At 37.1% G+C, this 288,358-nt stretch overlaps 1 protein-coding gene and 3 long non-coding RNA genes across 4 annotated transcripts in view; 2 read left to right on the top strand and 2 right to left on the bottom strand.

The window, feature by feature from the left end:
• Window positions 1-8,435: 8,435 nt before the first annotated feature.
• LOC141503183 (uncharacterized) lies at window positions 8,436-25,863 on the top strand. Its single transcript, XR_012472781.1, has 3 exons — window positions 8,436-8,511; window positions 21,501-21,629; window positions 25,323-25,863. It is a non-coding gene; the product is annotated as an uncharacterized LOC141503183 (long non-coding RNA).
• Window positions 25,864-145,877: 120,014 nt separating this feature from the next.
• Window positions 145,878-238,626, top strand: ZNF366 (zinc finger protein 366). The gene is made up of 5 exons (XM_074207429.1): window positions 145,878-146,083; window positions 203,270-204,611; window positions 210,328-210,519; window positions 229,241-229,415; window positions 232,868-238,626. Exons 2-5 carry the CDS (start codon window positions 203,283-203,285, stop codon window positions 233,401-233,403), a joined length of 2,232 nt encoding a protein of 743 aa, XP_074063530.1. The 5' UTR covers window positions 145,878-146,083; window positions 203,270-203,282; the 3' UTR covers window positions 233,404-238,626.
• On the bottom strand, window positions 228,086-259,463 carry LOC141502619 (uncharacterized). The gene is made up of 3 exons (XR_012472603.1): window positions 259,384-259,463; window positions 235,318-235,395; window positions 228,086-228,239 (listed from the first exon to the last, which is right to left on the bottom strand). It is a non-coding gene; the product is annotated as an uncharacterized LOC141502619 (long non-coding RNA).
• A 20,300-nt stretch (window positions 259,464-279,763) lies between these two features.
• Window positions 279,764-288,358, bottom strand: part of LOC141497535 (uncharacterized) — a 12,355-nt gene continuing 3,760 nt past the window's right edge. Inside the window, exons 3-4 of the long non-coding RNA XR_012471350.1 lie at window positions 287,494-287,593; window positions 279,764-279,847 (exon numbers count right to left, since the gene is read on the bottom strand). This is a non-coding gene — a long non-coding RNA (uncharacterized LOC141497535). The remainder of the gene's footprint in view (window positions 279,848-287,493; window positions 287,594-288,358) is intronic.

Raw genomic sequence — 288,358 nt, 5'->3', positions numbered from 1 at the left:
CCATCTCATCTTTTGTCTCAGTTCTTGCCTAGCCCTTAGTCATCATAAGGGTGTGGCCTCAGACTATGTCAGACCTGAGAAAAACCTTAATTTTTAAAAAGGTCAAAGTCATCTTGACCTTGCCATTGGACTCCAATGACTCTGGAGGAAGGTGTGTCACTTTGCACAGCCCTGCCTCACTCACATCCAATTCATATGCAAGTCAAGACAGCACCTGCAGATGTCTTTGGTCCTTTTCAAGAACAAAGAACGAACAACAACAGGCTGATATTCAGCAAGTATAGATCTGGATGTTGGAAATCTGGCATTCTGAGACACATAGCTACACTGGAGGATAATTAATAAAAGAATGAGGAGATTGAAATGAAATATTATTCCAGCATCTATGTTGGAAAACAACTATTTAAGATCTAGGTCCCTGTTTGATTCTTGTTTCAGGTTAGCATTTAGTCTCTTTCCAAAGGAAGAAACTCATGCCTCACTATAAGAATCTATTTTATTTCTAGGGCAAGATTCATAGCATGAAACAATTTATTCATCTTCCTTTCTACATTCACAATCCACAAAGTTAATTGGGGACCAACTATATAAAGAGCTGAGTCTCACTAAAATTCAGAGTCTCTGGGTTTGCTGATAAGAAGGACATATCTTTGGGAACAATCACTCTAATAGGTGTAACTGCTGAGAAATACCAAAAGGGAAGCTTACTAATGGAAGCTTCTGCCACCACCATAGCTCAGCAGTCACCCAATGATATAACTTGACTCTGGAGTTATCCCTAGGAACAGCAGATTAATCAGGTCTAAAGAGCCTATGTTACCCATAAAGCTTCTCTATGTTAGCGTGAGTTACCTATGATGGAGAAAGGGATGGACCCTTTTGCCTTAATATCTCTGGATTAGGGGAAATAGTTTGTCTTTTGCTGTATTCATCACCAAAGAGAAAGAATATCAATTTCCCACCAGGTGATCTTGTGAACCCCACAAGATGCCAGAAATTATAGGTAGGGATTCAAGATAATTCTATAGATCTTCCTCTGTAATGAAGCCCTAGATTCCCAGCTCACCAGGGTTGGGGTTGACCCAGTGAAAGACTATTTTGGAAATAATATCTTATGACTGAACTGAGCAGAAGAGATATTATTTTAGATCAAATATTATTTTAAATAGTCTTAGAGAGCAAAGTAGGTAGTCCTAGCAATAAATCATAACAAGAGAGTGGGGGGACATGAGCTTGGACTTCATGGAGTAAAAATTAATCTTCTGTTCCTCTCTACGTGTATGCGGTGCGAGCACCAAACTGAAGTGTCTGAGAAGAATGAGCATCATATGGGCTGTAAAAATGTTATGATCAATTTCTCCTCACTAATATTTTATGGAGACTCATGAATATTTATCACTTAGAAGTTTGCCTCCCTCTGTCTCCCTCTTGCTTGTTCTTTGTGTAACAATGTGTAATTGATGGGAGAGAAAGCACAGAAAGAGGCAGAGGAGGGGAATATTTTTAACTCTCTATGGTAGAGGACTTAGATTTCACTCATGTGGTTAGAAAATTGTGGAAGCAGCAGATTTATATTTTTAGTGGTGATGGCGGAGGAAGTGTGCAAATGAGCTTAAAGGTGATGTGGCTCAACAGTAGGCATCTTACAACTATGTCTTTTCACAGGCTGTCTTCCTTCCTACTGGATCAGCATGATTCTTCACAGTACCCAGCAAGGGTTTCTATTCTCACTCCAGAAATAGTGATCCTGGAGTGGGCAGTGACTACTTGATTGACTTGGGATTTTTCATCAAGTCAGTGCTGAAGATGAATTCAGAACTCCTAATCCCAGTTCAGTCTACAGCTCTAAACTATTCCTTCTTACTGTATTTTTCTCATCCCACGTTTTCTAGCTAAGTATGTCTTGGTCTGCCATTCATCACTTCAGCCCACAGAAAAATCCTATTCCTTCCAGATCCAGTCACTTAAACCTCAAGGTCATAGCTAAATAATAGTTCGATTAGATTAGAAAAAGTATGGAAAAGATAAAAAGCAGCATCCACCTGTGTCATAATCATGATAAACCAAATACTTCCAGGATCCACCCTATCCATGCTAGTAATAAGAAACATGAGATTCAAGTCTTTCAGACTTGAGAAACAGGAAGTTTCCTAGCTCAGTAAAATTATTTCACCTACCCACATTATAGGAATGGAGGTTCATAATAATTTTATGCCAATTAATTCATGAACATCTGTAGCAGCTTGAAGTTTCATTATGTCCTTGTAGGACAGTAGTGGTTGCTGCAAGTCACATAAGCCAAGCCAATTCTCTCCTTCAACTGGTTCATACCTCTTATTTGTGATCTTTTTAGTCCATCCATCTCCATCACCTGCTTCAGGGTCTAACACAAATCTTTATGGTTCTACTGGCTGATGGAATGGGAACCCTGCCCCAGACCAACACTGTAGGACTGGGAGCTGGGAGAAACATTTCCTGTTGTCACTGTATCTGGGTGTCTGTCTCTTTCCCTTCCAAGGTCCTGCTATGGATCTAAGGCATGGTACTCTAGGAGGGTATTTTTTTTTTAGGTTTTTGCAAGGCAAACGGGGTTAAGTGGCTTGCCCAAGGCCACACAGCTAGGTAATTATTAAGTGTCTGAGACTGGATTTGAACCCAGCTACTCCTTACTCCAGGGCCTGTGCTTTATCCACTATGCCACCTAGCCGCCCCCTAGGATATTTCTTTAGTTTAGATAACATTATATTGTGAATGTACTCTAAGCCAGGGCAAAAACAGAACCATAGATCTTGAGTTGAAAAGAACCTCAGAGGTCATCTAGTTCAAACCCTTTATTTAACAGGTAAGGAAACTGAGCCCTAGATGACTAAGTGATTTGCCCAATACTACACAGGTAATAAGGATCAGAGGTAATCCAAAGAGAGGAAATTTGCCTACTGAAACACAACTCTGCTCCAAAGTTTTCTGGAAGCCACCAGTCCTTTGTATCCATATTTTCTCCCCCTTTTTATTCTGTGTGCTCTTCTCATTCTTTTTAATGAATATAACTTGATTATCCTTCAAGGTCAAACTTTTCTCACTTTTTCCATGAAGATTTCCCTTAAAAAACTTCTTCTGAGCTTTTGAGTTTTTGAGTCCTAAAGATATGTCACTATAGTAACAGGAGGTCTCTTTCCCCTTCTACCTTTGCACAGGATCAAACTCAATTACCTCTCTAGTCTCAATCTCCTTTTAAGCATAAAAAAGAAAATAATGAGCCAGACATAGTGAGTTTAGAAAAAGGACAGCTCTGCTCAGACTGGTGATTATTGTCAGTATTTGATGTGATGATGACTGTTTTCAGCATGGAGTGAGGGACAGGAATGAGAAAAACAGAACAGGATGGGAAAGCCAAATATTCTATTCAGTCTTGGTCATAGCAACCTAGGAATGAAAAGAATCTCTCATAGCATCTCATCTAGCTCTATTTTACAAGTGAAGACTTACTTAGTTCAAAATGCCACAAATATCCTATATAGACATACTGCTATTCATATATAAATAGGAAATATGCTCTACAGACATAGAGAAACAAATGATATTATGATCATCAGTAATTAATTTAAATCATTCTTGTCACTCTGACATGAGCTGGGTAAGTATGAGCAAATCACTTAATTTCTCTATTCCTCACCTGGAAATAAGGATTGTCAAATAATGGCATACTCCCAAATAAGGTTATGGAATCTCTTATTCTATGGGAGCATTCCTTCTGTCTCATTTCTATCTAGAACTTTGATGGGCCATTGGTTCTATGACAGTGATCAGTGTGATATCATGACCAAATTGAGCTTAGGCTACCTTAGCATAGGGGTGGGAAATCTTTTTTTCTGCCAATGATCATTTGGTTATTTATAACATTATTCATGGACTATATTTGGTCAAACATTTAATTAATTCTCTCCTAAAAACCTACTAGATTTATTGAATTTTGAGTTCTGCCTGTGGTTGCTTTGTCACTGACAGACCAATATGGTCTGCTGCTGGAGGTTCCCCTGCCCCTGTCTTAAAAGAAGCATAGTTTCCAGAATGAGGAGAATGGCCCCTGCTCTGGTCAGATTCCATTTGGATTATTAGGTACCATTCGAGGTGCCACATAATAGGCATTTAATAAATCTTTCCTTCTTTTCTCCTTCCCTCCCTCCCTCCCTTCCTTCCTTCCTTCCTTCCTTCCTTCTTTCCTTCCTTCCCTCCTTCCTTCCCTACTGTTTCCTGCCTTCCTTCCTTCCCCTTCCTCCCTCCCTCCTTTCTTTCCTCCCTTCCTTCTTCCTTCCACATCCAAAACTATAATTGTTATATTCCACCAAAATCTTCCTCTCTTTTTAAAGTTCCTATTATTATTGAGAGTACCAATATTTTTCCATTCACTCAGGTTCATAGTCTAGGTCTGATCCCCCACTCCTTTTCACTCATCAACAGTCCTCTCCCCCCCCCCCATATCTAATCAACTACCAGATCTTGTTGATTCTCCTTTCATAACATCTCTTGTTTCTCCTTATTGGTGCAATAATGAAAACAAAAAAAAAAAAATCCAGGGCTTCCCTTTGGTAAGCTCATTAAATCACAAACAAAGGCTTGTGACCTATGAGCTCAGTAAATTGATGGCATGGAGGGCAGGGAGGGAGGAGGTATGTATATAAATCTATATAGATCAATAGGAACTGTTTCTGTCCATTTCCCACATAGGTTCATCCATTGTGTTACTTTCCTATTTGGGTATTTCACTGTGGGCAAATTAACTAATTCTTTATGAAATAAGAAAAAAAATCACAATCAACTTAATAAATGACATTAGTTCAAATGGATTTCAGTCTGGTTTAGTTCACATTTCTGAAGCCTGAAAACCATCTCTATCTGATTGGCTATATTTCACTGGTAAGAATACAATATTGACAATCATCTTCTGAAAATTAATGATAATCTCCCTCCAAGGAAATGAAAGCTGGATGTGGAAAAAGCTCCAGTATACTGCTCTTTCTATTGCCCCTTCCCCCCAAAGCCAGCTAGATTCAACAAGTTATACTATGATACCCAGATGCTTGATTTGCATCTAAATATTTTTTTGTATTTAAGTTAAAAAAGGAACTATTTTAGGCTTCAATGTATTCTCCATCCATTTCGCATACTTAGACATGTTACATATTTAATGTTCCACTTTACAGAGCACTGAAAGAACTAAAATGCATAACAAAATGCTGGGAACCAGGTTTAATTTTTCAACTCTTGATTTAATGTGTAACAGTTCACTAAGGCGATGAATAGCCCTAGTCTCTGACTATTGCAAAATAGAAAAATTACCTAAACTCATATATATTGAATCTGTGAGTATTAAGTTTGTCATTGTAATTTATGACTCATAGGTAATATACCGGTAATTTGCATACTAATTGCTACGGTAGAAGCCAAATGATTCTAATTCAGCAAATTAGTTTGCAGCCTAAGCAGTAAGCCAGAAATTGCCTAAGTGTGTTAGGCAGAGATTTAAGCTCCTTTGGAAGAGGGGAAAATGGGAGTTTCCATAGCAAAGCCCTTTGGAGCAACAGATGCCCCCTGCCGGCATCTATTCAACAGGACCACTGATGAGAGATGCTCCGTCCTTGGGAGACCAGCCAGCTCTCCCACACAGCCCTCCCTACCTTGGACTTCAATCCCAAGTCTCTAGGAGAGTGATGAAGAGTAAGAATCGTTAAAAACCAAGGCAAAGGGAATCTCCCTCTGGACAAAAAAAAAAAAACAAACCAAAAAAACCAGGTGTTCATGTTCCCAACAACAGGCAAGAACAGGAATTAGAAGTCCGAGCACAACATCCAGTTGTTTCATTTGATTCAATCACAAAAGGATGTTTGTGTATGTGTGTGTGTGTGTGTGTGTGTGTGTGTGTGTGTGTATGTATGTGTATGTGTGTAGTTCTGAAAAGTTGCTGGTAAATCAAATCACATCTTAGATGTATTGAAGGATGCACCTATTTACAGGTATCCTCTGCTGATTTAAAGAATTTTCTTGTAATGTGACTAATGACCTCCTTTGCAATGTTGTTGAATATAGTCAGGAGGAGCTGGATTCAAATCCTGCCTCTGGCACATATTAGGAGTGACTCTGGGCAAGCTGATCTTGATGATCTCTCCATGCACCGGGGAACTATATAAGAGTATAAGACTATAATTTGTAAAGAAATTACAAACTAGGTCATTAGAATTCTGATCTAGTAAAAAAAATTATAGTTATAAAATATATTTATACACATCTATATATTTTTATATACACAAATATATAAATATATTATATTACACATATACATACATTTACACATGTTTTTGTTCAGTCATTTTAGTTGTGTTCAACTTTTTATAACCCCATTTGGAGTTTTTCTTGGCAAAGATACTGAAATGGTTTGTCATTTCCTTCTTCAATCCATTTATTACAGATGAGGATGAAGTAAATAGGATTAAGTGACTTGTCTAGAGTCACACAGTTAGAAAGTATATGAGGGGGTGGCTAGGTAGCACAGTGGATAGAGCACCAGCCCTGAAGTCAGGAGTACTTGAGTTCAAATTTGGCCTCAGACACTTAATAATTACCTAGCTGTGTGGCCTTGGCCAAGCCACTTAACCCCATTTGCTTTGCAAAAAAAAAAAAACAACCTAAAAAAACCCCCAGAAAGTATTTGAGGTCATATTTGAACTCAGGAAAATGAGTCTTTCTGACTCTAGACCCAACACTTTATCCATTGTGCCACCTGGCTATTATAATATACATACATACATGCATGCACATATATGTGCACATGATGATGTCTGTCATTTGTTCTTGAAGAAGACCACAACAACAGGGAGGTGATGCCATGACAAGCAAGTGAATTGAATTTGAGTGAGGGTGTGCTGTGCTAAGTCACCAGCCCCATTTTCTCCTCCAGAGCATCTGGTCTAGTGGCCAGATAGGAATTAGGACACCTGGAGATAGCCCTGGATGGGAGACAATTGGGATTAAGTGACTTGCCCAAGTTCTCACAACTAGTAAGAGTCAAATGTCTGAGGCCAGATTTGAAATCAGGTCCTCCTGACTCCAGGGCTGGTGCTCTATCCACTGCACCACAAACACACACTTACACACACATGTACACATACAAATACACACATGTAATTATATTTACCATACTTATAATTTTGATATTTGTGCATATATTTAATACATACATATCCAATTCAAAAACAATTCTATTTTCTCCTATTATTATTGATATTTTTAAAGACAAGGTATACCTCATCTAAACTATAGTTTTATTGAAATGCATATTTTGATATGCTAAGATTCAGAAACCAGAGACATGTGAACCAAAGCAGGCACAGTAACTGCCTAATAGGAGTATTTCCTCTAAGCTGTGTTCTCTCTCAAATTCAGACAGAGAAAAAGAGTTATGTGAGTCCTGAGCAATTAAATGACTCTGAAGATCACGAATGAGTCATGGACCTGCTCACTGGACAAGTTCTCTTATTGATGAGATTATTTTTAAACCACATTGTGCTTTTCTAGAAATCTATTCCTTTATTACATGGCCTTGTACAAGTGTGCACTCCATTTTTGAAGTTGAGTTTGCATGGGAGAAATGAGGGCTTCCTTCTTACAACCTATTTCACCCAGTCTTCCAAGGTTCTGCCTGCATCCATCTGCAAGAATACTAATGATCAGCTTTTATAGAACATTTTAATGTTTGCAAACGCTTAACATATGGTAATGCATCTGAGCTGATTCACAAGCATTGTGAGGCAGGTAGTGAAGGTATCCTCATTTTATAGATAAGAAAATGGAGATGCAGAGGTTAAATGACTTACCCTGAGACACAGCAAATTGGTACCAGAGAAAGCCAGTGAATTCAGGTTTTCTTGACTCCAAGTCTGGTTTTTAGTCCTAACAGCATATAGTCAATCCAGATGCCTTACCATTAAAGAGGAAGAAATTAAGGAAGGCCATTTCTGCCCTTAAAATTTTATTCTTTAATTCTTTCAAATATTTCCAAATTCTGGAGCCTTTGAAAGGAGAACTTGAAGTGAAAGAGAAGAGGGAGAGAAACCAGAGCAGATCAGATGGATGACCCAGTGTATTTAAAAGTCTGATCATTTATTTCACCCAAATAATGTTTGATTTATCTTTATTTTGCCTGTTTATGTGTCCTGGGGTGGCTACGGCAATATAAAGTGCAAGCATAGGGCTTTAATATCTACCTGTCTTTGACGCCAACAAGAAAAAGCCTAAATGTGGCCCATTGTGATGAATCCTTTCCATGGCAACCCCTCATTTGGAGTCACAAAGGCAGGATTATGTATTGCAGGACACAATGGGCTGAGAATGAGAGGGCTTTACATTGGCACAGAATGAGAGTCTCTGTTAATTAGCAGGAACTATGCCGAAACAGAGACCGGGTTAGCCATGGACAGCTCATTGACAAACCAAACATGGACAAATTCCCACAAGATGGTGTGTTCCCATTGAGAATTTCTATAGGCCTTTGTTTTTAAAGTATTCCATAATCATTTTAATCAGTTCTTCCCCAAGCAGCTGTGGAGGCTAAGCTAGCATTTCCACCCTGTTTGTACCAATGAGCTTGTGGAGCTGGAGGGGACCTGGTAAGAGAGGACAGAATCTTGTTCCTAGACTTAGGGCCTGGAAGACATTTGGGAAGCCATCTCATGCAGCTCCCTTAGGATTTGAACTCAGATCTTCCAACTCCACAAAGTTGCTGATTTTTCCACTCTGCTACATTTCCTCTGATAGTACACAGTGAAAATTCCAAACCAGGTCCCATTGGAAATCATATCAATGAAGGCTCAATTTAACACAGGAAACTAATGGAGGTGACAGTGGAGATCAGGGTCTCATATTAGGTCCAGGTCTAACTAGAAAAAAATTGTCAGATCGCCCACAATTCAGACTCAGATTCTAAAGCTCATCAGACTTCCTCTTTAGGTTGGTGGTCTGACAAGGATCAATAATATCCTATGTGGGTTGTAGATTTTTCAACATTCTATTTGCATTTTCATCCTCCTTTTTTTCACCTGTCACAGGAAATCTCCATTTGGACATCTGTCCTAAATGGGTGGTGAGAGCCTGCCCCTGCCCCTACCTGGGCTTAGAGAGTACTGCTAAGGCTTAAGTAGGAATGGGCATATCAGGATGGTACCTGATAAGAATTTGACAGAATCCAGAGTCAAATTCAGAGTGGTCAAAAGGATGGGAACATGGGGACCCAGGTGGGAGGAAGGACAGCACAAGGCAGGATTCTGCACCAGGTAGGCACTGGTTGTTATGGTTACAATCAGATCAGCAAGGATCATGGTAGCAGAGTGGGGCTAAACCAGATTAGAGATAATCCATCTGGAGTCAGCAAAGTTTCAAACAAGCAGGCAAGACTGTACTCAGGAGGGGCCAGGCATAACTGCAAACTCCAAGAAGCCTTCTAAAAATTTCCTTTGCTGAATGAAGCCTTTCATCCTGGACAGTGTAGGATGAACCTGTCAACCTCATCACTGGGAAGAAAGAAACTTTCTAGTGAGGACAGTCTCTGCTGGTCATTCTCTTCTACTCCTCTACTCCAAAGTACAGCTGGGTTTTGGAGTCATCTGCTGCTTGTAAATTTGAGGGTGTCTATGAGAAAGCACATTTTTCCCAGAACCATACCTAGCACATTTGTTATTGTTCAGCCGTATCCAAATCTTCCTGACCCCATGGATCATCTCCATGGGATTTCTTGGTAAAGATACTGGAATGGTTTGTGGTTTTCTTCTCCAATGGATTAAGGCAAACAAAGGTTAAGTGACTCACCCAGGGTCACACAATTAGTAAATGTCTGAGACTGGCTTTCAACTCAGGTCCTCCTTACTCCAGGTCAGTGATCTATCCATTGAACCATCTGGTTGCCTCTGTATCTGGTACATAGTTGGTGCTTAATAAATCATGTTGAATTGGACTCAACTGAATGATGACCTGATGTAGAGTACGATAATAATATAAGATCCCCTTTTTCCTCCTCTTCTTTCCCATATGGTGCATTAATGAGGAACTCTTTAAAAGATCTTTTTAAATTCTGAACTTAAACAAAGAGTATTTTCATTTCCATTTCTTACTTATTCCAGGTCAGTGATCTATCCATTGAGCCATCTGGTTGCTTTTATATCTGGTACATAGTCGGTGCTTAATAAATCATGTTGAATTGGACTCAACTGAATGATGACCTGATGTAGAGTATGATAATAATGTAAGATCCCCTTTTTCCTCCTCTTCTTTCCCATATGGCACTTTAAAAGATCTTTTTAAATTCTGAACTTAAACAATGAGTATTTTCATATCCAATTCCTCCAGAAAAAGATAACTGTCTAGGAAGCCATGAATCTCTATATCAAAGCACTTGCTTAAAATACATATATATATATATATATGTATGAAATATATATGCATATATATATATATAATAAATTCCACACACTTCAAAAGTATCCTTCAAGTCTTTTTTTTTTTAGATTTTTTCAAGGCAATCGGGGTTAAGTGGCTTGCCCAAGGCCACAAAGCTAGGTAATTATTAAGTGTCTGAGGCAGGATTTGAACCCAGGTACTCCTGACTCCAGGGCCAGTGCTTTATCCACTATGCCACCTAGCCGCCCCTCAAGTCTGTTATTTCTCTGAAGTATTTTCTTCTATGCATTTTAAAGAAGGTTTCAATTTCCCTCATTTGAAGAGTGGAGATCAGTAGTATTATCTGTTCTCTGCAGCAACTTATCTCTCCTAATTAAAAAGCAGATGGAAGAAAAAAAAATAAATGTAACAAAAAATATAGTAAAACAAAACAATCTATACAGTGGCCATATGCAAAAACATATATCTCTATTTCTGTACCTTGAGTTCATCTTTTCTCTCTTTGGAGGTAGATAACAAGCTTTAACATAGGTTGTCTGGAGGGAAAACTTGTTTGGTCATTGCACTGGGCAGTGTACTCAAGTCTTTCAAAGTTGTTTTCCTTTTTTATTATTGTCTTTGAAGAAACTGCCTTCCCTGTTCTGCTCATTTCATTCTGCATCAATCAATTTATACTACCTTGTGTTCTCTGAAATTTTATCTTTTCTCATTTACACCACAATGATATTCATATATCACAATTTGTTCAAACATTCACTAACAGTCTAAGAGGCAATTTAAGACACCTCCTTAGATTCTAGTTCCTCTGTTTTCCCTTTTTAAGCCCCTTCAGGTTAAGGAAGTTTATTTTGTTAATATCTATACTTCCTTAATATTCTCCCACTTAACCAAGAATGTACTAGTAAATGTTTAATTAAATGAATCGAAACACACTTTGAAGTTGAATCTATATTAATACTGATTATCCAGGTATAAATACTCATATTGAAAACTTAAAAATCAGATTGTGCATCCCTGACTTCAAAACATTCTTCCTCTTAACCCTAATCTCCTTGTTTCTTCTTCTTTTCCTATGGAGTCAGATATATTTCTTTTTTTAAAATACTATTTTGTTATTTCCCCAATTACATGGAAAACAATTTTTAACATTTTTTTTTAAGTTTTGAGTTCCAAATTCTATCCCTTCTTCCCTCCTCTCTTCCCTCCCTGAAATGGTAAACAACCTGATGAAAGTGAAAAATAGTATTCTTCATTCTCTATTCAGACCCCATAAGTTCTTTCATTGGAAGAGAAGAGAATTTTTCATCATGAGTCTTTTGGGATTGTCTTGGATCATTGTATTGCTGAGACTAAATCATTTATAGTTGTTTAGTGTGCAATATTGCTGTTACTTTGTATAATGCTCTGGTTTTGCTCACTTCATTTTATATCAGTTTATGTAAGTCTTTCCAGGTTTTCTGAAATCATCCTGCTTGTCATGTCTTAGAGCATAATAATATTCCATTACAATTATATAACACTTCTTAGTCAACTATTTTTCAATTGATTGATATTCTTTCAATTTCCAATTCTTAGCCATAACAAAAAGAAGAGCTGTTATAAATATTTTTGTATGACTCTGTTATTTTCCTTTTTTTAAAAAAAATCTCTTTTGAGATACAGACCTAGTAGTGATATTGCTGGATCAAAGAGTATGTTTAATCTGATACATTTCTACAACAAACTGTGTGTGTGTGTGTGTGTGTGTGTGTGTGTGTGTGTGTGTGTTCAGTCATTTTCATCTCTCCATGACCCTATTTAGGATTTTCTTTCCAAAGAGACTGAAATAGTTTTACTGTTTCTTTCACCAGTGGATTAAGGAAGAGATTAAATAACTTGCCCAGAGCCAGAGAGCTAGTGAGTATCTATGGTCAAATTTGAACTCAGGTCTTTCTGACTTCAGGCTCAATGCTCTCTCCACTGAGCCACTTAGCTATTAGTATGTATGCTCAAACCCATTGTTCATTTCAGATAAGGTGAGGTTCATTTGATGTGCTCTCTCTCTTTATATCTTCTTCCATGTTTGTATGTCTTATTCTCATATACTCCAGATTAAGAGAAATAACCAATTCCTTCCTTCAGTCTTGTTTCTATACTAGTTCATGCCTTTTACCTTCCTTTCTCTTTCCCTTCCTCAAACTCTCAGAACAGATCCAGTCCACTACCAAGACCTCTGCTTTTATTGTTTAATTGTCTCCATGTACTTTGAAGACATTAAGTTTCTGAAAGGACACTTGTTTTCCTCCCTCCTCCCCACTAGAATGTTAGCACCCTATCATCACCTTGTATCACCATACAGCTCATTTTAACTGTTCAAATCCATTTACCTTTCTAGGTTTCTCTGAACTCTTTTTTTTTGGTCTTATAAAATTCTCATTCAGGTCCATTCTTTTCATCAGAAATGTTTGAAAGTGTTCTGTTATAGGATTATGTTAAACTTTTCAGGACAAGCTACTTTGCCTTTAGGAATATTGTTATCTAACATCTCTTGTTATTTTTAGTAGAAACTGTTAGGTCTTATGTAGTGATATATAGTATCCAGGACTTTTGTTTTGTTTTATTAAATAATAGTGTTCAATGAATCCATTACAAAATTATCTCTTCTTGACTTGTCCAGATCAGTTGCCTTTGATTCCAGATATCTTACCTTTTCTTCTCTTCCTCCCTTACTCTCAATCTTTTGTTCTTGTATTTCCTGCTTTCTTTTGGAGTCATTGGTTTCTTCTAGTGTTCAGGGAATCAATTACTTGGTTAAGATTTATCACATTTTCTTCTATTCTCCTTCCAATTCTTTATTTAATAGCTTTCTTCTATTGTAGCAGTTGTGTCAAATTTATTTTTCCTTTGTTGATGTTAGAGTTACTTTCTTCATCTTTATATATATATATATATATATATATATATATATATATATATATATATATATATATATGTATATATATATATGATTTTTTTCCAATTACATGTAAAGATAGTTTTCAATATTTATCCTTTTGAAAACTTTTGAATTCCACATTTTTCTACCACCCTCTCTTCCCTCCTCTCTCTTCATGGCAGTGAATATAGGTTATATATATACAATTGTGTTTGGGGATTTCTCAATATATATAATGTTTTATACTGCACCTTCTTTGGTTTACTTATTTCTCCAACCTTAGTTCCTTATTTAGACTTTGAGTCAGGTCCAGTCTCTGTTTCCTGTTGTGCTTTGGGGTGAGGTGGTCTGTCCTGTTTGATTTTCCTCTGGATCCTCTGGATTATAGCTGATAAACTCTGTCTTCTGTTTCCCTATTGTCTCCAGGTTCTGATATCAAATCCTCTATCTGGTTTTTAAAGTCCTTCATAAATTGGTCCCTTTTCATCTTTTTCATCTCCTTGTGCTTTACTTCACTCCACATATTCTAAGATGCAGTGACACTGATCTCCTTTATATTTATCAAAAACCTCGCTTTTACACACAACTCAGAATTTTCTGAATCCTAGAATATGCTTTCTCTTCATTTTTACCTCCTATCTCTTTCCTGGCTTCCTTCAAGTCCCAGTTAAATTATTAACTTCTGAAAGAAGGCTTTAATCAATCATCCTTCATCTTAGTACCTTCCCTCCTGGGTTATCTCCAATTTATGCTGTAGATATTATATATCTTTCTGGTACGTTGTTGTTTGCATGTTGTCTCCTCAATTAGATTGTGAGCTTTTTGAGAGTAGGAATTTTTTTTGTTCTGTTTTTTGCCTTTCTTTGTACTCCTGGTACTTAACATAGTTACTGAAACACAGAGATGATGATGATGATGATGATGATGATGATGATGATGCTGTTTGTCCTTCCTTCTTGAAGAAGTCCATAACATCAGGGAGGTGATGCCATGACAAGCCCTTGAACTGGATTTGAGTGAGGGTGTGCTGCACTAAGTCACTAGTCTCACTTTCTCCTCCAGAGTCATTTGGGTCCAGTGGCCAGATATGAAGCAGGATGACTAGAGATGACCCCTGGATTTAAGGTAATCAGGGTTAAGTGACTTGTCCAAGGTCACACAGCTAGTGAGTGGTTAGTGTTTGAGGCCAGATGTGAACTCAGTTCCTCCTGACTCCAGGGCCAGTGTTCTAACCACTGGAATCATGTTCCATTGTAACATAGTAGGTACTTAACAAATGCTTGTTGACTGGATTTTTGGATTCTTCTAGAGTGAAAGAATTCTCTTATTTTAATTTCTCATTGAATTTCTTGATCATTATTTAGTTTGATGAAAAGTTCAAGTTTTTGTTAGACTAGATATGTGGGATCTGGGTGGTCTGACTCCACTCAGGCTTCCATCTTGGTCAAAAATCAGAATCTTTTTCACTCAACAGGACAGAACCTAGACGACTTTGACCTGTTCCAGTGACCAAAACCCCTTGCCCTAACTTTCAAAAGGTTTCCATCTAAAGTAGGCAACCTTGTTGTAGACAAAAACATATATAGGTCCTCATGTTAAAGTTTTAAAATCAAATCAAATCACATTATATATATAAATATTTGTTTAAACTACTTCTTATCCAGTAAAGAATGAATTTGAATATAATGACTATTTAGATAGTTGAGGTTGGGGTAGGAGGAGGAAGGGAAAGAGGTACCCAGAGATTTGCCAACTCATTTATAATATAGAAAAGATTTCAAGTAAGAGGTAAGATTTCAGTGTGACCCATGTGTCACCCATGTTTGAATTCACATGGATTAGTGGGAATATTTTCAATGATTTAGCTCATCTATTGGCATTTCAAATACTTCATAATGTGGTTCAAAGCTACCTTTACAGACTTAATTATTTATTCCTTTTCATACACTCTATAATCCAACTAACCTGGCCTTTTTGTTCCACATATAGGAAATTCCATTTTCTTCTGGTAATTTTTCTTTTTTTTTTTGGTTCTATTTTTATTTTTTCTATGCTTCATATGAGAAAAAAAGTTGCTTGCAAATAGACATTAGTCCCAAAAGAGCAGAGTATGTTTGTAAAATTCTGGATATATATATATATATATATATGTATATTTATATATGATTTTTGTTTTTTTAATCTAATTTATTTTAAAATATTCTCCCCAATTACATGCAAAAGTGAGTTTCAACATTTACTTCCAAAACCTTGAGTTAAAAATTTTCTCCCTTGCTCCCACCCCATTCCCCACATTGAGAAAGCAAGTAACTTGGTGTAGGTAAAAAATGTGTAGCCATGAAAAAACATTGCTGCAATAGTTATGTTGTAAAAATAAACACAACTCCCCCACAAAGAGAAACCTTAAAACAAACAGAGAAAAAAGTATGTATTCAGACACCATCAGCTCTGTCTTTGAGATGGATAGAATTCTTAATCATAAGTCCATCAGAGAAATTGCTTCAATATTTTTCCCCACAGTTTCTATTGCTAGCTATATTTCCCTCTATCCTATCCCCCAACCCTATTTATTCTATTCTCTCTCTCTCTCTCTCTCTCTCTCTCTCTCTCTCTCTCTCTCTCTCTCTCTCTCTCTCTCTCCCTCCCTCCCTCTCTCCTTTCATCCTCTCCCTCCTTAAAAATATGTTGTTTCTAGTTAACCTTTCTCATGATCTTCCCTCTCTTCTATCACCTAAGCTCTTTTCCTCTCCCCATTCCCTTTCTCCCATTTCTTTCCTCTTTTATTTTCCTCTAGGATAAGAAAGATTTCTGTACATAGTTGAGTGTGTAGGTTATTCCTTCTCAGAGTCACTTCCTATAAGAGTGAGGTTCACTCATTCTTCCTCCCCCTTCCCTTCTCCATACCACTACAAAAGCTTTTTCTTGCTTTTTTTTATGTAAAACAATTTACCCCATTCTACCTCTCCTTTCTCTTTCTTACGGTATATTTCTTTCTCCCCCATTAACTCATCTTTTTGATATATTATGGTTGCAAATTCAACTCCCTCTGTGCCTTGTCTATATATACTCCTTCTAACTACCCTAATAAATGAGAAGGTTCATATGAGTTATCAGTATCATCTTCCTGTGCAGTAATACAAGCAGTTCAACATCACGTGCCTCTCTATCTTCTCCTGAATCCTGTATTTGAAGATCAAACTTTCTGTTCACTTTGGTTCAGGTTGTTTCCAACAGGAAAGTTTGAAAATCTCTTAGGTCATTGAATATTCATCCTTTGTTCAGTTTTGCTAGGTAGTTGATTCTCATTTGTAATCCAAGTTCCTTTGCCTTCTGGAATGTCATATTCCAATTCCTACAAGCCTTTAATGTAGACACTGCTAAATCTTGTGTTATCTTGTTATCTTTTTTGACTTTCTAGAATTAAAGGGCAGTTTTCCCTAGAAAATTTTTTGAAAATGACATCTAGGTTCTTTTTTTTTGGTCAAGGCTTTCGTCAAGGTAGTTCAATAATTTTAATTATCTCTCCTGGATCTGTTTTCCAGGTCAGTTGCTTTTCCAATTTCTTCTAGATTCATATTTTCTTCTAGTTTTTTATTCTCTTGGTTTTGTTTTATTGTTTCTTGATTTCTCACACAGTTATCTACTTCCTTTAACTCCAGTCTACATTTTAAGGAATTATTTTCTTCAGAGACCTTTTGTATCTACTTTTCCATCTGGCGAATTCTGCTTTTTAAGTCATTCTTCTCCTCATTGCCTTTGGACTGCTTTTTCCATTTGAGCCAAATTGGTTTTTAAGATGTTATTTTCTTCAAGTTTTTTTTTTGCATTTCCTTTATCAAGTTGCTGACTTGGTTTTCATGATTGAGCTCATTTCTCTTCCCAATTTTTCTTTTACCTCCCTTTCTTGATTATCAAAATCTTTTTTGAGCTCTGCCATAGCCTGGGGCCAATTTATATTTTCTTGGAGGCTTTGGATACAGAAACTTTGACTTTGTCATCTTCTGAATATGCATTTTGATCCTCCATAAGACCAAGGTAATTGTCTATGGTCAGATTTTTTTTTCTTCTGTTGTTTGCTCATTTCCCCTGCCTATGATTTGATTCTAATTCTTTGTTAAGGTGGGACTCTGCTTCCAGGATAGAGGACACATTGTCCTAAGCTTTTGAGGGTTTTTGCAGCTGTTTTCAGAGACCCCCTCCCGCAGGGACCTGCAAGCTCTCACTTCCTCCAAGGTCTCATGGGAGGCTCTGACTGCTCTCCTGGCCTGTGCTCTGCTCCCCTCTGCCCTAGAACTGTGAGGAGGGTCTTTGCTCTGCTGCAGGACATGAGTTCTATTGAGCTTTTCCTCCTTTTCCTGAGACTGGGGTCCTGAGTCTGTGACCTGAATCTGAGGATGGGCAAAACAAGAGAGTCCTGCCTCAGGGAGAGCAAAAAGATCTCTGCAATCTCCCCCATCCTCTTGTTGCCTTTGGACTGAATGCTCTGGAAACAGTTGCTGTCTCCCCAGGCCTTTTTCTGATCCTTCTGGGACTGGGTCTTCACTGAGGCTTGTGCTGGACTAGGCTCCACTCTCACTCTGGAGCAGCAGAGTTTTACCGTTGTCCTTCCCAATTGTCCATGGCAATCCCTGGGCTGAGAGGTCTAGAAACTACTCCCCCCCCCATCACCACTATAGACCAGGTTCTCCTTGGTCTGTTCCTAGATGACTGAAGCCAGTTCACTCAGGTGCAACTTGGGTTATGCTGCGGGCCCTTTCTAACCCCAGTGTAACAGACTTTTCCCACAGATCTTCCAAGCTGTCTTGGGCTAGAAAATTGTTTCTCTCAATTTGTGGGTTCTGCCACTCTAGAATTTGTTTAGAGTCATTATTTAAAGCTATTTGGAATGGTTTAGGGGAGAGCTCTAGTGAATCCCTGCCTTTAATCCACCCTCTTGGCTCTGCCTCTTCTGGTATTCTTTTTCATAGATTGCCTCTCAAACCCAGTCCCTTCTTACTTTAACTTCTTAATTTCCATTAAAGTTCAGTTTAAATATTACCTTTGTCATTACACCTTTTTTGATCCTCCTCAGCCCCAGCTCCCCACACTAGGAGTGTGACCATTGGCAAGTCACTGGACCTTTGCTTGCCTTAGTCCACTGGCAAAGGAAATGGAAAACTGCTTCTCTATCTTTGCCAAGAAAATCCTGTGGACGGTATTGTTGTGCTGTGGTCCATGGGGTCACAAAGATTTGGACCCAACTGAACTGTAGTAACAATACAATGATAACATATGTGTATACATTATCCCTTGATGAGAATATAAGTCCCTTGAAGGTGGGGATTATGTCATTTCCATCTTTATATCCCAACACTTACTGTAGTGTTTGTTACATAAAATGCATGAAATAAATGCGTGCTGATTGACTGGCCTGGTCAATGACTTGTCTCTGCTAATTCTTTCCACAATACAACTTCACTAGGAACTTCCAAGGCTAAAACTAAAACTAAAACAAGAATAAATTCAGTTTTGACTTTGCTAATAGACCAAGCAAAACACATTCATTGAAATAACATAACATTTGATTATGATAGAAGGAAATCAAAGCAATGGAAAAAACAATTTCAGCACTTATTCCCAAATAAGTGCAACTTTATCTCTCTTTTTCACCCAGATAGCCTAGGAAAGCAACACATCTAATGTAAACCCTTTTCAATGGAAATATATGGAAATGGAAATGTATGGTGAAGTACCTGGTTAGTGACTGGATGAAAGATTGGGCTCTTCATCTGTGGGGTCTGGATCTCCTGTTAGAATGACTTTGGTCAGGGTGGCTAGGTGGCATAGTGGATAAAGCACTGGCCCTGGAGTCAGGAGTACCTGGGTCCAAATCCAGTCTCAGACACTTAATTACCTAGCTGTGTGGCCTTGGGCAAGCCATTTAACCCCTTTTGCCTTGTAAAAACCTAAAAAAAAAAGAATGACTTTGGTCTCCAGTTTTAGGTAGTGTAAGATGTTTGCATTCTTTTGTGGTTCTCTTCACCATGCTCTTAATAGCTGAAAAACACTACACTGCTGTTTTCCCTATTTCTACATCAGATACTGCCATCATTGTCTGTTTTCTGCATACTTGTATGTTGTTCTGATAATACCATGTTCTTATCTTTGTCCAATTAGGTCAAAGTCTTAGGACCCAGAGCCTAATGGAAAATTTGGTTTTCTGATGAGATGTTTCTTTCATATAAGTATTACAGAAATAATGGTGAATAAAAGAACTTTCTACATTTAGGCAAATGAAAGATGTAAGAGGAATTCTTTAAATTTAAAGGTGAAAGCACATGCACTATGATTGGAGGGGGGAAACAGTATGTTTGTAAGATTAGAGAAGAGGACATGCATAACAGTAGAATCACATCAAACAGGTTAGGTCCTGATAGTTGGTTTCATCCAAGAGCTTGAAAATGAGTGTGAACATTATGTTTGCAGAGCTTTTGTCTCTTTGGCTAATGCAGAAAACACATAAACACAAGTATCTTCTTGAGCTGACCAACTAGAGGGAACCAGAGAATAGCATAATCAGGTTTGTATATCTTTGAGTCTTTACCCAGGCAAGGGTATTTGTTTAGAATATTTTATATTTTCTCTTATATTTATATATTTTCTGTATAGCCCAAATGTAGAAGCTTCGAAGAGCATTCTGTGTTTGAAAGAGACACTGGGAATAGACAGGGACAGGAGTAGAGTATAAGAATCTGGCCATTAGCTTCAGTTGCACTTGGATCAGTCAGAAGACAGGGGAATGCTGTTTCAGACAGTGATCCTTTCCAAATAAACACCATGGAGTGTAAGTAAAAGTATTTTCTAGCCAGACTAAATTTAAATGGCAGGCAGCATGCACCAGAGAAGGGAAAGGGGGTGGGGGAGAAAAGGCCTTAGTTCTTGTTCCTTTTCTCCTACTCTGCAATTCCATCTTGCTATGCATGGAAGTCATTGGGGGTTGAACAAATTAAGGAAAATGTCCAAAAATATGTCCCACTGTCCCTCTAGCCTCATCACCCAATTCAGTTGATTTTAGCCCCTAAGACAGGTGCCCCCCTACCAGGATGGGACATGGAAGGTTGCTTTATTTTGAAGTCCCCTTCACCCTCCTGGCTCATTTCCAAGTCAGCCACTGATTCCAAGGATTTTCAAGAAGCTGGATTGTTTCCAAGGCTGGCTAGGGCTACAGTCTCCTGTGCTGAGGAGTGCAGATCCCAGTTCAATCTCCAATTACCCTGGACTGAGCCTGGAGAAGATTTGAGTCTACTGATTGGTTCTAAAATTGACCCATCAAATTTGAATCCATTTATTGGCTCAAAAAATTATTTCGTTTCATGTCTTTCTCAGGAAAAGGGAAGACAATGCTAGGATTCAATCTAGTTTAATAAGGGGTCAAAAGGGGCCCTCAACCTTTTTTACATTATGGCCATCCCCCTTTCTAGAAAATCTGGTTAAGCTTATGGGATCCCTTCTCAGAAATCTGCTTCTAAAGGCATAAAATTACAAATATAAGATTACAAAAGAGACTAATTATATTGAAATACAGTTATCAAACTTAAAACATATTAACAACAAAGTTCACTGACCTGAAGTTAAGACCCCTGGCCTAGATCATGTCCCAATTTTATTGTAGTTAAACATTCCTCTGAGGATGGGAGATAATAATGTTTAGAGGATAAAAGGATAGATGAAAAAAACTTTTACTTTGCAGAGCTGTTTATCACAGCATACTTGTCACTTTGGTGGGTCATATCTTGATTTCACTGATTTCAGGAAGGTTTTTGTATTGAAAGGAACTTCGTATCTCCTGAAAATTATTTTCCCCTCTCACTAAGAGTTTTAACAGATAGCAGAACAACAGAAGTTCAGAACTAAAAATGACTTTAAATGCCATTTTGCTCCCTGCCTGATGCATGAATCTCCTCTAAAATTTTCCTTGCAAATGGCCATCTAAACTCTGCTTAGGGGAACATATTGCCTATTGAGACAGCCCATTCCTTTTCCAACCTCCTCATTTTACAGATGAGGAAAGCATACTCTAGAAAGGTTAAATGACTCATGTAACCTCTATTGAGATTTGTACAGCACAATAATTTTAGATTTATTTCATTTTTTTAACAAATAGAAATTTTTCACCTAAATGAAAAACTGGGATGGTGAAAATGGATCTGGGATATTTCCTCTTGGGGGAGGAGAAGAACAGCAAAAGGACACAAAGAGCTATTACTGCTGCATTAAGTTTAGAGCATTAAAGGTAGAGTATTGAAGACCAGGTACAAACTCTGGCTATTATATAGATTTAATTCAAAACACAAAATTAGAAACATATGGAATCAAAAGCCTATCATGAAGTGGAATTTAATAGGTTGGGAAAAAATACTAGATTAGTTCATAGATAAAAGGTCATCAAAAGTGTAAAGCAATATAATTTAACCCCCAGCAGTTGAAATCTTACAAGTAACCTGCAATATATTTAGATTACACATTTCTTCTTCAATTCATACCTACTGAAATTTTGATCAGCAACCACCCAATTCAATTTTTATAATTCAATTCAATATTCATAATTTATAATTCAATATTTATAATCAATTAAATATCTGCTATGTGTAAGGTAATGTGATAGGCAATGGAGTTACAAAGATGGAAGATGAGGGTCTTATTCTCAACGAGTCTAGTGATGAAAGATGTGTGTGAAACAGTTATATATGCTAATATGTATGATTGAAAGATTGTATTGGAACAAAAGAGAAATTCAGACAAAGTATATTAGGAAAATTGGAGGTGAGAGAGTAATTTTCAGTTGAGAGTGAGACAGGGGATGAGTCAGAGGTGGCATCTGAGATGATTCTTAAAGGAAGAAAAGAATCTCAATACTAGATGAGGAGAAAACACATTCCAGATTTGGGGAATAGAATTCATGTTGGTAGAAGAGATCAAAATAATAACTGGGTATAGTTAGAATTTCAGTTAGGCCTGTGTTTAGATGTGTGAAAGAGTAGAGTAGAATAAGTCTGGAAGGCTGTTAATCAGAATATGTTAAGTTCCTACTATATTCTAGACACTGTGTTAAGTTTTTGAGGATGGTTGATACTAGACTGTAAAGTACCTTGAATGGGCCAAGGAATTTGTATTTTGTCTTTTCAACAATATAGAATTACAAAAGATTTTTTAAAAAGTAATTATTTTTAATTTATGAAATAAAACAAGCATTTTCATAAAGTAGCAGAATTAAATAGTAGAAATCAAATGATGGAATTAAAAAAAACATGATTGTTAAAAAGTGATACCATAAGCCAGTTAGGCGAATAAGAAATAGTATACTTTAGATCTATGGAAAGGGGAGGAGTTAATGACCAAACAAAAAACAGAGAACATTATAAAAGCAAAATGAATAATATTGATTACATTAAATTTTAAAAGTTTTTGCATAAATAGAACCAATGCAACCAAGATTAAAAGGAATGCATTAAGTTGGGAAATAAATTTTACAACTACTGTTTCTGAAAAAGGACTCATTTCTAAAGTATATAAAGTATTGAGTCAAACTTATAAGAATATAAGTCATTCCCCAACTGATAAATGGTCAAAGGATATAAAAAGGCAGTTCTCAGATGAAGAAATGAAAACTATCTGCAATCATATGATCATTATTAATTAGAGAAATGCAAATCAAAATAACTCTGAGGTACCACCTCACATCTATCAGATTGGCTAAAATGCCAAAAAAAAAAAAAAGGAAAATGATCAATGTTGGAGGGGATGTGGGAAAACTAGGGCACTAATTCACTGTTGATAGAGTTATGAACTGATCCAACTCTTTGGGAGAGCAATTTGTAACTATGCCCAAAGTGATCCAGCAAAATCACTATTAGATCTATATACCAAAGAGATGATAAGAAAGGGTAAAAATCCCACATGTATAAAAATATTTATAGCAGCTCTTTATGTAGTGGCAAAGAATTGGAATTGAGGGGCTGTCCATCAATTGGAGAAGGCTAAACAAAGTGTGGTATATGAAGGTGATGGAATTTTATTGTTCTGTAAGAAATCATGAGCATCAGGATTCAAAAAAGCCTGGAAAGACTTGAATAAACTGATGTTGAGTGAAGGGGGAGAACCAGAAGAACATTGTACACATTAACAGCAAGATTGTGTAATGATCAATTATTATGTACTTGCTCATCTGAGCAGTACAATAATCAAAGACAAATGTAAAGGACTTGTGATAGAAAATACTATCCACATTCAGAAAAGGAACAATGGAGTCTGAATCCAGACCAAAGATTATTGTTTTCAATTTTTATAATTTGTTTTATGTTTTATGGTTTTTATTCCTTCTCATGTTTCCCCCTTTTTATTCTTATTCTTCTTTTACAACATGATTAATATGGAAATATGTTTAGCATAGCTGTACATGTATAACATATTAGCTTTCTATCAGGAAAATGGGTGGGGGGGAAAGAGAGAGAAAAATGTGGAACTGAGAACCTTACAAAAATGATTGCTGAAAACTACTTTTGTGGGGTGGCTAAGTGGCGCAGTGGATAGAGCACAAGCCCTGGAGTCAGGGATACCTGAATTCAAATCCAACCTCAGATGCTTAATTACCTAGCCGTGTGGCCTTGGACAAGCCACTTAACTTCATTGCCTTGCAAAAACCTTAAAAAGAAAAAGAAAACTATCTTTGCATGTAGTTGGAGAATAAATAAATCATTAAGAACAACAACAACAAAAACAACAGCAGGAAGATGATTGCACATAGAACTGCAAATTATTTTGTACAACTTGCTATTTCTTTCAAATATATAATAAAGTTATCATTTTTTCTTTTTCTTCCCTTCCCCCCATCCTAGGAAGATTACTTTGGTAGCTGAGTGAAAGGTTGATTGGTGGGAAAATACTATAGAAATAGAGATCCATGAAGAGATGATTATAGTAGTTCAGGCAGAGGTGATGAGTATTTAAACCGGGTTGGTGGCAATTTGAGGGAAGAGAGAGAAATTTGATAGACATCAATGAGACAGAATTGATAGGACTCATCAACTGGTTGTGAGGGAAAGAGGGGGAAAGAGAAGGATCTAAGGATGTGTTTGATCTTTTGAACCTAAGTGGTTGAAAGAACAGTGGTACCTACCATCAACAAACAGGATATTGAAGGATTGGAAGACTTATGGGCATTCATAAACAGTTTGGTGAAGATATCCAGTAGGAAGCTGGAGATTCTAGAGAAGAGGCCAGGAGAGAGTTACTTGGCCTGAATATTTAGATTTAGAAGTCTATATAAAGGGTGAAAATTGAAATCATGGAAATGGAGATGATCTCATGGGAGATTAGAGGGTTTACACATAAAGCTCTAAGGACAGAAGACCAAGAAGGAACAGTCAGACAAACAAGAGACAATTAGGTGATGATCTGAGGGAGGAAAGAATATCCAGAATACCAAAAATTTAGATTTTGAAGGAACTTTAGGGACCATTTAATCCAACTCCTATCTTACCCTTTTAACTATGATATTTGGGGCATTGAAAGTAGTCAAACTCAGCTTATGTCCTATAATCCTTAAGTCTACAGAAAGGTAGCATGTCACTGTTGCTAACTATCCAGGGAAAGGATGGACTATCTGGGTTGCTCACCAGGTGGAGTGATGGTAGAGACAGAAATGGAATTAATCATTTTAGCTTCATCCTTGGCTCATGAGTGGGCAAGTCTTCCAAAAGGTTGCAGTACCTCTTCTCACCACTAGAGAGTGCTCAGAATGCAGATACTCAGACTCCTCCCCCTATTGCCTAGTCTATTTAAGCAGCATTACTAAGCATTCCAAACCCTTGTGGCTGGGGTTCTAGAGTATGGAATAGAATACTGGCCCCCCAAACACAAGTCTAAAACCAATCATCTTTATCATTTCTAGGTCTCTTACCTGATATCTGAATTCTCTTTTCTCTAGTCTTGACCCCTCAATGTTGGCAAGGTCAGCTAGTCAAAATAATGGGATCTCATGGTTTTACTGAACATAGTCAAAAAATGAAAGGAAATGAAGGACTGGGGGAACATCTACTTCCAGCCTCCTTCCAAATTTCCCCATCACCCTACTGAAGATCTTTGAATGCAATATTCCTGAGATCTGCTGCTCATGGAACCCAAGAAGGAGGAGAGGAATGTCCAAGACTGCAGCTCCAGAGACTATAGGAAGGCAGGAAAAGAGGGATAGGAAGAGTCCCTGTTTAGCAGGCAGTGGAGTTCAATAGCAGCCAGTCACCTATGTCATACACTAGTCCCTATCTCTGCTCCAGGATCTGAGTCACCTGAACAAGATGGTCTTATTATTCACCACCTGCCTGAGGAAAACCAGCTCTAATTATTCCATTCTTCCTGATAGAAGCCTAGCAATTTGAGTTCAATGAACATGGTCATCAGCCAGTCTGTTTCTCTTCCAGTTCTTTGTGGTTGTCAGGAAGGCCGAATCACATGGGTGGCATGTTGAATAAGATCTGTCAACACATAGATCTCATGTTCTTTAAAGTTATTGTATGGATTTCTTCCATTAACCACACACAGTCCTGGTGAGTAGGAATATATATATATATATATATATATATATATATATATATATATATATATATATGTATATATATGTATATATACATATATATGTCTAAAACTCTTCACTCAACTCCCTCTCCCTAAATCATAAATGCCTTAGTCCCAGAAAAGGATTCAGACACTGTGTAACCCCAAGTAAGTCACTTAACCTCTATCTGCCTCCATATTCTTATCTATAAAGTGGAGATAAAAACAGAGTTGTTGTGAAGATCAAATGACAAAATAATTGTAATTGTAAATAATAATAATTGTAAAGTATTTAGTGCCAGTCACTTAGTAGGAACAATAGAAATGTTTACTGTTATTATTATAACAACACTAATAACACTATTCTTATTACAACACTAAGAATATCCTTCACAGTGTCTCCAGTAGGTGATCAATCAGCTTTCATTGGAATATCTCTAGTATCAGGGGAAGAGGTAGCAATGTCCCTAAGGAACCTATTCTACTTTGAGATAGTTCAAATTAATATTTTTCCTTATGTTGAACTTAAATTATTCTCTGGGCAAATCTCACCTGTTATTCCTAGTTCTGTTCTCTGGAGCTGAGCAGAGTGAAATATAATCTATGACAACTCATCAAAGACTCCAATGCCAGATATCATGTGCTCACTAAGCCTTTTCCAGGTTAAAAATCATCAGTTTCTTTCACTGACAGGCCTCATATGGTGTGCTCTTTAGGCCTCTCACCATCATTATTGACAGCTTGTCAATGTTCCCTTAAAATATAATTCCTAGGATTGAACAATCAGATGTGGTTGGATCAAGGCACATCAGCTATCCATATCCAGTGCTCCAGACACTATCCTTCTCTTGATACAGCCCAAGATTGATCACATTAGCATTTTTGGCTGCCAAGTCTCATTGTTGACATATATATTGACTCACTATCAGGAATTGGCAAACTATAGCCTGAAGACCAGATTCAAGGGACTTTCTGTTTTTGTAGACTGGAAGCTAAGAATATTTATTACATTTTAAAAAATTTAATAAATCTTTATTTTAAATTATGAAAACCATTCTTAGCTCTTAAACTCATACCAAAAGTGGAGGGAAGAACTCAGGTCAGACTTTGGCATGGAGCTCTTGGTCTTTCCTCCTTTAAGACTCCTAAATCTGCATAGACACACTTTCTCTATTTTGTACTATAATATGGATTTTTTGTGTAGTCAAGTAGGGTTCAACAGCAATGTTAGCTATGGTTTGAGATGCTAGACTGGAAAATTTTGGTTCCTAACTTTGTTATCCCAGTAGCATATCACTGGGACAGCTAAGTGGCTTAGATAGAGGAGTACAAGGCCTGGAGCCAAGAAGATTCATCTTCATGAATTCAAATCTGGCCTCAGACACTTACTAGTTGTGTGACTCCAGGCAAGTCAATTAACCTTGATTCCCTAATTTCCTCATTTGTAAAATGAGATGGAGAAGGAAATGGAAAACCATTCCAATATCTTTGCCAAGAAAACCCCCAAATAGGGTCACAAAGAGTTGCATGCAACTGAAAAATGACTAAACAACAGCATATTCATTAGAGGGGGGGTAGTTATTCCTTTTCCAGTTTTGCTTCACTGGCAAATGTGCTAAGCATTATACCTACACTTTCATGGAAGTAATTTATAAAACTATTTAAAAACACAGAACTTAAAATGGATATCTGAGATCTTCCAGTAGATATTTTCCTTCAAGTTGACATAAACACACAATTAACTATGCTTTGGTCAGGCCATTCAGAATTCATTTATTGCATAAAAAACTTTTTTCAACTGCTTTGATGAAGTTTAGGGTAACTACATCTACCATCTCAAAAAATGAAATAGTCTTAGTCTGGCATAATTTGCTCTTAATGAAGTCATTTAAGATTGTTTTAACTATGATTTCCTTTTCTAGAGATTTACAAGTCATAGCTTTAAAAAAAATCTATATTTTTGCCAGAAATTTGTTACCCATTGTTTACTATTAGAAAACTCTACCTACCATCTTCCTTAAAAAAAATTGTGATAATTTCTTATTTTTAATCTTTCTTCTTTTCCACAATCTTTTCTATAATAAATTTTCAACATAGTTTTTTTCTTACATCTTCATTTTCTGAATATAACATAGACAGTCATTCTTTACTAATAAATAGTAAAAGAAAAAAAAGAAAGAGGGGAAAAAACTATTCAACAAAACTAATCAATCCATGAATCAAGTCTGTTCATAGTTTCCCGCTGGCCCTCTTATAAAAGAGAGGGGGGTATATTTATTTCTATAGCTCTTCCTCAGAGCCAGGTTTGGTCATTAAAATTACATAGTGTTGTTTTGGTTTTTCTTATTGTAGTCATTTCCATTTTCATTATTGAAGCTACTGTGTATATTGTTTTCCTGGTTCCATTTATTCAGATATGCTTCTCTGCATTCATTACATTCATTGTTTCTTATAGTACAATAACATATTCCATCACGTTTCATTCACCACAATTTATTTAACCATTCCCTAATTAAAGAGCATCTACTTTGTTTCCAGTTTTTTGTTACTATAAAGGTTTCTATAAATATATATGTATATATGTCTATTTACAGTATGTGAAACCTTTCTTTCTATCTTTGACCTCCTTAGGAGTATATCCTAGAAGCGAGATTACAGGTACAAGGATATGGACATTTTAATCATTCTTCTTTGCATAACCTCAAATTGCTTTTTCTAGCATGGTTTAGACCAATTAGTAATTCTACAAAGAGTGCATTACTGGGCCTCTTTCCACAGCCTCTCTAACACTGATTATTCTCATCTTTTTCATCTTTGCCGATTTCCTGATTATGAGGTTAAAAACTCAAATTTCTTTTGATTTGCATTTTTTTTTAGTTTTAGAGATTTAGAGTAACATTTCCTATATGGTATTTACTAGTTTAAAAAAACTATTGCAAACTAGTAAATACCATATAGGAAATGTTACTCTAAATCCCTAAAAATGATTTTGGTCTTTTATAGTTTTGTTATCTCAGTGATCTTTTAAGCTGACAGGGGTTTGCCAATCATATCTTAAAGTTCTTACAGTACAAGTAGTTCAATATAATATTTACATTACACATATATGATTTTCTATATGCATATACATATATAGATATGTGCTATATTCAGAGCACTGTGCTAGGTACTGGGGGGAGGTAATACAAAGATATAGTCCATATTATGTAAATAAATAATATTATATAAAATATTAGAAAGCTGGGAAAGAATGTAAGCTCTTATAAAGAATCTTTTTATCTTTCAATTCCTAACTTGGGGTTTAAAAAACAAGGGAAAACCTATTTACTGCACTACACTTAATTGACAAAAGACCCCATTCCATACCTTCCCAACTCATCCAGCTACTCACCCAGTTCATCTTGCCATCTTCTTGCTGACCTGGGCATTGTACACCTTGCTTCAGCCCTCTTCCCTCCCCTTGATGTCCCCCATTTCCTCATCTCTTTCCATTTTGTTTTTGGGCAGAATAATCAACAAATCAACTTCCACTGCTGTATTGCTTGTGGAAGGGGCTTGTCAACCGACATGATTCCTTTGACCCTTCAGTTCATCAACCCTGTAACTTTCTAGACATTCTCTTCCCCGGCCATCCTTACCCTATATATGCTGTCTTCTCCTGTTATAATATTAAGTCCTCCAGGTTAGGAACACTCTTGATTTTTGTATCTTATACTTATTCCTTAAACTTAGTACAAGTCTCACTCACATGCTGGAAGCATTTACATGATTTTATATAGATTTTATCATTCAAAAAGAAAGTTGTTTTCTCACTAGGAGCAATAGGGGAAGGTATGCTGAAGTCACATTTCATGTGACATGGGCTTGTGAATAGAGTTCAATAGGCAAAGAGAAGAAAGGTATTTTATGTTTGTGGAGCAACAAAACCAAAGACATGGAGATTTTAAACAGTGTCAATGCTGCAGAAAGTTCTTAGAGAATGAAGACTTGGAAAAGGCTATTAGATTTAGCAATTGGTGATAGTTGTTATCATTGGTGACCTTCAGGTGTCTATTTCAGGAGAGTGGTAGAGTTAGTAGAAAAAGATTGAAATTAAGGAGAGATAGGTAATAATAATAAACTCAATATAACACGCATTTATTGTTTACTCTGTATGACATTCTCTAGGATAGATGCTGTGAGTATAAAGACAAAAATGAAATATTTCCTGCCCTCATGGCACTTATGCTTTATGGGAACTAGAAAAAAGGTAAGCAATAAGTATAGGCTACTTTTTGAAGAGTCTAACTGTAAAGGAGAAGAGAGATATGGAATAGCAACTTGAAAAGATGATACAATAAAAAAAATTTAAATTTAGAAATGGGTAAAGCGGAGCATATCTGTAGCTAGAAGGGAAAAGAGCCAGGAGAAGGAGAGAGAGCGAGCAAAAGAGAGAGAGACAGAGAGACAGAGACAGAGAAACAGAGACAGAAACTGGTAGACAGAGATAGAGAGACAGAGAGACAAAGTCAGGGAAACAGAGAGAGATAGAGATAGAGACAGAAACAGAGACAAAGACAGAGACAGAGACAGACAGAAAGAAACAGAGAGAAGAGAGAGAGAGAGAGAGAGAGAGAGAGAGAGAGAGAGAGAGAGAGAGAGAGAGAGAGAGAGAGAAAAGCAGAGGGTTAGTAAGGAAATAAAAGCAAGTGAAAAGGGGGGAGAAGAAAAGAGAATTTTCTTTGGCAGGAAGAAAAACAGCAACCTCATCTTCTGATACTGGAACAAAGGAAAAGAGGAAGGTAGACATAGGGAGGATTCACCCTGTGGAGAAGGGATTTTGAGTGCATGTACAAAGGGTAGCCTCAATCTCCTTAATCAATCTGAAGGCTGAGGTTATTAACTGGGTGGGGTTATGGAGTGAAGTTAGAAATGGAGGACACTAAAGATTGTGATAGAGAGTTATTTGGAGATTAATAAAAAGTATTGCTATCCATTGGTGAGGTGCATTTGAAGTCAGAAACTATGAATTTGTTGTGAAGTCAATCAGCATATTTGTAAAACTTTCTCCTTAGTAGGAGAGGGGATAACTTACTTAGAGGTGAACCAAGATCAGGGATCAGTAGGGCAGGAATTGTGCAGGAACAGGAAGGTATAGAAGGCAGCACCTTTGAGTCAAGGCTATGAAATGGGGACAGTAAAACCAAGAAGAAATTTTGGACTGGGAGATCAGGAAGAGACTGAGGGATTTGCATTCTCATGAAAGTAAAAAAAATGTGGCCTAGGGAATAATCCTGGGAGATTTGGGTTAAGATGAGAGTGATAAGATAAAATTTCAGATGACATGATGTTGGGAGGAAGTTGGTGGGGAAATTGTGGATTAAAAGTATAGTCACCCTTTGAGTAGTTGAGGCAGAGTAAAGGTAGAAGTTGCTATGGTGAGGGAGGTTAAAGAACTGGGAGACTGAGGTGTTGGAGGAGACATGATGCAAAAAGTGCATCAATTAAGATAATTGCAGGAGATGCAGTAAGAAGGAAAAGTTTGAGCCAGGTAGTGAAGTCACCATTTGAGCAAAGTGGAAGAGAGACCTAAAGGTCAATGAATACCCAGGACATCAATCTGGACAGGCTGATATAATCTTCCCACAAAAGTCAACCTAGAAACCAAGAGCCCAGGGAGGGGTCTTCTGTATATTCATCTATTGTGAAGATTTGATTGTGATAGCATACACATTTCATTTCCTCTTTCCTATTCTGGCACTGATGGAGTGCCAATAAATTCTATAGGTGCAGGTTTTAAAAAACATAAAAGGGAAAGGGAAATAGAATTAGAGCTTAGAACAACGTGTTTCATAAGGCTCAGATGAGTCATCTCCACAGTAATGAACAATATGTCAGCCAAAGCCAAAATGATGTGTAAAAGGTCCCATCCATTATTATTCTGCAGGCAATCTGAATACCAAGGACACTCATTAATTTATTATAGGGCTGATTGATTCCTCCATCTATTACCCTGTGTAAATCAACAGGACCTGGACTTGTTTGCTATCCTAAAACTACAGTAGTGTGCATTTCAATGAAGCTGAGTTAGCCTAACACAATAGATTTTTTTTCCACCCTTAAAACTATCCAACCCCACCTCTTCCAGTTCTACTCATGCTTTTCTTAAACTCTAAGCAATTAGGTAGCTAAGTGGCACAGCAGATAGAGCACAGTACTCTAAAGTCAAGACAATGAGTTAAAATCTTGCCTCAACACACAGAGGCTATATCACATTGAGCAAGTCACTCAAACTTGCTCAGTCTCAGTTTCCTCATCTGTAAATTTAGAAAATTGTACTAGATTATCTGTAAAACTCTTTCTAGCTACAAGTCTATGATCCCACAATCCCATTACTTCTGAAAGATCAGGAAATAATGAAAGGTCATGCTTTGACACCGAGGCATCATTGGGGAGGAGGATGTTATGTGGAGTTTGTGTGTTCTGTAGGTATCCTTTGGACAAGAGGATTAACTCTGACCTACACTGGCTTCTATACCAAGGTGCTAATATATTTACTTTGAGTTTTGAAACCAGCTCTGAGATTTAGGGATCATACAATGTTTTTAACTCTCTAGAAAAGAAAAACAAAAGGACAAAAGAACAACAATGACAAAAAAAAGGACACTATATTGCCATGGTTTCATGTTTCAGATTCAAATAAGGATCATCCAAATTCTATGAAAAAGGCTCAAAGATTCTCCAAAAAGATTAAATGAGGGAAAATGATCAAACCTGAGACCCATAAGAGTACACAAACAGGTGGTCTTTATTCAATCCTCTTCCTCTACTTCTCTCCTCCTTTTAGAGGAGGGGGAGGGGTGGTTGCTATGGTAACTGAGGAGTGCTTGTCATGGTCCACAAGTGACTCTGCTCGCTTCATTTGTTCTCTCAATTTTTAAGTTTTCATAATAACAAAGTGTGAATGTGAGTCACTGTGAAGTGTAGTGGAAAGGACACTCAGTTTAGAGTTGGGAGACATGCTTGGTGATTGTGTGATGAGAAAGTAGAAGCTCTAAAGTAGCTGACTCTAAAGAAGAGAGGAAAATGTAGCAGAAAGTTTGACAGAATGTCAGAATCAAGTAAAGGAGCTTTTTTTTTTTAAAGGATAGCAGAGGGCACAGTGGATAGAGCACTGGCCCTGGAGTCAGGAGTACCTGGGTTCAAATCTGGTCTCAGACACTTAATAATTACCTAGCTGTGTGGCCTTGGGCAAGCCACTTAACCCCATTGCCTTGCAAAAAAAAAAAAAAAACAAACCCAAAAAAAGGATAGCAGAGACCTGGATATGTTTGTACTTCATAAGGAAAGAACAAGTAGAGAACTTGAAAGAAGAGACAATAGGTGACAGAAGAAAAGGTGCAAAAAACAAGTTTGGTCATGAAGAAGGACCACCTCTGCCTCAGAAAATGAGTGATTAAGAAAAAAAAGAAGGAAGGATGGGATAAAGTTGTTTTGAGTTAAGAATTAGGAGAAAAGAGAATGCTTATAGAAAACAGTCTTCTTTTTCTTAGCTATATAGGAAGTTAGATCATCTGCTAAAAGGAGAAGGGAGGTGATGTACAGGAATCTTAAGAAGAGAGGACGTTTGGAATAGAATTTTCAGGGAATGTGTCAGAGAATCAATAAGGGGACAGTAACAGGACTGCCCTGGAGCCAGTAAAAGATGAGATAACATGAATGTGTAGTGGACTATTGTGACACAATTGTTCAATTTCTCCAGTGGCATCTGGACACATAGTAGGAGATTAATAAATGTTTATTGACTGACCTATTGACTAGTATTAAATAGCATGAAAGTAGGGGCAGGAGAGGTAGATAGCAGAGACAAAGCACGGTTGAGGTTTTAAGTATTAATAGAACAAGGGAGCACCCTTTCAAAGAAAAAGCAATAGACAGTTAAACTAGCTGACTGCTTACATCTGTAGAAGGATAAATGTGAGACCAGAGAACAAGTGATGGATTGTGAGATATGTTTTTCCAGATCTATCCACATGGTAGAGAGATTGGCAGCCAAAGTGAGAACAAAGAATAAGTTTAAAAGAAGAGAAGCAGAGAAACCAGGGAAGCAGTAGGTAGGTAAGTAAGTAGATAGATAGGTAATAAGCATTGAGAGAAAGTCATGATCAGCCAGAAGACTTCCAGAATTCCAGATCATGGAGAAAGAGCTATTATAAAAAATGCCCATAGATTGCTGGGGTACAGTGGGAATATAGGTTATAGAGTTTGAGAAAGTTGATGTTTGAAGGGACATTAATATATATATATATATATGTATATATATATACATATATATATATATATGTATATATATATATATATATCCTGAAATCCCTAAGTAGGGGAGCAGTTATTGAAGTGTAGAAGAAGTGTAGAGGTTAGGAACCCTTTGAGAAAGGAGAAAGATTAATCTGAGGCTGGGACATTAATGAAGATCTGAGCTGGGTGCTCTGGACAAATAGAGTAAACCTCAAAGAAAGACAGCTTGAGTAATGGTGGTGAGGAAGTGACAATGAGAAGTAAGGAAATATACCTATCTATCCCCAATAAACTATTGAATGCAAAGAGTATTAACAAACCCAGAGAAAAAAAAGAGAAATTACATTTGAAATAATTGCAAAATGCATAAAACATTTGGGAATTAATCTACTAAGATACATTCAAAATTAATATAAATATAATTTTGAGGTACTCTATGCAAAAATAAAGGAAGATTTATAATACTATATATATATTATTCATTATTAAACTGGCTAATAGAATTAAGTGACAATACTCAAATCAATTTGACTGTTTTGTGTTATAAAGCTATACAGGAGTTGTTTTACAGAAGCAGAAAATGATAAACAAATAACAAAATTCATTTGCAGAAACAGAAGGTTAAGAATCTCAAAGGATACCATGAAAAAAGTAAGAATAATGTAAAAAGAACCAGAATTATATTTCCAACAGTAATCATCACAATAATTTGGTATTAGTTAAACATATAGAAAAGTAATCAATAGAATGGATCAAATAATCAAAAAGCAAGAATAAATCCATTGTCCCTTAAAGCCAGGAACAAAAACTATTAAGGGAAGGGTTTTAACACACTCACTCACTAACTTCTGGAAAAATTGGAAGCAGTTTGGCAAAAATTAAGTTTAGACCAGCATTTTATACAATGTACTAAAATAAGCTCCAAATCAATAAAAGATATTGATGTGAGGGACAGCTAGGTGGCACAGTGGATAGAGCACCAGCCCAAGAATCAGGAGGATCTGAGTTCAAATCTGTCTTCAGACACTTAATCTACTTATTTAGTTGTGGGAAGATGGGTAAATTACTTAATCCCACTGGCTTGTAAAACTAAAAATATTTAAATTACATATATATATATATGCATATATTTGAGAAGGTATGCCATAAAACTGTCAATAAGAACAAAACTAGGGAAGATCAAATAGATATATTTTTTCAGATCTATAGTTTTTTGGGGAAATTCATAAGCAAAAAATAAAGGAGATCACAAAAAATAAAACATATAATTTTGAAATTACAAAAAAAAGACTTTTCCATTTTAGAAAACAAAAAACTACAATAAGAGAAATAATTTATTAGGTAAAGTTCTTTGAGTTAAATACCTCTGATAAAGATCTGGTTTTAGAGCTACATAAGGAATTGTCACATATATAATTTATAACCATTTTCTAGTTAGGTTGCCAAAAAATATGAACAAATTTTTATAAGATGTGAACTGATCAAAAAAAAAAAAAGATGAGAACTGATCAACAACTATAAAAAGTACTTAATATCACTAATAAGAGAATTGTAAATTAAAGCAACTATGATGTTTTAAATAACATTTATCAAATTTTCAAAGGTGAAAGAAATAGAAATAGTAAGTGTTGGAAGGACCTTGCTGGTAGGACTGTGAATCATTTTGGAAAAGAACTTAAAACAAAAGATTACACTTTTCATATCCTTTGATCTAATGATTTGTCCGGCAAATGACACACAAAAAAGTCAAAGATAGTGGGGAAAGTTCTATATATGCAAAAATATTTATGGCAGCCCTTGTAGTGAAAAATTGAAATCAAAGTAGGCATCCAGTGACTGGGGAATGGCTGAAAAAATTGAGGTTTACACATGAAATTAAAAATACTACTTCTATAAAAAACAAATTTGAGGAATTCAGAAAAACTTGGCAAGACTTATATGAACTGAATCAGAGTAAAGTAAGCAGGAGCAAGAGGACAATATACATCATGATCAACTGGGATGGAAAGGAAAACAAAATTAAAATGCACTAGAACTCAAATCAATGCAATGTTTCTTTGTAATTACAGAGGATAGAATTTAATGAACTCCTTTGGGAAGAGATGTGGTGAATTATATATCATTCCATATATGAAGCATGTGATGTTAGTTGTGGTTAATAGGAGGTCTTGTTTTCTTTAACTGTGCTTCTTACAAGGATGGATTTTTATGAGATCAAAGATAAGGTTATTGGGAAATTAAAGGTTTAAAAGCATTAATAAAACTTTAAGTTAAAAAACTTAAGTCTAAATTCAAATTTGCATGCACAGAATCACAGCATTTGAGAGCTGGATAGGTTTTTCAGCAGAGATTTAGTCCAAATAACACACAAAAGGAATCCCAGTATAATAGACTCAATAAATGCTTGACCATCCTCTGTCTGAAGATTCCCAAATCATGGGAAAACATTTCCCTCAAGGCAATCCATTCTACTGGAGCTTAGACAGTTCTAAATGTTAGGAAGTTTTCCTTTACATCATGCTTAAATTTTCTTCTTTCAACTTTCACCTATTGTTCTACCCTCTGGGACTAAATAAAACAAGTCCATCAAATTTAATTTTTACTATTTGAAGACATCATATTCCCCCCCAAGTGTTTTTTCTCTAGACTACACAAGCCAGTTCCTTCATCTGGTTCTCACATCATGGACTTCACATTCTGGTTGTCCTCCTCTTAACCTTACCCAGATCCTTCTTAAAGGTGCCCAGAACTGAAAACAATACCTCTGATGAGATCTAAAAAGGGGCAGATTGCAGTGGAATTATCATTTCCTTATTCATGGAAGCATGTCCTTCTTGATGCAACCCAAGATAAAATGAACTTTTATGGCTTCCACATCACAATACTGGTTCAAATTGTGCTTGCAGTCTACTAAAACCCTCAGATCTTTTTCAGAACAACTGCTGGCAGACCATTTTATACTTGTGAAGTTGGTTTTTTTTTTTTGCTTAAAGTACAAGACTTAATTTGTCCCTATTGAATTCTATCTTAGTAGATCAATCCAATCCTATAGCCTGAGAAGCAGATAGCCTTTTGAATTTTGACTTTCATTGATAGGTTCACTCTTTCCCAACTTTATATCATCTGCAAAATCATTGAGTAAACCAACTTTGACTTTATTCATTGATAAAAATGTTAAATAGCAGAGTACTCTACTGAAGACCTTTTCTACACTGACATTAAACTACAGCTCTGAGTTCAGTTATCCTACTTTTCCTAAATATGTCTGACTCCATTATTGTCTTATCTATATCTCTCCATTCTCTCTACAAAAAGAGAATGAGATACTGTCTCAAAAACTTAGCTCAGATTAAAGTTAGTTATAACCAAAGCATTTTTCTCATATACTATTTGAAGTTTAGTAGGAGAGGAGAGGAGGCAGTGGAGAGAGCACTGGCCCCAGAGTCAAGAAGACCTGAGTTCAAATCAGGATCTCAGACACTTAGTTATTAGCTGCATGACCCTGGGCAAATCATTAACCCTGATTCCAAAAAAAAAAAACCATAATAAAATAAAAATGAGTGAGGTCAAAATATATCCACTTACCCAACCATGAGCTATCTTAGTAGTTCTGTCAAAAAAGAAAAAAGAGACAAAAATTCTCAAATATACAAACTATACCAATATTAAGCAACCTCTAATGTCAGGATGTTCTCTATTATATTACACTTGTTTAAATTTCAGTTTCCAAGTATTCTAGTTTGCTTTTCAGTGTCTTCATGACATGCTATCATTCTCCTAATAGTTCTTAAGACATCTTTCTCCTTGCTATCCCCATTCCACGCCTCTGGTGAATGTTGTATTCTATACTTTAATCAGTCATTGCTGGTTCCATTTGAATGAGGAGATCCACTGTGTTAATCTTAGATAAATGTCTCATTTCCTAGCTTCCTGATGAACAAGGGTCTGCCTATTTAGTGGTTTGGCAAGCAGGACCTTTCAGTCCTTTCTTAATGCAGAAGAGGAGAAAACTTGGGGGTTTTCTGTGGGTTCTTGGAAGGCTAAGAAAAGCAGAGATTCTGTAGAAAGCAAGATTTCATTTTATGCAAGAAACCTTTGGGAGAGAAAAACAGGTCTGTAAGACAGACCCAAAGAAAACACTTCAGGGACTGCTGGTGCTAAGGAGAGTATGAAGGAGGAAGGAGGGCTTTCCACTCACACTAATTACCAGGCAGAAGGAAAAGAAAAATAACATGATTAGCATGTTTCCCCTCCTTTCTAGATTGAAATGACAGAAGTGAGGCAATCTGCTGTTTGTGCAGAAAGGGCACAGGGGAGGAGGGAAGGGAACATCTGCTCTAAGAAACTGCTTTTAAAATGTAGAAGGCCCACAGTGCCATCCATCCACAGAAAAAGTGGGAGAGATCAGAGGAAGAGTGGAGAGAGGTTTGGAGACAACTGCCAAGAAATTCCCAAGTTGTCACTGGACCGGGGCAAAGAGGGCAAGTGATGCTTTCTCAGTCAATTAGCATTTCTATTTTATGTGCAGTGTGTTGGTAAATGTTTAACAACTGGTTCTCCAGGAAAAGCAAAACAAAACAAAACTGTCCACTACACACACTTTTACATATATTTTGCATTAAATCACTTTCTCCATCATTTTCTTAAGTCTAGACAATCAACAAAATGATGCATCAAGTTCTGATATGTGGTTTGCTGAGCTCAGATGCCAAGCAAATTTGAGCTGATTCCAGGAAAACCTGGCCCCCTGAATGTTTGCTAAGTGCAAAATACCTTGTTAGGCTAGGAATGCACAGACGGTGATGAAACAGTGTTTTCCCTCAAAGGACATCACAGTTTGAGGGGTGGGGGGAAAGGGAGCAGCACAGCCCTGCTTCAGAGATAATTCAATTAAATTCAGTGCCACAGACCAGAATTAGGGACTAAGCAAGACAGTATCAGGAGTAAAATATGGTTCTTATTAACTTATTTATACAAACTCCTTGTTTTCAAGAGGCTTCTACAAATAAGCCAGTAGGGGAAATACAATACATTTAGGTGACAATGTGTACTTGGTAGGTGTCACCTGAGGTGCTGCATTGACAGGAGGACCACTCAGAAGTGTGAACCTCTTACTTTCCCCCCACCTTTCTTGATTTAGGAAGAAAAATCTAACCTAGTTCCTTCCTTTCCCCAGGTCTCTCAGACTACATCTCGGGGCTACATAGTCTAGCAGAGCAAATACTATGGGTCAATCATTGCTTCCAATCTTCCCATCAATGTTTCCTTCTTCCTTCTCCCCTCCTAGCTGGATACTGAGCTTCTCTCCTGCTTCCAATGCCAGAAACTCTCAAACCTCATTTCCCTTGTATCCTCAGACTTTCTCTCCCCCTTTCCCAATAGTGTTGGACTATAACCCAGGGAAGAGAAGCATTAAAGTTTTCAGCCTTCTCTTGCCTAATTTCTAACAGTCATTCATAAGTTAGAAGAAATCACGAGAGAACTTTCATGAGTGAGATACTGTTGGGATGACCAACATGACTTCAACTAAAATCCTCCAATAAAGTGGAGGCATTCCAGGACTTACCATCTTCCCTGTTTCCTCCTCTCCAGATCCTCAGACAATTATCTTAACAGCCAATGCCTTCTAAGGATTCTGAACACTGTCATCTGTATCACTGCTGTATTCCTAGAGTTTTCCAGCTTTTCCATTCCCCCATAGTGAAAATATTTTGTATATGTTTTCTTTGTCAGTCTAAGTTCCTTGAGAACCAAGATTATCTAGATTTTTCTATTTTTATCTCCAATGCTTAGCAAATAACTGTTTATTAAATGCTTTTTCATTCATTCATTCATTCATTCATTCATTCATTCATTCATTCATGCAGTGGCATTAGTAGCCTATATAGTTCTTCCATGACCTGCTTCCTGTAAGCCTGGACAGAAGTAGCCAGTTTCTGTAATTAATTAGTTAATTAACCAAAAAAGGTGGAGTTGTATTTTGCCATGAAGTGAATCTACTAGAGTTCCACCAGCTGTATGCTAGTGTGCTTGTGCAACCCTCTTCCCACAAAGGTCACAATTTTACCAATACCCATTCACTATAAACTTGGGCTGCTTCCCACTCTTGGAATTCTAGAACTTGTAGAGTTCAGGGCACTGTCCTTGATTCAACATTGATTGAGAAAAATGGAATGTCATTCTGATACATGAAAATTGTGGGAATTTTGATTGATACCCTCCCTACCCACCCCCCCCATGCCATTTCTTGGAAACCTCTTGTCTTTGTCCAACAACCTCATGCATAAGATATGGGTAATTTACTCTTCGGCAGTCATGTAGTTGTTTAAAATAATAAAGTCAAATTGCCCAAATGCTTGCCAAGTGCTCCTGTCTGGTAGAATGCTTCACTCAATCATCCATCCAGATCTCTTCCTAGGTTGGGAAGGATCCTGGAAAAGATGAAGAGTAAATGAGTAAATTCCAACCTGCTTGGAATAGTTCTGCAAACAAGGTCAGTGCTTATCTCAAGACTGCGGGTAAGTGCTACTGGTTGTGATCAGTCTCTTGGCCTGATCAGCAGCTTCTGTCCAATCTTGATCCACTCATTTCTACCTCTTATTGGACATCTCTCTTGTCTCAGACAGGCCTTAATCTTGTATTGTTGCAGGGTCTTTCCCTCATAATCTTTACCTCAACCATTGTTGCTCTTTAACCTTTGTCCAAACTCTTTCTTTTCCCATTCTCTTCTTGGGATTCAGTAGAAGCCTAGGAGTGGTAGAATCAAGTAGTTGTTAGGAGTCATTCCAAATGCCTTAGTACCAGTTTGCTATTGAGACAAACTGAAGAACCTGTAGGGTCATTGAAGAGTTAATAAAAAGAGGCTTATTTTGCCCCAATGCAGCAAGGATATGTAACAAGGAAATGGTGACATTATAGGCTTCTTGTCTCCATATAGAAATATATATGATACAATGAGTCAAAGTGGTCTTTGAATAATCACCAAGTTGGATAGGTCCTGATTCCTTGGGGGACCACCTGAGAAGCCACACCCAGAGGGGTCAATCAAGTCCCAGAGACAATTTTATTACTTTTTGGGGAAAACTATTCCTTATTATGGAGAAATAGGGAACCCTAGTCACCTCACAGTAGCAAATGGTGGACACCAGTTACAAAGTCTGTTTTCCATCTCTCTTTATTCTTTGTTCCCAGTTACATGTAAATAATGGAATAGACTGGAATAACAGACTAGAGTCCTTCCCCAGGGCAGTTGGGTGATGCTGGGCCTGGAATCAGGAAGATTCATCTTTTTGAGTTCAAATATGGCCTTATATACTTACTAGCTATGTTAGGTTACTTCACCCTGTTTGCCTCAGTTTCCTCATCTGTCAAATGAACTGGAGAAGAATATGGCAAACTATTCCAGTATCTTTGCCAAGAAAGCTCCAAATGAGATCATGAAGAATTAGACAGGACTGAACAGCAACAACTCCAAAAGTTAATGCTTTGTCACATCAAATTTCAAAATCAATTTGATTTTAGAATTTTCAATTTGGACTAAAAATGACTTACACACTATAGTCTAATCAGTTTGTTTAAGAAACTCTTCCCTTTGATCAAGGGTTTCCCTGATCCACTTACTTTTTATAAGAAAAAAACTTGCTAAAAATTAAAGTTGTCCAAAAATGTAATGGACTATCTTAGAAGGTAATAAGTTCTTTATAAGTTGAGCTTTAAGAAAATGTAATATTTTCTAATATTTATATGGTATTTTAAATTGATTATCTCACTTGATCCTCAAAATAACCCTGGGAGATAGGTCTTATAATTATACCCATTTGGCAAGTGGTATGGTGGATAGAACTCCAACCTTTGAATCAGGAATTCAAATCCAGTCTCAAATACTTACCACTAGATGTGAGACCTTGGGCAAGTCATCTAACCCTGCTGATTCAGGGCTAACTCAAGTTATTCTGATCCATATTTGGTCATTGGATCCAAATGGTTTGAGAGGAAAAAGTGAGGCTTGTGACTTAGCATACCACCCTCTCACTCAAATCCAAATCATGTGCTTGTCATGGCACCACTTCCTTTATGTCATGGTCTTCTTTGACCATGAGAAGAAACATCACATTTTACAGATGAGGAAACTGAGGCAAATAAGTCAAGTGACTAACCCAGGTCACACAACTACTAAGTGTGACTTAGATCTTCCTGACTCTAGGCTAAGCATTCAATCCATAAAGTCTTTCCCTATCTAATAGAATTCAATTATATATGTTTAATAAACATAGTTTGATGAATATGACAGAAAATAATTCACAGATGAATATGAACTTTGCAAAAACAGATATTATTAAAGGAGCTAAGGAAGGAAACTATATCCTCCTAAAAGTTACCATAGACATCATGATGTAGGAGAGAGGGTACTGATCATATCTCATAAGACCTGGAATTTAGTTCTTGTCTCTGCCATTCACTAGTTTAGCCAACAATTGTTTATTCTTTGTTCTCAAAGAGGAGCATGCTCAGAGAGATGATGTCATGACATGCAATTAAATTGGATTTGAGTGAGGGGATGCTGTGCTAAGTCAGCAGGCTCATGTTCTCCTCTGAAGCCATCTGGGTCCAATGGCCAGATATGGATCAGGATGACTGGAGATGACCCTGGATGCAGTGACCTTTTAAAGCTAAGGCCTTTCCCAGGTCACAGTTTGACTGAGGCTAGATAAAGTTAGGTAAAAGAGAGATGAGATAAGGCAAAGAATAACCATTTCCAAATGAAAAAAAAAATTGATGAGAGGATAAAAGTCTCAAGATTTCTCTGATTAATGTTGGAAAGAAAAAAGTAAGAAGAGCCTCTATTTAGCATAGACCAAAAAAAAAAATCAGTCTGGGAAGGAAAGACCCTCAGAGTTTCTGGCCAAACTAGAAACAATTGCTATTTACATTCACTCTGAACCAATCAGGGTCCAAAGAATGACCAAATGGGCTTAGTCTGAGACCCGTTGTTGGTGAATCAAGGAGAGCCAGAGTTATCTGGAACCTGTAACCCTAAGAAATCTTACTAGGGTTTTTGATAGCACCCACAAATATGAGAAGAAAGGGTGGAAGGGAAAAAAAGAAGGAAAGAAGGGAAGGAGGAAGGGAGAGAGAGGGGGAAGGAGAAAGAAAAGAAAAAAGGGGAAAAAAGAAAAAAGAGAGGAACTGTGTACCCCAACTTGCCAGCAGTGGGGACACTATAAGAGAGACCTCTGTCAAACTAAGATCTGGAAAAGATGCTAGCTTAAAAAGACCAGGGTCTTCTAGTGCATCCAGGTCCATCTCCAGTTGTCCTGATCCATATCTGTCCACTTCATAGACCCAGATGTCTATGAAGGAGAAAGTGAAACTGAGGAAAGTATAGTCTTCCCCCACTTAAATCCAATTCCATTGCATGTCATGGCATCACATCCCTGAGGTCATAGTCTTCTTTAAAAATGAAGGACAAACAACAACCATCCTTAAGTAACTCTGGGTCTGTTTTCTCAATAAAAATAGAGAGGGCTGATTAACTAATCTCTAAAGTCCATTCTAGAACAGAAATCAAGTTAGGAGTTCTGATTTGAACAATATCCCCAAATAGCCCAGGCAGCATCCAGAAGATTTACTATTTCATATCAGTCACTGATGACTCTCTAGGCCAAAATATTTCAAACTCCAATCCTAGAAATTCCCAAGGGACAAATAAGGCTTAACATGGGAGAAGTTTGTGACTTGGAGGTGGTTCTAGGTACAAATCAAGGTCATCTCAAAGCCTATTTTGAAAGACAGTTGACTTTAAGGAAGGATACCAGAGCATCTGTTAGAAACAGAACAAATTCCTCCTCCAGATGAGGTCACAAATGCTGCTTAAGTCTTTGTTCTTCACGATTCCCTCTAAACCATGATCTCAAAAGCAACCATATATCTATTATGAGAGTTACAATGCCATTCAATTGACAAACTCATTTTGGTTTGCTAGACAGTTCAGTGGAGATTTCTGGATCTAGAGAATGGAAGATCTGAGTTCAAATGACCCTGGGCAAGGGACTTAACTGCTGTTAGCCTCAGGTCCCTCATCTATTAACTGGGGGTAATAATGGTATCCATCTTGTATAATTCTATATAAATACTAGCTAGTATTATTATTTCAGATTAGAGATAGCACCAAGATAAAACCAGAGGGTACATGTTAAGACATATGGGCTTTAAGAACTTTAAGGAAGAAAAAAGTAGTGGAATTAATTTCTACTTGAAGAGCTTGAACAGACTTGACAAGTCTTGATTATTAAAATGATTTATTGGAATGATTATTATTTATTAGAATTATCTTTATTAATGAATTATTAGAACAATTTTCAATAGTGCTTGGGACAAGCTTCATTTGACCAGTTGTAGATAAATTCAGGGTTTGGGATTAGGAGGTCTAGATTCTAAGAATATAACATATTCAAACTATATGGAATCTTGGAAATCCTCTGTATCAACTACCTCTCTGAAAGAGAGCAATTTGGGTCACATCATAAATGAGTGGTTACCCCATTTTGCCTTGAAGGTCCCTCTGACCATCTAAGGTAGTGCATTCCATTTTTTAATACTTGCACTTTCTTGTGTTTGACCAAAATATGCCCCCCCCCTGTACATTTTACCCATGGATCCATTGGAATGACAGAAGTTGAGTCATTTGGGATAACTTGCTTAAGATCTCTTAGGCTTCCATTTTCTTATTGGCCTTGATTCACTTATTCTCTACATGTTTGCATCTCTATGTTTGCTCCTTCTGCGTGGGTTCACTCTTCCCACTGATGCTTCATGTATTTGTGGAAGAATGTGTCTCAGGTTTCTAGGGGAAATGTCTTTCTGCTATTTTTCTTACTATGATATTTCAAAACCTTTGCCTTGAACTAATAACATTTTCTGGGTAAATATTACCAGTAAACAAATCAGTAGATACGCATGAGTTATATAGTTTTAGGAATGCAGACAGAGTACCTTGAACCTGGGATAGCCATCCTCCAGTGGACCAACCTTGATACTTAGCTAACTCCATTTTACATACTACAGTAATTAAGTTAGGGCAGTTAGTTACAGCACAGAGAATTCAAGGCCTAGAGTAAGAAGGACCAGAGTTCAGATCTAGCCTCACACTTACTACTGGCATGACCCTGGGCACACTTACCTCTCTTTGCCTCAGTTTTGTCATTTATAAAATGAGCTGGAGAAGGAAATGGCAGCCTCCTCTGGTATTTTTGCCAAAAAAAGCCCAAATGGGGTCATGAAAAGTCAGACAAGATTGAAATGATTGGGGGTGGCTAGGTTTGGATAAAGCACTGGCCCTGGAGTCAGGAGTACCTGGGTTCAACTCCAGTCTCAGACACTTAATAATTACCTAGCTGTGTGGCCTTGGGCCAGCCACTTAACCCTATTTGCCTTGCAAAAACCTAAAAAAAATATTGAAATGATTCAACAACAAAGACAACTAATTAAGTTACTACGTAAGGAAACTGAGGTACAGAATGGCTAGGTAATTTGCCTGAGATCATACAGCTAGTAACTGGAAGGGCTCCAGTTGGAAACTCAGGTCATCTGAAGCCTTCTGACTTCTTTCCACTCCACCAGGTTACTTATAGTTCATTCAGTTGACAGAGGAAAGAAGATTGGGGGATAAGAAAAAAGGGAGAGAGGAGAGAAATTTGGAAAAAGAAAAAGACAGATTATTAATCTAGAACTGAAAGGAATCTCAGAGGCCATCTAACTCTAACCCCCTTATTTTGCAAAATGAGGAAACTGTGACCTAGAGAGGTGAAGTGACTTACCAAAGGTAAAAGAGGTAGTAGGGACCAGAGGCAGGATTTGAATCACTTGGGTACTATGACTCCAGGAACAATAATACGGAGGATTTCCAAGATTCCATTCTGTTATAATATGTTCTACTCTCAGAAACTAGATCCCCTAACTCCAGTCTTACTGTTCTGCCTTCCATGATCCCTGATCTAAGGGGATTTACAATCCAACTGGGGAAATAAGATAACATTTAGATGAAAATAATTGGAATAATGCCAGACAAGGGATAATTAATGAATGAAGTATGTGGTGCATATAACAAGTAATGTATAAAGTAAGGGCAGCTAGGTGGTGCAGTGGATAGAACATTGGCCTTGGATTCAGGAGGACTTGGATTCAGGAATCCGGCCTCAGACACTTGTCACTCAGCTGTGTGGCCTTGGGCAAGTCACTTAATCCTGATTGTGTGACATCCAGGATCATCTCCAGTTATCCTGATTCATATCTGGCCACTGAACTTGGATGGCTCTGGAGGAGAAAATGGGACTGGTGACTTAGCATAACATCCTCCTCACTCAAATTCAATTCACAAACTTGTCATGGCATCACCTCCCTGATGTTGTGGTCTTCTTCAAAAATGAAGGACAAACATTATTATAAAGTATAACTTATAAAATCAGTGTGCATGCATATGTAGTAATGGAAAGATATAAAATATGCATTTGCCAAATGTCTGGCTCTAATAAAAAGTTTATATTAGAAAGTTATCAAGGTCATTATACTAACTACTTACAAAGTTAAGAGTAGGGATGAGGTCACCCCTATTAGAGAACGAGACTTCATTAGTGTGAGTGCTTGCTTCACACAACTTCTGATTTTAATGCATAATCATTGTACCTGTTCTTTAGGAGGAAGGAAAACATCATGGAGAAAGACTCTATAATTGGATTAGCCCTTTGGAACCAAAATTGGGCTGTTGCCCACAGACAAAGGAACATAAATCAAGGCCAATCAAAAACAGATCAAACAGCAAGAGCTGGAGGAAAAAAACAAAACCAATTCATGTCTCCTTAATATACTAATTCTAGTCAATTGATTTCTGCTGCTTAGTACTAAATATCTATTCAAAACTAATAACATTTTAAACTGAAGGGATCCCAGTCTTCAGTTCTGCACAAGTCTAATTATTCTATTCTTTAGCATATCCAGCTCATTAAGAAATGAGATGCTGCATAGACCAACATTTCACACTATATTATAAAATAAGGTTAAAATAGGTAAATGATTTAGACATAAAGGATGACATCATAAGGAAATTAGAGAAACATGGAAAAATATATCTGTCAGATATCTACTTAAGGAAGAATTTATGACTAATAAGAGATAATATCACAGGAAGTAAAATGGATTATTTTGATTATAAGACAGACAGAGAGAGAGAGAGAGAGAGAGGAAGGAAGATGAAAAGATGGAAAGAAAGACAAAAAGGAAGGAAGGAAAGAGAAAAAGAAAAGAAAGCAAAAGAAAAAGGGAAGGAGAGAGAAAAAGAAAGAGAAAATTGGAGCAGCACAATCCTTCAGAAAAGCAGACAAGTTAGAGAAAATATAATTCCCATTATGTTTCTTATGTGAATTATTCTTAGGTAAGACATCCAGGGAAGGCTGGAATCCTGCCAAGAGTTTGCTCAGATCTCCCATTTACCTTTAGTAGGCTTAAATCAAAGAACACAGGCTTTATCATATTTAAATCTTAGTAATTGATTTATTGACATTGCAGCCGTTGATACAATGGTAGAAATACTAGATTAGGAATTAAGAGACCTGGATTCTAGTCCTGATGGGGAAAATTGCAACTTCTCTTTGACTCAGTTTCCTCACAGGATTGTGATGGTTCTAAAACGGGATTATAATGTTTGTCTTTTGCTTTCAGAGAGGACCAATGACATCAGGAGGGTGTTATCTTGACTTGCAAGTCACTTGGATTTAAAGGAGGCAGAGCTGTACAAAGTCATCAACCTAACACTCTCCTTCAGGGTCATCAATTATATTTTCTCTAACTTGTCTGTTTTTCTGAAGGATTGTGCTGCTCCAATTTTCTCTTTCTTTTTCTCTCTTTCCCCTTCCCTTTTTTTGCTTTCTTTTCTTTCCTTCTTTTTCTCTTTCCTTCCTTCCTTTTTGTCTTTCTTTCCATCTTTCCATCTTTTCATCTTCCTTTCTCTCTCTCTCTCTCTCTCTCTCTCTCTCTCTCTCTCTCTCTCTCTTATAATCAAAATAATCCATTTTACTTCCAGTGGAGGGACATAGATGAAGATGACTGGGGATAGCTCAGGATGTAGTAAGAGACCCTGGCCTTTTTAAGCTAAGGTCTTTCACAGGTCTCAGTTTGTCTGAGGCAACATCCATTCAGTGATTAAAGACTAAGAATTGAGGCAAAAGATGGCATAGTTTTACTTCACAAAAGAATCTATGAGGGAGGGGAAGACCCTCAGAGTTTCTGGCCAGAACAGAAACAATTGTTATTTATAGCTACGGAGCCACCAAATTCCAAACAATGAGCAAGTAGACTTGGGACAGTAAGCGCCAGAGTGATTTGGATTTAAGGGCATAGTCAAATAGCTCTATTTGACTCCCAATGGGTTTTATTAAGTCTGGTTTACCAAAGCTAAATTTCAAGACATCATAAATGAAAACTACATGAGACAAAAGAATTGTTCCAGTTTTCTGGGGGAAAAGGATAGATTGTTCATTATCATGGGGGGGGGGAAGGGAGGAAGGCTGAAAAATGTGGAATTAAAAATCTTAAAAAAATCAGTGTTGAAAACTATCTTTACACATAATTAGAAAAAAATAAAATTAAAAGTAATAGAATAAATAGAAAACAAAAAAAAACTAGCCCCCCCCCCCAAATCACAGGTTATCTTGGGAAGCAATTTATATTCCCTTGGGTAGTGTACCCACATGTAAAGGTATGGCTCCCCACATGGACAGGAGGAGGAAATAGCAGCATTGCTTAACTGCAACTGGCCAGTTGGGTTCAGGGAGGTAGTAACTACTACTCAAAGATTGCTGTTTATTCTTCATTCTCAAAGAGGATCAATGACATCAAAAAGGTGATGTCTTGATTTGCAGATAAGTTGGATTTAAGTGAGGCAGGGCTATGCAGTGTCATCAACCTCATTCTCTCCTCCAGGGTCATTGGAATCAGTGGCAAACATAGGTCAGGATGACTGGGCAATGGACCTGGAAACAGTGAGAGACCCTGACGTTTTGGGGGGGGGTATAATGTATATGAAAATGATTTGCAAAATATAAATTCTTATACAAATGTAAGGAATTACTGGACTCTTTATAAGTTTGGGAAATTTCTCAAAATAGACCAGGGCAATTTATTTTACATTCAAGGGCTATATCTTCTTACTACCTTGAATATGACAGAGAGCCAAACAACTGTTACTTCTCTTCCAAATGAAAAAAAAAATAATTTCTGGTTCTCCACTGTCTTTTGCTCTGCTTACACAAGCCATTGCCAAATATTATTGCTGATTCCTTTGGAGAATCTGAATTTGTCCTTCCTCTCAATTTCCATCACTTCCTTTTTAATTCAGGACCCTAGCCTCTCTGAGGGTAGTGCAGTGGATAGAATGCCAGACTTAGAGTCAAATCTGATCTCAGATACTTACTAGCTGTGGGAACCCTATTTACTTCAGTTTCTTTATCAAATAAATTGAAGAAAGAGATGACAAACCCAGGAAGATCTAGGTTCAAATTTCACTTCTGATGTCTACCAACTGACAGTCTATGAATGAGTCATTCAAGTTCTGCACAGGCAAATCCTACTAGGGTAAATCCATAATAAGTAGTATGATGGGTGATCATGTGCAAGTGAATGGAATTCCCACACAAGGAGTTCCCATGCTGATGAAATCTCAGCTCCTTCCACTGTGTTTAAAGGTTAAAAAAAAATATCATTCAATTATTGAATCCTGTAGGTTCAATTTTCATTCTTTAAAAGAGCATAGAATGTTCCCTGTGCAGAGAAATCAGATTAATGGGAATACATCCTTGCCTACAAATGACTCTGTCGTGGCATATTTGGAATGTAAGTTTCAGACCCTCCTAATTCATTTGCCATTACATTATTGATTCTGGAAGCTCCAACTTCAGCTCTAGTGTCATCATTTTCCAAGAGCGTTCCTAATGGTGGTGTTCACAGCAAAATATTGAGCTTATTAAGAGTTTTGGGGCCTCTGATTAACATTTCACAGCAAAGACTGTACTAAGTAAATTAGGCACCAAATAAATCTGAAATGATTGTGGCAAGGCCATCAACTAAATTAAGATGCTGACAGCTCATGTAACAAGATGCAAAGCAAAGCTAATTAAGAAAAATAATCACCTTTGCTACTGAGGAGAAAACAGGCATTTACAAGGCATCTGTTCCAAAGGCAACCCTATTTGATCTGGAGAGTACATTTTATTCCATATTCTAAGGCATGTGGTGCCCAATATAACTGTGGTGACATTTTGGGGGCTATTCTGCCAGAAGCAAAAGGATGAATCCTCCAAGACCTCTTCCATTTCTGGTATTCTATACTCCAAGGGCAATTTCATAGGACACCTATTGGATGGGCATTGTTGGAATTAAGGAACAGCATTAACAGGCTTCTGGTCTACTTTTGATAATAGAGATCAGAAAAACATATCTAGTCTACCATCTTCTTGCTCACTTGACCTGACCATTTTTTGACAATGATAAAATCTTTTAATTTGTAATTATAAAATTCACTGTTTGGGCAAAGGGTTCATAAATACAAGCATCATTTCAATTGAGATCATTCCAGGGAAAATTTTGTTGTTTTCCAGTTGTCTCAGATGTCTTCATGATCTTATTTGAGATTTTCTTGGCAAAGATACTGGAGTGTTTTACTATTTCCTTCTCCAGTTCATTTTGTAGATGAGGAAACTGAGGCAAACAAGGTTAAGTGACTTGTCAAGGATCACATAGCTAGTTAAGTGTCTGAGGTCAGATTTGAATTAGGTCTTTCTGATTCTAGGTCTCTGTCCTTGGTCTACCTAGTTGCTCATTCCAAGGTCAATGGAACTACCCATTCAAGCCTTTTTATATAGGCAGTTTTCAATTCCAATGTGTTTAATTCAGAAGATAAGAGAATGACCTTTCTTGACAACTCCTTGAGAAGATGTTACTCTATATATTTCTTTTTTTTTTTTTGCAAGGCATTGGGGTTAAGTGATTTGCCCAATATCACACAATTAAGTAAATATTAAGTGTCTGAGGCTGGATTTAAACTCAGATACTCCTGACTCCAGGGCCAGTGCTCTATTCATTGTGTTACCTAGCTTCCCTGAAATTCCATATATTTCAAGGTCTTTCCCAATTAGATAGAAATAAGGTACAGATTCACAACTATCTCAAATCCAGTTGCCAAATCCTTATTCATTTTCTATGAGAGGAAATTCAAAATTTTCTATTTTTTTCAATTAAAAAAACAAATACAAGCCAACTGGAGCAGAAGAGAAAGAGATGGGAAAAGAATGAGTGAGGGAGAAGGGGGAGAGAGAGAGAGAGAGAGAGAGAGAGAGAGAGAGAGAGAGAGAGAGAGAATTAGAAAGAGAGAGAATAATCTTACCAGTAGTTAGGTGGCTTAGTGGATAGAGCACTGGGTCTGGACCTGAAATCAAATTTGACCTCAGACAACTTACACTCTCCGTGACCCTGGGCAAATCATTTAACCTCTCTTTACCTTAACCCACTGGAGAAGGGAATGGCAATCCACTCTAATATCATGATATGGTCCATGGTGTCACAAAAGTCTGATACAACTGAACAACCACAAAAAATAATAATAATAATAGCTAGCATTTATATTAATGATTTAAAGATCATAAAGTGCTTTACAAATATTACTTCATTTTATCTTTTATCCTTCATTTTATCCTGCTTGAAGGGTGGGCCTATTATTATCCCCATTTTACAAATAAGGAAACTGAGGCAGGCCATGATTAAGTGACTTGCCAGGGTCATACAACTTGTACATGTCCAAGGTAAGATTCAGCTAAAGCCTCTTGATTCAGGTCCTGTGCTCTATCCATTGTACCACCTAGGTACTTCTCCCATGGTACAAAGAAGATTCCCCAAAGAACAAGGACACTACATATTACATTAGAGCAATCTCCTTTGTATCACAGACCTGTTTAACAGTCTGGTGAATCCTATGGACTCCTCAGAATAATGCTTTAAAATAACTGAAGGAAATATTTAATTCCAATTAGATGTTACTGAAAATACTTACTAAGTGTGAGGACCAGCTGAAATTTAGAGAATCTGTGGACCCCTGGTTAAGATACTCTGAAGTAGAGGATAATGATAATACATTATACAATTGATTTTTTTTTTTAGGTTTTTGCAAGGCAAATGGGGTTAAGTGGCTTGCCCAAGGCCACACAGATAGGTAATTATTAAGTGTCTGAGACTGGATTTGTGATTGCCAGCCTATATCACACCCTCCCCTTTCTTTCCCCTTTCCCTTTTTCCCTTTTCCCTTCCCTTCCTTTTGTTATTTGATTGTTATTTGATTAAGACAGTTGTCTTAATGGCACAGTTTTTTGTTGCTTTGAAACTGGCATCTACAAAGGGAAAATATTTTGGTTACTGTAGAGATATCACCTTCTCCAAGTGAAATATCACAGGGATACAAGTTGCAAGACACCTTTTGCCTAATCACTGATCACATGGAGTTTGGGGAAAGGGAAGCTATTAGCCATGTTGACTTCCTTGGGTATCACTCACTTCACATTTCCATCTTGGAATAGTTGCTATAGCTCCCTGGAACTCCATTTCCTCATTTATAAAATGGGAATGTTTATACTTAGATTACAGACCTCCCAGAATTATTATGATAATCATTAAATCAGCCATCCAATGGTCATGAAAGGAACCTCAGAAACTCATCTAATCTGTTTTCATTTTACTGATGAGGAAACTGAGGCCCAGGGAGGTTAAGCGATTTGTCCAAGGTCACACAAGTGGATTCAAATTCAAGTTCATTGACTGAGATTTGATGTTAAAATGCTGTATAACTATAAACTAATACTGCATGTAAAGTACCTCGAGAACTACTTGGCAAGTTACTTAACCCTGACTGCCTCATATCCAGGGTCATCTCCAGTTGTACTGATTCATAACTGGTCTCTGGACCCAGATGGTTCCAAAGGAGAAAATGAGGCTGATGATCTAGCCCAGCATACCCTCACTCATATCCAAATATAAAATAGGGACAAAGTCCCTATTTAAGAATTCAAAATGTGTACAAGGATACTACAAGAGGAGCAAAGGAGAGGAGGGGAACAAGTATCTATTAAGCTCCTACTATGTGCCAGGCTTTACAAATATGACATGCTATAAATGTCATAAAAAGTTTGCACATTGGGGCATTGGGGCAGTTAGGTGGCTCAGTGGATAGAGCACCAGCCCTGGAGTCAGGAGTACCTTAGTTCAAATCTGGCCTCAGACACTTAATGATTACCTAATAATTACCTTAATAATTACATATATTACATATATATATATATATATATGAAATATATATAAAATCCCTGAAAAGATGAGGTATATAATTGAAAAATATATCTGCATATAAATATAGACACATAATAATCCCTAAAAGATGTTTCATATGAGTTATAAAACATAAAATCCTTGAAAAGATGAGTTTTCTCTATATATATGAAAATATATTTATATCTATATATAGATAGCTCATAATTTCTGAAAAGAAATTGTATGTTGCACAAACAAATGGATAGGAGGTAAAGTTCACTTTGGGACTTTTCATCAGCTGTGACTGAAAATAAATTTGAATTTTCATTGCTGTGAAAGATGGAAATGAAGATATTAAATTATTTATTATTTAGAGCAAATAAAAAGACTTTTAAAAATGTTCTCTTCAGTGTTGTCTTAAAAATGTGTTAATTGGGGGCATCTAGGTGGCACAGTGGATAGAGCACCGACCCTGGAGTCAGGAGTACCTGAGTTCAAATCTGGCCTCAGACACTTAATAATTACCTAGCTGTGTGGCCTTGGGCAAGCCACTTAACCCCATTTGCCTTGCCAAAAAAATCTAAAAAAAATGTGTTAACTGGTGAAGAAATACTGACTTTTAACATCTTCCATTTCCTTTTCATTTATACTGTATGTATCTTCTTTGTACATAATTATTTGAATGATAATTTTTCTCATTAGAATGTGTGCTCCTTGAGTGTAGGGACAGTTTTTGTCTTTTCTTGTGTCCCCTGTACTTAGCAGAGTGTCTAGCAGTAAAAGACAGTAAATGCTTGTTGATTATTGAATGTCTTGGAATATGATATTCCAGAAGACAAAAGATAGAAAAACCTTTTTAGCAAAACCGAATATGATCCTACAGAGAAAAATTAATTTTTAATGAAAAAAAAGACTTACAAACATTCCTAGTGAAAATGATGTCCTTCACTCTCAATGAAGACCATGACATCAGAGAAGTGATGCCATGCCATGCACATAAATTGGATATGAGTGAGGGGATGCTGGGCTAGATCATCAGCCACATTTTTTCCTTTGGAACCATCTGGGTCAAGGGACCAGATATGAATCAGGACAACTGGAGATGACCCTGGATGTGAGGCAATCAGGGTTAAGTAACTTGCCCAAGGTCACATAGTAGTCTCTGAGATCAAATTTGAACTCAGGTCTTCCTGACTCTATCCACTGCACCATCTAGCAACCTCCCAGGAAAAATAATAGAGTTGTGAGAATATTTTGAAATACAAGTACAAGAGTCAGAGAAATAAAAAAGATAAATGTGACTTCCAGCCAAGATGGTGGAGAGAAGACAGGCACAGTTAACACCTGAATCTTCTTCTCATCAGACTTGGCTTAAAGTCAACCTACACATACTCAGTTAACTTATAAAATATCTAACCTTTCACGTATTAAAAGGGGAAAAGGGGAGGGGGGATGGAGAAAGGAAAGGGGAGTGGGGGAAATAAGGGGAAATAACAAAAGGAAGGGAAGGGAAAAGGGAAAAAAGGGAAAGGGGAAAGAAAGGGGAGGGTGTGATATAGGATGGCAAACACACTGAAGGGGGTGGTTTTTCAGAAACAAAAGACTGGGGAATATGGATAAAAGGGGGGAAGGGGGAAAAATACAAACAGAGGGAAGATAGCATGGAGGGCAATAAAGAATTAGTAATCATAACCTTGAATGTGAATGGGATGAACTCTCCCTTAAAACGTAAGCAAATAGCAGAGTGGATTAAAAACCAGAATCCTACAATATGCTGCTTACAAGAAACTCATTTGAGGCAGAGAGATACATATAGAGTAAAGGTAAAAGGTTGGAGCAAAATATATTTTGCTTCAGCTGAAGTAAAAAAAGCAGGGGTAGCAATCCTTATCTCAGACAAAGCAGCAGCAAAAATAGATAGCGTTAAAAGAGATAAGGAAGGAAACTTTATCCTCCTAAAAGGTACCATAGATAATAAAGTCATTTCAATATTGAATATATATGCACCCAGTGGGACAGCACCCAAATTCTTAGAGGAGAAGCTGAAAGAACTACAAGAAGACATAGGCTGCAAAACTCTACTAGTGGGAGACCTCAACCTTCCACTCAGATCTAGATAAATCGAATCATAAAACAAACAAGAAAGAAATTAGGGAGGTAAATAGATTGTTAGAAAAATTAGATATGGTAAACTTATGGAGGAAACTGAATGGGGATAGAAAGGAATATACCTTTTTCTCTGCAGTACATGGAACTTATACAAAAATTGACCATGTACTAGGACATAAAAACCTAATGATCAACTGCAGAAAGGCAGAAATAGTGAATACATCTTTCTCAGATCACAATGCAATAAAAGTCATATGCAATACTGGGCCAAGGAGATATAGACCCAGAACAAATTGGAAACTGAATAACCTCATTTTAAAAAATGAATGGACCAAAAAACAAATTATAGAAAGAATTAACCATTTTATCCTAGATAATGATAATAATGAAACAACATACCAAAACCTATAGGATTCATTCAAAGAAGCTCTCAGGGGATATATTATAGCTCTAAATGCTTATATGAATAAATTGGAGAAAGAGGAAACCAATGAACTAAACATGCAACTAAAAAAATTAGAGAAAAGAACAAATCAAAAATCCCCAATTAAATACCAAATTAGAAATTCTAAAAATTAAAGGAGAAATTAATAAAATTGAAAGCAAAAAACTATTGAATTAATAAATAAAACCAAAAGTTGGTATTATGAAAAAACCAATAAAATTGATAAACCTCTGGTCAATTTGATTTAAAAAAAGAAAGAAGAAAACCAAATTGCTAGTATCATAAATGAAAAAGGTGAACTCACCACCAATGTGGAGGAAATTAAAGTAATAACTCGAAATTATTTTGCCCAACTCTATGCCAATAAATTTGATAATCTAAGTGAAATGGATGAATATTTACAAAAATATAAGTTGCCCAGGTTAAATGAAGAAGAGATTAAATACCTAAACAACCCTATCTCAGAAAAAGAAATTCAACAAGCCATTACTGAACTCCCTTAAAAAAACTTCCAGGGCCTGATGGATTCACAAGTGAATTCTACCAAACATTTAAGGAACAATTGGTTCCAATCCTATATAAACTCTTTGGAAAAATAGGGAAAGATGGAACTCTGCCTAACTCTTTCTATGAAACCAATATGGTACTGTTACCTAAACCAGGAAGAGTTAAAACAGAGAAAGAAAATTATAGACCTATTTCCCTGATGAATATAGATGCAAAAATCCTAAATAAAATCTTAGCAAAATGATTATGAGTCATCACTAGGATAATACATTATGATCAAGTAGGATTTATTCCAGGAATGCAAGTTTGGTTCAATATTAGGAAAACTGTTAGTATACTCAATTATATCAACAACAAACCTATCAGGAATCATATGATCATATCAATAGATGCTGAAAAAGCTTTTGACAAAATACAGCATCCATTCCTATTAAAAACACTAGAGAGTGTAGGAATAAATGGACTGTTCCTTAAAATAATTGGCAGTATCTATCTGAAACCATCAACAAGCATTATACTCAATGGGGAGAGGCTAGAGGCATTCCCAATAAGATCAGGGGTGAAACAAGGGTGCCCATTATCACCACTACTATTCAATATTGTATTAGAAATGTTACATCAGCAATTAGAGAAGAAAAAGAAATTAAAGGAATTAGAATTGGGAAGGAAGAGACAAAACTCTCACTTTTTGCAGATGACATGATGGTCTACCTAGAGAATCCCAAGAAATCATCTAAAAAACTACTGGAAACAATTAGCAATTTTAGCAAAGTTGCAGGTTATAAAATAAACCCTCATAAATCCTCAACTTTTCTATGTATGTCTAGCAAGAAACAGCAGGAAGAGCTAGAAAGAGAAATCCTATTCAAAGTAACCTCAGACAATATAAAATATTTTGGAGTCTATTTGCCAAGACAGACTCAGTATCTTTTTGAAAATAATTATAAAACACTTCTCACACAAATTAAATCAGATTTAAATAACTGGGCAAATATCAACTGCTCGTGGATAGGTAGAGCTAATATAATAAAAATGACAATTCTACCAAAACTAAACTACATGTTTAGTGCCCTACCAATCAAAATTCCAAAAAAATTACTTTAAAGAGTTAGAAAAAATTGTAAGTAAATTCATATGGAAAAATAAAAAGTCAAGAATTGCCAGGAGCTTAATGAAAAAAAGTGCAAAAGAAGGTGGCTTAGCCCTACCCAATCTAAAAGTATATTATAAAGTATCAGTCATATTTTTAAAACAAAAAGTAGGGGGTGGCTAGGTGGCGTAGTGGATAAAGCACTGGCCTTGGAGTCAGGAGTACTTGGGTTCAAATCCAGTCTCAGACACTTAATAATTACCTAGCTGTGTGGCCTTGGGCAAGCTACTTAACCCCATTGCCTTGCAAAAACTAAAAAAAAAAGCCATTCCCCAATTGACAAATGGTCAAAGGATATGCAAAGGCAATTTACAGATGAGGAGATCAAAGCAATCCATAGCCATATGAAAAAATGCTCTAAATCATTAATTATTAGAGAAATGCAAATTAAAGCTTCTCTGAGGTACCACCTCACACCTCTCAGATTGGCCAGTATGACCAGGAAGGATAATGATCATTGTTGGAAGGGATGTGGGAAATCTGGGACACTATTACACTGTAGGTAGAGCTGTGTACTCATTCACCCCTTCTGGAGAGCTATTTGGAACTATGCCCAAAGGGCAACAAAAATGTGCATACCCTTTGACCCAGCAATACCACTACTGGGTCTATACCCTGAAGAGATGAGGAAAAAGGGTAAAAATATTACTTGTACAAAAATATTTATAGCAGCCCTGTTTGTGGTGGCAAAGAATTGGAAATACAGTAAATGTCCTTCAATTGGGGAACGGCTTAGCAAACTGTGGTATATGTATGTCATGGAACACTATTCTATTAGAAACCAGGAGGGATGGGATTTCAGGGAAGCCTGGAGGGATTTGCATGAACTGATGCTGAGTGAGATGAGCAGAACCAGAAAAACACTGTACACCCTAACAGCAACATGGGAATGTTGTTCTATCTTGAAGGACTTGCTCATTCCATCAGTGCAACAGTCGGGAACAATTTTGGGCTGTCTGCAAAGGAGAGTACCATCTGTATCCAGATAAGGAGCTGTGGAGTTTGAATAAAGTGCAAGGACTATTCCCTTTAATTTAGGGGAAAAAAACAGATATCTTATTGTCTGATCTTGTTACCTCTTAGACTTCTCTTCTCTTTAAGGATAAGATTTCTCTCTCATCACACCCAATTTGGATCAAGGTACAACATGGATCAAAATAAAGACTGACAGAGTGCTTTCTGTGGAGGTGGGGGGTGGGGGGAGGGAAGCAAGATTTGGGGAAAATTGTAGAACTCAAATAATATCTTTAATAAAAATAAATTTAAAACCTTAAAAAAAAGATAAATGTGAGTAAACAATCATAAGGGACAAAATAAGAATACATTCTACAATATAATATGGAGAGAAATGCTAAATCTGTCCCTCTGAATCTATTTACCATCAAGGGTCATAGAGGGAATCGATTAAGACAGAGGACTTAGGAGTAGGTTATATTTTTGATTCAAAGATTTTTAAAGAAAAAATGAAAATGTAGGGAAAACAAGTAGAGTGGGGGGGGGAATAGCTCACTTAATTGTAGTACACAAGTAGAAATCTATAGCAAAAAGGAACCAATCAGGGTGGAGAAGGGGAGTGGGCAACACTTAAATCTCAATTTCAGCTAAATTGGTCAAAAGAAGGAAGAATATACACACATGAGCTTGAAAACACACATAGTTAGGGGCAGGAAAATGGGAGGGTAAAGGGAGAAGGAAGAGGGGAGAATAAGAAGGTGGGAGGATTAAGGGAAGGATCCTCCATAAATTTTAACTATGAAGGGTGGATTACTGAAAGGGATTTAAAAGAAAAGTGTGAAAAACCCTAGATTAGGAGTTGTGCTGGGTTGGGGTAGGGGCAAGAGGGGTAGCAAAACAAAGATTATATCAAATCTTCAACATTGATGCTGAGTACACTCCTTTTTTCAATAACCTTGTTTTTATAAAGAGAGGATGGGAAATTCTGATCACCCCAGTGATCAGTCAGACTCCATAGCTTCCATGATATCTGCTATTCATCTCTTGCTAAAGAGGTAATGGATAATATTGTTTTAGACATAGCCAATGTAGGAATTGGTTTTGCTTAAGTAATATATTTACTTTAAGACTTTTGTTTTTCTTTCCTTTTCTGTGTGTTTTAGGGTTGGAGTAGTGGGAGATAGGAAGGAAAGAAGGTAGATTCTTCTTAATTAGAAAAAAATTGCCTTGAATTGAACATTGAATTCAGTAAATATTAGAAGGGAAATCATTAACCAAAAAATTATATTTGTAGCAGTCTCTGTTAAAGGTCTCATTTTCAAGATAAATTAGGAACATATGAACTGGCATTTTTCAAAGGAAGAAATCCAAGCTATCAATTGACATATGAAAAAAACTCTAAGTCACTAATAATTAGAGAAATACAAATTTAAAGAACTCTGAGGTTCTGCCTTATGCCCTGGACTGACAAATGTGACAAAAAAAAGAATAATGAGAAATGTTGAGGAAACTATAGAAAACAACATTAATGCATGGTTGATGTCAGATCAATTGGTCCAGCCATTTTAGAAAGCGATCTGGAATGTTGCCCCCAAAGTTGTTAAACTAGGCATATCTTTATATACGTACATACACACACACACACACACACACACACACACATATGAATATATATACACATATATATTTCATTTACTATTTTCAGATTACATGTAAAAAAATTTAACTTTCATTGTTTTAAATTCTTCCCCTCTCCCTAATCCTCAAGAAAATGAGTATATAATATTGAATACACATGTGAAGTCATATGTATAACTTTTGAAACAGTAATACAATTAATAGGCCTATACCTCAAGAAGATCAAAGAAAGATTAAAAATGACTTATGCTTACAAAAACATTTATAATACTTCATCTTGTTATTGTAAAGAAATAGAAACTAAGGGGGTATCCATCAGTTGGGGAATAATTGAACAAATTTATGCTACATGATTGTAATGGAAAACTGAGCCATAAGAAATCATAAAGAAGATCATTTCAGAGAAACTAGGAATGATTTGTATGCACTGATGCAAAATGACTAGAACAAGTTATAAAATAACAACATGACAAAGTCAAATGACCTACAATTCTACAAAGCTGGTTAGATGGATGATGAAGATTGCTACCTACTTCCTGTGAGAGATGCTGAAAGCAACATATATTTTTACATGCCCAATGTGGACATGTAAACTACGGATCAGGACACCTGGAGATGACCCTGGATTCAGTGGGAGATCTTGGCTTTCTAAAGCTAGGTCTTTCCTAGATCAGAGTTTGACTGAGGTAACACCTATTCAGTCATGAAAGTTGAGTAAGAGAGTGATAGTCAAAGAGGCCAAAGTTCCCACTGTCTCCAGGGCCATCTCCAGGTGTCCTGATCCACATCTGAACACTTCTCTCAGATGATTCCAGAGGAGAAAATGAGGCAGATGACTTTGCACAGCACCTTTTCTCTTAAATCCAACTCACTTGCATGTCATGATATCACTTCCCTGATGTCATGGATCTTATGAAATGAAGGACAAATAACAACTATCCATTTTTGTTACAAAGGTTTTGTTTTTCTTTTTTCAAAGTGGTATAAGAGAGAAAATTCAAATATCTGTTAATTTTAACAAAATTAAATAAATTTAAAAATAAAGCCAAAAAAGTGGTCCAGGTGATAATTGCAGTAGTACCAGTGTTCTGGATTTGTAATTTTCAGGGGGATTAGGCAAATAGCAGCAAATCATAGCCATTGGACAAGTGAAAGCAAGGGCTGGCAACTGTGATAAAGGCAGTTTACCTGCCTTGGTCCCATGACCCCCAAGAGGACTGTAAGTCTTTATAGGAATGATGTCTGCAGATTAGCAGTCCAGAGGGCTTAGATGATGCTTCTTTTTTTCTATTTCTTTTATGCTTTATAATAAAGTTATCTTAAGTTCAGAAGTCTTGGTAACTTTGGTTGGTAATAAGAGTAATCCTTCATAATCAAAGATGACCATGTCATCATATATATAATGGCACAACTTGCACATTATGTTTATTATTGTAAGGGAAATGTGCATAGAAAGCCTGCTCACTGTCTTTTCCCAAACTGTTTCACCCCGTTTCTTGATTTGGTGATGTCTGGATACCGAGGGAGTCAATTTGGTTTCCCTCCCATATTGTGAGGCACCACATACTCCACTAACACCAGGCTGCAACAATACAGTACACCCAAGTAAGGCTCTTGATGGTCTAAACAGAGGGAAAATGAATAATACCCTTAAGGGAAAATTTAAAATGAGTTAAACTTAGATACTGGGCATGAACCAAAGATTATTGAGGAAAAAGATAAAGGTTGTGATTTGATCTGAAGAGGGAATTTCTGATAAAGAAACTCCCTTTGCCAATGCATATTGGTATCTTTTCTCCAAACTTCTTGGGTCTTATAATTACCTAGTGACTTGCCCAAGATAACACAGCCAGTGTACATCAGAAAAATTTGAACTCAGATCTTCCTGGCTAGTTTCCTATCTCCTATGCTATGCTGCTTCTCTCTCTATGACTATTAAGAAATGTGAAATACAAATACGTATATACATATACATACACATACATATATCAATTTTATATGTGTATATGTGCTCTTGGCCCATGTGAATCCAGAGCCACCTTCAATCATGAGTTATTATAATTGAAGGGTATTTTAATCTGCTAGAAATTTGTGACAAAAGAGTTCAGTTGTTTCTATTGTGTGCCATCCTTTGTGTCTCCATTTGGCGTTTTCTTGGAAAGGATAGATTTGCCATTTCCTTCTCCAGCTCACTTTACAGATGAAGAAACAGGGTTAAGTGACTTGCTCAGAGTCACACAGCTAGAAAGTGTCTGAGAGTGTGTTTGAACTCAGGTCTTCCTGAATCCAAATCAGACAAAAGTTGAGCAGTTGATGATTTCTGACTTGCCTAAATAATTTTATTCATCAAAAGGTGAAACAAGTAGGACAGCTTTTTTGGACCTGATGTGGAAGCTGTGAGGGTAAATTAGCAAGCATCTTTACAATTTAGCCAGATGGAAGAAAAAAGACAGACCCCAGATTTTGGGAGAGAAGATTTTTAAAGGGCTGAGGAAAAGGATCCTATGGACTAAAATTATTTTCTTTTTTTTTAATGCTATTTTCTTTTTTCAGTTACATGCAAAGATAGTTTACAACATCCATCTTTTTGTAAGATTTTGGGTTACACATTTTTCTACCTTCTTCCCTCCTCCCCCCTTCCTATGAGAGCAAGTAATCTGATATAGATTATACATGTATAATCATTTCAACACATTTCCATATTAGTCTTGTTGTTGAAGAAGAATCAGAACTAAAGGGAAAAAATGGGAAAAAGAAAATGCTTTGGTCTGCATTCAGACTCCATAGTTCTTTCTCTGGAAATGGATGGCATTTCCCATCAAAGGTCTTATAGAATTGCTGTGGACTAAAATTCTAATTGAGAAATATAAATATGAGAAGGAGGGTAACCTCTCATGAGTGAAATTCTGAAAATATCAGCAAAACCAATTCCAACAGAAAGAAAAAAGGCAGAGGATTAGCAAAAGAGAGTGAAGAGAATACAGAAGATACTCATCAGCCAATGTAGATTTCTAAAATATTTTTATTACTATGGAAGTGCCACATTGTCCTTCAAAAATAGTATTGGGAAGGGGCAGCTAGGTGATGCAGTGGATAGAGCACCAGCCCTGGAGTCAAAGGAGGACCTGAGTTCAAATAGAACCTAGCTGTGTGACCTTGGGCAAGTCACTTAACCCTATTGCCTTAAATTTAAAAAAATTTTAAAAAAGAATAGTATTTGGAGTGTTGAAGTTCAGAATGCACTGAAATTGTTGAGGAAAGTTAGTAGCAACAAAAAGACTTTTTAATTTGTTCTTGTTTTTTAGCTTTATGAGAAAAAAGAGAAGACTCAAAGAAGGGATAGCACTATGCTTGGAGTGTCTGAAATACAGGTAACAGAGGGAAAGTACCTACTCTGTCTCTATTTTTTATGCCAGTACTTAATCTGTCTCTACTTTTTATGCCTAAGAGAATAAATTTTTAACTGGAAAAGAAAGAATAAGAATGTCCAGAGGAGAGTTGATAACCCTAATAAAGAGATAATAAAAGAGCATACAGCTATCCTTGATGAGTTTAAGTCACCAGTCACAGATCAGCTATATCCCAAAGTATTAAACAAATCATCCCTTTTGTCTGTGTACTTAACTCTAGCTTAGCCATTTCAGAGTCATGAATTCTTTCATCTCTGAAGTCAATTAGAAGACCCTTCCTTACTCTAGAGGACCAATTTTAAGTCAGAGTGGCTAGAAATAAAAGTTGCTCAAAATTTCACAAGGGTCAATGGAGGATATAATATATTTGTATATACTGATGGGCCTTCATTGGCCAGTCTCTCTATTATACCTAGACCTCTTTAAGGATTTGTCAGCATCTCCTGTGATATTCTTATGGATATGATAGAGAGATTTGAGAGGGACAGGTGGATTTGAGATTGGTTGAATAACCAGACCAAAGAGTGGTCATTAATAGGTCATTGTTGATGAAGAGAGAGATTTTTATGCAAACTTTTATCAATAAATTGGAAAAAGATATAAATGCTCTGCCTTTCAACAATGCTGAGTGGGAGAGTGAACATTCTGGATGACAGAATCAAGATCCCAAAAGGACAGAATAATGGGTCAAATCTAATAAGGTGTAAAATTGAGAGAAATGTAGAGTCATTTGCTTGGTTCAGAAAATCAACTTCACATGATATAATAAGGCACAGTTAGATGGGAGATATCTAGAAAAGGTCTGGTGTGTTTGTGTGTGTGTGTGTGTGTGTGTGTGTGTGTGTGTGTGTGTGTGTATGTGTGTGTGTTACTACAATAAGAATGGTTGATTCAATTTTAGGGGCCATGAGAGAAATACTGAATAGAATAAGTGAAATCAAGTCAACAAGCATTTATTAAGTGCCTACTATGTAACAGACGCTAAGGATCAAGGACACACTAAATATTAGGGATGCAAAGAAAGACAAAATTATAGTGCTGTTCTTAGGCAGCTCATAGTCAAATGGAAGAGACAGCATGCAAACAACATGCGCAGCCAAGATATCTACAGGATAATTTGAGGAGAATCTCAGAGGGAAGGCACCAGCAAGAAGACATGAAAGGGGACTAGGGAAAACTTCTTGCTGAAGCTGGGCTTTCCTTCTTTTATTTATTTTTATTTATTTTAGCTTATTTTTAATTTATGGAATAAAACAAACATTTCCATAACATAGTATAATAAAAGTATGATTGCACACAAAACTGCAAACCTATTACATTTAACTTGCTATTCCTTTGACATGTATATATATATGCATATATATATATATATATATAATAAAGTTATCATGCAAATTTCTTTTTTTCCCCTTTTTTTTCCTTCTCTAAGCCAGGAGATCTAGGAGATGCCAATGAGGAGGGGGAGAATTCTAGGTACAGTAGACAGCCCACAGATGATTGTTATATGTGAGAAACTATAAAGAAATTAGTGTCCTTGGAGTACAGAATTCATGCTTGGGTATAAGGTTTAATAAGAGTAGTTGATGGGGTGCAAATGTCTAGGAAGGCTGGAAATATAGGAAGGGACCAAGTTATGAAGAGCTCTTAAAGCCAACAGAGGATCTGATCCTGGAGATATTAGGGAATCAATTAAGTTTATTGATTGGGGGATGATATGGACAAATCTATTCTTTAGGAAAATTAGTTTGACATATCAAAAGTTATAATCCTCTACATTCTCCCTAATCAGGGCACATCTGCAGTATTATGACCTTAGATTTTTAAGACTAACGTGGATAAACTATAGAGTTCGTAAAAGGAATAACTAGGCTGGTGAAGGATTTCATTCACTCAAGTCAGTGGGACTCTAGCTTAGAGAAGAGAAGACTTTGGTATAGGGAAGATGGAGGAATGGAGTGAGGAATAATGATAAGATAACTGACTGCTATTCAAATATAGAATATTGATGAGGAATTCAAATGAATAGGAGTAGGGCAGCTAGGTGCCACAGTTTCTATCAATGACCCTGGAATCAGGATGACCTGAATTCAAATCTGACTTCCAACACTTACTAGTTGTGTAATCCTGGGCAAATCACTTAACCTTAATTGCTTTTTTTAAAAAGAGTGAATATAATTGGAAGAGGCAGATTTAGTCCTTCTGGAAGGAAATGCTCTCTAACAATTAGAATTGTCCAAGAGTTGAAAGAATTGTCTTAAAGGGCAGTCAGTTCTTTCACACTAGAGGTTTCGAGCAAGTTTTTGATGACCATTTGCCTGATACATTCTTAGCCTAGTACTGGTTGCAAGAAGAGATCCTTTGAGAACACTTCCAACTGCAAGGTTCTATGTCAGCTTTGTGAAGGTTCAAGGTGAGTCATGATTGGTATCCTTCCCACTCTCAGCTTTGTCTCTTTCTGGTGAAACCATGAGATTGTCTTCATTTACTCTCTTCTGCCACTGGGTTCTTTCAGTTCTCTGACATTCAGGGAGATGTAGATCACGGATGCCTCACCCAGCCTTTATTTGTTAGGGGGGGAAAAATCAATTTTTAAATGTTATCACTTGGTAGATGGAATAATAAATAAGCATTTTGGAACACTGCATAATTCTCACCTGTGAGTTGTGTCAAGCTTACAAATGTCAGAAGAGCCCTGGGGCACCCAGGACCTGGGTTGTTTTTTAAAGACTTTTACTGTCTTAAGTCTCCATCCAGAGACTCAGGAAATCTATTCTTTGTAACTGACACTTTCCCAAATTGTTGGCACCAGTCATAATGGATCAACTAGAATTAACAATAAAGCACAGTTGTTATAATTCTTTAAAGTTAACAATATTAATTTCTCATACTTACATAGCATTTGATCCTCACAACCATTATGAGAACTCCCATTTTACAGATGAGGAAACTGAGATAGACAGAGGTTAAATAACTTGCCCAAGGTTACATGGCTTGAAATATCTGTAATTGGATTTAAACCTAGGTCTTTCTGGCTCCAGGTCCAGCATGTTATCTACTTTCCACCCCACTTTCCTAGTGGAGTTTTCTTACAATGACCCCACTGAAGTGAGGTGGCAGAAGAATTCTTATGCTAACACAGAAAAAACTGATGATGAAAGGACTTAATTGAGTTGTCCATATACAGATTATATACAGGAGAAGTGGGGAGGGGGTGTATGGTGTATTTAGGGAAGACTTGCACCTCTAGTATGAGGGTTTACTGATCCCTTTTCAGTGTTGCTTATCTACCTTTTGTATCCCACCTTTCACCCAATTTTCATTTCTGCTCTAAGAAACTATTACATGCCTAGTGACCACATTCAAGGAAATACCAGAAACCAGGTTGAGGGTACTGTCAGGTCTCAAGCCCAACAGTGAATTAGGAGGATGTTTACCTCAAGTATGTAAAAATGTGCCCATGTCAGAATAGACAGATTAGAGAAATTTGTTCTGGTAGTCATAAAGACAGCCAGAACAGGTGCTGTGGACCACTTGGTGGGATATTGAAGTCACCAAGGTCATCTACTGCATCTTGGGTCATGGATGGTCATCCTGACTTTTGTCTTGACACTGGACTTAGATGACTCTGGAAGGAAGAGTGAGCCTTAGAACTTTGCTCATCTCTACTTCATTTAAATCCACAGACAAGTCAAGACATTATCTGATGTCACTGTCCTCTTTGGAAAGGAAGGACAGACATGGACAAATAGAAATGTGATTTTAACAGAGGTCAGAGGATCTTAGATCATAAACTCTTTGGAAGGAATCTTAGGGGATCATCTAGTACAGGTCACTCATTTTACTGATGAGGAAACTGAGACCCAAAGAGGTAGGTTAAGTTACCTGCTCATAATCACCCAACTAGGAAGTGTCAGAGGAGCCAAACTCAGGTCTTTTTTACACCAAGTCTAGAACCCTCAATCATGATGAACAAAGCCCAGCATTCTTTCCACTACTCTATAAATCCACAGCACATCCCCTTTGATGTACCAGGTCTTGTGTTGGGAGTTATAGGTATTTCAAAAATAAATAATAACAATAACAACAATAAAAATTATAATCATATGTTCTCTGCTTTCAAGGAGCAAGGTAATAATACAAGACTAGAAATAACCATAACATAAGCCAAAATGTCAGTCAATCAATAAACATTTGTTAACCACCTTCTCTGAGTCAGACAATATATTAAGAATGTAAGGAATACAAACAAAGTCAAAAAGGACAGGTTTTACCCTTGAGAAGCTCATACTCTAATATAGGAGAAAACAAACAGACAAATATGGACAAACAAGTTAATCCAGGATACACAGGAGATAATGAACAGAAGAGAAGGCACTATAATGAAGAGGGATTAGGAAAAGCTTCCTGTAGAAGGTAGATGTCAGTTGGGATCTGAGGGAGGCCAGGAAAGTGATGAGTGGCATAAGACAGTAGGCAATTATATGCAAAGTCCTTTAAAAGAAAAACACCTTCAAAATATTTAAGAACTCTAAAGAAAGTTATCACCAACTAGAACTCCAGAGGACCTATAATAAAGAATGTAACTGACCTCTTATCAGAAATAGACTCAAGGTAGAGAAAGAGATGTATTGGGGGCCACCATGTGGATTTGCCTTGCTTGACTTTGCATATTTGTCACAAGGAGTTTCTATTTAAATGGGAGATGGTAGAACTTGAGCATAGAGAGAAAAGGGAACTAGCATCAGGGAAGTCCAAAATTAGATTATTTTACTTTTTTTCCAATTACATGCAAAGGTAGTTTTCAACATTCATACATTTGCAAGTTTGTGAGTTCAGCATTTTTTCTATCACCCTCCCTTTCCTTCTTCCTTCCCATGGCAACAATCTGGCAAAAGTTGCACATGTACAATAGTGCTTAACATATTTCCATGTTCAACAGGTGTGAAAGAGGAACTAGACCTGAGGGGAGGAAAAAACCACGAGAAAGAAAGAAAAACCTTTATAAAAGAAGTTTTAAAAAGTAAAAATAGTATGCTTTGCTCTACATTCATATTCTGTAGTTTTTTCTCTGAATGTGGGTGGTATTTTCCATAGCACGTCTCTCAGGATTATTCTTGATCACTGAACTTCTGAGAAGAGCTATGTCTATCATAGTTGATCAGCTCATAGTGTTGTTGTTAATATATACAATGTTCTGCTCATTTCACTCTGCATCAGTTCATGTAAGTCTTTCCATGCTTTTCTAAAGTCTGGCTGCACTTGATTTCTTACAGACCAATAGTATTCCATAACATTCATATACTATAACTTATTTAGTAATTCTCCAATTTATGAGTATCCCCTTGGTTTCTAATTCTTTGCCACTACAAAAAAGAGGAGCTACAAATATTTTTGTACATATGGGTCTTTACTCACTTTTTCTTTTTTAGGTTTTTGCTAGGCAATGGGGTTGAGTGGCTTGCCCAAAGCCACACAGCTAGGTAATTATTAAGTGTCTGAGACCGAATTTGAACCCAGGTACTCCTGACTCCAGGGCCGGTGCTTTATCCACTGCACCACCTAGCTGCCCCCTTTCTCACTTTTTTTTTAAATCTCTTTGGAACATAGACCTAATAGTGGTATTGTTGAATCAAAGGTTACTAAGAAAAAACTTTTTTTGAGGAGCAATTGGGGTTAAATGACTTGCCCAAGGTCACACAGCTAGTCTGAGGTCACACAGTCCTCCTGACTCCAGGACCAGTGTGCTATCCACTGTGCCAAATCCTGAAAAATTTGCAGAGGTACAGAATATAACAAAGCAAAAGGAAACTCAGAAGGAAGCAGACAAGCAGGATTTTTGAAAGAAAAGAGACAAATTCATCATATTTTTTAAAAACTCAAACTATATGGAATTAATGATTTCATAAACAGTTACCTTTTTATATTCTATTTTGTAAATGTAAATATTCATTGTTTTGGGTGTTTTTTAAATTCAAGATAAAATTTTTTTTAAAGGATGTCAAGTTTAGATAACAGGTAAATTTCTTAGGCTGGAACATCTCATTCATAAAAGTAATCGTGAAATCTGTCTGGAAAGATAAATTGAACCCAGTCTTTGGGAGGTTTCAAATACCAGACTGGAGAGTTTGAATTTTGTCTTAGAACTGAGGACCACTACTGATTTGTAATTGGGGTAGGGCCATGGTCAAACCAAAATGATTTTGGTAGTTGTGTGGAGATTTTGTCCTATTTTGTCCATCTGAGAATGACCAAAACAACTTCTTCCTCAACACTTACATAGTCTTTGTGTTTGAATAAATTTAACTCTTCTTTGCTCAGTTCAGAAAAGAGAGATTCATCTGATATCTATTCCTATCCCCTCTTTTTCTATATTTTCCATACTTTTTCTCAAGCACCTAAAGTATGGGATATAAGAAGTTTCAAAAAATCTTCAGCCTCACTCTTTCTTCCAGATTCACTGAGGTCCAGTAGCAAAAAAAATAAAAAATAAAAAAGCAATAGCCCAGTATATAGTGGATGACCATGGCAACCCTCTATGGTTGACCAAATTCTAAGCCTTCATAGTACCTGCTTCAGCTGCCTTTATAGCCATTGGAACAAATTGTTTTCATTTGCCCATTCTGCCAGGGGATGTCTACACATACATGAGGTAAACATCTTCCTAACTCACTAACGGGTTTGAGGGTGAGACAGTTTACCTGGATGCACATGCTACAGTTTCTTGGAGTAACAGGTGAGAGCTGGGTGAAAGGTGGACACCAAGGGTGGATGAGCTGTTCTGAAAAAGACTCAGCAAGCCCTCACACCAGAGGTGATAGTCCTCCCTGAACACCCTGCATAACTGGCCCCTTCGACAATCTACTGTCTGTACACCTATGTGTAACTCATTTAACTCCTTTCATCATGAGTTTTTCTGTCTAAGGATAAGAATTCCTCTACCACCTACGCCTTGGTGGGTCATTGTTAAAAAAAAAACTTGATTGGGAAATCTGGGTGGAAAAGTAGATAGAGTGACCTGGAATCAGAAATAATAAGTTCCATTTCCTTCCTCTTCCTCTCTACACTAGTGTTTTCCTCTTTTTATCTCTCTTCTCTTTCCCCTCTTTAGATGCTTAGAACAGAACCATTCCATCCCTGGTCAATGTTTGCTTTATTGAACTCCCTCAATGACCTTTAGAGATACTCAGGTCCTAAAAGGATACTTGATGCTTCTCCCTCCATTTGAATGCTAACTCTTCATCACCTTCAAGTTCCTTCCAATCCTTTAAATAAATTTACCTTTCTAAGTTCCCTTAACTCTTGTGTTTGCTTAGCAGGCAAGCTATGTTAGAACTCCTCCTCAGCCCTAGTCTTTTCATCAGAAATGCCCCTGACGCCTCTCTTCCATTAAATCTCCATTTTCCTTTAGGATTATATTCAGCTTCTGGGGTAAGCTATTCTTGATTCTAAATCTCTATCTTTTACCTTTAGGAAAACTGCATTTCAAGACCTCCTCTTCTTAATAAAAGCTTCATAGGCTTATATTTGCAAAAAAGTGGCTCCCTGGTACTTGAATTCTTTTGGGGGAAGAGAGACAGAACGTCAGAGGGAGAAAGAGAGAGAGAGAGAGAGAGAGAGAGAGAGAGAGAGAGAGAGAGAGAGAGAGAGAGAGAGAAAATTTTGGACTTTTAGTCTGACATTCTAGATATTTTGAATTTAGGATTTTGTTTGAAAGATGACTGGTAGAATCTGGCTGACTTCCTCGTTCAAACGACCATTTTAACTAGCAAATGAAGGTGATATGCCATCTTCCACTTTGTTCATTCCTATGGGCTGGCTTCCATGCCCAGAAGGCACTCCTTCTTTGCTTCCACCTCTCAGAAACTTTTAGCTTCTTTCAAGGTCGTGTTCAGGAAACACCTTCTAAGGGAAATCCTGATCTCTCTTCTTATCTCTTGTTAATGTTCTCTTCTATCTCATATTACTTTGTATTAACTTTCTTTCTACACATGATATATGTAATGTTCTTAATAGAATGTAAGCTACTTGAGGTAAGGACTATTTCATTTTTGTCTCTAGATCTCCAGATCTCTCTTCTTATCTCTTGTTAATGTTCTCTCACATCTCATATCACCTTGTACTAACCTTCTGTTATTACGTGATATAAGTAATGTTCTTAGTAGAATGTAAACTCCTTGAAGGTGAGGACTATTTCAATTTTTGTCTCTGGATCCCAAGCACCTGACACACTAACTTAATAAACTAACAAAATAAATTTTGTGCTTTTCCCATCTCATTCCAAAGACAAGTTGTCTACATGCACCAGTTCTGAAATCTTGCTGTTGCTAATGCTAATCTCTAGGCCAGTAGTTCAAGGAAAGAGCAGTTTGCAGTTTGCACCCCAGACAGAGGTCTCAATCAGATTTTATGCCACTCACCATTTAGGGGGCATCAGAATGTGCTCCACCATAGACCTAGAGTTTTTTCCTGATCCAGTTGGATGGTCAGTTTTGAGTAACACTAATTACTTTCTCATATTTTATATTGACCTAGTTATAGTTCAATACAGATCAGGCAGAATGCCAATTTTTGCCAGGCCCTCAATTGTATCTTGCATGCCCTCAGGGATGCTAAGTTAATTTCCCTGAGGATCGTGCCCCTCTCCCTTGGCCAGCTGCACAGACATTAGCTCATTCTTGTCTCATCTTAAGCAATCTGCTAATGAAAAAAAAATTCCTAAAGTCCTCCCTCAATGACTCATGATAGCATGGAAGTGGCTTCTTGAAGATTCTTCCAGGGGACCACAAGACTTGACAGGTCATATCAGACAGCAAAGGCTTCAAGTCTGGGTAGAGTGATGGGCTACTGGACTGCTGTGAGGACTGGCCTACGTGAGTCTGAGAAGGCAGCATCAGATTGGCCACAAAGAATGATTGTTTTTCCCCCAAAGTCCATGGACCAAGTCATAGAGAGGTTGTAATCTGCTTTGGTGAAGAGATATTCATATTAATTTTTTTAGGAGTAAGTTCTTGACTAGAGGACAGAACTATTACCATTTATAGGACATTAATCCATAACCCACTGGGTTCCTACTAGAACAATCTCCCTAAGGAACAGGTTTGGCTGTGTTACTTGAAACAGTTCTTCAGTGAATGCCCATTTCCTTTTGATAAAGTGCAAACTTTTTGTCAGACTTATTTACATTATCTCCTTCATATGAAAGATCTTTCTATTTCAGACAAACTGGACTCCTCTCTCTTTCCTGAGCTTGACATTCCACCTCACTGTTGTGTAAACAAAAAGGTCCTGCTCACCCTTTGACCCTTAGAATTTTTAATCTCTTTTCCAGGTTCACCTCAGGTACCATAACCTCCATGGAAACTTTCCTGATCTGCTCACACTCCAGTGTTTTATCTCTCCTCAAAACTGCCTCTCTCCCTGAAGTATTCCATCAGGAAACTCTATGGTATAGAGGATAAAACTTTGGATTTGTAACCAAGAAAACCTGAATTCAAATTCTGCTTTAGAGGCAAACTAACTGTGCAATTCCGGTCGAATTACTCCCAGTGCCTCAGGTTCCTTATCTATAAAATGAAGGAGTTGGAATTGATGATCACTGAGATCTCTTCAAGCACTAAAAACTATGATTCTATATCATTATTTGTGGTTAGGTGGTACAGTGGATAGAGTACTGGCCTTGAAGTCAGGAGGATGGGGTTTGAATCCACCTCAGACACTTGCCTCTTGCTAGCTGTATGACCTTGGGCAAGTCACTTAACCCTGATTGCCTCACATCCAGGGTCATCTCCACTCATCCTGATTCATATCTGGCCACTGGACCCAGATGATTCTGGAGGAGAAAGTGAGGCTCGTGACTTAGCACAACACCCCCTCACTCAAATCTAATTCATGTGCTTATCATGGCATCACCTCCCTGATATTATGGTCTTCTTCAAAAATGAAGGACAGGGGCAGCTAGGTGGCATAGTGGATAAAGCACTCGTCTTGGAGTCAGGAGTACCTGGGTTCAGATCCGGTCTCAGACACTTAATAATTACCTAGCTGTGTGGACTTGGACAAGCCACTTAACCCCATTGCCTTGCAAAAATCTGAAAAAAAAAATGAAGGACAAGGGGTGGCTAGGTGGTACAGTGGATAGAGCACCGGTCCTGGAGTCAGGAGGACCTGAGTTCAAATCTGACCTCAGACATGTAATAATTAGCTAGCTGTGTGGCCTTGGGCAAGCCACTTAACCCCATTTGCCTTGCAAAAACCTAAAAAAAAAAAAGACAAACATTATCAGTAAGCTTCTTGAGGACATGATGTATTTTATTTTTTTCTTAGTATGTGCTTAACACATACCTATGTTCACTTAATAAATATTTATTAAAGTGAATCCAACTGCCACATACTATTTATTTTTCCTGGGGACATTCTGCACTGTCTATATCAGTAAGCTTTTTAAATATCAGATAGACAATGCCACTGGATATTGGCAGTAATTATAATCTAATTTCTTCTGTCCTTTAACACCCTTTGAAGGTCTCTCAAATTATTTATGATTCCAAGGGGGAAGGGCCCTAACATCTCCTGAACTGTCTTCTGTAGGTAAGAACTCATTTTCCTGGTCTGGTATCTTCTTTCTGAGTTCTGACGGAAGGAGTGTTCATAGGTTAGCCTCTTACACTGCTCCCATGGTCTCTTCTGGTCATGTTTCCTCCACAAACCAACATTCATCCACTTCTTTCAACCATTCTGGATGTCAGTAGATAGAAGTAAATTTTAAAAGGGCAAAGGAGGAGCAAACAGAAATTAGAAATGATAGCTGATTACCGCTGACGATAGCAAAATTATAAAAAGTAGACAAAAGATCTTTAAGAGAACAGTCCTACATTTTAGTCCCAAACAATTTTATACAATGTTGACCCTAATTAGCAAGAAAAGATTAAATAACATTCAATATTGCCAAATTTTCTTCTTATCTTGCCAGCATCTCTGCATCCCTTCTCTGTTATTATTCAACCTTTGTACTAGAAGAGGACCAATGACATCATCAGCCTCACTCTCTAGATCACATTCATTTTAGTCAAAGACAAAGATCTGATGAAAGATGACTGTCCAAGGATGAAGAAGATGACCTTGGCCTTTTGGAAAATAAGACCTTTCCCAGGTCTTAGACCTAGCCCATTCAGTGACTAAGGGCTCATTAAGAAGAGTGACAAAAAAAAAAAAACAGCTCAATTTGCCATCACAAAGGGGAGAGGGAAAGACCTTCAGAATTTCTGGTCAGAACAAAAAAGAATTGCTGTTTACATTCTCTAAGCCATCAAAAAGCTAAACATTGAACCACAGAGACTTGGGTTACCTATGACAGACTCATTATCTCTCACCTAGAATACTGAAACAGACTTCTAATTGGTCTTCCTGCCTCAAGAGCCAGTGTAGTCCAATCCATTCTCTATTCAGTGATTTCCCCACAGCACATGTCTGACCATGTTAGTTCCTACTCAGTAAACTCCAGTGCCCACACACCAATTCCATGATCAAATATAAAATTCTTGGTTTTGCATTTAAACTCTTCACTCCTCAGCCCCTTTCTATCTTTCCAATCCTGTTGGACTTTACTCTCCTCATGCTCTAATGATTCAGTTACAAAATCCTCTTTTCTATTTTTTTTTTAGCAAAAACACTCTATCTCCTTTGTTTGGACCAGCTGTTCCCCATTACTGGCATGCTTTTCCATCTCACCTCTACCTCTAAGTATCCCAGACTTCCTCTAGGTCTTAGTCCAAATTCTGCACAGCGGGCCTCTGTTAGTCCTCCCAGATGCTACACAAGCAATTTTTGTTTTTTTAGTGTTTTGGACTCCTCTGGGAGTCTGGTGAAGTCTTTGAACTTCTTCTCAGAATCATATTTTTAAATGCATGTTTTCAAATACATTGGATGGTAAAAAATCAATTATATTTAAATGTGATTTTTCAAAGGGCAGCTAGATGGCCCAGTAGATAGAGCACCAGGCCTATAGTATGAAAGATCTGGGTTCAAATCTAAACTCAGACACTTACTAGCTGTGTGACACTGAGTAAGTCCTATTATCCTCAGTTTCCTTAACTGCAAAATAAGTTGGAGAAGGAAATAGCAAACTACCCCAAGTATCTTTGTCAAGAAAACTCCAAATGAGGTTTCAAAAAACTGGAAATGACTGAACAGCAACAATGATTCTTAATTAATTAATTAATTATTTTTTTTGTTTTTGCAAGGCAATGGGGTTAAGTGACTTGCCCCAGGTCACACAGCTAGGTAATTATTAAAAGTCTGAGGCTGGATTTGAACTCAGGTCCTCCTGACTCCAGGGCCAGTACTCTATTCATTGCACCACCTAGCTGCCCCTTAAAATATTTTTTTTTAAAAAAAGTTCATAGAACAAAGGCAGGAATGCCTTGGATACTAATTAGCTATGCAATCTTACTTAAGTAACTCTGTGCCTCAACACCCCCTGTACTGGGACCTTCTGCCTGAGCTTATCTCATCACTCTGTATTTTTTACTGTTTACATGTTATTGCCTCCATTAGAATGAAAGCTCCTCAAAGGCAAGGACTGTTTCATTTTCCTTTGAATCCTTAGCCTTTAGCACATTGCCTTTTTTAATTGAGAAATTGTTCAGAGAAAAGCTCATAGAGCACTTATAGACAGAGTACATATTGAAACATATTTTTCCCTTTATTTTCTTGCTTTTTTTTTGGATCTCAGCTAATACAGAATAATGGCTATCATATTTAAGAGTGCACATTGAAACATTTTTTTCCTTTATTTTTCTTGCACTTTTTTTCTGGAACATGGCTAATAAAGAAATGTTTTGCATGACTCTTTTTATAAATGACTATTGTATTTCTTGCCTTATGAGTGGGTGGAGAAGCAAATGGAGGAAAAGAATATAGAACTGAAAATAAAAATAAAATTTAAATTAATGAAAAGAGAAAAGCCAACTTTAATTATCTGAAAATTTTCACTTTAGTAGAAAAACTAAATGGAATAACTCTCTGGCATTGAATATGAGATAAAATGAATGGGAAATCTGACAAAGCCTCCTTCCATTCCCTCAGTTAAAATTAATTAAGCACTAACTTAACAATGTGTTAGGCACTGTGCTAGATGCAGATAATACAAATACTAAGATATTCCTTTGCCCTCAAAAAGCTAACATCTTATAGGGAGTTTTTGTTCTTCCAAAAGTATTTGGTACAGCCTTTTGTGCCTTTGTTCTAAGGATTATTTAAATAAATGAACAAGTCTTTGAGGAATAAAAATAGTTTTATAAATATGATGTCCAAAATGAATACTATACATTTGACACAAACATAGTTTAAGTTTGAAGCCATTAGTCTAAGGAATTCTAACTGGCAGAGAAAGACCAAAGATTTTCTTTTCTAAGGCAAGATCAACTTACTTGTCTGTGGGAAGTAGGTGGAATGAACATGATTGTGATAGAGTAAATGACAACATAAAAAAGGTGTCTGACTTTCCTCTCTTTGAGCCTCGGTTTGCTCATCTGTAAAACGACAAAATCAACCCATTAATCTCTAGGGTTCCTCCAAGATGTAGGTTTTTTAATGGCTATGTCTGAACTCCCCTACATCTAATCACTGGGAAGTTCTTCATCCAAACATATTTTATTTCCTTAGCCTCTGTCACTGAAGTTGAACACTAGGGGTCACATTTAGATAAAGGCTAACATCCTCCCAAGCACATCTGTCTGTCCTTGGTAAACATATATTCCCTCAGTAGGGGGCCATGGATTCCCATGGATCATCATGGACTCTCACTGCCTTATTTATGTCCAGCTGCTTGATGCTGATTGGCCAGCACCATGTACTTAAAATAGTACTGTGTTATTACCCTTTTTTGGCTGCATTGAAGATTTTGAAGGAAAGTCAGGAGCAAAGTTTGAGTCAGAGGGAACCCTGGGGGATTATTGCTATTTTCTTTCTTTTGTTGACATTTCACCTTCAATTAGACCAACCTTTCATCTTTACCCAGTAACTCTTGGCCTAGGTCCTCAGTTCTCTTAGGAAATTGAAAATTATGTCTTAACAAAATCCCAAGGGTTGGTTCTTCACCTGATGCTGTTTTCGTCTGTGTTTTCCCTACACATTAGCCATCCTCCTTTCCTAGTTTCTTTAAAGAAATAGATGTGAAAGTTAACATTTTATTTTCATGACAGAGATAATCCATCTCTCTGCTTTCAGGATTGGCTGACTGTAAGTCCTCTTACACAATGGAATATTTCTAGGATTTTATTGGTATGTGTTTTGTTTCCATTGACTTAGGTGGTACAAGTCCATCTATGATGCAGGAGAGAGTGGCTGAAAATTTTGTTTCTTGATGCTCAACTGGTGATGAGCATGTCAACTTATTTTTCTCCACAAGGTTTATGGTCAAAGTTTATTGATGGAAACCCTCCAAGACCTCTAAAGAGGGATTTTCTACAAGTCACAATGTTCTATTTAATTTACAAGTCAATCACTGAAGTTTAGAATATTTCCTTGTGCTGACTATTGGGGGAATGAATTGATGAATGTATGAAAAAGTATTTATTAAGCAGATACTATTTGTCAGCACTAAGATACATGTTAAAAAATACAGAAACAATAAGAGTTCCTCCCTTCAAGGAGCATAAACCCAGGGTCAACCTTGATTCTTCCCTCTAACATACCTCCTATATCCAATATGTTGCCAAGTCTTGTCAATTCTAATAAGAAAAAAACAATTTACATAGGACAGATGTGGTCAAAGATGGATATTTTATTCTGAGAAGTCACAAAGATGAGTGATGTCATAAGGTAATTAATTTCTTTCCCAAAATTTTAGTATTCATTTGATTATTGATCCCAGAACTAAATAAGTAAGGTGGGGAGGGGAGTAGGAATGGACAGGTATAATGATAAGACAAGACATGAATAATAATAATAATAATAATAATAATAATAATAATAATAATAATAATAATATTTGTCCTTTTTTTGTCCTTCATTTTTGAAGAAGACCACAACATCAGGAAGGTGATGCCATGACAAGCATGTGAACTGGATTTGAATTAGAAGGGACTGTGCTAAATCATCAGCCTCATTTTTTCCTCCAGAGCCATCTGGGTCCAGTGGCGAGATACGGATCAGGATGACTGGAGACGGGCCTAGATGTGGGGCAATCAGGGTTAAGTGACTTGCCCAAGATCACACAGCTAGTAAGTAGCAAGTGTCTGAGGTTGGATTTGAACTCCCCGTCCTCCTGAATCTGAGGACAATGCTCTATCCACTGCACCAAGAGAATGATATGCTTAGAATGGCTTGAGTTGGATAAGGAGAACTCTCACTAATCAGGAGTCTAGGTCCCCAAAATAGGACCTAGGTTAGAGGTCAAAGAGAATTAATTATCTACCGCCATTCCCTGTATTATAATGTTACTTTTGAATTTTGGAAGTTGGTTTATGAAGTCATTGTTTGACTTTCTTTTCATTTCTTTGCTCTCTCTCAATTCTTCCTTCCTTCTTCCCTTTCTTTCTTCCTACTTTTCTTCCTTCATTCTTTTTTTTTGTTTCTTTCCTACCTCTCCTTTCTTTCTTTCTTTACTTCTTTTTCTCTTTCTTTCAATTCCAACTCTAACTCAGACATCTCATCAATGTGTACCAGTGGTTGTAAGAGAAATCAAGCAATAGAGAGGTGGTAGAGGGTGAAATTGGAGGAGGAAAGGAAAGAAGACACAAAGGGGGAAGAGAGAGAGAGAGAGAGAGAGAGAGAGAGAGAGAGAGAGAGAGAGAGAGAGAGAGAGAGAGAGAGAGAGAAGAGAGGGAGAAGGCGGGGGAAGGAGGGAGAGAGAGTTAGTTGAGATATCTGTCCAAATACAATGGCCCTCTTTTTAAATGAATTGAAAGGTTTTATTAAATCAAGTCATTGCACTTGGTCATTTTATTGCTATAGCAAAACAAGACCATTTAAATATTATTATAATACCTTTCATTTATGATTTTAACCTTTTTTTTATAACTTTTGAGACTTTGGGTCTCTTTGAACATATTGCATGAGATTAGTATAATGAGAATCTATTAATTTCACATATGATTCCCATGTCTACTTGTTTACCAGATAGACTTGAAAATCAAAGGCTCATCTCCTCGCCAGATGGTCAGATACTTTGGAATCTGGAAGGTATTTGTTTTGAATAAATAGACTACATTTTAAGAAAACTTGAAAACTGAATTATTTTAAAAAGTGGCTTCAGCCATAGTCTTTTCCTTTACCCTGAAGAGAGTCAATAATTCATTTCAATAGACAGGCAGCTGTCTGATATTAAACGAAGTTCCATTGCCCCAAGAAGATGCCAGAAGAGAATTGTAGTACAAGGTGTCAAATTCTCTCATTCTTCTTCATCTCACGTTGATTCAAAAGAATGTTAGATGACTTGATTTTTTAAAATTCCATTTATTTCTGTGAGATAAATGAAATTAAATACCTTGACACATTAAAATAACTTGGAGGATTACTGTAAGCTGAAAGCTGATGGAAGATGTGTTCCTGGAACTCCCACAACTGAAAGCTCACTCCTTGGCTGAACCCAGACCCAGTCTTTCCTTTGGTGATGGGTGGGGTTAGCAATGTGTACCTCAGGGCAGAGGCTTCTCTTCCAGAAAGCATCCTTTTGGCTTTTTTTTTTTAATAAGAGAAGAGAAGGTCAGGCTAACTGAGTCTAGAATATTGCTTGGATCCCGCTCCTCATACTGGGTATTGTACCAGAAATGTTTCTGCTCGAGAGGAGAGATCTGGTTTTTGGTTCTGCTTAATGTGACTAAGTCAGTGACTAAGATCAGTCCTCAAACTGAAACTCAAAAAAGATACCTTGAGCTTCAGATTTTCCCAGAAGTCAAGGGGAATGACCAACAATTTTACCAGTTGGATTGGGCTCAGGTTCTTCACAGCAATAGATGTTCATTCCACCATGAAATCCTGTGGTTATGTGGTCCACAAGGTGGAAGCAGATTGTCTTGACTAGGGTTTAACAAATTTGTTTCAGTTAAGCCTGAGTCTTTGTAACCTCAATTGGGATTTTCTTGGCAAAGAACCTTCTCCAGCTCATTTTATAGATGAGAGAATGAAGACAAACAGGATTAAGTGACTTGCCCAAGATCACATAGTTAGCCAGATTTGAATTCAGGAAGATGGGTCTTCTTGACTCCAGGCCAGGCTCTCTATCCACTGTGCCACCTAGGTGCCCTAATAAGCTGGTAAGCCCTAAGTTTGAGATGAATGGAACTAAACAATGGCCATAAGAACTGTCAGTAGACCTGAGGAAAAATATTAGTACAGTAGAAAGAAGGAAGGTTAGAATCCTACTAACTGTCATCTGTTACCTGTGTAATATTGTGCAAATCCCTCAATCTAAGTCTCAGTTTCCACATCAATAAAATAAGGGGATTAGGCTAGATGATCTCTGAGGTCCCTTCCAGTATGGAACTCTAGATCAATGTGATCCTATGAACATGACAAAGACCTTGTCTCATTGTTCTTTTTTTTCCTTTTCCTTTTCAATCTCTATCTGCAGACTCCTTCCTTGTTACCTGCAGCTATGCTCAGGATTCCCCATACTATTAAATGATTCTTCATTTAATCATAGCTTTCTCTCAAGCTACTGACCTACATCTCTTCTTTTCTAATGATAATCTCCTAAGTGCCCCCTACAAGGTCTGCCTTTATTATTTCTTTATCCAGTCAAACTGCAATTCCCTATACTCTGACTTTTAGCCCCATACACCTCTATTCTTGAAACTGTTCTCTGAAAAAGTTACTAATGAGAAGCAGCTAGGTGAAATATTGACTAGAATACTAGCCCCTGAGATCAGGAAGACCTGAGTTCAAATTCAGTCTCTGACACTAGTTATGTAAACTTGGGTAAGTCCCAACCCTGTTTGCCTTCTCAAAAATGTTACTAGTGGAAATTTTTAAACTACCAAATCCAAAAGCCTTTTCTCAGACTTCAACTTCCTTGACCCCATTATTGCTTTTGATATGGTCAGCTTACTAATCCTTCTGTATAACTTCTTCTTTTGGTTTCTATGATACTACTCTTTGCTATTCAATTAGGAAATTGAAAAACCTATTCTGTATTCCTGTATTATCATACATCTTCTACTCACTATGTATGAGTATCCTTCATGTTTCTATCCTGGGGCTTTTATCCCCCCCCCCCTTTTCTCCCTCAAATGATCTCCTTTGCCCTCAAGGATGAGTTAAATGATCATCTTGATACTGATGATTCCAAAATTTATTGACTTGTTCCCAATATCTCTCTCAATCTCTAGTTTCATATAGTCAATTGTTCATTGAATATTTTGATTTAGCTCTCCTATTGGCATCTCAAACTAAACTTGAATAAATGGAACTTTACTTGCCTTGCCTTTATTTTTTTAGGAGAGTTACAAATTGAGAAAAAAATGGAAAAGTTTTGCAAACTGTTTTCTCCAACAAGAATGTTAGAACACTAGCCCTGAAGTCAGGAGGACCTGAATTCAAATCCAACCTCAGACACTTAATAATTACTTAGCTATGTGACCTTGGGCAAGTCACAACCCTATTGCCTTTCAAAAAAAGAAAGAATAATGAAACTATTCCTTGGACTTTTATAACACAGTACTGGGCATGCTTTTAGAGGAGATAGAAATGACATTACAGTAAATAGAGATGGGGGGAAAAGGAGCCAGATTGGATCAAGTATATATGAGGGAAATCCATGCCAGAAGTGACAAATTGTGTGAGCATTTAGGATTCTATATAGCATTTCCTTAGGTGGTAGATAAGAAAACACTCTGATAATATCAAAAGTATGGACCCTCAGACATTATTAATACTGAAAAAAGGTAACATCAATAACTACTGACCTGTATGCCTATATTCCCATCTATTCTAAATCTTTAGGAAAACCCTCAATAGATGAATAGATGACATCCTGGATAAAGCTATTAGCAGAGATAAGCAGGCTTTCACAAGTAATATTCAAAAATGGATCACATTTTCACAATTACCTGGAAACCAGAGAAAATATAAGCTCCTATTTGAGGGCTTGCTTTTAGTTTGGTAGAGCAAAATGCTACCCTATATGTGCTTTTACATACATTATTTCATTCCATTTTTACAATAACTAAGATTAATAGTGCAGATAATAGTAGAGTATCCTCATTTTATAAATAAGAAAAGTGAACCACAGAGAGGTTAGGTTATTTGCCTAGGTCACACAGCTAGTTAATGGCAAAGCTGTATTTTGGATTTCATATCCAGGGTTATTTTCTCTTTGCTACAGCTATAATACAAAAAACATGGGGGGTGGAGAGAGAGAGAGAGAGAGAGAGAGAGAGAGAGAGAGAGAGAGAATTATATATATATATGTATATATATATATATACATATATATATATAGTGTGTGTGTGTGTGTGTGTGTGTGTGTGTGTGTGTGTATCTATTTTTATAGAACCTATAACCTGGACAATCCATAAACTGAAAGATGGTCACCTCCCTGAGAACTTGTGTGGCTTCAGAAAGGGTCAACTAACAGTCAATATGGCATTTGCTGCCCATTAACTCCAGGAAAAATGCCAAGAATAGAACAGAGGTCTGTATACAACATTTGTAGATCTGACCAAGGTCTTTGATACCGTCAGTTGCAAGGGTTTATAGGAAATTATGTCAAAATTTGGTTGCCTGGAGAAGTTCATCAGTAGTTTGTCAGTCTCATGATGGCATACTTGCCCAGGTTCTAGATAATGGATGATGCTCTCGAGATTTCCCAGTCACTAATGGAATAAAACAAGGATGTGTCCTTGCTCTCATGCCTTTTAGCATGATGTTTTCAGCCATGTTATCAAACACCTTCACTGATGATGAACCTGGCTTCAAGGTCAGCTACTGCACTGATGGCAAATTCTTTCAGCTTGAAAAGGCTATAAACCAAGCCCAAAGTGGAGGGAGTGTTGGTACATGATCTTCTGTTTGCAGATAATAGTGCACTCAATGCAGCCTCTGAAGCTGAGATGCAACAAAGCATGGATCAATTCTCTGCTGCTTGTGCTAAATTTGGTCTAACAATTAACACCAAAAAAACACAGGAGCCATCAGCCAGCATCACACCATCCAAATGTGGAACCATCAGCTGTAGTAAATGGAGAAGTTTTGAGTGGACAAGTTCACTTTCCTTAGAAGTGTCTTTTCCAGGGAGGTACACATTGACAATAAGGTTAACACTTGGCATTACCAGAGCTAGCTCAGTATTTGGGAGACTCAGAAAGAAAGTGTGGGAGAGAAGAGGTATTAGACTGACTACCAAACTGAAGGTCTACAGAGCCATTGTGCTGACCTCATTGCTATGTGCCTGTGAAGCCTGGACAGTCTACCAGTGCCATGACAGGAAACTGAATCACTTTCCATTTAAATTGTCTTAAGAAGATTCTGGAGATCATCAGGCAGGAGAAGATACCAGACACTGAGGTCTTTTCTTGAGCTAAACTAGCTCGAATTCAAATATTACTACAGAGAGTGTGACTACAATGAGCTGGACACACTGTTAGAATGCCAGACATATGCTTGCCAAAAAAAAAAAAAGCTATTTTATGGAAGAACTCACACAAGGCAAGTGTTCACAAGGCGGGGTAGAAGAAGTAATACCAAGACACCCTGAAGATCCCATTGAAGAACTTCAGAATTGATCGTACAGCATGGGAGACAGGACCGCCCAGCATGGAGTGCCCTTATCAGTGAGGAGGCTGCACTCTATGAGGAAGGCAGAATTGAAGCAGCTCAAAGGAAACATGACATGTGTAAACACCCCAGGCATTCACATGGACTATTTATGTCTGACCTGTAGTAGAACACTCCAAGTTTATATTGGTTTGATCACCCACAGTCAGACACACTGTAATTTGCTTCAGACATAGTGATGTCATTTTTGTCTTCTTAGATAACAAAGGATGAGAACCAACCAGATATAGATATGGATAGAGATAGAAAGAAATATCTCTCTATCTCTCTCTTTATCTATAGATAGATAGCTCTATCTCTACACTGAATCAGAGAACTTTCAGTTCATGGGCCATACAAGTGACAGGTTCTAAAAGAATATTTGCAAATGATCTAGGAGTTTTAAAGTCAGAAAAGTCTTTTTGGAAACTTCTCTCAACCAGCATGGTCTTGACACTATTCAATATTGGCTGTACACTTGGGAAAGACCAGAACCCTCTGGAGTGGTAACCCCACCCAGCTCAAGCATTTTCCTAGAGATTAAACTAATATCTAGAGGGACCAAGAGGAATGAGGATTCCTATCCCCCCTAAGATCCTGGAAGTGGATTGAGAAGGGATTGTTTGTTGCAACCCTAATAAGGATGTAGGGCTAATAACCAACATGGGCTAGTTCATGTACACTGTTGCCAGGGTTAGCATAGCATTTCCTTAGGTTGTAGATAAGAAACACTCTGATAATTCTTATAAGTTTTAAGAGGTTTCATTTGAAAAGCTTTGATACTCAACAATGGCATTTCAGAAAAGAGGATTAAAGGTCATTAGCAGTCTTTCTACTTACAGAATTGCTAGAAAGTGAAAAATTAGAAGAATAGATTCAGGGGCACAGAAACTTTATCCATGTCCTCATAGTGTTACAGAAATGTAGATGTTCCGATCATATTTCTCCAGTTATGATTTTTTAAAAATACTTCATTAGATTGTGATTTTTTTGGAATCAGGGTGTTTGAAAGTTATATTCCATATACATATACATACATATATATATATATATATATATATATATATATATATATATATATATATATATATATATATGAGATCTGTAGTCACTACCAATCATCTATCATGGCTATCTTTATAGTAAAACCTAGCACAGGGTTTGGAGGGACTTAGGAAAGCTTTTCTGAAGCACTGAAGAGGTTAGATTAGATGATGTCCAAGGTTTTTTCCATAGCCCTAAATTCCATAATCCTATAAATTACCCTCCAATCTAGCTTGTTAGTAATTCTGCATTTGTGGATTTGGGTGATGTTAATGTCTTAAAATTAAAATCCTAATTGGAATCAATTTTGAATGCTTGAGTTTCATTAAATGTGGTAAATAATATACATATACATACATATATGTAAGTATACATAGACATATATATAAATGAATATGTGTGAATGTATGTATATGCATGTGCTCATATGTCCAACAACAAAAATGCCATGTTGAACTAGATTTCACCTGATTAACAAATCCTGGGTTTCCTTTTCTGTGCAAATTTACTGCTATGCTCCTTTGCCTTCCAGAAAACCTCCAAAAGGTGATGCTCTAGATTAAGTCAGTTTCCGGAGAAATTCTAATACTTCCATTCATTCCCACAAACTCCCTAAAACCCTCAGTTTCAGTTCGTGCTACTGCTCAGATTGAAAGGGAAATTTTAGTCCTACAGGTTTACATCCTCCCAATAGAAGTGCTCTTGGTGTTCAAGTGGATGAAGTGGAAGAGAAAACATTAGTTGCATTTCTCCAAAATAGGTTTCTATTCTAAACTACTATTGTTCATATGTGATGGCATACTAAAGAGCTTAGTAGTTGTAAAATTAAATTCAGAAAGGAAATTCTGATTGGTTTGGATAATGTACTCTGGAAACACAAGGAGTAGAAATACCTGCAATTTTTAAGGTAGAAAGGGTTTTAGATATCATCTAGTCCCTCATTTTGTAGATAAGGAAACTGAATCTCAGAGGGGAAAAGGACCAGCTCAAGGTCACACAGTTAAGCAATGTATGACAAATATTATTTCAGGATCTAGGAAGGGCTGTGCTGATAAATATTTAACAAGTAGTTCTCCCCCCACAAAAAGCAGATTGGAACCTGATTCCAGGACTGGTGCTCTATGCATTGTGCCACCTAATTGCCCTCTGTGTGATACACTTTTAAATTTAACCTATATTATTAACATTTTTTTCCATCTTTTTATGTCTAAACAATCAACAAAGCAACAAATCCCCATTTGTAGTATTTATCAATTTCTAAGGGATAAATGCTTATACTGAAAAGGAACAATCTGTTTTCATGATTGAAGTCTCTAGCAACAAAACTTGAAATACCATAATTCAGAATTCCTTCCCCAAGAGTAATGGAGGAAGCCTGAGGCAGTTCAGGGGACAGTTGGGGTGACATGACAATGACAGTACAGAGGATAGTTGGTAGGTGGTGCCCAGGCAGCCCTCATATAGATGACAGAGGGGTAGAGTCTTCAGAGGCATAGAACTATCTTTTCTGAAGACTGTTGTGTTGGGAAAAGGAGTAGACCATAGTCAGTCCTCCAGAAAAACTTGCCTACAACCTTTGAGGACTGGGAAAGAAGGTAATATATTGGGAAAGGCATGGTCTGCTGATTGGACCCTGGAGGTAAGGCTTAGAGAAGGCACAGGACTGGGTGAAAAAATAGAATTATGAGCAGTGGTCTTTAGACACTTCCTTGATGAAGAATCTACCCTTTCCCATAGGAGAAGGGTAGAAAGTGGCATGCTAGTCAAAGTCTGTTAGTTGAGGTTTTGTTAGAATGTGAAAAAACGTCTAATGGTATCATTCCATGTTTCTTGCAAGTCTTAATAACTCTTGGGGATGCTGACATTTTATCATAAGAACAAATCATCAAATTCTAACAATACTTGATTGAAATATACTACATAATAGAACAACACGTAATAGAAATTCTGTCCCTTTTGTGTTAGTTATTACTGACCTACCATCAATATGAGAGGGACTTGGAGATATTTTTCCAATAATGGTGATAGATTTATATGGTCATCCAATCTCTCACTCCATCATGCCTGATCAGTGGCATGCATTTTGGGAGATAGCTGGTGGGATTGGGAGCACAGCCTGTACCTGTGAAACAAAGAGGAAACAACTGTTGACATGGAGTCAACCATGACTTTGGCTCAATCATTAACATGGCATCTTGAGACCATGGTCAAGTCACCCTGAACCTCAGTTTCCTCAACTATAAAATCAGGGGATGAGATAATAGGATCTCTAAAATTCCTTCAAGCTCTAGATTTAGGATCCCCAGGTGACAGTGGGGAAGGTAACACAGCATCCATTCTGGTCAAGTCTGATGCTGGGTTTGGTCCTGATGATCTGTTAAGATTATGAGCTCCATGAAGGCAGGAACTCTTTTTTGCCTTTCTTTGCATGCCTACTTCTTAGCATAGCATCAGTCGTATAGTATTTAATAAAAGCTTGTTGATTTGGCATATCCTGAATTCCCTCACACATACTAATTCTAGATGCCCACACTTTTATTAACCAGAGATGTGTAATGTAAGACACTGGGAAAAAAATCGAACAAATTCCAAAATTATTGGCTTTCTGCTCCCCTTTCATCACTCCAACTTTTTATCCTCATTCAAAAGCTTTTCTGAAAGCCTCAGCAAAGCTCTAGGTTTTAAAGAGAAAGCTGGAGGAGGAAAGCCAGTAGAGTAAAGATAAGGAGAAAGCTGGCCTTTCTGCAGAGGGAAGGCCAAGGGAAAAAAACACTCCAAAACATGTGGCAGAAAGGGAATCATCTGAAGGCAGACTTTGAGTGAAAAGAAAAAAGGAGAAAAAGGGCAGTGATGGAGGGAGGCACAGAATTGATGTTAATGAAAGAATGATATGATAATACAATAAAAGGCAAAAAAACTTGGGTTGAATTTGTAGGAACAGGAAAGGAGTCATGATGAGAGAGAAAAGTCGTTTAGGAAATAGCCTAAGAAACAACTATATAGAAGAATGCTCAATGAATCACTTAGGGAGACCAGGGCAGCAACGAATGAAGGAAATATTAAATCACTAAGATGGAATTCCCCTCCTTTAGGTTCTGAGTTCTTCCCCCCAGTCTTCATTCACAATACAGTCACATTATCTAGCTCACTTCTTTGAGCTCCAGCAAGAATATCCATACCTTACTTTATGAGGTCATCCATTATAGTGTCTACTGTAATCCAACATATTTTCCTTAAAGAGAAGAAAAAGGAAAGGGTGGAATTTAAAGACATGTTGAAAGGAAATACTGGCAGGATTAGGAGACAGCCTGGAGGTAGGAGGTGGTAACTGGAGGGAGTAAGGAGGAAGACGCCAAAGATAACACCCATTATTGTACCAAATCTTGGCTATTTTTTACAAGCTATTCTGCAGATCTTTTACTAGAATGCCATGAAACTGCCCAGAGAAAAAGCCTGCACCCATTAGTAGGCATGGGAACAGTTTGTGGTGCAGTAATCTTGAGAACTGAACATATTTTCCTCACACACTTTACTAATTTGAAGACTAGAATAATCTGCCTTCTTCCGTGACTAAGGCTCCCCTAAGCCTCCTCTTCAAAATGGAGAGCAGGTGCAAAAGATTTCCACAATTAGAGATCTTAAGGACTTCTGTAAAGATGCCAACATTGCTATTTCTTTCCCTCCTTGCATTTGTAGCCATTCAAATAGGAATGTGGACTCTCAGATCCCTCTTGGTGTCCGTCATCTCACTGGGAGGGCTAAGAGCTATTCTTAGACTTGTTCTTTTTAACATTTTTATTAAAGATTGTATCCATTGTAGCAACAAAAAAACTGGAGATAAAGATAGCCCACACTTGAGGAATGGCAGAAGGCATTAATGGGACATACATGGAGTACTATGGTGTGGCAAGAAATGAAGAAATATAGGATTTTTGGAAAGACTTTTATAAACTGATATAAAGTGAGCAAAATCAGAAAAATGATTATACTATAATATAATTTTATAAAAATGAATACTTTTTAGGACTTTTATAAACTGAAAAAGAATTAAGTAAGCAGTACCAGGAGAATAAATACAATAACAAACTTGTAAAAACAAAATTTGAAAGCTGTAAAATCTATGATCAATATAATGATCATCTATGGTTCCAGAGAACTAAGGAACATAATAATCATTATAGAGAGATTGTGGATATAAAGTACAGAATAACACACACATATTTTTGTAAACAATGACTGAGGAAATTTTTTTTGTGTGATTTGGTATATTTGTTACAAGAAATTTGTTTTACTTTTTTCCCCCAATAAAGTATTGAATGAGAGGGAAATTAGATTTCTATTTTTTTTTCTTTTAAATAGAGAGGGAGAAATGAAAAACATTTTAAAAATTTATTCATGAAATCCCCAGCATCTGGCACATTGTTCTTGTTCAGTTACGTCCAACTTTGTGACCCTGTGGATCTATTGTCCATGGAATTTTATTGGAGTGGTTTACCATTTTTTTCTCCAGGGGATTGTTAGATAGAGATTAAGGCTATTTAATTGTCTCAGACTGGATTTGAAATCAGGTCTTCCTGACTCCAGGCCCAACACTTTCTCCATTAAGTTACCTAGTTGCACACAGTGGGAACTTAATAAATGTTCCAAATAAATGTTGCTAAAATTCCACCTTTAACTTTCCCCTTCTCAAATCTACCCTCCACAAAGCTGCAGAATTGACTTCTTTCAAGAACAGGTCTGGGGGCGGCTAGGTGGGTAGTGGATAAAGCACTGGCCCTGGAGTCAGGAGAACCTGGGTTCAAATCCGATCTCAGACACTTAATCATTGCCTAGCTATGTGGCCTTGGGCAAGTCACTTAACCCCACTGCCTTGCAAAAAATGAATAGGTCTGATCATGTCACTTCCGGATTCAAGAAGTTGCAGTGGCTCCCTATGACTTCTAGGAAAAAAAGTAAACTCCTCTTTTTTAGTCTTTTTTGGAGTCTTTCACAATCTGGTTCCAATCATCTTTCTAGACTAGTTATATATCATTCCATCTTGAAAGTTTTATATTGCTTCCATATTTTGTGCTTGCTCTTAGTACATGGCTTTTCAAAAAAATTTAACTTTTTCCCAATTATATGTAGAAATTTTTTTAACTTTCCTTTTAAAAAATTGATTTCTAAATTCTCTCCCTCTCTTCTTTCCCTCCCCCTTTTTGAGATAGCTAGCAATTTGAAATACGTTCTACATAAGCAACCATAGGATATGAAATTTTCTCATGCACAAATTTCCCTCCTTTGCCTGGAAACTTTCTCCTCCCATCCACCTCTTGGAATCCCCAAATCTCTCCAAGTCTCAGCCAACCTCCACCTCCTCCTAAAAGAGCTTCACTCCCTAGTTGTTTGTATTTTGTCCCTTGGGGTCAGGGCCTTTTTCATTTGTTGTTATTGTATCTCCAGAGACTAGTAAAATGCTTAGTGCTTGTTTTTTGTTCAGTCATTTCAGTCTGACCCTTTGCAACTCTATATGAGGTTTTCTTGGCAAAGATAGAGCTCATTTGACAGATGAGAAAACTGAGGCAAACAGGGTTAATTGACTTAACAGAGGCACCCCATAGGAAATGTCTGAGGCTGGATTTGAACTCAGGTCATCCTTTCTCTAGGCCCAAAGAGGGGGAGAAGGTATCCATTTTAGAGGTATGGAAGAGAATGTTCAGAGAGTGAGGACTTTCAGCCCAAGTGAAAAGAAGACAGGGTTTTTTGAAGATTTTCTATAAAATAATGGTTCTGGAAGTAAACAACCAATCAGAGGAAGGCACTACAGGGGCAGAGTAAATTTTCAATGTGAAACAGACGAGTGAAGTGACCTTTCAGAGTGAAGAGTCCACAGGGACAGAATGAACTTTAAGGGTGAGAAGCTCGCTATAACATATTGGACAAAATCTAAAGGATTATCAGTTCAGATGGACAGTAAGGGAGGGGTGAAATGGGGGGAATTTCAGTCATGATTTCAGAAAAATAATTTTTGGATGAGAACTCTTTTTATTTTTATTTTTATTATTAAAATCTTTTTACTTTTCCAATTATATGTAAAGATAGTTTTCAACATTCATTTTTATAAAATTTTCTCCCTTTCATCTCACCCTCCCCATCCCAAGATAGCAAGTAATGTGCTGTAGGTTACACATGCACAATCATGTTACACATATTTTCATACTAGACTGTGAAAAAATAATCAGGACAAAAGGGAAAACCACAAAGAAAAAATACCAAAAAAATAAATAAAAAAGTGAAAATAACATGCTTTGATCTACATTCAGACTCCATAGTTCTTTATCTAAGATGTAAATGGTATTTTCCATCACAAATCTTTTATAATTGTCTTTGATCACTGTATTTGATCCATGTAGAACTAAGTCTATCATAGTTGATCATTACACAATGTTCCTATTAGTGTATAAAAACTCTTTTTTAAGTTAATTTTATTATTTTATTTTTTCCAATTGCATACAAAAGTAGTTTTTAACAATCATCTTTTTGCAAGTTTTTGAATCCCATATTTTCCTACCATTCTTTCTTTCCTTTCCCCTCCCCATGACAGGAAACAATCTGATATGCTGTACATGTATAATAATGTTTAACATATTTCTATAATTAGTGATGTTGTGAAAAAGGAATTAGAACTAAGGAGGGGGAACATGAGAAAGAAAGAAAAACATAAAAGAAAATTTTAAAAGAAAACATCATATACTTTGCTCTGCTTTCAGATTCCATAGTTTTGGTTTTTTCCCCTAGATGTGGATGTTATTTTTCATAACAGGACTTTCAGGATTGATCACTGAACTACCGAGAGGAGTTGTGTCTATCATAGTTGATGGTACCACAATTGTTAATGTTGTTGTTATTGTTGTTAATGTGTACAATGTTCTCTTGGTTCTGTTCACTTCACTCAGCATCATTGCATGCAAATCTTGCCAGGATTTTTTAAAGTCTGGCTCCTCATGATTTCTTTTTTCTTTTTTCCTTTCTTTCTTTGTTTTTGTTTGCCTCTTCTAAGGCAATGGGGTTAAGTGGCTTGCCCAAGGTCACACAGCTAGGCAATTATGAAGTGTCTGAGGTCGCATTTGAACTCAGGTCTTCCTAACTCCAGGGTCGGTGCTCTGTCCACAGCGCCACCTAGCGGCGCCCTCCTCATGATTTCTTACAGAATAATAATTCTCCTTAACATTCTATATCATAACTTGTTCAGCCATTACCCAATTGAGGGGCATCCCCTCAATTTCCAATTCTTTGCCACTGCAAAAAAAAAGTTGCTGTAAATATTTTTGTACATGTGGGTCTTTTTCCCTTTCTTATTATCTCTTTGGAATATGATAGTGATATTGCTGGATCAAAGGATATGCACAGATATTTTTTGCCCTTTGGGGTAATAGCCAGATGCAAATTCTCTCAAGACAAATGGGAATTGGGCTGGAGGAGCTTTCCCTTTGGAGATTCTTCTAGAAATTCCTTATTCAACCATTTTTCCAGTTTTGAGTTAAGAAAAATTGCAAAGAACATAGAACACAGAATGGTAGAACTTAAAAGGATCAGAGAAGTCTTCAAGCAGAGAGCCTGTATGACCAAGTGTCAAGAATGTTGTAGACATTCTTATAGAACCACAGACCATGGTTTAATTCCAGCAGCTGTCTGTTTTTGTACAGCTCACAAAGAATGGTTTTTACTTCTTTGATTGATCCCCTAGATTATAATTTGCTGACTGAACTAGACAACGACTGTGATGTTCTCTCCACAGTTCAGGACTAAAAGAAATGAGAGTAGAAACTCAAAAGGAGATTTGATTAGATATTTAGGAAAAGCAACAAAAAAATAAGAATAATGGAGGTCAAACTAGGCTACATTAGAACCTGAATTCTCTGTCACTAAAGACACCTAATATTTGACTCATCAGTGACTGGTCTAGTGTCCCATGCTCACATCAAGAACTTGATAAATTGGTAGTTGATTTAGTTATCATATTGAACAACAATAAAGGAAAGGGAATATGCATTTATATAGCCAAATAGGGACCAGGGTAGTGGTGAAAAGTGCTTTGACAAACATTTGATCATTCACAGTATTCACAACGTTATTATTTCCCCTCCATTTTACAGTTGTGGAAATGGAGAAAAACAGAAATTAAGTGACTTGCCCAAGGTCACACAGCTAGTAAATGACTGAGGACAGATTTGCACTCAGGCCTTCCTGACTCCAGATCCAACATTCTATACACTGTGCCATCTACTTCCTCTACAAGGGGACCACAAAATAATGAAAAGTACATTGCTCTTGCAATCAGGAGTCAGGTGCTCTCTCTCTCTCTCTCTCTCTCTCTCTCTCTCTCTCTCTCTCTCTCGTCTTTTTCTGTCTATCTATCTTTCTTTGTCTTGAATTTTCTCTCTGCCCTTGTGTTTCCTTTATTCTGTCTCTGTGTCTTTCTTGCTTTTCTCCTCACACCTCTCACAGTACTTCCTCCCTCATCTGGGCCACATTCTGCCTCATGTCATTTATATCCATTCTTCCGTATTACCATCTCGAAGCGATTTTAAATTAGCTTGTGTGGATCTTTGCATTCCTAGCACCTACCTCATGCCTTGGAAATTAGTTCTTTAATGATTTGTGACATTGTCCATATAAGTTTTCCTTTATCGGTAATGAAGATTATGATCCACCTTTGGCTTAGAAGATGTGTTCTGAGGTGGGCTGTGGCCCAAAATTCTTCACCCAATTTCCAATCTAATGCAAGGCTTCTCAAATTTAATTCCAGATCTAATCCTTCAGCTGATCCATACTCCCAGGGATTCTGCTTATTGGCATCAGTTTCTAGAACTCAGAATCACCTTCATAGCATGGAAACTATTAGGTCCTAACATGTAATTATTGAATTGAATTGAATTTACCCATTAAAATAACTACCTGAACCAAAACAAAGTTTAAAGATCATTTGTAAAAAAAAGGGATTTTCAAGGAAGAATGCTAATTGTTATCTGCTTATGGAAGACACACAAAAAAATAAGATAAAGTCTGTGTGTATGAATTTCATTTATTTTCTTAGAACCAAGGGCCACTGATGATGTACAAGAGAATATTAGACTAAGAATCAGGAGAAAAGTGGATCAAATCCTTCTTCTGAGACCTACTAGCTTTGTGACATTGAGCAAACTTACTATCTGTGAGCCTGAAGCTGTATTGAGATGATGTATAGTGTTGTGCAGACCTGAAAACTTCAATAAATGTTAGCTGTTATTATTTCCTGTTTCATCTTAATTGAAAAAGTCATTAAATGAAAAATTTAATGAGTTTTATTAATGACTTTTGTTTTCATATCACAGTCATTTTGGGATAAAGCTACCAATGCAGATAACTGCACAACTTATCATCTTCAGGAGGAGACACTCTGTCAGGGTCACACAATCAATATTTGTCAGAGATAAGACTTAAACCTCATGGACAAATTTGGTGATATAAAATTTAAACATGTCTTCTTGCCAAGGAAACATTCAAATATGTGAATACTTTCTTGGCTGTCTCTCATTTCTCTTTCCCTCAACTGGATTTTCTTAATTCTTTTAGGATGAAAACTTGTGTCCATCTTACCTGAGTTAACTATTGTTCCCTATTGTCTAAAATTGATCAATTTTCCTAAACTTATACAGAGCTTTCTTTCTTTCTTATCTTTGAAAGAAAAAAAAAGCCTCTAAGTATGGCTCAAGCTAGTTCCTCCTTCCTATTGGAGTTTTGACTTCCTCCTCTGGTTGACCTCCTGGCTAATATCAGCCCTGGTAGTTAGCTAAGCCCTGGTTTTACATCTCTGTGGATTCAATGTCTCACCTCAGCTAAATATCTTTTGTCTTGGCAACTTATATCTTTTATTGATGGGCATAAATCCTGCTCTCACTTCTTTACTAAGAACAGTGTCTCTATCCCAGCATACCTTTTTTTTTTTTTGATTTGGCATTTCCTTTCTGACAGTAACCCCATCCCTCACCTGAAAACTTCTATCAAGTCCCTTCTTCCTGGAGAACAAAGGTTTCTCCAATCTACTTCAAAGCTTCCTTAATCCCAGAGTACTCTTTGGGAAGTTACCCATGCCATCCAGCAAGGACAGACTTAAATAAAGGGGTTAGAATTTCTTCCTTGAGGGGTGGCTAGGTGGCACAGTGGATAGAGCGCTGGCCCTGGAGTCAGGAGTACCTGGGTTCAAATCCGACCTCAGACACTTAATGATTACCTAGCTATGTGGCCTTGGGCAAGCTGCTTAACCCCACTGCCTCGAAAAAAAATATATATATATATATATATATAAGAATTTCTTCCTTGAGATAAAGCCTGTTAGATTTGAAGAAGATCAATCTTTAAAAAAGGACTCTACAGCCATCCTTGGTGCATTCAATGAGAACTTCTTTTTGGTGAATCAATCAGAAAAAAATAAAAAAATTAACAATCAAATCATTCTCTGTGTATGTTATCTTGGGTATAAACTAATGAATTTGAGAGTCCCTAAACAATGGATCTTAGCTGGCAAAAAATCCACAATAAATTATGTAAAGACTCTTATTCATTCATCCATATTAGAAACATTTATTAAATGTCTACTATGTACAAGACTTGATGTGTCTTTACCTGGATATTTTACAACAAAAATAAGAGCAAAGCATTTTCATATCTATGATGAATTTTATTCTGGTCACGACTCTGCCACAAATCACATACTCATCATGTCTGGCTGTTTGCTTCCTCGGGTTCATAGTACATCATCATCTCCAGCAAGTAAACTCCCTTGTTCTGCCTCTGACTCATATTTCACTATGGTAACCAGGTATAGGAAATGGTCAAGAAGACCTAAAAACCACTCTAGAGAGCTCTTTATTTTCCAAATACTATGCAGAGGTGCTGTGGGGTTAAGAGCTGATCTACCTTCAAATGCCATCTAGTATTTGATAATCTGGACAAGGAGAATATGTTACCCTAATAATAAATTTGAAGAATAATCCAGGAGTATTACAGCAATTTTGCTGTTGTTCAGTTGAATCCCACTCTTTGTGATTCCATTTTACAGTTTTCTTGAGGATACTGGAGCAGTTTGCCATTTTCTTCTCCAGTTCATTTTACACATGGGGAAACTGTGGCAAAGAGGATTAAGGGACTTGGCCAGGGTCACACAGCTATTAAGTATCCAAAGTCAGATTTGAACTCAGGAAGATGAGTCTTGCTCCAAGTCTGGTGCTCTCTCCTAGATACCTCTATTATAGTTTGTAAATAGAAGCTGCAATTAGAAGAACTGGATTCAAATTCTACCTTTGTCGGCTCCAATCTATATTTTTTCAAATTGTAATTCACTTAATTTGTCTGGGTCTTAGTTTCCTTACGTGTAGAATGAGAAGATTGGATTGGAGTGTGGATAAAGTCTCTTCCAGCTTGAGATCTATGGCCTATTCATCCTCTGTGACATTGAACAGATTACTTGTCATCCCTTGGTCTCAGTTTTTTCATCTAATAAATGTGGGGATTACTTTAATTGCCTTCTAAAGATATCTTTCACCTCTAGGTATCCTGTTCTAAACCAGGTGGCAAATGTAACAGGGAGGGATAGACCAGCCTCCTTGTTGCTGCCTCCCATCTGACTCTAGACTCCCAGTCTGTCGGTCGAGAAGCTCCTCACTCCCCCCTCCTGGTACTTAATCTTTGTTGTTGTTGGTTCAAAGTGTCCCCTCCACCCATTTCCTTCTTCTCCTTCTGCTTAAGCCTTGAGGAAACAGAATAAAGACCTCTCAGACTTTTCCAAGTCAACAGGGAGGGAACTCCTGGTAAGAACTCCAAGCTAGAGATTGGTATTTATTATTTGGCTGGGTTCCTTCCCTCCTCCCTGCATTCTGTTGCATTGATTTAGAAGTGACTATTAGCATAAGGCAGCCCAGGTTTCAGCCCCTGCATCACTGATTCTACCTGAACTCAATGCAGCCCTTTTTTATTACCCAGATCTGGGAGCTAAAACCAAACCTTCCAGCTCACAGGTGCATTATTTATTTGAATTTGAGATCAGCTAAATCCTACTAGCTTGCTATTCATGTTGCTGAATAGCTTTTAAAACAGCAGGCATTCAGCCATCCTTCAGTTTATTTGTACATAGTTGCCATGATGTAAAATGGACAGGAACAATATATAAAACCCAGAAATGGTGTTTTCAAAGATGGGAACAACACAAACAGGAACATAAAACAAATATTAGAGAAGTCAATAGGCAGCCCTTACCTTACCACTGCCTCAGTCACCAAGGAGAAAGGAAAAAAGTTCCCTTCAAGAGAAGGGTCTTTGTGTCATGGGGCCCTTTGGAAATCTGAGGAAGTCAATAAATCCCTTTTTGGAATAATATTTTTAGACTCATAAAAGACATGCGATTACAAAGGAATTGGGTTATATTAAATTCAACTATCATAATATTTTAAAACAGTAAAACAAAAATAAGTTCATGAACCCCAGTTTTGGAAATCCTATCTTAAGGCTTCACATTGATCTGAGATTCTACCCCCATTCCCACACAATATAAAAACCCACAAATTTTTTGTGCTTCTAGCAGCCCTTCCCAGGTGGCACAATTGAACTGTTCTCTAGAAGTTCAAAGAGAATTAAGGTAAACTCCTTGGGAACACCTGAGGAAACCACAAGCTGTAGTCTAAACAGGCTGCCCTAACAAAGAATGCAAGTACATTGTTTTCTTGAATTAATTTGTTCCAACCTCCCAGACTTTGGGCACCTGCTTTTCATTTTCTACTGGTTAGTTTGCTGTGAGCCCATTTGCTGAAGCAGTAGCTTTTGCTGTACCTTAGAAGCACCCATTATTAATCTTTTAATAGGACACTAACATCTATACTTCAGTGTGAAAATCTGGTAGAGTTGTGAAAAGGTTTTACCATTTATGATTGTGAAAAATTTCAAAATTTTTGAGAGTAGACTAGGAGTTGGATTTTTTGTTTGTTTTAAGGAAAAAATAAATGAGTAAGACCATACAATTATTCTCATACCCAGAGAACTATTTCAAACTGAATAGCCAGAAGTTCATTTTGAAAATAAAATGAATGAGTTGAGTAGGAGGTGTGGTTGTCATGAGAAGACCATGAAAAGAAAAAAAAAATTAGATAGTTGGAGATATATTCTGGGTGGGTTAGTTCATTGTAGGGTTATATTGAAACCTCTCATATATCCTCAGTATACTTCTCAATGCTCAAAAATTTGGGCTTACATGACTTAATTCATTCTTAGATCTCTGGTTTGTTTAGCCCTTATCCTGAACTCCCACTGGGAAATATTAGACTACAGTTTGACTATAATCATATTTAGACAAGTTGTATGCTGGTAAATGTTTAACATCTGAATTTCTGGGAATAAAAAAAATGTAGCTCCAACTACATTTTTAAGTTTGATATGCAGTTTAATATGCATTATTCACATTTTCTTCATTTCCAGGAGTCTAGACAACAAAACAATCAAGTTTGTAGCTTTTGGTGATTTCTGATGTAGTGACACTAGAAGTATGAGTCTAATTAGTGTTCACCAAGGTATAAATGCTCACACTGAAAACTGAACAATGGAGCTAGTTAGGACTGCCTCCAGCACACCTCTGTTAGGGCCCTCAGGTAGGACTAAAAGGGTCAGCATATCTCATTCAAGCATTCAAGATACTAAAGGTTATTGAGTAGGGGACAGCTTTTCTTTCTGCAGAAAATGCATAAAGGACTCAAAGTAGTATTGTTTTTAAATGCTTAAAACAAAATACACATAATTACAAATGAAACCAATTAGACATATATGTATACACACAAAAATATACATATCATACCCTGGAAGGATGATATTCTTTATCTGCTTGGTTTTTCTTGTTGGTTAGGTTGAACATGATAGTTTGACAGAATGAAAATTAATATTTGTAATAATATTCCTGAATCATCAAGGGAACATTCATCAAGAGTTGTAATCAATCATTTTGTCCATCAACTGCATTTTTTAAGTATTTACCATATGTTAGAGAGTACAAAGAAAGTAAAAAAGACCATCCCTGTTCTCAAGAACCTCACATTCTAATTGAGATACAACAAGTATGTACATAAAAGATAAATACAATGTAAATGGAAGGTAATCTCAGAAAGAAGGCACAAGTATTATGTATTAATTGGGGAGGGGACTGGGAAAGGTCCCTTGCAGAAAGAGGAATTTGAATTGAACATTAAAGAATTGGCAGAAGGTAATGGTGAGAAGGAAGAGCATTCCAGATGTGAGGGAAGAGAGTGAAAAGGCACGGAATTGGTGATGGATATCCTCCACAGTAGTCTTTAACAGATACCTCTTTGGAATATAGAGAAAACGAGTTCCTGAAGGCTTTGTCAGGAGAATCTGTGGCAAGTTCTAACATAATGGAAAGACTTCAATCACAGTTTCAGTCACTGACCATGCCTGCTTTTTTTAGAACCATCTAAGCTAAGGATGGAGTTGTTCATTGCTAGTAGACTGGTCACTTGGTGATGAATTATTTGGCTATGGCAACCCATGTACTATTTGATAATGCATTGCTTTATATCTTAGTAAGTCAGAAACAATGAAATGAAAAGTGTTGGTTCTGGAAAGCCTGGACTTATAATACTGTGACATAATAAATTCTGTAAATTTTTCAAAGTTGTCATTTTCTTTTCATTTTTGCTGCCACAGCCCTAAGTCTAGGTCTTTATCATCTTAATTTAGTTTATTGCAAAAACTTCTTACTTAATCTAAATTAATCTAAAAAAGCCCCCACCACTTTTTTTCCCCTTTCAAAAACCTTTAACAGATGCCTATTGCTCCCTATGTCAGATAAAAACTTCTTACCCTGAAATTCAAGGCACTCTGTTAAGTGGGTTACAAATTGTTCTCATCAAACCCTATTCCTCATCTTCCACATTGTCCCCTTTACACCTGTGTTCATTCTCATGGCTTTACTTAGGTTGTTCAATTAGTCTGTCCAATAAACACATATTTGCTGGATGCTCCATGGTCTGTCTTCAAGATTTATATATAACAAGATGCTTTCCATGATCGATGAGAAGAAAAGCCCTTAACACACACACATATAGTCACATATAGCTAGATACAGCTATCTCTCTCTCTCTCTAATGAGAATATACATCTGTCTATCAATGATCATCATCTCATGTTCTTGGATATTATGTTCATACAATGTCAATCTCTGAATTAGTTAAATGGTGTCTATATATGTTAATTAGACCATGGGTGATATGGAAAACAAAATGATGTCAACTGAATTTAAATCATAATTTTAAGACTTAAACATATAATCTAATGTAACTTCCTTAATTTACAAATAAATAAACTGAAATCCAGACTAATTTGGAATTTGTCCAAGTTCATACAGATAGTCAATAGAAGACAAGGATTTGAATTCAGCATTAGTGGATACTTCAATCCAGTACTGTTTTAGCTGTATATGAATTACAATCCAGAATATTCAAAATTTTTGTGAAATTTTGTGAAATCACTCTGAAAAATCATGAAGAACAGAAAAGAAGCCAAGAGATAGAAAAAAACTCAATTTTCAACTGAAAAAGAAAAGACAAGAGAGCTGTTTTCAAATACTGAATAAGAAAAAACTTAGAGAACATGTGATAACTATTTTCAAATTCTAGAAATTTTTTTAAAGAAAAAAACAGATTGTGTGTGTGTGTGTGTGTCTGTGTGTGTGTCTGTCTGTTTATTCAATAGGCCACAGGTATTGCCCTTTGGAGGGCAGATACAAGAAAGAATTTTCTTTCTTCTCAGTACAGGAAAGAATTATCTATAACAGTTAGAACTGTCCAACAAGGATCAAGCTGCCTCACTAAGTAGTTAGTCTCCTGCCCAAAGAAATATTCAAGAGGAGTGTGAATGATTATCTATCAGAAATGTCATATAAAAGATACTTACATTAGAAGGGAAGTTGGACTAGATGTCCTCTATGGCAACTGTTCTAACTATAGAAGCTGACATTAGATGGGACAATACCCATTAGCTGAGATCTACAGAGAGCTATCTGTTACATGTTGACCTACTGGCTCCTAGAGAAGGGAAATCTCTTGGGTATTGATTTTGGTGTGAACATGAGGGCAGCAGCTGGAACATAACAGAAGAATCCTAATTTTCAGTAATTACAGGAGTTTAGGAAATACAATTATAATTTGAGCTTTAGATAGAAACAAAGGGAACTGGTAATTTAGAGTTCTCAGAAAGTCTGGTGGAAAATTCATTGGGCAATAGTCAAAAAGGAATTATTAAATACCTACCCTGTGCAGAACACTATGAGATGATTGTACATATATAACTTTTATCAGATTACTTATCATTGGGGAGGGGGGAGGAAAGGGAGGCATATAGAAAGATGTGAAACTCAAAATCTTACAGAAAATGAATGTTGAATACTATCTTTGTATGTAATTGAAAAAAAATCAAATAAAATAACATTTTTTAAAAAAGAACTTGATGAGAGCCTGTGGGGGAGACAGGAAGTTTGACCAGAGTATCCTCTGATGCCCCCGAGGAGTTTGCAGGCTTGGAAGAATACAAGATATGATAAGACAAGAGCTGTAATACAAATAAAATAACAAAGAATACTGATAACATAAGACAAAACATTATCTGAGAAGTATGCTTGTAGTACATAAAGTACTAGGTGAGAAACAATGGAGGGAGGTCATTCCTGATTGATCCAATCAGAGAAGGTTTTCTAGAGGAGGTGGCATTTAAGTAGAACTTTAAAGGATGGGAAGGAATTCAATGGACAAAGACGAGAGAGAGGGAATTTTAAGCTTAAGAAACAGCCTAAGAAAAAGGGTAGAGAGGTGGGAAGGTCCATAGTACTTTCAGGGGACAATCTGGATTAGGTGGACAATAAAGTGTGGGTAGGTAACAATAGGAAAGGAAGGTAGAAAGGTGATGTGGTACCAGATTGTGGGGATCTCTTATACAAAGCAAAAGAGTTTATGCTCTATTTAAGAATGTGATCAGCAGGGGCGGCTAGGTGGCGTAGTGCATAAAGCACTGGCCTTGCAATCAGGAGTACCTGGGTTCAAATTCGGTCTCAGATACTTAAGAATTACCTAGCTGTGTCTCAGACACTTAATAATTACCTAGCTGTGTGGCCTTGGGTAAGCCACTTAACCCTATTTGCCTTGCAAAAAAACCTAAAAAAAAACCCACAAAGAATGTGATCAGTAAAGAGTAAATGAAAATTTTCTTCCTCTCTTCTCCTTCCCTTTTTGCCCAAAGGAATGATTTCACCACATCCTTGCATAAGAACAATTAGTCAGACAGGGATATGAAGGGAAAATGAGAGGGGACAAAGATTTGAAGTGAGAAGATTTTGTTGTAGCGCAGGAGAGTGGCTAGGGATGAGGATATGACTTGGGGAGGTGATAGTAGAAAAAGAAGATAGATGTGAGAGATGATGCTGAAGCCAAACCCTGGACAGGATTTGGTTATGAAAGCTGAAAGACAAAAAATGGCTTCAAGTAGGATGGATGACTAGACAGAGGAACCTTCCAGGTTTTTTTTTTTTGCAAGGCAAATGGGGTTAAGTGGCTTGCCCAAGGCCATACAGCTAGGTAATTATTAAGTGTCTGAGGAACCTTCCAGATTTAAAAGATGCCCTTCCAGGGCAGAGCTAAGATGGAGGTGTGAAGCTAACATCTTCCCAGAATTTTTCTCTATCAAAGATAAATGAAACCTCCTCTCTAATGTTCAAATTACAGATCCCACCAAGAAAAAAAGAGAAGATTCAAAGAAGTTTTCAATGTAGACATTGTGGAGGATCTTCAATGAAGGTCTACCCCTTTGGGGGAAAAGTGGAAGTAAAATCCAGGAGTCAGAAGAATGGGAAAGCCAGCAGAGGACTTTTAGTCAAATGCAATCCAGGTCTCAATAGCTTAACTATAACAAAAGTCCTGGCAGTTAAATAGCAAAACAGCAGGGAGGGCTCCAGCCCCAAACAAAGTCTGAATCCTGAGGACACTGGGGTAAAAGACAGGACTGGGCCAGGAACAATCCTCTGTTAAGTCAGACATAAAAGGGAGAAAAAAAAAAACCTCTGCAAAGGCAAGGCCTGGACTGCATAGACAATATCTTGGCTAACAGCAAGTCAGGGATCAGACCCCAGCCCTATCAAAAAAAAAAAAAAAAGAAGCTTGGATCTATACTCCATATACCCCAGGAGCAGAACTACAGCAAGAAAGATGAGCAAAAAAGTTAAAAAGAGTGCTCACTATAGAAAACTACTTTAAAGACCAAGATGACACCAATGTCATGTTTGAAGAAGAAAGCAGTGAAAGGAAGAAGAAAAAAATGGAAAAAATAAATGAAAGACATGTAGGAAAATTATGAAAAATTGACCAAAGAAATCAATTCCATTAAAAATAAAAATAACAAAATGGGAAAGGAAACACAGAAGCTAATTGAAGAAAATAAAACCCTAAAAATTAGAACTGAACAAAGAGAAACCAATGAATCTACAAGACTACATGATTCCATCAAACAAAATAAAAAGGCTGAAAAACTTGAAGAAAATGTAAAATATCTTTTAGGGGAAATAAATGGCCTGGAAAACAGATGCAGAAGAGACAATCTACAAATCATCAGACTACCAGAAAGCCTGGATCAAGAAAAGAACCTGGACAACATCACGCAGGAAATTATAAGGGAAAATTGTCCAAATCTACTAGAACAAGATAACAATATAACCATTAAAAGAATCCACAGAACCCCTCCAGAAAGAGACCCCAGGATAAAAACTCCAAGGACAGTAATAGCCAAATTCCAGAACTCTCAAATTAAGGAGAGAATATTACAAACAGTAAAAAATTAAAAAAATTCAAATATCTAGGAAACAGAATCAGATTCACACAGGACCTATCAACCTCAATATTGAAGGATTGGAAGACCTGGAATAGCATATTTTGGAGAGCAAAAGACCTGGGATTACAACCCAGAATGTACTACCCTGCAAAAATGCAGCATATACCATCAGGGGAAAAAATGAAATAGAGGACTTCCAGAATTTCCTGACACAAAGATCAGAACTGAACAGAGAATTCAATTACCAAATATACAACTCAAGAGTTCCATAAAAAAAAGGGTAAATGAAAAAGAGAGGGAACAAACAAGACTATCAAATTGTATGCAACCTAAAAGGGAAGATATAACACCTCTAATTCTTTAGAACTTTACTTCTCTAAGGATAATTAGAGGGTAGAATATAATTGAAGAGAATGAATCTAAAGGATATGGGTATAATTGGATCTTGTCTCTCCATTGTAGAGGACCAAGATCAAGTCACTATGTTTGAGAGAAAAAAGCTCTGAAGAAAAGCGGGGTGTTGACTTTAAACTTGTGTCTCATTATCTTTTGACTCTAATCACACCATGCTTAGCACCTTGTCTAGTGAGAGCATCATAAACTGCAAGAACCTGAGTCACTGTCTTTAACTTATAATCATATGGCTTTGGATGATACTTTGGCTCATGGGGAGGGTTGTGTATACTTGAAAGATACTTGAAAAAGGGGCAAGGTAAAAAATGATAATAGTTATAATTTGATACAATTTGAGTCCGCTGTTTATCAAGCAATCAAGTATATAATCTGTGATATCTTGATAACAAGAGGAATTTATCAAGCAATTAAATAATCAAACTGTGATTGATACCTAATTAATAATATTAGAGTGATAAATAACACCAAGGGAAGAGGCACATAGACTTATAATTTTGGAGGGAAAGAAGGGAGAATGTGAATGCTGAGTAAATACCATTCAATAGATTTAGCTGAGTGAGGGAATAAGATACATTTCCACTTGGGCTTAAAAATTTAATAATCTACAGGGAAGTAGGGGGACTGGGAAAGGGAAAGATAAGGGAAGAAGGGACTGATAAAAAGGAAGGGAAGGTATAAGTGAAAATAAACTGAAAGTTAAATTTTTAAAAGAAAAGTCAAAGGAGAAAGGTAAAATTTTGGTGAGGAGGAAGGAGAAAAGGAAAGAGATAAATAAAAATGGAGCAAGATGGAATGGAGGGAAATACAGAATTAGTCATCTTAAATGTAAATGTGAATGGGATGAATTGTTCCATAAAATGGAAGCAGATAGCAGAATGGATTAAAACCCAGAATCCTACAATGTGTTGTTTACAAAAAACACATTTGAAATAGAGAGATACTCACAGGGTAAAGGTAAAAGGTTGGAGCAAAATATATTATGCCTCAGTTGAAGTAAAAAAATCTGGGTTAGCAATCCTGATCTCAGACAAAGTAAAAGCAAAAATCAATCTCATTAAAAGGGATAAGGAAGGAAACTGCATCTTCTTAAAAGGTACCATTGGTAATAAAGCTATGTAATTACCAAACATGTATGTACCTAGTGGTATAGCATCCAGATTCCTAGAGGAAAAGATGAGTGAATTACAAGGAGACATAGACAGCAAAACTTTACTATTGGGAGACCTCAATCTTCCTCTCTCAGAACTAGATAAATCTAACAGCAAAATAAACAAGAAGAAAGTTAAGAAGGTGAATGAAATCTTAGAAAACTTAACTATTATAGACCTCTGGAGAAAACTTAATGGGTATAGAAAAGAATATACCTTTTTCTCAGAAGTACATGGAACCTTCACCAAAACTGACCATATACTAGGGCACAAAAACCTTATAATCAAATGCATAAAAGCAGAAATAATAAATACACATTTCTCAGACCATGATGAAATAAAAATTACATATAATAAGGGGTCAAGGAAAGATAAACCAAGAACTAATTGGAAAGTCAATAACTTTATCTTTAATGGGTAGACCAAACAGCAAATAATAGAAATAATCAATAATTATATCCTACAAAATGATAATAATGAGACATCACACAAAAATTTATGGGATGCAGCCAAGGCAGTTTTTGGAGGAAACTTTATATATATATCTAAATTCCTATATGAATAAAATAGAGAATAAATTGGGTATGCAACTAAAAGGCTAGAAAAATAACAAATTAAACATTCCCAATTAAATACGAAATTAGAAATTCTGAAAATCAAGGGAGAGATTAATAAAATTGAAAACAAGAAAACCATTGATCTCATAAATAAAACTAAAAGTTGGTTTCATGAAAAAACCAGTAAAATAGACAAATCTTTGGTTAATCTGGTTAAAAAAAAAAGAAAGAAGATAATTAAATTACCACTATCAAAATGAAAAAAGGGTGAATTAACTACCAACGAGGAGGAAATTAAAGAGATAATTTGAAGCTACTTTGCCAAACTGTATACCAATAAATTCAATGAGTGAAATGGATGAATATTTACAAAAATACAAACTGCCCAGATTAACAGAAGAGGAAATAAATTACTTAAAAAATCCAATTTCAGAAAAAGAAATTGAGGAAACCATCAATAAACTCCCTAAGAAAAAGTCTCCAAGTCCAGATGGTGAATTCTACCAAATATTTAAGGAACAATTAATTTCTATTTTACATAAACTATTTTAAAAAATAGGAGTTCTGCCAAACTCCTTTTATGACACTAACATGGAGCTGATACCTAAACTAGGAAGAACCAAAATAGACAAAGAAAATTATAGACCAATCTCCCTAATGAATATTGATGAAAAAATCTTAAATAAAATTTTAGCAATGAGACTACAGCAAGTTATTAACACATCATGATCAAGTAGGATTTATACCAGCCAGGCAGGGATGGTTCAAACATTAGGAAAACACTCAACATTATTAAACATATCAATAGCAAAACCAACAGAAATCATACTATTATCTCAATAGATGCTGAAAAAGCCTCTGATAAAATACAACATCCATTCCTTTTAAAACCACTAGAAATTTTAGGAATAAATGGAGTTTTCCCTAAAATAATAAATAGTATCTAAAGCCATAACAAATATTATATGTAATAGGAATAAACTCAGAGCATTTCCAATGAAATCAGGGGTGAAACAAGGATGCCCATTATCACCATTACAATTCAATATAGCATTAGAAATGCTAGCAGTAGCAATAAGAGAAGAAAAAGAAATTAAAGGAATCTGAATTCGCAATGAGGAAGCAAAACTTTTACTCTTTGCAGATATGATGGTATACCTAGAAAACCCAAGAAAATCATCTAAAAAACTCCTTGAAACAATTAACAAATTCAGCAAAGTAGCAGCATATAAAATAAATCCACATAAGTCATCAATATTTCTTATATATGAACAACAAAGCCCAAAAGCAAGAGATAGAAAGAGAAATTCCATTTAAAATAACTGTAGACAACATTAAATACTTGGGAATATACCTACCAAGACAAATGCAGAAACTGTATGAGCACAATTACAAAGCACTCCTCACCCAAATAAAGTCAGATCTAAATAATTGGAAAAATGTCAAATGCTCATGGTTAGGTCGAGCTGATATAATAAAATTGACAATTTTACACAAATTAAATTACTTATTCAGTGCCATACCAATCAAACTACCAAATAATTATTTTACCAAGCTAGAAAAAATAGTAACAAAATTCATCTTGAGCAACAAAAGCAAGAATAGTAAGGAACTGATAAAAAAAATGTAAAGGAAGGTGGTCTAGCTCTACCAGATCTAAAACTATACTATAAAGCAGTAGTCATCAAAACTCTCAGGTGCTGGTTAAGAAATAGAGTCATGGATCAGTGGATTAGGACAGGTTCAGTAAATGACTACAGCAATCTACTATTTGACAAACCCAAAGGCCTCAGCCTCTGGGATAAGAACTCACTATTTGACAAAAATTGTTGGGAAAATTGGAAAACAGTATGGCAAAAACTAGGCATAGATCCATATCTCTCACCCCATATCAAAAATAAGGTCAAAATGTATACATAAAGAGCAATACCATAGATAAATTAATAGACCAAGAAATATTCTATCTGATTTATGGAAAAGGGATAAATTTATGACCAAACAAGAATTAGAGCACATTATAAACTGCAAAATGAATGATTTTAACTATATTAAATTAAAAAGGTTTTGCACTAATAAAATCAGTGCTGCCAAAATTAGAAGAGAAGCAGAAAGCTGGGAAACAATCTTAACAACCAGGAGTTCTGCTAAAGGTCTCATTTCTAAAATATACCTATGACCTTCTTTCCTTCCTTGGATTTCTCAGCTCTTTATGGCTTCCTCCAACATTGCTGTGGGTACCTCCTTAAGCAGAGTCATGCTTCCCATGGTCAGGCTTTGGATCCAAGCAACACTAGAATGAAGTGAACATATTTGGTTCCACTCACAGAACCTTGCTGGTTTTTCCATCTGAGAGAAATTAAAATAATTTAATCTTTAGGCTACTTCTTTCTAATTCTCCCTTTAATTATAATCTTCTTCCATTAAAATGAAAGCTCCTCGAAGGCAAAGATTGTCTTGTTTATATGTATTTATGTCCCCATTGTGATAAATAAATATTTATTGAAAGAACTGTTTGTAATTGTTCATGAGTAAGCTGAGCCAATATAAAAATGGAAATTCTACCTAAATTAATAATGTACTTATTCAGTATCATACCAATCAACTACCAAAAATTATAGAACTAGAAAAAAGTAATAACAAAATTCATTTGGAAGAACAAGAAGTCAAGAATATCAAGGGATGCAATTTAAAAAAATGTGAAGTAAGATGTATTATAAAGTAGTAATCATCAAAATTATCTGGTACTGGTAAAGAAATAGAGTGGTGGGTCAATAGAATAGATTAGGTACACAATACATTGTAGTAAATTACTGTAGTAATTTAGTATTTGATATAACCAAAGATTCACCTTTTTAGGACAAAATTCACTATTTGACAAAAACTGCAAGGAAAACTGAAAAACAGTATGGCAGATACTAGGTATAGTCAATGTCTTATAAAGTAAAAGTGGACACATGATTTAGACAATTTGCCATAAGAAAATTAAGGGAGCATGGAATGTCAGATCTATGGATAAGAAAAAAATTTAGAACTAAACAAGAAATAGTTTTGATGTAAAATGGATAACTTCATTTATATAAAACTAAAAAGGTTTTGCACAAAAAACCAATGTAACAAAGATTAGAAGGAAAGCAGAGAGCTAGGGAAAATTCTTTACAATCAGCATTTCAGCTAAAGGTCTCATTTCTCAAATATATAGAGAACTGAATCAAATTTATAGAATACAAATCATCTCCCAATTGAGAAATATCAAAGGTTATGTATAGGTAGCTTTCAGATGAAGAAATAAAATCTATCTATAGTCACAGGCAAAAAGCATTCTAAATCACTATTGATTAGAGAAATGCAAATTAAAACAACTCTGAGGGGGCAGCTAGGTGGATAGAGCACTGAACTTGGAGTCAGGAAGACCTGAGTTCAAATTTGACCTCAGACACTTAATGCTAACTTAGCTGTGTGATCTCGGACAAGTCACTTAACCCTATTGCCTTTCCAAAAAAAAAAAAGCAAAACAAAACTCTGAGGTCAGATTGACTATTATGACAAAAAAGAGGAAGAATAAATGTTGGAGGGGATGGAGAAAACTGGTACACTAATACACTGTTGGAGTTGTGAACTGATCCAACCCCTCTGAAGAGCAATTTGGAACAATTCCCAATGGGCAATAAAGCTGTGCATACCCCTTGATCCATACACAGTACTACAAAAACTTTCTTAGCTTAGCATATCCTTATGAGTCCAGTGATTTCAGTGGAAGGGAAATTCAATCAAAACAGTCAAATTCCAAGTGCTAATTCATTATCTCCTAAAAATAATGTATCCTAAAAAAATGTAAAAAGGCAAGGGGGGAGGTACAAAATTTGTACTTATATGTACAAAAATATTCATAGCAGTTCTTTTTGTGGTGGCAAACAATTGGGAATTGAGGGGAATGCTCATCTATTGGCAAATGGCTGAAGAATTCTTGTTGTATGATATAATGGAATATTATTGCCCTCTAAGAAATGATGAGCAGGATGACTTCAGAAAAACCCAGAAGGATGTACATGAACTGATGTAGAGTGAAGGAAGCCAAACCAGGAGAAGACTATACACAGTAACAGAAATATTATATAATGAGCAACTGTGAATAACTTAACTATTCTTAGCACTACAATGATCCAACACAATTCCAAAGGATTCATGATGAAAAGTGCTTTCTACTTACAGGGAAACTATTGATAGAGTCCAAATACAAACTGAAGCATACTATTTTTCACTTTCTTTTTTTTTGGGGGGGGGGGGGGTTAAAGTTTTCTTCCACAAAATCTCCAAAATGGAAAGATGTTTTACATGATTGCACATGTATGACCTAGATCTGACTCAGGAAGGGGAGGGAGAGAGAATTTGGAACTCCAAATTATACAAAACGAATGCTAAAAATTGTTTTTACTTGTAACTGGGGGGGAAAATAAATTTTTTTTAAAGTACTGTTTGAACTTGATACAAGTAGAAAGCTTTTCCTTTCCTCCTTCTTCATACCTATCTATGATTTTCTTATTCTTATCTATTCTGATTTACTTTATCTCTCATTTTTAATAGAATGCTTTTCTTTTGGAAAAACTGATGAAATGCAAAAGAAAGCAAAGCAGGGATTTACTCAGATTTGTTCCTCAGGAAGGAGAGTTCATGCTTAGAATATTGATATCCAAGTAAAGGAACTGCCTCCAGCTCTTCCAGAATGCTGATTAGTATGAACTAAAGTTATGCACTGGGAAAATCTCACTCTGAGACTATTTGTTGTTGCAAAAGAGGGTACATTTCCTGGAAACCATACATGGCCCAGAGAAAGAGAGTTGTAATGACATTTTTCAGTCATGTCTGACTGACATCCCACTTGGGATTTTCTTGGAAAAGATAATGGACTAGTTTGTCATTTCTTTCTCTGACTCATTTTATAGTTGAGGACATTGAAGCAAATAGGGTTAAGTGACTTGCCCAGGGCCACACAGCTAGTAAATGTCTGAAGCTGGAGAAGAAGATGAGTCTTCTTGATTTCCAGTCAATGCTCTGCCTAGTTGCTCCATCAGAAAGAGAAGCCAGAGACAATGTTTAGTTCCTGCCTCTGGCACCATTATCTGAGGGATATCACATACCCTCCCTGGGCCTCGGTTTCCTCACATGTAAAATGAGGGAGTTGGGTTGGTTGATCTCTGAGGAACCTTTCAGTTTTAGCCTTCCAATCTGATCCTGTATGTTAACAGGATATAGTGGGAAAAGTCACTGATTTTAAAGCTGCGAAAGGACTCAAGACAACAGTTTGGTTCAACCTTCTCCCTTTAGAGAGGATGTTAACTCCATTTAATATAGTGAGAAAAGACTAGCATCAGCTTCCCTTCTGTACCATATCAAACCATTCCACCTCTGCTCTGGTCCTCTCACCCCTTCATTCCCACTAGAAATGTTGATTCATGTTCTCATTCCCAATTTACTACACTAGGGACTTTGGGGAATTTCCTGTGAGTGAGATCTAGAACTCTTTCTCTTTCTCTGTCTCCCTCTCTCTTAAGGAATTAGCTCATTCCCAGTGGGAGAGCTCATTTTCTTTTTTTTTTATTATTATTTAATACATTTTATTATTTTTATACATTGTGAGAGGGGAGGCAGTTCTAAGGGCACATAGGGTAGTACAATTGTTTTTGTGAACTAATAAATTTTGCTTCTATGGCTTGTTTCAGAGGTAGTTTCTCTCCTTCCTAGAGTATCTGACCACTTGCAACTAGCTAGAGTTGCCACCCAAGGAGTAAAGGACATTGGATGAGAGAGCTGATTTTCCCTGTGGCTTGTCTGGTCTATATTCTATGTTCTCTGATTTTTGCTTTGCTATCAACTCAAAGAGGTTTATTTGCCATTTGCTTCATGTGTTCATTGTGGAATTGGTATATGATGATAAGGGAGTCAAATGAGGAAACTGAGACAGAGAGGTTAAAAGACTTGCTCAAGCTCATGCCTCCCTTTACCTCAATGGACCTCAGTTTCTTCAACTTTAAAATGGAGAGGTAGAACCATTCTGGAGAGCTATCTGGAAAGCAAAGTGCAATAAAACTGATCATAGATTTTGATCCATTAATATCAACATGAAGCCTATATTTTAAAAAATCATAAAAATGGGAAAAATTCCACATACACAAAAATATTTATAATAGTTCTTTTTTTAGTGGCAAAGAATTGGAAATTGAGGGGATGTCCACCAACTGGGGAATGGTTGAACAACTTACAGTATTTGAATGTTATGGAGTACTATTGTACTATAGGAAACCATGAGTTGTTGGACTTTAGAGAAGCATGGAAAGCTGAGTAAAGTGAGTAGAACCAAGAGAATATTGAACACATTAACAACAGCTTCATGAGTTGATCAATTATGATGGTTGCAACTTCTCTCGGTAGTTCAGTGAGCTAGGACAATCCTGGGAGACTTGTTATGAACAATATCATCCACATTCAGAGAAAAATAATACAGAATCTGAATATATACTATGTTTGCTTTTTAAAAAAACTTCTCATATTTTTCTTTCCCATTTCTTGCTTTTCTTTCTTTTTCCCTTAGTCCTAATTCCTTTTATACAAAATGACTAATATGTAAATGTGTTAAACACAAATGTGCATGTACAACTTTTACCAGAAGGGAGTGGGGAAGGGAAGGGAGCATGATAGAAAAATATATAACTCATAAATTGGCAAATGGATGAATGCTGAAAAACTACCATAGCATGTAATTGAAAAAATAAAATTAAATATCAATTAAAAATTAGGAGCAGCTAGGTGGCATAGTGGATAGAGCATTGGCCCTGGAGTCAGGAGGACCTGAGTTCAAATTTGACCTCAGACACTTAATATTTACTTAGCTGTGTGACTTTGGGCGAGTCATTTAATCCCATCGACTTGTAAAAAAAATTCAATTAAAAAAATAAAATGTAGAGGTTGGCAGGTGCTACCATAACACTGATCTGGTTTCAAGACTTGAGTTCAAATCCAAATATTCAACACTTACTATTTGATCTTAGGCAAGGCACTTTATCTTTGTCTGTCTCAGTTGATGGGGATCAATTCATCTGTAAAATTAGGATGTTACCCTAGATTATAGTAAGGATCAAATGAGATAATATTTGTAAAATACTTCGTATAGTCCTTGGCTTATAGAAGGAGCTTGTTCCTATTCCCTAACTCCATTTTCTTCTCTAAGCTTAGCTCTATCTATTCTGTAAATATCTTGTACTTCTCTAGATATCTGCAAGGTGTCTCCAAAACTATATCCCATTAGAATGCAAGTCTTTCTTTGTATGTACAAGGCTTGACACAATGATATAAATGCTTTCCATTCAGCTTAGTCAGTTGTTCAGTTGACAAGTATTTCCTCAAGGGTTTATCAAAGCTGAGGGAATCTAGAGAAAGGCAAAACCAGTCCCTGCTCTCCTCTGGGAGATTACATTCAGAATTAAGGAAAAACAACATATCTATATGTATATGTATATGTATATGTATATGTATATGTATATGTATATGTATATGTATATGTATATGTATATGTATATCCATATCCATATCCATATCCATGTCCATATCCATATCCATATCATATCTATATGTCTATATCTCTGTCTCTGTCTCTATCTCTAGCTATATCTCTAGCTATATCTATATATTTCTACACACACACACACACACACACACACACACACACACACACACATATATATACACCTATCTGAATCCTGAAGGAGGCCACAAAAACTGTGATGGAGATGAGAAGGGAAAGCAAAGGGCAGTGTCTTCAGGCAGTGCAAGGAGGTCTGGAGTTGAGGGACTCAACTTTCAGGGTACAGCCTCAGACATTTTCTAATTATATGACCCTGGACAAATCATTTCACTGTTTGCCTCAGTTTTTTCATCTGTAAAATGAGCTGGGGGAGAAAATGACAAACCATTCCAATATGAAAACCCAAATGGGTTCAAAAAGAAACAAATGTGACTTGAAAATGACTCCACACTAGCAGCAAGGATGATGACAACAGTGATGATAACAATGACAACAACAACAACCACAACAAGGAGATCATTCTAGGTCTAGGAGACAAGAGGAACAAAGGCAGGGGGATGGGAGATGGAGCATCTGAGGAGCAACAAGTATGGAATGTAAAGAGCAGGGGGAGGGGATTAAAGTGAAAAAGGACCTGAGAAGGAGGAAGAGAGACTGTGAAGGGCTTTTAATGCCCAATAGAGGACTTCATTACTGATCTCTGAGGTAAGAGGGACCCACTGGAGTTTATTGAGCTTATTTGAAGTGTGTATGGGGTGAGGGGGGAGACACAGACAGACCAGAGCTTTAGGCAGTTGAGCAAAGAGGCTGAAGAGGGGAAACTTGAAGCAGAGAAAGCAATTCCAAGGTTATAATGATAGTCAAGAGGAGGATGAGAGCCTGTGATGAGGACCTGTATCAGGTGGAAGTTAGGTAGTGGTAGATGGCGGATTTATAAATGTATGTCATTTGAGGAAGGAAGGCAATAACTACTACATGCTAGGCTGAGGGCTTTACAAATATGAGCCGAGTCTCTCTAGGAGACTATTATTATCCTCTTTTTACAGTTGAGGAAACTGAGGTGAATCTCAGGTGAAACTAAGGTTAAATGACTTGTTCAGGGTCTCACAGCTAGCTACAGAGCTGAAGTTAGGTTTGAATTCAGGTCTTACTGACTCTAGACCTAGAGTTATCTGGGTGCTTTTAAGAAAGTGAATTCTTAATCAGATCTGAAAGGAAAACCCAGGTACTAAACGTTCAATAGTAGAATCATGGCACTATAACTCCACCACCAATCCCTATCCCCAGAGGACAGCTCTCCAGTCCTGCTTCAGGGTAAACCGCCTACAAGTAAGAGATTAGGATGCTGTCATAAGGGAGTGTGGGTAGACTGGGAAGCAAGGGAATCTTCTATGTCCTTCCCTCTTCAGTGAACAAGGGGAGGTGACAGCATGAAACATGAAAGAGCCAAGAATCTTGAGACCCTGGCTTACAGGTGGGGGTGGGGGTGGGGAGAGAACCAAAGTGGGTTTGGGAAGTACAGGAGGATTGGCATACCTCTCAGAAGTACCTGTTTTTGAAATTCTAATTTGTTCAACTTGCTTTTAAGGAATTGAATACTTTTTTTAGAAGCAAAGCATTTCATTAAACTTGTCAAAGTGATGAGATTCAACCAGACCTGCAGACTCTGGAATCCATTAAAAGGATTGCAATCTACAGGCCAGAGTGACAGGTCACTGAGTAGTCCCCTTCAGATTCACAGGGAGTGTTGATCTTTTTATGTTGTTGACTGAAGTGACAAAAATCAAAACTCAATCCACTTGTGCCCAGATAACCACGAAAGCTTCAGCTCTCAGTCAGCAGGGTTTTATTTGTGATGGAGAATTAAAATGGTCAATTTGTCACTTCAAAGTGAAAAGTCCCCTGCCCTGTCTTTCATTTTAATGAATCCCATCCACCTAGCCAGAAAGATGGAGACATTTTGAGCCCTATGCTGTATGTTAATCATGATCCCTCAGGAATGATACTTTAACCATGTTGGACTGGGAAGATAGCTTATGAGCAGGAACTTTTAATAAAAAGCCCCTAAAGCAGATTCATGTTCTGCCACTCCATGAATAGAAAAAGTCCCCAAACCAGGGCTTCCTTTACTGCAAGTCAAATAGGTGGTCATCTATTTGTGAATGAATGAATGAAGAAGCATTTATAAAGTGCTTATCCCTAGGACTTGGGATCAGGATCATGGTTCATTTATAGTTCAACTCCCTCACTTTAAAGATGGGGAAGCTGAGCTGTAAGAGGGTTAATTCATTTGCCCAAGGTCACATAGATAATAAGCATTAGAGACAAAATTGAATCCAAGGCCTCTGATTCCAGATCCAGTGTTCTGAATGTCTTACATTGTCTCTTCAGTTAAAAGATACCAGGAAGATCTTCTAATTCCCCTATCCCCAAAGAATATCACACACTCCTTTGCCGCTCCATGTATAATATCTGAAATTTTTTGCTTTATTTTTCACAATATAATTAGAGATTTATTGGGACTGATAAATATTCTCTTTCCCTTGGAGGGGAGAGTAAAGAGGAAAGGGATAAAAAGAATCTGTCATAGTTTAATGTGAATTAGCTTAATCAGATCGATTTCATCCAAATTATCTGAGAAACCAAAAATGGCATTTTTTCAGCTCTAAATTGATGATAGTTTGAAAGAGAAATAGCTGGGCTCTTTCATGATCTTTTTTTTTTTTGCAAGGCAATGGGGTTAAGTGGCTTGCCCAAGGCCACGCAGCTAGGTAATTATTAAGCATCTGAGGTCAAATTTGAACTCAGGTACTCCTGACTCCAGGACCAGTGCTCTACCCACTGCACCACTTAGCCTCCCCCTTTCATGATCTTTTACATCAGCTTCTTAGACCCATTTTAAGAAGGACCCCAGCTAGGCCTCCCCTCAGTTAGACCTGTATTCACTCTGGAGCCTTCTTCCTTTACCTCACCTTCCATACTGCCATCTTGAGAGGACTCCTTCCAGGGTCCTGCTCTTTTCATTAGGGTCTCCCTCCTTGGAATCATCATTTTAGAAAAGACCCCAGCCATGTCCTGAAACTATCTCCAAAAATTCCCTTTTCTTCTTGCCTACCACATTCCTTTTATAAGAGTACCCTTGTGTTCCCTCCCATTTAATTCCCCTTCATGGAATTCTTCCCTAGAACTTTAAGTTCCTTGAGGGTAGGGATTATCTATCCTGTCCTTGGTACAGTGACTGCACTAAAACAGAACAAAAACTTTTATCTCTCTTTTTATCTCTCTCTTCCTCTCCTCTCTATTTCCTTCCTTCCTTCCTTCTTTCTTCTTTTTGTTCTCCCCCCCCCCTTCATTTAAAAATATCGGGGATTTCATCATCATCTTCTCATTCCTCCTTCTTTCCTTTCTCTCCCTCTGTCTCTGTTGTATGTCCTATCTTGGAACACACACAACTGTTAGATCAGCCTCTTGCCCCACTCCCCATCCCAGATTACTGAGCTCCTGAACATTTTCTTTCACACTTCCATGGACTGTTTCTTACCTCTCCTAGAATGTTCTCTTACTTGCTTCACAGAGTTTCTTGCCTCCAGCAGTGACAGAATGAACCAATCTGGACAAAGTTGCCTTACACTCTGGCAAGATGTCTTGTTTTAGCTGCAAGGGAGTTATCCACATCTTTTGATTTCCCTGATTTCCCCAATTCCCATTAAGATGCTAGGCTCCTAGAACTGGAATATTACAGTTAAATTCAATAATTACTCTTGCATTTATAGGTAGCCTATTTATTGCATGATGTGTTGAGTATGGGGAGGGGAAGAAATAGCCATATGCGGTTTAGATCAGATGGGGTCGGTTCACTGCCCTTCATAGAATGTATAGTCTAGATGACCATTAAGGGTAACTCTGTAACCCCACCCTCTGGTCACTCTTTAAATTCCTCCTCTTCCTCTCCACCCTACCATTCCTTGAATGTTTCATTTCCTTATACTGTGAGAGGAAAGGGAGAAGGATCTGGTCCCTTACTCATTAGACTTATTATAGTTTCTGTTACTGAGTGTAGTATAGGGATTGCAAACAGCTCAAAGACATAAATGCCAGACGCTCTCTGGGGACCTAGCCAGAGCTTGCTGAAAAAGAGGAGGAAAGAGGTGATGCATTTTTTTTAAGTGTTTGCTTTTCCTGAGTCCTAGACTCCCAAGTCTGATGTCTTACATCTGTAAAATCTTATGATTCTATGATTCCTTCCCAAGACAATCCTTGAATTCACTCCAAGTATAGTATTTGATTGGGGAAGTGAAGGTTAGGGATCCATTAGATATACCTGGTAAAAAAAAAAAGATGTCGATCTTTTTCTGGAGGCTAAGTTTGTTCTGTGGTTAAGTCATGAAATTCAGAATGGCTAGACAGAATGGAGATCATCACAGACAGCTTATTGGTGAGTTCCATCAATGGTTAATGCTAGAGGATAGTTTTCAGAATTTTTCCAAATCACATCAGTCAAGTTCTGGTTTTATTTTCAATTTATTTCAGAAAAGGAGTCCTCTCTTATTTCCCTTTCAAAAGAGAAAGCTTGGGCAGAAAAGGTAGATGGAGCACTGAATCCATGCACAGACTGAAGAAGACATCAGTATCAAAGAAGGCTGAATTTGGACTTGGAGTCTGAGGACCTAACTGTGGATCCTGGATCTGTCATTACTACTCATATGACTTTGCATAAGGTCCTTTACCTCACTGGACCTCAGTTTCCTCACCTTTAAAACACAGAGGTAGCTAGATGGTGCTATAGGTAAGAACATATAGTCAGGTGCTAGGAAGACCTGAATTCAAATCCAGCCTCAGACACTTACTAGCTGGGTGACCTTAGGTAAGGCACTTAATCACTGTCTGAATTGAGGGCCATCAATTCATTTGTAAAATGGGGTTGAAAATAGCATCAACTTCCCAATGCTATTTTGAGAATAAAAAAGATATTTGCAAAAAAGTTTGCAAATTTTCAACTCTATATAAATGCCAATAAATGTATAAGTAGATGCCTCTAAGGTTCCTTTCAGTTCTAAACCCATGAATATATAAACTCATATATTCCATGACTCCATATATTGGAATTGTTTCAGTTGTGTCTGATTCTTTGTGACAACCTTGGAGTTTCCTTGGCAAAGATATTGGACTGGTTTGTCATTTCCTTCTACAGTTCATTTTATAGGTGAGGAAACTGAGGTAAACAGAGTGAAGTGACTTGCCCAGGGTCACAAAGCTAGTAAATGTCTGAGGGCAGATTTGAACTTAGAAACATGAGTCTTCTTTATTTCCAAATACAGAGCTCTATCCATTGCACCATCCAGCTATTCCCCCAAATATCTGATCCTGGATTCCTATTAGAACAAAATTTGTTAGATTAGGTAAAAGGAGAAAAGAAGGCCACAGGCAATAGTGTCTTGAGAAATTATGAGATTTTCTTTTGTCTTTGTACAGTGGGCCTTAGGATATTTTCAGAAACTCTCCAAATCTATCCCTGCCCACACCAGTCAACTGTGCATTCCCTTTGATCCAGCAATTCTGCCACTAGGACTGTATCCCAAAGAGATCATAAAAAAGGAGACAAGACCCACATGTACAAAAATATTTGTAGCAACTCTTATTGTGGTGGCAAAGAATTGGAAATTGAGGGGATGCCCATTTGGGGAATGGCTGCACAAATTGTGGCTTATAAATGTAATGGAATACTTGTGCTATAAGAAATGAAGGGCAGAATGATCCCAGAAAGACCTGTATAAACTTTCATGAAATGATACAAAGTGAAATGAGCAGAACCAGGAGAACATTGCATACAGAAAGAGCGGCTTTGTGCAATGCTCAACTAAGACTGGCTTAACTCTTCTCAGTAATACAATGATCTAAGGCAACTCCAATAATTCATAACAGAAAAGGCTATCTATATCTACATAAAAAATTGATGGAGTCTGAATGCAAATCTAAGCATACTATTTTCATTTTATTTTTTATGAACTTTCCTTTTGCAAATTGTTTTGCAACCTTTTTTACTTTCACAATTAATATGGAAATAGGTTTGATGTGATTGCACATATATAGGGAGAGAGAGAAAGAAAAACTGAAACTCAAAATTTTATTAAAAAAATATCAAATGTAACTGGAAAAATAAAATATTATTGAAAAAACTCTCCAAATTTGTATCTATCCTGAACTTAATTCTGGAACACTGCCAGATCCAAAGCAGGTTGCTTTCCCTAGTCCATACTAATCAGGACTGAGTGCCATAGCTCAGAGTTAGAAAATGCCAGTGCCGGGGTGGCTAGGTGGCGTAGTCAGGAGTACCTGGGTTCAAATCTGATTTCAGAAACTTAATAATTACCTAGCTGTGTGGCCTTGGGCAAACCACTTAACCCCATTTGCCTTGCAAAAACCTAAAAAAAAATGTCGGTGCTGGAAGGAGTCTTGGAGATCATCTGGCACACATCCCTTAATTCACTGGTGAAGAAAATCAAGTCCTAAAATATAACTGAGGTCTTCTAATGCCAAATCCAATATTTCTTCCAAGATACTACATTTCAGAATTTTAGTAACCCTCCAAGAAGACATAAGCTTTCAATTCTCCTATTTCTCTATAAAACTTCTGTTTCTGACCTCCTACATTCACAAGTGTTTCTCTTAAAAGGAACTCCCTATTTTCTTTTTTGTTCTTTTAATGTGTTACTTTCAATTAAAAAAAAAATTTGCTTGTTTTTGGAGATCTTTCACTGGTGCTTCTGGCTGTTATCTCTGTTGGATGCCTGCCCTTAGTATCTTCAGTCTACTTTGTATTGGAGAAACAAGAAAGTATAATCCATTAGAGTTCCCTTTAGAAGTCTGGCCTCTAGGAAGCAACTGTACAGGAAACTGCCTCATCAATGTGTTCACCCAGTTTTTCCTGAGGTTGTGGAGCTCGTGACTTACCATTGCGTCCTGAGGCACTTCAGCTGCTTTGTTATCATTGTTATCCTCAAATTGGCATAAGCTCACACTCAGCATGCCCATCCATACCTTCAAGTTGGAAACATCTCAGAGAATCTATCTTGCCCAAGGAGAGGGAGCTACCAGCTAGCTAGGCACTGGGACAAGGGAATAAGGGGTCTAACCAGATACTTATCTAATTTGGATCCATCTTCTTAAATTCCTTCATACAGTCATGCCAAACATTTTCATACACATATATATTTATGTATATTTACACATATGGATATATAATGTGTGTATGCAAATATGTACAGAGGATATGTTATATATGTATATATAATTAAATATATGAGAGAGAATCATTTGTTTCTCATTTGTTTTTAACTAGAACTGTGATTTCATTGATAGAGTGAAATCTGAGTGAAAACACATCCTTTCCCCTGCAGATCAACACATGCTCTGTGTCTTATAGACTGAGAGTTGTTTGAGCTATACTAAGAGGTCAGAGACTTGTTCATGGCCACACAACCTTTATATATTGGAGAAGTAATCTGAACCCAGGACTTTCTGACTCTTGGGCTAATTTGTTTTTTTTGTTTTTGTTTTTGGTTTTTTTGAAAGACTAGGTCTCCTGTCTCTACCCAGGTAAGAAGTGTTTCTTATAGCCCATTCCCATTATATATGGGCATAGGAACTTTGACCTCTATTTTCATCCTAGACCAGTTCCAGACTAGGTCAGTCTACTTAATCAACATGGAGGAGCGGATGGGGCTGAAAACTTTGTACAGTTCTGGCTCACTTAAATTCAAGTCATTTACAAGGCAAGACATCAACCTCCTGATGTCATCGGCCCTTTTCTATAATGAAGGACAAACAGCAGCAGCAGTCGAAACAATCTGGACCTCCACTCTTAGGGATTCTTCACATTGAGGTCAGACAGTGCAGGCACTGGATTGACTTAGCCTACCATAGGTCAGGAGTCCTAAACTCCAGTAATCTACTTGCCAGTTTCCTAAGTTTTACAAATATTCACTACCATGCCTGGCTGGGCAGCTAGGTGACACAGTAGATACAGCACCAGCCCTGGAGTCAGGAGGACTTGAGTTCAAATGCAGCTCAAACTCAACTTGATACTTACTAGCTGTGTGACTTTGGGCAAGTCACTTGACCCTGACTGTCTCACATCCAGGGCCATCTCCAGTCATTCTGATACTTATCTAGCCACTGGATCCAGATGGCCCCGGAAGGGAAAGTGAAGCTGGTGATTTAGCACAGCACCCCCTGGCTCAAACTCAATTGTGATTGTCATGGCATCACCTCCCTGATTTCAAGACCCTCAAGAACAAAGGACAAACAGCCTAGCTAGTCTATGCCAGATTTTTAAAAACTTCACTATTCCTTCTTATATATAGTTTCATTAAACTTTTTTAAAATCACAATTACATTGTTCTCTTTGTGCTCAACAAGACTATGGGTTCGCTTCTCTTAACCACTGTCCACCAGCTTCCTCTGCTTAGCATGTCACTAACCTAGAAAAGCTCATTATTACCAAAAAAAATGCACTAGAAAAAAATTTTCTTTTGTCATTCCCTAATCTCAAAGCCAGGTCACATCCACTATCTCATCTCATTCCCAAAATAGCCCAGTGAGCTTGACTAGAGAGAGATAATTATCCTTGTTTTATAAATAAGGATATTGATGCAAAAAACAAATGAAAGAAAGGGCTAGGCAAAATAAAGAAAATGAATGTGGACTTATGGTCTGGGCTTTTGGTTTTTATCCTCAATGCGTTTCTCATTGTAGGCAGGGTGGTTATCAGAGAAGGGGCGTCAGACTTGGTGTCAGAAGAGTCTGAGTTAAAATTCAGTATCTGATACTAGCTCTATGACCATAGTCAAATTGACTATACCTTTCGTAGCCTCAGTTTCCTCATATGGAAAATGGAGACAGTAATACCTGAAGTATTGTGGTGATAATCAAATGAGTTGATGGATATAAATTTCTTTGTAAAATCCAATAAAGCCTAATATAAATAAGAGTAGAGTAGGCATTTAATACATTTTTACTGAATTAAATTAAGCTCATGGAAGAAGACTTTTAAGCTCTGGATATTGATAGCTAGTATTTATATAGTGCTAAATGCCATCTCTTTCTCTTTTTTTAATTTATTTTTATTTATTTAAGACAATGGGGTTAAGTGACCAAGGCCACACAGCTAGGTAATTATTAAGTGTCTGAGGTCACATTTGAACTTAGGTCCTTCTGATTTCAGGACGGGTGCTCTATCCATTGTGTCACTTAGCTACCCCTCAATGCTTTCAATCTTTCAATCCTTCCAAATGAGATTATGTATTCTCATACTTCAAAATTGAGGTAAGTGTAATTGTTATCCACATTTTACAGATAAAGAAACTGAGGAAAAATAGATGTTAAGTGGTTTGACCAGGATCATATAGTTAGAAAGTATGAGAAATTGTATTTAAATGCAGGGCTTTCTGCAACCAGTTCGTCTCTCTATCCACTATACTGTATAGCTAACTTCTTTAGCATGTTGGCTAGTGATTATTTATATTCATGACCAGTTCAAGGAGTAGAGACTAGGTACATAAGTCTTATGAAAATATGGGTCTAGAGAAATGAAATTTTGAAATATGATTTTCAAAGAAATTTTATAAGATAATTTAACTCACATAGCCAAGTAGGATTTAAATTCTGTTTTATCACTGAATAATTTTCACTGCATGTTTGGATATTAGTGTAATTTTAATATATTTGTTAACACCTGACATGCATGAGTAATTCATTGCATCATCATTTAGCAAGTTAAAATTAATGAAGGGTAGTGACAAGGTAGTAGATTTTACAGACAAATTCTGTACTGGAAAATGCATTCTGCCAATAGTTTCTTTTTCATTCACTCTCCCAAGCCCTCATACTCTGTAACTTATCTAATTTATTTAAATTTCTACTGTATAAAGTGGTATGGTGGGAGAAAAAATAATATAATACTGATTTGGAGGATCAGGACACTTCAGTTCAAATGTCAGGTCAGCTAGGTACATGCTGGGGTTCCCTGAGAAAATCAATAATCTCTCCACACCTCAGATTCTTCAACTCAAAAATAAGAGTAACAACACTTGCCCTGCTTACCTCAAAGGTCAATGAGAATTAGACAAAGTATATGGTCATTTTTTGAAAATTACAGAATTCCTTTAATCCAGCAATACTACTATTTGGTCTATATCCCAAACAGATCATTAAAAAAGGGAATAGCCCCATAGCAGCTTTTTTTTTTTTGTAATGGCAACGAACTGGAAATTGAGAGGATGTCCATCAATTGGGGAATGACTGAACAAGTTATGATACATGAATGTTATGGAGCACTATTGTTCTGTAAGTAATAATGAGCAGCCAGACTTTAGAAAAGCCTGGAAAGACTTGCATGAACTGATGCTGAGTGAAGGGAGTGGATCCAGGAGAACATAGTACCCATTAACAGCAACATTATGAAATGGATCCACCATGATGACCACAGCTCCTCTCAGTAGTTCAATGATCTAAGACAATCCTGAGATCTGTTATGGACAATGACATACAGGGGCAACTAGGTGGCACAGTGGATAGAGCACCAGCCCTGGAGTCAGGAGGACGAGTTCAAATGCCCCCTCAGACACTTAATAATTACCTAGCTGTGTGACCTTGGGCAAGTCACTTAACCCCATTGACTTGCAAAAACTTAAAAAAAAAGAAAAAGAAAATGACATTTACATCGGGGGTGGGGTGGGGTGGGGAACAAAAACACAACACTTAGGAGTCTGAATGCAGAGAAGCATTTTTTTCATGTTTTTTTTCCTCCTTAGTTCTAATTCCTTTTGCACCTGACAAATATGTAAGTGTGTTAAACATGACTGTACATGCTTAACTTTTACCAGATTGATTATAGCCATGGGGAGGGGGGAAGGGAGGAAACTAGAAAAATGTGGAACTCATAAACTTACAAATGGATGAATGTTGAAAATTACCTTTGGATGTAATTGAAAAATAAAGTGAAAAAAAGAGAGAAAATTGCAGAATGCCAAATAAATAAATAAATGGAAGCAACATGGAGTAGTAACTGGAGAGCTGACCTTTGAGTTAGGAAGACATGGGGTTAAATCCTATCTGACATATTATTCCATACATTGTTTTTCAGTCATTTCAGTTGGGTCTGATTCTTTATGACCCCATTTGGAGTTTTCTTGGTGAAGATACAGGAGTGGTGCCATTTCCTTCTCCAGCTTATTTTACAGATGAAGAAACTGAGGCAAACAGGATTAAGTGACATGCCTAGGCTCACCCAGCAAGAAAGAGTTTAAGACTGGATTTGAAATCAGAAAGATGAGACTTCCTGGCTCTAGACCTGGAACTCTATCCACTGAGCCACCTACCTGCCCACTCCCACGCCCCACATATACTCACAGACAAATAACTTAACTTCTTAGTTTTCCATGTAAGCAGTTTCTAAGACTAAGTTGTAAATAGGTTGCTAGATTTACATCAGTGAAGGATGCTCCCCATACAGATCCCCAAATCACAAATTTAGATCAAATCTCTCTCTCTCTCTCTCTCTCGCTCTCTCGCTCTCTCGCTCTCTCTCTCTGTCTCTTTGTATCTCTTTCTTTTTGTCTCTCTCTGCCAGTCTGTCTCTCTCTCTTCCCCCACCTTCTCCCTCTCTTCCACCATCTCTGATTGTCTTTCTGTTTGTATATATATACATGCATCCAGCTGTCCATTAGATTTTTTTGGCTGTTATATCATACAGTTGACTGATTTTGAGTTTGTAGTTCACTAAAACTTGAGATTTTTTTTTCAAAACTAGTTGTTGTTTAGCTATGCTTTTCATATCCTACACTTGTAAAGTTGATATATTTTCATCTAAGTGTAGACATTGATTTTATCTTAATCAAATTTCATATTTATTTCATTTAATTCAATATTATAGTCTGTCAAGACATTTTGGATACCAAATTTGGTTAACCAACATGTTTCCTATTCCATTGCTTTTTATTATTTGTAAATATAACAAGAATACTTATTGTCCAAGTTACTCTTGAAACTGTTAAATAGCATTTAACTAGAAACTGCCTTGCAAGTTGGCATAAACCATTGGTCACTACTTTCTTCTGAATTCAACTATTTGTACTTTTGTCAAATCCATATCCTACAACCATGTCAAAAAGGCAAAAGATTTTGTTAAATGTAGGTTGACTATATCTATGTCATATATATGTATATATATACACACATATATGTTATATTAGAGAGAAAAAGAGATAGATGGAGAGAGAGAGAGAGAGAGAGAGAGAGAGAGAGAGAGAGAGAGAGAGAGAGAGAGAGAATGAGAATGAGAATATAATGGCATAATAGAAAGAAAGTCATACTTGAAGCCAGGAAGGTTGGGATTCAAGTCCAGCTTCTGATACATTGGATATGTGGGCAAGTCACCAAACTTTTCAGATCTCTAGGAAACTCTCTAAGAATACAAATTGCAGAGAAAGTATTAATCTGTATTGATAGAGGGAGTTTTCTCAATGGAGAATTTCCTGTTCCAATGAAATCATAGACCTAGTTCCTATCCCAATATAATTAAAATCTTGATCTTTTGGTCTAGTTAACCCTATCGGAAGGAAGGAAGGAAGGAAGGAAGGAAGGAAGGAAGAACAGAAGAGGGAATGGAGATCTGACATGACCTGTTCTTAAACATATACTGGCATTTTATAGCCATTGTTGCCTTTTCCAGATGTTTATTATCTCTTTAGTAATATATATATATTAGAATTTTACAAGGAATTCAAGGAAAACTTAATGGCAGAATTTGAAGACTGCACTCTTTTCTCTTTGCTTTTTTTTTATAATTGAGACATTAATTCTTTTTCTTTTTAAAAAAAGATTATTTATTTTTATCCATATGCACATGTATATTTTTAAGTTACAAAATTTCCTTCCACCCTCCCTTCCCACCCACCCCATCCTCTCAGTGGCAAACAGCCAGGTTAACATTGTACATATATATTTTTGACACACGTTTACAGATTAGTCATTATTGGGATGAGGAATTAGGATTAAGGGAAAGAGATACATAAAAGATAATTTTTATAAAGTGTTCATCAGATTCTGAAGAGTTGTTCTTTTTGAGTGTGTGCGTTTTATTTTGTTTTCCTTCCTCTGATGGAGATAACATAGTCCATAGCTGGTCTAATACAGTTGTCCTTACTCTCTGAACTACTGAAAGGAGCTGCTTCCATCAAGGTTGTTGTTAAGGTGTACATTGTTTTCTTGGTTCTATGCTTTTCACTTAGACTCAGATCCCGTAAGTCCTTCCATTATTAATTCCTTTTTCAGATCTTCATCTACTCTGTCATTCTCTAATATCTTTCAAAGATTATATTCACACCTGCCTGTTCTTTCAATACCCTACAGTGTAGCTTTTCTGGGCCTAGTGATTAGGACTCATCCAAGAGAGGTAAGTGCTTTCTTAACTTCCTACTTATCTTGAGATAAAATTCCTTAGAGCATTCTCCTAATCCCCCCCTGCTATCCCCACTCTAGTTACCCTATCAAAAAAGGAAATGAGTTTAATTGTAATGACTTATTCTTCATGAAGTCATGCTACCTCTGAGTAAACACCACTTCCTTTTCCAAATAAGCACAAATCATCCCTCAATTAATAATTCCTAGAATTTTGCCAGGAATCAAAGGCAAACTGACTATTTGGTTGGAAGACTTCAACTTTTTTCCTTTTTTTGGTATCAATAGTTATTTTGGTTCACATACAATACAGCTATGAACTAACTTGAGGAGAGACATCAAGTACCCTGGAAAATACCATCAAGGAATAAATACCATTTTTAGGCTACATTATGGACAAACTGATGGAGATTGTGTAATTTAGTGCTTAGAATTTGGAAGACTTTTGTTCAAATACTATCACTAACTCTTTGTCCTTAATTGAGTTTTTTAATTTCCCTATACCTCAGTTTCTTCTTGCAAAATGGCAGGATTTAGTTGTTCCTCTTTAAATAAGAGATGTACAGATAAAAATGGTCATGAAAACTAATAACACACATTTATATAGTGTTTCCAAATTAACCATGGGCTTTCCTCATAACAACCCTTTAAAGTAGGTATTACAGTTATTTTTTTTTTTTTTGTTTTTGTTTTTCCAAGGCAGTGGGGTTAAGAGACTTGCCCAAGGTCACACAGCTAGATAATTATTAAGTGTCTGAGGTTAGATTTAAACTCAGGTCCTCCTGACACCAGGGCTGGTGCTCTATCCACTGTGCCACCTGCCACCTAGTTGCTGCCTATTACATGTATTATTACCCTATCTTGCAGATGAGGAAATTGAGATTCAGAGTGGTTAAGTGATTTATTCAAGGTCACCAAGCTAGCAAATGGCAGGGTCAATATTTGTACCTTGGTTTCTTCTGACTCCAAGTCAATATTCTGCCAGTGGAATTATACTCTAGAGGAAATTTCTTTTACTTATTAAGAAGAAAGAAACTATAGGAATCCAAGGAATTATTATTATTTTGTTATAATATCCAAGATATTATGATTATTATAGCATCTAAGATATTATTATAACTGTTATAGTACCCAATGTATTTCTTCTCCTCCTCCTTCTCCTTCCCCTCCTCCTCTTCCTTCTTCTCTTTCTCCTTTTCCTCCTCTTCTTTTCTTCCTCCTGTAATTATAGGCAAATAAAAGGTATAGTGAATAGAGCACTGGCCCTGGAGTCAGGAAGCCCTGGGTTCAAACTCATAAGAGTTTGTTGTGTTATTCTAGTAGTCCTTTAGCCTCTGTCTGCTTCAGTTTTCTCGTCTCTAAAGATAAAATATAATGATATATAAGGTGCTTTGCAAACTTTAATGTCCTATCTAAATGTTATGATCATTTTTTTTTTACTTACTACTGCACCAGGATCTCCAGCTCTTCTTCAGAGAAGGGCTGCCTAATGATACCTCTCCAATGTTGTACTTATGAAACTGATTCTATTGCTGTTAAATTTCACCTCATTTGAAATGAATCCATTTTCTAACCTGCCAAGGTCTTTTTAAATATTGACTGTCATTCAGCCTTAGTTTAGTAATCTGCCAACATTGGGTCATCTGAAAACTTTATATAAACAATACCTATGACTTTACCTAAGTTAAATAGATAAAAATTTAACAATTCAGTTGTTCTTGAGATTCCTAGAATCCTAGGTTTATGCCTAGATCAGTCCTCAGAGGCCATCTAGCCCATTGAAGTTGTTAAATTACACAGAGTCAATCAGAGCTGTGGCTCTGCTGTCCTGGAACATTCCCCTTGCCATCCTCTTCCAAGATGACCTTGAGCTATTCATAACTACTGTCTGTGTCCATTCCTTTACCCAGTTACAAATCTCCCCATTCTATCATTCAACCTTTATACAATGTCTTTTGGATAAAAAGAACATGAAAGATTTTTATCAATTGCTTTATTCAAATCTAGATAAATGACATCTACAGATCTGATATATCAGATTCAAGAGGGATTGTTTATTGATTTTCCAATGGGGTTTTTTGACATAAAATCATCTCGCACAGTTTGGCCCCCATCAGGTAAGTTTTGTTGTTTTTGTTCTTTAGGAAAAAATATTTTTTCATTTATGCCAGAGTGTAAGCAGTTCAGTGAAACCAGAATGAAGTTATGATGGGTTTGGATACGTGAAGTCTTTGCTATTTTAGATCAGGAAAGATTTTTACAAGACATAGTTTAAGAAACTCTTTGGGAGGATAAAAAACAGAGGACACTCAGAAAAAGGAAAAAGAATATAAGAAAACATTTTAAGACTAAAGAGAGGTGAGAGAAAGAGAGAAGAGAAGAGAAGAGAAGAGAAGAGAAGAGAAGAGAAGAGAAGAGAAGAGAAGAGAAGAGAAGAGAAGAGAAGAGACCAGCAGAGGGGAGGAAAGAAGAGTAAGAGAAGGGAGAGAGGAAAGGAAGGAGAGGAAGGGTGAGGAAGAGAGGAGGTGGAAGGGGAGGAGGAAGGAGAGAGAAGGAGAGAACAGAAAGAGAGTAAAGAAAAGGAGAAGGAAACAGGAGAGGAGGTAGGGGAGGAGAAGGAGGGAATGACAGAATTTTCTCAGACAGCTGAAGAACAAATTAATCAGTAAAGTCTAGGGCAGGACTTATTCACCTCTTTTGTATCCTAGATACCTTGGGCAGTCTAATGAAGTCTATGAATGCTTTCTCAGAATAATAGTTTTAAATGGATAAAATAAAATACATATATTGACCAAGGAAATCAATATATTAAAATGGTTTTCTATATCTTATATGTGTGTGTCTGTCTGTCTATCATTTTAACCAAATTCATAGACTCTCAGTTAAGTAAATCTAGCCTAGTAGTGAAAATTCCATGACTTCCCAGAAACAGAAAATTTTTGATGTCATCAGAGGAAAGGAATTAGAAAGGAGGGAAATCATACCAAGGAAACATAAAGCTAAATGACTGAATCTTCTGGGTCTTTCCTGAACACCTCCCTTCCCCCCTCCCTCCTCCCCCTGACTTTCCCATTTCCCCTTCTCTCCAATCAATCACAATTTAGGAGTGACCTTCCCAAAGACGAGCTTTCCCTTGGAAAGAAGCTGAAAAGGAAGCAGTTTGACTATTCCTTTGTTGATAAATAGGAGGTGACTATAAAGTCAGTGGTCCCTTTTTACCAGGCAGATCTGTTTCCCCACTTTTGCTGATGTGACCTCTAGACACAGTCCACTGCCCCATCATACCTCCTTTCCTGAAGGGCATCATTTCTGAATGTAGCAGCCAAGACCAGGAGAAGTCCTAACCAATAGGAATGAGTCTCCCCAGTCTACATGATGAGATTTCATCCTATTAGTTAGAGCTTTCTCTGATCACTGTCACTACATGAATATAAAGCAATTCAACAAAAAAAAGGACAAAAAAACTCCAAATCTGTTGCTAAAAATAAATTGATTCCCTAATATCCTCAGCACCTATGCCCTTAAAAAAATAAATAACAATGTAGAGAGTTTTGTTTTTTTGTTGGTAAGACCCTCTTCTTCTGCCTTTTTCCTGCCAGTAGGACCAAGATCAATATGGAGTAATATCTCTTGGCTTGGTTATGGGATACCTGAAAGTCTAAAGGTTCAGCTGAAGGAGTGGTTACAGCCACAGAGGGGAAATAGGTTGCTGTAGCCCTCCTAATGGCAAGGCTTCCAGGCAAGTCTATGGCTCTTCCTGTGAGAGAATGCTTTTTCCGGTGCTTTAATTCACCACCAATGGCCATCTTAACAAATATAAACAACAGCAGTACAAGCAAACTTCTCTTTCCCAAAAAGAAAGCTTTTAACTTTAAAAAAAAAAAGAAGCTTAAGATTTTTTTTTCCCCTTGAGGGGCAGTGAGTAGAGTGAAGAGGGAGGGGAGAGCAGAGGAAGCCCAGCTGACCTCCAAGCCCTCTGTTCTTTTCACCTCATTCATTATTCTTGGCAAAGATCTTTTAAAGGCCCTGTCTATGTGCTGATAACTGCTTTGAAGCCCCGACATCAGTCCTATGGCTTCATTTACCAAGCTGAGCTACTGTTAGTCACATCCCTCTGAAGTAGGGGAGAACAATTCTTCCCATGTCATCTCAAAAGCACTTTAGGAGTACTAGCAGACCCTCTAAGAAGGTTATTTTAAGAGAAGAGATGGTGGTATAGCCAACAAAAATCATAACATCAGAGGGGAGAACAAGAAGTCTAAGGGGAAAACAATTTAAAAATTTTGTCATGCACCTAATTCATACCAAACACAAAGTTAGACTGTGGGGGGAAGGTGTTGCCAGTTTATGGAAAGTCTTGAATGCCAGACAAACTTCACCCAGGAGATGGTAGGAAGCTCCTGGAATATTTCTGAGTAGAAGAGTGATAAGTCAGGTGATATAAGTATAAGAAAGATATTTTGACAATAGTAGGAAGGTTTGGAAGTTGGGAGAGAGTAGAATAAAAAGAACTAGAAGGAGGCAATTATGATAACTTTCTTATATAATAATAACAATAACAATAATAATATATTGACAGTAGTAATGATGATCTGAATTAGGACAGTGACAGTGGAGAGAGGGGGAGGGGAAAAGAAGCAAGAAATATATAATTGAATCAATAGGGACTAGTAACAGTGAAAGTGTGAGGACAGAGAAGGAATATTTAAAAATATCCAAAAGTGTATGAACATGGGCAACAGCAAATGTTTCTGCTTCTATTTTACAAAGAAAAATAGTGATATTAGAATGATGAATAGACTCAGGGAGAGATTCTATAATTCTAGCTATGCACCATTTGACTTTGAGATATCAATGGGACACCTGGATTACTAGTTGGCAACTGGAAATGCATGTTTAGAGTACAAAAGAAAGCTTTAGAGCTAGGGATATGGATTTGGGATTCAGCTATATAGATATGATTGTTAAATCAAGGGAATGGATGCAATTCCCAAGAGAAAACAGACAGAAAAGTGTGTGTGTGTGTGTTTGTGTGTGTGTGTGTGTGTGTGTGTGTGTGTGTGTGTGTGTGTGTACAAACCTTAGTGAATACTAATATTATGGAATTAGGTAGAGAAAAATCAAGTCAGTGAAAAAAAGACAGAGAAGATATGAAGGCAATCAGATGACCAAGCTATGTAGGTGGGAGAGTGGATATAACCTGTATCTGGAGTCAGGAAAACCTATGTTCAAGTCTGGCCTCAGACACTTATGAGTTTAGCTCTTTTTGCCTCAGTTTCTTCATCTATAAAATGAACTAAAACAGGAAATGGAAACCATTCCAGTATCTTGTCAAGAAAACCCCCAAATGAGTTCATGAAGAGTCCAGCATGTTTGAAAAGCAATCAAGGGATCCTGAAATTACAGCCCTTGCAATTAAGAGAGGAAAATATCAAGAAGAAATTGATAATTAAGAGCAATAAATATTACAAGAAGTGAGGGAGATGAAAACTGAAAAATTCTACCACATATGATAATAAAGAGGTTGTTACTGAGAGACCATTTTGAAAAATAGAAATATGAAAAAGAATAAAACTCAGGAATTAGGCTTAAACTACTCATTCAAGATGTCTGGCAATGAAAAATAAGAGTGAGCTAGGAGGGTGGGTCCAGGGGTCACTATGTTATGATGTAAATTGTACTAATACCACAGAATCCAACAATGATCTAGAAACCAACCCTTTACATGACTTTGTTTCTAAGGGAAATGCATTCCGAGCTCCAATTGGAGACCCAAGAAATTAATTTTCCACATTGAGGTCTGGAGCAAGGTTTCTTTGTTTCATTTGCCAAACTAGGAAAATGTTTATGCCTTCTCTGTGGTACAGGCTCTAGCTATTGAGATGTTGCAGTAAAATAGTTATTTCACTGTGTGTGTGTGTGTGTGTGTGTGTGTGTGTGTGTGTGTGTGTGTGGAAATGATTAGAGAATTTTAACACTACAGATTCCTATGAAGATGATAGAGCAGCTAAGTGGAGCAATAGAAGAGTAAGTCAGGCTAATGGGTTTGCTTAATCCTCCAAATCTTCTCTCTTCCAGTGCCAATCCTCTACTTACCAGTTTGGGGAGGTTGCTCTACTGAAACTATCTTGCACTCTGCCTCAGAATCACTGCTGTCACTCTGAGGATTTTCTTTGGAAGAGGTTGGTAGACTTGGGCTGGAAGAGGAGATTGCTCCAAGTTTTTGCTTGGGAATTCAAATCTGGACCCAGATACTTGCTAGATAGCTGAGTGACCCTGGGCAAGTCACTTAACCCTTTTTGCCTCAGTTTCTTCATCTGTAAAGTTAGCTGGAGAAGGAAATGGCAAATCACTTTAATATCTTTGCCCAAAAAACCCTAAATGGGATCATGAAGCAGGCACAAATGAACGACAACTAAAATTATTTTGGGGGTGGTTCATCTCATTAGTTTTGGTTTCCATCTATTAGCCCACTGGGGTAGGAATTATACGTCACATCTTCTATTCCCTTGCCTTGCACAATGTTTAAGTAGACAGTTAAGAGATCAATAAAAGCTTTTTGAGTTGAAATAAATGCTCCACATTATACTTTTCTCCTTTAAAAGAAAAGAAAAATCGTAGTTTTGTCAACCAGATAATTACAATAGTTCCTTCCCCTCCTCTCTTAACCTTTGACTCTTGAGGAAACTGAACCTTGATCAGTTTAAGACTTGAGACAAGAAAAGAAGAGATAAATTCAGATCCAGGACTCAGAAATTCTGTCACCCAGTCCTATCCACAGAATATCAATAGATCTCCAATACTCTGTGCACTCTCCCATCCATGAGAGTATAGCATCATGGAATGTCTATGGGGCACAAGCACAGATAAAAGAGGAGTTGTGTACTTTATGCATAGGTTTGGCAAAAGGATGAAGAATCATTTAAGTGGGAATTTAAGTGGGAAAGAGATCTCAAGACCAGATGAGTGAAAGGAAAAAAGAAAAGAATAGCATTCTGAGTTCTGGTATTTATGGCAACCCTAGAATAAAGGATTTAGATCTAGAAGGAACCTCAGTATTTATCTAGTCCAAACTGCTTTCACTTTACAGAGAAAATTATTGAGGTTCAGGGAGATATAAGTGACTCAGTAGCACAGATAGGATTCAAACCTACAGAGAAAGGAAGGCATCAGAAATAATGGAATATTGTTGGTATTATTCAGTCGTGTACAACTCTTCATGACCCCTAAGGGGTTTTCTTGGCAAAGATACTGGATGGGTTTGTCATTTCCTTCTCCAGCTCATTTTGCAGATGAGGAAACTGAGGCAAACAGGTTAAGTGACTTGCCCAGGGCTACACATTTAGTAAGTATCTGAGGCAGGATTTCAATTCCAATTCACCTTCTAGACTCCAGGTCCAAAACTTTATCCACTTTGTCACTTAACAAAGTTAAGAAGAAGCAACCTGTAAAACTGGAATCTACCTCCAAAACCATAATGGTTTCTGCTAGACCATGTTGCATTCCCCATATTTCATTAGTAAGGCATTAAACTCTTCTTCTATTACTGATTTCCTTTTTGCATCTCAGACTTTATCATTTATACATGTTCTGTATCATCATTAGAAATGAAGATATTTAATGTTATTCTCTTATTGTCACTAAAACCTCAAGCATGAAATAATTCTTTGAGCATTGTTGTTGTCTAATTATTTCAAGGGACATTGCTATATTCTCAAAAAACAAATTAAAAAAATCTCAAAACAAATTTCATTTGAACTTTTGAAAAATAATTTGTAACACTTTTAAAAATATTTATTTGTTTTTTCAACAGCATGCAAAGATGGTTTTCAACAATCATTTTTGGTAAGGTTTTGAGTTTCACATTTTTCTCTCTCCCTCATTTCCTCCCTCCCTTTCCTTCCCCCTCTCCCTGGTGGAAAACAATCTAACATAGGTTATATATGAATAACTATGTTAAACAGCTATCCTTATTAATCATGTTGTGAAAGAAGAATCAAAAACAAAAAGAAAAACAAATTTTATAAATTGAAAATAATAAGCTTTGATCTGCATTCAGATACCATAATTCCTTTTCTGGATGTGAATGGCATTTTTCATCAGAAATCATTTAGAATTATCTTTGATTACTGTATTTCTGAGATTATAGTTGATTATTATAATTGATCATTATAGTTGATAATCACACAATGATGCTGTTAATGTGCACAATGTTCTTTTTGTTCTGCTTACTTTACTCAGAATCAGTTTATACATATCTTTCCAGACTTTTCCTGATGTCTAGCTACTCTTACAGAACAATAGTACTTCATCAAATTCATACACCACAAATTGTTCAGCATTACCCAATTGATGGGTATTCCTTCAATTTCAAATTCTTTGCCATTACAAAAAGAGCTACTTTAAATATTGTTGTACAGGTGGGTTTTTTTTAACCCTTTCTTATGATCTCTTTGTGATAAAGACCTAGTAATATTATTGCTGGATCAAAGTATGTACAATTTTATGGACCTTTGGACATAGTTCCAAATTATTCTTCAAAAAGATTAAATCAGGGGTGGCTAGGTGGCATAGTGGATAAAGCACCAGCCCTGGAGTCAGGAGTACCTGGGTTCAAATCTGGTCTCAGACACTTAATAATTACCTAGCTGTGTGGCCTTGGGCAAGCCACTTAACCCCATTTGCCTTGCAAAAAACTTAAAAAAAAAAGATTAAATTAGTTCACAGTTCCACCAACAATACATTATTGTCCCAGTTTTCCTACATTCCCTCTAACATTGTTCATTTTCCTTTTTTTTGTCATATTGACAAATCTAATAGATGTGAGGTGGTCACTCAGAATTGTTTTAATTTGCATTTTTCTAATTAATAGTGATTTAGAACATTTTTCATATGACTAAAGATAGTTTTAATTTCTTCATCTTAGAATTGTCTGCTTATATCATTTGACTATCAATTGAGGAATGACTTATATTTTTATAAATTCTCTATATACCTTGTAACTCTTAAGAACTGTGGGACATTTTGAAATCCAACCAACAGCACAAAAGTCTCAACTCCCAAAAGATGGAGAAGAAAGAGGAATAGGACATAGGCTACCTATGTGGAAGGAGGGTCAAGGGTGAAGGTAGGGCCTGGGTATACTTGTAACTGACTCAAAAAGTTTGCTTGAGATCCAAAATAACACTATATAGGCTAGCAATTATATTGTAAAGACCAATTTTGAAAATTTTTGAGAACTACAATCAATGTGATGGCCATACTTGACCTCTAAGAATTAATGAAACTTAAGTTCCCCCTCCTGATAGAGAGGTGAATGGGACATACATATTTTTGTAAATACCCAATGAGGGAATTTGTTTTGCTTTACTGTCTCTTTGTTACAAAAAAAAAATTTGTTTCTGTCTTTTGCCCTTTCTTTTTCAATGGGTGATGTTGAACAGAAGAGAAAATAGATTTCTGGTAATTTTTTAAAAATAAAAAAATGAAGAGATTGTGGGAAAAAGTGCTATGCACTTTCAGTTGAGGTCACTGTATTGTTAGTTTCACTTAATTGTTTTATTTTATTACAAGAGACCTAAAAGCTTGTAATGTAAATACATCAATTATTTTTTTTTTTGACTAGACTGTGCTTGAAGTACTTCCGGGCAGTAGATGGCATGGCTGGCCTGGACCAGTCTCTAGCTGACACATTATGCCCCTCCTACAAGAGGGGAGGACCCTTCAGTCCAGTTCCTACTTTGTGGTGGGGCTCTGACCCTTCTTGTCATATGCCCCTGCCTTTATAATCACTCTTTCAAGGGAAAGTCTGGGATACCTGTTTCTCTTTAGGGAATTTCCCTGGGTTTTCAAACTTATGTGTGAGAGAGAGTGGCAAAATACTGCCCCTTTAATTGTCTAGACTGTAAATCTTCATTTCCTTCACTTCTAATCAATATCAACATAAAATGTGAGACTCCTGAAGTTTAAGTCTTAAAATATTCAATGGTCTGATTAAGAATCTCTCCTGTGACCCTGAAAACAGGGCCTTAGGCATCCTTCCATCAGGCTTTATCAGGCCTGATTATATGCATGCTAGATAATTATTTTTGAATATTGAATGAGGTCTGGAAGAAGGAGGTGAAAAGGGAAGACTTATTCATTGACTCTTTTCTTTATGAGCACAATAAAAACTAGGTGGATAAAACAGTTTGGCACAGGGTTGGTGTGGGAACTGTCCTGCATGCCCTTTGGAGATCATCTAACCCTGGCTGATAATATAAAAGCCTACCTTCCACAAGAATGGATAGGATATTGTAGTTGTTCAGTCATTTCATTTCTGACTCTTTGTTTGCAGTTTTCTTGGCAAAGGCACTGGAGTGGTTTGCCATTTCCTTCTCCAGCTCCTTTGAAAGATGAGGAAACTGAGGCAAACAAGGTTAAGTGACTTTCCAGGGTCACACAATTAGTAAGTGTCTGAAACCAGATTTGAACTTATGATGGTGTGTCTTTCTAACTCTAGATTAGGCATTCTATCCGCCATTCTACCTAGCTGTGACATATACTATAAAGCAATTGAATTAATTTCTGTTAAGTTCAACAAGAATTAATTATTTGTAAGATACTGAGAATACAAAGACAAAAATGAAAAAGTTCCTGCCCTCAGGGAGCATGCATTCTACTAGGGGGAAATATCCAGTAGACAGGTAAAACAGGATAAGTAATTAGCTATAGGGGGAAAAGTCCACCAAAAAGGTAGAGAGATAGATATAAACAGCTAGGGGGCAAAAGGTCTATCAAAAGGGTGGAGAGAAGGGTATAAACAGCTATAAGGGGGGAAAGGTTTACCAAAAGGGTGGAGAGGAAGGATATAGAAGCCAATAAAGGCTTTAGGGAGAAGGTGAATTGGGATGCTAAGAGGCAGTGGTGAGGAAGGGTATACCTGCACTTTGTATAACTTTGAACATTGGTTCCTAAAGGTTGTTATTGGTCATTTGACTTGGGAAAAACAACAGCAGGGTCTAAACGTGACAATCCCCACATTCTGGGTTCCTTGGAGGGAAATCCTTTGGATTCCACCCGGACTCCTGTGGCTCTTCATATTGAATGACTCAAGTCAGTCCAGCCTGGAATGTAATAAAAAGGAATAAAGATATACAAACAGCTCTATGCTGCTGCCCTGACTGTCATTCTTGGAGTAGCTGGGACTTTTCAGAACTGCTTTGTCATCAAGAGAATTCTGCAGGCCAAGTTCATTTTGTTCTTTCTCATCCTCTGAGTTCCTACCCTGATTTCTTGTTTACTGATTACTGACTGACTTTGAAGTCTTCTGTCAAGTACCCGTGGCTGTATTTCATGTTTATCCCAGCCACCTCCATTTCTTCCTTATAAGCCTCTAGACAATGTTAAATTCAACATTTAACACTCTCTGGTTCCTGACTATCAACTGTCCCATTTCTAAAGTGAACTCTGAAACTTGCTCCATTCTTCCAAACAATTCTTCCCCTTTCTCTCTCCTCCTAGCCTTTAACCTCTTATTTTTGTTCTTCTAATGTAATTTCCTTGCTTCTCTTTCTCTTTTTAAAAGGTTAAAGAGGATCATATATGATCATGGAGTTGTAGACTCGAGCAGTCCCACCCCCTTGTTTTACAGATGAGGAAATAATCAAGTTAGGTTAAGTGACTTCTCTAAAGTCACACAGTAAGTGTCAAAGCTGGGATTTGAACCTAACAACCCGAAACTCCAAATCCAGAGGGATTTGGTTTTTTTAGGTTTGCAAGGCAATGGGGTTAAGTGGTTTGTCCATGGTCACACAGCTAGGTAATTATTAAGTGTCTGAGGCTGGATTTGAACACGGGTACTCCTGATTCTAGGGCCAGTGCTCTATCCACTGTGCCACCTAGCCACCCCCAGAGTTTTTACTAATATAAAAGTTTTATTCTTCCTTTTTTCTTAACTTTAACTTTCTAAAAAATTTTTATTTTTTTTCCAATCACACCCAAATACATCCAATTACATGCAACATTCATCCATTTGTAAGTTTATGAGTTCTGTGTTTTTTCTACTACCCTCCTCCCCAACCCCCTACCCCCATGGCAGGGAACAATCTGGTAAAAGTTGTACTTGTTTAACAGATTTCCATATTAGTCTTGCTGAGAAAGAGGAATTAGAACTAAAGGGAAAAAAAACCCATGAGTAAGAAAGAAAAAACATAAAAGAAGTTTTAAAAAGTGAACATAACAATATTCTTTGCTCTGCATTAAGGCTTCATAGCTTTTTCTCTGGATGTGGATGGCATTTTCCATAACAGGTTTCTCAGGATTTTCCTGGATCACTGAACTACTGAGAGAAGCTTCATCCATCAAGGCTGATCATCTCACAATGTTGCTGTTAATGTGTACATTGTACTCCTGGTTCTGCTCACTTCATTCAGCATCAGTTCATGCAAGTCTTTCCATTCTTCTCTAAAGTTCAATCACTTGTAATTTCTTTTTTTAAATTTTATTTATTTAAGGCAATGGGGTTAAGTGACTTGCCCAAAGTCACACAGCTAGGCAATTATTGTCTGGATTTGAACTCAGGTCCTCCTGTCTCCAGGGCCGGTACTCTATCTACTGTACCACCCAGTTGCCCCTCACTCATGATTTCTTACAGAACAATAATACTCCATCACAATCACATACCAGAACTTGTTCAGTCATTCCTCAGTTGATGTGTATCCTCTCAATTTCCATTTCTTTGTCACTACAAAAAGAGCAGCTATAAATATTTTTGAACATGTGGGACTTTCCCTGTTTTTTATAATGTCTTTGGAAGATTGATAGATCAAAGGATATGCATATTTTATTGCTCTTTGGGCATTTAACTTTGAATTTTTACTTTACTTACCCCACTTGGGGTTTTCTTGGCAAACATTCTGGAGTGGATAGCCTTTTCCTTCTCCAGCTTATTTTACAGAGGAGGCAATCAGGGTTAAGTGACTTGCCCAGGGTCACATAGCTAGTAAATGTCATCTGAGGCTGGATTTGAACACAGGAAGGTAAGTGTTCCTGACTTTGAGCCCAATGGAGCTGTATTCATTCAATAAAAAAGTTTAATTCTTGGGTTCCTTTATAATCTTAACTAAAACATTGAATCTCTTGGGATCTCAGTTTGTTTTTCCACCTAGAAAATGGAGATGTTAACATTCCTTTGTTCCTTCTAACTTCTTGTTCTTTTCGGAACATGCAATGAATGGTAGTTTATTTCTGTCAGAGGTACCACCATTCATCTAGTATTCCCTGTTTGTCATCTTGTTCTTTCCTTTGACTCCTCTTTCTCCTCAACTTTTTGGTCAGTCACCAAGTCCTTTAATCCTCCCCCTTCAATATTGGAGTAGTTATATTCTTCCTCTCCTCTCTCTACTAGAACACTCCCATATGACCTTTTATCTGAGTTATTAAAATAGCCTTTAGACAGATATTGTTGCATAGTCTGCTCCCCTCCAATTCATCCTTTGTGCATAGGTAAAATGTTTTGCAAAACTTAAGGAGAAGGGGTGGCTAGGTGGTGCAGTGGATAGAGCACTGGCTCTGGAGTCAGGAGTACCTGAGTTCAAATCTAGCCTCAGACACTGAATAATTACCTAGCTGTGTGGCCTTGGGCAAGCCACTTAACCCCATTGCCTTGCAAAAACTAAAAAATAATCCACCCCCCCCCCAAAAAAAAAACCTGGAGAGAGCTCTATAAATCCTACCTATTATTCTCATTATTATTGCTAATTCAAGATTTGTCTCTTGGTAGACCACCTCAGACTAGCCCTCTACTTAAATTCATTCAGTGGTACCCTACTTAGCACTGAGAAAAGTTGAAACTACTTTGCATAATATTTATGAGCCTCTACAACTTGAGACCACTTTTTGGTTATTATTGAGTTGTGTCCATCTCTTTGGGATCTTGTATGAGGTTTTCTTGGCAAAGATACTGGAGTGATTTGACATTTTCTTTTCCAGTAAAATAAGACAAACAGAGGTTAAGTGATTTACCCAGAGTCACACAGCTAGTGCACATCTGAGGCTGGATTGAAATTCAGGATTTCCTAACTACAGATCTAGATCTTTATCCTCTTTGCCACCAGCTGCCTCAATGGGACTATTCTACTTTTATCTTACTATTCCCCTCCATATTCTCCCTTGAAGATATGTCCTGCAGGCACTTTTCACACACACACACACACACACACACACACACACACACACACACACACATCTGTGAAGTGCCTACCTATCGTTTAAAGCTCAACTTAAAAGCTGCCTCCAATTTAGACATAAAAGACAATATTATAAGCAAACTAGGAGATCAAGGAATAGTTTACCTGTCAGATCTATGGAAAGGGAAGCCATTTATGACCAAGGAAGAGACGGAGAACATGATTAAAAACAAACTAGACAATTTTGATTACATTAATTAAAAAGCTTTTGCACAGACAAAAACACTGTAACCCAGATCAAAACAAATGTAAATTGGGAAACAATTTTTATAACTAATATTTTTGACAAAGGACTCATTTCTAAAATATATGAAGAACTGAGTCAATTCATAAAAAAAAATGAACAAGCCATTTACCAGTTGACAAATGGTCAAAGGATATGTGGAGGCAATTTATAGATGAGGAAATCAAAACAATCCATAGTCATATAAAATATAGCTCTAAATCATTACTTATTAGAGAAATGCAGTTTAAAGCATCTCTGAGGTACTATCTCACACTTGCCAATATGATCAGAGAGGACAACGATCAATGTTTAAAGGGATGTAGGAAATCTGGGACACTTATTCATTGTTAGTGGAGCTGTGAACTCATCCAACCTTTCTGGAGAGCAAGTTGGAATTATGCCCAAAGGGCAATAAATATGTGCATACCCTTTGATCCAGCAAAACCACTACTGGGTCTATACCCTGAAGAGATGATGAAAAAGGGTAAAAACATCACTTGTACAAAATTATTCATAGCAGCTCTGTTTGTGGTGGCAAAGAATTAGAAACTGAGTGAATGTCCTTCAATTGGGGAATAGCTGAACAAATTGTGGTATATGTACATTATGGAATACTATTGTTCTATTAGAAACCAGGAGGGATGGGAATTCAGAGAAGCCTGGAAGGATTTGCATGAATTTATGCTGAGTGAGATGAGCAGAACCAGAAGAACACTGTACACCCTAACAGCAACATGGGGTTGATGATCAATCTTAATGGACTTGCTCATTCCATCAGTGAAATAATCAGGGATAATTTGGGGGTATCTGCAATGGAGAAGAGAAGAATTGTGGAGTTTGAACAAAGACCAAAGACTACCTTTAATTATTTTTAAGTCATCTTATGCAATTTTGCTATCTCTTTTATTTTATTTTATTTCATTAAGGATATGATTTCTCTCTCTCAGTGCATTCAATTTAGATTAAGTGTATAACATGGAAACTACATAATGTAAAGACTAACAAACTGCCTTTTGTGGGGGTTGGGGGAAGGGAATTGAGATCAAGGGGAAAATTGTAAAATTGTAAAATCAATAAATTAAAAAACTTAAAAAAAACTTGCCTCCAGATTACCCTGATTCCCACCCACCTTTGTTAAGGACCATTTCCTCCTTAGGCCATACATTCCTTTCTTAAGTATTTCTTATATATTATATTATAGCCATTTGGGCATATTATGACCTTTGACCAGATTGCAAGCTATATGAAGGCAAGAACCATGGTTTACCAAGCTTTGTATCTTTCCTAGTACTTAGCATGATGTATTATTACAGCTTATTATTAAGAATTTAATAAACATTTTTAATTAAGTTAAATTTAACTGACAATAATAACTTTTGGACCAATTTAGGGAAGAGATGTAATATGGAGAAAAGAAATTATTTTCCAGAGATGAAGATATCAGTAAGAGTTATGCCAATCAAGGATCCCACTTTTTAATCTTCCTTTGGAGACTCAACAACAATGATAATATTGGTTCACATTTAAATAGAATTTTAAGATTTATAAACTGTTATATATACATAATTTCTTTTAATCCTCAGAACATCCTTGTCAGAGAGTACTTCCATTTTACAAATGAGGAAACTGAGGCTTATAGAAATTAAATTATTTTCCCAGTGTCACTGTACTATGAGAGGAAGGATTCAAACCTAAGCCATCTGTCTCCTAAACCGTTCCCCTCTCCTAAACTCACCTCAGATTCTTGCTTTCAGGTATAACTTCCCTACTCAATTTTTTCCCCATTTTGCTAAATAAAGGAAGTAGCCCCAAGGTTGGTTTTCCTCCTACCACCACAAGGTCTGTGTAACTGCTTGTTCCTCTAAGTGGTGAAAATGACCTGATACATTTACCTTGAGTCAGTTGAGTGAAGAGGCAGAAAGATTCGGCAGGATAGGACAGAACATCGACAAAGCAAATGGGGAAACCTTCAGCCATGCTTCTTCTTGTTATGAAGCTGACTTTGAACAGAGCTCAGCTTCTATGCTTGCTTTCTATTAGCCCTGCCTAAATGTCACATGATAGATGAAGCAGAAGAAATGGATTTTTCCCTCTGTTTTCTCCTTCCTTTCCATTCTTAACCATTTTCTCACTGATTCTTTTTAAAGATATCTTTTGATTTCCTATCACCTTTCTTTCTAAAGAGATTCCTTCCCATCTCCTAGTCAAAGCCATAAAATCCCTTATATTAAAGACAAAAATAGAGATTTTTTTTAAAAGGCTAGCAAAATTGAATATATCAACTGAGTCTGCCAGTATATTCCACAGTTTTCCCCCCATACACACACACACACACACAATCTCTGCATAAAAGGAGAAAGGAGCTTTTTCTCATCTCTTGTTTGAGAACCTGCTTGGTCATCATTATTACACAGAGGTCAATTTTGCTATTGTTCTTTCCATTTCCATTATTGTGATCACTGTGTATACTCTTTCCCTAGATTCTGTTAACTTTATTTTATATTACTTCATATAATAATATGTCTTCTCATGTCCCACTGTATTCTTCATATTCATTTTTATGGCACAATAGTATTCTACTACATTTTTGTACCATAATTTTGAATTATTCACCAATCAATGGGCATCTCTTTTGTTTCCAGATTTTTGTCTGCAGGACAAAACATACTGCTATAAATATTTTGGTGCATGTGAGATTTTTCCTTCTTGTACATGTCTAGTAGTGGGATATCTTTTGGAGGAACTTCTAGGTCCAAATGAACATTTTTATCACTTTTGTATCATAATTCTAAAATGGTTTCCAGAATTGCTGTTATTCACAACTTTACCAGCAGTATAATAATATACCATTCTTTTCACAATCCCTCCAACACTGATTGCTCCCCTCCCTCTTATTTTTTCTTTTTTTGTCTATCTTTGCCAATTTGTAGCTTTTCAAGTGAAACTACTAGGTTTTAAAAATGTGTATCCTAATCAATTCTTAGGAAGTTCACTTCATTTTATTCAGTTTGGAAATCTTCTTACTAGGAAGCTCTGGGAGGACAAGAGCAGTATCTTATCTAAATTTTGTATCTCACTCAGTGCCTCATATATTGTCTCATAATTTCCTAAGAATTAGCTAAAACTAAATTAATAATGTGGAGAATGACATGTGTATATTCAATGGGATATGGGTATCCAATATGAATTGGATACCACAAGCTTGGTGGTAACCAATTATTGAAAATGGGTGACAAGTCAAAATGAAGTTTGGTATAATTGATAAACTCAAATGTCTCACATCTCCTACAAAGAGAACTCTAAGGACCTGAAACCCCACCAAAGTGCTAAGTTGGTTTTTAAAACTCAATCGAATCTAAAGTTTCTGAATTCCCCTGACTGGCTGCTTCCATATCCCAATGGCCGCAGTCTCTCCAAAGTCAGATAGACCAAACTTTCCCTTGCTTTGAGTCAGGATGAAGTGATTTGTTCCCCTCTGGCTGGGTTAGTTCTGCAAACTAGATAGCAGGCGAGCAAGTGAGTGAGCTCAGGAGTCGGGCCCTTTAGGAGCTCCATTTGTTTGGACAGGACAACACACTGGACAATCAGCCCCTACAGACAAGAGCCTGGTGCTCCCAATGCACTGGAGGTATTCCTTTTTTGGATTTTCTTTTCTTTTTATTACAAGCTGCCACCCTCTCTGCCCCCCCCCCCAACATTTTGTTTAAGAGAAAACGAGATGTCTATCTTCTGTTTCCTTATTTTTTTTCAGGAAAGCAAAGGGTTGTTGACTTCCTCCCTCTCCCCTCCCTTCCTTCCTTCTTCCCGAAGGTACTCATCTGAGAAAAAGAGAACGAAGTAATTGTTCCTGTTCTCTTTCTTAAGTCATTTGAAACACTGTCCCAGCTCCTTCTTTAAGTTCACTGCAATCTGTACACAAGAGAGAGAGGGAGAGGGAGAGAGAGAGAGTGCATGAGAGCAGAGAGCAGGTAAAGAAAGAGCTTGGTGCTGCAGCTATTCAGACCTCAGGAGCTGGTAAGTTATCCATCGAATCATTGTTGCTTCTATTTCAATGTAACTAATACAGATTCTCTGCCAGGCATCTTTGGATGATGTCTCACTGGCCACATCCTTGATTCAGAGAGTATGAATGATGGTTGACCCAGAAATTAAGTTAGACTTTTTTTTTTAAGGGAATACTGATGTTTAGAATCCAAGTTCTGGCAACAATGAAAAGAGTTTTACATTGGGGGAAAAAGGAGGTGCACTGTGGTCAATTTGGATTTAGGAATAGATAATTAGACATGAGTCACTAGGCTCATTTACCAGTCCTGCTGGAAGCTTTGTTTTCTTTCTCTATTCTGACACTGGTTAGTTTGGTTGTTGGGGTGTATCTGCCAAGGATTGTCATTTGTCATAGGGTTTTAAGGGATATCACTGCAATAGAAATGACAATACCTTCCTCCTTTTTCCTTTTTTCCCCCTTCCCTCTACTCCCCAGAAGATATCCTCCAAATTAGCAAGGAAGGTCATATATGAGCTCTATTCTGGATCTTTAAATTAAGAGGAAAGAAAAGAGGGTTGCATGGTATTAGGAGGATTCTGGAGTATAGGTGCAAGCTAACAGTGATCAGGTGGTCCTTATGTTTGTGTGGATATACCAAAGGGAATAATCTCTAAGGTACTCAGTTTTCAGTTGAGATCATCTTCCTGGGACTGCTTTGGAAGACAAGAACTATATAGCAATAACTTGATCCAAGACTATACTTCAAGTTCATATTTTTATTCAGCCCAAATAGTTATTTTCCAAGCACCAAACGGAATGTAATCCACTAGTCAAACATAACCAACTAGGACCAACCATTCATCATCAAACCTGAAATTCATGAGCAAGAATACTGTTACTGAGAGTCCATCATGACAGACTGACAGGGGATCCAAGACCTCATTGGCCAAAAATAGGTCATTTAGGTCACATGAAAAGACCATGTGTATTTGCAGAAATCTACAAGATAATACAGGAAAAGAGGCACTAGACAAGGGGTGTTAATGTATTTCTTTTCTATATTAGTTTTTGGAGAAATTTGCTGACTGAAGTGGCTTTGCTGGTAGTAATGAGACTCAAGCTAGTTTTTCATGGACAAGAATGAGGATCAAATTGTAAGATTTCAACTGCAGGAATGTGACCTGCACCAGAAATATGCTCATCACTTTAACAAATGATGGTAAAATGCAGCCCTGGTAGATTATTATTATAAGTTTTTCTCTATGTGATAAAGCCTTTTGTGCCTTTTCTTTTCTTTCTTTCCTCTGTAGACTTTCCTTGATAACTCTAGAAAACAGAGTAACTAGTAAAAATACTGGAATGCAAGTTTATTTTTAGTCACTTGTTAATGTGCTCCAATATGTCCTTTTCTATCTTTAAAACTAGGAGTTTGGTGATTTGGCAATTAGTTTCATATCATCAGCTGTGGTATCAATACCCCCACCTACTTCACTCCCACAATTGATCTGAAGATGAAAAGGGACCATAGATTAATAATCTAGGCAATTGGGACTCTATCAGCAACCATGACCTCCAGGAATGAATTCTGACCTGCGATCTCCATTACTTGGGTCTTTTGGTTTCATTTTTAATTGTGCACAATGGATTGAAAACAACCATAGAAAAATCCCCCTCAACTTTTGGTTGTTCAAATATGAAAATCAGAAGTACTAATGTTGAAAAATAAAAATATCATTACGTGTTTTCAGATAGAATGAAATATAAAAGTAAAAGCTTGATAGTTCAGATAGTAGCCTACAGAACATGGAGTTAAGCACCTGGATGACCCCAAAGCAAGAATAATCTGGCTGTTTGTTCCCATTTGTGACCCCAGATTAATATATTCTAGAGTTCTTTTGTTTCTTTTAAAAAGGCACATGTTTAATATTTCCATTTAGAAGGGCAAGCATTACAGGAAAATATCTAATTAGTTATTTGAATAAAAAACAACTTCAATAACCTAAAGAAAAACTGGTCATCATTTCATTTCATTTGTTCTATTGCTTTCCAACTCATAGTCTAGAGGCAACATACCCTGACAAATGAGCACATTTGACCATACAGGCTGGTGTATGCCAGCTCTATCAATGTACCAAAGTGGAGAATGCTCACAAAAACTTTTAATTCATCTTTTCCATGTATATGTTACAAATTGACAACTAAGTCAGAATGTTCAGTTGATAGCCTTATGTGCTTTAAAAATATATTCATTGGAGTACAAAGTTACTCAGAAGTTCTTTGATATTATAAAGCCAAGTTAATACTTGCCTAGTCTCTCATCCCCAGTGTACTTCATTGAGAAAGCAAGAAAAACAAACAAAATCCATTTCTATTCTGGTCATGTTCAAAAATGTATGATTTAGTCTGCACTCTGATGCCCAACATATCTATTTGGTGGTAATTAGTCTCTTTCATTATGATTCCTCTGGAATTGTCTGGAATTTATCATTATGTTGATCAGGGTTTCTAAGTCTTACAAAGTTGTTTTTTCTTTACAATATTTTAATAATCATTTATTAAATCCCATTTAATGTGCAAAGCAGAGAGATCAAATAGTGAAGTGATAGGGTATTGGATGTGGAATCAGGTAGCCCTGGGTTCAAATCTCACATCTGATGCTTTCTAGCAATGTGATCATAAGTCACTTAAACTCTCTATTCCACAGCTAGATAAATGCAAATTATTAGATTAGACTATGTTCTAATGAGTAGAGGAAATATCTCTACCAAAAAAAAAAATCACAGATTATGAACTGATATGGAAAGACCTGTACCTTTAATAGTTTTCCTATTCCTTGGGTGCCTAATTTTTGATCAATATGATACTCTGCCTCTGTCTGAGCCAAAATTATTTCTTGTAACTTTGCAGCTGAATAAACATTGAGCATAGATTTTCTGTACTCAGAACTCTTGTGAAATAATCACAGATGGGTTTTCAAATATTGATGGCTAGCTCTCAGCATTGCAGAAAAGTCAAATCTTTCCACTCCAGAATAAATTGTACCAGTGGTGCCCAGCAGAGATCAATGGTGGAGAAACGGTAGCTTGGAGATGAAATCTTTCAAATTAGATGAATGTGAAAAGAAGCTGCTCAAGTCTATTTTTAGAACTCTATTGTCCCCTTCCCCCACTTCCCTATCCTCCCCAGTCCTGTGTCTATGGCGACCTTTCCCCTGACTACAGAGAGCTGGATGAAATATTCTCTTGAGCCCACCGGTTCTCTTCTATGACTCAGCCAGCGAAGATAATTTGTTGATAACCTGAGGATTCTTCATCTTCCCCCTCCCCCAATTACCACTTCTCCCCTCTCCTCTAGGATAATTCAAAATACCACTCTCTCCTGGGCAACTTAGCAAAGAGAAATTCAGTTCAGGACTGAAAACCAGGCCCCTCTTGCCACCATTTTGTGGGGAAGATTAGGAGAATACCAACTCCCCCCCCCCCACACACACATACACTTTGAACTATTGAAACACGTATTTATTTATTTGTCTGATTGAATTACTTTTCCAATTTAGGTTATATTTTGCCAATTTCTGATTTCATTTCCCAGAAAACTTTTGTTAGAACAGGGACAGGATCCATCTGGTGGCTTGTCTGGACACATCTCTACTAAAAAGAAAGAATGCTGGGTTATGTTATACAAAGGAACAAGAAGTGCCTTCCAAGGCAACCTAACCTAATAGAAAGAGCAGCAGGGGCAGGGGTACCTTTCCCATATCAAAAGCCAATTGGGGGTGGCAAGGTGGCGCAGTGAATAGAGCACCGGCCTTGGAGTCAGGAATACTTGGGTTCAAATCCAACCTCAGACACTTAATAATTACCTAGTTGTGTGGCCTTGAGCAAGTCACTGAACCCCATTGCCTTGCAAAATCTAAAAAAAAAAAAAAGCCAATTGACTGAAAGACCTTAAATAAGCAGAGGCTGGATAACATCAAGGATGTTTTTAGAAGAGATTTCTTTTTCAGGTATGGGTTCTTAGAGATGGCAATTGAGGTCTTCCCACCTCTGAGATTTCCTGAGGCAATGAAGTCACTTAATTTCTCTGATTCTCAGAGAATATGATTATAAAATGAAGGGATTGGACTAGAGGCTCTCAAAGTAGATCAGTATCTAGCAATTCCTACTCCTGGGGCAACACAAAACCTACCTGGGGCAAGCATTAAAGGTGTCTTCTAATCAACTTAAAAGTTGATTAAAAACTTAAAATTCTTTATAAAGGCAAATTTATTTGGGGATCTGGCTCAATAAACTCCAGTAGCTCCCTATTATCTCCAGAGTCAAGTATAATATTTAACATAAAGCTTTTCACAACTTAGTTCCTTCCCACTCTTCCAGGACTTTTTGCACCTTTCTCCCCTCCACAAACTCTATGATACATTCCCATTTGCTATGTACACATATGATCCTCCATAAGACAGTTAAAGTGCCATCTTCTAACTCCATGCTCCCCTTACCACTGCCTCTCAGTTTTACTGGCTTCCTTCAAGACTCAAGTCAAATTCTCCTTGTTGGGGTGGCCCTTTCCCATCCTCCTTCAAGAACCTTCTCTCTCTCTACATTGCATATATTTTGTATGCACATCTTTATCTCATTAAAATGTGTGTTCCTTAAGAAAAGGACAATGTTTTTTTTTGGGGGGGGGGGTTACATTTCTTTTATGTAAAGAAATTCAGTGCTTAGCATAGTTCTTGACCCAGAGTAAATGATTAAGAAATGTGCTTGGATTTTTAACTGATACAAGCAGAAATGGAGAGATACTGTACCAGAAACTCATGAGACCCCAAGCAAAGCAGAGAGGGCTCTACTGGGGAAGAAAGCAGGGTGGGGAAGGGACTGGGGAGAAAACTGACTGAGGTGGAGGCAGCCATTTAGCTAGCTTCCCATTTCAACAACTTTTTCTGACTTTAGGTGTCAGGTTCAGTTGTTTCTCCTTTTTGGAGGAGTTTAAGTGCTCTTACAAGTCTATAACTTTCAGTACCCTTGGCCCCAAATCCTTTGATCCTACTTTAGGAATGCCTCTGCATCTAGGGTTCCTTTTTTTTTGTTTGTTTTTAGTTTTCTATGATTCCAGCAGATTGATTTTGATTTTCAAAGATTCTCCTTTGCTCCAGTTTCTTCGGTATTGCATTAGCAATCACCATACATAGAATTCTAGCTCTTTTATAAGAGACATAATTTGAAATGGAATCCAAATTAAGCTTGGGATGTTTTCTTAGGAAGGAACAAAGAGAAGGTGAATAGTTATTACAGAAAAACCTTCAAAATTAGATTCAATCAATGTGAATACTCAAAACTGTCTTATAATGTTGTCATATAGAGAGATGTATTACTGAGATCTGTAAAGCAAAGTTTGTAATTCCACAGGAATGAACTTTTCTTTTTGTTTCTTTAATCCATTAGAAGTTTCAAATAAGAAAGATTTTTATCTTTTTGCTTTCTGTATTTTGCATGAAACAATCTGAGCTGTCACTGCTGACATTTAAATTTTGTACCAAAGATTGAGGGTGGGAGAGGCTGAGGTAAATATACAGCAACCCCTTCTAATGGCTTTGAGGAAGTCAGCTTCCCTGGAAATATGAGACTGATTCAATTAGAACAGTGTGGATCTCATTTTAGTTATCTTCTTTAGAGATCTCATTGCCCTATTGATGGGATTTTACAACTTTGTTAGCCAAATTTCTCCCCATAGCATATATACGTTTTTTGTGGTCTTTTGTTTCATCTATTTGTATCTATTTATCTATTAACTTAGCCACTTATTACTTATTTATTCACTTTTGTTATCAATGGCTAAATACTTAGTCCAGCATGATTAAAATGACTTTTAATATACCTTTGCAAAGGACCACCTCTCTTAAGGAAAGGGATCCCAAATTACAACAATGCTGGATCTTATATGTAGTTTGAAAGGCTTGGTTCTCCTCCTTTGTGTCAGTCATTGGCCAGGGTCACAATCTAATTGATACATTCACCCTCATATGTTTTCCCCACCCTAACTTCCTTGAACAGGTGCAAAAGAGAAGGACACAAACCCTAGGTTAACTTAGAGATAGGGCAGACCTGATCTAATCTCAGGCTGATCAGGTTGGGGCTAATTCTTTTGTCTTATGCTCACATACCTGCCCATAAGCATCAATTCAGGCAGACCCCAGGTTTTGTAATGTAAACTAGCAATCTCCCTTCACATTCTTGTGGAAGACAAACACCCCCACATTCCTCACACTTTTTTATCTGCTTCTTTCCTTCCCTCCCTCCCTCCTCCCTCCTTCTTCTCTCCCTTCCTCCCTCCCTTCCTTTCTTCATTCCTTCCTTCCCTCTCTCCTTCTTTCCTCCCCTCCCTCCTTCCTCCTTCCTTCTTTCATCCTCCTCTTCCCTTCCCTTCCCTTCCCTTCCCTTCCCTTCCCTTCCCCCTTCCCTTCCCTTCCCTTCCCTTCCCTTCCCTTCCCTTCCCTTCCCTTCCCTTCCCTTCCCTTCCCTTCCCTTCCCTTCCCTTCCCTTCCCTTCCCTTCCCTTCCCTTCCCTTCCCTTCCCTTCCCTTCCCTTCTCTTCTCTTCTCTTCTCTTCTCTTCTCTTCTCTTCTCTTCTCTTCTCTTCTCTTCTCTTCTCTCTCTCCTATGACTCTATCTCACCCAGCCTGGAAATGCAGTAACCACTAATAGCCCAGTCTCATTCTTGTTTGTCATGGGATTTTAGCCTACTCTATTTCCACTTTCATCCTAGGTGGGTTCACCCCTCCTTAGGTAGCCCTAGTGGCTCCTCATTTCTAGGAGTGTGCAGAGGCTCACACCAGATGGGTTTTAGTCCCTCTGCAGTTCAGCATCTCTGAAGTCAAGGAATCCATCAGCCTCAGTCTTCCTTGTTGTGGGAATTATAGGCACATGCCACCATGCCCTTCAGAATATGAATTTTTAAGCATGTTTGGCAAATTTCATATATATATGTATATATATATATATATCGTATGTGCATACATACATAAACACACACACACACACACACACACATATATATATATATATATATATATATATATATTGAGTAGGAAAGGTCTGGAGCTATGATTAATTGGGTGTAGAAAACCCTCCTACCTAGGTAGGTAACCTTTCCTTCCATGGATACAGTTGGAAAATTTCTCTGTAACCCCCATTTTCAATTTATTCATTTATCTATTTGCTTATTTTAATGTACATAAGTATATATATATATATATATATATATATATATATATATATATATATATAATATTTTAAAATTCTGAGTTCCAATTCTCTCCCCCTTACCTCTTCCCCAACCCATTGGAAAGGCAAGCAATTTGTCAATTATATATGTGAAATCATGCAAACTATAGTTCCAAATGAGCCATATTGCCAAAAAAAGCAAGGAAAAATTAAGAAAGTGAGAAATAGTATGCTTCAATTTGCATTTATAGTTCATCAATTCTCTCTCTGGAGGTAGATAACATTTTTCATCATGGGGCCTTTGGAATTGTTTGGGTCCTTGGATCTGGGGTAGTTAGATCTTTCACAGTTACATCATTTGTAATATAGTCCTCAGAATTGCCTGAGAGGTTCAATTATTCATCCAGGGCCACATAGCCATTTGTCAGAAACAGAACTTGAACTCAGTGCTTCCTGATTCCAAGGTCAGCCTATTATCTACTTCACTAGGCTGCTTATAGGTAGAGAAACTTAAAAGAGGTCATGTCAACTGGTGCTTTATGGACCACAACAATAAGACTAAAAGGAAGATCTAGGACTGCTTCCTTCCCTTAAACCTAGAAACAAAGGGGTTGAATCTATTCTTTAACATTGCCTAGAAGAGGGGCGGCTAGGTGGTGCAGTGGATAAAGTACCAGCCCTGGAGTCAGGAGTACCTGGGTTCAAATCTGGTCTCAGACACTTAATAATTACCTAGCTGTGTGGCCTTGGGCAAGCCACTTAACCCCATTTGCCTTGCAAAAATCTAAAAACAAACAAACAAACAAAAAACATTGCCTAGAAGCAACCAAAGTGCCATGCTGATGAGATCTTGCAATACTATTCATAATTATCCAGGTAAAAATACATGTATGTGGGAAAGAAAAAAGAAAGAATAGACTAAAGTTAAAAGTCATTTTCTCCCTCAGAAACCTATATAAGTGTTGAAACCATAGGATTCTAGCAGGAAGGGATCTTAGATTCCACCATTTTCAAACTCTTCACTTTATAGAGCTATTATACAACTTGGTCAAGGTCACCAAGTCACAATCAGTATATAACTAATGCACTAGTCAAAACCAAATCTTCCTTATTCTAATATCTCATATACCATTGCTGCCTCTCAGGGAATTAGTAATTATAATGATTCATGTCATTTATACAGAATAGTGATTTCACATTTATAAGGTACTATCTGTATATTATTACCTCATTTGCTAAGTCAATAATAATACTAATAAACATTTATTTACTTATTAAACATCAACTCTTTACATATAGACTCTGCTCTCAATGAGCTCAAAGTGTAATAATGGGGAATGGAAATCTTGTTCCAGGAACAACAAGGAGACTGGTGTCACTGAAGTGCAGAACACATGGTGGGGGGAGGGAAGGATGAATACTTCAAAATGATTGGGAAAAAAGAGGGGACCAGGTTATTAAAGACTTTGACCTTCTCAAGTCTGAGGGGATAAGTATCATAGTATTATTATTCCAATGGTAAGAATTATAATAATATATTAGAATAATGTCAAACTAAGCAAGTGAAAACTGAAAATATTGGTTAGATGATGGAGGGGTAATTTTTGTTCCACATAATCCCAGACAGTGCAGTGGATAGACTTGAATGACAAGATGACTTTGGGAACACCAGTTTCTGTACATTAAAGTGCATCCTTGGAAAGTACCTACTGTACAAACAACAATTTACCTTAGAATCCAAATTCATCATTCCTGTTTATGGATGAGGGAATGGAGGGAGGCTCATAATAGTGATGCTCCTAGATTACACAATCAAGAACAGCCTGAATCAGAAGTATAACCCAAATCTTTGATTTAGAAGGTGGAGGTACATCCTCATATGAAAGGTTGTTAACCTTGGGAACATTATAGCAGATACCCAGAATTCCTTTTTTTTTAAACCAACAAGGAAGTACCTTCAAGTTAAAGGGATCAATCACTAAGTTAAAAACAAGCATTTATTAAGTGCCTACTATGTGCCCACTCTATACTAGTCCATGATAAAATAAAAAGCATAATGAAAATACTTCCCTTGTCCTTGATGAGCTGAATTTACATAAAAGCTGCTACTTTGATTCAGTGAGGGAAACATAATGATATGCTTGCTATGTGGAATACACTGACCTTCATTCAATTAGATCAATTGAGACAACTAGAAAGAATCCTGAATGAGCAAGTGATGGCTTGTTGGGATGGCCTCTCATGGCCCTGGAAAATTCAGAGTGCTAAATATCAATACTAAATAATAGGGCTGAGTTAAATTCAACAACAAACAATGAATGCAATATAATGGCTACTTGTTAAACAACATTAAGGTAGGGAAGAGGTCACATGGATTGAGTACTAGGCCTGGAGTCAGAAAGACTCATCTTTGTGAGCTCAAATTCAACTTCAAACACTTACTAGTTGTATGACATTGGCCAAATCACTTTATTCTGTTTTGCCTTAGGTTCTTCATCTGCAAATGAGCTGGTGAAGGAAATGGCAAACCATTCCATTATCTTTGCCAAGAAAACCTCAAATAAAGTCACAAAGAATCAAAAACAACTAAATAACAACAAAAAGGGGTTAAATTACAGATGTTAACCTTTTAGCTCTTCTGGCCACATTGCCCAACAAAATCTTGTCAAGGGTATAGAAAAGGTTGGACACCCTGAACTAGAGACTTCTAATTAAGGGGGGGGGGGGAGGGAAGGGGAGAGGGGGGGTTTCTCTTTTGTTCTTTCTCTCTTTTGACTTGTTCATTAATCAGGAAAGCTATTTTCTCCCAGATCAGTTGCCATAAACATCCAAAGATAACTCCATCCTCTCAAGACCCCCAAAAGAATTAGAATAGGCTATGTATACATAATCCCAAACATGCTTTAGCCTGGTTCTGCTGCAGCTACTTCAGTTGGTTGTCCTTGATTCTTTTTTGTCAAATATCCCATATTCTCTCCTCTCCTACTCTGATCCCCCTTCCCCAAACACATACATTCCTAGTTTTTAACAAAGTGTTTGATAAAGTCTGCAAGGAGGGTAATTAGGTGGTATAAGTCTGCAGTCAGGAAGATTCATCTGGCCTCAGACACTTCATAATTGTGTGACACTGGGTAAATCATTTAACTCTGCCTCAGTTTTCTCAACTCCAAAATGAACTGAAGAATGGCAAAAAAAAAAACAAACAAACCAAATGGGGTTATGAAGAATTGAATTTGACTGAAACAAATGAACAACAACAATGTTTTACAAACAAGATGGGGAACTTTAAAAAACAATATAGGTAGATTTGAAAATTGTTGAAGAACTGGCTCTAAGGAGTAATCTTTGAATGGTTTGATGTAATTTGGAATGACAAGATGACTTTGGGAACACCAGTTCCTGTACATTAAAATGCATCCTTGGAAAGAACCCACTTGACAAGCAACAATTTACCTTAGAATCCAACTTCATTATTCCCATTTTATGGATGAGGGAATGAGGGAGGTTCAAAGTAGTGATGTTCCTAGGTTACACAACCAAGAAGTTTCCAGATCAGAAGTATAACCCAAATCTTTGATTACTGACTCAGATAAAAGTACAGAAAGTATGTTGAGACAATTTGCAAATAATAGAAAGTTGGAAAGAAGGAAAAGCTAACAATCTATTTGAAAAAAATCATAATCCAAAATGATCTTGATAGGCTCAAATATTTGGTCAGTATAGCAGTCAACAGAGATTTATTAAGTTCTTACTACTATATGCTAAGGCAGTTAAGTGGTTTGGTAGGCCTAGATCAGGAAGACCTTAGTTCAAATATAGTCTCTTAGTAGCTGTGTGATCCTGACCAAGTCATTTAATCTTTGTTTGTCTTAATTCACTGGAAAAGAAAACAGCAAACCACTTCAGTTTTTTGCCAAGAAAATTCCATTGATAGCATTGGCCATGGAGTCACAAAGAGTCAGACAGAACTGTACAACAACTATATAGGCCAAGCATTGTGTTGAATATTGAGACTATAATTACAAACTAAAAGAAAAACCCTCCCTGTCCTCAAGGGAATATAACATGTTCTCATGTGGGAATATAACCCATAAAAGGAAGCTGAAAAGTGAACTTGAGAAGTTCATAGGGTAGCACAGAAGGACCCAGGTTTGAATCTTCTTCAGTGATGAGGTTTTTCCTGGTAAGAAATTAAGAAGAGAAATGGTCAAATCTACTGAAGTGAAATTTAATATGCATGCATTATGTTTTGGAATTCAATTTGGAATAAAAAAAATTGACATCATCCATAAAGAATGGGAGAGGCGTGGCTAAAGGTGGTTTATCTGAAAAAGACCAGGCAATTTTAATCAACTCCAAGTTCAGTATGAGTCAATAGTGGAAAATGGCAGATAAAAAGTTAATGAAATTTTAGGCAAAATGAAGAGACAGTACAGAAGACTAAAGAGGCTATATCCCCACTTATTTTGTCTTCCTTCAGACCACACTAAAGCATATATTCAGTTTTGGGTACCATAGTTCAGGAATGAATGAATACACATTTATTCAAGTCCATATTACAAGCACATAATATATAAAAATTATAAAAGGAAAACCTGTATTTTCATTCTATTAGGAAAAGACATATAAGGAAGCAGTGACTAGGAAGGAGTGATTTGACCTGGGAGAACATAGTAAAGGGAAGGGAAATATTGATTAATTTTATCTTTCTAGGAAGGTAGTGTTGATTTGATCACTGTTCCCTAGAAAAAGGAATTCATTAGAAGGAACACTGATAGAATTGAGAGCATCTAGAGATAGCATCCGAGATGATGGAATGTTTCAAGATGCTGCCATAATAAACTTGTTGGAGGATCTGGAGAGTAATCATTTTGGGGAAGAAAAAATGTAGGTAGAATGCTGAGTGTGTCTGGATTGAAGATAATCTGTCAGGGAATAAATTGTAAGGCAACTGGAAATAGATTATGAAAGACTTTAAATGTCAAACAAAGGACTTTAAAAAAAACTTTGATCCTAGAGATGATAGGAAGCCACTAGAGTTTATGGAATGGAGGTGGGAATATGGTAGGACCCTTGCTTTAGGAAAATTACTTTGGTGGCAGAAGGGAGGCTACATGGGAATGGAAAGAGAGACTAAAGGCAGGCTGACCAGTCAGTCCAGGTATGGGGTGATGAGGGCCTGAACCAAGATGGTGCTGGTGTCAAAAGAAAGGAATGGATGGGAGAGATAGTGAAAAAATGTAATTGACAGGCCTGAAAACAGATTAAATTTGGGTGGAGGTTGAGAGATAGTGAGGAGTCTGGCATGACAGCTTAGGTTGCTAACCTGAAAAACTGTGCCTACTACCTTAACAGGGAAGGTAGGAGAGAATAGTAAGGCTTTAGGGGGAAATGAATGAGTTCAAGATATTTATTAGACATCTATCTCAAGACATCTGAAAGGCAGAGATGTGAGATTGGAGGAGGAGATTTGGAGCTAGTTAGGTGGTATAGTGGATAGAGTAATAGGTCTGAGGTTAGGAAGACTCATTTTCTTGTGTTCAAATTAGGCTTCAGATACTTCCTAGCTGTGTGACTTTGGTCAAGTCATTTAACCCCATTTACCTCAGTTTTCTCATTTGTATTTATTTTTTATTTTTTATTTTTTATTTTTATTTTTGCAAGGCAATGGGTTTAAGTGGCTTGCCCAAGGTCACACAGCTATGTAGTTATTAAGAATCTGAGGCTGGATTTGAACTCAAGTACTCCTGACTCCAGGGCCCATGCTCTATCCATTGCGTCACCTAGCCTCCCCAGTTTTCTCATTTGTAAAATGAGGTAGAGGAGGAAATGACAAACTAATCTAGTATCTTTGCCAAGAAAATCTGAAATGGGACCATGAAGAGCTAGGCACAAATGAATAACAAGGAAATAAATCTGAGAAATCATCAGTCTAGCTGTGGTAATTAAAAACATGGGAACCTATGAGACCATGAAATGAAGTCGTTTAAAGGGATGCCCTTTGAGATCCATTTCAATTCTATGATTCCATGATTCTGATCATCAGAAAATCCCCAACAATCACAGTGTGCTAGGATTACCAACCATACTACTTCACTTGGCCTAAGATGGTTAAGTGACTAGCCCAAGGTCACACAGGTAATAAACATCAGAGATTGAATGTGGAGAGAGAGAAAGGCTTCCAGAGACATAAATAGTAAGAAGTTAAGATTTTTTTTTTAGTTTTCCTCCAAGGTTCCCTCACAAACTGCTGGGCATCTGATAATGATGATGATGATAATGATGATGATGATGATGATGATGATGGCTATTCTTTATTCTTGAAGAAGTCCATGTGATGCCATGATATGCACATGAATTGGATTTGAGTGAGAAGTGCTGTGTTAAGTCACCAGCTTCACTTTCTCCTCTGAGATCAATTGAGTCCAGTGGTCAAAGATGAATCAGGATGACTGGAGATGGCCCTGGATATGAGGCAGTCAAGATTAAATGATGAACCCAAGGTCACACAGCTAGTAAGTATCAATTGTCTGAGGTTGGATTTGAACTCAGGTCTTCCTGACTCCAGAGCTGGTGCTCTATCTACTGCACCACCTAAATGTTTACAGCTGAGCATTTACAGTGTCTGTGGCATACACTCAACTTAATGACTCTTGAACACCAAGTACATTCAGAGTCTCCTCTCACTCATACCTTCCAGAGAACAGAATACCTGACTCATTAATTGGGGTGGGGGGGAGTCTTATCTTATTGTTGCAGCCTAGCCTTGAGGTCAAACATGGGATTTAAGAGGAGGGGGGGAAAAACTAGATTTTTTTTTAAAGAGAGAAAAAGGGTCAGTTTTTAATAATGCTTTACTCTGATGTGTGAAATCCCACTTGGTAAGTGTTCCCAGCCCACACATGCCCAGGCTCATCCAGCCATTTAAAATTGTTTCCTGTCAGCTCCTTTGGACTCCCCCTGGACTTTGTAGCCTGCAAGGGGAGAAGAATTGGTACCTCATTACATTTAAAATGTACTGACTGAAAGGGCATTTAATTATGGACAAATCATTTCCCAGAAGAACTGAGATGAAGCACCAACCATAAAGTAGTGAATTTCTTTGCCCTTCAAATCAGAGAATTCCTGTTTTAACTTATAAAGTGCTGGCCCTTTATTTCTGTAAAACCTTTCTCTTCCAATCTCTCCATCTTTCCTTCCTTTGAATTACAATGCTACCAGATTTGGCTTTGCACAGCAATATTTTTCCTGAGGAGATTTATCTTCCTAACTGTAATTTTTTTAAGCTTATGGGAAAATAATGCTTGTAATATACAAATACATATATACTCACATATATTAACTATATTTTTAAGTTGATGAGAAAATGTTTATATTTTAAAATATATATATATATACATATATATATATAATATATATATCCTAAATACATGTTTCTAAGCAGATAGGAAAATATTTTAATATATTTAAGCTGATAGGAAAACATGCTTGTATCATAAATAATACAAAAATAATTTGTATTATAATGCAGTATATTTATATTTCAAAAATATAGGTAGAAAATATGCTTATATTATATATAATAAGTATTTGTAAATGTATAATCTAACTATAATTTTTTAGCTGTTGGGAAAACATGCTATATATATATAGCATATTTATATAAAATATACAAAATATAATTATAGATAATATATAAATGCAAACCATTTTTATATGATAGAGAAAATACAAGCATATTTTCCCATCACCTTAAAAAAAATTGTATTTAGGAAACTAAATCTCCTCAGTACAGATACTGTTTTCCAACGCCAAATAGAAACAATACAGTGATTAGCAAATCTTCTCTTTTAAATTGCCTATATCATAGGTAATTTAAAGAAAGGAGAAATGGAGAGAATGGAGGAGAAAGGTTTCACAGAAATAAAGGGAAAGAACTTGAAGTATGTCATTACTAATATATTATTAAATAAACAATAATTTATAACTCTCCCATAAAGCTATGACACACAAACATCCCAGAAGGTCAGAGGAAATTCAAACTGCAGACCACCATCAAAGAGTATAATCTGTCTACAGATAATTGAGAACTGATTGTAAACTATTTGGAGAATAAAAATAAAGAAAGAGAAAAAGTCAGTTTTAGATTTTAGATTTAGTTTTAGTTTTAATTCCTTCTTAAAGACCAGGTCAGAAAATTTCATCTCTTGGATTTTCTCCATTTCACAACCTGTTCCTGACCTGAAGTCATCAAATTCTTCAGTTAAAGACCAAGACACCAGGGTACCAATTCTCATTGAGGTAGCTATTCTGGGGACATTATTTTCAATATATTTATATAATAGCTAACAGTTGCAAACCATTTTAAGGTTTGAAAAGAGCTTAACATTTTAAAATATAACTTAATGCTCCCAACAATCCTGAGGAAGATTCTGTTATTTACCTCTATTTTATAAGATGAGGAAAGTGAGGCAAACAGTTAAATAACTTTCCCAAGAATATTTAGCTCACAGGATTGTTGTGAGGATCAAATGAGAGAACCTATATACATTGCTTTGCAAACCTGGATGTACTATAAAAATGCTAGTTATTATTAAGAGTAAGAGGCAAAATTTTAAATTTAATTCTTCCTGACTTGAGACCAGTGATTTATCCACTGAGCTAACTTGTCAGTAACAGCAGCAAAAAAATAAGACATTCAAAAAAAACTCATAGAGATCACTGAGCCTATTCACCCCCGATCAATTCCATACTTCTTGTGGACTGGGCAGGGAAATGGGTCAATAAATAGATGGGTTGCATCTTGATAAGAAACTAAGAATCTGCAAGCCTGGGAATTGTCCCTTCTCCAAAAAGAAGAAAAAAGTTAGGATAGATTTCACAGTCTGAGTACCCTGAGTCATGGAAGATAACTCTTTTTCCCAAGGCCCTATACCCATGAGTCAATTTTATGTGGAAACCATGATCAATGTAGGCTATAGAATTGTGAAATAATATTGCTGTGCAGAAGGATGGAGCCACTTAAGTTAAGCAACAGAGGTTCTATTTATGTGATGCATGAGCTTTAAATTATACCTGGATCAAAATATCATTAACTATTTATATTAAGACTGTGTACAGATTATCATTGATTTAAAACCCTCATGCTCATGCAAAGAGAATAATCTTCCCACTGGTTTCCAGAGACCTAAATGAGAAAAAACTGCCTTCCCTCATAAGAGGTTCTCTACTTTTCCCCAACAAATGTGAAATAGGGGATGTTTTTCCCGGTCAATGAAGGGGGGCCCGGTGAGGAGATGACTTTGCAAGCCTTTTTGCTATGGGTCTGAAATCTGAAGTTCTATGCTTAGTGGCAAACAATATCCCTGTATGGTAATGCCCAGCAAGATGGGATGGTGCAATAGTGGAAGGTCTTGCTTTCTGTAAATTTCTTTAAATCATTTGTCCACAAATAGTCCACCCAGTTAGACAGTCAATAAGCATTTATTTATTAATTGTCTAAAGTGGGGAAGAATACCATACAAAATGGTGGAAGACAATAAACAAAAAGTTAGGAACAAAATATAAACAGAATGAATCAGTAGTGATTCAAAGAGGGATGGGATTAGAATTAAGAAAAATCAGGAAAAGTTTTCTGTAGAAGGTGGGATTTTAAGAGGGACTTGAATGAAGTCAGGAGGCAGCAATAAGGACTGAAAGAATTCTAGGTGAGGGGAACAATCAAGGAAAATACAGGAATTTGGAGACAGTGTTCTATCAAGGGTGGGGAACCTTTCTCTGTTAAGGGTTATTTGGATATTTATAACACCATTCGAGGGCCATATAAAATTATCAATTTAAAAGTTAGCCTGCTATATTTGGTTAAACATTTAGCTAATTCATCCCTAAAATGTTCCTAGATTTATTGAATTTCAAGTCTCACCTTTGTTGCAGTGGTACTATTAGACCAAATGATTTCAAGGGTTTTAATGGGCTGGACATTTCCTACCTTTGTAAAATAAAGAAACAGTAAGGCGACCTGTGTTCGAGTATGTGGAGAGGAGTAAGGTGTCTGAAGACTAAGGTTGAAAGGGCTCAGATGAAGAATGGCTTTGAATGCCAAAGAGAAGATTTTATAGATGCTCCTGGAGATAATAGGGAGAGTCTGGAATTTATTGTATAGGGTGGGGTGGAGTAGGGGATTATGAAAGAGAGAATGGTAACAAGATCAAATCCAGGGGGCGTTAGGTGGTGCAGTGGATAGGGCACCGGCCCTGGAGTCAGGAGTACCTGAGTTCAAATCCAGCGTCAGACACTTAATAATTACCTAGATGTGCCGCCTTTGACAGCTGAGCAAAAGATGACTGGAGTGGGGAGATATTTGAGGCTGGGAGACCAGGCTACTGTATCATCCAGGGGTGGGGTGATGAGGACTGGTTACAATACACCACACCAAAAACTGTAAACTAGGCTCTTCCTTGCCCTCAAGGAATTTACAATCTAAGGAAAGAAGAAAATAGTAAAACAAAACAAAACAAAAACAAAAACAAAAACCCAAAACCAAAGCTGAAAGGGGAAAGGTGGAGAGATGAAAGTACTCTGCTTGGGGGTATGGTAGAGAAAGTCCAGAGTCAAAACTGAAGAATCGGGAGGAATCAAGAGGTGTTTGACTTGATCAGAAGATGTAGGGAAAAAATCCAGTCAATTAGAAGGAGGAACTCTTAGGATGGAAAGTATTTTTAATGTGAGAAGTAGTTTAGCATGAGTAAGCTTCTGGGGTTATATTAGAGAAAGCATATTGGAGCAGCTAGGTGGCACAGAGGATAAGAACACCAACCCTGGAGTCAGGAGAACCTGAGTTCAAATCCATTCCCTACCTTACTCAAATCCAATTTATTTGCTTGTCATGGTATCGCCTCTCTGATGTGATGGTCTTCAAGAATGAAGGACAAACATTTTGAGAAAGTCTGGAGAGCTGTGTATGCCATCTGAAAATGGGCTGAAGAAATTGTTTTAACTCCTTCTACACTTATCAATATGGCCATGAAGATTCCTTCTCTCATTGTCTGTGGTATGATGCAATTTAGCACATTAATTTAAACTGTCTGGTCAAATAATTATTTCCTATGTGCATTTTTGACCTCCCCAAACATAATATATGATCTTTGTGAGCAGAGACTAGTCATTATAATGATGATAAAAATGATTTGATATTGATAGAGGTTTGCAAAGTACATATGCACATCATATCATTTACTGAATCTTGTGCCCTATAACACAAGTTCATATGATACCTAATCATATCCACTAATACATCTAAAAGAACTCTTTATCTGAATCCATACTGTCCCCTGGGAATCAGAAGTTGGTTATAATTGGAGTTCCCTTTTCTTTTGCATATTATTAACTATGCCATGATACAAAGCCTTCCACAATCACTAGAAAAACAGCTCAATGTAATTGAATCTCTATAAGCAGTTCTAGGTTCAATCAGAATCTAAGATTGGGAATAAGGTTGCTCAGTTCTAGTGGAACAACTTCTAGCCTCATCTTGATGGCTCAGTCTCCTCCTGGGAGACAACATATTAACTCCTTGAGGGTAAGGGTAGAGTTTTTTGTATCCCCAGAACCCATTTCACAAAGCTGGCCAAATCACTTATTCTCTAATGTACCAGAAAACTCTGACTTGCTAATTCTAAATTGTAGAAAATATGTCAAATCTATATGGAGAGGAAAAAATAGCACACAAATAGATAACTAGATAGATAGATAGATAGTGTGTGTGTGTAAGGTGGGGATAAGGTTGAAACCACTCAATTTGATTCGCTTCCTTGATTGAATCAAATAATCAGAACCAGAATTAAGTATAGGGCCTTTATCCCTCATTGAAGGAATTAAAGCCATTGTGTGAGAGACTGGGTCACACCTTAATCACTTTGTATAAAAGGAAGAGCCTGTCTCAGAACTGAGGAAAGAAGAGTATTAGTTTCTGGATTCCAGTAAAGGAAGGACTGAACTATATTAGAGAAGATAATAACTAAGGAAATTTCTTGCTCCTGCTAGCATCATGAAGAGGAAGATCCGAGCCAAGGGAAGTTCCAAGAAAAGGTCAGCACTCTCCCCAACTTCCTCTCCTGTCTATCCATAGTTTTTATAATAATTATAGTAATAATAATATAATAAACCATTTCATTAACCAAGGACACTAAAGGAATGAATTACAATTGTGGACACTAAAGGAATGAATTAGAATTGCAAGTAGATTTTAGTCAAAGGTTGGACAGAGGATCCAATCTCTGCCTAGATACTAGGAATTTTTCATAACTGAGAACTTGGTGATTATGATTAAATTCAGAATTTTTTTCATCTAAAATATCTAAAGCAAATTCCCTAAACTCAAAGAAAGGAAACATAGGAAACATAGTCTGCCTATCTTGATATTATTTCCTAATTTAAAAAAACAGAGTATTATTATAATTACAAAAATAGGGAAGAATAAGCATAATTATGTTTACTATATAAATATGATCATATGTTTATATATTATAAGCAAATATATTTAATGATTATAAGGATGATTGTAATAAACATTATTTGTAGGCCTACTATATGCAAGGTCCCATGCTAAGCATTTTTGTTTTTTTACAAAAATGATCTCATTTGAGTAGATAAGATTCAAAAGGACATTAAAAGATCCAAATGCTCATTTCAAAGCAGGATTATGTGGGGGAGTGAAAGGGGAGGAGGAAGAGGGGAGTCACTTTCGACAATGAGGCTCCAGGAAGGCTTTGGAAGAAGAGTTGGTTTTGAGTTGCACCTTGAAGGAAGGGTAGGAGCTGGACAAATGAGAAAGGCAGTTAGAGCAGCATAAGGAGAGGTGTGGAGGCATGACTATAAGGCAAGTTCTGGGAAGATTCTAGATGGGTTAAAGATTCTCATGATAAGTGAAGGACTTGTGGGAGATAGAGAAGTTGTTGGTTGACATCAAATTGTAGAAAAACTTGAATTCAAAAGTAAGGATTTGGGACTTTTATTTAGATGAAACAGTAAGTCATTGAAGATTTCCTAGCCAGGGTTCAACTGGTCATAATCAGTACTATCCTTTAGGAAACTGGCAAGAGAGAAAAGTGGAATCCAGGAAAGAGAATCTGAGGATATTCACTAGGCTGCGTCAGTGGGCATGGAGAAATAATTTGGAGGAAGGAATGATAGGACTTTTTAAGGAATTGAATACTGGGGAATAAGGCAGAGGGAGCAATCAAAAATGATTTCTGAGGCATATAAAGGTCTGAATTTATTTTAGGGTAAGAATAGGGGGAAATGATGATCTTAGTTTGTATAAAAGGCTTATGGAACAAGGTGCCATAAGCCTTTCATACATATTAAGATCAGCAAACACAAGTACCAACTAGCTTTATAAGATCCGATGAAGTACTAGGGATATGAAAGACATAGATTTCAAGGAGCTTACAATTTATTTGATATCAAAATGAAAACCTATTAAGTATGATGCACTTAACTCTAATTAAAATTTTCTCCTTTAGTACAAACTTCAGCCAAGTGACTTGTTTTTGCTCTGTTTCAAAAGTCAATGAATATCTATTGTTATATCCCATATGTGATTGTTTTTGCAAAGATACTAAAGTGTTTTGCTATTTCCTTCTCAGCTCATTTTACAAATGAGGAAACTGAGGCAGAGTTAAGTGACTTACCCAGGGTCACAGGACCAGTATATGAGGTCATATTTGAAATTAGAAAGATGAGTCTTCCTAATTCCTGTTCCCATCCTCTATCCACTGCTCCACCTAGCTACCTTTCAATATTTATTGTTTCCTATGTGCTAAGTAGGGGCAGCTAGGTGGAGCAATGTTTAGAATACTGGCTCTGAGTCAGATACTTGGCCCTTTATTAGCCATGTGTCCTTGGGCAAGTCACTACACCTAAACTGCCTCACCAAAAAGAAAAAAAAAGAGAACTGTGGGTCTTGGGTCTTGGAAAAGAACTGAGAAAAGTAGCTGCTTCCCTGCTTGGTAAAAGTTAATTGTCTAAAAAAAAAAGTGAATTGTCTATGGGTATATACCACATGTATCATCAGATCAAGTTAAGGTGTTTATTTTGGGACAGATAAGTGATACAATGGAAAGAGCATCGGTCCTAGAGTCAGGAGGACCTGGGTTCAAATCCAGACTCAGATATATGATCCTAGTTGTGTGACCTCCGGACAACCTTGATTGCCTCCCATCCAGGGCCATCTCCAGCCATTCAGATTCAACTCTGACCACTGGACCCAGATGTTTCCTAAAAGGTGAGGTTGTTGACTTAGCACAGCACCCCCTAACTCATCCAGTTCATGTGATTGTCATGGTATCACCTCCCCAATGACATGATCTTCAAGAATAAAGGACAAACAACTATGTACCAAGAACCATGTTGGATTAATATCACAAAGAAAGGCAAAAAAAAAGTCCCTGTCCTCAAGAGTTCACATCCTAAAAGGGTGGAGATATATACAGAGTAGATATAGACAGAGATATAGACTGAGTAGATGGAAGATAATCTAAGAGACAGAGAAGTAGAGAAAAAAAGGAGGGAGAAGTCTTTCAGCTTCCCTTTATACATCTTCATAATACATAACAGAAAATCTGGATTGATAGAAGACTGGGCAGGGGCAAGTCCCTCCAAAAGATAGGATTTGAGCTGACTCTTGAAGGAAGCCTGAGAAGTTTGGAGGTGAGGAGGGGGAATTTTTAAGGCTTGGAGACAGTCAGTGAGAGACACAGGAGATAGAGTATCTTGTGAGGAGCCACAGGTAGATCAGTGTGGCTGGATCCTAGAGTGTATGTGTATATATATATATATATATACAAAGAGATAAAATGTAAGAAGATTAAAAAGGAGGGAGGGTTTAGATGGTAAAGAACTTTATTTAAATTTTATATTTAAATGTATTCTTATTTTTAATACAAGTAGCAATGAACACTTTTACCCAGTTTTAAAAAGTGGGTTGTTTAAGAATTAGAAAATGTTTAGTCATAAGTGGGCATAAATACACAGTTATTGTAATAGTTGCTTAGGAGACTTAAGTATATGTCCCCATTCAATAAATAGTAGAGGTAGACATATACTATCTTTCCTCTTTCCCAGTTGAAAATACTGGTCCAGAATTTGGAAGAGAGTTGGGATCCATCTTATTTGTTCTCATAGAGCCCAGTTTTACAACCTGTTGTTGTAAAAATCTTATTTTTCGATTATCTGAGTCTTTGTGACCTCTTTTGGGGTTTTTCAGCAAAGATACTAGCTTAGGAGATAAGAATAAGGTTGACTTCAAACCCAGTACTCTATCCATTGTACCACCTCCAAATAACAATTTGATTTTGGGGATTTTTTTTTGTTATAATGTCCCTACTAGAGTGCTATCTTCTATTACACAGCTCTAAAGAAGATATTTGATCCTAGAAATTAAGGGATAATAGAATTATGGGGTCATAAAAAGTTAGAAGGGATGTTTGAGATCAAGTCCAAACCTCCCTATTTCTTAAGATCTGAAAACTGAGCTAAGGGATGTTGCCAAAGGTCACTCAGGTAGTAATGGAAGTGCCCTCTGATCTAATTGCTGTACTCCAAATCCAGTGTTTGGTCTCCTCCATCACTTTTTAAAGCCTTCCAGAATGATATTAAGAAAGTAAATGTGTATGCCACATACTGAACTTCCTTCTGTAATTGCCCTAGACTCTCCAAGCACCGGGGAATGGCCCAAGAGGAGGGTCTCATTTCTTCTGGGAAGTAACTAAACTCAAATACCTAGGGGGCTTCTGACAAGAGTCCCAAACCCCCATCTGTAGCCTTGTCCCTTCTCCCTAACAGAAAGCATGAAAGAACAGGTGAAATTAACCCATAGTTCAAGGTAAATGCAAAAACTAATCTCTAATAAACCACTCTGGATTGCCATAATATTAAAGTATTTCAAATCATTCAGAAAACGTGGTGCTACAAAACAAGCTATTTAGCCCAAAATGAAACTGAGTTACCTTCAGCCTCTTGCTACTTCCATTTTTCTTTCATCTGTAGTCCAACCCCTGATTTGGAACACCAGGGGTTTATTTAAACTATTTGTTTCAATTCAGATTATATAATTACATAAATCCTAAATCTGATGTCTCTACCTCTTCTATGACTTCAACTTTTGAGATAAATCAAACCAACCCATCCTCCTGGAAACGCTCTGCTCCCATAGACTTCTTCTTAGTTGTTCTCTTTTTAAATAATTTTTTTTTAATTTAAGGCAATGGGGTTTGAGTAACTTGTCCAGGATCACACAGCTAGGCAATTATTAAGTGTCTAAGGTCAAATTTGAACTCAGGACCTACTGACTCCAGGACGGGTGCTCTATCCAATGTGCCACCTAGCTGCCCCCTTAGTTGTTCTCTTAACTGTTTGACCATGCCTTTTCACACTCCTCAGTTGCACCATCTTATACATACAAGATTCTGTTCTGGGTTATCTTCTCTCTTTTCTCTCAGCTCTCTACTTTTGTGATCAACAGCTTCCAAAATTTATATTTTAAGCTCTCCAGAAGTCCAACACCAAATCACCAGCTCTCTCTGCTTGCCAGACACCTCCACCTGGATGCCTCAACTTCAAAGACCCTAAACCTGAGCTTGTTATCTTTTCCCCTTGCATGTGCTTAGCTGTAATTCCTTGTTTCAAGAGTTCTTTTGGACTTTGGGAGCAGGAAGGGTAATTAGGAATGATAGTGATGTAGATAAAAGAAATTTTGAGTAAAATAGTAAAAACTTAGGCCTAGCTTAATGTCTGTTTTCAGTAGCTAAGACACATGCTTTGATGTGTTCTATGAACTATCTTTAAAACTGTAAATAGCCTGGAGACACTTTCATTTTTTTTTCCTGCATGTATAGTAAATTAATTCTTTTTATTAAATTTGAGCTTCATTTGGAAGACTCTGCCCTGGGCTTGGATTTAGTTAAAACCTTATTTATAAATAAGGGTCTCCAAAGGGTCTCATCATCTCCAGTAGGGGTGGGTGATTTCTTCATCTTTATGTCATGGATCCCTTGGGCAGCCTGAAGCCTGTGGACCCCTCCTCAGATTAATATTTTTAAATGACTGAAACTCTAAATTAGAGGTTAATGGGGGGGAAGGTATTGAATATTTTTGCCATCCAAATTCATGAACTCTCATGGACACCAGATTAACAATACTAGATTAATAGGGAATGATTTTTTTTGAATGTCTCTGGGTTAGAAGTCTTTTGTGGCATGTTGAATGCCTTAGCAAGCATATCTTCCTCTGCTAATAAAATTGTCATTACATCTTTCAAGGATTCTTGTATGAACTTGAGGAGTCTTTAATGTGGTCTTTTATGTTAACAAATCAAGGTTTTTTTTTAAATGGGCAAACAGTAATCACTATAGGATTTTTTGTTATAGGATTTTGTGATGCTGAAGATGTAGTCTATGGAGGAATATCTATCACTTGCAAAAAAAATGCTTGTCTTTTCCTTATACCTTCATCAAGGTCTTGTCTTTTACTTCATACCATCAACAGGAATGATGTCCTTCATGGTGGTAGAGATTACGCTTATAAAATCTTAAATGTGAAAGAAGACTGATAGAGATCAGTAGTTTTTTATATTCTCTTGTTGGTTACATTTTGGGGCAGAAAAAAGGTCCTAGATTTCTTTCTGCACTTTTGTTATCTTCCCCATTTTCAGATAACTTGAGAATCTAACTGTGGTTGGGCCTCAAAATTATGTCACCTCTATCATGGACTTTCTCTGTCTATCCTTTGTCTAGTCCTAGATGATTTTCCTAAATTTGTTTTCTTCTTCTTTCATTTCCCCTTTCTCATTAAATACAACCAAAACTGTTAGAGGCCAAATATGGTGCTTTCTATTGTGAAAAGACTTTTGTTATAAAAACCTTTATAAATCTTTTCCATTTTTCATTTCTTTCTTGTCCTCCTGCCAATTTTATATTCAGATGAATTTAAGGCTTTCTTTAAAGTATTTTCCTTCTATTTTTCTTATTGTTTTATGAGGTGATAGAGCATAACATTCACTATCCTTCTTCATGAGGTTTTAGAAATGAGTTAATATTCTAAATCTGTATTGTCTTTGGCTGCAATATCTTTCCCTTGGCAAAGAAATCTGTGTTCAATGAGGCTGTTTTCTAGGTTCTTTTGGTCTTTTCACTATGGCAACTGATTGATATCAGTTAGGTGTCTTTAAGAACTTGTCATAATGGATATCAATATTCCCCCCATCTAATTACCATTTTTTGCTATCAGTAATATGATTTAAAAGGGGTTGGAGTTGCTTTAACTGCATGTCATACCTTTTTATTCTTCTAATTTTAGATGAGCAGTTAGGTGGCACAATGTATAGAGTGCTGGAATTAGAGTAAGGAAGACTCATCTTTTTAAGTTTAAATCTGATCTCAGACATTTCTCAGTTTACTGTGACCCTGTACAAGTCACCTCACCCTGTTTGTCTCAGTTTCCTCAACTGAAAAATGAGCTGCAGAAGGAAATGTCAAACCATTCCAGTATCCTTTGCCAAGAAAACCCAAATGGGGTCATGAAGAGTTACACATGCCTGAATAAGTTTTATATTAATTTTGATCTTAATCAATGATCCTATGGAAGTCTATGAACTCTGAGTCATAATTTCCAACATATCTTTGCCATTCTTCCCTTTGTTTCAACTAGGTTCAGCCATAGTCTATCAGATAGTTTTACTTTCCTGGATCAGGTCTTCTTTTGTTACCTCAATGTGAGCTGAATTGGGCCCCAGTAGTAGCCATCATTTGTAAATAACCCAGCAAGGCTGGCTCAGTGTTCTTGAGGTTCTCTTAACTCAAAGATTGAGTTTGAATCATATAGATGTCACTATTTTACACTTTTGAAATTAGTGCTTTCTAAAGTATTTCTTGAAAATTTATGTAAATCAATATGCAATCATGTGAAATAATATGAAAATATGAATTTCCGAGTTAATTGAGAAAAACCTAGAATTTTTATTGAAGTAGCCAATAGCAATTATTTGAAAACAAACCCAAACCAGAAGTAGCTCTTTAGTCTTGGGACTGTCAATATAATGAACAGTTCTAATCAAAAGCTGTTATTGTTTTGTGGGTCATTGCTTTAGGTTCTCATTATTCCTTAGGGTTTACTATCAAATTCCAAAGTATTACAATTTTAGAGCCTTGGCCCAGGTTTTCCTGCTTTCTGAAATATATGGACCCTGAATAAGGTATTGGAATGACCTCCCCCAAGTTCTCAGAGAGAAAACATCTGTACTTCAGGAGAAAAATAACCCACAAAACCATGGGGGTGGGGAGGAGAGAAGAGGGAAGGTAAAAGATCAGTGTGGGCTAGCATACTCTGGACAAAAATATAACAATAAATACAAAGAAATAAATATAACAAGGGCCTCCTAGGCTCTTTCACAGAAACATCAAAAGATCCTGCAGTCTGAGCTTGGCAGATATAAGACTTGTTTAACGTCAGCACTTTCTGGCCTTGTGCTTTGAAGTGAAGGAAGTTCTCTGGTCTAGATCTCATGGCAGAAACTGTCTCACTGTACACCCCATCCCCCCCATCCCCCTTGGATATATGAACATGGCTCTGTGCATCCAAAGCTCTGGGGTACAACTGAGGATCAGCCATGACCTAGTAGAACATATATTAAAGTGATATGGAGCTTGAGTTTGAGCTCTGGCATTTATAGGAGTAAAAAATTATATTCCTCATTAAAATTCTTAGGAGGAAATGAACATTAAAATATTTTAAGTAGGAGGGAAAATACAAGGCTTTCTCATCACAAGCAAAGATGCTGACCACAGATTTAATGCATTCAGGGAGGTTAGAATGACCTCTTCTATTAGGCTTTTTATTTCTTAGCATACTTTTTCATTCCCTGATTTCTCTGTAAAAACCATTGTTTGGGATTCTAACTTAAGCCTGCTTGTAATAATGTCTGTCTACTATAGAGAGGAGCTAGTTAAAAAACCATATTGCAAATATGCTGTGTAGAGAGCAATGCAAAATATGGCAACTTGTAGGAGGGGAAGGGAGGGTGAGGATAGGATAAAAGTGGGTTGGAATGTAGACAAATCCTGTTGTCCTGAGTTTTCCTGACTGGCTGACATCATTCTTTATACAATACTTCTCTGAAATTCCTTCTAAGAAGTAATTCCAATCAAAAGAAAGGTAGCCAAATCTTATTGGAATATGGTTGGTAGGATGACTGCATCCTAATCTCCTTTCGTTCTTTAATCTACTCACCAAGAATTCTTGTTAAACCTCAAGAAGAGGGAGGCTTTTGCATTATTCTGGGGACCATTCAGGAAGGTTTCCAGTGAAAAGTCGGGGAAGTGGTTTGACTTGGCACCAAAGATATTTCAATAGAATCCCAGTCATAATCTACCATAACTGTCTTATTTCCCTTCCCGTCCTCTCCAGGTTCAACCTGGAAATGTAGGGCAAGAATGTGGTTTCTATGATATATATATCAGATACCAAGACAATACTCTAAATTATCTGGAGTTAGGCATTGAATAAGTTGTACAGCTACTGCTCCATCCAACACCCTTTAACAATAATACCCTTTCTGTATTTTGGCCAATAATATTGTTTATGAAAAGAAGTTTAATATAATGTATATGAATGAATATACATGAATGAATGAATATACATGAATGAATATATGAACGAATAATCTGCCTTGGAGACATGAAGACCTGGATTAAAATCTTTATCTTTGCCACATAATAGATATGTGATATTGGCTCATCATTTAACCTTTTGCTTTGGCAACTTTTTGAAAATTAAATTACAGGGAAGTTGTTCATCCAATGGGTAGTGGGAAGTAATTTTTCAAGAGCATAAATCTAGCCCTTCACCCCCAAACCCAAAAAAATAATAAAATGTGTTCTACTGTTCTACTTTAACATCATTTAATCTAAAATCAGATGCTGGGATTACACAAGTGTACTCTGGTATTTGTATGGAGGCTACCCCTGGTTAAAAGATGGAGAAAGCCCTTGAGGCTTTTGAATGTCCTAAATATTCTTTTTAAACGAATCAATGGATCAATCTGATTTCATCTGAGACCCATTTCTGTTCACTCATTCTTAAAAATGGCTTCCTGTATTTATTTCCAGTGGGTACCTTCCCATCCCCCTAAATGAATTTCAAGTTTTAAAAATATACTCAAATCCATGACCTCAAACAAGGGAGAAGCAGTTGCAATTTAGGAGATATTCAGATTTTGAATGTGCCCAGTCTTTTGATTCTGGTCCCTCTCTTCTCCACCCCCCCAGGCAGTAGTTGCTTTGGCACTATGCAAACATTAGCCTCTGGGGCTTCTCTCTTCTCATCAGTAAAATGAGTGGGTTATCCTTGAAGTGGGAATCATAATTTCTGTTTCAGAAAGGAAGGCTTAGGTTTGTTGGATGGCTTATCACAGCTGGCAATAATAGCTAGAATTTATATAGTGCTTTAAAGTTTGTAAAATGTTCACCGTATATTACTTCTGATCCTCACAACAATTCTGGGAGTTACTAGTAGTAGTAGTAGTAACTAGTAGTTACCCTCATTTTACAGATGAGACTTGCTAGGGTCACCCTGGAAGAGTCTGAAGAAAGAGTTGAATTTAGGTCTTGAGTCTAGGTTCTGTATAGTGTATCACCTACCTAGGTAGCTGGGATTTGAGCCTAGACTTTCTGACCCCACCTGGACCCAGACCTCTTTTTTTTTGTACTACACTGATAGCCCTTACAGCTATATAACTCTTGTGTTGCTGTTTCTTATTTAATATGTACTTGTCTCATATTCCCAATCAGATTCTAAATTTCTTGACTGTCAGGATTGTGTGTTAGATTTTTGTGTGCTCTCTTTAGCATTAATTGCTGCCATATGCACATTTAATAAACATTTGTTGATTCCGAAATGGACCAAAGAAGAAAAAATTTAGGGCTTGAAAGGATCTTAGTGGCCCTCTAGTCCAAATCTCTCATTTTACAAATGAGGAAATGAGACTCAAAAGGAAAAAGGGACTTGAGTAAAATCATACACATACTCAGTGCTCTGGAGTGGGATCTGAAGCTGGTTCCATCCCAGATGTAGTATAGATAACTAGACAATTGATATGGATAGACAGACAAGTAGGTAGATGGATGCCTAGGTAGATAATAGATAGGCAGGTAGATTCATAGTCATAAGTAGATAGATAGGCAGGTAAATAGATACTTGCACAGACAGACAGGTAGATTGATACATGCATACTAAACAGATGAGAGATAAATGTAAGAAGGACAGACACTGCTTGGGGTGGGGAGGGAGGCAGATCCTCTAACATTTTTATCATTTTTAAGTCATTTATCTGATTTCCATTGTTTCTAGGTAGCTAATAAGAGATCATCCAGAAAAAAAATTCTTATCTTTCAAACTAGAAAATTAAAACAATAAGAACAATAAAGATTGCTATAGGTGTGATTAGCTTTATTTTTCATGTAAGGAAACTTGAGGTTCTGTGACTTGTCCATGGAATGTCATACCACTACTTTGGGCCAGAAGCATGATTCATGTGCAGATATTCTTGAATTCAAGTACAGCTTGCTCTTGATTCTGGAATGTTATTGATTAAAGCATGATTTTAAACATAACTATCATCTATTCATTATATCATTTTTTAAACTTTACAAAACAATATGTTGAGATGGAACATATATGTAACTTTGTTAAATATTTAGTTTTGTTTTGAGATAGTTCTACAGCATGAAGTCTGGAACCAATCAACTCAATAGACTGGGAGAGGGAAGAAGTTTGCAAAATACTTCAGAAGAAGAAAATATCATTTTAAGCATTAAACATTACCAAAGAAAAATACCTAGTTGGGGGGTGATAGGACCTAACCATGCATTATATACTTGCTTAGTTAGGAGTCAAGAGCTGGTAGTATTAGTTGTCAAAGTACCATTATAGAAGAAAGACAGCTAATAGGGCAGTTCAGGCTAACTTACAATGGCAAATAAGGAAAAAAGGTGGAGTGAGTTCAAATATAAATTCTGTGCCATTAAGATTCAGGATGCTTCAGAGAGATGTTTCTGAGTTAATCAAAGTATAATTTACTATAACCACCCCAAAACAACAGGATGAAGAAATTGCATCTATAATCTTTGTTGAAGAACTAATTCAGCATTTAGATAGTACTAAATTGACTTGTCCTGGATAACCTAGCATAAAGGATCAGATCTGTCTCTGTCTCTGTCTCTCTCCTAGAGGTTGAGAAGATAGGTTTTTTTGGGGTTTTTTTTTGTTTTTTTAATTTTCATCCATTTGTACATGCATATTTCCAAGTTACAAAATTTCCCTCCACCCTTCCTTCCTACCTATCTCCCCTCAGTAGGGAACAGTCAGGTTAGCATTTTGAAGATACCTTTTTTTTTTTAATGGTGGCACTTAGTTTGGATTCAACTTTAGGTTTCAGAAATAAGATGTATCTTGGAAGCAAAGGGAGAGGTGTAACTTTAAAGATCACCTTTCTTGCTGGCTATTCTCTCTCCATTTTTAAATTTGTTTTTTGTGATACTGTTCCCTTAGTTCTCCTCCTACTCACCTTATTGTTCCTTCTCAGTTCCCCTTTGCTGGTTCCATATCATGCTCTTTAACTGTGGAAGGTTCCCCTCACCCCAGGCTCTGTCCTGGACCCTTTTCCTTATAGTCAATTCCATCAGTTCCCTAATTCATTTTTATCTCTATGAAAACAATTCCAAGTTCTATATAACAAGCCTAGTCTTTCACTTTATTTTAATCATACAAATTGTTATCTAGTCATACCTTCCCTATCCTATGCTTGTATAGTCGATTTTTGGAACTCACAGAAGATTTTGCCATGCTCTTTTTGCTCCAAAGACAGCAATATGTATCATATTGCCTTTACAAACTCCCCCTTGTCTTTGTTAATGTAACTTTCAACCCCTTCAATAGCTGAAAAGAAAATACTATATTTAGTAGCAAATTGTTAGAAGAGTTTGTGCTTTTTTAAAAGGTGTGTTAGTCGTGTAAGTAGAAGGTAAATAAAGATACATACATTTTTCAATTTTCTATAAAACTCTTCTCATACTGCACAGAATCCATGGAACAATTAGAAGGGTCTTGGTAAAGACTGGGAAACACATTCCCTTTTAATATCACAAAAATGTGTTTTTTGAGCCCCAGATTTTCATCAGTCCCATTTGCTCTGGTGACATAACTTGTCACAGAACTTGCCTTCCCCCTCCACCCTTTTGTTTTGCACAGACCTGGAGATCTACTAAAAAAAGGGCCCCTTTCCACATGAGAATCCAGGTTTCTCACAATATCACACAGCTGATTCATGGAATGAGAAACACTTTATTAAATCATCATTTAAGACAGAGTATTCGGTAATTCTGTCCTCATTTTATTCAAAAGATGGGTCAATTTGGGCCCAGGACCATAAGGGGAGGCTATAAGGTAGAACGGAAAACCAGAGCATCAGCTCTGAGTCAGAGGACCAGGGTTCAAAGATGCCTGGGACATTTGGCATATCAATGAACTACTGTGGTCTGATTTCCTCATTTGTAAAATGAGAGAAGAATGTAGAAGAGAGAATTAGATGACCTCTAAGGTCCTTTCCAGCTCTAAATCTACCTCCTTAATCCTATATGGTGAAGGAGTAAGAATGTAAGGGACATAGAAAATCTAAAAGAAATATTATAGGAAGGCAGCTAGGTGGTACAGTGGATAGAGCACTGGCCCTGGAGTCAGGAGTATCTGAGTTCAAATCCAGCCTCAAGCACTTAAAATTACCTAGTTGTGTGGCCTTGGACAAGTAATTTAACCCCATTGCCTTGCAAAAACCTTAAAAAAAAGATGTTACAGGAGAGAGGCAGAGAAGGAATAATAGTAATAGAAGGCCAAGGAAAAGAACTTGAATGGTATATACACACTGTTGTCCAAATTAAGTGCTTTGGACATAGTAGACACTCAAATGCTTATATGATGAAGGAAGAAAAGAAATAATGGTCATTATGTGTACTTCTGAGTTTTTATTATTAAGATCCAGAAGGAAAACCCTGACCTTCTGGCTTAACAAGAACTAATTTTAAATTTTTATACCTTAGTAATTGGCAAATATGAGAAATAAGGCCTTGATATGTTGTTTTGATGATTGTCTAGACAATCAAATGATGGGAGAAAATATTAATAATGCAGACCAAACAGAAAAGTATGTCCTTAGTATATTTCTTCCCTAGAGAACTGGTTCTTAAAACATATACCAGTCCATCCTTGACTGTATCCATCCCTATCTGCCATGATAGACAAGTAAGGTCAAGAATGACCCCTTATCTTCCCAGGAAAACATGGAAAAGAGTAAGTTTGGGAATCTGCTCTTGAGTCAGGGCACACAGAATCCTATGGAGAAACACGACGTACACTAGGGAAAAAAATAAGAGCATTTTCTTTGGACCATTTTCCTTCCAGGTGATATTCCTAATGAACTATATGGGCTGAAGGTCTTATCTTTTTTGGAAGATTCTAAATATAAGGCTATAAAAGATTGCTTCAGGGAATATTTTCCTTGTTACAATACCTCCCCCCCTCCTAATTCCCACCCCCATATTCTCTGGGGAAAAGCATATTGAAGATCTGGCACAAAAATATAGAACAATTTTAAATTTTGAGGAAAACTTGGCTCATGCTATACAAAAACCATATTACTTTTTTCATGTGTGATACTTAACTATAAAGATGGAATTTAGAGCCAGGTTTACTTAAATGTCAGACATTTTAGGAAATAAAAGGGTTGGAATTCAAACATGAAAAATAAGTGGAAATGTCAATTTGAAAATGCCAAATGAAAGAAATTTGACCTCTTGAGGAAAATACTCCTATCCTGGAGATCATAGTAGACCTCTGACTGAAAGAAAAATAGCAATAAGGAGACATTTTAAAGTATCATTGACATAACAAGGTGTGCAATAGCTATAAAATAGTATTAAAGAAACATGTGAATTTGGTAGGTAAAAGGGACCTTAAGAGGTCGACTAATTATTTTAAGACATCCAATATACTTTTTGCTCTTTGGCAAAATGTACCTGAATTTGGCAGGTAAAAGGGACTTTAAGAGGTCAACTAATTGTTTTGAGACATCCAGCATATTCTTTTTGTTCTTTGGCAAAATGTACCTGACCAGATCAATAAGAGTCAAAGAATTCCTGAATAAGAAGGGACAGCAGAGGTCATCTAGCCCTATTCATAATCCATTTCTATGCTATTTGGGGGGCAACAGGGTGAAGTGGAGCCTGAATAATTCCCATGAGGGACATTAGGCTGGATCAAATGACCTTCTGCATTCTCTTTCAAATCTGAAACTCTGTGAGATTGGGTTACCCTTTGAACCCCCTGCACTTACTGTATCTCCTTCATTTGATTTCAGATTATTTCTCCAGTTTCTGGAATCCACTTGAATCCTGCTTTTATTTACCAAGTTTTCATTGTCTTGATCTCATCTAGAAATTTGAACATTGAGTTCTCTTCCCCATGATTCATCACAAAGGAAAACCCTAAATAATACTGATTTCCATAAATTTTCAAAGCATGGTCAGTCTTGCCTTCAGGTTGCCTAATAGTCTCTCTGTCTACTTCTTTAGACAGGTGAGATATTGGAATAGGACTGCAATCAAGTACCACTTTATTCCCAATTAATAGATAGCAATAGAAAGAGGAATGGGGACAGACTTAAATGTCTTGGTTAAAAACATGAGGGTGGCATATGAGCTTCAAGATCCAGTGAGAATTTGGACTGAAAGAGGGTTTATTCCTCTTTATCACTTTGGACAAGTCTCTAGTTTCTTTGGGCAAATCACTAGTCTAGCCTTACCTTTGCATTTATTAAATAGGGAATGACACCTGATTTAGATGATATCTATTAGCTCTAACAATGCTACAGTTCTATCTGCAGCCAAGTCTTGATTCCAGCATCGTTGATGGCATCATTATTCTAATTCTCAGCTTATTTCCATTGGGCTGGAATCCGTAACCATATTTTATAAATAACTTCAAATAGTATGAGTTTGAATATAACATATTGAAAACCATATCTCTGTAAAGAATCTTGATGTCCTACTCGCATTATATTTGGAACTGGTTATATTCTACTCTTATTGTAACATTGAGTCATGTTTGGGAGTTCATATATGATGGAGTAGACAAATGGGGACAAATCAGAAGTTAAAAAGAAATTGAAAGATGAATTATTCAAACTTCTTCTTTGTCTCCATTTCCAATGGTAAATTACTTTTGTCTTCTATCATTCATCTCAGCCTGTTTCGTGACTTCCTTCCATATTCTTCCTGCCAACTGTTATGATGTGTTGGCCTTAATTTTAAATCTCTCACTTTACCAGCTAGCCCACATAGCACTCTGAGTGCTAAGGCATTTACCACTCTCAGGGTATCCACATATGGTATTCATTCCATTCTTGAATATCCCACATGGTTTCTTTTCATAAGTTCTTTAACCAAGACATTTATTGACCCAGTGTTCATTTCTTTTGGAAAAACCTACATTCTCAAACTTTTATTTCAGTCTCCCAAGAAGTTGCATATTTGGAGATTTTGGGGGGGTTCCTTTGAATTCCATTTTCTTTTGTAGAATGGTTTCTTTCTCTAAATTCCAAATACCCTTTAACCATAGAATCAATTCCTTCCATATTTTATTCCATGCCATTAAACAAGTCCTTAAGACAAGACAACAAGCATTTATTAAACAGGATATAAATATTAGCAAAAAATAGCATTTGCCTTTAAGGAGCTTACATTACTTGCCTTTGGAAGTTTCCCAGTTTTCACTTACTCTTTCATTTGGATCCCTCAAGTCCAGAGATAATTCATTGCCCATTTTCATAATTATTCTTCTACTTGTGTAAACTTGTGTAAATTCTCTGAAGTCTCTTTCCACAATTCCTTCAAGTCAATGAAGAAGTAAATGAAGAAGAGTTCATGGCCCCATAGTTCCATAAAAGGCTGTTACTCTATTAATGATGGTTATTAGGTAAACAGAATATGGGAAATAATGCAAACTCATGCAATTTATTCATAGATCCTCACTTGGTGTTTGGAATATAAAAATATTAATACAGATAAAAGCATAAGTCACAGGAGAGTTCTTAATAGGATGTTGGATGAAATTTGAGGCTAGAAATCAATATTGCTATATTCTTGGAAATTTTGACAGCTAGACCTGGAAGAAAGAGAAAACTTTCAACAGTCTAAAATTGGGGAGGATTCACTAGGAGAGCATTCCAACAGTTATGGTTGGGGGAAGGAGGTCAAGAGAAAGTTCAAAGTTACAGGGGTAGGAAATGATTGGATGAGATTAAGGAGCCCTACTGTCTGCTTTGTTTGGAATGTAGAGGAGCATGAAAGAGCAATATATGATACAGCTAGAATAAAAATAACATACTTAGCACTTAAGTAGCAATATAGCCTAGGGAATGGAGATTTGCTTTCAGAGTCAGGAAGGCTTGGATTAAAGTCTCATTTTGGACTCATACTAAGATACTATCATTGGACAGTAGGCATTTTTCCCTAGACCAATGAAATCACAAGACCACAAACATTCAGGTACTTAAATGGTGCTCTAATATTTGCCAAGAAGGTTGCATGCATTATTTCAGTTGGAAACAGGTGAATGACTTGAATATAGTGAATACCAGAATTAGTCTGTAGCTGGTCACACACACACACACACACACACACACACACACACACACACACACACACAGAGCCCCACAGGCTAATGGATGTCTTCTTTAGACTGCTGCAAGAAATTATTTCACTTACACTGCTGTTAAATATTCACAAGTCTTCCAAGAAATTGTTTTCTAAATCTTCTATCACTCATCTCAACCTTGTTACATTCTGACTCCTGAAGTAGTCACATTCAGCATGTCATTTGGTACAAAGCATGTCCTTCATGCTTTGGTTTTAATCTTTACAAAAGGAAGTTTTTTAACTCTAACTTAAGCCTCAGACTTCAGAAGCATCAGTGCTGGACCACAGTATAGAATATCACATTGGAATTGCAGTGAGAAGGCTGGGGATGTTGTCTCATTTCTGTCATTTGCAATAAGTATGACATTGTACAAGTTATTTAACTTTTTAATTTCCTCATCAGTATGACAGGATTGTCATTTTCCAAATTCTTTCCAGTTCTAAGATTTAAAAATTGTCATACCAATAATACTGAAAAGACATATCACTCTTTCCTCCCACCCCCAACTCTCTAATTCTTCCCCTTTGACCCACTATAAATATGCATTAGCCCCTCCTCCTTGCCCCTTGGGTTATTTAAGTAATTTTATTACTGATTTTTAACATTAATTGAAGAAAATTCCAAATTTGTTCCCTCCCTCTCTCCCTCCTGCAATTATTGAGAATTAAGCAATGTAATATCAATTATACATGTGAAATTATGTAAAATATATTTCTGTATTAGCCATGCTTTTAAAAAAGCAAGAAAGCTTAATAATTATGTTTCAATCTTCACTCAGACTTCATCAGGCCTCCTTTTGGAGGTAGATAGTATTTTTTGTCTTGGATCATGACAGTGATCAGAGTAGCTAAGTTGACCAATATTACTGTTACTGTTACTATGTATAATGATATTCTGGTTGTGCTTATTTCATTTTCAAAAATGGTCTTCCCAGGTTTTTCTGTAAAGCCTTCTGAAAGCATCCTGCTCATCATTTCTTATAGCACTGAATTTCTAATTCTTTGCCACCACAAAGATACTTTTTAAAATATACTTTTATATCCTTTTTTAAAAGGATATGCCTTTGGCATACAGACCCAAATAGTGATGTTGCTGATCAATACAATAATTCAAATTGCTCTCCAGAATGACTGGGACCACATACAACAGTAAAAACAGGAACCCCTTCCATCTCCATCTCAGATGGGTCTATGTCAACAATCACAGGACACATAATGTTCTACCATATTTTTTTTTAAAAGAGCTAATGATTCCATGGACATTTTCTCACGGATTTAGAGATTAATGATTTTCTCAAGAAAAATTTGAACATGGAAGATCCATCTGCATAAAGCCAGTACAACATTCCTTTCCTCTCAGGATAGAAGGGTATCTGCAAGTGGTTGTTGCTTCTATCAGGCTCAGAATTAAAGAATGTTAGAGCTAGGGAAAAGCACCTCAAAATTTACCTACTCCTAAATGTCCATTTTCAGTATAGAAGTATAATAACTTGTCCATGGTCATATGGCACCATAAGGGGTAGAGATCAGACTCAAAGGTCTTCAAGTTTCTTCCTCTTTCTCCCAGTGATATTTCTATCTCAAGGAAGAAGAATTGATTTTGGAAGAGGTGGATTCAAATTTTAAGTCTCTTATCTCAGGAGGTTATGGCAGGGGGAGTGATAATTTAGGACATCAGATAATATGTTGTCTGTTTCAATTTCATTTTCTTTAATGAAATTGCTTACTTCTATGATTTGTTGTTTTACTAACTCTTTAGGATTAGATTATTTTATTTCCAATTAATTTTCATTGTGTTTCTATGACCCTTTTTAAATGTAATTTTTGTATTTACTATTCCTACATTCGGTTGTGAAGTTTTTATGCCATAATACATGACCAATTTTTGTGTAGGTGTCATGTACAACTGAGAAAAAGATACATCTATCTCACTTTTTTAAAATTCTATTTTATCTCCCTAACTTCTTTATGATGAAATTTATCTAGATCTGAGAGGGGAAAATTGAGGTCCCTCATTAGAATAGTTTTACTTTCATTTAACTTTTCCTTTAAAAATGTGAGCGTCGTTCCATTTGCATATGTTTAATATTTATATTATGGGACCTTGTCTATGATAGGTTTTGCTTTGCCTGAGATCATAATTGTTACTCCTACATTTTTTTCTTACTTCAATTGAAGTATAATAGATTCTTCTCTAGTCCCTTATTTTTTTTACTGTGTATCTCTTTCCACTTCAGTTTTTTTTAATGTAGGCTTCTGGTTTTTAAACTATTCTGCTAGTCTTCTGTTTTAAGGGTGAGTTCATCCCATTAACATTCAGTTATGATTACTATTTCCCTCTCTTATTTTTTCCTTTTTATCCTTTTTTCTCTTTTTTACCCTGTTCTTCCTGAAGTTCATTTTGCTTCTGACCATTATCTCTTTTAATCTGACCTATTAGACACTGCCCTATTTTCTAAATCTCTTCTCCTTTTCCCTTCCTACTTTCCTGTTGGATACCATAGATTTCTATATCCAACTGGGTTTATGTTATTCTTTTTTGAGACAATTTTGAGAGTAAAGCTTTAGTTTTGTTTTCCAGTCTCTTCATATCACCCCCCCCTTTTTTTTTTTTACCATAAAAGCTCTTTGTTTTGTGAGATAATTTCCCCTATTTTACTACTCCCTTCCCCCTTCTAGTGCATCCTTCTTTCTAACCCATTTTTTTGTTATCATTCCTTCATATTCAACTCATACCTATTCCCTTTCTCTCTCTCCTCATATATATATATATATATATATATATATATATATATAAAATAAAAAAATATATAATACTAATAAATGAATATATAATACTCTTTAAGTTCTTAGGCATTATAAGTATCATCTTCTCATAAAAGAATTAAATAGTTTAACCTTATTGAAAGCATTATGACTTCTCTTTCATGTTTATCTTGTTATGCATATTTTCTTTTCATCAGAAGGCTTGTTAAGTCTATTTCATTAAATATCTATTTTCTCCCTAAAGGATTATACTCAGTTTTTCTGGGGAGTATCCACTATGTAGCAACCTTGGGTTTTCATGACTGTGGCTTCATGATACTTTTTGGTTGCTTGCAGGATCTTCTTGACTTAGGAGTTCTTGGATTTGGCTATGATTCCTAGGTGTAATTATTTGGGGATTTCTTGCAGGAGGTGATTGGTGGATTTTCAGTCTGCAGATAGGAAATAAATTAAAAAGGAAAAACGCTGGCATTAAGAAGGATTAAGGATGGCTTCCTATAGAAACATTTAGTTGGGACTAGAAACCAGGGGGTTAAGTAGTAGTAGAGTGTACTACTCTAATACTCTGGCATGGGGGAAAAAGCCAAAGAAAATGCCCAAGAGTTGAAAGATAGGAATGTCTTATTTGTGGAACTGATAAGAGACCAGAGTCAATGAATCAAAGAGATTTGCCCTTTTTTACATTCTGCCAAAGCTAGCAAGTCAATAAGCATTTGTTAAATGTCCACTATATGCCAGTTGCTAGTCTAAGAAGTGGCAAAGTTCTTACAAAGAAAGGCAAACATAAAAATGGTCCTTGTTCTTAAGGAGCTCAATCTAATGGGTGAAACAATATACAAAAAAAAAATCCCCAAACCCAACAGCAACTATTACGGACAAGCTATATATTGGAAGTAAATCTCAGAAGGAAGGTTAGAGAGACTTGGAAAGTATTCTTGAAGTAGTCCTAAGGAAGCCAAGAGATGAAGATGGGGAGGAAGAAGTTTTAGGAAATAGGATAGCCAGTGAAAATACCTAGAATCAGAGATGGAGTATCTTGTTTGAGGAACAACAAGAAGGCCGATGACACCAAATGTAAGTACAAGAAAATTGGAAAAGATTGGAAGGAGCCCTGAGTCTTCTATCCACTAAATTCATGTTAGAAAGGAAGTTACCCAAACATACAGAAATATTCCTCTTTGATTTCTGTCTTCATTTTGTAATAGACACCAGTCTCTCAGCTCCCTTGATTACCTAATCTTAAGTCTTAGAGGACTCAAAGCATTGCCACTGGCTTCCAACCTCTCATTTCTTGGATTTTCTCTCTGCTTGCATCTTAGAACATGGAAGATAACATGGAAGGAGGAATAATTGAGTTTTTATAAATTCATGGCAGAATTGGGGTGAGAGGCAGGCCAAGGGTCCCATGGGCAGGGAGTAAGTCTGCAACAGAATTTAAGACAACTAGAAGATTTGAGCCAGATTCCGGGCACTCCAGGAGAGTGCCAGATCAGCACTTTAGCTGAGAGATGTGACCACTATATAATCATACACAGTTGGGAGTTTCTGCCTGATTTGGAATGACACATTTGCAGATTGGAGACAAACTGAAGTATAGACACATAAAGGGGGTGCCAGCTGCAGACTTCTGGGGAACCACCTTCTCTCTATACCCCTTTCTCTCCAAGCAATGCTATTGGGGGGGGGGGGCTAAAAAAACTGAAAAGACAGCCACCACCCATGTTTTGTTGTTCAGTCATGACTGACTCTTGTGATCTCATTTGGGGTTTCCTTGATACTGGAGTGGTTGGCCGTTTCCTTCTCCACTGGATCTCCATTTTACATTTGAGGAACTAAGGCAAATAGGGGTTAAGTGACTTGTCCAGGGCCACATATGCAATAAATATCTGAGACTGAATTTGAATTCTGGAAGACAGTCAGACCTACTGCTTGCTGCCTCACCCATAGCACCTTAAGAACTTACCTCAGGAGGTAATACAGAAATTTTTATTCCTATTTTACAGAGTGAGAAACTGAGACTCAGAGAACTAAGATAAGTTGTTAATTGTTGGAAACCCAGATTTCCTGACTCCAAGTCCAGGTCCTTCTTTACTGCATTGTGCTACAATGCTTCCATAGTTTGTTCAACCCCAATCCAACAGTTTCCATCCCAAAAGCTATAAAAAAGAATAACAGTTAAAATATCCAACCATCCAAAGTCCCCTTTCCCCAATAAGCTATTCATTTGGGGAAATGACCATTTCAATGACATCAGCCCAGCTTTAAAGGTATTAACACAAGATGCCTCCCCCATCCTAGTTAATTCAGATCAGTATAATTGGACAAAAATGTTTTATCTCCTAGGGAGGGGAAAGAATAGTTAAGTTTTGTTGGAATACCAGCTGCTTCCTCCTAAATGTAAGTAATAAATATTCCAAAGGTATGAAATGTCAATCAAAGCACAAGGGAAGGCTTTTTTTTTATTGTTTGTTGCTGGGAAGAAAAAGAAAACACACCACCAAACAATGGAGAACCAACCTTGTGATAAATGATATGGAAAACCATTAAGGGAGCTGACAAAACACTGGTCCCACTTTGCAGCATAAATATTGATGGGAAATGCTTCTCACTGGAAAGAAGTTTTCTCATGCTGTCTAATTTTCATGCAGTCTACTCAGTACATAAAGGTAATTTCCCAGACAGAAGTGAAAAAAAATGGAGCCTAACCTTTCAGCAATATTAGCTTCATGCAGGAAGAAAAGTCTTCTGACCATTTCCCCATTTTTAATCTCTCTGGATTACACAATACATGTGTACATGTTTATATGTATGAATGTGTATACATATGCATACACACATTTCTAGGTCTTGCAGATCTTCCTGCCTTTTCTGTTCCCCCAAGGATGACAAATGGGGAAAAGGAAGGAATGGAGAGGATAGGAGGTAAAGTAGTTAATGCTAAACCAGCTATGTACATAAAGAATTTATTACAACCTTCACCCCACCTCATCAAATGGAACTTTGAGTTTTCCTAGGTCATGGTTGTAAAAGCCCTTCTGTCCCCCAGTTGGACCCCCTAGAATAGTCAGACACTTCAAGTCCCTTTTGGCCCTGAACTCCTAATCGCAAAATGGCAGATTTTCTTTTCAACTAGAGAACAAGTGGTTGGATTCTGATTTCTGATAGAGAACTGGTGCAGACATAAAACCAAAGCCAGTTGACTTCAGAGTTCCTAATTTTCATGATTAGCCTTTGAAGCAGTCATATTCTATTCCATTCCTACTCTGGTTCACTTGGTTGCAGCCAGTTATCCCAAGGTTAAAGGTCTAACCCCATAAGCTTGGGGCTGATCCATGGACTCTAGAATACCATTCAATGCCATTTCTAGTAAAAAAAAAACAACACAGAGGACTTGGGTTTGGATTCTGCTTTGATATTAGCCACCTATTAATCTCTATAAAATCAGTCTAGCCTAAAAATACCTTCTAATTCAAAATTGACTAAGTCATTTCACCTCTATGAAACTCAGGTTTCCTCACCTATAGAATTAAAGGTGGAATAAGGATTTGTGCTGGTCTCTTGAGCACTTCCCCCTCTGGAATTCTGTGTTTGCTCAGAATACTTCTGTACTTCACCTTCAGCATTCTTATAGGAATAAAGCTTTCCTGATTTTTAATAAGGCAACTGAATAACTAGACACATTAGAATAAACTAATTCACAGGTTAAAAGGATGTTTAAAGGAATAGTTGAGGTGATGATGGACATGGTTTTTAGCCTCAGTTTTCTTAGTTGTAAAATTAGGATACTATTAATCTATGCTAGGAGGAAACCATGTCAAAAAACTTTAAATAAAGTACTACAGAAAAGTAGATTACTCTTGAATTTTTAAAAATTAGATTTCCCAAAGACTGAAATGGACTGTGCTGAGTGAAGTGAGCAGAAACGTGAAACATTGTACACAGTAACAGCAACATTGCGTGAAGATCAACTGTGATAGACCTAGCTCTTCTCAGCAGTACAATGTATCAGAGACAATTCTAAAAGATGTGTCATCTATATTCAGAGAAAGAACTATGGAGTCTGAATGCAGACCAAAGCATACTATTTTCACTTTTTAAAATTTGTTTTTTCTCTTGGTTTTTCCCTTTTGTTCTGATTCTTCTTCACAATAAGATTAATATGGAAATATGTTTAATATGATTGTGCATGTATAAGCTATCAGACTGCTTGTTTTCTTGAAGGGGAAAGGGAGAGGTAGAAAATTTATATGTAATTGGAAAAAATAATACTAATAAAATTAGAACCTAATTAGCAGAAAACAAAATAAAAATCTGAGTTCAAATTTAGAAAAGACACAGAATAATTAAATAGCTGTTTTCATGTTAACTTTCTAGCCATATAGAATAAAGTTGCCAAAACTTCCCAAAAGATAATATTACCAAATAGCCTTTGAGAAGCAAGTAAATATTCATCTTGTTTAGGAAACTGACCATTAGCTAAAGGTTTGAAGGATATTTCTAAAAGTAATTCTTTTCTATTCAGTACATGCAAAACTTCAGAATTCAATGGGAAATCAATTTCTTTTGAAAAAAAACAAAAGGAAGCACTCAGCTTTACAAGGCAATCAACAAATATTTGCTAAATTTGATTTAAAGTAAATTTTGAAGTTCAAAAAAACTTTGAAAATGAGTGATAAAGTTAATTCTCCATTTAAAGAAAAGACTGGAGATGGTATTAACTTTTAAAAGAATTTTTTTTATAGAAGGCTTCTTTAAAGGACCCAAGATTTCATGGGTATCAGTAATCCTTCCACTGATTCAGATTACAAGCTCTTTATGCTTTAGTAGAAAGACTTCTGAATTGTTATGGAACAGAGCAGCTTCAAGAGATCACAGATACTATCTATCCCAAACTCCTTATTTTACTGATAAGGAAACTGAGACCCAGGAAAATAAAATAATCTGCTCAAAGTGACTTTGATAGTAAACATTAGAGGTGGAATTGAGTCCAACTCCAGAGCTAGTGCTCTTTCCATTGCATCACACTGTTCAACATTTTGGTGATTATGTTCTTCTCTCAGCTGTTTTTCAGTGTATCCAACTCTTCCATGACTCCAATAAGTTTTTTTTTTGACAGAGAGAGACACTCATTCATTGAGTTCATTGAGTAGGGGATGGAGACAGAGTGACATGATCAGGCCTGTGCTTTAGGGTGGACTTAAGTGGCTACAGTTTAGAGGCAGGGAGACTGGACCAGAAGACTTTCAATAGTCCAAGCATAAAGTGATGAGTGCTGGCACCAGGAAGTAGAAGTTAGGAAGAAGGTGGAAAAAAAAGAGATTTTAGGATGGTAAAATTGACAAGATTGACAATAATTAGATTAGAGAGGGAGAGGGGGAAGAGTAAAAAAAGACACCTGCATTGCCAGACTGGGTGACTCAGAATGGAGGTACCCTCAACAGAAATAAAGAAGTTAGGAAGAGAGGAGGATTTGAGGAAAAGATAGTTAGTTTGGTTTTGTTCATATTGAGCTTAAGATGTCTAAGAGATATCCAGTTCAAGATATTTATCTCAAATAGGCAGTTGGAAATGTGAAACTGGATATCAGAAGAAGGGTTGAGGTTGAATAAATGAGAATTTTCTGTGCAGAGGTGATAGTTGGATTCATAGGAACCAAGTAAAATAGTATAGAGGGAGATGAGAAGAAGGTATATCCAACAAAACCTGGTTGAAGATTCAGCAGGGGGTGACTGAGAACTAATGAGACAAATATGAGGGAACCAGGAAAGCATTGTCAAGGAAACCTAGAGAGAAAAGAATATGGAAGAGAAAAGTGGGTGTTCTAATGTCTTAAAAGTTGCAAAGAGATCAGGAAGGATGAAGACTGAGAAAAAAGCTATTGGATTTAGCAATTAAGAGATCAAATAGATCAAAGCATTTCAACTGAAGGTTGAAACCTAGCCAAGAGGTCTGCCTACTGCTGAATCTATTTAGAGGTTGAATATCAGAAAGTCTTTATAACATAGAGGTGCTTGCCAGAATCTCGCCTTCAAGATCCAGTATTATCTCTATAAATATCAAACCCTTTCCAGGAAGACCTCCAGCATACTTACCTTACATATACACATGACTTATAGAGAAAATGGATAAAAGCATCAAAGGATGAGGGGGAAAAGATGGGTTGGAGAAAGTAACCACATGGATAAGATCTTAGAATTAAGGGACTAGCAGAGTTCAATAACAACAATAAAAACCTTCTGGATGCTTTTCCTCTTATATACATTGTCTTCTCATCAGAGCCTCCCAAAAGTCCTATGAGGTAAGTAGTCCATGTTGCAGATGAGAAAATAGGGTTTCAGAGGTAAGGTGATTTGCCCATGGGACTCCAAATTTAGTGTTGTCTCCAATTCACTAGGGTGTATCGTAGAGGTACTTCTTTTACACATTTAAATAACTCTGTAAGAATGCCCCTATTACAATTCCCTACTGTCTCCAAAGGTGAATTACTTAGCTCTGCCTTAGGCTGTCTGAATTTAAGAGGGAAAAGGAAGGGGTTGTGAAGTATGGCAAAGGAAAACAAAATATAGACAGAAAGGAGAGAGACCTACACTGGCAGAATTCTGATTTGTGGATCAGCTAAGTGATGCATTTCTTCCTCCTAGCCAAGAGTGTGATAAGTGCAATGTGGGTGGTCCTCACCTTAGGTAACCCCCATAGTATTCCTTGCCACCACAGATGTGCAAAAATTGCACCAACTGGCACTTACACATTAACTTCAAGGAGGAGAAAACTCCCTTTATAGAAAACTCTCCTTAGAGCTTAGAGTGGCACATAAAGTAGCTAGATGGTACAGGGATAGAATGCTAGGCCTGGAGTGAGGAAGACCTGATTTGGTTTCAGACACTTACTATCTGTGTAATCCTGGTTGCCTTACTTAACCCTGTTTGCCTCAGTTCTCTCATCTGTCAAATGAGCTGGAGAAGGAAATGGCAAAGCACTCTAATACCTCTGCCAAGAAAAGCTCAAATACAATCACAAAAAGTCAGGTAAGACTAAACAATTGACTGAGCAATGACAAGAGTTAATACAAAATAAAACACTGAGCAGCACGCATATTCCTTCCACAACTAAGGATTTGTATACATAATTAAGGTAAAAAGTCCTGAATTCAGATCAGAATCCCTAAATTCAAATCAGGGACTTACTTAGATGAGTTACTGAGCCTTACTTTTGGTCTTAAGTTTCCTCAATTGTAAATAGGAGCAGAATGAAATGGTCCAAGTATAAATCTATGATCCTGGAACCCAGTACCCTAAAAGAACTGAGAAGATGAGGAGAGCTGGAAAGGAAATAGCTCCAGTATTCCTGAAAAGCAAGTTTCATTCTTTTATTTCAGATGGGAGAAAAAAAGCGACGTGAAAATAGAAGAAAAGGCCAGATCTGGAAAACAAATGCAAAATATAGTATGAAATTCAATGATTTTTGTTTTTTGTTTTTGTTTTGGTGAGGGAGAGACCCTTCCTCCCCCTTTTCTGACCATTCCTTGCTTTTTCGAGTTTGAAAACCAGGAAGACACAAGTCCTGGGACCATTTCAATTTCATGAAAGAGTAATTAAAACTGCGAACCTTTATTACCTGGAGGAGGCTTTTTTTCTCTGCTCATTCTTTCTTATTGGCTCAAAGGATGAGCTCCTTGCTAGAAGAAAACTTGCTGTCATTGGTTTGAAGCGCTGCAGCTGCTCTCCCTCCCTGAGAAGAGCTCAGCCAATGAGCTTCGATTAACTCGCTACGCCCGCCCCCGCTCCCCTCCCCCATCCAGATGTTGTTTGGTCCTTTCTCCAGCAGCCTCCCTTCAGCTCTGGGGGATCTGCAGGAGTGTGGTGAGGTAGGCAGAGGGGAGCAAACATCATGCGTGGTCCATTTCATTCACATTCACTGTCTAGTGCTTCAGATCTAGACCCAGGCTTGAGGGGTTGGGGGCTGATACACACTACTAGCTAGTATATTATTAGGTTATAAGGAAAACACGAATCTAAATGCTGGCTGCATAATAATGATGGGAATGAATAGCTGACAAAATCTCTTAAGTGGTTGCTAATGCCTCCAGGTCAGATTAATTCAAACTGATTCCGAATTGACAGAAGCAGGCAATAGTCCCCAGATGCAGAGGAGACTGCCTGAATTCACATTACATGGAAGCCAGAGATATTTCTGGTTTTTAATGCAAGCACAACAAAGTCCATCCATGTGATCTCAAGCAAGCAATCAGAAATCGTCCACACTCTTTAGCTGGGGGTGGGATTTGGGGAAGAAATACAAGAGAAATATGATCCTTGTCCTCAAGCAACTTAAAATCTACTGGGGAAGACAGGACAGGACTAGCTGGTGAAATAGAGAAGGGAAGAAATGCTATAGAAAATAAAATGTTGATGGTGGTGGAGGGGTGTTCTAGGAGTTCAGAGTTCATTGATGTTGAGAAAATTTGCTTGACTTGGAATTTAGAGTTTCCTTATGAATTTTAGTTTCCTTATGACGCCTGTGGTACCTACTCAAGAGTACTAGTGGAAGAATCAAATGAGAAAATGTGAGTAGAACCTAGCAAACCTCAAAAGCACTATATAAATGTCGATGGTAAATTTTTTTTTTGGAGGAGGAGCCAGCAGTGGTCTTTCAGGAAGGTCATCTGTTTAAGCAGAGATCATCTGTTGTTGTTCACTCATTTTCATTCGTGCCCAACTCTTCATGACCCCATTTGTGATTTTCTTGTCAGAGATACTAGAGTGGTTTGCCATTTCCCTTCTTCAGCTCATTTTACATATGAGGAAACTGAGGCAAACAGGGTTAAGTGACTTGCCCAGGGTCACACAGCTAAAAAGTTAGAGACCAGATTCATACTCAGGAAGATGAATCTTCCTGATTCCAGTGATGCTCCATGGAATGAATGAAGGAAAGGAGATGCAAGATTTAATAATATTTTGAGACTATAACACTGGCTGAATTCCATCTTTTTATTTAAATGATTATAATCAAAAGTGAAACATAGATTGATATCTCTGGGGGTTGCAATTTGAGCCCTTTCAAATTATGTTCCCCAAGAAAATATAGCTGTGACCTTTGTCAAGTTACTTGAGAATCACAAAATCTTAAGAGCCGAAAATCACCTTGAAAGTCATCTAGTCTTAACACATCAGGAAACTGATGCACAAAGAAATTAGAACCCCTTGGACTCTTGAATCCCTGCCCAGTGCTCTTTCCACTATGTAATACTATCCCTCTTTGAGCCTTCCTTTTTTTTTTCATTAAAATAAGGATGTTGTATGCATTCTAAAGTTTGTTCTAGCTACGTTTTCTATTATAGACTGATAACAATTACTGAAGGAAATCTTTGGAAATAAATGACTCTTGGATCAATGTTAGAAAACGTTGATTTTTAGATCTCTTACCAAGGATCAGGTGGACATGTGTTTACAACCACATGAAGGTTGGATTGGAGAATAGCACTGCAGAGATGTAGTTGGAAATAATGCTCATGCTTCTAGTACGTCTACTAAGTCAGCTATTCTGGGTCATGATGGGAACTTCATGTTCTTCTATGATAAGCCTTCAGTCTTGCATGACTGGAAGTATTCCTACTACAATCTAGAAGCAGGCAGAGAATGAATATCTGTGTATACTCTATATGTGTGTGAAGGTTGAGGAGAGGTGGGTTTAGTTCTTTCTCCTGAGTTGGCTGATTTGCAGATAAGTTTTTGCAAGGCAGTGAAGTTAAGTGACTTGCCCAAGGTCAAACTGCCAAGTAATTATTAAGTATCTGAGATTTGAACTCCTGACTCAGGGCTGGTACTCTATCCACTGTGTTACCTAGTTTGTGACTGTAGACTTACTATGTACTTACTCATCTCAAGTATCATGGTCTCATCTACCCTAAGCAATCCCTTTGTTGACCCTCCTTTTATTTCTTGCCTTCTTTTAGCCCATCTGAAATGTCCTGAAGTCCCAATAAAAGGATCAGCCTTTTTTGTGCTCTGTCCCATCACACAACCTCTTTATGGACATTTTTAGAACTCTTTATATCTTTGAATCTGACCTGCCTTTATTTCCACATCCCACCATTTCATTGAAATGAGCAGTTCTCCTAATTCAGGCCACAGGAATCTGTCATACTGCCCCCAAACCCCCATATTAATGCCAGAGAAAGGTCATGCATTTGAGGCCAAGGCTTTAGAGAGCAATCTCTTGACATAATAACCTACTTAGCACCCTTGAATAGACTGGCAGGCAGATTGTGTAAAGTCAGGTTGGCATGGGCCCCAGATGAGTTGCACTCCTCCAGGGTACATCAAAATACTGGTTGAGTTCAGTGGCCCAAAACTACCCTGAATGTGGTACTTGTCAATCAATCAGTTTTCACTGGAAACAGATTATGTACAAAGATTATGCTTCATAGTGTTGATGAGAGAAGGGAGACCAAAGATGTCTGAGACCCCTCTCAAAGAGTTTATAATCCAGTTAGGGAGGCAAGCCATAGTCACATGAAAAGATAACAGTAATAATGAATGTAAAATGAAGATAACAGAGCGATTTTGTTATTGTTAAGGCATGTCCAACTCTTCAGGACTCTTTGGGGTTTTCCTGGCAAAGTGTGTGCTATTCCATTCTTCAGTTCATTTAATAGTGAGGAAAGTGAGATTAAACAAGGTTAAGAGACTTGCCCAGGATCTTACAGCTAGTGTTTGAACAGCCCCCCCCCCCAATCATCTGCCTCCATATCCTTAATGATTTGCAAAGCACCTAATCATAATAAGGGCTTATATGCTTATTATACTGATTGATTAAACTCTGATATTCATTTTTTTCATATTGAATAAAGTGTAAAGTTATTTACCTTTCCAGTCAACAAACTCCAGTGACTCCCCTCTCCCCCCCCCTTCCTACCAGGATCAGAGAAGGAAAGATTCAGAGCTAGAAAGGACCTTAGAAGCATTCTGTCTAATCCCCTCATTTTACAGATAAGGAAATGTAAAAGTTGCTGGAGGTGGGGAGACTGAATTGGGAACAAGGACCTTTGTGATCTAGGTCACCTAACCAGGCCCTCTAAACAAAAGGAGCTCATTTGTAATGGAAAGGAAGTGGGGTCTGGGAATTAAATCAGAACCAGAATTGTAGGCTGATGGATTAAAAGAGCCCTGAGAGAGAGGTGCCTAACCGAAACCCAGGATCTCTCCTAGTCTTCAAGACTCTGCAACATTCAACTATTCAGAACAAAGTTATTCAGGACAAATGACTTTTGAGGTCTCTACGGATTCCTCTGCCAAGGCCTCTTGCCCATCCCTAGCTGGGGTCTGATGAGGCTGAGCATTGCTTGGCAAATGATTTCAATGGGAAGAGATCCAGCAATGTTTTATATAAGAATGAGAACAACTTCCTGGATCCATCAGAAAGTTCCCTTGATGCAGAGGCTAAAGGTCTAGCAGCCTGTTCAAATTAATGCAGGAAAAACAGTCCAATGTAGGACCTTATAGTTAGATCCCTTTCCCCAAACTGAGGTCTGACTTCTTGGATCCTCAATCACTTCTTCCTTCCTCTCACATTCCAAACTCAAGCCCTTCTAGATAGTGTTTGTTTTTGTTTAGTTTTTTTGCAAGGTAAAAGGGGTTAAGTGGCTTGCCCAAGGCCACACAGCTAGGTAATTATTAAGTGTCTGAGATGGATTTGAACCCAGGTACTCCTGACTCCAGGGCCAATGCTTTATCCACTGCACCACCTAGCCACTCCCTAGATAGTGTTTTTATTCCTTTATGCTTTTTCCTTTCACTTATTGCCCACTCTTTAAGTCCCCTTTTGCAGCTCATCATTTAGAGAGGAATATCCTAATTGTGGACAGTGCTAACTAAGCCAACACTTTCCTAGCTCACAAAGGAAAAAAGAGAGAGAGAGAGAGAGAGAGAGAGAGAGAGAGAGAGAGAGAAAATGAGTGAACTCATTTAGTATAATTATAGAAAATATTTTTTCCAATGCTATCTATCTCCAGAAAAAGAATTGGTAGAGTCTGAATACAAATTGAAGTATACTTAAAATTTTTCTTGTTGGTTTTTTTTTAGGTCTTTTTCTTTTGGAATATGGCTGATATGGAAATATATTTTGCATGACTGCACATGTATAATCTATGTCAAATTGCTTGCTTTCTCAAGGAGGGAAAAGAGGAAGGAGGGAGGGAGAAAATTTTAAAAAACAAATGTTAAAATTTATTTTCATAAGGAATTGAGAAAAATTTTTTTAAAAAAATGTTTCCCCTTTTTTGACCTCAGTTGAAGGTTTGAATTGAGGTGTTAAAAGAATGCCCACATTCTCATGTGGAGAGGGCTCAAGGAATGAGTAATATATTCTCTCTCTTGGATGCAAAAATCAGAGGCAATAATGGAAGCAAATAAACTGCTCCTAGCCGCTGACTCATTGTGGTTTTTCTAATAGCATTTCCCAGAATGACCTTGGATTCAAATAATAACCACAAAATACCAGCAAATTTCTTTGGGGAGCATTTACATGTTGATGCAGAAGGTGAATCCCCAATGAAAGGGCATCATTAGAAGCATTTTCTTTTAGAACCCTTAGAATTCTTTCCTGTTGGTTGACTGGTTGTGTGATTTCCCTTTATTTGCACACATTATTCTTCAACCTGAAGGCTTTCCAATCTTCTGTTTTCTGAGAAATGTGTCATCCAGTCCTGGGGCTTGTATGGACCCCAGAGACCATCTAGTCTAAGAGATAAGCTAACAATAAACTAACATTTTACTTTAATAATGCTAAAATAGCACTTTACATATATATTAACTCATTTGGTTCTGACAATAACCTTGTGAGGTTAGGTGCTGTTGATTTGCCTTTGACAGATAGGAACATTGAAACAGAGGTTAAGTGACTTACCCGAGTCACACATTTAGTGTCTGAACTAGAATTTGAATTCAGGTCTTTTTAACTCTACCCTGTGTAAGTCCTGTGTTCTATCCACTCTGCCACTTCTGTCTTACACATCAATTGGTCCAATCCTTTCATTTGACAAATGAGGAAACTAAGGCCCCCCCAAAGTATAGTGACTTTGGCCAGAAGTGCCTGGCACATAATAAGTAAATGATTAGTCCCCTCTGCCCCCTTCCATAATAAAGGCCAAGTTAGTGACCCCTGGCCATGACTGCATTCCCAGAGGTAATCCCACACATATGACTCCAGGTTCCTCTTCTTTTTCAGTATTCATTCTCCCAGACTATTGACTTGGGTGTGACCCAATGGTCAACTTGACTTCTATACTGACCCTTTCATTGTTGAGACAGCATCCTGTGCCTTAGAAACCCATCCCAATTCTGCAAAAGGAAAGGGTAAAGCAATTTCACTCTCACTTTTGCATTTCCTTCCAGCTCTTTTAGACAAATTACAAGGGTCACATGGAGACTGGGTTGTACAAAGGACAGCAAAGGTCAGATCCTTGTTGATATGTGATCCAGATATTAGTTAAGTCCAGACCACTGTGCTGGGGGAGATGACCTTGAGATGAGGAGCAATTGTATAGTGATGATGAGAAAACATCAGATTCTGAATTTGCCACTTCCTCAGGCAAGTCTCTTGACCTCTTTGTTCCTCAGTTTCCTGATATGTCAAATAACATTTGAGACTGAACAATGATAAAAACCACAAGCATTATATTATTGTGATACTGTCCCCTCATTTAGTAAACCAATAATTAGGGGGAATACACACAAATATACACAGGTAATCAAACACAAATTAATCCATATAAAGTGCAAAAGAAAGATGTAAAGCAAAAAACTATTTTGTCAGGGAAGACGCACACATACCCCAATGCTCCCCAAAGTATAATCTACATTTTCCCCTGTCTGGGAATCTTGGGTAAATCATCTGGACCTCATTGTGAAATGGTTCAATGATCTAAGTTTCCTTCCAGTTAAAAATTCATGATCCCTTGATCCTCTGTACTGCTCAAGCATTCATATACTCCAATTACCCAAAGATTTTTTTTGTGTCTCTTCTCTTTTTTGGTCCCACTTGGCAAATTCCATGCCTGTTGATTGGATGGGGCTGCAGCAGAGCCAGCAGTTGGTCATCTGTTGATTAGATTTATCTCTGAAATTTATGCTGAATTTATATTTATGAAATTTATGAAAAACATCCAAGCAATTTTGCCAACTGGGTGACATCCCCAATGATCTCACATTGGCACTTTGTTTTCAAGGATTGAGCTGGGGCAGGCTTACAAAAATCACTCTGTGTATGTGGATGAGGGAGTGTGGAATTATGCCTTTGATATGAAAGTCCAACAGGTTTCCCTTAATAGGAAACATGAAGGTCTTGTTTTGTTTTGTTTTTAATTAGACTTGTACTCTATCAGACTGACTACAGTGGACACTCACAAGTCTGGTTCCACTACAGTTTCAGTGTGCTTCATTTCTGGACCAGTTCATTCCTCTTTAGGCAGCTAGGTAGTGATCCACCAGTTTGGCCTCCTAGCATATTGCTACTACCCAACACAAAAGACACAGCTGCTCTAGCTGGAATGAACTGATATTCTCTGGAAGCCTTCACTTTTGGTGAAGGTAGGATCTCCATCACCTTGTTCTGCATTAGATCAAGGAAGCAGAATTCTTCATTGTTCTAATTTAACTAAAGGGCAAATAACATAATCACAGGTCAGAAGAATTCTGCATTGAGGTTTCCTAGGATTCAGTTAAAATTCTAGGACCCAAGCAAAGAAAAAGTACAAAGAGCCCTTAATGCCATGTCCTTCCCCACTCCACCCCTCCCTAAATGAGTGTCTTCTTACAACATAGAGGCTGGCTTGGCTGGGAATGGGATGTGGGGTCTGTATAACTGTCAGGACCTTTTCGTTCTTTAGTACTTGGTGTCCATGCACCCACACCTTCCAACTGTGTTGGAGGACAGGGATATTAATAACTGTCAGCAACTATGTTTGGGTTATCCTGTTGTGGGTACAAAGAGCCAAAAGGATCCTATTCCTTTTAACTCCTTGAAAGATAGATGGTAACTGTTCCAAATCTTTCAATGCAGAATAAGATTCCATACCATATACATTCTGATAGATGGATCTCAATATTTTTGAGACTGGAAAGCTGCTGGATCACCTATTTAATATTTTAAAGCTAGTAAATTGTTTTCTAGACAGAAAAAAATCTTAATTGAAAAATTTTTTTAATAAACATCTTTGGTATAAACAGTATCAGACAATACTTTCTAATTATGTAATTCTGTGGTTTCCATGTTAGATATACCATGTGGTATAAAGATATTAACCATCTTTTCTTTCTTAATAAAAGATTAAGAAACAGATTTATTAGAAAATCTACCATTCATGTAGTAATTTTTTTTTTTTAGTTTTTGCAAGGCCCAAGGCCACACAGCTAGGCAATTATTAAGTGTTTGAGGCTGGATTTGAACTCAGGTACTCCTGACTCCAAGGCCAGTGCTCTATCTACTGTGCCACCTAACCACCCCATTTATGTAGTAATTTTAAGGTTCACAAAACACTTTACAAATATATATCATTTTATTCTCATAACAAACAACCTTGCCATTTTTATCCCCATTTTACAGATGAGAAAACTGAGGCAGACAGGTTAAGTGGCTTGCCTAGGATCACACAGCTAATAAGTGTCTGAGGTTGGAGTTAAACTCAGGTCTTCTTGTCTCAAGGTCCAGTGCTCTATCCATTTCACTTCTTCCATTGTCTGTGACCCATTTGAGAAGAAACAGAAATTTGCAAATAGGCAGAAGAGAGCCTCCCCAATAGTGAACAAGCTTCCACTATCTTCATTAAGGAAATTAAAATGAATCTGCTGATACAGTAACAGAGGAAAAGGTACTCTATGTCAATATTTGAAAAAAGACATGCTCAGGGTATTAAGGAAATTTTTTTCTCTGAATTTTTAGCAATGATCTTATGCCTCATTGCACATAGGCTTTTTTGCTAGACAAAAATAATTTGCAGCTTATATTTCTACCATATTTCATTGTTTGTTTCACAACAGTCCTATGAGGTAATAGTGTTGCTCTCTCTGGGTTACAGATAAGAAGATGGTGATTTCTCATCAACCTGAACAAAGCTCCAGCAAAAAAATTCTCCTTTTGTGTCTGATCCAATTTGAAGATTAATGATTTTTACTAATGTTTTGAGGGCCTGAAACTAAGTCCTTGCTCTCCTGACCCTAGAGGAAATGTACTTGCCAAGCAAGGTTAAAAATTGATCAAATGACCAGGAAAAAATTGATTTTTCATTTTTTTTATTTTTGCATTGAAAAAAAATCTTCATATGTAAAGTCATTATTTAAGCCACCAACCTTTCCTAACTGGTTCAAACTTTACTGTACATTGTTCCTTTCTTGTACTATTCAGTTCAGTCATTGATCTGTGCTGTTCTTCATACAATACTCCATTTCCTAATTCATTCAAGTCTAAGGACTACATGAATTGATAAAAATAAGGAGAATATGACCCAAGACATTTTGTGTCCTGCTTGGGGCTATCAGCCCAAAAATCTATCACCATTTCTAAATTAAAAAAAAATGTAAGATGTTTGAGGGAAGTCATTTTTGACTTTGTATCCAATGCTTTTTCGTTCATTCGTTTATTCAAGAAAATCGTCACTGTCACTGTCATCAGTATCAGTCAGTCATTTCTACGTGTTAGGCACTGTGTTAATCACTTGGCATTCAAATAGAAAAAGGGTGACAATCCCTGCTCTCAAGAAGCTCACAATTTAATAAGGGGAGACAGCACATAATAGTTGATTGGCAGCACCAATGGAAAAGCTCAATCCTACAGGTGTGGTGGAACATTAGATTCTAAGACCCAGAGGTCCTTAGACTATGCCGTTAGATCAGTAGTTAGTGCTGAAGTGCATGTTGGAGGGTGTAAATTTATTGCAGATAAGCCTGAGAGGACCTTAGGACACTGTTTGTCTAGGAAGATGATGCAAGTAAATTGGATTTAAGTGGAGGCATTTAAGCTGTGCCTCACTTTCTCCTCTGGAGTCAATTATCTTTTATTTATACTTAATCCTCTTCTGATTTTATATCAGATTTTAAAGAAACTCCCAACTATTCTCATAAATTGTAAGATAAGTTGTAATTGTGAATTGTTGACAGTTGGGTATTTCATACACATACACACACACACACACACACACATACACACAAACTTTATAGTTAAGGAAATTAGCTTTCATTGTACCAAAAAATCCACAAACATCTCATTAGGACACTTATGTGCTAATGAGGATAATCAGTGAGCTTTCAAACCCTGCCTAGAGAGGAGATAAACACTGTTTATTTAACCAAGAACTATAGCTAGCATCTAGCCTTCCTCTTGCAAATTGCCCATTCTGTGCAAACCTATATTTGAACCGAGTTGTAGCAGATCCTGGCTCTAGGCTTTGAGATAGTCTAGAAATCTACCTTTTGTTCAGGCCATTCCTGGCCAACTCTTTGTGAACCCATTTTGGAGTTTTCTTGGCAGTGGTTTGCCATACTAGAGTGGTTTGCCATTTCCTTCTGCAGCTAATTTTACAGATTAAAAAACTGAGGCAAACAGGGGTAAGTCACATGCGCAGTGTCACAAACACTTAGTAAATGTCTGAAAGAACATGAATCTTCCTGATTTTGGTGTTTGCAAGGCAATGGGATTAAGTGACTTGCTCAAGGTCACACAGCTAAGGATTTGAACTCAGGTCCTCCTGACTCCAGGGCCAGTTCTCTACCCATTGTGCCACCCAGCTCCTCCTTCATTAAACTTCAGATCAGACTGTCTTTATTCATGTTTTGACTGCATCATTAAAGAAAGGGCAGCTTTCTGGATAAACTGGGTTTGAAATCAGGAAGACCTGATTCATACATTCAAACTCAGCCTCAGACACTATGTGGCCCTGGGCTAATAAATGAGGTATCTAATTTTTCTCTTACTTCCCTCCAAATAGTATAGTAAGGAAAGTACTTTGTAAATGGCAAAGTGCTATAGAAATGAATTATCTTTAGCTTAGGGCTTTAGAGTTACAAATTACATGAATAGTCATAGAATCATAGCATTTAATATGATTTATCCCTTAAATGCTGTGATTTAGGTGCATCCACCAAAGAAACATGCCTAGCCTGGTTCACACAGTAGATACTTAATAAATAGTTGAAGATTTGATTTAGGGAACTCAAGAGAATGTCAAATCTCATACTGGACTAGGTGATTTAGAAGGTTCCAGATTATAACTCCAATACTCTGTAACTTCACTGGCCTTGTTTGCATGGTGAAAATTAAGTGGTCATAAATGGCCCTGGCAAGAGTTAAGCAGGCATTATTCTCTATAAATCAATGCTGAGCTCATCCACCTGAGGCCTGAAGGTGAAGAGTTTTCAACCAACTTTTCTTTCTTTTTGAAGGAAGCCACCAACAATGCAGAACGAATCAAGGATGATCAAAGACGAAGATGTATGTTTCAACATGACCATGAAGAGAGCTCCACCTTTCCCCCATTGCCTCCAGTTGGGCACTCCAAGGATGAAATCCCACCAGAGACAGCCCTTCACAGAAGAGTTCAGGGGTCCCTTTGCCCCGTTTCGGTACGAACCCCCTTCAGGAGACCTGGATGGATACCCCGGAATCTTAGAAGGAGGTGGGTCTCGGAAACGGAAAAGCATGCCCACCAAAATGCCCTATAACCACCCTCCGGCTGATGCCACGACCTCTCACCAGTCAGACAAGGACAAAAGCCACGGCTCTCCTGGTCTGCCTTTGCTCTTCCCGCAGCCCTCAACCCCCAAGTACGACGCCCAGATGATTGATCTCTGTAACATCGGCTTCCAGTTCTACCGAACCCTAGAACACTTGGGGGCCAAACCCATCAAGCAGGAGCCCATCAAACCCAGTGCCATGTGGTCCCACCCTCCTCCCCCACCATTCCTATCATCACCTTACCCCTACTACCCCAAAGTCCACCCGGGCCTGGTGTTCCCTTTCTTCATGCCGCCCCCAGGCTTCCCCTACAGCCGGCATTCCTTCCAGCCCAAACGGCCAACCCAACCCCCGGTGCCCCAGAAAGTGGAGCGGCAGGACAGCGAGGAGAGCAAGCAGAAGATGGAGCGCGTGGACGTCAACATCCAGATCGATGACAGCTACTACGTGGACGTGGGTGGAGAGCAGAAGCGCTGGCAGTGCCCCATGTGTGAGAAGTCCTATACCTCCAAGTACAACCTGGTCACTCACATCCTGGGCCACAGCGGGATCAAGCCGCACGCGTGCTCGCGCTGCGGGAAGCTCTTCAAGCAGCTCAGCCACCTGCACACCCACATGCTGACCCACCAGGGGACCCGGCCCCACAAGTGCCAGGTGTGCCACAAGGCCTTCACCCAGACCAGCCACCTGAAGAGGCACATGATGCAGCACAGCGACGTGAAGCCTTACAACTGTAGAATCTGCGGCCGGGGCTTTGCCTACCCCAGCGAGCTCAAGGCCCACGAGTCCAAGCACGAGAGTGGGAGGGAGAACATCTGTGTGGAGTGTGGGCTGGATTTCCCCACCCTGGCTCAGCTGAAGAGGCACCTCACCACTCACCGGGGCCCCATCCAGTACAATTGTACTGAGTGTGACAAGACCTTCCAGTACCCCAGTCAGCTCCAGAACCACATGATGAAGCACCAGGACATCCGACCCTATATCTGTTCAGAGTGTGGAATGGAGTTTGTACAGCCCCATCACCTCAAACAGCATTCCCTCACCCACAAGGTAAGGAAGCAGGGCAGAACAGAGAGCCCGGGAAGTCTTGGGCAAATAAAAAGACCTCCCACAAAATCGGGGGAACAATGAACAAAAATTTTTCTCCTCCTGCTTTACCTGTTTATTTTAAAATGACAATCAAGCACACTGCTTGTGTTTTCTTCACCTTGAATCCAGTCCCTCTCTTTCAACAGGTGGGTAACAACGTGCTTCCACATTGTACAAAGGCTAGTCCAACCTTGACCTGGTAGCTAAATTGAGATTTTTTAAATTTAAAATTGGGGAGCTTGAGATAAGGACAGAGGAGCACCTGGCCATTGAGCTCTCTTTATTCCTTTGTTCTTCAGTTAAGTATGACTCTCCATGGCCCCATTTGGGGTTTTCCTGGCAAAGATACTGGAGTAGTTTGGCATTTCCTTTTCCAACTTAGATGAGGAACTAGTTAAGTGATCTTTCGAAGATCAGATATAGCTAATTAGAGGATACCTAGGTGGTTGAAGTGAATAGAGCACTGGCACTGGAGTCAGGAGGACCTGAATTCAAATTTGGCCTCAGACATTTAATAATTACCTAGCTATGTGACCTTGGGCAAGCCACTTAACCATTGCCTTGAAAAAAGTACCTATTAGAGTCTAAGATCAAATGTGTACTCAGGTCTTCCTGATTGGAGGTCTTGTGCCACTGTGCTACCTAGGCTGCCCCATTTCTGTACCTTTGACATTAGTTAGAAAAGTCATAGGATCACAGATATAGAGTTCAAAGGGACCTCAGAAGCCATCTGGTTAACATAAATTCCACATTTTCATTCATTCTACATTCATCCATTTATCCATTGAGTACAATGGATCCTCCCATTGTACTCAGTCTGAAAATAGATAGCCACTCTTGGGCCCATTCCCATCAATGATCAAAACAAGAATTTGGATCTGCTCCATTTCAGAACTGGGTTAGTTTACCCTCCTAAAGCAGCCAAATGCCATCTTTTCCTGTTGAGGGCTCAACTTAGCAGTTGTGGACTTAATTTAGACCAGCAAATAGCTTCTGCAGCTCAGAACTCCCAAGCTCCAGCTGTCCACTGGCCTCAACTTCCTCACTTTCTCCTATTAATCTGTAGATGAGGAAATTGTGGTGGAATGAGGTGAATGGACCTCTGGTGGGTGCTGTAATAGAAGATGGTCTTCAGAGTTAGAACTGAACTTTCACTTCAGTTAGTCCAACCCATCCATTTCACAAATGAGGAAAGAAAGTTCCAGAGAGGTAATTAGCATACCAAGGTTATAGGACCTATGTCTCCTGACTTCTAGTCTCTTGGACTGAAGCCCTTTGATCCTGCTCCACCTACCCAGCTGACTGTTTTCTGGTGGAAAGGGCAAGAACACCAAGCAATGCTATTGCTTACTGTTGTCTGGAGTGAAGTAGACTGCCTCCCCCTCCCCACTTTTGCAGGAGGCATAGAAAACTGTCTCTATTCATCTAGGTCACCTGGAGATTTCAAGGTATAGAGTGTTTTTTTCTGTCTGTTTGTCTTTCTTGCTCATACTCACAGCCCAACTACAGAAAACCCAGACTCCATAGGGAAATGATTTCCACCATAGTTGATTTTGACCCAAACTCTGAATCTGTTTGGGTTAGACTAAACCAAGTGACTGATCTGAAACCTAACCTAAATAGAAGTGTTTGGGGTCTGTTTTGAGCTCTGGGGGGAGGAATCTAGCCTCCTTTCACCCCTTTGACCTCAGCTGGCTTATTTGGTGGCATCTCTCCCATTTAATTCTTAAGGGCCAAGGGAGTTTTTCCTCTGCTACAATGGGTCCTATTTGAAAGACCTGCACAAAACCTAACTCCTTTCTGAGTCTTCAAGGAGTGGCTGCTTTGTAAGTTTTGCATAAACAGTTTTTGCCCTATATTAACAAAAGGCACCTGTGGATACCATCCAGGGAGACAGGGCCTTGCCAAATCCAGGAACTGGAGACAAAGGACCTAAATTAAGACTGAGAGATAGAGGAGGTAAATAGCTCATTTCAGGAGATCTAAAACATCTTGAAAAGGAGCTGATGGGGAGTTCTTTTTAAAAAAGGGTACAGGATATCTAGGAGCAGGGGAAGAAAGGGAACAAAAGCTTCCCAGAGGGGACAAATGGTCCCCACATACCCAGAGTAAAAATCACATTCGATTTAGATATCAAAATGCATTTAAATGAAAAAAATTTTAAATAGAATAATTACTTTCCTATGCACATGCCTCCAATGTCCCCAGATTGCTCTCTCTGGTCCCTGGCAATCTCTGAAGATTTCCACTCCAATATTCATTCTAAACCTTGTAGAACAGACAGTATTTCCTTCTTTATTACCTAGGGCTAGTTTCCAGAATTGTGTCTACCTAAGTAGGAAAGTTCACATGGGATTTTCATTTCAGAAATAAAATATTAAAAAAAAGCAATGGTTTATTCCTCTAAAATAGTCCTTCCTGATACATATGAGCTCGTGGGTCTCTAGGATTCAGGGCCATGCCCAGGTTTTATGAACAGTGTCTGCCTTGCTGGAAAGAGCCTTGAACTGAGTTTCTGATTAGGCCTTAATATTCAAAATATATTAAATTTCATAGGTAGAAAGGAGCCCACTTACAAATGGAGCAGCTCGGATTGTCATAATGAGAAGAGATGGTTGTTACAAACATAGCCCAGTGTTTTCATTTACAGATGAGGCAACAAGCCCAGCTAGGGGAAGTGATCTGTCCTAGGTCACACAGGTAGGTCAAAAATAGCAGCACCTGGGTTGAGAAATTAGACTTTCAGGCCCTCAACTTGTAATCCTCTTTGTACTTAGTCTCAACAAGAAGATCAGGGTTTAAATCTTGTTTCAGACACCAGGTGCTTCAGTCACTTATCCCTAGTTTTCTGGGCCTCAGCTTTCAAATGAGTATAATAATAATAATAACGCCTCTTTCAGAGTTGTGAAGTTCATATGAAAGCAGGTGTAAAATGCTTTGAAAACTTAAAGGATTATGTTAACATGAGATTGTAATTTTAGCATGTAACTACAAAGAAAATGCTCAAAGAAGTTGGTTTTTTAGGGAGGTTTTCATCTATAAAATAAGGGATTTGGCCACATGATCTTTAAGGTCTCTTTCAACTTTTACCTTCTTATAAATTGGAATTTTAAAAGAAATGAAAATACATTTTAAAACAATATGTTAAAAGACTTTCAGTGAGTTAAAAACAGATTGTACTGGTAAATAATTAGCAACTAGCTCTCAGAGAGAAATTGTTAATATATATGGAGAAGATAAGTGGTTATATAGAGTCAAGAAGATGAGTTCAAATGTGACCACAGACAATTACTAGCTGTGTGATCCTGTGCAACTCACTTAATTTAAGACTACCTTACTTTGCTCATCTAATAGCTGGAGATGGAAAAGGCAAACTATTCTACTGTCACAAAAATCCCAAATGAAGTTACAAAGAATTAGACATGTGCATATATGTATATATGTATGTGCATATATGTATAATTTATATAAATATGTCTATGAATACCCTATAGACACTTTAAAATTTAACCTGCATATTTTCTCTACCTTCTTAAACTGGGTAAACGGTCTGAGGTTAAATAGTCACATTGAAAATTTAATAATTCCAGTACCAGCTAGAACCAGCCCTCACCCTCAAAACAGAAATATACTTACATTTCTTTTGTAATTTTAGAAACTCATTATCTGAATAGTTTTTTTCTTACAAATCAGATTTATTTATTAAATCCTATATTTTTTTCTTTTGGTAGGTTTATTTCTCTTAGTCATCTTGTGAAGTGGTACTTTCTTTTTCTATTCTAAGGAAGAAATACAGTCATAACTAATAATAATAAAAATAATATGATATGATACATATAATAATATAATAATATGATACAAGATTTGCAAATAACTACATGTGTTAACTCATCTGGCCCCCATATCAATCCCATGAAGTAGGTGCTATCATTATCTCCATTTTATGGATGAAGAAACTGAGGAAGAGAGATTGTGATTTGCCCAGGGTCACACAACTAGGGAACATCCAAGGGATGATTGGAACTGTAAATCTTGTCCTCTATCCATTCCCCACCCAGCTATTTGTTACATACTTTCCACCAGACCCCATAGAAAGTAAATGACAAAAATAAGTTTGGAAAACTGTCAAATTACCCATGTCCTACTTAAGTATGTTATCACAGATAGCCAACATATTGTAAACATTAGGATTTTTATTACAGGGCTAGACCTACAACATTTTTACAATTTACTAATGTTTTTATTAAGCATCTACAATGACACTATACTACAAAGAGAAAAATGAAAAAAATCCTTGCCTTCAAAGAGATTACACTGATAGAGCTTACAAACACTTAAAATTTGGGGGTTTTTTTTTTAGAAGCTTCTTTTCTAATTTCAGCTCCCAAGATTTATATTGGGTCAAGGTCTCTCTAAAAAGGCATTTTCTTGAGAATGATGACTAGCTGGGGTTAGCTCATGGCCAAACCCCAGTTATGAATCCCAGGAAATGTTCTCAGTTGAGAGCATCATTACTTAAGCAGAAAAGCACTTCTCAAAAAAACAATGAAACAAGAACAACTCCTTCCATACTATTTTATAATCCCAGAGGGTTATCTCTCTCCTTGCCAATTCTTTTTTAGAAATAGGCAGTCTGTCTTTTGGGGGCTCAGTAGTGATGTCTCATATTGTCTACATTGACTAAGGACTATGATTTCAAAAGCCAAGTTTACAAAGCCATTTGGTTGGTCACTGAGGAGAATATAGAGAAGAATCAGGCACCATTAAGTCACTCTCAAGGAGTTTACACTCTGGCATAGTCTAATAGTATATGAAGTAACTGAGATTTTGTTAATGTGGGGACTCCCTCCACCAGTACAGTCAACAGCTCAAGTTGGGCTGCTATTGATAGATAAATCTTTGGGATAACCTGAGTGCCAGCTAGGTGGTACAGTGGATAAGAGCACCAAACCTGAAGTCAGGAAGATTCATCTTTGTGAATTCAAATCTGGCCTAAAGTCACTTAACCCTGTTTGCCTCTGTTTCCTCCTTTATCAAACAAACTAAAGAAGAAAATGGTAAACCATTCCAAAATCTTTGCCTAGAAAACCTCAATTTGGGTCATAAAGAATCAGATATGGCTGAACAACTGCAAACACTCCTACTTTGTTCCATTCTTGCTTATAAACCATATGTCTATAGGCTCCTCACCTTTGTATCCCTAGCTTTCCTGTACAGTGTTTGCCCATGCTGGATTAAATTCAAGTGAAGAGTTAAGGTAGGTGTGAGTATTGAGAATTCTGGGTTGCATGTCGTTTCTGAGAGTTCAGGAGAATGCAGGTCACCCTATGGCATGAGATCTTCCCATTTTTGCATTTTTTTCATGTTGATGAACTTTTACAGACCCTCCTCTCCTCTTCTTAGAAGAGCAGAATTACCAAAGACTGATTTACAACCTTTTTTTAAAATCCCAATGATGTCAGACTGTGGTCTGAAAAGCAACAACAAAATCGATGCCTTTTCTTATCCTTTAGCAGGATGACCTTTAAGGAAAAGAGAAAGGAGGGGAGGAGAAAATGCCATGCCAAAACTTTTGGAGTCCATCATTAATCATCTGCAAATTTAATGTATTTACTGAGTCCAGGAGCAAGAGGTCCCCATTAACCACTATTTCCTGCCCCTTGTCTCCCCATTGTAGGGTGTAAAGGAGCACAAATGTGGCATTTGTGGGCGGGAGTTCACCCTGCTGGCCAACATGAAGAGGCATGTGTTGATCCACACCAACATTAGGGCCTACCAGTGCCACCTGTGCTTCAAGAGCTTCGTGCAGAAACAGACGTTGAAGGCCCACATGATTGTGCATTCGGATGTCAAGCCTTTTAAATGCAAGGTCAGGAGCTTCTGGGGGAGGCAGGGGGGAATGGAGACAGAGCAGCTCCAATTGTGGGGAAGAGTAAAAGGGTCCCCAAAGACTGTACGGAAGGTGATGATACTGAGTTCTCAGGAAATGATGAAAGGAAGGGTTATAGATGCTCAAATTGAGTGTCCTTAGTGTTTTCAGAGAAATAGTATCCTGTTACTTTCTGTAAGTATGAGACCTGGGATGAGTAGAGTTTTGCGTCAAACTTTCATGAGAATTGGAAAATCAATAAGTAGTCAATAAGGCTTAGAGGAAAAGTATTATTAAGGAGTTATACGTTCTCAGCTGAGGGTGGGTAATATAAAATCTAAATAAATGATTTCATCCATCAGTGTTCTGTTGTATTGGTAAGAAGAATAGAGAAATAAGATGACAAGGTTGAGGATTTGAAGGTAGGAAGGGGATTCTGAGGTGATATAATAGCAACAATCAACATAAGTTTAATAATAATAATAAGCATATTTTATATGCATAAAAATTTGCTAGCCAGGAGCAGCTAGGTGGCACAGTGGATAGAGCACCAGCCTTGTAGTCAGGAGTACCTGAGTTCAAATCTGTCCTCAGACAATAATTATCTAGCTGTGTGGCCTTGGACAAGCCACTTAACCCCATTGCCTTGCAAGAAAAACCTAAAAAAATTTGCTAGCCAGGAGTTTCACAGGCAAAAACATTTCCTGTCTTCAAGGAACTTCAATTCCCCTAGAAGATATAACATATAAGTAAATAAGCAAATTGGAGGAGGTATGGAATACTAGCATCAAAGGGGAGCTTCATGGAAGAGCATAGAAGTAACCATTAGTATTCTACTAAGTGCAAGCCCAAGGATATTTCTCAGATAGTTCCAGTGGGACTGGACCACAAGAATCTCTGAAAATATTGAATCAAAACTTTTCACTCTCTTGGGGAAAAAGAATTTTGTCAGTTTGCAGTTGAAGTGCAATGAAGAGGGAATTCTTTTGAGTAGGTGAAGATAAGTTAGATGCCAGAAATTATGTAAACATGAATATTGAAACATCTGAGAGTAATTGTAGAAGATTAACAGTTCTGGGGATGGTGGGTGAGGGAGCTAGAAGTTGGTAGATGCAGGCAACAAGGTTGGGTTGGAAGCAAGGTCTGTGGACTATAGGATTTCAAGCTATAAGGGACCTTCAGAGATCCTCTTTTGATAGATGAGCAATTGCTATAGTGATTAGGTATCTACTTGCTTAAAGTCAACACTGGTGGGATTGGATTCTCTCTTCATATCTAATGGTTTTTCCATGGTGTTCCTGTGCACGTGTGTGTGGAGGGTTGAACCTATAAACATGAAAGAACACTAAAGGGTAGCATTGGAGGCATGGCCTAGAAGTGGCAACTGGGAGCAAGAAGATTATCTATCTCTCCTTTGCGTAGACTCTAGTAGAAAGGTTTTCCAAATCAGAAATGTGAGGCAAATTGGATTAGTTTTCTCCAGCTCATTTATAGATAAGAAAACTGAGGTAAACAAGGTTAAATGAATTGTCCAGCCAATAAGTGTCTAAGGTCAGATTTGAACTCAGATAAATCTTCCTGACTCCAGAGCTCCAACTGTGTCACCTAGTTCCCCATAAAGTGTAATTTTATATATTATTATCATCCCAGCTTAGCAGATGAGACTCAGGAAGATTAAATGACTTGCTTATACTACTTGCAAGGGATGATTTGCTTTATCCCTCAGACAAGCCATATGGACATTAGTGAGTTCGAGGGTTCTTATGGAAGGGAATTAAGAGGTCATTCAGTAATAATACTCCATCATTTGATAAATGAGGAAATTGAGCCCCAGAGAGGTGAAATGATTTGCAGGTAATAAGCAGTGTCAGGATCGGAAATACTCTGACTAGTCAGTTAAAAAACATTTAATAAAGCTCCTACTATTTACTAGGCATTATGCTGGAGGTAAAAATATGAAAAGAAAAATAGTTCCTGCCCTCAAGGAGTTTATAATCTAATGGAGGAAGGCTGTGTGGAAAAGGAAGATGAAAGGGTGGGAGCTGAGAAGGACCCTAACTAGGGTGCGTGAAAAGAACTCAAAGTCCCAGCGTAGAGCAGCTGGATTTGTACACTCTGTCCCTCCTGACTGGTTGTGGGACCATTAGCTGGCGAAGGAAATAGCAAACCACTCCAATCAATATCTTTGCCAAAAGAACCCCAAATGGGGTCACAGCTTAATTGAAATGACTGAATAACAAACAACAAATCAGACTTATGCTAAGCTTTAGAGAGCACTTCTCTTAGAGAACATTTACCTCCTTTCCTGTACTGGCTATACCAGAGATGGGATTAAGAGGAATGGGTGTCATGTATAAGACTTGGAAAAGTGGGGTGAGGGAAGAAGCAGTAGTTTACTGAATCTTCTTAGCCACCTGGCAATGAAGGCATAATACCTGGGTTCTCTGGTCCTCTTCTTTGGATGGTCTGCATCAGAAACTAAACTGTTTACACTTGATATTTGATGCAGATGATGGGTACAACTACTAAAGTGGACAGTCTTCACTGAAGGACCTATTGGTGAGCATTCATCACAACTTGCAATTAAGAATAATGCACCTGCCCACTTAGTTGTGACTGCTCATCTTCCTCCTTCCTAAACCAGAAGATGAGGTGAAGCCAGATAGAAAGGGCTTATATAACTGGCAGGAAATTCCAGTATAATGAATCACAGGGAACCTAAAGAAAAGTGGAAAGGAGAGCTGTGGTGGGTGGGGAACTGTGCCCAAGAGGACCATGGTGTTAGCTAAAAGGATGTGCATTAATGTGGGACAGCAATGTTTTATGAGTGGGAAGTGTTAAGACTTTTAAGTCCAAAGCAAAATGGATCTGAAAAAATAATGAGGAAAGCCAGCTGGCTATTGAAAATCAGACATCTCTGTACCTTGGTGGGGTCACTACAATCTGGTCTTTAACTTTTGCAAATTCTGTTACTCAGTTTTCTTATTTTACCCAGGGAGAAATAAGATTCTGAAGAATTTTTTCTTCACTCTAGGAATTGGATTGAATTGAGCAGAAATGAAAGACTAGATCCAGAATCAGAGCAACCTCTCTCTTAGGTAGTGCTGGAGATCTGCTAACAAAAAAGATGTGCTTTTCAATTTTTTTTTCTTGGCACAAATATTTATAAATACTGGTGGGTTATTTTTTCAGTAATGATCAACTTTTGGTGTCCCCATTTTGGGTTTTGTTGGCAAAAGATACCAAAGTGATTTGCCATTTCCTTCTCCAGCTCACTTCACAGATAAAGAAACAGAGTTAAGTGACTTGTCCAGGGTCACACAGTCTAGTGCCTGAGGTCACATTGGAACTCAGAATGCTGAGTCTTCTTGATTCCAGGTCCAACACTCTATTCACTATACCATCTAACTGTTAAGTACTAACTCTGTGCTTAATGGACTCAGAGACTTAGGTATGGGAGAGGGGGACTGTGAATACATAAGATAAAGATTAGTTTTTGCTATCAAGTTGCTTATACTCTGCATCCCTGTCTTTACACCATTATTCTATTTGAACAACTTCAATAATATTAAATAGCTGACTATGATATACAATATACATAGTAAGGACAGCAGCTAGGTAGTCCAGTGGATAGAGCACTGGAATCAGGAATTGGGGTTTGGAATCAGAGGAAGATTTGTCTTCATGAGTTCCAATCTGACCACAGACACCAGCAGTGTGACCTAGGGCAAGTCACTTAACCTTATTTGCCTCAGTTTCCTCATTTGTCAAATGAGCTAGAGAACAAAAAGAAAACCTCCCAAAAAAGGTCTAAGAAAGAGTCAGACATAACTGAACAACAAATCCATAGTCACATACAAACCTTATGTACCTATTTGAGTAATTCTGCCAAGAAGGCAACTTGGAAACAGTGTAGATTAAGAGTAACAGAAAAGTGTTTTGGGTGAATCTAGGACCTGGGAGAACCCAAAATTTCCTGTAGCCACCCCAAGCATTTCTGGAGAGATATGGACATCAGGTTTTCCTAACAATATAATCATCTTTGATAATAGTCTTGGAAAGGGGGGAAGGTGGATTTGGACTCAGGAGAGAAAGAGGAGAGGTGAACTGCCATAGCACGCTGGAGCACTGCGCAAAATCACTAGATTCACTGTTGCTCTGATACTGTGGAGGAGTTATTTAATCAGAACTGGAAAAGTTGGTCTGTACTCCAAGCATTTCCAGAGAATGAACTGTTTCTTTTACCTAAAAACTTCCAAAGGAGGAGATTCTACATCTCTAGCTATATGACTGCGAGCAATTCTTTTGAGATTTGGTTTCTTCATTATTAAAATAACCATCTCCAAAGATCAAATAAAGAAAAATGTTTATAGCTACTCTTTATAGTGGTAAAGAATTTGGAAATTGTAGAGATGCCCTTTAATTGGTAAACATGATGTGGTGTATGATTGTGATGGAATTCTACTATGCTATAGAAATGAGCTGGGGCAGCTAGGTGGCACAGTAGATAGAGCACCGGCCTTGGACTCAGGAGTACCTGAGTTCAAATCCAGCTTCAGACACTCAATAATTACCTAGCTGTGTGGCCTTGGGCAAGCCACTTAACCCCATTGCCTTGCAAAAACCTAAAAAGAAATGATGAGCTAAGTGATTTTAGAAAAACATGGAAGACTTGCATGAAATAATGAACAAAATGAGTAGCACTAAGAAAACACTGTGTATACAGTAACAGCAATCTTGTTTAAGAACAACTTTGAGTGACTAAATCATTTTGACCATTATAAATACCCAAATTAACTCCAGAGGACATTTGAAGATACTGTCTGTACCCTGGAAAAAAATTATATGTATATTTATATTTGTATCTAATGGTAGCCATCTAGGGGGAAGATCCAAAATCCATGATAATACAATGGCAATTCCACAGGACTCATGATGGAAAATGGGGGGGGGGGGGGAGCTCCAGAGAAAGAATTGATGGACTCTGAATGTAGATCAAAGCAGACTATTTTCAGTCCATTTTTCATGAAGTTTTTTTGATCTGTCTCTTCTTTCAGAATAGTTTCATACTAATAGGGAAATATGTTTAAATGATGGAACATATATAACCTATATCAAATTGCTTCCCATTTTAGGGAGGGGAGAAATGGTAATGGTGCAAAAATCTTTTTTGTCATATTATGTTTTAGAAGTGCTTGTTTTATTCAACAAATTTCATTTATACTTATGTCACAGGATTCTTGTGAGAGAAGTACTTTAACTTTGAAGCATTAGTTAAATGTGAATTAGCACTTTTAAATCTCCCTACCATCAAGTGCTTCCTTGTGTCTGACCTAAATCCTTCCTTCTGTCCCTAAGCAAAATTGAACTATATACCTACCTTCCTGCTCACCACCTCAGCAGAGTAACCCTGTACTTTACATATTTCATTGATTTTTTTTTTTCAGACATAAAACCCAGTTTTATTTAGAGGACTCAACACTTGAGCTTCTTTTTAAAAAAAAAATCAGCCTGGGAATACCACGGATCTAGTATTAAGTAGGAGACTTGTAACTGCAAACCAGGAATACTAGGCTTTAAAATCTATTCAGACCTGTCATACCTTTGTCCTTAATCTTCTTCAAAATGGTCTCATCCTACAACAATTTCTATTTCAGAATGTGACATACATTCAAAGTTCCAAGTCTATTCCAAACTAATTTTAAAGAACTTGTTCAAGTCAAAAGATCTAGCAAATTGGCATGACTGTGATATACTTTTGTCCTATTTCCATTCCAAAATCCCTACCAAAATAAAAATTAGAAAAAGAATTCAAACATTCACACATCAGATGAGGTGATGGTTCAGTCACCTCTTGTATTCACCTATCCTATCTAGATCACCACAGTCAGGCAGAAAGAAAGCACAAGGATAATTTTTCTTGCATCTCAGTATCATTAACTTTTAAACTCCTGATAGGTAGGTAGCTCTCCAGATCCATCCAGATGGCTCCAGAGAGTCATGGCGCTCTTCACAAATGAAGAACAAAAAAACACAAAAAATTCCAAAAGAACCCAATTGCAATAGAAAGACCCAGGATTTGGAGTCAGAGACCTAGGCTTGAATTCAGTAGTTAGCATATGATTTTTAGCAAGGTAATTCATCTCTTCAGGACTTTTCAGGACCTTTCCTGAAGTAAATAGGGGTAGGAATCAATGGCTTCTTGGGTCCCTTCTAGCTCTACATCTATGATCCTGTAAGCTCTGAGCCTCAGTTTTTCCATCTTATAAATGAGGGGTTAGTTCTTGCCAGTTCTAAATTATGATCCTTTAAGTCTAAGCCTTTTGTCTTTTGTACTGTCCTCCTTGGAAACAGCTGTTCAGGACGCACAGTGGAGCTCCCTCACTGTGGGATTCAGAATGAACAATAGGATGGAAAATTATCGAAGGAATAGTTTTCGATGAGATAGCTGTTGTTTTCTATTTCTGAAAAAAAGATTATTGCCCCTTTGGGCTGTTTTGCCATTGGCTCTACTTCTCTGGTCCTTATTAGCTGGAGTCACTTGGAGCTTTGCCAGGGACATAAGCCTGTCGTCTTAAGCTGTGTTGCAGGAACATGCTTCCCAGATTCTGCGTAAGCACGCAGGGGTTGATTTGGATGCTATCTTCGGAGTTGTTTCATTCCATAATAGCAAAGAACCAGCTGCTGTCTTTGGGAAACCTGTCCAGGAAAAGCAACCATCCAGAATTTCCGGGACAAAGTCTCCTTTGAGATGGGTGAAGCCAGAAGGGAGCTGCTTGAGTCATGAATCACCAAGTTATCTGCAGCTTCTACAGAGACCCAGACTGGATGAATACACGAGAATATGAGTGCATTTGAACATGGGGGCTCTGGGATCAGGTCCAGCTGATCCATAGGGGTTCAGGATTTAGATTAGTGTCTTCTAATGGGTGGCATTGAGTGGTGAGGTCTTTTCTTGTCTCAAGGAGAAAACAGCCAGGGGACTTTCTGAAAGTCTTATTCCAGGCAGTGACCCTGTCTCTGAGGCTTGAGACGGTCAAGGATTTGCACTGGTCGTCAGGGGGTTAAGGCAATGACCAGATAGCAGCCTTTTGGCACCAAATTCCTCCTCAACAGAAGGAAGGATATAGCTGTATGAACTGCCTGCCTAACAATGGCTCGCATGTCCCCAGGGACCCGCCTGCAAATAGATTTCATCTTGCTTTCTCTGTACTTTTCAAAGCTTCCTGTTTTCTCACGGTCCTTTTGGACAGTTTACAGTCTCTCTCTCTCTCCCTCCCTCCCTCTCCCTTTGAGGAAAGGAACACCCTTCTTAATAAAAAGGAGAGGGGGTTGGGGAGAAGAATGCAAGGGAAGGTCAACTCAGCAGGGGCCTTTCTCCAACTCTGCAGCCAATACAGCTGCCTCTGACCTTTTCCCTCAGAAAAGGGAAATGCAGGGCTTCCATGTGTATCCAATCCCAATGGAGGTTAAGGACTAACTATCTGGCAGGCAGCCCACCGTGGACCTTCAGTTTTCCTTCTGTCTCTGAAATACCAATTATTTTTAATAATAATAAAAATAATGAAAGCAGTACAATAATTTTATAAGTTAGAGTTTTTATAACTCTTTAAGGTTTGCAAGACACTTTACAAAATCTCATTTGATCCTTACAACAACACTAGAAGGTATGGTCCCCCTTTATAGATGAGGAAACTTAAGGAGAAGTGACTTACCTAGTGTCACACAAGTAGGAAGTTTTTTGAGGCAGAATTTGAACTCAGGTCTTAACTCCCAGGTCCAATGTTCTATCCATTTTTTACAGTTGAACATACCCCTTTTGCATCTGATCCTTGAAGGAAATGGCCTTCTCCTTTGGCATTCCCACTGGGGATCATTTGAGATTCTATACTCTTCAGAAGGAAGGAGTGAGAAAAAGGGAGACATAAAAGAAGGGAATGAGGCAGTGGAGAGGGAAGTGAAGGTTCAGAAGTCTCCAAAAGAGCCTAGGTCTTCTGTAAAGATGAAGCCATGGGGAGACATGGTCAAGACCATGATGTTCTATGCATGTGAAGGGAATATAGGTCAGCTAAAAGAAAGAACTTGATGAGGTTAAAGAACGTGTAATAATAGCAAAATAATATGCAATATATAATAATCAAATAATGTGGTTTACAAAATACTTAGAATCCCGTGATTCCTAAATCTGTAAAAGTTTTCTAGTGGATTGCAGAAGATTTGAAATGGAAGCTCTCTGAGGGCAAGGAATGTTTGACTTTTGTCCTCGTATCCTGCTTATCTGGCACATTGTAAGTAATTTTCCCTTAGGATCATGGATTGGGGCTGGAAGAACCTTGTTTAGTCATGTCCAACTCTCTGTGATCCCATTCAGGTTTGGTCTTTTTTTTGGCAAAGATACTGAAGTATCTTTCCTTCTCTAGTCCATTTTACAGTGACTTGCTCAGGGTCACTCAACTAGGAAGTAGCTAAGGCCAGATTTGAACTCAGGAAGATGAATCTTCCTGACTTCAGATTCTGCACTCTATCTGCTGTGTCCCATCTACCTACCCTGAAGGGGACCCTTGTGGATAGTTTATCCAACTCCATTATTTTTCAGATGAGGAACTGAGCCCTAGTATCACACAGGTATTTAAATGTCAGCACCAACTCTGAACCCCAGTCCTGTTTTTCCAAACCCAACATTTTTCCCACTGTACTTTGCTGATTGATTGATAGGAAAGACAGGACAATAAGAAATGAGGAATACCAAGTTTTGTCACCTGTAGAAAAATTTTGTCCTCTTCTTCCCCAAATCCACCACTAGTACAGAGTACAGAGCTTCTCTAAGTCAGTATTTGCTCTCTTAAGCATTTGAATTAAATTGAGTTCTATGATCTCTAGGATCTCTGGCGCTCCCCTCCCCCCATTTTAACCTCCCCATAAAGTGGCTCATTCCCTCAATCCATTCACCTGAATGCCTTTTTTTTATTTATTTAAGGCAATGGGATTAAGTGACTTGGACGAGGTCACACAGGCAATTATTAAGTGTCTAAGGTCATTTGACTATAGGGTCAGTGCTCTATCCACTGTGCCACCTAGCTGCCCCTGAATTCTTTTTTAAAAATTTATTATAAAACATCCTGATTATCCACCTCCATTCAAAGAAGTTAGCAGAGAGTTTTTCTGAATGGAGATTCAAAGTAGTCTGTCTTTTGGGGAAGAGGGCCCAAGCTAAAGACAGGGAGCAGTTAGCTTGATTGTGTGAGAAGCAATCTCCAGCTTTTCTCCTTCATGTGAGTCCTGCCATTAAGACAGCCTGGTCCCAATCAAGACACCAACTCTGATTTGAATATCTCATCCCAGGCATCCTAAAGTCATCTTTAGACTTGGTGATTCATGGGCCATGCCCCTTTCAGCCTCACTCTTCCTAAAGATATCTGACACATATGACTACTTTCCTCAGTGGAATAGATCTTCGTGGCTACCCCTCTGGCACTCATGCTCCATCTGCTATTATTCTCTTTTCAGCTCACCTCTCAACCCCCACACTTTCTCTGTAACAGACACTCTTCTGCCTCCTCTTCACTAATGGTTGGTTACTAAGAAGAGCCAGACTCTTGTGGTTCCTTACTGTGACAGGCATCATTCTCCTACAGACATCAAATATTTTACAACACATCATCACTGTGGGCAGTCAACTTGAACAGTCATTCAAGAAAGGCAGAGGAACCAAGTCTTACTGTGGAAGGAAGGAACAAAAGCCTTTTTGGGAAGGGGCAGAGATGCATAGAAAGGTGTTAAGGAGACTATATATTTAGGGGGATGCTGTTCCAGGGACAGATAAATTTTGACATTTTCATAGAATTTGAATCAAGCACTTAATCAATCACAGATTGAATCAATCACTTAATAAGCAATCACTAAGTACTATGTTTACATAACAAAGATGAAAGGGTCCCTGCTTTAAGGAAAACTATACATGCAATTCTAAATTTACATAAGACAACAAATTATTATTTCTGTTGGGGAGGCACTAGAAGTTGATGGAGAGGGAATGAGGTGAGGGGAGAAAGAAAGGTCATGTGGAGGAGGTGATTTTTGAAGGAAGCTTGGGATTCTAAGAGGTGAGAACTCAAACAGGGAATATAAAAGGCAGAGATTGAGAATTAGAGGAACATCAAGAAGACCAGTTTAGTGGAACCAAAGAGTGTGTAAGGGGAGTGATATATAATATATCTTGATAGGCATATTAGAGTTGTGAAGGGCTTTTAATACCAAATGGGAGGGTTTATTTTTGATGTTGTTTTTTTTTTATTTAATAGGCCATAGGGAGCCCCTGGAAATAGTTGAGGGATCTGGTCAAAAATCTCATGCATGACTTTCACTCTCAGAGATACCCTTAGCTCCCTCCCCAAGATCCTCTACAATCTTGAGGTTGATAGGCATTCTTTTCTTTTACCTATCCTTTACAATCAGCAAGTGTTTCTTATGCACATATTGTGTTCAACCAGTCAGCAAATATAGAAAAACTACTGTTTACCTGATGCTATGGTAGAGTAGAAAGAAAGAGAACTGACTCTGGAATTGGAGGACCTAAATGAATTCTGACTCTGAGGCTTGGCTGTGAAACCTGGGACAAATCATATCTCTTTCTCATTTCTTATATCTTTAAAACAAGAGGTTTGGATGTTCCTTTCTATTCTATATCTCTAACAATCCTGAGACACCATAATCTTTCACTGTGAGGAATCATAGAAGAAAAATACGAGTTGGCTCCTGAGCTCAAGGTTATGAGAATGGCAGATTCAGTTTCATTAAGTGGGAGGCAGCTAGGTGGGATAGAGCTCTGGCCCTGGAGTCAGGAGGACTTGAGTTTAAATTCTGGACTCATTTAATAATTACTTAAGCTGTATGCCCTTGGGTAAGTCACTTAATTCCATTGCTTTGCAAAAACCAGAAAAAAAATTCATTAAATGTAACATGAATTGTATGAAATACCTTGCAAATTGCAGGTTCCTAAAAATTCAAAAAAGTGCACTGATTCCACTGCAAAGAATAGCACAATGCCATGAGGAAGAAAAATTTAAAAAATTTTGAGAACCACAGTTGGGGTTGAGGGATGGAGAATGACTCTAGTGGAAAGCCTGGGGGCGGGTCAGCAAAAGTCACTCATGAAATTTTGCTGCAGATTTTGGAATGTGTAGATTTGGGGACTAGCTCTTAAGAATTTAGCTATAGGAGACAGAGCTAAGATGGTAGAAAAGGGACAGGATTTTAGTTGGATTTCATTCTTTCCCCCCAAATTATTTGGAGATTTCTCACCTCGAAGGACCAACCATCTAAATGTTTGCCTTAGTCATCCAGGTGGAAAAGGATCCCCACAAATTTTCCTGAGCTCACTATTCTAATCGCCAACCCCCTCCCAACTATTCTGATGGCAATAATAAAGACTTCTCTAGATTGCTGTCTTCTTTTGGTCAGCTGTCATTTATTACATTCAACATCAGACCCAAAATTGGGCCTGATTATCCTGGATACCCAATAAATTATTACAATACTTAACATGGCCCAATAGAGGAGCCTTTTGAGGTTCTCCTTGAGAGACACTCCTTTGAGTGACTATTTCATCTCCTATCATAAAAGGAGGGAGGGAAGAGTCCTGATGTAAAAAAAAAAAAAATTAAGATATAAGATGAATTTTAAAAAAACCTATCCTTCTGCAAGAGCCAATAAGATTTTTGCCTCCTTTCCTTTCCTCCTCCTTCCCCATGATGCAAGTAATCTGATAAAGGTTATACATCTACAATCATGTTTAACATATTTCCATATGAGACATTCTTTGTGAAAGAAGAATCAGAACAAAAGGGAGAAAAACATGAAAAGGAAAAACATAAAGCAAATTTTAAAAAGTGAAAATAGTATGCTTTGGTCTTCATTCAGACTTCATGGTTTTTTCCCTCTGGATTACACTGTCAATTTAGCTAATTTAATCCTGACTTGTTTAAAGTAATATTAAATTTAAAATTTTATTTTTAAAGGAAAGAAAAGGTTTTTTTTTTTGACTCAGGTCTGGGGGTCTGATACTGGAACAAAATGGAAATTGGTAAGATATTCAACTCTCAACAAAATAAGGTGCACTTAGTTCTAGCAAGGCAGAGTTATCCAACACAAATATGCAGCAAGGAAACTTAATTTCTGTGAATTTAAGCTTCCCTGCCTCTGAGCTGGCTGTGGTTGTTTGCCAGCCAAATGTCAGAGAGAGACTGAAGCTCCTAGTGGTTGTTTTTACTCAGACTATCCAGGAAACAATGTCAACAGCCAAAATTTCTTGACAAAAACAACTAGTATAATTTGTTGAGGGGTTAGTATCTCACCATAGGGTCTACTGAATATTCAATTCTAGCTATTTGTAGCATTCCAACTTTCCTTGTGATCACTGTATATGTGTTTATGCAGTCACAGTTACTACATAAACACTGTCTTGTATTCAGTATTTTAAAATTTTTTATTCATTTTGAAATTAAATAGAAAGACAAGGGAGAACATTTCCATTTCACACTGTTTACTTTTTTGAAAACTGTAATAAATAGTATACATCATTTTCAAGGCTATCCTACTTTGCTTTTTTTCTAAGCTTTCTTTTGTTTTCTACTGTAAAATTTTTATTTTTACTTTTTCTCCCTCCCTCCTTACCTCACTCCAGAAAAGGCTATCATTAGACAGGTGTGTGTGTGTGTGTGTGTGTGTGTGTGTGTAGTATCTTTGATGCATATATATGTCATATGTATATTTATTTTCACTACATACTTTTCCAGGTATCAGCCTCTTCCCATTTTAAGCATCTAATATTCTATTCTGTATTAACAAACCCATGTTTTGCTTTGTTCTAAACCTATGATTGAACATTAGTTGTTTCATTTTCATGATTACAGATAGGATCTCAACGAACATCTTTAGGTAAATTCTTCTCCCTCCTCCCAACTTTTGGGATTATTGCCTTCAAGTTTATTCCTCAAAGCAGAATTATTGGGTTAAAGAATGGGTAGTTATGACTTATTGAGATTAATCTTGAAATATATGCTAAAGGAAATGATCATGTCTCCCCATGTCCTAGCAATATTGGGATAGGAATTTTTATCTATTTTTGAAAAATTGAAAGACCTGAGTTCAAGTACTGCTCCTGATGCTTAATGGCTATATAATCCTGGACAATCACATAACCTCTGGTTTAAATATTTTTCCTTACAACAATGAGATAGATCATAAGTCCAGGAAAAATTAAGCTTGTCTAAGTTTATTTTAAGGTATTGCTAGTGAGATTTTTCCATGTAATAAATTATTATGAGTACCCCTATGTGTATAAAATCTTCATTTCTTTCATCTATATAATAAATGTCCTTTGGTATTGACCTCCTATATTTATATATCAGATCTTTTTGTATTTTTACATCAGTTATTTGTCACATTTTCCTATTCCATCATTTTCCTTTTAATATCAGTCTTATTGTATTTTATTGTGAAGGAGGATTTTAAAAAATTTTATGCATATATATATATATAAATGAATAATTTAAATTAACTCATTTCTTTCTTGTCTTTGACATCAACCTCTATTTCTTCTTAGCTATGAATCTCTTTTCTTCCCAACCCAGTTATGTTATTGTTTTCTTTTTTAATATGTATTTTTCAAAAAGGTGATTTCTTTGACATGGAATCAGTTATAATTTATGCTTTGAATTATGTATCCAAGTTAATGTGTCTCTGTTCCAATAGCTATTATTTTTACTTTTTAAAAGAGTAGTAGAAAACTTCTACATGATAGTATTCTGAGAAGTATGAGAAACCAGACCTTGAAAGGGTCTGAGAGATCACAAAAAAGTACTAACGTCTTTGTGCTAAGAGTTTAAGGTTGTGTTGCTTTTGTTCAGGCATTTTTCAGTTATGTGACCCCATTTGGGTTTTCTTATCAAAGATACTGGAGTTTGCCATTTCCTTCTCCAACTTATTTTTTACAGAGGAGAAAACTGAGGCAACCAGAGTTAAGTGACTTGCCCAATATCACAAAGCTACTAAGTGTCTGAAGCTATTTTTGAACTCTGAAAGATGAGTCTTCCTGATTCCCAAGTGTTTAAACCTGGAATGATACTCCTCATCAATAAAAAAATGCTCTTTTCATATCCCTAATTTGCTATTTACATACTAATTAAATTTGATGTAGGAAAATAGAGACTGTGTCTCTAAGTTTATTAAAACTTATTACTTTCTCAAGATGTAATAAAGCTAAATGTTTTGTGTTCATGAATGTGGTACTGGAGAGGTTTCAAGCAGTCCTGGTTAAACCAAACTGGAATTCTCTCTCTCACTCTCTCTCACTCTCTCCCCAACTCTATTTTGACCTTATCTTTCCATAAAAAAAATCCACATAAAAAGCTACTTAAAATATAATAAATTAAATGGGAAGGGGAGGGGGGGTGATTGCAAGAATAACCTTTGGTTCCAAAATACATTATATTCATTCCCTTTCTACTACATTGGCATGTCTGAAATTTGGTCATTTTCTTACAAAGTATATATCCCTGTTTGAAAACATGCCAATAGCTCTAAAAATTTAAGGTCATTTAAAAACCAGCTAGGTAATTTGGTGGATAAAGCACTGATATGGAGTCAGGAGGACCTGAGTTCAAATCTTGATTCAGAGATTTGATTCTTAAAAGTTATGTGACCTTGCCTCCCATAAAACAAACCAAGAAAAAAGTAATAAGGTATATTTTTGACTCATAGAAAATCCTACTCTCTGCAAAGAGAAACTATTTTTCTAATCTTTCTCAGTTTCTTCAGCTCATCCAAAAAAAATCACCAGAATGACCATCTCACAAATACCTTTGTTCATAGTTTTTAATTTTCTATGCCACACTCACACAGTTAACTTCAGGTTTGTATCATGAAACTACCCTTTTCTATGTGTTTTGACATTTCAGTGCTTCTCAAAGTAAAAATCACTTTGAATCTGAATTAGCATTTCAGAGCAGGACAGGATTTCAAAGGCCACTGAGTCTAGCCCATACCTCAATAGACTTCTGTAATGATCCAGTCCCTGACTGATGGGCTTCACTAGTGGGAGACTCAATGCCCTCTGAGGCAACTCATTCTACTTTTTAGTATCTTTCCTTGTTAGGGAGGGTTTCATTTTTCTTTTATTGAACTGAAATGTGCCTTTCTGTAATTCTTTCCCTCTACTCTCTAATGCCCCTAATTCTTTGGGAAGGGAGGATAACAACAATAGTAAGATGCATTTATATAGTGCTTTAATGTTTGCAAAGCACCTTTAAAACATTTCACTTTATCCAGGGAAGTATGTACTAATATTATTTACGTTTTACAGATGAGGAAATTGAGGCAGGTAGTGGTTAAAGGACTTGCCCAGGGGCCCCAATAGCTCAGTCTTCTAAAGTTGAGTCTTCCTGACTCCTAGTTCATTACTCTATTCATTATGCCATCTAGTTGTCTCTAGTAAAAATATAATCGGAGCAGTGGATAAAGCTTAGAATCACCTTGAGTTCAAAACTGGCCTCAAACACTAGGTATGTGATCCTGGGCAAGTCACTTAACCCTGTTTGCCCCAGTTTTCTCATCTCTAAAATGAGTTAGAGAAGGAAATGGCAAACCACTCCTGTATCTTTGCCAAGAAAACACCAAATAGGGTCACAAAAGAGATTTGGATGGGACTGAACAACTGAACAACAAGAAGCATCTCTTTTACATGACAGCTGCCCACCTCCCTACAAATTTTCTCCAGGCCAAATCTCCCTTCTCTTTAACCTTAAGGTCAGAAGTTCTTCACCTTGAGTTCATGATTAGATTACAGGATGTTGATGAACTTGAATGGTGAAAAAAAAAATATCTTTATTTTCAATAGCCTTTAAATGAAAACTGAGCATTTCTATCAAATATTTAAAAAACATTGTTATATTTTATAGGCTTTCCTAGACTTTCAAGGTACCAAAGGCTCCATAATACTAAAAAAAAGCAAAGCAGAGTCTTAGAAGCAGACTCCTGTTCACCAAGTCTAAAATCCAGCACTTAGAATTGACTTCTGCTGTGTTCTGACCAGGACAAAGTAGAGTAGGGATTTTCCTGTCTCTTGCTGCATTTCTATTAATGTAGTCTAAGATCAAATTAGCTTTTTAAAAATAGCAACTGTCATGCTGTGGGTTCATTTTGATCTTGCAGTCTAATTAACCCCATACTTCTTTGTGATGTGAACTCTACTTAGCCATATTCCCCCATCCTGCCCTTACATTTGGATTTTTGAAACCAAGTGTAAAATTTTATATTTATTTCAATTAAATTTCATCTTATCAAATTGAAGTCCACCATTCTAGTCTGCCATGACTGGGTTGTTTGTTTGTTTGTTTTTGGTCTTAGTACTATCACTGAAAGTGTTAGCCCTTCCTTAGCAGTTGATCTTTTTTTGGTCCTTTCTTGATGATCCCATCATCCTCCCAAGTTTTGAATTACTTTAATACTTTTCCTTCATTTTGGCAAGACTTAGAGACAGTGCCAGTAAACAGATAGGCATACTAGTCAGCAAACAGACCAACTTTTGTATCTAGGTTACAACATCCATTTATTCAGTAAACATTGTGCCAGGTGTTCTGCAAGCCACTGGGTATTCAAAGACAGAAATGAAAATCTCTTCCATGAGTCAGGAGAAGGAGACATACAACATATACACTGATAAAGCAATACAAACTATATGCACAAGAATTGGGGGAAAAGGCACAAAAAACTGTGTGTGTGAGTGGGGTGGGGGGAATCAGGAGAGGCTTCATGTAAGAAAGGGCTCCTGAGTCTGGGTAACCTTGAAGGGCAGAAGTGACAAGAGAATGCTTTCCAGGCAGAAGGATCAGCTTTGGCAAAGACACAGGTTGGAAATGGAAGGTCCTGTGTGGTCAGCAAGCAGTAAAGTGGCCAGTTGGATTGGCCCCTTAAACATGAAAGAGAATGATGTGTAGTTTTCCTGGAAAGACAATTGGATTATAAATGTTGCATATAAAGACAGGCTGAATAATGGATGGAGACAAAATTTAGCAAATCTGGGATATTTTGTTTAAATCCAAAAACTGCCATCCATTATTGAAATTGTTTTATCCCTAGGTCCCAGGCATTTCTTAAAGAAATAAGAAAGTGTTGACTGAGCTTGACTTACAAGTACAAAAAACAAGACTATACTTTTATTTATTAATTACCATTGTAATCTGAAGTCAAGGGACAGCCCTTTAACTAAACAACAACAAAACTTTTTGTTTGAAGTAGAAACTGAAGATAATTCATGAATGTTTTCATTGTTCTTATAACCCCAGGGGGCATATGTGTCCACTGTCCAAGCAAAAATTGTTCACTGCAAAGCTTTTGAGTCATTGTTCAACTCCTCTTTCAGAATTTGTGGGCCCAGAAACAAAAATGAAAACTGAATTCTAGGTTAAGGAGAATCTTATATCAATGACAGTCTAATAGAAGTCACTCAGTAAGATTTTATTTAGAAGTTACTACGTAACCAAATTTGTTGGACACAGAAACCTATAGCTAGGAAAGTAAGTGTCTTCAAGAAATCTTTCTAAATTATAACTTACTTATACTTAATTAGATCATATTAGGATTTGTACCTGAAATTAACTTCAGAGATCCTTTAGTCCAGAGGTGTTAAACTTGCAGTCAGCTTCCTCACTAACTGGGTATGCCTGAATCAGATTAAAATGTAATTGTTAAATATTTAGAAAAATAAATAGTATTACTTACATTCTATTTTATCATGTGATTTTTCTAAGTCAATATGAGCTGTCAGGGATCCTTATATACAGTGACCCACATTCTATTTGAGTTGACATCATTGATCTAGTCCAATCCCATCATCCCATATATTAAGAATTACTAGGATTGGAACCCATTTCTTCTGTCCAAATCCATTGATCAGTTAGACTGGCAGGAGCAGATGAGAAAGATAAAATTCAGATAATTCCTAATATTTCCATTCTGTAGTCAAAGCAAAAATTCACCTATTCTTTGAGATATTCTTTGGGCTCTCTCCATTTAAAAAAAAATAGTACCGATTCTTATTTAAGTATTGCATTAAAAAGTCAGGAATATTATTGTACACATCAGTGTATCTCTTTCCCTCAATCCTAATTCCTCATGCCAATTATAAATATGTTTAACAAAATATGTATGTAAAATGCTAACCTGACTGTTCCCTGCTGAGGGGAGGGGGATGGGAAGGGAGGGTGGAAGAAATTTTGTAACTTGGAAATATGTACAAATGGATGAAAATAAAGAAATAAATTGCCTACAACACCTGCAGTTTTTAAAAGTGTAACACAGGCCATGGGTTGGAGTTTCTTGAGTCATAATTGCTGTTGATTCAGAAAGATATTTAGGTGTCCTTTTATTTTTATCATATGGTTAACTCCCTTCCCCCACCTCCAACAAAACAAAACCTAACAACCCAAGAGTATGTGACCCCAATGCCCCTATCTGCTCCATCTCTGAAGAAGGGCCGAATTCTGACCCCACCCTGGACTTCCACAGCATCATTTTCCTTGGAAGCGGTTCAGAGTTGAAAGATTCAAAACAAGTCAGCTTTAGTAGTAGCTGTACATCTTTATATGGGGCTCTAAATGTGGTACTTTCCTTGTCTGCAGCCCTTGTAGATAAACTTGTGTGTACTTTCTCTTATTTCCAACAGTTGTGTGGGAAGGAGTTTAACCGAATGCATAATCTCATGGGTCATATGCACCTCCATTCAGACAGCAAACCCTTCAAGTGCCTCTACTGCCCCAGCAAGTTCACCTTGAAAGGGAATCTGACCCGCCACATGAAGGTCAAACATGGTGTGATGGAGAGAGGATTTCACTCCCAAGGTGAGCCATCACTTCTGCTTTGAGACTTCTGATTCTCATGACTGAGCTAGAATCCAGATCACAGATGCTTGCTATAATTTATTACTTTTTATTCTAACTTTTTATTTCTCCTACTTCCATGGCTTCTGAAATGAACAACAGGATAATCCTGTTGTTCATTTCAGAAGGGCTTTAATTACGTTAATAGTTAGGGAAAGAGAAGAGGGTCATGGTTTTAGGGACTCAGCTGAAAAGATAGTGAGATTTGTTAATAAAACTTCATATTCTGCAATCTCCTTCAAAGGAGGGCTACACACTTCACCTGCTAAAGAATTGTCCATTGAATCTGACTGTAGAAGTGCCATTGGGTTAGTGTTTGTTAGTGCCAGTTCACTTTTAGTTTCAATTAAATTACATTTGACTGGGGAAGTAGGATGGAGGTGGAAGAGAAAAGGAGAAAGAATGAGGCAGATACTCAGTTTTAGGTTTAAAAACTGATAGAAACTTCAGGAATCCTTTACTTTTCTTAAAATTTTATAAAGATGATCATATTGGTCAGGAAGGAGCTGATTCCCATTTTTGGATGGCTCTCCTTGGCCAATTTTTATAAATAAATACATCCAGGGAGATTTTTCTCCATTCTTGGGCAAAATGGATCTTACTCATTTTTAGGATGAGTAAATCTCCATGTTTAATAGATCTAATGGGAAAGTTCTGGACTCTCTTGCCTCACAAATTCCCAGTTCATGGCTATAATTCTGAAGTGTTTATTTCCATGATTCTCTATATTCATAGAACTGCAAGGAACCAAGTTTGCCTTTCTCTAGTAGAAAAAGTTCCCCAGGGCTTTCTTTTCCAACTATATAACCCTATATGTATTAAAATCATAGTCATACCAAACAATTTTAACTTTAATTTTAGTTATAGTTTTAAAATACATTATAGATCAATTGATGTCAAACTAGACTTCCTAGAGAGAAAGATAGTCAGGACTGAAAATTTCATCAATAAACAGGCTTTTAGAAATTTAACAAATAACTTCTGGCATAAATCTAAAGATTCATAGAAAAACAATTGGAAAAATTCAAGATGGAAAAATGTGTCATTTTAAACTCCAAACTTCAAATTTTAAGATGCAATAGAGCTACTAGGAAGGACTTCCCTTCACCACACTAATAGCTTTAATCCATTACAACTTTAAAATATGATTTAGCATAAACCTTACCTCACCTGTATGTCACCATTCAGGCTGTTATTTAACTTAGTCTCACATTTAATCTCATCATCCTGAACTCTAATGTAATCCAGGCAAATATGTTTGGATATTCCTTTATTAATTAGTAAAATTTCAACATGTCTCTTTATCTGAGCCCCCACCTCAGTTCATCAAGTAATATTTATTTAATAAATGAAAATACCTTTTTTCTCATAAGTAGTTTTGTTCCTCTAATAATAAAACTACTAGTTCCCTAGGATTAAAGCTACTGAATACAGTGTTCAATTTATTTATAATAAAACCAATATTAAAATTATATATATACAATTATTGTTTAAATAGTTTTAATTCTGAGAAAGATCACAACCAACATTACCTCAAACCACCCCTATAACTACAGACATTTTATATACATTTAGTTCTTCCTCTATAACAAAGTATTTTCATACAAATACATTCTAAAAATACATTTAGTTCCTCCACTATAGCAAAGTATTTTCATACAATTCCTTCTTCATCTTTTTTACAAGATAAAGATTATACTAGTTTCATTTGGATCTATCTTTTTTCTGTCTTCAGTTTATTTCTCCAACCCTGACAGAAAAAAGCATCTTGAGCTTTTTTCCAGCTATCATTCTTACCATTTTCTGTCCAGATTCACTTCTCATGTTATTGTTATAATGTTTCTTCATAAAATAGGTTAACAATTCTCCCAAAGAAGTTTTCCATCCTCTTTCTGTTTGTCTTCACCATAGTTTCTCTTCAATCATTTAAACTAACTTATTCTTCTCAGTTTCTTAAACTGTGAGCCTCAATTGTCAAATCCTAAACATTCCATTTGACTCTCAAAGTTACAAGTTAATACTAGTCACAGTAAAAGAGGCTATTAAAACAGATGTTATATTTAATTTAAAAATGACAACAAAAACATGCTTCCCCCCATAACTTTTCAGAAAGTTTGTATTTCTAATACTAGCAGCTATTTTCCAAACTGTACTAATATTTCAAAAAGGCATCTACAGAAAGAGATGGAGCTGACCACAGTAGCTGGGAGTGGATTCATTGAAATGTAATTTAATAATAAAATTTCATTCAAAATTTATGTTCCACCCTAAGGAATGTCAGTTTTGTACTGACTTTGTTAATGGGACAAAAGTTAAGGGATTTCAGTTATTTCAGCGTTTTTGTTTGTAAAGTGATAACACATTCTTCTTTCAAAAGGAGATTAAATTAAAATTTAAATGAAAATATCCCTCATCATAGATCTGACAGGGAAAAGATATACTAGATAAGTCTTATGGGAACTGGACAGAATTGAAACCTAGGCAACATTTCTCTACTTCTCCCTTTAACATTCCATTCAATGCTCCACCTTAAACTCCAGTAAATAACTCTTTCACTTCCCATGGCATGCTTTCAGGTCGAGACAATATTCTGTATTCCTAATCTTCCCTTGTCCCTTCTGCAGCAGACTCTACTTAAGTCTGTTTCATTCTCTCTAAATCATGCTCTTGAATTCATGGGATAATAGTTTAGCTAGCCCCTAATTCAAAAGCACAGGTCTCCAAAAAACTCTTCCTTTGAGGCACTGGGGCAGTCTGGCAAGGGAAAACATCTAGTCAGGTAATATAGATGCTTCTGAAGTCTAAGTAGAGACCCAGCTTTGCTACTTTACCCCTGTAACCTAGGGCCGGTCACATTATTTTCTTCACCTCTTATAGAGGATTCAGATTAGATAATTTTTTAAATTGCTATCTAGTTCTTAAACTACAATCCTGAGAGAATTTGACTATTCTCAGCCTTAGTTTTGTAACTCTGACAGAAAGTTAGAGGAGATTTTTTCTTTTTCTTTTTTATATTTTCAAAAAAGCCAAAATGATTCCAAAGCAAAAATTTGTCATCAGAAATGCCCTCCATTTCTTAGTAAAAATTTTAATATCTTTTATCTCTTAATAGTCTTAATACTTAAATACTTTAAATCTTAAAACTTAATACAAGTTTATCCTTCTTTCCTGCCTTACATCCCTTGTAATAAAGAAGGAAGGAAAAAAAAGTTCTGTTCAGCGAAACTAAACAAGAGTCTTGCAGATTAGTCAAGTTCTACACCCATAGACCTTCCACCTTTGAAAGAAAGGAAGAAAGACACATTTATTTAACCTTTCTCTGAGGGGCAGCTCAGTCATTCTAAGTATTCATCAGAATGCTCCATTTTTCAACAGCTCTTTCTGCCACTTCAATTCTTTCTTGTGTGCATTAGGTTTTGGAAGAGGAAGGATGGCCCTATCCCAGACAGTAGGGGTGTTGAGAAGCTTGGAACAAGAAGAACCTTTTGACCTTTCACAGAAACCCCGGGAGAAGGGGACTCCCTTTCACTCCGATGGAGAGAGTGCCAAGGGGAGCTCGTGCCCAGAGGAGGAAGAGGAAGATGCTTGCTATGAGCCTGAACAGTATAGCCCTGATACCTACCAAAAGGATAAATCGCTGTACACCCCCCAGGACCTGTCTAGAAAAACCGAGCAAGTGATGAAAACCCTGCAAGAGTCCTATGGTGAGAAGGAAGAAGGCCCTCTGAATGAAACCTTGGAAGAGAAAGGGAGAGACAGCATCAGTGCCAAAGGAGGCCAGGAGAGAGACTTTGCATGCAAAGATGAGGTTCACGGCTTCAGGGCTTTTCAGAGTGGCAGGCTTGAGTCTTCTTTTTCTGATTATCTTTATTTTAAGCACAGGAATGAGAGTTTAAAAGAATTACTGGAGAGGAAAATGGAAAAACAAGCGATGCTTTTAGGTATCTAAATGGACAGCTTTGAAATTACCTTTGGAAAATGAGAACTGGGCGGCAAAGATGCAGCTTTCTGTAGGAGCTACAGTTTACTGAGGGCTGCCTATTTGGACAGCTCCTTAAAGATGATTGGACCAAGTCAGTAAGAACAATTGAAGGCAAAGTCAATGCCTTACAGGTGGTCTGTTGGCCCTTTAATGTCCATAACACAGTCTGGAGTCTTCTCTTCAATGTTATTATAGTCTCTTCTATTAGAACAATGTAATGTTCCCATGGATATTTAATTATAAGTGGACTTTCAGTTGGTTACAGGGATTTTGTTTTCCTCTTTCCAGTACTGCCCATATGCATCACACAACCATACCTTTTTTTTTTCTAGTTGACAAATAGCAAAAGGTTCTTCAGGTATTAGCTTACTAATGATGATTTTAATAACAAATAGATGTGGTAGATCTCAAGAAAATATTTTTTCCCAAATAGACTAAAATCTAATATGCACTTGCATATATGACAATAGCATTTACTTTACTGTACCTACAAGAAATGACTCCAATAATTCAAGAGTTAGTCACAGGACCTGGATGCTCCCAAGATGGAAGGGTGAGATAAGATCTAAGATAAGACTTTCTATGCTATCAAGTGTCTGAGAATTTGGATTGAGAAAAAACAAAAAACTCAAGTTCTTAACTATATCTACTAGTGTCCTGTCCCAGTTCCCTTTTGTTGAGGAAAGACTGGAGACAAAGTCTTCCACTGGCATCTGATAATATATGTGATCTCGATTTCTAGCCAAACACAGAATGTGAACATCAGGAAAGAACACCAGCTGTGGAGGCCAACTAGTCCCAGGCTTGTTCACCAATACCAGAAAAGTCCCTTTCCAGCTATCTTGAATGATCTCTAAAGTTCCTTCAAGCATTCAATTTTATGATCAGAGGATCTTGAGAAATTTGCCCATCACCATACCTGAATTTTATGCCAACAAAAACCAATGGAATGTGGGGGGGGGATGCTAAGGGAGAAGTAATTTATCACTCTTCTATCATCTCAGGCCTAGAGCTGGGAAAGATATTCCCCTTGACATTTAGGCTTTGACTTTTGGAGGTTTTACAACAGTGACCAGAAGCCTAACATAAATGAAATATTATAGCATTATTCACCTGCCTTTGGAACCCTCTCAACACCTGATTTCTAAAGAGTCAAGTCATCAGCATGATTGATTTGGTTCACTCTCAGTCAAGAAAATCACAGATTTCCAACTTAACATTTCTACATTGCTTAATTATTGATAGAATATGCACATATATAACACATCTATATATTGGTATACATGTAGAGATGGGTGCATTACATACACATCTTTTGTATAAGAGGATTCAAGTGGAGTCTGTTTGCATTTAATTGTTTTGAAAAAATGCTGATAGGCTGATTTCTAACTGGTCACTCTGCCTGCAATTTCACTAGAAGCCTCTTGGCAAATATGATGATCTCAAGATACCTTCAATTGTAGTTATATTTGTAAGTTAATGCCAAATACTTGAAAAATGTATTTCTTCTTTTCTGATCTCCCAAGAGATTAGTTCAGGGTTCTGTGATGCCAGGGCATTTCCCACATCTAAATAAGTGCCTTCTACATTCAGATACTAAGGTAGGAGTCAGTTACTGCCCAGCGTCCATCTGTCTTCCACATCCCCATCTTTGGAATTCCTATTGCTCAACAGCTTATCCCATTAACTATTCTTAGAGAGAAAGGGGATCATTCTAAAAATGTAGAAAAATAATAATTCATTGAGATGGCACATCATTATGAAAACTTTTCACAGAAAGGAATGATCAAAGAAATTTGACCAGAGGTGTGTTCTCATGATAGCAATATACTTTTGAGTATGATTTCCTGTGGCAGATTTGAATTCAGTGAACCAACCTACCTTTAGGTCATCATCTTGCCAGGAGCCAGTCATAGTGCACAGTCATAAGGTCATTCCAGTAAGCCACACCTTCCTCCTCTGTAATTAGAGAGGCAAATTCCACAGTTATAAATAATAGAAATCTGGTAGAGATACAGAATAAAAGAAACCACTTTATAACAACAGCCCAGTCCCTGAAAGGCAAATATTCCTTTGAGCTAGGAAGCAGGAACTGGCTTAAATTGGTTGACCTGCTTGAGGTAATATTTCATTTCTTCCCCATCCCTTCCTTCAGGTCAATTTGTTGACCATGCCAACCAATTCACTGGCATTAGTGCCAGAATAAAAATGCCTTTCCATGATTTCCAACCTTCTAGGGAATGACAACTATAGAAATCTGGAATATAAGGGCATTGTGAATAAGCTGAATGACTTCAAAGGAAAGCAGTCAAACTGGACCCACAAGTATATTCCTAGTGTAGTCTCCATGACAAGTTGAATAAACAAATTGAATTGAAAACCTGACAAGTGACTGAGCTTAGTGAGTTGTCTTCTTCCATGTGAATGCCCTCTTCGTGATTTCATTTGAAATGTTTAGAGTTTGGAAGTTGGACAATAAAAAAGTTAGTGATTTCTTTTAAAAATATCACCTTTGAAAAACTTCTTGCCGGACATGTGAGTAATAAAGGTCTAGTAGATGTTTCCAGCCAACATAGTGATTATTGGAAGTGATGATTGATGGTTAGACTAATATTATATAAATGAAACATGATTGTTTAGTAGTTGTTAAAAGTTGGTGTTGGAATAAAGTCAGTTGTGGGCTGTGTTCATTTTTGCCAATGTTTTGGTGTCTGAGGCTTCAATGTGGTGACAAAAAGATTAACTGATTTAAAATGAGAATAAGGTTAGATTTTAGATCATTAAAGGCTGCCCATTGAGTTATGTCTGATTCCTCAGTGGAATCATGGATATAGGTTCATAGGTTCTTCAGTGTCCTGGCATATAATGCCATATATCTTTGTGTTGGCTATCTCACTCCATTGAGCCATCTGACATCAAAAGGAAATTTTAAAGGGTTCATCAAGAAAACCATTTTTAAGAACCAAAGGAATGTTATCAGAATTCCCATTTTAGGAAGTTTGACATTAATTCTCAGATATCATTTTAGATAATGCTCTAGAGCAGAGATGCCAAATATGAAGCCTGGTCAGCAGGAACCAGATTAAAAAGTAATTGGGAAATATCTAACAAAATGAATAAAAGTAATTTTCTAAATCAATATGCTATCTGCAGGGATCCTTACATACAACTTAGTGACTCTGTTGCTATTTAATAATAGAGCTTACTGGATGTCACTGTGATGAGTAATTTACAGTTATCTCATTTGATCTTCACAACTTTGGGAAATAGGTGCTATTACATTTTACAAATGAGGAAAATGAGGCAAAATGACTTAGGGTCATACAGCTAGTAAGTAAATATTTTAAATATTTCCAGTCTTAAGACTGGATTTGAACTCAGGTCTTCCAGGCCCCAAGACCAGCACTCTCCTAGCAGCACCCTGAGTTTGACAACATTGCTCTAGAATTTCCAGTTTGGGTTTCAAGGAGCATGTCAAGATATTAACATTACATATTAATATTTTGAAGCTAGGTCATTAGTATAAACTTCCCCTCCCTGTTTTCAACTCTACTCTGTTCCTTCAATTCCTCCCTTCCTCTCCCCCAGTCATGAAACTGAGGTTCAATATGATTCCAACTGCACCTTCCAGAATGGCACTGACCTTAGGGTAAAGGAGGTCTAAGTGTGAATGTCTATAGATGGGAGAAAGTGCTATGCATGTATTAAACTAAGCAGGTATTTAATAAGATATTAACATAATTTGGAATGAAAATCTTTGCTAAGCGAGAATAGAACGTAACAGCTAACACATTTGGAAAACTGCACCAGATATCGATGTACAGAATGCCATTTTACTATTTAAAAGAGAGGCCAAATATACTGTAACTCAAGTTGTGGATACTTAACATTATACTTCACTGCTTAAGCAGTTTTACCTGGAAATAACACAGCCTGTCTTTTGTTAATTTAAGCAAATAAAGATGTGTTCAAAAATCCAGTTTGGTCTTCTTAAATAGATAAATTTCTGTAATGAAAATACCTATAAAAGTGTCTCATTCATACCTTTAGATCCCATCCATTTCCAAACTTTTTTTTGTATTTTATATTTAAGAATCTGTTCATCTGTTATTTTCCCCTAGTTCAAAGGTTCTTTTAACATTTAAAACATTTTGGGACTTCTATCTCTTTTCCCACTAAGAACATAATACCTACTGTACATATGAAATCATACAAAACATTTCTATATTGTCACAAAAAAGAAAAAAGATTATACTTTAATTGCACATCAGTTTTCTCTCTGATAGAGCATAGCCAAATCTTGATCATCATTACATCATTGCTATTACTATACACAGAATCTCTTGATTCTTTTCACTTTACTTTGCATCAGTTCATATAGGTCTTATGTTTTTCTGAAACTATTCCCCTCACCATTTCTTATAGTACAATATAATTCCATCTTATAGCACATTTTGTTCAACCATTTCCTAATTGTTGAGCATCTCCTTGATTTCCAATTTTTTGTCACCATAAAAAGAACTGCTATAAATATATGTATACAAAGGTCCTTTTCCCTTTTCTTCAATTTCTTCTTACAGACCAACTAATTGTATTTCTGGGTCAAAGGTTATGAACAGTTTTATTGCTCTTTGAGTCTGGTTTCAAATTCTCCTGAATAGTCAGATCAGTCACAACTCTTCAAAAAATTTATTAGTTTACCTATTTTCCCACATGCTCCCCAATAGCTGTCATTTTCTTTTTCTGTCATGTTAGTTGATGATAGATGTGTAATAATACCTCAGAGCTGTTTTAATTTGCATTTCTCTAATAAATAGTGATTTAGAGCATTTTTTCATGAGAGTATTGGGAGTTTGATTTCTTTAGAAAAGTGTTCATATCTTTGGGCTATTTATCACTTGGGCAGTGGCTCTTTTTTTTTAATTTGGCTCAGTTCCCTTTGTTTGACAAATGAAACTTTTTTTCTGAGAAACTCACTGTTAAAATTTTTTGCTCCTGTTTCATTGTCTGTGGTAACTTTTGTCCAAGTGTAGTTCCCTAAGCATCTCTTGTAATTAGGTGCATATTTGTTTTCATTTTGTCTGAGATGATGATCGCTACCCCTGCCTTTTTTTTTTCTTATTTCAGATGAAGCATAATAGATTCTTCTCTAGGAATTTTTTAAAAACTATGTCTTGTATATACTTTTCTTTGTCTCTTGTTGAATTCTGGTTTCTGATCCATTCTGGTATCTCTTCATTTTATGACTGAGTTCATTCCATTTACATTTACAATTGTGATTACTAATTATATATTTTCCTTTATCATTTTTTCTTTTTATCCTCAAAGGTCTCTTTGTTTCTCATTATTGCCTCCCTTGACTACCTACCCTTTCACTTCCCTCTTCTCTTTTCCCCTTCCTCTCCTCCTTCCTTGTTAGGTTAGATTTCTATACCCAACTAAATGTATGTCTGCGTGTGTGTGTGTGTGTGTGTGTGTGTGTGTGTGTGTGTGTCACCGTGTGTCTGAATGTCTGTGTATTTCTTTCTTTGAATCAATTCTGTGAGAGTGAGGTTCAATCATTGTCCACCCTTCATTTTCTCCTCTACCATAAAAGTTCTTTGTGAGATAATTTTTCCCCTTCTACCTCTCTTCTTTTTTCCCAGTAACTAATTTTTTTTTGAGATTATCTCATTATTCTCAACTCACATCCATACTTTATGTCTATGTTAACTCCTAACCATACCAATAATGATAAAGATCTTAGGAGTTACAGATATCATCTTCCTATCTAGGAGTATAAACAGTTTCACCATCTGTGAGTTCCTTCTGATTTCTCTTTCATGCTTACATTTTTACACTTGAGTCACTATCAAATTTTCTATTTAACTCTGGCATTTTCATCAGGAACACTTGAAAGTAGACTAGTTGATTAAATATCCATTTTCTTTTCTGAAGGATTATAGTAGATTTTACCAGGTAGATTGTTCCTGATTGTAATCCTAGTTCCTTTGCCTCCTGGAATACCATATTTCAAACTCTCCACTCCTTTAATGTAGAAAATGTGAAAGCTTGGATTATCCTGAATATGGTTCCATGATATTTGAATTGTTTCTTTCTGGCTGCTTGCAATACTTTCTCCTTGACCTGGGAGTTCTGGGATTTAACTATAATATTCCTAGAAGTTTTCATTTTTTATCTCTTTCAGAATGTAATCAATGGATTCTTTCCATTTCTATTTTGTCCTCTGGAACTAAGATATCAGGGAAGGTTTTCTTTGTAATATTTTGAAATATGATGTCTAGGCTCTTTTTTTTTCCTGATCATGGCTTTCAAGTAGTCCAATAATTCTTAAATGAACTCTCCTCAAACTATTTTAGGTTTTTTCCAATGAAATATTTTCTGTTTTCTTCTATTTCTATTTTCTTCTATTTCTATTTCTTCTATTTTCTATTCCATTTTCTATTTCTATTTTCTATTCCATTTCTATTTCCATTTTCTTCTATTTTTCCTCCTTTTGACTTGCTTTTATTGTTTCTTGATGTCTCATGGAGATGTTAGCTTCCATTTGTTCAAATCTAATTTTTAAGGAATTTCTTTTTTATTGATATTGTATTTTATTTTTCTAATTACATATTATAAAAATTTTTCAACATTTTTCCACATGCATTTTTATAAATGATACAATTTTCTTCCACTCTCCCTTCCCACTCCCTTCCCCTCAATGGTGAACAGTCTAGTGAACATTTGTGTTTAACATGTTTACATATTAGTCATTTTTTGTATGAGGAATTAGGACTAAGGGAAAAGGAAAAAAAAAGTTGGAATAGGAAGGAAAAACATAAGAGAAATTTTTAAAAAGTGAACATTCAGGTTCATTCAGATTTTGTAGTTTGTTTTTTGTTTTGTTTTGTTTTTCTTTGTATGTGGATGGCATTGTCCATAACAGGTATCCTAGGGTTGTCCTAGCTCTCTAAACTGCTGAGAGGAGTTGCATCTATAAAAGTTGATCAATTCACAATGTTGTTGTCAATGTGTACAATGTTCTGTTGGTTCTGTTCCCTTCATTCAGCATCAGTTCATGTAATTCTCTCCATTCTCTAGAGTCCAACCATTCATGGTTTCTAATAGAACAAAAGTGTTTCATAGCATTCATATACTGTAATTTGTTTAACCATTCCCCAATTGATGGGTATTCCCTCAATTTTCAATTCTTTGTCACTACAAAAAGAACTGCTACAAATATTTTGGAGCATGTGGGACTTTTCCCATTTTTTATGGGATATAGGCCTAGTATTGGTATTGCTGGATCAAAGGATGTGATTAGTTTTATTACTTTTTGGGCATAGTTCCATGTTGCTCTTTAGAATGGTTGGATCAATTTACAATTCCACCGATGGTGTTTTAATGTCTCAGTCTTCCCAAACCTCTTCAGCCTCTCATTTTCTCTTTTTTGTCATCTTAGCCAATTTGATAGGTATGAGTTGGTACCTCATAGTTGTTTTAATTTGCATTTCTCTAATCTGTAATGATTTGGAGCATTTTTTCATATGACTGTATATAGCTTTAATTTCTTTTTTTTTGAAAACTTCCCGTTCATATCTTCTGACCATTTATCACTGGGGAAGACTTGTAACCTTGTAAATTTGTGTCAGTACTCTGTATATTTTAGAAATAGATCTTTATCAGAACTGCTAGCTATGAAAATTGTTTACCAGCTTTCTGTTTTACTTCTAATCTTGGCAGCATTGGTTTAATTAGTGCAAAAACTTTTTAATTTAATACTGTCAAAATTATTTTATAATAAATTTTATTTCTTGTTTGGTCATAAATTTCTCCTTTTTCCATAGATCTGACAGAGTATTTCTTGATCTGTTAATGATCTACAGTATTGCCCTTTATGTCTTAATCCTATACCCATTTTAACCTTATTTTGGTATAGGGTATGAGATGGGGGTCTATGCCTAGGTTTTGCTACACTATTTTCCAGTTTTTCCAGCAGTTTTTGTTGAATAGTGTGTTCTTATCCCATAAGCTAATTGAGTTTAAACAAACAATATATCACCTGAGTCATTTACTACTATTTCTTTTCCTAATCCATTGATTCACTACTCATTTCTTTTTTATTTTTTAAAATTTATTTATTTATTTTGATTCTACAATTTTCCCCCAATCTCACTTCCCTCCCAAACCCTACAGGGAAGGCAGTCTTTTAGTCTTTGATCTTTCCATTGATCTAAGTTGAATGTGATAAGAAAGAAATCATATCCTTAAGGAAAAAAAATAAAGTATAAGAGATAGAAAAATTCCATAATAAGATAAGTTTTTTTTTAATTAAAGGTAACAGTCTTTGGTCTTTGTTCAAACTCCACAATTCTTTCTCTGGATACAGATGGCATTCTCCATCACAGATATCCCCAAATTGTGCCTGATTGTTGCACTGATGGAATGAGCAAGTCCATTAAGATTGATCATCACCCCCATCCTTTACATTTTTTTAAAAGTTTTCTTGATATTCTTGACCTTTTGTTATACTAGAAGAATTTTATTACTATTTCTAGGTCAATAAAATAGTGATTTGGTAGTTTGGTTGGTATGGCACTAAATAAGTAATTTAATTTGGGTAGAATTTGCCATTTTAAAGTATATCAGCTTGACCTAACCATGAACAATTGGCATTTTTCCAAATGTTTAGATTTACCTTTGTGTGAAGTGTTTTGTAATTGTATTCATATAATTTTGGGGTTTGTCTTGGGAGTTTGATTCCCAAGTATTTTATGTTGTCTGCAGTTACTTTAACATAATTTCTCTTTCTATCTCTTGACCTTGATTGAGCTTAGTTGTTCGTATTTAGAAATGCTGATGATTTATATGGGTTTATTTTATATACTGCTACTTTGCCAAATTTGTTAATTGTCTCAAATATTATTTTAGATGATTTTCTAGGGTTCTCTAAGTATACCATCATATCATCTGCAGAGTAAAGGTTTTCCTTGCTCATTGCCATTTCTAATTCCTTCAATTTCTTTTTCTTCTCTTATTACTAAAGTTAACATTTCTAATATTATATTGAATAGTAATAGTGATAATGGGCATCCTTGTTTCAGCCCTGATCTTATTGGAAATGCCCCTAGTTTGTCCCCATTACATATAATATTTATTGATGGTTTTAAGATAGATACTGCTTATTTTAAGGTAAACTCAATTTATTCCTATGCTCTCAGTTTTTAATTTATTGAAATAATGATTTCTGTTGATTTTATTATTGATATGTTCAATTATGTTGAGTATTTTCCTAATATTCAATCATTCCTGTCTACCTGGTATAAATCCTACTGATCATGGTGTATTATCCTAGTAATAACTTGCTGTAACCCCTTTGCTAAAATTTTATTTAAGATTCTTGCATTGGGGACAGCTAGGTGACACAGTACATAGAGCACCAGCCCTGGAGGACCAGAGTTCAAATCCAGTCTCAGACACTTACTAATTACCTAGCTGTGTGACCTTGGGCAAGTCACTTAACCCCATTGCCTTACCCCCCCAAAAAGATTTTGCATCACTGTTCATTAGGGAGATCGAGCTATAATTTTCTTTCTCTGTTTTGACTCTTCCTGGTTTAGTATCAGCACCATATTAATGTCATAAAAGGAATTTGACAGAACACTTTCTTCTCCATTTAAAAAAAATAGTTTATGTAGAATTTGAGTTATTTGTTCCTTAAATGTTTACTAAAATTCATTTTCAAATCCATCTGGACCAGGAGACTTTTCCTTAGGGAATTTATTTATGATTTCTTCAGTTTCTTTTTCTGAAATGGAGTTAAATATTTTATTTCCTCTTCTGTTAAACTGGGTAATTTGTATTTTTGTAAATATTCATACATTTCACTCAGGTTATCAAATTTATTGACATACAGTTGGGCAAAGTACCTCCTCATTGGTGGTGAGTTTATCCTTTTCATTTTTGATACTGGTAATTTGATATTTCTTCTTTTTTAATTAGATTAACCCAAGGTTTATCTTAGTTTTGTTTATTAGATCAATGGTTTTCTTACTTTCAATTTGGTTAATCTCTCTGATTTTCAGAATTTCTAATTTGGTATTTAAATGAAGATCTTCGATTTGCTCTTATTCTAGCTTTTTTAGTTGTATACCCAATTCATTGATCTCAGTATTTAGAGATATAAAATTTTCCCTAAAAACTGCTTTGGCTATATCCCATAAATTTTGGTTTGATGCCTCATTGTTATCATTTTATTGGAGGAAATGATTGGTTATTTCTATGATTTGTTGTTTGATACACACACATTCTTTAAAATTGAGTTTTGGCTTATCTTTCCATGACCCTTTATTATAGGCAATTTTTATTTAATTTTTATAGGTAATTTTTTGCATCATGATCTGAAAAGTATGCATTTATTATTTCTGTCTTTCTGCATTTGATTATAAGGGTCTTTTATTTTATTTATTTAAGGCAATGGGATTAAGTCACTTGCTAAAGGTCACACACCTAGGCAATTATTAAGTGTCTGAGTCCAGATTTGAACACAGGTCCTCCTGACTCCAGGACAAGTGCTCTTTCAACTGCACCACCCAAGCTGCCCTTGATTGTAAGGTTTTTAATGCCCTAGTACATGGTCTTTGGGTATAGGTATCATATAGCCAAGAGAAAAAGTTATTTTCTTTTCTATCCCCATTCAGTCTTCTCCAGAGGACTATCATATCTAAGGGTTTTTTTTTTTAACATTTTATTTGCCTTCTTGTTTATTTTGTGGTTAGACTTATCTAATTCTGAGAGAAGAAGCTTGAGGTCTCCTTCTATGTCTATATCTCCTTGTAATTCATTCAGTTTCTCTAAGAATTTGGACACTCTTCTATTAGGTGCACATACGTTTAATAATGATATACTTCATTGCCTATGGCTCCTTTTAAGAAGATTTGGTTTCCTTCCTTATCCCTTTTAATGAGATCTATTTTTGCTTTTCCTTTATCTGAGATCAAGATCATTACCCCTGATTTTTTTTTTTACTTCTGCTGAAGCATAATATATTTTACTTCAACCTTTTACCCTTACCCTGTATCTCTCTGCTTCAAATGAATTTCTTATGAACAATATATTCTAAGTTTCTGGTTTTTTATCCATTCTGCTTTCCACTTCTGTTTTATGGGAACGTTCATCCCATTCACACTTATAGTTAAGATTACTGTATTTTTCTCCATGCTATCTTTCCCCATTTCTACTTTTCTCTTTCCTTTCCTCTTATCCCTCTCACCAATGTTTTGTTCCTTTTCCCCTTCAATTTTCTTTTAAATTTTAAGTTTTGTCATGTGTACCTTCTCCTTCCCTTTTACCAGGCCCTTCTTCCCTTTTCTTTCTCATTGTTGCCATCCCCTCCCTACCCCACCCCATGTCCCTTTAGGGTAAGAAAGAGCTTGAAACTCAATTGTGAATGTATGTTTCCTTTCTGGGCCAAATCTATTGAGTACGATTTCCTCAGTATTCAGTCTCCCTTCTTTCCCTCTACTATATTAGGTCTTTGTGCCTCTTCACCTCTTCACTAAATTTCTCCTAGTATGGTACTTCTTTTTTTGTGGTTTTATTGTTTTAACCCTAGCTTATAATTACATTGCCTTTGTCAAAATATATTCCTTTTATCTCACCTGATAAAAGTACTATTCTCAAAGGTTGATTGATTGATTACTTGCTTGTCTGAGTGATAAGCAGCACTGCCTCATAATTACTAAGTACCCTCCTCTCTTCTTTCTTATTAGAAATATACTTAGCAAGGGGTAGCACGGGCCCTGAAGTCAGGAGTAAAGTTCAAATCTGCCTCAAGACACTTAATAATTACCTAGCTGTGTGGCCCTGGGCAAGTCACTTAACACCATTTGCAATGCAAAAAAATCTAAAAAAACCCCAAACAACAACAAATATATATATATATATATATATATATATATATATATATATGTATATGTGTGTGTGTGTGTGTATATATATATATATATATATACACATATATATATACTTAGCAAGAGTCATGAATCACATTAAATTATAATCACTTTATACCTTATCCCCTTTTCAAGTATCTTCCACGGACAGACAGTCCTCATGAGCCAAAGCTTCATACAAAGCCAAATCATTTCATGAACTATTTATTACCCTCTTCCCCCTACCAAATACACTCATTCCAATTGTTGCAAAAGCATCAAATAAAATCTCTTCATTACGTTTATGTCCAGTCCCTCTAAGTAAACTCTCTCCCTCCATCTCTATAGTACTCAAACCATAGGACTGTAGTCCTCCCTAACCAAAGTATCAAAAACACTCTCCCACAGTCCCTTTAGCACCCAACCATGTTATTAAAACTTTTGCTAACTTAAATATGGATCAAGATAGATCACTTCCTAATCTCTTTTTTATCTATCCCTTCTAAGTACCCTCTGCTCCTAATTGTACAACAAACCTCTAAGTATTAAGTAAAGTCATTTATGATTTAATTATGTATAGAATCTCTAAGTACTGGAACACCCTGAAAGTCTTTGGCACAGGACCACACAGCATAGGTACCCTCATCAGAGAAAATGCTCTATGAATTGGACTATTTGTACGCATTCTGAGCTCATACTGATCTGATCAGCCACAGTTGGATGCTCTGTAATTTATCTCAAATATTGATGTCATTTTGGTCTTCTTCAGTAATGAAGGACAAGAACCAACCATACCCATATCCCCTAAGCACAATCTCTTCAATTCTATTCAACTATTTATCCTAAGAGAAATACAATTCTCAAGAGTTATAAATGTCATTTTCCCTTGTAGGGTTGTATACAACTTAATGTTCTTGAGTAACATTTATTTTCCCCCCTTTCTGTTTACCTTTTTATTCATCTTTTGAGTCTTGTATTTGAAGGTCAAATTCTCTGTTCAGTTTTGATCTTTTTATCAGGAAATTTTGAAAGTCCTCATCTTTTCCCCCTGACAGATGAAGATGAATTTTGAAGGGTAGTAAATTCTTGATTGTTCTCCAAGAACCTTTGCCCTCTAAAATATCATATTCCAGGCCCTCTGATCCTTTAATGTTGAAGCTGATAAGTCTTATGTAATTGAGTGTGCTTCCTTGTTTTTAAATTGCTTCTTTTTTGGCTCTTGCAGTATTTTCACTTTTATTTGAGAATTCTGGAATTTGACTATGATAGTCCTTGGAGTTTTTATTCTGGGATCTCTTTCTTGAGGTGTTCTGTGTATTCTTTCAAGGACTATTTTGTCTTCTTATCTAATATAGTGGAACAATTGTCCCTGATAATTTCCTGAAAGATATTTTCCAAGTTCTTTTTTTGATCTAGACTTTCTGGTAGAACAATAATTTGTTTTATTTTTTTGGCAAAGCAATAGGATTAAGTGACTTGCCAAGGCCACACACCTAGGTTATTATTAAGTGTCTGAGACTGGATTTGAGCTCAGGTCCTCCTGACTCCAGGGCTGGTGCTTTATCTACTATGCCACCTAGCTGCCCCTAAAGCAATAATTTGTAAATTTTCTCTCCAGATCTATTTTCCAGGTTGTTTGTTTTTCTTAAAGGTATTTTACATTTTCTTCAGTTTTTTTCCTGTCCAGTTCCTCTAAGTATACTCTCTCCCTCCATCTTAAAGTACTCCAATCATAGCCCTACAGTCTTCCCCAAAGTATCAAATACACCCTCCCACAGTCCCATGGTGTTTGCTTTGTTTGAATCCTAGGAGATTCATTGATTTCTATTTGTTCAATTCTAATTTTTAGGGTTTTGTTTTCTTTGGTTAGCTTTTGTTTTTCCTTTACTAGTTGGTTAATTTTTACTTTTTATTAAGTTGCATTCCCTTTCCACTTGGTCGCTTTGAGTTTTAGTTGAGTTGCATTCCTTTTCCAATTAATTGAACAATTTTATTTTTTGAAGACTTACATTCATTTTCCAGTTAGTTACTTTTACTTACAAAGTAATTGATTTCTTCCTAACTTTCCTGCATGACTCATTTCTTTTTTCCATTTTTCTTCTTCTCTTCTTTGGTTTTTTAATTATTTTTTTAAGCTCTTCTATGAGGTTTTGGATTTGAGTATAATCCATAGACTCCTTTAAGACTTCCCATGCAGGTAATTTGTCATTGTTTTCTTCTTCTTAGATGGCATTTTAAGGTGTTTTTTTGCAAGGCACTGGGGTTAAGTGGCTTGTCCAAGGCCACACAGCTGAGATGGCATTTTTATCATCTCTATCTGCATGGTAGTTTTCTATGGTTGGCATTTTTGATTTTTTTGGCTCATTTTGATAATTGAGCTCTGCTCCTGGGGTATAAGGAGTATAGCCCTGAACTTTTTGTGGAAGGGCTAGAGTCTGATCCCTGTCTTATTACTGGCCATGATGTTGCCTATGTAGTGGTTTGTCCCCAACCCAGTCCTGTCTTTTGGTCCAGTGTTCCCAGGGCTCAGACTTGATCTGGGCTTGGGACCCTCCTTGCTGACTTGCTATCAAGCTACCAGGATCTGGGCTGCACTAAAACCCTTCCATCTAGCTGGGCTTTATTTCCCCCTTTCACCTGAAGAGACCTTCCCAGAAGTTCCTCCATGATGTCTACAGCTGAAGATTTCAGTCTTTTTTTTTTTTTGATGGGATCTATAGCTTTAATGTCTGTGTTGAGGCTTCATTTAACAAGCTACAGGAGTATGTTAGTTTCATGCTGCCATCTTGGCTCCTCCAAGAAATGACTTTTTTTCTGTGGTCTTTTTCTATTTGGTCTATTCTTTTTTTTAGATGTTATTTTCTTCAGTGAATCTTTTTGTGTCTTTTACCAAGGTTTTAAGTCCTTTTTTCATAATTTTCTTGAGTTTCTCTCATTTCTTTTCCTAAGTTTTTCTCTACAGTTCTTAATCTCTTTCTTTAAGATTTTCAAAAGTTCTTGTTGGGTCCAGTTAATAAGTGTTTTTTTTTTCTTTGAGGATTTGTTTGTTACTGTGTTTATGTTATTATCTTCTTCTGAATTTGTATCTTGATCTTCTCTACCATATTACTAAATCTGTTCAGCAGCAGCCACAAGTGCTAGCATTCTACTCCTGAGACCCAGAACTGTGACCTAAAACTGAGAGGAAAAAGCTGCATATAGTCAACAAAGTTGTCAAACAGTGCCAGGTTCTCACCCAGTATCAGCAAAGGGTCTTTTTCAGACCAGTTGTCAAATCCCATTTACTGTCTCTGGTCTGAGAGCTCTCAGAGTTACTGCTGTTGCTGCTATGTGCAATTTAGGCTAATTCTTAACCTGTTGTCGCAGTCTTCTTCTGCTAACCTCCTAAGTTATCTTAGCCTGGAAGGACTTTGCCATAACAGAATTCTATTAGAGGCATTATTTTTTTTAGGTTTTTTTTTTCAAGGCAAATGGGGCTAAGTGGCTTGCCCAAGGCCACAAAGCTAGGTAATTATTGAGTGTCTGAGATCGGATTTGAACCCAGGTACTCCTGACTCCAGGGCCAGTGCTTTATCCACTGCGCCACCTAGCCGCCCTAGAGGCATTATTTTGAAGTTTCTTGGAGGTGAATATTGGGAGAGTTTGACTGGATTGCTCCCTCCCCAGTTAGTCAACTCTGTCTCCTCCAAGCTTACTTTTAACTGTCTATGCAAAGAGGAGGATTGGAAATACCTACAGCTAATCATCTGCAGTCTCAGAGTAAACAGATTTCTCAAAGGAATCCTTTTCAAATTTCTTTTCGTATTTACTCAGCTTACAATTAAAGCATTCTCTGAAGAACTTTAGTATTTATTGTGAGACATGGGCGATGCAGCCTCAGGACAGCCCATTATGGCTTACTTATGTCAAAAAAGGTGCTGTGCTTCGTGAGCAAAGCAGAATCGCAGTTTCACAAAGGAAACATGAGATATGCACAGAGACATCTCCATTCCAAATGTTCCAACAAACTCTGTGTTGAATTAGTTTTCACTGATCAGCTACAGCTGGACCCACCATTATTGGTCCTCTTTAAAAGCAAAGGATGAACAGTAATATTAAGGAAGTGTGGCAATGGCTTTGAAGTTTCATGAGATTTGGGGGGTTTCATTTTTTTCCCCTCAGTTCCTCATGGACACTATGCTTCAGTTGTGCTGGAGACAGAAGAGAGTAACTTCTTCCACTTTAATGAAAAGCACAAGCCAGGAAAGAAAGATTGAGGAAGGTACAGAGGCAGCTCTTCTTAATAAAAGAAAGGATCATAGATTTAGACCATCTAGACTAAAACCCCATTTTTCAAACAATGAAACTAGGGTTAGAGAGATCAGTTACAAAAAACAACAGCCAGGATTTGCATAGTACTTCAAATAAAGTGTTTGCAAAGTCACCCCTCTACTGAGCTACCTAGCCACCCCCATTTTTGCTTCTCTTAATACAAAGTAGGAGAATATCAGCTTTTGGGTATGCATGGCAAAGTATTGATTCTTATTGAGAATTTCATCTACAAAAATTTCCTGTCTCCTCCCCCATTAGATCTTATTAATAGTAAATAAATATTTTCTGATCAAGCCTTTGCCCATCTTGAACTTGTGAAGATTTTTTTTGGATCAGACTGTACAACTCTGGAGGACATCTGGTCCTTTATTCCAGTCTGCCAGGGTCTTTCTGGATTCACACTTGTTATCCAATATATTTGTTATTCTTTTAAGCTTATAAACTTGAAAAATATTCTCTCTACATATAAACTTTGGTCTAGCTATTCTCCTGAGCCCCCCAAGATTCTTGTCTCTCATGTACTGGGTCTTAATTTAAGAGTGACTCCAAAAGACTAATATTTTCTTAGCTTGTTTTGCTCCAACTCAGTTATTTTATAAAATGATTCAACCTAGGTTTCTGCAATTATGGGCAACAAGAACCTTATATTTACTTTATACTTTGGGATTTATGTTCATATATTTTTTTTATATATATATATACATATATATTTATATTTACCATTATAACTATTCTTTTTTCACAAAGACAATTCAGATGGTGCAAAAGACTCATAGGAGACAGATACAAAAAATACTCAGAGTAACTCATAAGTAATCAATAGAATTCTCTTTCCTATTCAATCAATAGGATTTTCCTCTGTTGGGTCTGCTTTCTACTAAAATCTTAGAGTCCTTTGAACTGTTCTCAGAAGGGAATTAAAATTAAGTTTTCCAGAACAATGCCATATCATACCTATTGAACTGTACTGTTTGAACAACTCCCAGCAATAGAATAGAGCAAAATATAGGTCTTCTGTGATCCATACCATTATTTCTCCTCTAGTTTGATGGGTCCCATAGGCAAGGGATGTCAAACTTAATTGGGAAATATTTAACATAATAATATTATATTAAAATTTTATTAAAAAATATTATACAATTATATATAATTATATTAAAAATAAATAATAAAAATATAATATACCCTAAAATATGTTATTTTGAGGTTTTTCAAGTCAATTTGTGGCCTTTAAGGCTCTTCCTAATTGACTTTAACACTAATGCTGGAAGCAATGCTCTTCTCTCTCCAGGAGATAAACTGCTCAAGATCTCCACTTATCTCTCTAGAAGAAAAGAAGGAAGGATTTATTAGTGACAGTGTACCTGTCAATCTACTGACTGCTTTATAAATATCATCTTATTTTATTTTCACAACGACCCTAGGAGATAGGTACTATTAATATCCTTATTTCACAGTAGAGTTTAAGTATCTTGCCTAGAGTCACACAGCTAAGAAGTGTCTGTGGTCAAATCTGAACCCAGTTCTTCCTGAATCCAGGCTCAACATTCTATCTACCATGATACCAAGATACCTCTAGGAAATCTCTGAACTTTGAAACTTGGGGTTACTTTTTAAACAATCCCTAAGGCTTCTGCTACTCTTCAAATTTCCCTGCTCTGACTAGGTTTTGAGGTCACAATGACAAGTAAAATTTTAAATCCTAGTTTGTTCACACACAGAGGCTAAAATAAACATTGACATTCACTATCCCAGGCCTCACAGACAAAACACACTTAGCATGTGTTAAAAAAAAAAATTACAAGTTCAAATGCTTCACTGATATACTTTTTTTTTTTAGGTTTTTGCAAGGCAATGGGGTTAAGTGTCTTGCCCAAGGCCACATAGCTAGGTGATTAAGTGTCTGAGGTCAGATTTGAACTCAGGTACTCCTGACTACAGGGCCAGAGCTCTATTCACTGTGCCACCTAGCTGCCCCCCCCCCCATTGATATACTTTTTTTTCAAGTTTCTTTTCTTTTTTTTAATTTATTTTTATTAAAGATATTATTTGAGTTTTACAATTTTCCCCCACTGAAAGCAATCTGTCAGTTTTTACTTTGTTTCCATGTTGTACATTGATCCAAATTGAGTGTGATGAGAGAGAAATCATACCCTTAAGGAAGAGACAAAAAGTCTAAGAAATAATAAGATCTGGCAACAAGATATCTGTTTTTTTTTCTAAATTAGAGGGAATAGTCCTTGAAATTTGTTCAAAATCCACAGCTCTTTATCTGGATCCAGATGGCACTCTCCTTTGCAGACAGCCTAATATTGTTCCCGATTATTGCACTGATGGAATGAGCGAGTCTTTCAAGGTTGATCATCGCCCCCATGTTGCTGTTAGGGTATACAGTGTTTTTCTGGTTCTGCTCATCTCACTCAGCATCAGCTCATGCAAATCCCTCCAGGCTTCCCTGAAATCCCGTACCTCCTGGTTTCTAATAGAACAATAGTGTTCCATGACATACATATACCCAGTTTGCTAAGCTATTCCCCAATCGAAGGACATTTACTTTATTTCCAATTCTTTGCCACCACAAACAGGGCTGCTATAAATATTTTTGTACAAGTGATATTTTTACCCTTTTTCATGATCTCTTCAGGGTATAGACCCAGTAGTGGTATTGCTGGGTCAGAGGGTATTCACACTTTTGTTGCCCTTTGGGTGTAGTTCCAAACAGCTCTCCATAAAGGTTGGATGAGTTCACAGCTCCACCAACAGTGTAATAGTGTCCCAGATTTCCCACAACCCTTCCAACAATGATCATTAGCCTTTCTGGTCATATTGGCCAGTCTGAGAGGTATGAGGTGGTACCTCAGAGAAGCTTTAATTTGTATTTCTCTAATAATGATTTAGAGCATTTTTTTCATGTGGCTATGGATTGCTTTGATCTCATCTGTAAATTGCCTTTGTATATCCTTTGACCATTTTTCAACTGGGGAATGGTTTTTTGTTTTAAAAATATGACTCAGTTCTCTGTATATTTTAGAAATGAGTCCTTTGTCAGAATCATTACTTTTAAAGATTGTTTCCCAATTTACTACTTTTTTTTGATCTTGGTTACAGTAGTTTTATCTGTGCAAAAGCCTTTTAATTTAATGTAATCGAAATCATCTAGTTGGTTTTTTGTGATGTTCTCCAACTCTTTATTAGTCATAAAGTGCTCCCCTTTCCCTCGATCTGACAGGTAAACTAGTCCTTGATCTTCTAACTTGCTTGTAGTATTGTTTTTATGTCTAAATCCTGTAACCATTTGGATCTTATCTTGGTAAGGGTGTTAGGTGTTGGTCTAATCTAAGTTTCTTCCATACTAACTTTCAATTTTCCCAGGAGTTTTTATCCCAATAGCTGGACTCTTTGGGTTTATCAAACAGCAGATTACTATAATCGTCTCCTGCTTTTGCACCTAGTCTATTCAGCTGGTCCACCACTCTATTTCTTAGCCAATACCAAGCAGTTTTGATGACTGATGCTTTATAATATAATTTTAGATCAGGTACGGCTAAGCCACCTTCTTTTGCACTTTTTTTCCATTAAATTCCTGGAAATTCTTGACTTTTTATTTCTCCATATGAATTTACTTACAATTTTTTCCTAACTCTAATTTTTTGGAATTTTGATTGGTAGGGCATTAAACATGTAGTTTAGTTTTGGTAGAATTGTCATTTTTATTATATTAGCTCTACCTATCCATGAGCAGTTGATATTTGCCCAGTTATTTAAATCTGATTTTATTTGTGTGAGAAGTGTTTTGTAATTGTTTTCAAAAAGTTTCTGAGTCTGTCTTGGCAAATAGACTCCCAGGTATTTTATATTGTCTGAGGTTACTTTGAGTGGGATTTCTCTTTCTAGCTCTTGATGCTGTATTTTGCTAGATATATATAGAAAAGTTGAGGATTTATGAGGGTTTATTTTATAGCCTGCAACTTTGCTAAAATTGCTAATTGTTTCCAGTAGTTTTTTGGATGTGCAACTAAGGAAAACCAATGAGCACATTGGTCAGATCTGGGATCATTTACCTCACTTCACGCCCACCATCACTCTACTAAGGGAGGGATCCATGTTTCCTGAAAACTGGTTTATAAAAATTATCAATTAGTCACTGGATTAACGATCTTATATCTTCCACTATTTCATCTTTTATATTATCGTGATCATCATTTAAATTGTTCTCTTGTTACTCTGCATCAACTCATATAAATTCTAATAAAGTTCCCTAAATTCTTCATAGTCTTCATGCCTTATGGCCCAATGATATTTTATACTTCTATGTACCACAATTTGTTTCAACTATTTTCCAACTGATGGACATGTTCTGTATTTTTAATTCTTTACCACCACAAAAGTGCTACTATAAATATTTTTGAATATTTGACCACTATTTATTGTGTTTGACATCCTTTATTTTTTAAGTTTTTTCAAGGCAATGGGGTTAAGTGGCTTGTCCAAGGCCACACAGCTAGGTAATTTATTAAGTGTCTGAGGCTGGATTTGGACTCAGGTACTCCTGACTCCAGGGCCAGTGCTCTATTCACTGTACCACCTAGCTGCCCCCATCCTTGAGTTATAAGCTTAGAAGTGGTATTACTTGGTCACAGGACATGTGCAGCTTAGAAATTTTTCTATTGTAATTGTTTTCCAAAATAGCTGCACTAATTCACAGCTCCACAAATGATGCATTAGTATTTCTGATTTCCCACAGACCTCATCATTTGCCATTTCCGTCTGCATATGATGGATGCAAGGTGAAATTTTTTCTATATCTTCCTCTGTAATACAACCTGATCCAATATTGTGCTGGCTACCAAGCATTTTTGGTCAACCAACAAATATTTATTAAATCTATAATATATTCCAGATCCTGTGCTAAGCCATTCAAATACAATGAGTGAAATATTCTTAACAGACAAGAGCTTGCATTTTAGTCTGGGAAAATTTATTCTCAGGAGCTCTCTTCTTGGGTCAAGTGGGCAAGAAAATTGTAGGCAAACAAATGCAAACCCCATTTGTTTCTATCTCAAAGCAGAATTATAAGGAATAGGTAAACAGAAATAGTTCTCTACTTTATCCTCAAGTGTAACATGAGAGTCTTTGTCAAGTACTTAGCTAAAATGAAACTATACCATCATTCCTGTCATCTGCCAGTCTTTTCACTTTGTGAAAATATGGAAGTCAGGTTAATCTGACATGATCAAATCTGAAGAAATCATATAGACTTTTGGTGATTACTACTTCACTTTCTTAGGTTCTGTTCCATGTAATTGTTGGTTACTTGTTCTATAGTTTCTGTTGGCACACGAACCATTCCTTTAATTTTTCCATTAAATTTCTTTAAATTTCTGTTCTAACATTTTGCCAAGTATAGAAGACAAGTGTACCAGTGTTGTAGCTTAAAGGCTCTATATTCTTCCTTCTTTCTTCTTTGCTGCTGCTGCCCATCATTTTGGTTGTTTTTTGTTTTTTAAGGATATATTTTTAAGGACATTTGCCCCACTCCAGTCCCATGCTACCTTCATTTGCCACAATCTTTTTTAAAATTTATTTTTCTTGTCTTTTTTTTTTAGGTTTTTTTTTTTTTTGCAAGGCGAATGGGGTTAAGTGGCTTGCCCAAGGCCACACGGCTAGGTAATTAGTAAGTGTCTGAGACCGGAACCCAGGTACTCCTGACTGCAAGGCCGGTGCTTTATCCACTACACCACCTAGCCGCCCCTTATTTTTATTTTCAATGCTTTATTATCTCCTTCCTTTTGGCTCCTCTGCCACCTCTTTTGAAACCCATTAAACATATGAAATTGTGCAAAATATTTCCATATTAGTCATGTTCTAAAGAGGGAGGGGGGAAAGCAAGCAAGCAGACAACATATAAACAAACAAATAAAGGAAAAAGAAAATGTTCTTCAGTCTACACCCAGAATCCATTAGTTCTCTATCTGGTAGTTTTGTGGGCTTTCAAAACTATCAATAATAGCTTAGCAATCATACTTGACAGTTCTGTTAATACCCTGGGATGTATGTCTGGGCCTTGTGACAAGAATTCATTGAGGGTAGCCAGATGCTGTCTGATATTTATTTCATGTTCTTTCTCCCTACTTGCCCCTTTTTATCCTATCATTCCAAGACCAAAGATACTCTTCATTGAGGAAGAAAACAGATACAAAATACAAGCATTATGTGTTTTCCTAGTCATCTATTATCATTATATCTAAAGAATTACTTTCCTAAATATATGGTCTACTTGTTCCAACAGAATTTAAAAAAAAATGCACATTCAACAAAGTCTATTTACTATCACCAAAGTGAGCCCTATATTTAGGTTTCTGTGAACCTCACAGCCCACATAAAATGAGTTTATTGATAGTCATTTTTAGAAGGACCCCTAATTTTCTCTCAACTATTTTTCATGTCAATTTAACAAAACCAATATTCCCAAATTCTTTGAATTACATTTTGTCCTCAAATTACAAAGATTACAAAGTTTTTTCTTTTGCCAACAAAAAACCTTTCAAAGCAATCAAAGTGGGACTCAATTTAGAAGTCCGGAATAGGGACCTCAACATATGGCTTCCAACAGGGACTAAACAAGGCACCCATAAAGGGACACAAAGGCAGTGTTATCTGAATAAAGATAGGAAGGACATAGCAGATACAAGCAATAGAACCAGGTGAGGTCCCAGAGCAGAGGAGTCTGGAGAAAGTAACAGGTTGACTTGTTACTTAGGGGGCTGATTTTAAACTAATAGGAACCAGTGAAAATGAGAAAACAATTAAGAATTTAACATTGAAGAGTCAGCGAGAAGCAGAGGCTCAGAGGCAGTGCCCTGGGGGATGAAGCTTCTTTCTTGCTCAGCCCTCAAACTGGATGCTGAGGACCTGCTTGCTGCTCCTTTTGACTGTGGCTGCAGGCTTGATTGTGCAATGCATGTTAAGTGTGATCCAAACCTACGGCAACTTTAGAGATTTGTCATCATTGCCATAGACCTTACCTTGATGCAGACCCTGACAAGGACAAAAAATTTCACTCTCCGTAAAGGTGTTGACTGCTGTTTACAAAATTCAACAACTCCAGATTGTACTGTCAACATCTTAAGCAATTTCAAATGGTCTCTCTCATTCTCTGCTATTCTTACCCTCTTCAGAGGGAGGGGGAAAGGAGAAGGGAAACCTTCCTTTTTGGAAAATCCATGTCTCAAAAAACTTATTTTAGAAATCAAGGGACCCCCCCCCCCCCCATGCTTTCTTCCTGGTTTGGGAAGGAGGGAGGAGTTGGGCAATGACTATGGTTTTCAATAGGTTATTGAAGAGAGAAGAGGAAGAAGACTTGGGAAATTTAGATTTTTGAAGCCTGTGCCTATGACTTATATTTCTGTTGACTAGTCTTAATTGATTATGTGTGTATATATATGTATTTAATCCTCAATGGGATGTTTTTGCATCTCTCCACTGGCCTGAGAAAATGTTTTTATATTTTGAGATTTTGGTGTTGGCCAGGGTGTCCAACAATCTCACTTTGATAAGTTTGAAATACAAAAGAGTTGTTTTCTGTGACAGTGTGTTAGTGTCTAAACTCTGAAATAGGTAAAGTTAAATGTTACTCCTTTTGGTTTGAATTTTGAATTTGATTGCTTTGAAAGGTTTTTTGTTGGCAAAAGAAAAAACTTTGTAATCTTTGTAATTTGAGGATAAAATGTAATTCAAAGAATTTGGGAGTATTGGTTTTGTTAAATTGACATTTGTGTATACTATTTTTGAATTTTTGTTTATAACTTGTGTAGCATTCATTATGTAAAAATTTTGTTTCAAAAACAAGAAGGGAGATATGTTAGGAACTATTGTTGTGTACAGGAGCATTGTAAATTTTCTTCACCTGGTCTCCTTGAACATCAGAGTCTTATCTTACTAAGTGCCATGGGAGTGGGAGTAGATTAGAGGCTGGAAAGGTACTTAAGAACTGGTGTTTTGGTAAATAAACAGCACTTGGAGATCTTGATGGAGTACTTGTCTCCCTTGTCATCCTTCTCTCCCACCCCTCCAACACTCTCCTGGGGAAGGTTGAAGGAGTCCAGAACTGGGACTCAACATAAGAATAAGAACTCAACACTCTCAGGCAATAACTGGTTTCCTAGGAGGGAAACACAAACACAACACAAACACAACAAAACTTTTTTTTAAAGGCAATCAGAGTTTAAGTGACTTGTCTAGTGTCACACAGCTAGTAAGTATCTGAAGTTGTATTTGAACTCACATCTTCCTGATTGCTCTATCCACTTTACCTAGTTGTCCCATACATGATACATTAAGTTTGATCTATATTTTTTTAAAAAAACATTTTTTCCATTATCTTAAGTCGGGATAAACAACCAAACAAAAAAGTTAAATCCTGATTCATATAGCATGTCAATTTCTAAGTATATGAGCGCCAACTCTGAAAATTTGACAATCCTATGATCCTGTCTAAATGGGCTCCAGGACACCATCAGGCAAGAAAGTTGCTCCAGTACAGTTTGACATCTTCTCTGTAACTTGTAATCTTAGAAAGTTGCGCAGACCACTGAGGGGGTTAAGTAACTTGCCCAGGTTTCACAATCAATACATTTCAGAGGCAAGACTCCAACTCAATTTTTCTTACCTTCAAGGCCTATTCTTCATCTATTACGAAGATATTTCTCTTTTGGGGGAAGTTTGGTTTTTTGTTTTGTTCCTCCTGTTCCTTTCCAGTAACATCTTCTGGGAGCTCTGCTCAGCAACCTAAAACTCTCAGAATTGGCCAGGCTTTCTAACCTTCAATTCTAGAATGACAAAATTATATTCTACTTTTTCCTATTGGGAATTAGGTGATGCATAGTTTTAATGTTTATATAACCCATGTGTAGATTAAGGATATATGGATTAGGCTAAATTTTAGAGATGAGTTAGTATTGAAATCCTCATGAGTCAACCCTCCTCAGATGTTCTCTCTGTGAGAATATCTACATTGGCCTCATTTCTGGTGTATTCCTACTCAGCTCACCTGTTAGCAACCAAGCCTACCAGTAAACATTTTGAAGATAAAGCACATTGATTACTAAGCACAGAAATACAGATGTGACCCTCACCTCCAAGCCCCAGTTAAGAAGGAAAAATTTACATAAAAAGACATTCAGATACATATACATTTCCATTTGTGTCTAATGGTAAACCATCTCTAGGAGGGAAGAAGAGAGAGAAGAAAACAGTAAAAAAGAATTTACATGATAATTTTGTTGTATGTTTTGAAAAGAACAAAGCATAATAGATTTATAGTTTCATGTGTAATCATCTTTCTTATTGTACTGTGTTAAGGAAATGCTTGTCTCATTCCGTAAATTCTTAAAAAATGATAAGAAGAGAACAATTTTCCTTCTTCTTTCTCAGAAGGTCAGTCTCCTTCCCCTGGGGCAGCTAGGTGGTATGTTAGACCTAGAATCAGCATGGCAGATTTTCATCACCTCAAACACTTAATCGCTTCATAATCCTTAGCAAGTCACTGAACCTATTCGCCTGAGTTTTCTCATCTATAAAATAAGCTGGAGAAAGAAATAAATGGCAAACTACTCTATTATCTTTGCCAAGAAAACATCAAATGGCATTACCAAGGGGTCAGACGCAATCAAAATGACTGAACACCAACAACAAAAACTCTTTCCATTAAAAAAAAACTCACAACATTGATAGAACTGGGAGTTTCAGTGAAGTCAGCATCCACATCCTCATGGTATACTCGTTCAAGGTCTGGACTTGCTCCCTCCCTCAATCTGCTCTCCAAGCAGGCCAGTCTGCCTCCTGTCTCTGTCAGCCACCAATAGGCAGCTTCTTGGCTTCTAAATGGCTCAGTCTAGGATCTGCTTGACCATGATACCCAACAGCTGTTGTCTCTGCTTTTTTAACATTCCATTGCATGGTTCTGCAGAAAGTCTTCCTATCCTTAGCTATAACTTCCCTTCTCTTTCCCAGAAATCTCTCTCAGAGTTCATGCAAGGGACCCTGGACATTATGAAAATAAGTACCTTTTTAGCAAGCAGCATCTTGTTCCAATGGCATTATGAGAAAAGCAAGTCTTTTCCTATTATTCCCTTTTTATATGGGCATACATCCATTAAAAATAATAATAGCTATTATTTATCTAGCACTTTAAAATTTGCAAAATACTTTACATATGTTTTCTCATTTGATCCTCACAACAACACTATGAGTTAGGGGTTATTATTATTCCTATTTTATAGTTGATCAATCAGAGGTTGACTTACCCAGAGCCACACAGCTGGCACACATCAGGAACAAAATTTGAACTCAGCTTTTCCTAACTCTGTCCAACACAATGCCACCTAGACATCTCAGAAAGAATTTCACCTTTCTTCTGATAGCAACTGAATTATCAAAAAGACATGGGGAAGCAGCTAGAACTTGTAATTTAAGCCAGAGAAGAAATGAACATTCCCTGGACCTAGGGTAGTGCAGTGTGTTCTGTGGACAATCTGAGAATGATTGGATCTTTCAAAGAGGAAATATTCATTAAGTGGGTATCCCAACAGGGTTCATGGGATCAAAACAAGGACCCTAATTATGGATGTTGGAAGAAGCTGAGTTGATGTTGACCAGGTGTTTGCTGTAGAGGTCACTGTTGGAACCAAGCCTGGGTTTCTCTCTTGCCCAATTGAGCCTGAGTATTGTTTCCTGAGAAAATGAATCTTAATCTCCATAGACACCCCAAACAATCAACCATCTCCATGGAGACCCCCAAACAACTCTTAATCCCTATGGAAACCACAACAGCCCACTTTTCCTTTAGCACATACCTTATAAAAAAGTATGCTCCCCAATTACACACTGTGGGAGTCTGTTTTGACCCAGTCATTCCTTCCTTGAAATAACAGCTTTACCCTCCTCCCCAACCATTTGTTTCTTGTTGCTGTCATCCATATACCAGGGCTTTCTGACCTTACATCTGACTTATCAGTCACAACTTGAACCAGAGTAAAGAACCTCAGTTTCCCCTAAAGGTAGAACCAGAAATATATTCAGACAAACTCAATAGATCAGAGGAAAACTGGTCAAGGTCAAGGGAAAGGCATCCAAGCACTGGGAGTCATGAGGAGGAAAGAAGACATCTTTGTGATCTCTGCAGGCCCCTGAAGCCTAGGGAAGAAATCTTTGGAGAAAGATAACATTGGATATTGCCCTTGGGATCAAAGCCTAGGTCAAGACTCTTAGAGATCAAGGGAATTGCTGGGTAGAACTGCAAGGCATGCTGAGGTCCCAGAGCTTAGGGTCTTTTAACTGGCTATCTCCATGTCTCAAACTTTCTCTTTCCTCATTTCTACCTTTTCTCCCAGTTACATGCATAAACATGTTTCAGCATTTACTTCTAAAACCTTAAGTTCCAAATTCTCTCTCTTCTTCATGTCAGGGACCATTTTTGCCTTTCTTTCACTCCTTAGCACTTTTCATAATGTGTGGCATATTAGAAACATTTAATAACTGCTTGTGGATTTGACTTAAGGCCTTAAACTTTAAAATTAAGAAGCAAAATCTAGGTGAGATAGAGGTTCCCAACAGTTATGGATGCATGCTATGTAAAACCATCTCAAGGATGCTGGAAGTGTGCTGTAGTTTAGCATGCAAACATCTATCCAGTAGAGTGTTTTTTTCTTTTTTTTTTTTAAGGTTTTTGCAAGGCAAATGGGGTTAAGTGGCTTGCCCAAGGCCACACAGCTAGGTAATTATTAAGTGTCTGAGACCAGATTTGAACCCAGGTACTCCTGACTCCAAGGCCGGTGCTTTATCCACTATGACACCTAGCCGTCCCCTTTGTTTTTTTTCTTTAATTACCATTTCTCTCACTTAAGCTGGTACAAATTGCTAATAATAGGATTTTTGTTTTTGCTTAGTCATTTTTCAATCATGTCTGACTCTTTGAGACCCCATTAAGGGTTTTCTTGGCAAAGAAAATGGAGTGGTTTGTCCCTTCCTTCTCCAGTTCATTTTACAGATAAGGAACTGTTGCAAACAGGATTCAGTGACTTGCCCAGGATCATATAGCTAGAAGTATCTGAGGGGAGGATCTGAACTCAGGTCTTTCTGACTATAGGCCCAACACATGATAGTATATATCATCTCATGATAGGATAATATATATCTTTGCTAATTGGGAAACATTCTAGATTAAGAGATAAAAGATCTAGAATCTAATTCTGATTCTACCACATCATTGCCATGAAACATTGGACAAGTCTCTCAAACTCAGTCTCGTTCTTTTGTAAAGTAAGAGGGCTGCAATAAGCAGTCTTATTCCAACTTCTAGTCTGCATTCATTGGTTTAGTCTGTTATCCAAAGGTAGACCAAAGAGCAATTTAGTGCAATAGCAACTCAGATTTTACATAACATACCAAGGTTTGCTATTCACTTTTGTTTACAATAACCCTGTGAATTGGGTAGGATAAGTATCATTATTTCCATTTTATAAATTGTAACTGAGGTTCTGAAAAGTTATTAAGCACTGTGCTAAGCCCTAGGACATCAAAGAGGCAAAAAGTCCCTTTCCTCAAGTACTTTACAATTTAAGAGAATTCAGCACTCTTTGTTCTACCTTTTTTTTTTTTTTTGAGGCATTGAAGTTAAGTGACTTTACCCAGGGTCACACAGCTAGTAAGTAAATGAGACTGGATTTAAGCTCAGGACCTCCTGTCCTCATGCTCTATCCATTGAACCACCTAATTGCCCTCTTTCATGGCATTTACAATTGGAAGGGCATATAGAGATCTTCTAATCCAATATTTAATTTTACACTTTGGGGAAATGGAGACTCAGACTTGTTCACACAGGTAGATGTGGGATCTGAACCTATATCCTAGACTTAAATCCAATGTACTTTTTACTAAGCCAAGCTAACTTTTACAAATGAATATTAATTATGATACAAAACAGGCAAGAGTGGACTGGTAAATATATTAACAACTGGCTTTCTGGGTAGGAAGAAGAAGTGATTCATTTTTATTTTTAATCAGCATTATGAACATTTTTTTCTGAGACTGTCAGGAGCCTAGACAATCACTAAGACAATAAATCAATCCTCTATTTCCTGGATGCAATTGATCATACTGAAAAATCAAACAATCAACAGGCTGAAGGTAGAGTGCCAGGCAAAGGATTCTGGGAACATTTGAAGAGAAAAGAATCATTTCTAGCTGGGATGATTCAACAAAGATGCCATGGGTCATGTGAACTGGACCTTGAAGGAATAGAAGGATTTCGGGGGTAGAGCCAAGATGGCGGAGTGAAGGCAGCATCTCCTGAGAACTCCGATCCCCCAGACCCCAAAACAAAGGATGGCTCTAGCCAAAATTTATAGGGGCAGATCCCACAGAAAGACTTGAGTGCTACATTTTCCCAGTCCAAGATAACTTAGAAGTTCCAAGGGAAAGCTGTGTTTCACTAGGACTGGGGTTGGAAAAAAAGCCTTGGACCCAGCCCAGCCCAGAGATCACAGGCAACAGCTTGAAGGGGCTGTGAGAGAACTCTGCTGCACCTGGGTGAGTGTGGAGTGAGGAGCACCAGCCACCGAACCTGCAGCGGAGAAAGCAGCCTGCACCCCCAGAGACAGTAAGGGAAGTCTGCAGAGATTTCTCTGCTCTTCCTGGGGTAGAACTCTGCTGTTTGCCTACACTCACATATTGCCATTTGGAGTTCCATACTAAATAACCATGCTGAATCCCACCTGAAAGCCCCAGGGCAGAGGGAAGTACTGGGCCATCTACATATCAAAGCACAGGCAAGAGAGCATAAGACCTTGAAGGAATAAAGGTCCCAGTGGGGTGCCCCCCCCAGCCCCCCCCCCCCACAAAAAAACAACCCCAAAGCTGTGGAAGTGCTGTAAATTAGTCTTGGGCTTAGGAATTGAGTAAACAACAGAAAAAAGAAGGATCTAACCATAGAGAATTATTTTAGTTCCATGGAAGATCAAAACACATACTCAGATGATTTCAAAATTGAAACTTCCATATCTAAAACCTCCAAGAGAAATAGAAAATGAGCTCAGATTGTGGATGAGCTCAAAAACAACCTTGAAAAGCAATTAAGAGAGGTGGAGGAAAAATTGGGAGGAGAAATGAGAGCGATGCAGAAAAATCATGAAAACCAAATCAACAGCTTGATGAAAGATATACCAAAAAAACTAAAGAAAATATGTTAAAAACCAGTTTAGGCCTAATGGAAAAAGCAAAACAAAAGGCAAACAAGGAGAAGAATACCTTACAAAGCAGATTGGCCAGCTGGAAAAGGAGATTAAAAAAGCTCTCTGAAGAAAATAGCTCCTTCAAATGCAAAATGGAACTAAAGGAAGCTGATGACTTTGCAAGAAATCAGGAAGAAATACTCTTCCAAAAAAGCCAAAAATTAGAAGAAAATGTGAAATATCTCAGTGGAAAAGCAACTGACCTTGAAAACAGATCCAGAAGAAATAATTTAAAAAATTATTGGACTATTTGAAAGCCATGACCAGTAGAAGAGCCTAGACTTCATTTTTCAAGAAATAATACAGCAAAATTGCCCTGAGATCCTAGAAGCTGAGGGTAAAATAGAAATCGAGCGAATTCACCAGTCACCCCCTGAAAGGGATCCCAAAAGAAAAACTTCCAGGAATAATATAGCCAAATTCCAAAACTCCCAAATCAAAGAGAAAATTCTAAAAGCTGCTAGAAACAAACAATTCAACTACTGAGGCTCCATAGTCAGGATTACACAGAATCTGGCAGCATCTACATTAAGTGCTCATAGGGATTGGAATATGATATTCCAGAAGGCAAAAGATCTTGGTTTACAACCGAGAATCAACTACCCAGCAAAACTGAACATTCTCTTTCAGGGGAAACGATGGATTTTCAATGAAACAGGGGACTTCCAAACTTTCCTATCAAGATGACCAGAGCTGAACAGAAAGTTTGATCTCCAAGTACAGGACTCTGGTGAACCATAGAGGGAGTAGAAGAGAGGGACTAACTATGAGGCACTTGATGATGTTGAACTGTTTGTATTCCTGCACAGGAAGAAGATATTAATAACTCATATGAACGTTCTCATTTATAAGAGCCATTAGAAGGAGCATATATAGACAGGACATAGGAAGGAGTGGAATATAATGGTATGATGTGGTAAAGGGATGGAGTCAATGGGCGATGGGGGGAAAGTACTGGGAGGAAGGAAAAGGAGATGAAAAAGTTGAGAGATTTCACATAAGAGTCAAGAAAAAGCTTTTTCAATGGAGTCGAGGGGGGGAGGCAAGGGGGAATGAATGAGCCTTCATTCTCATCGGAAATGGCTCAGGGAGGAAATGACATACATATTTAATAGGGCGAGGAAATCTGTCTTGCCCTGGAGAAGGATGGGAGGAAAGGGATGGGATGAGGGGGAATGGGGGGAGGGAAGGGGGGGAATAGGTGATAGAAGCGAGGGAAGATTGAGGGAGAGAGTACTCAGATTCAACACACTTTTAGACAGGACCAGGATGAAAGGAGAAAGAATAGAATATATGAGAGTGAGGAGAAATAGAGTGGAGATACAGCTAGTAATAGCAACTGTGGGAAAAAATATTGAAGCAACTTCTCTGGTGGACTTATTTATTTTTAGTTGGGTTTTTTTTTTTTTGGCAAGGCAATGGGGTTAAGTGGCTTGCCCAAGGCCACACAGCTAGGTAATTATTAAGTGTCTGAAGTCAGATTTGAACTCAGGTACCCTGACTCCAGGGCCAGTGCTCTATCCACTGTGCCACCTAGCTGCCCATCTGGTGGACTTATGATAAAGAAAGCAACTCACCCCAGAGACAGAACCATTGAAATCTGAACACAGACTGAAGTACATTTTTTTTCTCTCTCTCTCTCTATTCTTGAGGTTTCCCATCTTCCGGGGGGTGGGTTAAAACATTCAATTTACAGCAACATATGGCATGGAAACAATGTAGAGACTGTCAGCCTTTTGTAGGGGGGAGGGAAGGGAGGAGGTGGGGGAAAATTGTGGAATTCAGAGTCCTGCAAAAAATGATGGGTACATATTACTATTGTATATAACTGGAAAACAAATAAAATGTTAAAATGTTTTTAAAAAAGGAATAGAAGGATTTCAACAGGTAGAGGTTGAGAGAGAAACATGTCCCAGGATTCAGGGACAACATGTATGAGTGCAAAGAGGAGATAAATGAGGCATCACTGCAGTAACACAATAGCTCCCTAAAGTTGGTAAGAACATGGTGATGATGAAAATAACCATGATGATATAGCAAGTCACTTAAAAATGAAATGCAGCAGTTTTGCTAAACTGACTGGTAAAAGTTGATTTTCAAATAACACTTTAAGGTTTACAAAGATCATCTCTTTTCATCCTCCCAACAATTCTCTGAGCTAGGTACTACCATTTTACAGAGGAAAAAAGCTATCAAGTTCTTTAGGCCTACTACAAGGCAGGATTTGAACTCAGGTCTGTCCCAACTGTAATCTTCAGTGTCCTCAATGTGTCACACCATATAAGAGGAAAGAAAAAATAAATTTTTTTGTTTTGTTTTTGGGAGACAATTTTGCCCAGGGTCACATGGCTGAGAAATATCTGAGGTTGGATTTGAACTTGGGTTCTCCTGACTTCAGGGACAATGCTTCATTCACTGAGCCACCTTACTGTCTCAAAGAAGTATTATAAGAAAGGTCTCTGCCCTTGAGTGGCATAGAGCACTGACCCTGGAGTTAGGAGGAGGGAGTTCGAATCCAGTCTCAGTCTCTTACTACTTACTAGCTGTGTAACCTTAGATAAGTCATGGATTGCCTCAAATCCGGGGCCATCTCCAGTCATCCTGATTCATATCTGGCCGCTGGATCCAGCTGGCTCTGGAGGAGAAAGTGAGGCTGGTGACTTAGCATAGCACGCCTCACTCAAAACTGATTCATGTGCTTGTTGTAGCATCACCTCCCTGATGTCATGGTCTTCTTAGAGAAGGAATAACAAACAATAAGTAGGCTGAGGCTTTAGAAACTTGGCTAATGACTTCCTGTTTCTTCATCTTAGCAAGCTGGCAGAAATCTTAGAGATCATTTTACAGATGAGGAAACTGAGGGCTAAGCAATCTTAAAGATCAATTTACAGATGAGGAAACTGAGTCTCAGAGTAGTAGTTAATTTGTTCACCCAGAGTTATCCCAGTAGCAAATAGCAAAGACAGAACTGGAATATGGGTGCTTTCATTTCAACACACAGGACCTCCCCTGCCTTCTCCAAAGCCTTGATACTAAACCCCCCCCCCCCCCCCCCCATCCACATGAGGCATCCAGGTGAAAGTCCAGGCCAAAGTTCTTGTGTTTTATCTTGTGAAACAGAGCAGAGTCAAAAGCAGCTTCCAAACACATGACAAACTCGTTCTTCATGTGGAGGAAGACATGCCCATTTGATAGCTGGGGAGTGACCTACATGAGTCCCATGCGGCTTCAGTATCAGTAGCTCTCACCACTTCCGTTCACTAGATGCAACAATATATTAAGGAAAAAAAGGAGATGGCTGGCTCTTTTCATGATTTTCCTTTTTTAAATTTTGTTGAAAATGGAACTGTGTTCTCTTGATCCTTCAAACAAACAAAGGGGAAGTGGAAGCAAAAAGATTTCTCTTCTTTCCCCCAGAGACCTGGCTGAGTTTGTAGAACAATGTGGGGAAAGCTCTGTCCATCTGCAGCCTTGTCAGGTTGCCCCAATGTGATTTGCTATAGGAAGTGTTGGATGAATACCATTTATATGTCAGAGAAAGTGATGGAGTCACATCCTTTGAATCAAAGATCTTTATTGGCTCCCCTCTTAAATAGATGATGACAGAAATCTCTGATCTTGTACCAGACTAGAAACCAAGCCAAGCAGGTCTTGCTGTCCGTGATATGGGTGGGCCTGGAGGTAGGGGGTGGAGGATGCAGTATTGCATGTTTTTGGAAGAAGTCTCAGGGCAAACTGAAGGAGTGACAGTAAGGGATCTGACATTAGAATGAGACACCAATAAGAATAATGAGGATAAGAAGGTAAACTGGAGAGGCAGGGTTCCCTAGTGGACAGAAAGCCCATTTCAGAATCAGGAAGACCTGAGTTTAAGGTTGGTTTCAGATACATCCCGACTCTGTGACCCTGAATAACCTCTTAGGACCCTAGGCAACTCTAGAAGACTATAAATTGAATAGTCAGTGAAAACCTAAATAACTATAGAAATTTTCTTCATTTAGGAGTTCCTTTTATCAATGAGAGCATAGATTCATCCTTCTGAACCAGTTGTTTCCTGATCCAATATTGACTCCTTAGGAAAATTCAGACATCCTAATGACTTGTCATTTTCATTAAACTTTTCTACAATATGTTATTTTGTAAGTGATTTTTACCTCATTGGATTCTTAATTCTGAGAGGAAACATTTTGAAAAGGAAAGATGTCTGGTTTTGGATCCAGGACCAGGAGTGCCAAAAACTAGAAAGGTGACCTTTGAGAAGTTACTAACTGGGCTACCCTACCTGTAAAATAAAGAGTTGAAATAGATGCTTTCTCAGGTTTCTCCAGCTTCTAACTTCCTTAATCCCTTCGCAATGGGTCAGCACCACTACTCAGGTTTACAGGAAGAACACAAAAAACTGGGTTATTGAGGAATAAGATATTTGGCAAAGCTAGGATTGGGATTTATGGACTCTTAAGGCCTATCTCTTCAATCTCTGTGTTCCATCTGCTATCAGGAGATGAATGTGACCATAGTTACCTTTGAGAAGAGGCATCAGGCTTAAGGGATGGACTAATTAGTTAATGTCTTCAAAGTTATCTTATAGAGTATCACAGTCCAGCATGAATGTAACTTCAGGCCAGGTCAGACTTACCTCTTATGGAGATGGTGTTTTCTAAAAGTGTTAATATTTCTGGTTCTCTCTTATGGAGCTCAGGAGAAAGAGGGGAGAGAGAGAATTACAAGGAGAGGAAAGTAGGGAGGAGAGAGAGGGAGAGAGAGAGTGAGAAGAAAAGGAAGTGAAAGATAAAGAACCAGAAATATTAACACTTTTAGAAAACACCATCTCATAATGCACATATTCATGAAATCTGTCAATGTAAGTTCCTCATCTCCCTTATTTTCTGGACATGGATGTTTAAAACAATCTCCTCTTCTTTGTTGTGGTTTCATTGAAGAGGCTTTTCAGTATTTTGATGTTTGGCTAGACTAAAAGTACAAGACTTCTGCTAACATTTGTAGAACCTCAGCATCAACCTGGAATATTTTTTGATTAGGCTTTATGCAGGGAAGTAAAAAAAAGGAGGAAGAAATAAAGTTAAGTAAATATTTAAAAATATTTTTTATTTATTTCATTAAATATTTACCAATTAAATTTTTAACATTGAATGTTGAAAATTATGATTTCATATAATTGAAATTTTTTTAAATTTTAAGAAGAAAGAAAACCAAAGGAAAATATTATGCCAAATAACAACATGGAAATAATAAAATTTTCTATCTATTAGAAAAATATCTAATGTTTTCTTATAGCATATAACACTAGTTTTGGGTTTTAGCAAAGTCAAATGTTAAACTAAAATATTGGATTTTAGCAAATTTTATTGTATTAAATGAAGATTCTCCTATACTTACACTTTGTAGATAAGTTTTGTACTTTGTCAAAGGCATTAAATTTTTTTCATCTTTTGAAATAATCATATGACTTTTGATGTTTTTAATTTTAATATGATTATGTCAATTGTCTTCCTAATTTTGTAACATCTTTGAATTCCTGGTATAAATCTAACTTGATCATAGTGAGTGATTTTTTTAAAAAATACAAATTGCTATTTTCTTTTTCTAATCTTTTATTTAAAATTACAAACCAATATTTATGACTAATACTGGTTAGTAGTTCTTTTTCTTTTTTTATCTTCTCCCAAGGGTTAATTTATTAAGAATATATGTGTTTCATAAATGAATTTTCTCAATTTTTGAAAATCAAATGTATTCCCCCTCCAAAAATCAACTAATAGAAACAGTAGAACCATGTTCTAAATAGCTCTCAATTGTGTGACACCAGAAATATGGTTCTTCTGTAAAAAATCATACTTGAAAGCCAGTCTGTTACATTTTCCTGTTTTCATACAAACATCAACTATTCCCATAAAGATCTCATAGAAATAAGAAATCAGAAAGGTGGAGCAATAATAGTTGATGTTGACATCATCCCCCCCTCCTCTCTTTTAATGTTAGGTATTAAAATTGTACTGCTTTTAGGACACATCTCTTGTGTCCCTAGAACACTCTTTTAGGATATAGCTTAGTCTGCATGTTCTTCTAAATTAAACTTCTTAAATGACATGGCTATTTTCTTACAAAGTACGTTGGAAATTTAGTCCAAATATGATCATTTTACCATTGGCAATCTGTCCCATTAGATTTTATTTGCATTCTCCTTCTGATTTCCTGTATAAAGGCTCTCAGGATAATCTGACTGACAGGATCTTGTGCTAAGCACTGTGCTGTACAGTATTTTCAGCTATTTGTTACTGTTTTGTGGTGCTCTTGGATCTGCATCTAAATGACAAGGGGATTAAATGTTTACTGACTGATTTCTGATCTCTGGGCTTTTCTGGTTTCATCATCATTTTTAATTGAGAGAAAAATGTGACTCTAAGAAATCATGAAAAACTAAATTTTTAATTCCTCTCTTTTTCCATTTTTCAGAATTGGCAGCCCATTTAAAGATCATCTTATAAGTACTCAAATGCCATGTCTTCTCATCTTATCTTTTTTTTTAAACATTGGAGTGAATAGTTCATTTATTTTTTAAAAGATTTTATTTATTTTGAGTTTTACAATTTTCCCCCTAATCTTACTTCCCTCCCCATACCCCCCACAGAAGGCAATTTGTCAGTCTTCACATTGTTTCCATGTTGTACATTTTATCTTTTTTTTAACCTGATATTTATTTTGACCTCTGTGGTAAGTAGTCAAGATCTGACTGTACTCAAAGAAGTAACTTTAGAATGTTACCAAGATAGACTTGTATGCAAGATGCATCATAGGTCTCCAGGTAAGGTAATCCTTGACAACCCAGTTATTCTCCTATAAAATATCTCAGCAGAAATCTAAAAGAGCACCAGAGGAAATAGTTATTAATAAAAACAAAGGGAATTACCAGTCAGCTCCTTCATCCATTCTAGGACTATTCAAGATGACCAGAAGCTCGCATTTCCTTTGATCAGGGATGTTCCAGGATTGGCAGCTGTATGTTAGAGGGACCATGCGAGCTCTGGTAGGAATTGAGGGGTTGCAGGGTTAGCCCAATAAACAGGCCTTAAAGCAGAGGGTTCTCAGCCCAGCCAGCATCAGGAAATGAAGTTTTCCTCGGCATGTCAAAGCCACCAGAGACAGGAATAGTTCAGTCTTTGAGAGTGGGGTATAGGGAAAAGGTGTACCAGTCTGATACTAGGGTGATCTTCAGTATCTAGTTAAGACCTGTTAAGACTACAGTAGAGGAGAGGCTAGGTGGTGCAGTGGATAAAGCACCGGCCCTGGAGTCAAGAGTACCTAGGTTTAAATCCGGTCTCAGACACTTAATAATTACCTAGCTGTGTGGCCTTGGGCAAGCCACTTAACCCCATTTGCCTTGTAAAAAAAAACAACAGAAAAAAAAAGACTACAATAGGAGATAGAGTTAATTCCAGTTTTATGATTGCCTAAGCAGAAGAAAGGACCAAGACTAGCACCCATATGAACTAGGAGATGAAGGAAGGAGTCAAGAATTGCTGTAGAAGGGAAGGACTGTCCTCAGGCACTTGATCCAGACAGCAAAAAATAATAGGAACAAGTTGGATCTGCTTCTAAGATTACAGGCAAGGAGACCACAGATCAAATAAAATAGACTGACTTGTCCAGGGTCACAAAGCAATTGTATAAGACTGGCTTTGAACCCAGGTCTTCTTGACTCCAAATCTGATTCCTATCCACTAAGCCAATCTGCCCCCTTTTCACATTTAATTCTATGTTTGGAAGGTCCAAATCTATTTTTTTTATGACAGCTCTTTGCATGATGTCTACTTTCTTCTAAAGTATTCTAACACATAGACCACATTACCTGTTCAATAAATTTCAATGGCTCTGTAGAATTGTCAGGATAAAACATAAAATCCTCTGTTTTCAAAGCATTCCATAACCTGACACCTTCCTACAATTCATTCTTCCTAAACCTTATTTCCCCTCCATGTACTTACTCTGCAATACCAATGACAGTGGCATCCATGCTGTTCTAACACATTAAACTCCATCTCCCCACTCTCACTAGAATGCGTTCCCTCTTCACCTCCACCTCCTTACTTCCTGGATCTTTTAAATTTCAGCTGAAGTCTTGTCTTCCAAAAGTCACTTTCCCCAGTCTTTCTTAATCTTAGTTTTCCCCTTCTGAGACTATCCCTAATTTATCCTATAGCTGTATTGTTTGTACACAATTGTTCACTTATATTCTCCTCCATTTGATTGTGAACTCCTTGAGAAAAGAAATGGACACAGTAGGCACTTAATAAATGCTAACTGATAGAATACACCAGGGCAAATAAGTGAAGTTGCTTTTAAGGAGCATTCTCTCCTTTCTCCAGATCCTTTTTTTTTATTTTTCATTCCTAGCTCACTTTTCCAGCCATCACCACTTAAGAAACAAAACAGTTCTCTGAAATGCAAGGGATGCTAACAACCCATTCTTACCTGTCCCAATGTTAGCTTTCACATTCTCTTCATGCAAATTATTGTTTGCCCTTTGTTCTCAAAGAGGACTATGACATTAGGAAGATGATGCTATAACATGCAAGCAAGTTGGATTTGAGTGAGGGGGATGCTGTGCAGAGTCACCAGCCTCACTTTCTCCTCAGATGCCATCCAGGTCCAGTGACAAGATATAGATCAGGATGACTGGAGATGGCCCCCTCATCTGAATTACATTGAGTGAAAATGAAGAGAAAAGCGCATCTCCGACTGTGACACCTAATCAGACAGAATGGCACTTGCTGATGTTCCCTGTGCTTCCACCAAATTAAAGCACATTTAGTCTGACTTCTGAGAAAGGATCAGATTCAGAATGCCTCCAGAATATTTAGAGAGATAATTCGTATTTACCAGGTAAAAGGAAGAGCGTCTTAGGGGTTCAGGCCCTATACTTTTTAAAAACGTTCATTCTGATTTTAATAATTATCAACACAGACATTCAAACATTCAACACAGACATTTTGACATTCAAAAAAGAAAAGGGGATTGTTTAAAAAACAATTAACTTCTTTTCCATACAGAAAATTATTACATACAGTTGAGTAAGAAATAGACAGCTAAGGGGCAGTAAGGTAGCACAGTGGATAGAGCACTGACCTTGGAGTCAAGAGGACCTGAGTTCAAATCCAATTTCAGATACTTAACAATTACTGCACTGTGTGGCCTTGGGTAAGTCACTCAACCCCACTGCCTTACCAAAAAAAAAAAATAGACACAGTTAGATCCCAATTAGTGCAAATAAAGACTCCCTGAATCTGTTGTAGTAAAATTATTTGAATTTACAGTGAGTATTTGTATTGTGCTAGATTGGGTTACCATATTTTACATAACCTTAACCATGAATAATGCTCATTCAAAAGCATTCAATGACTTTAAGGGATTCGTTATTTGCACTAATTGTGATCCCTCCATGGGTAGGTAGGTAGGTAGATAGATAGATTGATAGATATAGAATATCTATAGAATATCTATGGACTATCTATCACTGCTCATTAACCTACCAACTCAGCTCCCCACAGGAGTAGAAGCTCTCCAAATGCCCAGTAAAGCAAATCAACACATTAGTCTTGTCTGACAATGTCTAATTCTGCATCTCTAATCCATTACATCTCTGTCAAAAGATAAGAAGAATGCTTCATCATTAGTCTCTCAAAGTCAATCTTATTTATAGGAAATATCAAAACTACAAAAAGAAGATATAATTATATCCCAAAACCTATACTTACATGTACATACACAGGCAGAGAATTAAAAAAAAATAACTGCAGGGAAGACCTAATGGACTCATACTTATCAGATCACTTATACTTATACTTGTAAGTATATCACTTATACTAATGGACTCATACTTATCAGATGTCATTCAATCAACTCTCTTGGGTATATGTCAGGATATTCTACTTTTATATTAAGTACTCAAGCTATGACAAGAAACCAAAGAAAACCATTTAGTCATAATAAGGCTGCTTCCTATTCATTGATGAGAACAAAAAAAGACTAGTTTATTTCTTACTCCATTGGCATTTGAGGTTGTTGTTTATCCTTCAGTCTCAAAGACAACCATGACATCTGGGAGATGATGTCATGACATGAGTGTGAATTGCAATAAATAAATAAATGACTGGAGCACAGGGATTGCTCTGTTAAGTCACCAGACTCACTTTCTCCTCCAGAGTCATCTGGTTCCAGTGGTCATATGCATATCAGATATATCAGGATGACTTGAGATGATCCTAGATGCAAGGCAATTGGGGTTAAGTGAAAGTAACAAGTGTCTGAGGCCAGATTTGAACTCATACCTCCTGATTTCAGAAGTTCCCCATCCACTGCCCCACCTAGCTACCCCCTAGTTTGGGCTCTGGTTAGTTTGGGCTATAACAGTGAAAGGGACCATTGGGCTAATCTGAGTGCAATGTTCCTAATCCTGATTAATGGAGGCAACAGAGTACAGTTATCCTTTGCACATTGAGGGCAACTTTGCACCCCCTACAATCTGGAAAATCCATGTAAAATATTTTGGCCTCCTCTTTATACCAGAGAAGAAGTCTTCAAGTTTCACAGATTTCCTTCTCTTTCTTTTTTATATTATACAATATATAATATATACATATATTTTATGCATTTCTGAGTTTCCAAACTTTTTCTGTGTCATCTGCAACTTCCACTAAACTCCCCACCAAATTCCCATTTAATTTCTTTTTTTATTTGTTTTTTTTGCAAGGCAATGGGGTTAAGTGACTTGCCCAAGGTCACACAACTAGGTAATTATTAAGTATCTGAGGCCAAATTTGAACTCAGATACTCCTGACTCCAGGGTCAGTGCTCTATCCACTGTACCACCTAGCTACCCCTCTCATTTAATTACTTGTGGCAACCTGTGATTTATCAAAACCATGATGGAAAAAGTCATGATGTGGAGAGGCCAACTATATAAGCTTCTGAAGTATAGAAATTGTCTTCTGTATCTAAATATCTCAAATATCTTCTATATCTAATTATCTCAAAGAAATTTCAATCTCATCATTTTCTTTCAGAAATACAGTGGTAATCCTTCTATACTTTCTCAGGCTTTTTTATTCCTGCTGATGTTCTTGTTATAGAAGGGAATTTTTTTTAGGATTTGGAGAAAAGGAAGGGTTCAAATCCAGACTCTGTCATTTACTAATGTGGCACTGGGTCAAGATACCTAACTTCTGGGGCTCAGTTTTTTCAACTGCTGGTCTAGATGACCACAAAGGTCCCTTCTAAACTCTACATCCAAGATTCTTCCATAAAAAGCTCTACAGATAATTAAGTCAATGTGAGCTAAACCTTTGCCATGGATATCAGTGCAATAGTTAGACCATCCATCTGCTAGAATTCCAGGTTTTCTGAATGACATCTCTTATACCACTTCCTGTGCTCCAGTCATTTATGGTCATATACTTTGTCTTGTTTTTGCCCACATGATCTGGTACTTTTTTCTTTTGAGATCTAATTTTGATCCTTTGGAGATTGTGCCCTTTCATGATCTTTAGCCAGATAGAATTACAAAAAGAATGTTGGTCTTTAAAAAAAAAATAAAGTTACATACCGGGGTATTCCTTAGGATATCAGAAAACATTGCACAATTTCCTAAATGCAATGTGATCTGTTCTTGCCTGAAGTCCAGTGAGACAGCCAGTTGGCACAGTGGATAGATTGTGGAGTCAGCAAGACCTGAGTTCTGTGACTTTGGGCAAGTCACCTAAGTTTTCCCTGCTTTACTTTTCCTCATCTACAAAATGAGGGGGTTGGACTCAACTTTACAATCCTTTACAGCTTCCTCCAACTCAGTTCTAGACTCAGTTCATTAGCCCTGGCAGAGTGACCAGACAGCCAGAACATGGGAAACCTCAACTTTCCAGTCTATACCAGATCTCATAGTTCTCTCTCCTGCATCTAGACTGAGTGGAAATCCTTACTCCAGAAATTCTGTGTTTTCACTGGTGAAAAATCCAATAGGAAATGTGAGCTGAACCCTCTAAAGGAGCTGTAAAACTCAAAGAAGGTCTCACACTGAGCATTTTCTAGAACTCTTGGGTACAGATTGATTCTCTGCCTGGCAGAGATTTTGGAGGGCTAGGAGTATGGCAGGCTTGTGGCCCCCTTTTTGGTAAATATTGATATTGTTTATTATTATACAGTTCCTAGATATAGAATAGGGTTGTGAAAATCAAATGAGACAATATATTTAAAGTATTTTGCAATCCTTAAAGTATTATGTAAAGACTACTATTACTACTTATTTATTCTATGGTTATAAACATCACTGTATAAAATATTCTAGCTTTATATTCCTGTTGAGGAACCAACTCTTTATGTGGTTATTGATTGTTGAAATATAGTACTGTTTCAAAAGCACTGCCAGAAGGCACTGACTAAGAGCTAATTTTGACTGGGTAAATCTACAAAGTCATTTACCCCTAGATTAGAAACTCTTTTTTATGTTATTTTTATTTTATTTTTTCCACTTACACATAAAGATAATTTTCAATATTCATCTTTTTGTAAGCTTTGAGTTCCACATTTTCCTACCTCCTTCCTTTTCCTTCCTCTTTCCCATGGCAACAAGTAATATGATATGGGTTATATATGTACAGTTGTGTTTAACATATTTCCATATCAGTCATGTTATGAAAGAAGAAATAGAATTAAAGAGAAAAAATGAAAAAGAAAGAAAAAGTATAAAAAGGAACTTTAAAAAGTGAACATAGCATGCTTTGCTCTACATTCAGACTCCATGATTTTTTCTCTAGTTGTGGATGGCATTTTCCTTCACAAGTCTTTTAGGATTCTTTATAGATCAAGAATTCTTAACCTTTTTTGTGTCCTTGACTGCTCTGGCAATCTGATGAAGCATATGCCCCCCTTCTTAGAATGAGGTTTTAAAAACTATAAAATAAAATGCATAGGATCACAAAGGAAGTCAATTATATTGAAATACAGTTTTGAGAAGACCAAAACCAAAACCAAAAATGTATGAGTTCCCTGAAGTCTATCTATGGACCTGTTTAAAGGAGTATTCATATAAACCATGCCCTAAATAATAAATAGTACGAGACAGGACTAAGAGAGAGGATATCTTGGATTCTCCAATAAAACAAAGGACATGGTATTTGTTTAGAACTTTGACCCAAGGTTACAGGCACAAAATTCTAGTGACTCCCTAAAGAACAGGTCAGATCAGCAATTAATGGAATGGATAGGTAGCAGTAGTGAAGGTCACAGGCATATAGAAGGTGAGTCCTTGGGAGGAAAAGATGAAAGAATTTGGCCTTGGGTACACTTCCTGTGCTCCAGTCTTGTTTTTGTCTTGATGATGAGATTGAAGTTTCTTTGAGATAATTAGATATAGAAGATATTTGAGATATTTAGATATAGAAGACAATTCCTATACTTCAGAAGCTTATATAGTTGACCTCTCCACATCATGACTTTTTCCATTTTGGTTTTGATAAATCACAGGTTGACATACACAAGCTAAGTATTGGGCTTGAAGACTAGGAAAGATGGATACCAGAGCAAAGAGAGTGGGCACTAAACAGGCAGAAACAGTAATGTAAAGGGATTTGATACCTAAAAATTGCTCTCCTTCACTTTAGGAGCCTTTCAGAAATGGAACCAAAGCTTGAGACTCACAGGTGAAGAGAAATGAGACCAGTTGATTGAAGAAAGGATGAAAGGTTGGAGGTAGAGTCATTCCTGAGAAAATTTGCTTTCATGGAGAATAGTGATAAGTCCAAAGACTTCTGAGACCATGCAATGAGCTCAAAGTTCCTGCCCTCCTCCAAATTCCCAGCTAAGACTCCACTTAGGTTGGCCAAGTCTAATAGGCCTGAAAGACTTAGGGCACAATTAATTTCAGTCAGCAAGGGGAATGAACAAGCACAAGATGTGAATAAAATGTGTTTAACTGAGCTGATTTACTGTTTTGAATGTAGGTGTAGGAATAGATAGGGACATTCTAAACTAACCAGGAACCTTGACTTTGAAATACAACCAAGCAGTAATTCTCTAAAGAGCAATGGGTAAATATCCATCCTGATTTTGAAGCCTTCCAGTTGTTTTTGAGTCATCTCGGGATTCTTATATTGTCCCTGACTAGTTGATTCTGGTGCTGAACAGCCCTCCCTTCAGTGGTGGTTTAGGCACTTTCCTTTTGTTCAGTGTTCAGTGAACATTTAAATAGGTACTAATATTTCTCTATTTTATATATTTTTTAATTTTATATTTTCCCTATATATGGAGCCATACATTAGCACATCTCATAGACATACATATATAGAAGACTTTATATATAGTACATATAGCATACATGCATGTTTCTATGTGTGCAGACATATACTATATGCTAGCTTATGCAGACATGTACATATATAAGGTGCTACTTATATTTCTAATATGTTAGATATACTTTATATATCTAATATGTTAAATATATACTTGTATTTATGCTAGATATAGCATATATTGTATCTATATACATAGCTAAAGTATATACTACATTTATAAATATACACATATGTATATCATATACACATATTCATATATATATATATATATATATACAGACACAGAGACAAAATTACATATATATGAGTGTCTCTGTACAGGTATGGGTAGGTGTGTAGATCACATTTATATCACAGTTATTTATGTACCAGGTATTACCTAAGGACTTTACAATGATTTATCTTATTTGATGCTCTCAATAGCCTTGGGAGGTGGGAGCTATTGTTATCCCATATTTTACAGATAAGGAAACTAAAGCAGACCGAAGTCAAGTGAATTGACCAGGATCACACAGCTACTTAGTGTCTGGGACTTGATTTAACCTTAATTCTTCCTATCTCTTGAACCCCAGTGGTCCATATACTGCACCATCAACTGACTGTTGGAAGTGGAGATTTCCTCCCAGCTCCTCTATTTAAGGAGGGATTCCAGGGCTGCATCTCATAATTTCTCACTCAGCTGCAGCTCCTTCATGCCTTTCTCTTCCCTCAATCACCTTTCAGCTCCTTTTAATGTGTGTCTCCTCCATTAGATTGTGAGCTCCTTGAGGACAAGGACTGTCTTTTGCCTTTCTTTGCATTTCAAGTGCCTGAAATGTAGCAGACATTTTTATTTATTGACTGACTGATAGAATAATTTTTGGTCTTGCCTTTCAATTTCATGTAATCAAAATCATTTCTTTTTTTTAACTTTCTTCTGTAATTTCCTTTCTCTTGTTTAGTTAAATATGCTTCCCCTAGCCATGATTGTGAAAGGTATATGATTTGATTTTCTTTTCATTTTTTGGTGGTTTTTAAGATTCAGATCACTTGCTCATTTTGTTTTTATTGTTTTATGTGACATATGGGGACTTTTAGGTCTTTAGGTGACTTTAGAATAAGTAGCTGAAACAAAATGAAAACAAGAATGAGACTCTGGAGTCTTGATTGGTGCCTTTCCCAGTAAAAAAAGCAGTGTCAAAATGGATTTCCCCCACTGACATCCTGAAGATAGGTCTAAATTCATCTTGGCAGCTGCTGCTTCTTAATGTTATGACCAACCTTTCCATTTAATATGCCAAAGGTCTTTGCAGGATTAACTGACCCTACATAGAGTACTTGATATTGCTCACATATCCTTTGAGTGAGTAGTTCATTCTCCAAATTGAATTCTCATTGGCTTTCAAGAAATGCATTCAGTGAATGTTATATATGAGCCAAGGCCTTACCTGGAAGAAAGAAGAAATTTTCCATGCCCAGATCAGTCATACCTCCTTATGTGGCCAGGGTAGGAATCTTTTGGCTTTTCCCCAGATTCCCAAGGAGATAAAAATAGCTCCTGAAATTCCAAGACAAGAGTTAGACCATAAACAGACTTTCCAAAACAGTATTTCTGGAACAATTGGAGTATTTCTGAATTGGAATGCTTTTTCCCCCCTGAAGAGATTGGACATTCTCACATGTGTGTCAGCCTTCTAAAAGATAAGTACTTTTATAAAGCAACCACTGGTAGAGAATAAAAAATCCTTGCTTGAGATGATTCTTGCTGAATGAATGGTGGTTCAGTGATTTGTGGGAGGCATGACTTCCTTAGGTTATTGGGATAATTCTACCACTCCATCAGATTTAAATGCCTGGACTAGGAACAAAAAAGTCCAATATAATCCACACCTCAATTATGACTTGGTGGACAGGGAACTCCTTGCTGGCCTTGAATGAAGATGTTTTAGCAACCAAAGTGGGATGTAGGGTTTCAGCTTTTGACTTTTCCACCAATGAAAATTATGTTCAAATTCAATTAAATCAGTGTGGCAGAGTAGAATGACCAGGATAGCGAGATCTTGAAACTATGTTAATCAAAGAAAAGTGAAAGGAATTAGGAATATGAAGCCAAAAAGCGGTCTATAGCCTGAGAGCCAAATTCAGGCCATCTCCTATGTCAAGGGTTAGATTTGAACACTGGGTTATGATTTGCTAACACATACCCTAAATGGCATATTTGTAGTAATCTTCAGAAATTTGAAGGGGTATCATATAGTAGAGGCATTAAATCGATTCTGTGTTACTGGAAAGAGCAGATTAGGACTAATAAATGGAAGTTACAGAATAATTTAAGTAATTTTTTGTTACTTATTAAGGCATTTAAGTTTGCAAAGTATATGTATTTATATAAATATGTATGCTTAAATGTGAGCCTCACAACAGTTCCATGAGGAAGGCATGACAGGTTTTCATTTCTTCCTTTTATAGAAGAAACAGGTTCAATGAGGTTAAGTAATTAATCCAGGATCACTCTGCTGGTAAATGACAGTGTCTAGATCTGAACATCCAGTCTAACACATTTGCCACCAACTGCATTGCCTCTCATGAAGACATAACTTAGCCTAAAATAAGGAAGAATAGGCTCTCTTGCAATGCAGTGTGCTTTGTTATTGGAAGTGCTCAATCAGAGATTGAATAACCTTGTATCAGGGATGTTGAAGAGGGAGTATTCCATTGGAGGGGGGTTGGATTGGAGGATTTCTAGGATGCTTCAAAACTTAAATATTCTTGATGGATGAATACATTCATTGTTCCTGATTTTTCTATTCATTCCATTTTCACTGTTATAAACACCCTTTCATTTTTTATAATCCACATTCTTTTCTGTCATTTCTAAATATTACCTGACATCTTTCCTTATGAAGCATTCCCAGGTCATTCATTCATTCAACAAATAAATGCATTAATTTAGAAAGGTCAAAGTCACCCACTGCCAGTCATCTTGACTTTTGTCTTGCCACTGGTTTTTGATGACTCACAACAACTGTGAAATCACTTAAATCCAAGTCAAGACGTCTCTAGTGATGTCACTGGTCCTCTTCAAGAACAAAGAACAAGCACCACGAACAACTAAACATCTACCACATGCAAAGACAGAGGAAGACATGAAATTTAACTGTGATATAGTCCCTAATCTCATGAAGGTACAAATCTTCCCAAAGTGGCTTTGCCTAGTTTAAGTTATTCCATCTTTTCTCCACAATCATATGGGAAGTTCATACTATCATAATTTGCACACTTTTATGCATATTCTATAATCCTTTCTCTCTGTCTTTCACAAAGGTTTGCTCTGGTAACCTCAAGATTATGACTTATTTTTTTAGTTACTTAGAAGAGTGATCTGCCCAAAGATGTCAATAAACGCTGGTTGACTGATAAGAGACAGTCACACTAGTGGCTCCAAGTGGAATATGCCTGTCTACCTTCCTTTGTTTATTCCAGTCACTTACCATCTACAGAAAGACCTATAGTCAAGACAGCAAACACACACACACATACACACACACACACACATACATACATACAAACAGAGCTAAGTACTCCTCTTAGAAGCTAGAGCTACTCTAGTGATGACCAGATCATACTAAAATTGAATGCCTAGCAGTATGAAGCTGTTAATTGATTTACAAAATTCCCTTCTGGGGAAATTTCCATTCAAGCTTTGAGAATTCTATTTGGCAGGAATATTAGCTGACTTACATAGTCTTAGAGGAGAGGTAGTATGGTATAGTGGATAGTAACTTTGCTTAAATTCAAGGAAACCTGAATTCAGATCTCACCTCATATGTTAACTATATGACTATGGGCAAGTAATTTAATTTTCCTGTCCTCCTTTGCCATTTGCCCCCACCCCCACCCCTTAACTCTCAAAGACTCTATGTTTCCAAGGTGTTACCAGCATTGGTGTAGTTTCCCTCAGTTATGAAGTCCTAAAAAAACCTCAAAAACCAATTTCCTCTGGAGATTACAAACACCAAGGGAACACATTAACCCTTTGGTGGCTGCACATCCATGTCACCAAACTGTTATTGCTATTCTTAGAGAGTGAGGAAATCAGAGAATCTAAGAACTAGAAAGGATCTCATAGGATAATTATTCCAATTTGTACCTAATAATTTAATTTATCACATTGCTGACAAGTGGTGACATATATTACACAGAGTTGGAGTCAGTTCCTTTTTGGGACAGCCCTAATTATTAGTAATCTGAATTCTGTTTTTCATTAAGCAATTGTTTCTTATTCTTGACTGGAAAATACTAGAATACTGTTACCTTACTCAGAGGTGGTCAGATATGGATAAGGATGGATAACTATTCATTTGGTAGTGTTGAGATGATCAGGGGAGAGAGATAATAGAATCATTGATTTAGAATAGGAAGAGATATCATAAGTGATTAAAAACAATCTCCTCACTTAAATAAATGAGAAAGTAGAAACTCAGAGAATTTCAGTGATTTCAATACCAAGCCATACCTCTTTTCAAAGAGGGAGGTGAAAGGAGTCTTGAGAGTGAAAAAAGCCCTGAATAGAATAGGGAAGAGGGCACCATTGCCAGCTGTGTTCCCTTCCTGCTGGGAATTTCAGAAATCCATGGTCACAAAGAGGGGAAGTGGGGGGAGGGAAGGAGTTGGCAAAGGGACAGCAGCAACCAACTTGGAGAGTCAGGTAAGGCTTTGAGATCTACTGATTGGGAATCCTGCATCTTTTCTACTTACATTGAAATTGAGGGATTAAAAAACACTGGCAACAGGATGATGGACTATGGTTCCAGGAAAACCTTTTCCTGGACACTATTAATAAAAATTGGAGAATTGTGCTTTTCTTGGTTGTTTTTTTGTGTGGGTTTTTTGGCAAGGCAATGGGGTTAAGTGACTTGCCCAAGGTCACACAGCTAGGTAATTATTAAGTGCCTGAGGTCATATTTGAACTCCGTTCCTCCTGACTCCAGGGCTGATGGTCTATCCACTGTGCCACCCTGGTTGTTCTTAGCCTTCTCACTTTTATCAGTTTAGCAGCATTTCTACCACTCCCAGTTTAATTCAATAACCATATGTTATTGTCAATTCAAGCTCCTACTTTATGCAAAACACTGAATTAAACTATAAAGATACAAAAACAAAAATGAAAAACAACCTGCCTTCAAGGAGCTTCCATTTTACTGGGGGAGAGGAATAACATATATACAAATAAGTAATTACCAATTAAAAGTGATTTCTGTCAAAGGAACCCTAATAATTAGGGGAAAAATCTGGAAACATCTCTTGTAGATGGTAGTATCTGATCTGAGTCTTAAAAGGAGTGAGGGATTCCAAGAGGTAGAGGAAGTAGATAGAGCATTTTAGGCAAATGTCTGTACAAAACATGAAGGTGGGTGTGTACCAGTAACATTTAGTAATTAGTTCAACTGTATTATATCACCTTCATGGTGTATCCAGTCTGTGAAGGTATTAAAATATCAAACAGAGGGATCTATATTTTATCCTTTGTTTAAAAGGGATTCACTGAAGCCTCTGAGCAAGGACTTCGTAGAATCTGTACTTTAGAAATAACAGTGCCAGCTTGTAGCTGCCTTATTTTATTTCCTTAATGTAGTGTTATCTTTCTGTTTGAACTATGAATGTGTAATGGATTGCTTTATACCCAACTTGTAAGGGATGGGGAGAAGAAAGTTGGTCCCAAGCCATAGCATCTGTTCTGTGTTTCACAAATTAGGGGTGAGAGCCCCATTAACCTTCCTAATTTAGGCATGACACCAAGGAACATCCCTTATACCTCTTTCCCCTTTGAAGGTGGCAAATTCTTCTCATTGGGACAGAAAAGTAATAAAGGATCAGTGGCTCCTAGTCCTAACTTCTTTATAAAAGCCAAGTAGCTGAAATTTTTCCCATTTGCCTTGACTTTTAACTAAATTCCAGAACAGACCCCTAAGATGAAGGCTTCTTTCAATTAACCCTTATAACACAGCCTGGAGGTCAATGGGAAGGAACTTGGAGGTGGGTTTCTGCCTTCACTGACATGAGAAGCAGAGATTCTGTACTCAGAGTTCCAGGCAATTGAAATGAGGGTCCTACCTCTGTCCTGAATTGTGTGTAAATGAGTATAAGCAAACCATTTCCCCAGTTTCCTTTCTGCAGTGCTCTGTGAGCTTTTATTTACTTAATGGGATATTGCCTTACATTCTGAATCCTGGATGTGTTAATGGATTGTTTTATTTTGGAACTGCTAAGTGACAGATCAAGGAAAGCTGGACATAGCATACATAATCACAATGCTTGGCTCCCCCTTTCAAGGTTTACAGGCAAGAGCCCCAAACAAATAAGGACTAACTAGCAAAGGTAATTTTGTTGGGCTGTGGAAATGAAGCAATTTTTTTTTAAGAGTTTCTCTTTTGAATTTTATTGAACTGCTGGTGGACTAAATGAACCTTTCATTTAGGGCAGACTAACTCTCATGGATCAAAAGACAGAGCATACATTGTATTCATTCATTTGTTCATAAGATATAGCTTTTTCTAGGTCTTTTATATTAATGAAGGACCAAGTATCGAAGGCTGCCAAAAATAAAATCCTAGAGATAAAATGGACCAGCTTGTGTCTGGACTTTCCTTCCCCCCCATCCATTCTTAGTAGAAGGAAATGACATAAGAGAGCAATCCAATATAACACCACTCATCTCACTGTTCTCAGCAGTGCCCCTTGGTTCAATCCTCTCTTTTCTATTCTTATTACTCTGAATAGTAGAAAGAATATACTAGATTTGGAGTCAGAAGACTTGAGTTAATCATATGGTTAATTGTCAGCATTGTAGTTTCCTCATTCCTAAAATAAGGGGGTCACACTAAATTATTTCTAAATATTTCTAAATATTCTATTTCTAAATCCTCTAATTCTAAGTGTAATCACTCTTGGTCATTGCCTTGTTATCTCCTATCTAGACTAGTGCAATAGCTTCCTTTTCTATTTTATTCTTTTTCCCATGGCTTCAATACAACATGATCAATAATCTTTCTAGAGTATACCCTCCAACAATATTGGTTATTCAAAAACCTTCAATGATTCCCCATTGCTTATTGAAGAAAATCTTAAGGTCTTAGTGTAATATTCCAGGCTCTTCCTGTTCTGTCTCCTATGTGCCTTTCCAGCTTTATTTCCATTATTTCTCTAAATTTGCATTATGCCCCCATCTTCTTGTTTTTGTTCAGCTTATTTCTCTCTGTCACTATGCCCAAAGGGCAACAAAAATGTATATACTCTTTGTTCCAGCAATACCACTACTGAGCCTATACCCTGAAGGAGATGATGAAAAAGGGTAAAAACTTGTACAAAAATATTCGTAGAAGCCCTGTTTGTGGTAGCAAAATATTGGAAATCAAGTAAATGTCCTTCAATTGGGGAATGGCTTAGCAAACTGTGGTAGATGTATGTCATGGAACACTATTGTTCTATTAGAAACCAGGATGGAAGGGGATTCAGGGAAGCCTGGAGGGATTTGCATGAACTGATGCTGAGTGAGATGAGCAGAATCAGAAAAACACTGTACACCCTAACAGCAACATGGGGTGATGATCAACCTTGATGGACTCACTCATTCCATCAGTGCAACAATCAGGGACAATTTGGGACTGTCTGCAATGGAGAATACCATTTGTATCCAGAGAAAGAACTGTGGAGTTGGAACAAAGACCAAGGACTATTACCTTAAATTTAGGGAAAAAAAGTTGATATCTTATTGTCTGATCTTGCTGTCTCTTATATTTTATGCTTCTTCCTTAAGAAGAAACTCAATTTGGATCAATGTATACCACTGAAACAATGTAAAGACTGACAAATTGCCTTCTGTGGGGGGAGGGGGGAGGGAAGTAACATTGGCAGAAAAATTGTAAAATTCAAAATAAATAAAATCTTTAAAAAATAATAAAAAAGAATCCTCTCCATCTTTCAAAGACCAATAAAAACATGACATCAAGTTGCTTAAGGAGGGGTGAAGTAGTCCAAGTAAGAAATGGAATAATGGGAATTAGGCCCATGAGTGCACAATGAACTTCCTACCTGGGTAAGACAGGGAAACCCATTCTGGAAAAAGAAAAGAGAGGAAAGGAGCAGTAATTGGGTGCCTTAAGTGGACCGTATACAGGATATGTTCCCTTTTGTTAAGCTCAATCAGCTATTTAGAGAATGCCTAAAATACACTAGTATATGTGCCAAAATCTTAGGATGTGCCAGTAACAACACCAAGAAGAAATGTAATTTGCCTGACTTACATGTAGAACTAAAATAGGTACCTCAAAAAGGAGCAGCTTCAACTAAACCTGTTGTTGAGATTATAAATGGATTAGAGGCAGCTGGTACATGTCACCAACAAAATCCAAATGGCTGAAAATAATTTTTGCATTCAGAGTACAGAATCAAAGTTCCCAGACTAAATCTACTTTGTTCACATGAAAGGGCTTAGCATAGAGTGATTCTGAGGCAATCCTTCACCTTAACTTTATTACCTACAGTTCAAACTGCCTGCCCTTTAATCTGGGAGAGGTTCTCTAGAAGTTGTGAAATGAGCCTATGGGAAGCTCAGTTTATACCTCCTCCTTTTCTTGCACTGGAAACATATCACACCCTTGATAAATATTTTCTCTTCCATACCCACCCAGTAGGTTCCCCTGAACTATGGAATAGAGAAATAAGAAAATGACTATAAAATTTTAGAGAGGAAAGTATCCCCATACACTATAAGCATTCTATAACCAGACTGGTAATTGTTCTTTCCTACCCTTGCCAACCTCCCCAAGATCTCTCTTTCATAAAGAAAGTCAGCTCTCTGCTCTTTTATAGTAAAACTTAACTCTTGACAAGGACCTATCAGTTTCTACTTGGTAAAAATTTAAGCATCTCAGCTGCACCTGCTACTTTGAAAACCATGTTCATCCTGACTCACATGCCTGTTAACATTGCACTAGAAGGTGTAGTCATCATCATTAACAGTCAGCCTTCCCAGACAATCTCCGGCTGGAGGCAATCATCATCAGTCCCCAATCTTCCTCCCTAGGCAACAGTTTAAAACTGTTTTATTTTTAAACTCAAGGCACTTCCCTGGGTTTCCCCAACTCTTGTAGTCTCAGACATCAATAGAGATTTAATTCTCATCTAATCAATCTGTCAACTTACTTAGAAGGAATTTGTTTTCCTTGATCAATGTGGGAGCATACTGCTAAATCCCAAACAGGTGTTTTCTAGCTTCATGACTTCTTTCCCCTGGGCTCCAGACCTTCAGAGACAGAAAAAGAGGTAGTTGTTATCCAGTGTCCACTACCCTCACTTCACTGCCAGGAAATCAGATTTTTATGTTCTCATTTTCTTCTGGAGTAGCAAACATTCTTTTCCTAGATTTTCATTTGTCAACAGATTTATCACATTCCAGTCAAAACCATTTCTTAATTATGTTCCTTCATGCCATATTACACATCTAGAAGAAACAACCAATTTTCATCCTAGGATATAACATAGTGCATCTTTTGAAATTTCCTGTCTATAAACAAATTCAATATGAATAACTCTAATCAGAACTACAGTTTTGGGTCTCTGAGAAAGAATCCTACATAACAGGGTCATTGAGAACATATTTTCCCTTGTACATAACACAAAAAGAGTCAGAGATCCAAGATTTGGGCCAGTGGACTGCTGCTTTTTCTAGTAATAGAGATGGAATTCTTTTTCAAGGGCCATAGTTGTTATGGGCCTGATTCTGGTCACATCTACCATGTACCTCTTTACCAAGTTCTAAGGAATATTCAACTGCAATTTTTTTGGAGACTGCGGGTTTTTTTTTAATTATAGCAGCAGAACACTGGTATTAAGAATATAAATTTTTATTTCTGGGAGAAACATTAGTGGAGCTCTGCAGTTTTACAAAGGCAATCCAAACCACTCTCCTAGCAATCAATAAATTAATCGTTTATTAAGCACCTACAACATCAGTCAGATTCTCATTCAATTAGTGCTTATTAATGTATTTTGTTTATTATATACACTA

This window comes from Macrotis lagotis, chromosome X, assembly GCF_037893015.1.
Source record: "Macrotis lagotis isolate mMagLag1 chromosome X, bilby.v1.9.chrom.fasta, whole genome shotgun sequence".
Classification (NCBI taxonomy): domain Eukaryota; kingdom Metazoa; phylum Chordata; class Mammalia; order Peramelemorphia; family Peramelidae; genus Macrotis; species Macrotis lagotis.
The sequence above is the reverse complement of the archived record's forward strand: the minus strand, read 5'-3'. Positions and strand labels throughout refer to the sequence as shown.

Bases quoted from the DNA above. Each gene is read 5' to 3' on its own strand.
- ZNF366 (XM_074207429.1), top strand. From the start codon at position 203,283: ATGCAGAACGAATCAAGGATGATCAAAGACGAAGATGTATGTTTCAAC. The intron at 210,520-229,240 runs GTCAGGAGCTTC...TATTTCCAACAG, and splicing joins TCAAGCCTTTTAAATGCAAG to TTGTGTGGGAAGGAGTTTAA. The intron at 229,416-232,867 runs GTGAGCCATCAC...TGTGTGCATTAG, and splicing joins GAGAGGATTTCACTCCCAAG to GTTTTGGAAGAGGAAGGATG.